Raw genomic sequence first — 265,410 nt, 5'->3', positions numbered from 1 at the left:
AACCTTGGTATCGGAGAAAATTATATCGTGATCCCCCACAGCGTTGTAACAGTGATCAGCCACGGCAGAAGAATTCGTTTTGCCGTGTTTCAAATCTGATTTGTGCTCGCGAATTCGGTCAGAGACATGTCGCTTTGTCTCACCGATGTAGCAATCACCGCAGGTACAACTCAATTTGTAAACCCCGGGGTACTGTAAATCAGGAATGACATCCTTCACGGATGGGATCAGATCACGAATTTTGTGTACTGTATGGAACCGGACCTGGATCTTGTGTTTGTTTAGAATTTTGGAAATCTTTTTAGATTTGACGTCACGCGATTTTGGACGATTTTTGACGCACCCCCCCCCCCCCCTTCGTCACATGGCGTCACAAAGAGTCAGACCCCCCCCAAATATGACGTCACAAAGCTCTGCCCCCCCACAATCATATTTACATTTTGAAAATAAAACATGCTTCAAATCACTTTAAACTATTGTCATTGTAGTGCGTATTTAATGTGGCGCTGCACTCTGATGTTGTAGGAGAAAACATTTCTTAAAAAGTCTATTTATTAAGTAGAACGTGTTGTCTATATTTATTTAAAGTTGCGCATTGTGATGTGACGTCACATTTCTCAACCCCCCCACCCCTAGGTGCGTGACGCTATTTATGGACGGGCCCTTAGCTCATAACACCTAGTTCTATCCTGTGATCTCCTGCCAACGAGCATTCGACATTTCATTGCCTCAAGGTGCACCTAGCCTGGCACAAGCACCGTAGTGAATGTCGGTTGTTGTGTCGAGCAGCATCGCACTGGTTCACGCACTGTCCTATGGTCCTGGGCCTCCGCTATATTGACCAGGTCTTAAAAGTGTACCTGGTACATTGTGAACTGGAATTTGGACGATAAAATCGGCCACGTGTGGTGGCCATACCACTTCCATCACACACCCTGCCAAACTTCATAGGTGCTCACTAACTTGCCAATTCTCCAAGCAATAACTTGGACCTAATTAACGACGAATATTTTGGCTTCTACAGGCCATTGGTGACTGCACTGAGCCCATCACTCGAGAACCTATTTTAATCACAGGCAACCAAAACACACAAACTCAGGATTCTGTGGGTTCCAGTTAAGCCCTCGTACCTCAAAGCCACCCAGCCACCTCAGTTTTTTTTTTATAAACCCAAAGGCCATGCCCTCCATCTTCAGCAGCATCGCCTAAACTGTCCAGAAACCTGGACTTCAAATGCCAGCTCCTGCGATTAGTGCCCGCACCTCCGATTAGCACGGATGGATTTGTATGGTGTAAAAGTTATACATACAATGTAATGTCCTTGGCTGTAGCGGGGGCGATTTGAATGCTTACAACGGATTTCAATGCGAGGTGGCAGGTTGGTTGAGAAGAGCTAAGCTGGCACAACTAAGATTCCGAGTTTGAATGGGGTGCCACGCTGAAGAGACGTTAACTACTTCACGGGGTATACAGGAGATCGTGGGTTCGATCCCGACCCAGATGCCTGTATATTTGGAGTTTGCGTGTCTCTCCCCGTGGTCGTGTGGATTTTTGTCGGGGTCCTCCGGTTTTTCCTTACACATTTACATACATGCGTTTAGATAATTGGGCTGCAATAAATTTCCACGTGATAAGTCACCTCGTTGGGCTATCACTTATGGTCAAGTCGCTACTGAAAGACGACTTGTTTTACCAGGCCTTACCTGGTAAAACAAAAATCCATATTTAAACCACCCATGATTAAACTGGCTTCTGAAATGCAGCGTTGTTGGTCATGTACTGCACACAACAAAATGTATTATCACCAGCTCTGATAATGAAGGTTTTGATTGACATCCAATTAACTATTTTTCAGGGAATCTTAAAGTCTGCCCTTCATGTGGATAAAGAGGTCTATTGATGAGACCACAACTACTTTTATAACATCTTCCTCATACAATTTCTGACAAGGTGGACAACTGCTTGTTTTACAATTTTGAAAGTGCATGAAATATGAATGCTGACACTAAAACCACCTCACAAGCATCAAATGCTTAAAAAACAGCTACCCTCATAATTGTGTTCTCATTAAAGTTAATCTTAAATGACGAAAACAAGCACAACTTTCGTGATCACAAAAACCATAAGTTTATTCCCAACATTGCTAAATAATGCCACAGTTCACAATTGCATTGATCAGACAGTTAAACAACACAAAACACCCCATGTGATGATCTCAGTAGCTTCAAGGAAGTAACCTATAACTTGTGGACAGGAAAGCACACAAGCCAAATATGATGTTCTATTATCATGTTCTTTTATCACCAGCGTCAGGTATGGTCAAACATCCCTCACAGCCAGCAAGTTGTGGGGGGTAGCTCATATAGCAGTGGGATGCTGATAAAATGGGCAGTGCACGATTTATTGTTACCTGCACCACAAAGCTTCAGCAGGAGGTATCATCTTTGAATTATCACTGCACAGATAGTTGCGGCCCGGGCCCTAGGTTCCAGTGCATGGTAAAGCATCGAATGGAAACACCAAAAGCACCAAACATAATTCCATTCCTCCACCTTAAAATTCACACAAACATAGAGCATGAGTAGCATGAGTAGACTTAAAACGGGGCAACGCAGAAAGTGTACCAAAAAAAAGAGTACTGTTGCTTGAATATTACAACTATAGTGCTAAACACTAGAAAACTACTTTCAGACGATGTGTTAACATTTACGATGTTGAACCTTTTCTTAAGCAAGCACAATTCAATCTGATGTAATTTTGCTTAGAAATGGGATTTTAACTATGGGTGTCAACACAAATGTAAATAGTATTACAGGAATTAACCATTTACACATTTTATATTTACGCGGTATATTAACATGTCCATCTCAGTGAATATACAAGTCATGTTCAAGGAGACACGCTGCTGGTCATTTTATCATCTATTACATCCTTAAGATTGGAATGAGGTGGCAGCCTGGTATTTTGCTGTCAAGGCAAGATTTGAAAAATACCATAGAAATTGTGATAAAATTCCATGTAACATGGGAACCTAAATAAAATAAATCTATGGTACAAGCGCAAATATAAATCAAGCCATGGTCAATCAGTCCGTATCTTCCCTTGCAGATTTTCTTCTTCTGTGCACATCTAACATTGTTCAAGATTACAGGATCCTCGAATCATGCAAGCCACGGGAATAACTCACTTTGCACACACTGCACGAATTTACTTTAAGACAAATCACCCATCAGAAATCCAAGTATTTGCATTGCTCTTGCATCACAATAACATACACATTTATATAACATTTAGGAATGGACACTACTCTTCGCTTGCATTGAACGGCTTTTCTTGTGCGTCGCCTATGCGAATAGGTTTCAGCAAGGCATGTGTTCGTGAAGTTTTGTCTCTTAACTTACCAACATTCCACTTCAGGTGTAGCTAAATTTAGTCCGTGCCATCATTCAGTAACTTCAAATAGCTTTAAGAGTAGTAAAGACAGACGGTACTTCCTCCTATATGGCTTCTAACTAAATGCAATCGAATGGCTACATCTCAATGTGGCTCTCAGCGAAGCTCTGCTTGCAGTCTGGGAGAGCTGTTTTGCAAAGTCAGCCAAACGATGACATTTAAAGCATAGCAATACAATTTGTGATTTTATATGCTTAGTATGTTTCGTAAAAATGCAATTCTTTAGTGAGGAAAATGCATATAGGGTTAGCATTGTTTACATCGAGAAAAATATTTAGTTCTTAAAACGTGGAAGTTTGTATAAGTTACATTTACTCTAGGTTCTCATCCAAATGTTACAATATGGTAATTGTGGAAGACCACAAAATTAAAACACCGCATTTTTTCGAAAATATTCCCTTTTAATTAGGTTTGTTGTTTTAAAACAAGACCACTGGGGAGTTCCTGGAAGCCTGATCACCATAAGTTAGAAATTCGCATCGTGTCTAAAATATAGGCGTGTGTCTCCAAATGTAAATCTTCAGGGCAATCATCGAAGTTTAAAAAGGGAAAATATGACCAACATAAGTACAAAACGATAAATGTACAAACATTAAATCTGTTAAGAGTCCAGAAGAGTTATTTATAAATGTATAATAATCGCAGTATAACCCCAAGTTGAGTGACATTCTTTTGATGTTTAACAACAGAAGGCAGATGACGCGTTTTTAGACATGTTGCATTCAACCAACATGATGCTGGTATTATTACATTACCTGTTTACAACAAAGTTTTGAAGCAATGAGAACACTTTACAATTATAAACGTCAACATTAAATTTGTTAAACATCCATAAAAAAGTATGATTTACATAACAAGTTACCATTGCATACGACTGGATTTTCTTCCAATGAATGTTCAAACAAAACTTGCACTCGGATTATTATTATGCATGCCTATTTCCACTGGTGGTGAACAAAAGATGCTACGTCATTATTGTGTTCCTATTGTATGTATACAGAAGTTATTTTGCACCATACATAGCCAACTGTGTGGAACATAAACGTCTGCTGAAATTACTGCAACCCTTGCCTATGCACCCTGGAAAGGCAGCATTCAACCATATTCAGTCACAAGCTCCAGAAGCCCACAAGGAGAGGCCAAATACTGCGATAAAAACTGAATGCCATCAGTGCTGGCAGAAAACATTTTAAAATTGAAGCATTGACAGCAGAAACATTTGGGATAAGAATACAAGCAGGATTATACCTCATATGTCGAAATACTACAGAAATAGCAAGTACATAGTAATTATGTGGTGGTGTAATTTTGTTTTGCACTAAAGTGCCACGACAAGTTGTGCTCTGTAACACTTGCAACATTTCTAAACCCAGTTTCACAAAAGTAACAACTATCGAGCAGCTACACAATCACAGGACTGACTATTGGGTGTATCCCGGGATGTGTATGCTATAGACTGCACGCCGTTGGTGTTGATGATATGCAAAAAAGTCCCGAGTGTTTATCTGGAGACACCTCTCTACAATATGAAAATTACATTTTTATAGAATCATTGGATTTCCACCACACAGACCAACAACCGGGCCAGAACCAGTGCCCATATCGCTGAATATATTCACGAGGGATGCGTGGATGCTAGAAGGCAATCAGGATGTGCAAGTGTTTACCAAGTGCTGTTAGGTGCTCGCTAACAGCATTTGCCCCAACAGCCTGTTAACAGATCTTTGTATTTGTAGCACAAATCTGTTGCCATCTAAATCGTCGCACCCTGTAGCCATGGTTGTGTATTTTGGCTCAATTTTTTACGAAAAAAACTAACTTGGTTCCATATGAAAAAAAAATCTATTTTGTAAACTTTTATTTAGCATTCTCGGCGTTAAAGATACAGCATAACCAAAACCAAAGGCACAATGCGTTTTAATAAATGCATTGAACAAGCAGTGAATTTATTAAAACATATAAAAGATTTTAACATGAATAATGCCCACTTCCCCCACCGAGGCAAGAGAGAAGAACTCTATGCACTGTTAGTATAGTGAGTGTTGTATTATATGCTGATGTGGATAAATAAATGTACGTGTACATCTGTGTCATCACTGCTTAGATGCCCACCTGCTTAGATGGAGCTTCACCAAAAACACATATATTGTTATTCTGTACTCGCAATTCTACTTTAATGCCATATTAATGCCCGATGAATGTAACACTCGTCATCTCACCAGTAACCAGTCATGCCCAGCTACACTAAAGTTTTGGCATTCATTCTGTATTTGAGATACATTTAAGTTAAAAAAAAAACTACAAAGTGGCCCTTCTCTGTGAGCACTGGGGATCTGCATGCTAACAAGGGGTGCATGTGGGTATGCAGCAGACAGGCTGCTCACTCCCTCCTACTTGGACTTCATCTCCGATTCGATCATGTCCTTCAATTCCTGGAGCACCTTCCGGATGTTCCGTCCGAACCGGCTGGAATCCTGTAACGAAAAAACACGCAAACTCTATTCCACAATGCTCTCACTGTCCCTTATTCTCCCAAGTAATAACTGCGTTAAGTGCCTGCACAAAGGCCAAGATCACCCATATCGTCATACAAACTGCTAAGGGCACCTTCTCTTTAGTGAGAACCTACCAAGGCAGATATGGCACAGAATGAGGTTGGACAGCACCACGCCAGAGATGATATGTACACTGTGCACGAGATACTCATTGAAGGCTGAATGCTGACCTCAAGGGAGGTCAAAAATATGTTCAGACATCACTTGCACCACCCACTCTTACCCTATTCTAATTCTGGGCCAAGTGCTCAACAATTATCTATTTATATAATTGGAATTTTTCCATTATTCAATTAAGGGTGTACGATGTCATTAAATAAATTACATTAGCAGGAATATTAATTCAGGAAAATGTATAAACAGGCTCGAGATTTTGATTTAAAGCTTTCGTGACTGCAGTAATTCATATTCTTAGTTTTTTTCGGTAAAGTCACGTTGAAGAGACTTTACCGAAAAAACTAAGAATATAGGCTCGAGATTGAGAACATTTAAACCAGTCTTTAAAAAATATATATACCGTATATACAGTGAGGGAAAAAATTATTTGATCCCCTGCTGATTTTGTACATTTGCCCACTGACAAAGAAATGATCAGTCTATAATTTTAATGGTAGATTTATTTGAACAGTGAGAGACAGAATAACAACAACAAAATCCAGAAAAACGCATGTCAAAAATGTTATAAATTGATTTGCATTTTAATGAGTAAGTATTTGACCCCCTCTCAATCCGAAAGATGTATGGCTCCCAGGTGTCTTTTATACAGGTAACGAGCTAAGATTAGGAGCACACTCTTAAAAGGAGTGCTCCTAATCGCAGCTTGTTACCTGTATAAAAAACACCTGTTCACAGAAGCAATCAATCAATCAGATTCCAAACTCTCCACCATGGCCAAGACCAAAGAGCTTTCCAAGGATGTCAGGGACAAGATTGTAGACCTACACAAGGCTGGAATGGGCTACAAGACCATTGCCAAGCAGCTTGGTGAGAAGGTGACAACAGTTGGTGCGATTATTCGCAAATGGAAGAAACACAAAAGAACTGTCAATCTCCCTCGGCCTGGGGCTCCATGCAAGATCTCACCTCGTGGAGTTGCAATGATCATGAGAACGGTGAGGAATCAGCCCAGAACTACACGGGAGGATCTTGTCAATGATCTCAAGGCAGCTGGGACCATAGTCACCAAGAAAACAATTGGTAACACACTACGCTGTGAAGGACTGAAATCATGCAGCGCCCGCAAGGTCCCCCTGCTCAAGAAAGCACATATACATGCCCGTCTGAAGTTTGCGAATGAACATCTGAATGCTTCAGAGGACAACTGGGTGAAAGTGTTGTGGTCAGATGAGACCAAAATGGAGCTCTTTGGCAATCAACTCAACTCGCCGTGTTTGGAGGAGGAGGAATGCTGCCTATGACCCCAAGAACACCATCCCCACCGTCAAACATGGAGGTGGAAACATTATGCTTTGGGGGTGTTTTTCTGCTAAGGGGACAGGAACAATGGACGGGGCCATGTACCGTCAAATCTTGGGTGAGAACCTCCTTCCCTCAGCCAGGGCATTGAAAATGGGTCGTGGATGGGTATTCCAGCATGACAATGACCCAAACACAGGGCCAAGGCAACAAAGGAGTGGTTCAAGAAGAAGTACATTCAGGTCCTTGAGTGGCCTAGCCAGTCTCCAGACCTTAATCCCATAGAAAATTTGTGGAGGGAGCTGAAGGGTCGAGTAGTCAAACGTCAGCCTCAAAACCTTAATGACTTGGAGAAGATCTGCAAAGAGGAGGAGGACAAAATCCCTCCTGAGATGTGTGCAAACCTGGTGGCCAACTATAAGAAAGTCTGACCTCTGTGATTGCCAACAAGGGTTTTGCCACCAAGTACTAAGTCATGTTTTGCAGAGGGGTCAAATACTTATTTCCCTCATTAAAATGCAAATCAATTTATAACATTTTTGACATGCATTTTTATGGATTTTTTTGTTGTTATCCTGTCTCTCACTGTTTAAATAAACCTACCATTAAAATTATAGACTGATCATTTCTTTGTCAGTGGGCAAACGTACAAAATCAGCAGGGGATGAAATACTTTTTTCCCTCACTGTATATACACACCAACTCCCCCCCCCACCCACGATGCACATCCCACTATTTTGTATATCATTTTCAGATACGGTTGTATTTAAATGTGTTATAAATACAAAGTGGAATTTAAATAGCATCAGTCAACATGACATCCACAGGCAGCACATGGGCATGTAAGCAAAATCAATGCCATTTACATTACTCACAGTGTCCGGGCAGGAGTTCTTGCTGGAGATGTGAAAGTTGATCATGTTTTCTCCAATGATGATGTAAGAGACACCATACCCATCATCAGCAACCTATATACAACATAAGATAACGTTAGTAAATCCATTACCACTGCATGCTGCTGTGCACAATACATGAAAGCACAACTGCTTCGAAATAATCGGTGAAAAAAATGGGGAAACCAAACATTAACTGATAAAAATCACCACTTCTTTTTAAAGCACACTTTTACGACGAACATTTTACCATTACCCATCTGACATTTAATAAAGGACATTTTACAAAGATTTGAAACTTGAAAGAGCAAGGACATCCAAGGACACAGCTTGAAGAATCCTAATGTTAACCATCTCTATGAATCTACTCGCAAATTAATAAAGTGAAGACAACTTTTGAGTATAAACAAGATCATAGCTGGTAAGTGACGAGCATTCAAGGATGCCTCTTACCGCCACCGTCCGCTACAGAACCAGCCCCTTCCCTCAAATTTTCCCCACCAATCGTCTCTCTTTTCCCAAGTTCTTATCCCCCCTGCTCAACTCAAGAAACATTGACTATTATCGATTACACCTTCAACAGTGCCGCTTATTGCGTTCCGCTGAGCGTTTTGGGAAAGCGCTCTGCAACCGTGATTTAAAAACATAAAACTTACAGGGCCAAATCCTCCACCGCACGTGACGTAATCCGGATTCTGGTTGGGGTCAAACATCTTGGTTTGCTGCAGTGGCGTTTGGCTTGTGGACAGCCGCCAAGGCTCAGATAGGACCTGCAGCACATGTACACACACCATTACGAACGTGGTTTCTTTTCCACGTCACAGTATTTCATTTAACTAATCCACTCTCGCACAAAGTTATATTTCCTCAAGACACCACCAACTGACGTTTTATTTTGAAACTGACACTTAACAATGCCTCCATGTCAGACACTGCGAGAAACAAACTTTAATTATCAAATAAATGGTGTCATCAAGTAAGGTCCAACCTTATAAACTGGGCGATAAAAACAAGGCAAAAAGACTCGCTGGAAACAGTGCGTTCAACGTCCACAGGCATCGCACCTCCTTGAGGAAAGGCGACTCGAGGCCGAGGTAGCGCGACACAACGTAGAGGCAGAAGAGATGGCGGTCGATGCCCAAACCTGTCATGGCCAGCAGGTACATCCTCTGGTGCTTATCCATGGCGGTGCGGAACAGGGCCACCCGCTCCGCTGCCTGCACAACCACACAGTCCACCGGAACACCATCACCAGCGTTGACATTCTAATTTTTCTCACTGAGCTATCTCTGTTGTGCTCTCAGGTTACGCGGCGTGCGATAAAAAACAGGGGCCTTGTCGAGTTGCACGGTTAGCTACGTACGATGCAAAAGAAATTCAACAAACAACAAGCCCCATTCGCCACTAAGCGTCAGTGACGTTACCACGGCGCTTGTGCCAGGCAGTGTGTACTTTAAAGCCATGTCAAGTGTCGAACCCCCGCTGGCAAGAGGTCAAAGGACAGACTCAGGTGCCATGAGTTGACTGAATGAGATGACAACATACATAAAAAACCACTGTCACCGCTGCAATTAATTATGAATGTGGCACAACCATACAATGATCATTTTCACAATATCTCCCTTAAGAGAGACTTCTGGTATCATTGGGCTCTGAGTCACAAGCAAAAATAATCTAGCAAGATATAAAAGAAGACATGCTTGGATAACACTACAGCACCACTGACTCCAAGTAGGATGAATAAACGTTTGCTGAAATACTGACCACTACATAAATACCAGTCCTATCGCCATACTAATGGTTTAATCATAGCACTAAACCTATATGTGGGTTTTGGTTTTAAAAAAAAGGGCTGTCAAAATCAAATACAGCACTTGTTTTTCTTCCCTATTTTGTACAATAACTTTAAATGATCAGTGCTTATTTTAAATACAAATGAGATCATTTAGACAGCAATTAGTATAGAAAACAAAGATGCCAATAATGTGGCTAACAAGGGCCTCACCATTACTGAAGAATGAAGACAGGAATTACTCAAATAGCATGTAGTACTGACATGCAAGCACACACAAGCTTTATTAAGTCCATGACAAATTCTGAGTGCTTTGGGGAATTGGTAATTATATACCACCAAGCTACTAAAATAAAATAAAAACACACCAACTTCATTGCTGCCCATGCCAAACTAGAAAGATGAGATCAGGCAAACACTTGGTTCATCACGCGACACTTTATTAAAACTCCGATTGGATGCTGTCTTGGCGGCATTGAATTAATTTACACTTGCAGGTGCGACTGCAATCACCAATCCCGAACCATGGATCACATTGCACACCACTGGCCACTTCGATCATTCACTGGCAGCATTTCAGATATTTACCAAGTTACTCCTGAAGTCATCCTATTTCTTTACCAACCTCATCAGGAACATAAACATTGCCAATCAATTCCCCCACCTGACGAAAGAAGACGAAGACATGCAGCTGCTGTTTGAAAAACATTTGGTGGGCCATGGATGTCTTTGTTGTGGCATTGTGTGTGAACCTGCTGCAGCAGCAGCATGTGGGGAAAAAAACAACTCACGGTGACGTTGGGGTCCTGCATGGAGCGAACAAATGCGCAGGCCTCGCTCGTGCAGGATCTGACGGTCTCCGTGCGGCCCTCCCTGAACAGCCGCGTCATAGACGCCTCGTACGTCAGGCAGAACTTTCCCATGTCCTGCGAGCAAACACGTGGGTTTTACCCAAAGCGACAATGTGTTGCGATTGGCGGTCACTTAAAATGGTATCGTTCGAGTCAAAGGGATTCCCCTGCTCAAACGAACGTTAGGGCGGTGCTCATCTCCTGTTTATAGCCCTCAGCGATTGGTAAATGTTATATTCTGATGGTGGGTAGCGCGTCTATCCATAGTATAGCCACTCTTGACATCAAAGTGGTTAATCACTTTATTGACCCCAAAGGGATGATGGGCCGAGTTAACCACCAACCAGAATTTGTACTCGCAGCCTTATAATTTATTGTAAGCCACTGAGACACCCTCCTAGCTTGGTCTAATGATAGAATCTGCAACGCTGTACTCAGCACGCTTTGACACCATAACTTTATATCACTTACACTGCAGCCACCACAGTAGATACCTAACGGACACATAGAGCACTGGAAGTTAAAATAATTATATGGTTCACTATCCGAAGCAAGCAAACAGGCATCATCGTCCAATGGGAGCTGCCGAATGTGTAATTATGGTCTCCGCTTATGTTGACCGTTTAGGTGTGGGCTCCATACATGTACCATGTGGTGAGACGCTAACCATCTCTCCTGGTATACAGGAGTTTGTGGGTTCGATCTCACCCCGACGCCTGTACATTTGGGCTTTGCATGTTCTCCCAGTGTTCGTGTGGATTTTTCTCCGGGTCTTCCTGTTTTCCCCTCCACATTTATAAACGTGCGTTTAAAGAGCATTTGGCTGCTATCCATTTCCACGTAATAATACTCCTCATGGTCGAGCTGTCACTTGTGGCCAGGTCTCTTGTGAAGAAGAGCTATATATCCCAGTGGGGCATTCACTGGTGAAATGAATCGTCTATAATTTTGTATGTTTAGACGTGTGCGAGGGCATACCCTGAAGTGTGCCAGCTGGAGCATGACTTGCACGAAGGCGTCTGGGCTCGTGCGGAACTTCTTGATGAAGCCCTTGCCAAAGTCGGTGATCGCAAAGGTGCAGCAGTCGACGTCATCGGCAAGCGCCTGGGCCACGCGCATCGAGTCCTCCACCACCTCCTGGCACTGTGAGCCGGAGCATACGTACATCCCCCCCCCCACCCCGATCACAACACGAGCGTACAACACACGTGTGCACGCGCGCAACAGGCAGAGCATCAGGTAAAGTGTAGACTGCAGGTAGCGAAGCGGATATGCCAATCGGCAAAGTTTTTCAACCCATAATACCGGTGTCAACTCCAGGACTTGTTAATGTGTAACGTGGCCTTCCAGAGGCTATGGCTGTTCTTGGTGCACAAATGCCAAAACAGGCAAAACAAGATGGGAATATAAATTTTAGGTTAATTAATTTTGCTCGTTAATCAGCAAAACTACTACTTTATATAAACACACAATGAAAATAAAATTGGTGCCCATAAAAATCGATGTTATATAGCCACAATCGGCATACACAGTATATAAAAGTTGGTAAAGGTCAAGTCCTCCAAGTATTTTGCTCACTACTTCTGGAAGAAGGACCTCCACAAGAGCAAATTCTAAGAGCCCTTCAAGAGAATATTTGGCCTAATCTTCAATTTTCATCAGACATCCTGGTGTATATAATATTCAATGTGTATTGCACACTTACTCACTTCCATCATTGACAAGAACATAAGAATGAGCCCAAAACATAACTCAACTAGGCGAATATTACAAACGCACACCAGAGTAAGGTTTAATATTTCTGTGGTTAAATGCAGTCATTCACATGAAAAGCGGTTAACTACAAACGGGATCATTCAGAACAGAGCGTTTAACATAATGACACAATGCCCGATCCACAAATACAAAGGAGACGTTACAGCAATACACTCTGCTGATATAAACATTATTTTCGATTATTTGGCTGCGTACATTTAATGGGATAAACCACTTCATGGAGTGATCATTTGTGGCCGGGTCGCTTCAGGAAAAAAAAAAGAGATATATCTCGGTGAGCCTTACCTGGTAAATAAAACAGTTTTAGTTTTCATGGTCCTGATGCAGTTATTTGGCTTGACCAACTGAATGTAAAATTGTAGTTGTTGCTATGCATATACATCAGCCATACAAAAGGAGACGATTGCCATCCCTATAAGTGAGCCGCAGGCAAAGTCCCTGCCACTTGCCTCTTCTGGGATGTCCCACTGGAGGCGGCGAGGGGGCGGCAGGCCCATCTCCGTGTCTCCGTGGCAGTTCCCCTCCGCCGTGTAGCCCATGACGAGCGCATCAGTCACCATCACATACTGCACGGTGCCAACACGACGCATCGAGAGACGTTAAAGCAACCACTTTTTAGGGATCGGCGAACATGCACAAGACCTCTTCGTTCAACCCGAAGGACTGTGACGTGGAGCTCGGATAAATCAATGTCATTGCAATAGACCAAAGATTCACACACACGAGTCCATCGCAGCCAATGTGTGAGCAGAAGCATGCGAATCCATTCTGGAAAAAAAATATTTTCCATTCCCTGTTTTAGTAACCGCTAATGCCAAATTTGATTGCCTTCATGTTAAAGATAAAGGTTCTTGTATACGTATTGTTACCTCGACTTTCAACATATGTGGCACGAGTAAACACATGCAGCGGATGTCCCAGGCTCTTAATGTCATTCACATTGCTCACCAAGGTTTAAATAAACACTAAACCTGTCAACATGATATTGAGAGCTACATAGAACTTTTCAATCCATCACTCCAAACTGAGCCACATTTTTGTACAGGTAAACGATCTCTTCTGAGTGGCTTGGTTTTGGGGTCTTTCATCCAAAGGCGTTTCTTATCTGGAACCTACGAATCCACCTGACTCACGAGTGGCAACAGTGGTGGCTGCTTTACCACGGGGTGGCGCTATAATTAACTGGGTAATATTAATCTTCGTAGCCCCCACATGAGTTCCAATCATACGTTGCCCTGCCAACACGAGCCCTGTCAAACATGTTGAGGGAATCACATTGTGGTGCTCAGAAAACAAGCTGAATACCTATTAATTCAAACCAAAAGACTGGGTTACTGTGACCCAGTCAGTCATGTCAGCAGAATGAGCACGGATTAATGTCAAAAAGCGAAAATGCAGTGTTAATGAGGCCAAAAAGGTTATCGTTGACAAAACGGTTTTTTTGTAAGTAAAGTCAGAACAAGACACTTCCCAAAATACAAATGAATGCACCGTTCAGGAGCAGTAAATGGAAGTGTCTGGGACTTCATTTCGGGGAAACTTTGTATTCTGTGTTGGTGAATCACCCATGCCAGGTCTATCCAATTGGATTCACGTGAAAGCAGAAGTTAGCGGCGTACGAGCATTGGTGACTTCAACTTTCATTACACGCATTGTGACTAACACACTCAGCGGATGACAGCGTTTTTGGAAACTTAACTCTAGCTGTGCTATTACAATGCCTTTCACGTTGCTCATAATAATTTTATTTATAAACGGGAGCTAAACCTGAACATGCCATTATGAGATCCATGCAACCTTGCTCTAAACTGGGCCACTTTTTTGAATGTGTAAACAAATATATTGTGCATGCCTTGGCTCTTCTAGCCGTACGTGCTTATCTGGAACCCTGTCCACCCCACACGTACTCGGGCATGTAACATTGGTTGGTGTTTTGCCACCAGGTGGCGCTGTGATAAGTAGCGGCGTAACTGGGTGAAAGGGCTTGAAAATGGTCCAAAAATCCACCGCATTATACAGTCCAACACGACAATATGAATGCAATGGGATTAATGGTACTCTACAAAAAATGTTTCTGTTTATGAATGCATAGACATGCGGAGGTGGAGAGGAAGGTCCAACTCTTACATGGTGTTCTTTGGTTCTTTCGGTAAAGTCACGTAGAATGAGAATAAAATAATAAAATAACACAATACAATTCTCACGACGTTTATTGTGTTATTTTATTATTTTATTCTCATTCTACGTGACTTTACCGAAAGAACCAAAGAAGATGAATCCTTGCAGTCACGAAAGCTTCAAATCGAAATTTCTTACATGGTGATCAACAGTTCTGCTGTCTGAAAGGACTCAAAAAGTACATATAATCCAATCCATCTTTTCCCATCAACCTTGTCTCCTCCATTGATGTGGAGGTTACACAACAAGCATTAAATAGCCTCTTAGTTGGTGTACATGAAAATCCGGTCTGGATTCAGCTCTCAGTATAAGGAGTTGAATCGCTACTCTATAGTGAAAATTTACAGGGAAAACATGTTTTGTCCTGACATGGGATGGCTCCTGCGTGACAAAAACTGTTATTTAAAATAGCCAGACCAAAATCTGTGGCAGCACAGTAGCTAATCCATATCAGGATTTAAACCAATACAGCTTTGCCTTGCTGCTTTACTGTCACAATCGTTAAAGGTGGCATCAGCGACCAGATGCGGATGGCCATGATCAGGCTGCTAGATTCTAGGTAAACTTCCTTTATGCAAGATTGACCTCGAAGTGGCCTAGGCCAGGTTCAGGTGCCGAATGGAAAACGTGTGGGGCATGGCCAGGAATCAAGCCTTGGTCGTTGGGACTGTAGTCCATTGCTCTACTGCCAATAGCACTACACAACCCCAGAGAGTGTACAGATTTGGGGGGAGGGGGTATTTTTGGTTTCTACTAAAGCCCCGAGAACCCACCATGAACTCTTGATGTGCATTAAAATAACCTTTGTATCCACCACATGCTCGATGGTGATTAGATCTTAATTTCACCACAGTTAGTTTGTGTAAGCTTCTTTAATTGGGCAGGGGTGGTAGGGAGAAATGAAAGCAACATATTGAGTCTAGCAGTGTGCAACATTACACCCCCCCCTCCCCCACATATGGGCAGCATTTCTCCAGGTAAAGCAATATTTGCCGACGTGCCAAACACTCATTAATTGTAATTAGGCAAATATTCCCATGCAGGACCCTCCTCAAAAAGGTTGATACTCATTATGAGTAGGGCAAGCTTCTATTCATTTATCCTTTCACAAAAGTTGATTGATAGTTGAGATTCAGGCAATGTATCGATGCAAATTACATTTTAACAACAAATGTCTCCAGGTACATTGCTGCCACCATTGTTGCCAACAAGCTGTCGTAAACATAACTGTAAGTTATTGTAATTTGAGCCAAAGTAAATAATTGAGCAGGGGGCTTGGTAGAATTGGCGACGTGTCACTGACCCATCACTGACCCATAAAAGAGTATTTGATGCCTCACTCCACACTACTCCAGCACTATGGACAACACTTGAATACCTAATTCAAGTGATGTATAATTGCTTTTATACTCTACAAGAATGCATTTTAAAAGTACAAATATTTCCCCAGCCACCATAAAAACCTTCCAAATTCAAACCCTGCTCTCAGTCTTCTCTTAACATCCGCAAACCCTAAAACAGTTGCCGAATATTTACCGGGGGGGGGGGGGGGCTTTATGAGTGGCAATGAGTCACTTCAAGGAAAGTTTGAATCATCTCGAATAGTTTACTCCCTTGCAGGATGGACTATTACGTCGATGGCGGTGGTGGTTTATTGCAGACCAAGCAAGCGTGCTCCCTGTGCAATGCAATGGCTGTACGTCCAGACACGGTGGAGGGGGGGGGGCCTGAACCCCCACAGGAGCCAATTGGGTCTATCCAGCCCAGTAACGATGTCATGGTAATAATGCTCACCGTGCGTGTGTTGTAGTGGTCAGCGCACTGCCCTACAAACCCGGTGACCTGGCTTTGACTGTCGGCCATGGCTACAATAAATGACAAGCCGTATCTGAGCCAGCTAAGGGCCCTCCAGCTATTGTAGGTCGACCGAGCCTAAAACTCGTACCTGGTTCAGGGTGTCAACATCAGGACTGGAGACAAATGTGGTTGGGTGTGGTTCTGGCCACACTCTCCCCCTTTTGTGCTATGCTGACGTCAACAGGTGCTCGTTTAACAGCACTTGCCCCAGTCTGAACCACGTCAAGATGACATGACTTTGTCTGTCTTGTACGGGAACCAATAAAAATGTGGTGGTAGTGGTGGTGGTTAGCTCAGTGTGCTTACTATACCACCGATACAAAATAAGTACAGTAAAAATAAGTACAGTATGCGTGGGAGGTGCGTTGACTCAGGTGCTAAGGAAACAAAGGCAAATCGCTGGGTGTGGTGTTTGGCCACACCAATGTCATTGCGTGCCGTAGCAGCCAAGGGGAGTGCCAGCAGTCTCTTTTTCTCGGGTAAAATTAGGACCTTTATTATTGCATGAATGTCGTTGTGATGCTTGCTCACACACATACACACGTACCTCAAACATGTGAGCCACAATCGGGGCGTCTGCCCAAGAATGTTCGGCGTTAATACCCGTCTTGCCATTTTTGAAAACCACCAGGCTGAAAGATTTATCAAACCACCTGCAACACAGCACCCAACAAACATACGTGCAAAGTGAACTAGCTTAACCACATTTTACTATGCTGCCTCACACAAAAAGAATCTAAATAAAATAATTAACACATATTTAGCGAATTTTCCAAAATTTGCACGAGATAGGCCAGCTTTAAAGCATAAGAGTTTTTTTGGGTTAGATCGCGTAAATATATAAAAGTGTCACTAGTAGAGCAAGCTCTCCAACACACCGGTGTGCTGTACTAGTGACGAATTGGCATGTTCTGTTTACGTGACAACCCTTACTAGTTGGCTGTGTCGGGTAGTGGTGGGTTTTAACAACACATATTTACGTGATCTATCCCAAAAAATCTCTTTATGGATATTGGTCGAGAAAGCCTATGCGTTAAACCAGTTTTAAAGCAAACTATTTTACATTCCCTCTTTATTGAATGGAAATAAAATACAAAATTTAGTACAGTTGTAAAAAAACACACAACAGGCATCTGCTAATAATGTGGAGCAGGGTGATCTGCATGCGGATGGCCTAAGGTTACCAATATGACATTAAGGGAAACTGCAGGCGCTTTGTGCCACTCAACCATCAGTCTATGCAACATCAGTGCTGACTTCTGGAGACGATGGTCGACGTGCGACAAAAAAAATCAATTATCTCTAACGGATAGAGGAAATGTAAAGAATGAGCAACCCAAAACCAAACAGCTGTTATCCTGTAGATACCCCACTTCGGTTGTGCATCCCAGGACGTCCGGCAAGAGTTAAGCTTCATTAGGGAGGGAAAATATTACTACGGGTCGACTCAGAAGCGTCTTAGTGACATAACTCCCAGAATTTTTAACGCAAAAAAACTCGTGACTTCATTAGCACATTCCATTAATAGACTTGAAAGCCGATGCCCCATCTCTGTCCCCCTACTGAGAAATATTCGCATCTCCGCTGGCCAACTCCAAACACACAGCCAAAGCACTACCGTACTTACAAGATGAGATCTGTGTATTTGTTGGGTTGCATCTTCCTTTTTAAGTCAAGCGAAAGTAAATACAGCAGCCTCATGCTAGCCGGTCACAACAGGAATTGTATAGCAGATATCATCTACAGAACACATGTAGGTGTTGTCATATTATAAGCAATGTCGTGTTTGCGTACAGATTCACAATATTTTTTCCGGTATAATAAACACTTTTCTGGTGCAAACACTGTTTGTTTAACTTATGGATACACACATTTTATTTACATTTTATTTCAAATAAGCATTGACACGCTTTGAATGCCAATTTTGGCTCAGTAGCTATATTCTGAAACTAACAAAAATGTTCCAAACTAGGAATTAAATCAATGATAGAACTACATTACCACCCAATACAATTTAATTTAAAAAAATCACTCAAACAAAATTAATCAAATTTTGATTTAAAGCTTTCGTGACTGCAGGGATTCATATTCTTGGTTCTTTCGGTAAAGTCACCACGTAGAAGGGAAACAATAGAACGATGGTGATTGCTTGTGTTGCAGTCGAAACGTCGTGAGAGTTTTACATTTTTATTATTTTGTTTCCCTTCTACGTGACTTTACCAAAACGAATCAAGTCTAGAGGTGCAAAGTGCATATTTGCTCAACGAGGAAATTTATTAAAATTAAAATAAATTGTAAACTGTTCTCTTTGGTTCTTTCGGTAAAGTCACGTAGGTGAAAAAATAAAATACAAATAAATAAAAGTTAATTAAATCACGACGTTTCGATTGCAACACAAGCAATCATCATCAGGTGTGAAAACCACAGCAATATATATTTTTTACTGAAGTGGGAGAGAAGCCGGGGTTCAGGAGGTTATATAAGTCAGAGAGGGGTGGGGGGGGAAGAACCAAAGAGTATGGATCCTCGCAGTCACGAAAACTTCAAATCTAGAATTGTAAACTGTTGTTTACATTTAGGGGTGCTTGTTTGCAAAGCAGCATAATAACAATACATTTAAATCTGCGTTGTATCACCTGGTAAAGTTTCTGTTATCATTAACATCGGGCAATACAATTATTGGGTCTCACAAGTCCTTTCTTTACAAGCCTAAAGGCATGGTTTCAATTATAATCAAGGCATGGTTTCAATTATAATCAGGGCATATTTAATCATCTTGTCTTGCAATGCTCTCTCTTTGCAAGTGGTGACGCTGGCAAGGCACCTTAATTTAGCGCCGTTTTTGGTCGTGATGCCCTTGGGTTAAATGTGTAGTGTAAGCACTGAGGCGCGCACACACACTATTTGTGGAGGCAACGCGTTTAATAAAACAACTCACTGATCACTGGGTTCTATTGTTAAGTGTGGCTATACTGTTCTCGGACTGTTCACTATGTGCGACTTAGCTATCAACCGGGTCGGTAGCACACCTGGTACAGACCCACGATTCCCAGCTAAATCTACACGACGACGAAGAGTGGTAGCGAAGAGCGAAGTCCTCTTCAGTGGATCCCCAAAACGAGCCCCGAGTCCCCTCGGCGCTCCCCCTTTACCCCCTGGCCCCGCCTCCACGCAGCGCCCTAGGCCATCGCCCCCTCCTGTATCCCGACTGGAGCTCCCCGCTCCCAGTCAGGTGTCCGCTAGTCCTCCAATGGAGGCTCCCGGCGCACAGCGTGGCTGGCGCAATAGCGTAGAGACCTAGATTTGAAGTTTTCGTGACTGCAGGGATCCACTCTTTGTTTCTTTCGGTAAAGTCGCGTAGGTATAAATAAATTTAATTACGACGTTTCGGGCGCAACGCAAGTGTCCGTCATCAGGTGGGACAACCACAGCAAGAAACAATTGCTGAAGTGGGCAAAAGGGCTGCTGTATAGCCTCTTGTTACATAGCCTCAAGAACCACAGAGTAGCGTAGAGACCACTTTGGGTGTCTCTACAAATGTAAATTCTGGACTGTGGTGATGTTACATGCTCCTGAAAGCTGCCCCTCCTCAGTGTTCTCACCCACACCGTCATCCACAGCACACACCTATCTCACCATCCTCCCCTTATGTGTTGCAACACCACCAAAGGCTAGGCTGTCATGTTTTATACAATCTGTTTTTGGGTTGTATCGCATGTTGTTTGGCATGACGTCTTGACGTTTCACTCCACGTTCTGGAAAGCTACTTCAGGACGTGCACTTAGAACGTGGAGCGAAACGTTGGACATCATGCTGAATAACACATGCTAAACCCCAAAAAACACAGGCGCTATATACAGTATAACTGCAAAAACTTATGTAGTTATTTTGTTTGTTATTTTCCTATTATTGCAGAGTCTTCACACCAACTCAGGCACATGGTGTGATATCCGGTCCACAAAGCTTCTAAACCTGTGGATAAGTGTGGGCTTGGAAACCAAAATGAATTTGCTTTACACAGAACTGATTCTTCTTAAGCTGGAGTCTTTTTACTCTGACACCAGGCATAATTGAAGCAGACACTAAGCCATGCAAGGAACAATAAAATGGGCTATGCACTTCATATATTTGAACTTGCTTCACAAGAACTCAAGATTCACGCAATGCCAGACTCTGTGAAAGAGGTTGACCAATGCTTACTCCACTGATTTTTGGGTAACTAACAATATCCTTAATAGATTAAGTATTAAGGTATGCAAATTAAAGCGATAGCTACACAGCCCTCCAGAAGACCCCATGGGCTTCTCCTCTTAAGTTGGCCTCTTCTTCATATACCATCAATTGTCATCCATAGTCTCTCCAGCCACTGCTCAGAGTGAGATCCCTTACACAGAAGTTGCCACTTCCATCATTCTGTTGATTTAGGGTTGGCTGACTTCACCTTGACTCCATCTCTAGCAATGCACACTGGACCACAACCCATGGGCCTTATCCAGTCTTTATCACCACCCAACACTGTTGTAATGGGCTATCGTATTAGCAATAATTCAAGGGCAATAAATGGTTTGCTTTACAAGAGTGCACCTCTACCTGACCTTAACACAAGTCTCCCAGCTGCTTCACCCAGATAAGCACTCTCAGTTATCTCAGTGGACGCCACCTGGATTTATATTCTTCCCACTGCAGCCATGGTTTGCCATTAAACATCAAACAACTTGAAGGACAGCCCCTCTTATTAGGACTTTCTTCCTGGTGTCATTCCCATGTTTTCTAATGCAAGAATACCTACAATCGCTGTTATGGCCTTCGTTCCTTTGGGCACCCAAAAAAAGTGTTAGCGTGAGCTCTCCATGGGGGAGAAGGTGGCTTTGATGGTTCGTCATGCCGTGTCCCTGGGCGTTCCACGATTTTTCTAGGACCCCAGGTATATCATCTTGGGGTCCAATGTCTCCACACCAGCCAGTGACTTCTGTCTTCTCTTCCTTGATGGCGGAGGTCGTGGTGTTAAAAAAATATATATTCCGGGATTGTGACCATTATGTGAACTAGTATCAGTACATGTGTCTTCATGCTTTCTGCGTAGTCCAATACAATCTGTCAGTATGTATTTATCTCTTTCCCACACTGCACTTCCATTCAATTTGCACCCTGTTGCAGTACATTTTGGTCGTTTTAACTCTACTGCTCTCTCATGTGATTTCATCATTTCAAAATGATTCGTCTCTTGCGGTACGTTATTTTAATCTACTGCATGCGTGTGGCATTCCCTTAAATCCAATCTTTAGTCCACTCTCATTGCCACCTAATCAGATCACTTTACTCTCCTCATCTTGTCCTATATGCTTCAAAGCCTTCAATCAAGTGTACATTTTTATGCGACTTCTCCATGCAACTTATTTCAGTGACACAATAAGCAATGAATGGTTTCATGTAGCTACAAGTGAGGTCACCTGTGGGTAAACCGAAATTAAAAGCTCACCACACCTCTCTAGACACACATGATACCTTATCTTCCTGCGTCGTTTCCTCTGATAATGCACCAGCCTACCTCTTGTGCAACAGGTTGAAAAGTTGAGCAGATTACACAACCGTTTCCAAACACCATAAAGGCGGTGGTAAATATCACTGGCAAACGAAACCTGGCAGTCGGTGTGTATAAAGTACCAATGGTACAAAGTGGCAATGGAAGCAGAAGCAGCCCGTGGAAAAACAAATTGAAACAAATGGTTATTGTTGAAAGAGCCAAAGCTTTCTGTTTGGGCGAGTCTGTGTGTTAGAAAATAGAGAAACAACTTGCCAATGACAAAAACACAACAGCTTGTGTCCCAAACAAACAAATAAAGGAGGCATCCCTTTAACCTGAATGCTCATGCACATTTTTTTTGCTAGCTTTGCTCCTGGCATCATGAAAAGCAAGGGTCTATACTTATTACTCAAAACCCTTAACCATAGGACGGCAAGACATCCGATTTATGAACAACCCTTGGAGCTGAGGCAACACAGGACTTCTCGTCATCTGCCTCAATACATTTTATACAATCTGTTTTTGGGTTGTCTTGTGAAACACCGTTTCCATTCCGCTTATTTTTACACCATCACAAGTGACTACAAATAAAACAAATGCACGAGTCACTGAGCGCTATGATTGCGCAATCTTAGCCCACTGGTCTCAGTCAACCAAACACTCTTTTTTGGAGCCCAAGATGAATGAGTGTTTGCGAAGGACAAGAATCGGAGGTAAACTCGAGGTGTGAGGAGGGGTGGTTTCGATGGCCGTCACCAGGGGCGGATTTCATCACTGAAATTAGCGTCGAACATTTTCATCGCCAACAACGACGGTGACTACAACTCCCCACCAAAAAGCGTGACTATGACGAGACAAAAATTAACGAGTCTGAACGAAGACGCAATCTAAGATAATTGTTACAGTATTAGAATTCCACCAAGGTAAGAGCTATATAGTAATTGGCTATACATTTTAAATTACTAATTGGCTAACATGACAATCGAGGGCAGGGGATGGAATTGCAGATCTCCTCCACCCACAATTAACAACCCGAGGAGTGGCACCCACCTGTCATAACACTTCCCATGCAGCAGCGACTTGGAGTAGTCATTGAGCGTGCGCTCGGGGTCGTCGGGCCGGTAGCCCTGCTCGTCGTCAGACAGCGTCAGGAAGAAGGCAGCCTGCTCCACTGCATCCATCGATACGCGGTTCACGCCGCTGCGGAAGAAGGCATGCCGAGCCTTCGCCCAGGGAACCCTGCGAACAAAATGACACGAAAAATAATATGCGCACTCGAGACACGATTGATGTACGACCGTGTCGTGAGGTCTTGGAAGGTGAGCAAATGAGTGGTCGTATTGGTGACCATCAAGCACAACACAGGCTGCCAGGACCGCAGGGCTACATAAAGGGAAGTCCAGCTAAATGTAATTGTTGTACTGTTTTTACAATCTCCCACATCTATGCTCCCTGTCTTCACCAATACAAACCAGAAAGCAGCAGCCAAGTAAAAAGAAAACCCTGCAGGGGCCCTCATCCAGCAGTGGATTAACAAAACAACTGTATATATACACACACAAATTTATGTCTTCATCAATCGAATGCACGATCAATTAAAAGTGCTTGAAAAATGTATTTTAAAATGTTTTACTTAACTTTGTGAACCATACTTATGCTAATTTGATACCATCCCCACATTCTTACGAAGCGATTGATGTGCATCTACCCAAGTCCTTACCCATAATTGCAGTGGATAGAATATTCTCGAAATTCATATTTTGAAATGGAGTTAATTGCATTACCTCCTTTGTTTTATCCATGTAAAGTTATAACGAGAATGTGTTTTTCCTATAACATTTTTCTTGAAATGTTCTATAAATATGAACATTAATAAACAGCATATAAAGCAATGGGGCGTGGATTACACAAATATGAATGAAGGTAACAAAAATTATATATTTTTCAAACTGTTAGCTTTGCCTTTTAGCTATAAACTGTTGTGCATTGCATGTTAATTAAATTGTATGATGCTTAAAACCTTTGCTAAACAGCCCCCTACAGATTCCCAAAACCTAGATCCCGTAAGCCACGTAAAAAACCACAGTGGGATTACAATGGATTTAAGCAATTAAAGTATAGTTAACAACTTCACTTGTACAACTGCATTTATCTACTGCTACAGCTTAAAAGTAATTTGCTAAAGTAAACCTCAAACACACGGTTAGATGTAATGACCGACATTATGCTCAACCTCAAATCCGAGGCAAATGGGACAAATCATCTTGTGCCAAGAGAGCAGCATGGATGAAATTATTGATGCAATGCGACGTGCAGAGCCCAGCCAATATAAAGGATGCTAACATGCGCGGTCATGTTAACATCGCAGAGTATTCCAAAAACTGACCAACACTATTTTAAACTACTCAAAGATTTTTTTATTTTACCAGGTGAAGGCCCACAGCAGGCACAAACGTCGGTCATACTATATTTGCAATATAATCCTATACTGTAGTAAACACATCTTGTGATTTTTGCGATAGTAGTTGTGGTGCACAAGCATAAACAACATCACTCTTTAATTCGCCTTAAAGCAAAAGTTTAAAACATGCAACATTTTGGGCAATGGTCCATAAGACTGCTCTTTCAACACATTCATCACTAACACAACCAGAGTTTGTTATTATTTGTTCCTGTATTTTGCATAATCTGACTGGGAATTTAAATCAGGTCAATGGGTTCATAGCAAGTGCACTAATCACAGCTCTCCATAAGGACCTCAGTTTGATGATAATAATAACTGAGGTCATGACTAACAGTGTGTTCAAGTTATATTCTGAGGATGCAGCACACAACAAGCAAAGACAAAAATCCCACACATATCCTGAACAGATTGTTGGGGCAAGCGCTGTTAGCGAGCGCCTATGAAGGTTGGCAGGGCACATGAAGGGGGTTTGGTGGTCAGCACCACGACCTGCCACCGTTGTCTCTCTAATGGTGATGTTTACACAACGCACCAGGCACTCATTTCAAGCGAGTCGACCTAGAAGAGGCCCAGGACCGGTTCAAATAATCGTCAATGAGTGTTGGCCATGAGCGGAAATCGAATTCGGGTCGCCGGGTTTGTAGCACAGCGCGTGAACCACTGCGCCACCGAAGCACACACACACACACTCGCACTATCACTATCACGACAAGCACAGCAAACGACATGTGGCACGCACCGATCCCCAGCCGTAAGCGCCGCCAGCTTCTCCTCGCCGGTCTGTGGGGCGGAGGGGTCGTCCAGAATGCGCTGAAACTGCTTCTGGAGCTCGCGGGGACCCAGCAAGCGCTCGCCGTGGTACAGCCAGAGGCGGAAGAAGCGCCCGCGATGGTACACCACCAAGTGCTTGCTGTCATTCAAGTGCTGCAACGTGTCTGCACACCACGGCCGAAGATAACCAGGTTTATTTGGATCGAAATGGTTTTTTTTTAGTAGAGCAACTTATCTTTCCAAAAGTGATTTTTTTATTTTTAATGGGCAAATAACATCCGTGCTGACACAGGGAAACAGTAGTTTGGATGGAATCTGACACATATAGATTGCTTTTTTTTTTACTTATTAACTGCATCTTAAAGACATGAATTAAAACATATTAAGAATGTGAAGATTGTATTTTTTATCCTGGTTGTGAGAACACAATTTTTTAAAGAATATATATAATTTTACATCAGGGCTATGTAATGGATTTGACAACTTTGTATCAAATAAATGGTATTCGAATACATAAAATTCTTAAACACTTTATCGTAAACTTCTAAACAACCGCCACCACCATACAGTGCCAATATACTGCAGGAGTTATGAAGGCCACTCAGAGCAAGATACATTTTTATTGATTTATACCGTTGATAATTGGGGCATAGAGGCACACTTATGGAACTAAACCATACTAACATATATACTCACGCACAAAACCTCATTTCAGCCTCAGGCAAGTTCCAAAAGCAAGAATCTAATAAACATGATGCAGTGATTACTTCTTTAAAAAAACATTCTGTTAAGGCTGAATAGAATGCGCGAGTACAGACATGAACATGTGTGCTAACATACAATCCAGTATAGTTTAAAAATGTAATGCCGCCACCACCTCTTGAATACGGCGTAGGATAGGCATGTGTGCGTTTATACACACTGCATACCCGTCTCTATGCCTGGGATTCGTGTGGTGTTGAACATCCTTTCCCACTGGGCCGAGCACAGAGGGATACAGCTGTTTGGCAATGTAAGCTGCAAACAACACACAGAAAAAAAGAATACAACAATAAATGAATGAACCAATGGTAAACTAAAATCACATTCCAATAACCCATGACCAACTAAGTAATAGTAATTCGGCATGGCAGTTTTCTCCAAACCAACAAGAATAACCTACCGAGGAAATACTTTATAGCTGAACAATTCTCCTGCTTTGCCAACTTTTTTGAACACCACCAACCCTTTACGCACAGCTCTTATATATATATTTTTTTACAACTGCTATCCAAGAATAGTTCTAACATATTATGGCTGCCAAGCAAGAGGAGGAGAATTAACTCTTACCCGTCACTGTATATAAACAAACCGAGCGGCTGCCGATGTTGCACTTTCTCCGCTTTGGACTCCTTCCAGTACGAAACACGCCCCATAAACAACCGATAGTTCAAATACACGTGATAAAAATAGGCTGCCATGCTCAATAATTTGTACTTGAATTAGTTACCGGTGCAGAATGTTGCTAGCGAAGTTCTTGAAATGGACAGCAGTTACTATGGTTTGCTATGACAAATGTTTGCGCTTATTGCATACGTTGAAAACAGATGTTCTCCAATTTTTATCTAATTGCTCGTGACGAACTGCTGTGGATCAGTGAACAGTTATGGCCATACCTTAAGCACTGTATGTACTTGCCGTAGCAAAAAGCACAATGTTTTTTTTTTTTTACAATGAATCACTGAACGGAATGAATAGGTTTTCTCGCTATGCCACGATATGCACTGCATGACTGCGCTCACTAAAGACCTGTGAAGATAGATTGATTACGTTCCATCTGATTAGTCACAAATATGCAGCGTGGATAAGCACATGTGGCACAAGAGCAGCCTAGCAACCCCAATCCCTTTGCCTCATGTTGAATGAAACCCTTGTAGGGTGGGTAGTGGATGGCAAAGTGGGCCACAGAGGAAGACAGGCAGTCCTGTGCAACCACCACAAGCATTACGCAAATGGCTTTCAAATGCCCCCCCCCCCATTCCACACTTCGTGAGGAAAGCGTGACATCAGCAGCTATTACACCATCACCTCATTCACGTTGGTTTTGCGCTGCTTGTCAATTCACATGCTGCTAAGTTACAGTCTTAAGTACTTTCGAGAATTAAAACGTTGTGCTTATTTTTCTGATCATTTACAGCCCATTGTCAATTGAATGCTGGACGAAGGCCTCCACGCCATCCCTTATTGTCTCATGATGCAACAACCCATCCAGATTCTGCACGTGAGATTGTCTCTCAGATGCAATGGATATCCTCTCGAACTTGTTTCCCGTTTGGCTGCCACTCTTACTTGTCGTGACAGTCAATATAGTGCCTCTCACTTGCATGTGCTTAAAGCAAGCAAAATAATTCATCAGTAGATGTTTAACAAACACCTCCCTTTAATCACCCCAGTGCCTAGCGATAGAAATGAATTGTAGCGATTCAGTCACAATTAAAGAATACATTCTATTTTTAACAGAGGCGAAAATAGGGGCCACAGGTGGCTGTTTCTATTCTATTCTTGCATATGGCAATACAGCACGCTTAGGAGCTAAGTGCCAATGTCGAGGTATGCTAGCCACGAGAAGGCTTCAGGAGAAGAGTTGGTGTACCTTTTTTATTCCTCCATTGAAGGAGCGCAGACTGCAGTCGTTTACTATACGGTCTATACAATATTGGTGGAAGACGTTAGCCTTCTTGCAGCCCACCTATTACATGTGTCTGGGTTACCTTAACACAACTAATGCTGTCACCTCAGCAAAATGGACTTATTCAAGTCCAGGTATGATCAGTCGTGGCTGTTGAGGTCATGAGAAGCGAATTACATACAACGTGTATACGAATATAATATAGATCAATTCTCATGTGCAATTAAATGCATGTATATATTAACTCAATTATCTATATTATATTGACCAATTGATCCATCTTTCTACCTCTAGTAAGAAGCAAGTTACCGCAACAATTAAATTCTGCATGGACATAATGCCCATCAAATCTAATTAGAAGAAAAATTTCAGGACACGTTCTTTTTTTTAAATAGGGCCTTCCACAGTGGTCCCAACTGTGCTGGCCTGGCCGAAAATCTCCGATCTACACACCATTAATTTTTTCATCATGTTTTAGTTTAGGAAGGTACAGGAGTGCAGTGGCTGTAGGCTATAAGTGCAGATGGGTTAAATTAGAGAAATGGTAAATGCATTGCCAATCCTATCTACAATCACCTTAGGTCACCTTACACATCTTCACCTATAACATGCCTACAGCCACTGCACTCAGCAACTTGCTCCCTTCTAATAGTCACGCTCACAACTAAATAAAACCGTGCAAAAATCTACTTGAGCTACGCCGAGACTGCAGGAAGAGCGTAACAAAATACGCATTGGAGAAGCAAAATCTGGCAAGAAGATATATTTCCTTAACGTTACATGCAAAAACAATATCACAAAACAAAAACAAGTGTCAATCTTGATTTGAAGCTTTCGTGACTGCAGGAATCCATACTCTTTGCTTCTTTCGGTAAAGTCACGTAGATAGAAAATTAATAGATCACGTGACGTTTCGATCGCAACACAAGCAACCGTCATCAGGCGAGACAAACACACACGCACTTGCGTCAGCAGTTCTCCTGCTGCTTGTCTCACCTGATGACGGTTGCTTGTGTTGCGATCGAAACGTCGTGATCTATTAATTTTCTATCTACGTGACTTTACCGAAAGAACCAAAGAGTATAAAAACAAGTGTGTTGCTTTTTTTTTATGTAATGTGTGAAATGCTTCCAAGGGCAGTATGGGTTGAGTTCGCAAGAGAGAAAGGACACTTCTTTATACACAAAAATATTTCGACTTAGAAAAGCACACAATGAACTGGAACAAAATGTATTGCACGAGGACACAATTTATATTACAAATGAAGCTTTAACTACACTGCTTCTCGCCGGGTGCAAAAGAGAAGAAAAGATTTAGACAAACATGCCCTGCCAGCGCAATTAAAACATTGCTCTCAAGTGCACAGGGGTTGTCGCCCATTTACACTCTCCAAATACGTCCAAAACCCATTCCACAACCACCCACATTATTCTGTGCTACAATGTCAGCTGCACTGGCATACCACACTGATACTGAGGGTTGAGTCAACTAATTCGCAACCGAAGGAAACGTCACAATAAACCCAAGTTTCCACCTACCGATAATATAGTTATGAACAATAGTAATGAGATTCCAAGTCATTTGCAAAATGTTGAGTCAATAGACAAACATTACAACACTAATTTCCCCTTCATTTATTGGAAACGGGTGTTATTTCATAATAAGTGTGGGCGGGGGGGGGGGGGTGTAACAGATATGTTTAATTACACGAGTAACGTAAGAAAAACTAAGTTATACACTACATGAGTGTAGCACATTACATTTGCTAAAATAGCGTTAACACTGACACCTCATGAAGTCAAATATAGGTAACAAACATGAGTGGCCTGTGATTATGAATAGACAAAAGGGCAATAAATAAATATGGGTAGCAATGAAGAGAAGAAAATACTTTATCATTTTCCAGAGAGTCATCGAGTCCATTTGGTTTCTCTTATGTATCTGGCCGTTCTGCTCATCGCATAAACTAACTCAGCCAATCCCACACAATGCCTATTGCCAAGACCTTATTCAGCTGCTTTAGCTCATGACATTTATAGGTACAATACTTCCAAGCAATCTTCGACTCTCTTACAATTGTCCAATATGTTTTCGGGTTGTACCGCATGTTGTTTCCTATGATGTTCGACGTTTGGTCCCACGTGATGGGAACTTTTTAAATACAAGCTGCCAGCATATGGAGCGAAACGTCGAATATCATGTCAAACAACACATGGCACAACCCGAAAACACATCCGACAGCTACACAGCACATATACAAAAACCTACGCAGCAATATCAAATTCTCCATAAACAAAAGAATGGTCAGAGAAAACAAAGCAAGCGATAAACGAAAGGAGAAATGATAGAGGGGACAAGAAAAAAGCAGCTATGAAAACAATAGAGGGGACAAGAGGAAAAAAAGGAGACGATTAGAGGCTGGCAGAGAAGAGGGCCCCAGCAGATAAGTGAATGAATAAGATAGAACACAAGGAGCAAGAGAAGGAGAGTATGTATGGGCCACAAACCGGTTGGAGTTCCTCCAGTTCCAGCTTTTTGCGGTACATGAGGATGGCATACACCACATTTCCAGCACGTGCAGCCTGGATGCTCGTTGGTGTCACATACAGGAAGTCCTGTGGCAGTAAAGTGGAAGAGGGATGCGTGTCAAATACGCTGCCTCCTGAATGTACAACTACATTTCAGACGCAATGCTGAAATTCCTTTATTTGATATCACCAGTGCTGTTTTCATATTATAAAATGTAATACTACGAACTTTCAAAATTCAGGCTAGATGCGTTATTCTTTCTTATTGTTTTTTTATACAATTATGTTCATGTAATGCTATTATAATAGTGCATAACTTATTAAAGATAATCATTAACATTATATTACAGTGCATGTTCACTTTCATATAATTACCATGACTGATTTGTTGATGAGCATTAACTTAGTTAAATGCCACGCAAGTGTATATCATTTGAATGTTATCTTTCCCATGTCAAAATTCTTATCTCTTCTTATCTACTATTATTATTTCCAAGCAAGCCCATTTATTGTTTAATTTTACTTTGGTAGTCACTTCGATTTGGTCACAGCACTTGCATACAACTGCCCAACCGTGCCACCAGGTGCACTAAAAGGTAAGCGAGTGTGCAGTCACCATGCCATAGTAGTTGCTGTTGACCATGATGGGTCCACGGCCACGGAGGTAGATGTACTCCTCCCACCAGTCACTCACCTAGATGAAACATCATGGACACAAACAGCCCATTCCACTCTATGACAATAAACCACTGTTAGCCAAAGTGCACTTTTTTATACAAGAAAAACACTGCCACTGCCTTTTTTCCGGTATATAAAAACGCAATGATGCCGAGACTCACGTAGTTGGACGCCCACCAGGACTTCAGCTTGAGGTACCACTGCAGTTTGGGCGCCAGGGTGTTCTGAAAATCTGTCGCCAGTGCCTGCGTTCGCTCAAATTTCTCATCGTCCATCAGCGGACGCACAGACTCGAGGTACTGCAGGAGACCAGCAAGACACAGCACACACAACACTTGGTTCACATGATGTTAACAAGGAAACTCCATGCTTGCAAAACCAAAACTTTACCTAGTCTACTACCATTTTCTGTTAAACTGTTGAAGCCAAAACAAGCAAATAATATTACAGTACATAAATAAATGGGCTTTCTATAACAATGCATTAATTCCTACAACCATAATTATGCATGGAACTAAACAGCATAAAGACAGTGGATGAAGATGGTTAAAAACTGCAGTTTGATAAAAAAAAAGTTACGTTGATAATGAACTACATTTTATATTGGCAAAAGCATTGTTACCACAACCCTAAGCAACAGTTGAAAAGAAGCCTTGCGTTTCCACGGTTTGATTTATCATGAATATAGGTTAGTACATTTCACAACAGGTTTAAAAATATTTTACTCTGCTGCGAGCTGCAAATGAAGTGATAAAATAGATTGACTTGCCTCAAAAAGAGCAGGGATACTGGTTGAATAACCAGCAAATATCCATGTAGAAGCAGTAATGCCCGTGCGGATTTGTAGCAAATGCAGCTGTCTAAAATAGAGTAGCTCATCCCACAGACGTTGGATTTAAGGTGAGTGTTTCTTACACGGCGCATGGTGTCAGGGATGGAGGGAACGAAGAGCCGTGGGAGGGATGCCTGGTGGCTGTACAGCATGGCCTTTCGGGAGCAGAACAGTTGAACCAATCCCTGCAAAAAAAAATGTAGTTAGCATCAGCCCCATCAACTATCCCCCCTCTGTGTAACCTTTGACCCAATAGCAATGTTTTCACACGTGGAATGTCTAGACAAGGTGATATGTCGGTCATGTTTTTGGCCTACAATAAAATGTTTGCACCTGGTGAATAGCTGGCAAACCTTTATCTGCTTGCACACGTTTTTAATTTTCAATAATGCATTAGCTTGAGTGCACTCAAACTAGTATATACATGTACAAGCTGCTTATCCATATGTAATGACAGGGTGCCACCTGTCGGCCTGAAGGAGTAATCGCGGTTATGGGTACATTACATAATGCCTAATTATGAGGGGGGCGTATCTGGGGTAAAGGTGAAAGGCGGAATCAGTCGAGAAGCCCCGGGAACCTGCTCGAGGGTTCTAGAAGGGGGCGTGGCCAGAGGCGGGGCTTGGCCACGCTGGAGCGTATATAAGGGGGACCGATCCAGAGGTTCGGTGCTGTTGTGGGTCCTGGGTCCTGGCTGCGTCGCAGCTCGCCGTCATCTCTCTACGTCGTCCGACCACGTGGCCGATCTCCTGCAAGGCTCTCACCGTCGCAGTCACTGCGCTAGTCGGGCAGCTAGTTAGTTGGACGCCGACGAAGGGGTTGTGTGTTAGGGTCGGCTATGTGTAGCTGCGTTACATAAATGTATCGCTCAGTATGCTCTTATTAAATAAAAAGCCTTCTACACGACGTGTCTCAAAAGTCACTCACTACACATGTATGTAATGCATGACAATGAAAAATGACTCAACATACCTGTGCAAGAAAATTATCTGCATTATTTTCAGATGTAAAGCAAACCCTTGCCCATTGCAGGGGTTATGTTATTTAAAGTCGCAAACGGCAAATCCGTGATCCGATCCGCAAACTCAAATGCAGATGGCAAGACTTGGATTTGATTCACTTTCGTAATACAACCCCCCCATTTATCGTGTCCCTACATCAACCCAAAAATTATTCAGGAAGTATTGTGAATGTAAATTGATTACTATTTTTTAGTGTTAAATACATGTACCGTAAATGTTCAGAATGAAAAGGGTTGCTGTATATATGTGTGTATATGTATAACAAAGCTGTACAAAGTATAGCATGTTTTGTGATAACATTTTAAAGGGAATATGACCCCACAAGAGCTACATCATGCTCCTATGATGCAAAGTTCTGTTATATTCAATACTAAATTCAGCAGTAAGTTCATAAATAAAGCACTGCACTCTACAGTAATAGAGGGAGTTGTCAAGGTAAGGTCTAGGCTGATTATATCCTTTACCAATGTAATAGTACTTGGACAGCAAAGAAAACTGATGGCGCAACAAGTAGATTCAATATTTCATATGAACAGCCAGTGTATTTTTACCAAATGCTAAAATAACACTGCTTCTTCTTACCAAATCAATAACATTAAACTCAAATGCATGCAAGCAGTTATTATATTGCCCATATGCAGTTGAGAAGTATTTAATTGAAGCAAGTGTCAAAGATGAACTACCCACCATCCAGATTTTAGTGGTAAGAGAAAGTTTTTTGTGTCTCTGCAGCATCCAGCTGTGGTAGGAGAGCAGCAGCTTGAGGAACTGTCTGAGAGCTAGAATAAGCCCCAGCCACAGTCCAGTAGCCAGCAGGAGCCCACTGAGCACATCCTTGCTGTCCCTAGACAGATATTCCCTGCTCGCAAAACAGCAAGAAATTACAGCATCAAAATATACTTGAGATTACAAAAATAAGATTGGCTTATTTTCAATAGCATTAACACATCAGTGGAACATTTGCAAATTTCAATATCTTAAGACGATCAATGTATCCACAAACATCAAGGACACAACAATGTTTTTTTTTTAATTGTAACACCAAAAATGCCAGTTCACCTTTGGAACATCAGTTGGGTTTGAACAATGCCATATATTTAGTATCAAGTAAAAAGCCCATATAGTACCACAGTGTTTTCACAACCAGTTATGGAGAGCAGACTTGTGTAGTTTGTAACATGATTCGTGTGGTGCATCATGCATGATGTCACTGACGTGGTGGGAAGGCTCTGCTGGATGGTGTCAATCATGCCCAGGGAAGGCTCCATCCGTGCGTACTTGGTGGCCATGATCGCCACCACCACGAACAGCCAGCTGGATGGAGTTGCTGGATACATTCCTGACACAATGTTGTTCTGTTGTGGAAAGAAGTGATAAATCAAGTCAGAAAAGTGGACTCGCAGTCGCAGTGTCCTATAATTAAAGAATGATGTCGTCAAAGGGTATTTAACCTCTGCTGTATAGCAGACAGCTTACTTTCATTAACAATCAATACCATGCTCACTCAATGGATGACATAAAATCCAGTACTGTATAGAGATGGTCCTCTGTTTATATAACAAGCTAAGAGCCTATTTAAAGAAACCTGCATTTATTTCCAGCATTCTATCCTATATCACGAGCTATCGATAATGCTAATTCACATTTAATACTTTCAGACGGAAGTTACACCAAGCCTCGTCTGAATGCCCTCATTTGAATTACAATGACCGTTAAATAGCCATCTGCACTTTTCAAATTGAAGCTTGCGTTACTAAAAACATTGAGCTGTAATTGTAAACTTACGGGCAGTACACTACATAATCCGTTACAAAACAATTTTATTGAACATACACCTGAACTGAATTCTTTAAAGATTTCTACCTTATCCTCATTGTCAATTTCCGATATATATATTTTTTACTTTGGGAACCTTCAATGGCTCACCTTGAGGCGAAGAGCACGTTTTTTCCAGGAGCGCACCCCAGACTTGAAGACCTGATTGAGGGCCTCATGGCTCAGACGTAGGTCGATACCCTCAGGGGTCACCGTAAACTGGAACGCCACGGCCTGATGGGCCTCCGCCATTGTGACAAAGCACGCTGGCCCTGCATGGCAATGGGGACGACAATCAGCACCAATTCTCTCCCTCACAAAAACCCGGGCAACGTCTACTGTGTAGAAAAGTTCTGCAAGTTCCCAGAAATACAACCGAAATATGATGCCGAGTTATAATTATCCTGACCAACATTTAATCATTATCTGACCAAAGTTCAAGTGGAAATATCACAACAATAAAGTTACACTTAAAACTGAAATGTTGGTGAAAACTACAGCACAAAAGAATATAGCTCATACCTCATGAACATACCTCGTGAATATATCTCATGAATGTTCACTGGTTGGGAAATACACAACCGTTTTTATAGAACCAGTCCAGGTGTGGTTACTTAACTCAATAAGGCTGTGCCAACTTCATCAACTTTCCCTTCGCCCCAACCTCACCCCCCTTGCCACCAGCTCACCCTTACCCACGACTGCTTTAAAGTTTACAGTTAAATGCACCTCCAATGTGCAATTCTGTAAAGTCTTAGTCATATGTCAAAAGAACTCAAGTTTTGCATGAGAATGCAGCTGATGTGAAAGATAGTTTTTTCAACGAAACACAAACAGAAAACTCATCTTTATCCCCCATTACCACCATTAGATTGAAAACGAATTTCTTTCGAACTGCTTTGTGTATCTTGTTGTCATTCCCCCCGCACCTCCGATTGGCATGGTTTGTTAGCATGGTTTACTACGTACGGCGCAAAAGAAGTTCAAAGATATTACAGCACATCGTGATTTTTCACTTTGAAAATCAATGCATCTACACTCATGGTTGGCCATATCTTACTTCACGATTGTTGCTACGGTTCAAATAATAGTGCGGAGCAACAGTACTACAATTGAATGTCACAGTGGGTCTAATTCGGTGTGCCTGAAGCCACCTTGTACAGTCTAAGATAATATAAATTCTCCAAACACGAAATATAATACCGTACAGTAAGTTAAACAGATTTTTTTGCGTCGATGAACGTCACAAATGAAACTAAGGCTGAATTGAAATGTGCACAGCTGCGGTTTATACCAAAATGTTTGGCAGTTTACTGGGAAACATGGATTACAATTAACCGTTAGAGCGTATTGCTCGTTACAATGTTAAAGTGGAAAAATATGCTAAATAAATATCACTCAGAACATTTGCTCTCTTGATATCTAAATATCAGTCACTTACCCTACAATTAATTAACTCATAACCTCCATCAGAATAATATACTGGACTGACCAAACATTTTCAGCACTTAAAATGAAAAAGAAATACTCTAAACTGTTTATTTTACCAGGTAAGGCCCACTGAGCTATAAAGTTCTTTTTCAGAAGCGACCTGGCCACAAATGATAGCTCAACAAAGTGGATTATCGTGTGGAAATCTATAGCAGCCAAATACTCAAAACGCATGTTGCTTAATGCGGAGGGAAAACCCGGAGGGAAAAACCGGAGGACCCGGAGTAAAATCCACGTGACCATGAGTTGAACATGAAAACTCCAAATATAGAGCAGCAGGCGTCAGGGTTGGGATCGACCCCATGACCTCCTGTATACCGGGTGAGGCAGTTAACATCTCGCACAGTGGCGCCTTAAAGTGTCAACTCACTGGTGGCACACCATGCCGTTTCAAATGTTTCAACAATGCAATGAAACAGTGGAAATGGCAACATTCCAAAACAAAGAAAATCTACATATTTATGAGCTCTGTAACGCTTTCCAACATGCGTTTGTCCTCAATGGTATATTTTTTGTAAATTTTGCCCTATGTCGTTTGAACATCATATTTGACTGTTAAGACGCGTTACTCTTGATCATCCGCCATCAATCTTTCCTGAGAAGGAACTACGAAGGAGTGGTGGCCATGGAAATGGAACGCATGGACAGTACGTCAACGAGGTGTTGGTTTAAAGATATCACTCAAGCATAACAGCTACAACATACAGCCCAGGCAAGTACAAGGTGGTCCAGATGTCTTGTGACCCCCCCATTTAATTCTCTCAAAACGTAATATATATTTTTTTGTATACCAATGGGTGTGAAAACAGAAATGAATACGCAAAGGAAAACATTTTCAATTAATTGTGGGGGGTTACAAGACATCTGGAGTACCCTGTGCTGTAAATGCCCGAATCTTGGGAGGGTATATGGGGGAGGGTATGGTTACATTGCCTAAATTACCAAAATTGGCACTAACTAGGCCATTTTCGTCCACAATGTTTAAAGAACACGTCAGCATGAAGAGCATGGTTATGGCGAGCAAAGTAGCAGCACACCATTCAAGCTGTTTGTGCAGATGCATTTAGCAGTAAGGTATGGGGTAAATGTGGAAAAGCTGGCTGACCCAGCCGGGGACAATGATCAGAACCAGGTGGGCAGGGCACCGAGTTTGGAATGTACACATCGTTTTAAAACTGGAGTATCCTACGTTATTAGCATTAAAGTAATCTCTTTAGATGCTACAGCAGTCGGCAAATACATTACAATATCTCAGAATGCATTTACAATATCTGAGAATGCATTTCAAGTGTTAAATGTCCTGAAATGCTGAGTGATACCGCATGAGACATATTCGGGTCTATGGTGGCTGTACAGGGAACCCATCATCCCCTTCTCATCCGTGCTGATGACGAGGGTGGCCTTCTAGGAGGATTGCATCATTCGGAGAAAAAAACATTAGTCGCAAAGTTACCTGCGGATAAACACAAATTAGGTATTTGCTGCCACTTTGAGGTCTCAGAAAGAGGAGTGTCACTTTAAAAACTTCCATTTTGTCTGGTGCGGTGTCACAAGGATTTCGTTATGAACGCTTTGACGATTCAGTGCCCGTGGCTGTTACAGTCAAGAGCACTGCCATAACACAACTCCCTTGTTGCGTTTGTATGTTGGGCGCGCTTATAGCTGTTGCATGGTTAATTTCATTGTTGACACACGGGGGATCTAGGTTCCCGTGCCTTGCGGAGAACTGCACGCTTGTAATAATGCCATATGAATGTTAAAAACAATGTTTAAATAGGAGCACAAACGCAACGACCCACCATGGAAATGTTTAATTTATTTACACAATGACCCCGGTTCACCAATGGTTCTCTCCCCTAGTGTGTGCCAGTCATTACATAAGCACGGTGTGTGCTGTATTACCCGAGCAGTAGTTAACATCAGATGTTTGCTACGAAACTTCATTTTTTCTATTCACTTTCCGTATTTGGATGATAAACAGGTCCCAGTGTTTGGATTACAAACAGCAATAATGCAACTCCTGGAGAAGTTAACGTTAAAGCTTTAAAAAAAATCACGTGTCACTTTTACGATACCCTAATTCTTTAAACCACGGCACAGCTAAATATTCACTAGGAGACAATAACCCGTAAAACCCGTTTAAAAAAAAAGAAGAAATGATGGTTATCTCGTCATCGCAAGCAAGTTACGTAATTGGATTCCTTTATAGTCTTGGTTCTTTCGGTAAAGTCACCACGTAGAAGGGAAACAATAAAATAATAAAAATATAAAACAATACAAATCTCACGACGTTTCGACTGCAACACAATCAATCATCATCAGGTGTGAAAACCACGGCAAGAAAATTATAAAGTGGCGTTTTTTGTTGTTGATTCCTTTACTTGGGCCCAACAAGGATCGTCTTTAATCATTCCAATGGATTTGAAAACAATGGGACTTTAATTACTGTACAGTGTTAATCTATATATTCGATAAGACAGCCAGAGTAGCTTAGCACCGGCATATACTGTAACCTTGCCCGTTTGACGACACGTCGAATTTAATAAATGCCCTTTAAAAAAAAAAGCCACACCACCTTACAACGTTCGGCAAAAAACCACGACGAACTTGGACCACGTTTCATTCCGGACAACCTGAATACGCCACGCGCATCGTTGAGCATCTAGAATTCTAGATGTATCGTGAACAAGCGCAATACACAACACGAGGCCACGTGGCACGTCTTGTGCGCCACCGCTGCAGGATGTGGAACGGTGGCGGAGTGGTTAGCGCGTTGCGCTCCGAACCCACCAACAACAACCACAGCCACGGGGTTGTGCCGAACCGGTCCTGGGCCTCCCCTCCCCTTAGGTCGACTCGGCCTCAAATTAGTGTCTGGTGCGGTGCGTAAACAACAACAAAAATCGCCACTGGGGAGAGACAAAGGCGGCCGGGCGTGGTGCTGGCCACCCACCCCCCTCCCTCGGCCTTCATAGGTGCTCGCTAACAGCACTTGCCCCCTACAGTCTGTTACAGGTTACACGGGGAGAGGGATCTTTCTCTTTACAAAATGTCTTTGGGCGCGCGGTGGACCAATGTGGTTCTTCATTTCTCCAATTCAACAAAAGCCAAGTTCAACCATATGGTTATGTTTTATTTAAAAAAAAATCCACATTAAATCCTAGAATCCAACACTGGGGCCCTGGTCGGTGTGGTGCCCAAGTCCCTTTAGGCTCAACATGGGACCTTTTTTGCCAGTATCAAAGTCTAAAAAATTTAATATTAATAGGTTTTTACCCTGCTCTGGCAATAAAGCAGGTGTTAAAGATGTTCAAACGCAAAAAAAATAGAAAACCTTGTGCAAGGACACACGTCTGCATTAACCACGCACGGCTTCTCGTGATGAACATGCAAATTAAAAAAAACATGCTCTGAAAATGATATATGCAATGTCTTTCAAGCAGATTGGCCTGCATCAGAGGACGGCTTTCTTTTATAGGGCCCAGTCTCGCCAGTGCCAGACCAGACAAAAGACTAAAGACGAACAAGCACAAAGACAACATGAGGATCTTTCTTGCCACTTCTCTGGTCCAACACTGGTAGTGAGACTATTATAGGCCCTGAAGAAGCAGGCCGTCTCTGGTGATGATGACCAATCCGCTTTCAAAGACAATGCCATATATACTCTTTGGTTTTATTCGGTAAAGTCGAATCAAACCAAAGAGTATGAATCCTTGCAGTCACGAAAGCTTCAAATCTAGAATTAATGCCATATATATTTTGCCAGAGCAATGTGGTGTTTTTTTTGCTTGCATGTTCATCACAGGGACGTATGGTTAACGCAGACTTGTCAAAGGTTTATATTTGGTGCTTGAACATCTTATCAACCCGTTTTATTGCCAAAAAGGGTCAAACCTATTATTATAGTACAAAGACAATGCATTAACAGACCATTTATAGCAGCGATATCATGTGATCTTTGGCTCATCAAAGAGGATAACCTACTGTGCTGTGTATGCGATACACTGTAAGTGTACATGCCATTACAACAGTGTAGTGTTGATACAATATTGTATTAATGCTAATTATATAATCCTAAGAAACGGATTATCGCAGCACCTAGCTACTGTGGCACTGTACAGGGTCGGTCCACATGTCTTGTGCCCCTCCCCCCATGAATGGACCCTAACATGTTTTCCCTTTGAATCATTCATTTGTTTTAAATAAACCTTACTTAAAATATATATTAAGTTTTAGATAATTAAATGGGGGAGGGGGGGCGGTCACAAGACATCTAGAGCACCCTGTACATATACACAAGATTGTTCTAGAACATAGACCGTGTTAATAACACACATGCAATGTGTACAATCTATGTATGCCTCCCCGCCACCCTTGTTCCATCCACTGCTGGATGAAGGGCTCCTCCCCAAGGTCAGCCTGACAGTGGGGGGGGGGGGGGGGGGTGGTTTCTGTGACCATACGCTGGTCAGTGCGGATGGGAGACCCAGGGCAGTTTCAGATTTACTCGCCACCGATGTTTGCCGTGACAGGGAATCGAACTTGGTTCAAAGCAGCATGCTTCACCCATCGATATGCTTCACCCATCAATAAGCAGTACTGTGGTGACATAACCGGGCTTTCGTTAGCACGCGCTTGCACTTTTTGTTGAAAGAATCACGACTCAATTACGATACACAGCCGTACACATTACTGCAACGCAGTACACAAAAGCGTTACTTGCAGCAAGCTTCATGCCACTGTTTTCTAAATTAAAGATACGACCTATTTTTCACCAGGAACATGACATACACATTCCCCAATGCACCTTTGGTATGGAAAGACAACCACCACCACGTGGTGTGTGGACCCATACAGTAAGATTCGCAGGACAACACAAACGTGCTACTACCGTTGTCCTTACACAAACACATCTATATACATATATAAGATAGAGAGATAAGCCATAACTTCGTCTCCCCCCCTCCTCTTTTCCGAACATAGATGGACTCGTCCATCTGAATAAACTGCCAAAACGCTCTCCGTGGTGCTGACGTTAAAAGTAACCCGCCACTTTTTTCTAATTTTCTTGCTGTGGTTTTCACACCTGACGATGATTGCTCGTGTTGCAGTCGAAACGTCGTGATAATTGTATTGTTTTATATTTTAATATTATTTTATTGTTTCCCTTCCACGTGACTTTACCGAAAGAACCAAGAATATGAATCCCTGCAATCACGAAAGCTTTAAATCAAAATTTAAGCCACAAAGAGTGAACACGATTAATGAATGAAAACCACCGTGCCACTGAACACACCGCCGTCGAGACGTCAACTCGCCGACAACAGCCGGAATGTGGAATGGGTCCACGACAATTGTGGCGAGGAATGTGGAATGGGTCCACGACAATTGTGGCGAGGCTCTCTCGTGTGCCTTGTGGGAAGGGAGGAGCAGGAGGACTTATCTGGGCTACTTGGCAGCCCCGGCGTGAACAATGGGAATGGCTGTGATGTTTTAGCCGAACAAAACTGGCACAAAGACAAAGATCCACCCCCGCGTAGCCTGTAACAGACTGTAGGGGCAAGTGCTGTTTGCGAGCACCCTACCTATGAAGGCAGGCACGGTTACACGAGGTGGGGTGGGTGGTCAGCACCACGCCCGGCCGCCTTTGTCTCTCCCCCAGTGCGCGATGTTTACCACACATCGCACCGGGTACTCATTTGAGGCTGAGACGACCTAGCGGAGGCCCCGGGCACCGGTTCAGATAATCGTCACTGGTGGTGTTGGCCGTGAGCGGGAATCGAACCTGGGTCGCTGCGCTAACCACTACGCCACCGCTCCCCACCACAAACACAACGCAAACGTCGTGTTTGTTGTTGCCACGTTAAGCTCTTGTAATGGAATAGGCGGTTTATAAACAACACACACGTTGATTGTCCGCCGGCGTGTCTACAATGAATGAAAGGCTTCCAACCATTGGGGCCTCCGATGCACAAGGAGATGCAAGCCCCCCCACTCCCCATCCTGTTTAATTAATTACAGTACTGTGTCCAGCTGTTCCATTGCTTGTAAACAGCTCGGTAAGGGTTGACTCTTCTAGCACTTTCTCTCTCCCTGGAGTCGTCCACGTGTCCTCCCCCCCCCCCCTTACTCTCGTTTGGAGATATTTACGAACGCGGCATGTCTCGTGTTGAAGTCTATAATTAAGCAGCTGTATGCGTTAAAGACGAAACGCATTGTTGAATCTTTCGGTAAAGACACGTAGATAGAAAATATTATTTTAAATTGTATTTTCTATCTACGTGACTTTTTTACCAGAAAATTAATTCCTGCAGTCACGAAAGTTTTAAGTAAAACATTTAATGGCTAAACATGGCAACAAACCCGCCGGTTTGAGCCGGCGCTGCTCATTATCGATAGGCTTTGAAATACCAACAAAGTAGTCCATTCAAATCTGTTAAGACACGTAGTTAAGTAACCAACGCAAAGTACATCATTGACCCATTGTCTATATTCTGAATTACAGTGCTGTTGACATCAAACATAAACTCAACAGTACCTTTCCAACCCAATTCGTCCAAAAATGTGTTGAAAATCTTCCTCTTGCCAGTAACAGTATAAATTTTACAGCACGTATGACCAAAGTAAATATTGGAGAAACATATGCAGTTTATTGAAACACTTACCAGCACTTACGCACGATGTAGTTCGATACGATTCAAGAGAAGAAGCCCAAACACACACGGGCAAATGTCACTCGAAAAAAAGTATTAAACTAGAGCTTCACTGGCACTTGAGTTGTAGCACAACAAAGTAGACAACTTCGTCTCTTTGCATGTGCACAGCTCAATAACAGAGAGCAGTAAGCCGGGCAATGTCACCTGCCCAACACAACCCAGAGAGGTCCTCCCTCTGGCCCCTGCTTACTGCTTGCTGGCTGGGGGACTCTGCTTTACCATGTGCGGCGTGAGTCACGCCCCTAAGTAGCTGGCTCCACTACCCCCCTCCCTCCCTGCTTGTGTAATCATAGTGGTGGGGCTGTGACTCTTGGGGAAGGAGGTGGTGGGGTTGTGGCTATTGGGGAAGGAGGTGGTGGGGTTGTGGCTATTGGGGAAGGAGGGGTAGCTCCACTCCCCCCTGCTTGTGTGATGGTCGTGGTGGGGTTGTGGCTATTGGGGAAGGAGGAGCTCCACTCCCCTGCTTGTGTGATGGAGGTGGTGATGATGGTGGTGGGGTTGTGACTATTGGGGAAGGAGGGGGGTGGGGTAGCTCCACTCCCCTGCTTGTGTGATGGTGGTGCTGGGATTGTGGCTATTGGGGAAGGAGGAGCTCCACTCCCCTGCTTGTGTGATGGTCGTGGTGGGGTTGTGGCTATTGGGGAAGAAGCGGGTGGGGTAGCTCCACTCCCCCCTGCTTTTGTGGTGGTGGTGATGATGGTGGGGTTGTGGTTCTAAGGGAAGGAGAGGATAGGTCAATGGCTGCTCGCCGTCGGCAATGGGGGTGGGGTTGATGGTCGTCTCACATGGGTGTGCAAGAATGCGGGGCCTGTGTGCTTGCTGCTGCTGCTTCTAGAAGAAGGGGGAAAGGTGATCGATGATATATTTATTACTTAGGTACGTACGTACCGTATATGTTTTGGGAAACATCAATGCATTTTATGGTTAAACCCCCAACACAATTCTTAACATCTAATCCCCATTGTATAAATGTTTGGGGATTTAGCATCATATGTATGGGGAATCTAGCTTAAGCATCCTATGCATTAGTACATACTCTACACGTAAGATTATATGTTGCAGAGGGTATTTAAGATGCATTATGAGTCGTTATTGTCTATACAGTGCACTGTCTGTAGACATGTAGATGTATTTTTGTAGGCAGAAGGCAGTACAGAAAAATCCTATGTTGTACTGTAGTGTATATGCTCCCACGTCTATACTCCCCGCCTTCACTATGTTGGTATTCAGCATGGTGAAGTCATTGTCATCAGGCGTTGCCTATCCACTGCTGAATTGCAAGTGCTGCCTACGCTGTTTATCCCTCATAATTCAGTGCTGCTACCATCCATCTCACTCCTGCACATTTAACTGCTCTCTCATGGCTCTACATGTCCGCTCATAGAATGTCGTCCTGGTTGCGTTTTCTTGGGTTGAAATTCCATGCAGTGTTGGTCGTTTAAGCCCCCACAACCCACGGGGCGTGAGGAGGCCCTCATCCACAGCAGTGGATTGACAAAAGAAAGATGTACAACAATTCAATGTGCTACAGAACAATTCGCAAATATAAACAGAAAAAAATCAAGAGCAGAAATACAACAAAATACAAAGAAAGTTGTTAGATGTAATAATATACGTGCAGCACTTTCCAGCATTACATAGTTACGTGTGAAGTCTGTATGGAAATCCAGAGATAGGGTAAGGCATGTGTACATACCTTTAACCTTTAGCCCACATATACATAGGAATGTGGGCTAGAGGTCAATGCAGTGACTGCCATAATTATGTACCCGTCCCAACATTGCTATGTTTACACATGATGTCTACCGATTTCAATGGAAATTGTGCATTTTGAAAAGCATTCCAGGTAAATTGTCTTGTTTAAAGCGATAATGTTTACATGCCACACCGACTATGTACTCGTACGTTATGGACTTTCCATACGAAATTGAAAAGGAAGTTAATTATGGCACATTCTATAATGTCCTGTGATTTGAAATCAAAAAGTTTCCCTGTTCACATCAATAGACACCCCCAATTTTTTGTTGACTTTGTTGGAATGAGTGATTGGGATGGGTTGACCCTTGATCAGGATTAAAACTCACGTTAGATTTTTACAACATTTGCTTTGAGGACATGTCCTTTTTCTTCACGGCATACATACACTATTGTGTGCATTTAGTATTTCATAAGTATAGTAAAAAAACGTAACTTAAAACCTCTCATAAATCGTGACTCTTATATTCTGTTGTCCTATTCTTATTTGCGATTATCCTTTCGATTTAAAGTTTTCATGACTGCAGGGATTAATCTTCTGGGTTCTTTCGGTAAAGTCACGTTAGAATGGAGATAAAATAATAAAAATAATAACAGACATAATAAAATTCTCACGACGTTTCGGCCACAACACAAGTAGCCCTCCTCAGGTGAAGAAACAGCACTGTCCGGAAGACAGCGCTTGAGTGAACCCTGCCAAGCTTGGAAGTGTCCCCTAAGCTGTGTGGGAGGAACAGAGCGCCTTGACAAAGGAGTTTAATGCGGTTGGTATTACCTTAGAGTCGCGGCATCTCTTTAGAAAGGTGAGAGATTAGCTGAGCTTTTTTATCCCGGAGTTTGTTGTCAAGGCGCTCTGTTCCTCCCACACAGCTTAGGGGATGCTGCCAAGCTTGGCAGGGTTCACTAAAGCGCTGTCTTTCGGACAGTCCTGTTTCTTCACCTGAGGAGGGCTACTTGTGTTGTGGCCGAAACGTCGTGAGAATTTTATTATATGTCTGTTATGTTTTTTATTATTTTATCTCTATTCTACGTGACTTTACCGAAAGAACCCAGAAGATGCGATTATCCTGTTTTTCCCCATCCTAAATGGCTTCCGATTACAAGATCTGCAGAACGGCCTGCTATTCACATGTTTCTTTACTCACAAAAACGAGGAGTTGCACGGTTAATTCATCTTTTCAGAGCGGTGCCAATTCAGCATATTGACCTTTGAACCACCCTCAATTTATATTACCGTATTCTTTGGTTATTTCTGTAAAGTCACGTAGATAGAAAAATATATATTCTTTGGTTCTTTCCGTAAAGTCACATAGATAGAAAATATGAATTCCTGCAGTCACGAAAGTTTTAAGTCAAACATTATATGACCGTATCTAATGCAATGTATTGTGAGCTAAAATAGCATAATTTATGCGACAACATTACGATCTGAGTATTCCTTCCTGCTTTTATGGGCACACATTGATGGCATCACAATATCTAATTGAGGCCCAATATTGCAGTACATTCAAACAATTCTGGATTCTGCCTGATGATGCTGGTTGTAACTATCAGCAAAACGTCGTACCCAATTGTTAAATGCTGTGAAATTGCTCTCCAACGTATGAATGAATGTATGTTGAACTGCTTTCGCACCGTACGTAGCCAACCGTGTTAATCGGAGGTGCGGGGGCAAGGTCAACAAACTAAACACAAGAAGCAGTTCTAAAGACATGATCCTCAACGCGACGCAGCCTGACCACGGAAAGCGTTCTACAGACCACGAGATAATGTACATACCGTACCCGGTCGCGTTTACATACTCGCTCGTCAGCATTGACGCACGACGCGAGACAGCCTGACGTGCTGGCACACGTGCATTAATAAAATTGGCAGAATCACGTGACAATTTTATCAATTGGCTGTGTCGGTTGGAGGAGGTTTAACGACACACATTTTACACAATCTGACATCACAATGTATTATTATTCAAGCTATGCATGCTCTAAAACTGTTGGGATGGTACTCAGGTGTCTTTTCACATGCCAAAAACTCAAATGGAACTGACCAAACATCCTAATCCAGGACTCTACCTTGGAGAATCAGGGCAAACATTATAGTACAGGACAGTAATATAGTTATCACAGTACCGTGGTATGTATTTCCTGGGCAACAAGGTGGTTGATTTAATGGAGAAGACCAAAAAGGTTATGTGTGAGAAAAAGGTAATATGTAGATTAATACGTATATTCAGAAACAGTATCACAACTCTAAGGACTTTCAAGTATGTTACTGCACCACATCGCCACCTACAAATATGCAGTAATCCTGCACGCTCTGTTATCGCCAAATATTTTAAGGCCCCTTGTATCCAATTTCATAAAGTGTAAACAAAAAACGTATGCAATACAGTATTCCAGCATAATGCACAAATGGTCGACTCTGCAGTTTACATTGTTTAGCACTTAGACATGCTTTCACAACCACTCTTTACTTAATAAAGATAAATGTATACGAGTTTACTATATTGGTGTGTGGTCTTTGTTGAAAATGGGTAATGTTGGTGCGGTATACTTTATATACTGAATAGTCATAGGAATACTGTTTTTAAAACTATTAATCACTGTGTTTTTGAGGGCGGGAGATATTTTTTGGAAAGACAAAATAAGTACCATACCTCTAAACTAAACACCGGCACCTACAGCTTAAACCAAAATCTAATCCATGCAGGGAGTGTTGTTTAACTGATTTTAAACACTGTAGAAAAACGAAAGGACACTGCATCTTTGTGCTTCAGCAAATCCCCATGGCAATGGAAGTCAACCCACTATAAAGGGTCAACTCAACATGTATGACGTGTATGAGTTTCTTTAACAAGGCTTTTTTGATCAACATAGCCAATAAAGTCACACTTTCATAACATGTACGCACATGTCCGAGGTGCAATCACCGATATGGCTCTTATCCATACCTAAACATGTTGTGGAAGCCTAGACACCCACGACACCAGCAGTGTCTGCAATGCCCTTGGTGCCGGGTACAGAGCAAACACGTGTCCCACCCAACACATAGTTGAACACTGGAGTATGGGCTTTGCGAGCACAAGAATTAACACGAAAGGTTATATATACATCCAGGGAGGCCGGATTTATCTCTGACCCTGAGATACCAAATCAGAGGAGACACCCCCCCTCCGTCCCCTTACATAATTTAACAAGGGGAGTAAAAAGCATAATATAAGTGTACGTACAACAATACAGTAAATTATACCAGGCATAAACAGTCGTGATAACATTCTTAAACATTTTGTTTACATGCAGTCAAATTACCCAGGCCGCTGTGATTTCCCGTGCTGAGAGTGCGAGATCAGTTTTATTTTGAGAAGTACAGCATCGTCGTTAAATCATATCTCTCACAAACCTTTCAATACTATTTTTCTTGCAATACATGCCTTATCTAAAGGATACATGTGAACGGTAACAATTATTACAATTGACTCCGGAAATCCTATTGTTATCCAAACCTCCTTTGGTGAGAATACTGCCTGAGATATTTGGCCACTTGACTAGAAAGTTGCAGTATTGGCATGTGTAAAAAGGAAATATAAACAAAAGTGCCATGAGAAAACGTATTAATAATAACAAAGATGATACTGCAAGTCCTGTACTGGGATAAGGTCATACTTTTGCTGGTTTGGATACAACAAAAAGGGTAACAACTAAGTCCAGTACCGTGTTTATTTTTTTTGTTCTAAGTGACAGCCTGCTCTGGCTTAAAACCAGGTCACGTTGCATAAGCTCCTTGGAAAATGTGTATCCATTCCACTTTCCGTGTGCTTAATATTAGGATAATTAATTAACGCGTGGAATTTGCAAGCCAAATAGCACTGTATGAAGTTTGCAAAACTTCCTTGAGTATACGCTCTGTTTGTTTAGAATATTGTTACCGTTCACATGTATCCTTTAGATAAGGCATGTATTGCAACAAAAATAGTATTGAAAGGTTTGTGAGAGATATGATTTAACGACGATGTAAACAAAATGTTTAAGAATGTTATCACGACTGTTTATTCCTGGTATAATTTACTGTATTGTTGTACGTACACTTCTATTATGCTTTTTACTCCCCTTGTTAAATTATGTAAGGGGACGGGGGGGGGTCTCCTCTGATTTGGTATCTCAGGGTCATACGTTTACCCATTTTTTTTGCACGAGTCCATGAAGTGGTTCTCAACAGTGGGATTGCAAAAGCCATTGCAGGGCAGGGCCAGAAATGTAGAACTTAAGCGCCACGTTGGGGCGACAAAACACACTAATACACAACGCCAGTGGCGTGGAAAAAGTGATATCTCGCTCTGTTATAGTGCCATAGTTGTATTGATCAAGGTGGGTGGGGGACGCAGTGGTTCTAAAACGAAAGGATTTAAGATTCAACTGCGCTCGATCATGAAACAAGACAAGAATGGCAGGCATGTATGTATGTACGTAGTCAGCAGTCCATAAAGCTGAAGCTTGGGTTTCAAACGCGTGCAGCCATGTGTTGGTTGCGTAAGGTCTGAAATGCTCAACCCAACCAGGATGGTGCGTGTGATACACGAATGATGTGTTCTCTCGGTGACATGGTGCCCCCTGGTGTTGCATATGGTGTAGGGCATTCCGAGTCAGTGGGGAGCGTTAGTGCCAACGTTTAGTCCCAAATGAGTACCTGGTGCGATCTGTGAACATCGCCACTGGGGAGACAAAGGCGACCCCGGGCGTGGTGCTGGCCACCCACCACCATCCCATAGGTGCTCGCTAACAGCACTTGCCCCAAGAGTCCGTCAAGGCCCTATAACGTGTGATCTTTGTCTCTGAGTCAGTGACAGCTAAGGTGCAGGTGGTAATTCCACTCTCCGTGCCTCTCGACAAATCCACATGAATATTTTAACAACCAACAGATGCACAAAATGTGTAAAGTATTATAACAGGCTTGCTTTAATAACAAGAGGACTTTGGGTAAGAAGACCTTGAATTCACATCACGAGGTCTCCTATTCAACGCTAATTATAATGCAATTAAATTTTCCACGTAAATGTGCCCGTGTACTACCCACTGCCACAATTGGACTTCAACAGATAATTATTTGCGCACCTGCCAGAGGCTTACAACCGGCTGGACTAACAAGGTGCCTCGCCAGCTATAGCTAGCTTACTATTGTGGCTGCAGCGATGAATGATGACTCTACACACACACACCCCCTTCCCCTTCCCACTCAACATCCACCCATTGAGCTTGGGTTTCACGAAACGCATCACACGGTAAGCGTTGTGTGTTGGGTGGGGGGGGTTTTGTACGCCCGCCCGTTCTCCCGTGTGCTATTTGTTCACTGCAAGCCTTGCACGCACGAGTGATGGAAGCGTGTAATTTGTACGGAGGGAATTTGTTGTGATAGCGTTACTGGGTTGGTAAAGCTTCCTTTGGGGTCTGTTAGTTGTGTTGTTAATATTGAGCCACGTTTCTCGGTGTCTCCTCTCCACCAACTCCATCTCTCTTCTTTTTTTTTCTTGGGAGGGGGGGAGGAGGGAGATTTTGTTCGTGCGCGTGTGTATATATATTCCTCCTTGACATCTGGAAGGGATTATTTTGGCTTCTTCGTAGTCGACAACAGAAGTACTGAGAGAGAGAGAGATCAGTTTTGGATAAGCAGAGGTAAGCAGTCTGCATTTAATACACTCTACTCCTGTATGCATGCTGTTTAGTGCACGTTAATATTGTTTGTGGTCATGAATGCTACGCTTTGAAAATGTATCTTTTGGAGGTAAAGTGGCAAAACTTTTGTTGAATTACTCTATACCAGATTCAAGTTACGCTTTATGCCATGCAAGATACAAATGTAAAAGCACACGATGTTGATTACAGTCTACAATTACAGCGGTTTTATTCAAATTCCCTTATTATAACTGGTGGATGCAAGTAATGAGTAATCATTGGCATGTGACAGTTCGGACGTGCGGGTATCCCGTGTTACTCCACGCTTGGCCTGGTGCGCGCGTCCCCAATGGAGCCGTGATCTGACACATTGGCCAACCCTGCCCTGTGTGGCCACTCATCACAGCCACGTGCGCGTGAGATTTCTGTGTTTTTGTTTAAAATAAACAACTGAATTAATGTACCGCGCAGTGCTCTGCAACCATTCTGACTGCGGCCCTTCCGGCGGCATTGCAAACTAATCTTACGCGGGGTATATTTAGTAGCAGTGGGGGCTCACAGAGAGTCGGTCATGGCTTGAGTTGTCCATTAGCACTGACCCAGAGGTTCTCAACTTTAGGCACTACGACACTCTATCTCAAGGTTCATCATGCCCTGTATGCTTCTTCTCAACAAGGTAGACGCCATACACATAGTGCTGTACAGATATCAAAGCTATTTCGCAATAATGTCAACTCTTTTTTGGCCTGGAACAGTTATACAAATACAACGTGGATTTTCAGTGTCATAATCATGGACCGTTTTACCCACAATTAAACTGTCAATTCTAGAAGTGTTTGTTTTAGAACTAACGTTGTCTAATACATTATACAATATTAGTTTTCTTTTTACAGAATATATATCATGAGTCACGAGGGAGTGTCAGCATCTGTAAGCACGATCAACACATCAGATAATATAAAGGTAAGAATGCCTTACCATGCGAAATAATTAATATTGTAATCCATTACAGCATTCCAAAATGATGTTTACAATAATAACACACTGTTATTGGCATTGCATTATATTTTACATTCAGGAATACAGTATTACAATACTGTTATCTTATTCATGCTCTTGTGTTTATATTCAGGCGGATGAAATGTTTGACAAAAGCCAAGATAATTTGTGTAAAGTCAAACTTTACCAGTTTTCATTGACAAGTGAGGAGGTAAGAACATGCATCATATTTTCAACTCACCTTCTAAATACTTTACAGTGCTTTGAGAGCGTTGGAAAGAATATTGTTGTATGGTAATGGGTTTTCACTAAGTCCACCAAATAATGTAAGAAAATACTAAACGCTTATTTATGGTGCATACTTTTCCACATTTTTTTTACCATAATTCTCAAAGCGAGATGTGGTTGTCAGAGGTATGAGGGGTGTTTGGAATGTTGCAAGGAATCATGTCTGCATTAACCACAATATTTGTTGTCAGAATACAAACAAAAAATATACTCCAGAGACAGCTTTCTTTCGGTCCTAGTCTCAAATGGTGTTAGACCAGAGGACGCCAAAAGGCGTACTGCACAAAGACATCTTAACACCTGTTTTGTTGCTAGAAAAAGGGGAAAACCTATTCTCATATTTTGGTACTGGCAAAGGAGGTCACATGATGTAGCTGCTCACCCCGAGCTCTCGTTACTCTGATAGTGGCATTGTCTTTGTGCTGTTCGCCTTTTGGCGTCCTCTGGTCTAACACCGTTTGAGACGAGGCTCCAAAAAAAGCTGTCTCTGGTGTGGTTCAGTCAGTTTCAAAGACAATGCCACATATATTATCAGAGTATGTTTTTTTGCATTCTGACCACAAGTATTGTGGTTAATGCAGACATGATTCCTTGTAAAAGGTTTCAGTTTGGTGTTTTAACATCTTAACACCTGTTTTGTTGCCAGAAAAAAAGGGGAAAACCTCTCGTCATTTTCACATCGTTTTCTTAAAAAAACATGTTTGTATTCGGTCTTCGCAACTTTGATAGTCTATTTCGATTTGCACCGCAATATACTTTTTCTTGCAATGAAGTAGCTGCAATGTATAACTTACGAGCGGCAAATGGCTAGGAAAGGTGCAATTTTTTTACCCGAATGCCTCTTCAAGGGAAAATATATTACCTCGTGGGAAAATGCGTGGTGAAATTGTGCGAGGCTAAATAAAAAAAAAGCTAACATTAGCCTCTTTCGAAAGTTCTAAGGGTTGCAGCGGTGGAACTGTCGGCTGCCGTGGTGTTATTTTCAATGACACTCCGCTCTCTCACTGTCGCTTTGTCCCCTACCTGCGCACAGCCCTGTCGGTTCCTGTGCGAGTGCACATTCACGAGTGGCAGCACGGTGCAGATGTGCAAGCAGAAACTCTTGCCAGGCCTCAGGCAAAGCCTCGATCCACAGCTCACCACAGAAAGGTTGGCAACACGACGCCAGTTTTACGTGCCACCCGTAAATCACATTTGAACCGTACCCCTGGGGTGTGCCTAACAGCCCCCATTCGCGTGTTTTAATGGGCAGATGCCTTCTGAGCTCACTTAACTTTTGCACGTAAATCCCAGTGTGACCTGAAGTCGTTTTAAAAAAAAACAAAACGTGTTTTTCATTCCTTTTGGTATAGCCTGTAATCTCATACATACTGCTGTGTGTTTATTTATTAAATTGTCTGGCTGTATATTGTTAGAAAATACACATTTATGACTGGCAATTGTATAGATATGGACTTATTGAAACATTTTAAGAGGTAAACATTTTTTTTGTGGAAAGTCAAACCTCAGCAGATCCTGTAAAACGTTGCTTACAGCAAGGAAGCATCTCTAACTGTACAGTATTTTATGAACAAAAACAATATTGTACAACTTTTTGATGTTTATAAAACTCCCATCATGGCCACAGCTGCATTCCCACACACTGCGCTCACCTACGTCTCTCACATTGCTTGTGGTGCGGTGGCCCCTGATCTCTGGAATAACCGAGTGAAAATGTTTGGTTTAAAAACATTGCCGTACTCGTCCTACTTTGAATCACTCTTGGATTGCAGACTTTCTTTCAAGTGTGCGTGCAATTGATTGCTCTGCTTTGCAAACTTCACTTTATGAATATTTTTCCATTTAAAGCTTTCGTGACTGCAGGGATTCATATTTTTGGTTCTTTCGGTAAAGTCACGTAGAAGGGAAATCATAAAATAATAAAAAGAAAACAATAAAATAAAATTCTCACGACGTTTCGGCCACAACGCAAGCAGCCGTCCTCAGGTCCTAGGACGCTGTCTTTCCGACAGCTCTGTTCTTCACCTGAGGACGGCTGCTTGCGTTGTGGCCGAAACGTCGTGATCATTTTATTTTATTATGTTATTATTTTTATTATTTTATTATTTCCCTTTTATGAATATTATTGTTTCTGTACGGAATATGTTCTATTAGGCTTGTATTTTTTTGTGCTTGTTGTACCATGTTGATGCACGACTTTGCTATTTGCAACTTGATCATGTACAATTGTTTTTGGATAGTTTTGTGCGTTTATTTATCTTTGCTGTAACCAGGTTTCTGTAACCATGTCCCCATAGAAAATTAGCATGTGTTGCCTAATAAGTTTTACCTGTGCCAAGATGCTTTCAGACCTCTGAGATTACCCTCCAGCACTGAAACGTATCCATTGTATGCAAAAAAAACATCCACATTCACCTTTCTAAATTAATAATGCCTGATTTAGAAACCTCTCAGACGTTTAACCCTCTATGTAGTGTCTAGTGTACATTAGTCGTAAACTTTTATTTCATCAGGAGATGGAAAATAACCAATTGAGACAACATGATACAAGGTCTTACAGTGAGGGTGTTCTGGGTTTAATCATACGTTTGTTTTCAAAATTATGCAGGTGAAACAAAACATCAATAAGACAAATATGAACAACAAAAAACCCTATAAACAAATGTTGAATCACAAATTGAATTCGGAATACATGATAATTATAATCTAGTATTACATCACATTAAATTCGTAAACATGCTCAAAGTTCAGTATACAATATGTAGAAAATGTATAAGCAGTTGCATTTAGAATACATAATGATTTATAATCAAGATCATCTTTGATTGAATTATTTAAAGGTGTAATTTGGATGCAAAGTTAGTTATTGCAAAGGAGTGGCTGATATATATGAGAAGGATTCGATTTGAAGCTTTCGTGACTGCAGGAATTACTCTTTGGTTACTCTTTGGTTCTTTCGGTAAAGTCACGTAGATAGAAAAATATAAAAATAAAACAATAAATTCTATATCACGACGTTTCGATCGCAACACAAGCGGTCGTCTTCAGGCGGAAAAAAATAATCCAGAGGTGGGAACTGCTGAACCAACGAGAGAGCTTTTACAACACAGAGAGAGACACACAGGATTCTGTAACCAGGTCCCCATGGAAAATTATGTAGTATCTAATGTACATTAGTCGTAAACATTGACACACTGTGTGTCTATGTTGTGTGTCTCTGTGTTGTCTCTCTCTGCTTGTGTGTCTGTGCTGTGTGTCTCCGTGTCTGTGTTTCGTCTCTCTCTCTCAAATTTAGTTCTACCTGATGACGATTGCTTGTGTTGCAATCGAAACGTCGTCTTCTATTATTTAATTTATTTTCTTTCTACGTGACTTTACCGAAAGAACCAAAGAGTATGAGAAGGATGTTTAACCAAAATGGTTCATGCCCTTTGGAATAGGACATTTAAATGGAGTATTTTCTCCTTGCTGTTCCTTCCTGTTTACCAGACTGCTCAGACAGCCATTAACCAGCCCTTGATGATACCAAGATGTTATCTTGAGTTACAACAGGGTTGTTCGGAGTGTCTGGAGCTTATTCCCAGACTGTCTGCTATTTTAATTGACCGACTTTGTATTTCTCTACGTGTGTCTTCAAATAATGTTTGTATTTACGTGTGAGCATCAATGAATGGATTATAAGCCGTATACAGTATGCTCCAATATATACTCATAACCTCTGCATCTACAATACGGTACTAAAATAATGCTTGGACAATGCTCGAACTGTTATTGATGATCAAAATAAATGCAAAGAGGAGAGGATAAAGTGCAGAGCAGTTGTTTGGGTGAATGTATTTGATGCTGAACTCAAGTGTTTTGAACTCCAATATCATTGGCTTGTATTTTTGTTTATGGCCATGACAAACTCAGGTTTTGGCTGAGGAGCAAAATGGGACTGAAGCCGGGAACCATATTCCTGGAAAGTGACGTCTTTGGGAAAAATATAATTTTGATGGAGGATCGTGAGTTCTTCCTGGAGCTTTGGACCGGTAAAAGTCTTTACTAACAGGGCATTTAGATTGTGCACTTGTAAATGCAAAGACTTGCACGTGGTGTAGAAATAGGACCTATTGTATCCCACAATACACTTTTCAAATGCGTGTGTTGGCATAGAGTATATGTTTACATGCCTGAATTTATTAACAGTCTCAATATGTATGTTATATAAGTCATATATTATTATAATTAACTGTATGTTTTGCCAATGGTTATCTCCAGCACTTGCTTATGAGCTGACGGACATGCATTAATATATTCCACAATTTGCTTAACATCAATTACAAATATATTAATGACGCAAAAAGTAACATAGAATGTGATATTCAACACAAGATATTACTTAAGTATATTTGAGAACTGGCACAGTAACTGTACAGTATTTCCTGTGGAAACTGGCCAATTTCCTGAATCACACTTTCGAACGCACTCACTGTGGTCGTCCAAAATGTGTTCCAGATGGATTTGGACGAAACCAACTTGAACATACCGATGGAGGGATTTGTTTATTTCCCCCTTTTAATGAGCACTTCGTTCGTTATACAATTCTCTATAGTGTTACATCTTACATCCCTGTCATTACAGGTCACTTTTGTCCATGCGGTCACTTCAGTTATCACCCGGTTTAACAAAATAAACATGAAACTTGAACTGTCATAAGACTGGAATTAGCTGATTGTGTGATCTGGCACAGGGCTTATTGATTTCCCACAATAGTTGTGGCAAACAGTATTGACAAAAAACTGGACAGTTAATTCACGAGATTCACGTGGATATAGTGCTCGTTACTATGTTACATAACAAAGCATTGTGGAAAATAAAAATAAACCTTCCCATAGTTACCTATCCATATAAAAACACACAAAAGTATTTTTTAACACAATTCATTAGTTGGAGTGCATCTTATCAGCAGCATTGGTTCAATAACAAGCAACCTCTGGACTGGTTTTTTTACATTTAGTGCCTCATCAGGAGAGTGAATCTTGCTTGAGCCAATGCTGGGGAATGAGGACTATATCGTACGATCCAAATTCAGAAATGTACCTCACCACTTAAACCACGACAGAGAGGACCGCATAGAGTATGCATGCATGTTTAACTTCTTTCTCACCGTACGTAGCCAACGGTGATATTTTGAGGTGCGGACAGACCATACTTAACGTCTTTCAGGAAAGAAAAGCACCTCCGAGAATGTTCACACCCAAGGCCAGACAATGTTGTTTGTCTTTGCTCTCCAGCACTGAGTGTTAGTTATATAGCATTTACACACTTTTTCTTGAACTCTGCTCTGCCTGGTGTGCAGGGCCTGCCAAACGGAAGGACAGCGTTCTCAACCTCATGCTGCTGGTCAGGAGGTGGAGACCCTCCATCCTCCAGCTTGAGCCGATCCAAGAGGCACTCGCTGTTCAAGTGGGAGATGTGGACGCACTCAAGAAACAGGTTTTTATTTCTGTTAGCATTTAAAACAATGCCTATAGATGATGATGATAAGAGGTTTGGCTGCCTCGAGGACTGATCCTTGTGGCAGCTTCTTTGAGGCCTTGCATTGATGTCCCAGGTGGCCACGGGGTGGGGGTAAATTGTATCTCAAGGTGCATCGACTTTAATTGTCTCAGATCAGTCAACAATGAATTCTAAAAGCCATCAATCATTGGTTTGTGGCGTTGAGGTGCCAATGATTACAAACTCTGGGTGGGACTGTTGTATTCCAGGCCAACTCCTTGTAATGCTGTGGTTATGGAAAGTGTACAAAGTTACATTGTGGCAGTAGAGATGGGTGCGTAACTTCGGATTGGGCATTTACAAATCGATGTTGGTAAAATCGGATGTGTTTCAAGTCGTGAGATGACAGATACAATTGAAAATCCGCGAAGAGCTTTGTGAAATCACAGTGCAAATAAAATTATGCAAACATTTGGTGTATTACGATAGAAAATGATCTAAGTACTGGAAAAAAATAGCTGGGTGAAGTGGAGGGGTGAATGGAATGGGTACAGCAAAGGCTGATGCTACAGGGATTCCTGCAATTTCAGTCCAGGTTTGTAAGCTTGTGTGTATTGTACGTGCGTCTGTGTGCTGTATAGTATTTGGTGTGCTGTAAAAAAAACACATCAGCATTGGGGAGACAAAGGCGGTTAGACGTGGGGCTAGCCACATCCACCGACTTGTGTGCTGTTCCAGTTTAATAGATTGTAATTAAATCACTTTCCCCAGCAGCCTGTGTAGGCTATAGGGTGGATCTTTGCCTTGTGTATTTATACACACCTAACATTCTCACTTTGAAAATTTCCTCTTTAATTAATGATGCAGCATACCTTGTACAACTAATGATTGTTCTGCTTTTACTCAGATCAGTAACCTCAGTGAAATACAGCACGAAGATATACAGCTGGTCATGCTGAAGGTATTTGTGGTTATTTACTTTCACCATCAATTGTTACAATTTAGAATCAAGAAATGGTTTACAATCTAAACATTCTTAACAATCTCAAAATGCTGTACAAGGACGGGGTACATATTAAGTTGCAAAAAAAGGGTGTACTCAAGCATTAATGAAAACTTTAATTGCTATCAGGCACTTAAGTAAGTTATCCTGTGCATAAAAACTAATGGGTCGACAAATTTACACTGCTTTGGCGAGAACGGTGTCTTTGTATTTTCACGAGCCTTAAAATAACATTGTTAGCTTGGAATAAGTTTGCGTGGACTAACATATCTTATAATGACAAGCAGCAGGGTACATAGCCAGACTTCATCACTATGCCATTTAAATGTGTGAATAACCCTGTAAAGTATGTAACAAAAAAGAACCACGACAACCATGAAGAGAAGAATAATACATGGTGACATTTCCTCAATAACTGGCTCATTGTGCCGTGTGTGTGTGCGAATTGCGCCCCCTGCTGCTGTGAGGATGTGGCGAGCTCCCTGGACGGGCAAGGAGCTGTCGCCCTGCAGCAGCTCGGCTGGGCTGGCGACCTGCACAACCTGAGCGACTGGGACGATGGAGATCTCGTTCTGTACAGGTCCGACATTTCGCCAGACACGTGCCGAAGTCGCGGTCACAGCGTTGCCGTTGTGCCGTCCTACGAAACCCGCTTCGATTCGTTTCTTTTGTCGTTCATTTTTGTCAGGGACAAGACGGAGCACCTTCCCAGCCGGATTGACAAGCACGCGGATGAACTGTTACTCAAGGAGATGCGTTACACAAAGCAGATATTCCTTCCAGAAAACACCCAGGTAGAAAATAAGGCAAAGAAACATACTTTGTTTTACAATTACACTTTTTTTATGACCTTGTGCGATTGGCTTGGGGACCTGGTACAAGGCATACAATGGTGACATCTGATTATTTCCCCCCCCTCTTCTTAGCCCAGCACATTAAATCCCTCCAGTGCAGTTGCATCACCATGGTGCAGTTGCACCACCTACACATTCGATAGCTATGCCACCAAATTCAATATTGCATTGTTTTAAACAAGTGTGTTAATGGTTTATGGCATTTGAATAGTTAATGTCGCGTGGTAATTTGAGAGCAGTGAGTTTTAAGCATCCAGAGATGGTTGTCTGTACGTTATAGGTATCCAAGCAACACTGATGAGTAGATGTATAGTACACAATGCAGGATATTCCCAGTATTTCACATATACAGTACACTTTATTGAGAACTGCCTTACATCAAAATAAAGCTAAAGACATTCATATAATAATAAAAATATAAAACAATAAAATTCTCACGACATTCATATACTTCATACATAACCAGGTACGGACCCAATAAGACTATTCATGTATTTTTTATGGAAGGCATTGGTCGACCAAAGCTTTACAGAAAACATTAAAAAAGGTCAATGACATGAGTACATGTAGAGCCCAACGGTAAATCCATGACTGGATGAGGGCCTCCGCATGCCATGTCAATCGCGAGAGTAATTTGACCAGACTTCAACACGCTGGCCAGTGCGGGTTAATGGTAGTTTATAGAACCTTAAAATAATAATTTGCCATATAAAACAATAAAAATTAAGCCTAAGATGTAAATAAAGCTTAATATTTAAGCAAATAGGTTTTAACATTTAAATGATTTGTGGACTTGGGAGCTCTGCAAGTGTACTCCTGTGGAACGTGTGGATTTTCGCAGCCACTCGTAATCGTCAGGAGTCAACTAACTATTGACTGTGCATGTAGCCGTGCACTGCGAAAGCTTGAAATAAGAAATGCTCTATACGGGCTCGAACACAGGAGACCACAATTGTAGAGAGGGTGATCATCACACCCACGTGTTGTGGTGTTTGTCTTCCTCGTTGTGGCCAGAATGAGCAGAGAGTACACGAGTGCACCGTGAACTTCCACCTCCTGGAGGGTGGCCATCTGCAGGTGAGCTATTGGGAAGCCATTGGAGCTATGCACTCTTCAATCGATATTTAAAACAAAATTATTTAAAAGTGTTTTTTGCGTTTACTTTGTTATCCTTCTGATTAGCACGGTTGGCTACGTACGATGCAAAATAAGTTCTACATACAGCAGCATGCGACATCAGATCGTCCTCCTGCCTCTGGACTCGTTACATTTCTCTGTAATTCTTACCATTGCACACAACGCAACGTGCTTATGTTCATCATTTTAATAATACTGATTATACCAATAATACTTGCATTTACATCGCGCTGATAATGTAACAAAACGTTTCAGAAGGCAGTGTTTAGCCTCCGCCCATAATGCAAGCAATCTCTCTGTGCGGCACAAGGTGAGCACTGCAGTCGCTTGCAAGGCATTATTTGGCCAGTAGGGGGGGTGGCGATGGTTGCGATGTGTAACCCCGGTTGAGTAATTGGGCCCGGTTGCTATGTGTAGGGCATCTATTGGTCTCTTCAGGTCAGCCCCGTAGCATCATGGGGGCTTGGAGGGGACTGGGTTTGCAGCAGAGGGGCTCAGCCCCACCAGCTAAATTCTTAAATTCAGTTAAAAAAGTGTTGCTGCACTGGATAATATATCATATTCTTACTCATTCCGTTTAGAAATTGTTTAAAGATCGTTTAACGTTGTTGTGTGCGTGTCCCACCTGAGTTTTTGTACGGCCCACCTTTAAACAAGTTAACGCTATATGGGTGGGCTACATCCTTGAGGTCCCTTCCTGTTTAATTTATCTCATGTCCTATTGGCATTCATATATTTAACAGATGCAGCTGGGCAGTCTGATGCACAGCTGCCTGCTGAGTGAGGGAACCACAGTGGTGCAGGTCAAAGAGCAGCTGCTGCCCTCTTTGCGAGTTCAGGGCTTCCACCACCTCACAGGCGACAGGTCAGCACAAGGCTTTGCCTGTTCATTCACAGCTCGCAATTAAAGGCTTGGTTATTCTTTACTGAATGGTGCAGGTGTGAGTGTTTCTTACTGTATAGTGAGCCTAATATTCATACATTAACATATTGACCGGTTTAGACTGATTCTCCAGCTTGTAAAGTATTTATTTTCATTTTCCATCACGAGGTATTGTCAATAAAGAGAAGATTATGTTAAACATGATTTCATAATCATAATTTATTGTGTAAAATGTTTCATCTCGAAGGTTAACTAACCAAACCAAAAGTATACAATGAGTAGATAGATCACTTTCTGTTTACTTCCAGGAATGAGATTATCACTCAATTTTTTGTATGCATTTTTTTAAAATTCCTAAGATCATTAACCGCATTCACCTGAGGAATGAACAACATATTGTGAACTTCTCTCCCCCCCTGCATTGTTACTTCCCCCAATGCTCATATCGATATATCAGCACATTTCCTCCATGTCTTATACAGTGCAGTGTGTGTCTCTCAAGTCCTATGTGTTATTGACGCATCATCCTTCAGCATTCCTGAAAATGTAATGAGGAATGTTCTGTCCTGCTTTGCAGCTTCTGTCTGTGCAAGAAGAATGGGGAGATCCTTGTCGATTACGAGGTGTTTGGCCGTTCCGTGTGCCTCTGGAATGACCGGGATTTCTATATCGAGATTGTCTCTGGTGAATGCATTATATATATATTTTAACTATAAGTACAAGGAAATTATTGTATAATGATGTTATTAGTAATTTTATAAGGGCCTTACTCTTCATTGAACAAATACATGGGGTGATCAGGCTTTTGCCAGTGCAACTCCCAGACTATGGAACGTTTTACCTTTGGTAATAAGGCAATCAGAGTCGTTAGTTCTATGTATGTCTGTCTTAAAAACTCACTGCTTTAAACTAGCATTTAGCCCATAGTTCTGGCCATTTACCCAGGTTCTATTTATTTCTGGCTTTCCATACATGGCGAAATTGTGATCTATGGATGGAATGACCTTTACAATTGGAAATAATTATTAATTACTTTTATAGATATTGATGTCTTCTAAAGCTGTGGCTTAAGTGGACGCAGGCTTATTTGAAGGGCCATCTGGAAATAATTAGTGGCTATTTTCTTCAAGCCTAGACGACAGCCATTCGTCTGATGCAACTGTTCTCAGCTGAAGTCCTGATATGGTTCTATTTTGATTTAGAAATTTTTCATATAAAATCACTAAAATTGTGAAGGTGGCTCTCACCTCCAATTAGCACGGTTGCGGAAGAAATTCAACATACTTACAGGGGTCAGGGTGCTGTAAGCAGACACCACTATACTTTAGGACCTGGGATTTAATCTGGGCAGGTGTTTGTAATTGACAAGGCTCTCCAGTGTAGTGAGTTGATGGTCTTTGTTCAGTGACCAATAATACAAAAAAAACTCAATGTCATAATGGGTTTTCTACGTGATTTGGCTAAATAACAGCTCAGAAAAAATATCAGTTTTAATTTGATGTGACAAATAGGACAAAAAGGCCACTTGAACATTTTTTCAGAGGTCCTGTGAAAAAAAGATTCCACGGGTTGTTCTCCGATACATGGGGCACACTGTTCTGAGATTTCCAAACGGATTCTTCTCGTGACATGACATCCATATGGAAATTGAAATAAAAGCAAAAATACCCAATAATGTTTTAAACGTAAAAAGTTGGACCATATTGCAAGAGACACAAACGTTTTGAAAACACTGCCTTGAATGTTTGTTATCACTATTCGTACGTTATTAGCATTTTAACTATTTTAATAGTGTGTTCCTCAGCGGCGTAAGAATCTGTTCGATTATCTTAAAATAAAAGTTTTTGCGAGAGAGTGTCAGTTTTTAACATGGAACAAACCTGGTGTATATGGCCTAGTGTATATACTATTGTTCTCATTTTCTGACCAGCTTTGTTTCCAAGCCCTGAGGGCTGGATGTAGTCTGAGGGCTGGATGTAGTCTTTTCACGTCAAGCAGTGTAAACACATTTAATGAGCATTACATGAATGTAAGTGAAACAACGAAGAGTCTGATGATTGATTGAACCCTGAAAGGTGACTTGTGCGACGCCCACGGCACTTGTTATGTAGGAAGGTGATGATCATTTTAATTCTGATTCGCTATGCTGTGGTCCCGGCAGACCCTTCCAAGCTGAAGCGCAGTGTGCTGCAGGTGCGTCTGCACTTGGGCTCGGTGCAGCCAGCAGATAGGGTGCCAGGTCCCTTCCAGGACCTCCTGTGGGATATCCATAGCATGCACAAGCTACCTGGCAAGGTGCAGTCAAATAACCACTGCTACACCAACACTTTTACACTGCACGATGTTCTAAACCATTGTCACCAGTGACTCTAAATTTTGATATCCTGGTTTAACTTCATGTTTATATAATTGCGAATAATTAACTGTCCCAAATGAATGAAAACATGAATGCATCTGCAAATGTAATGTGACACTGAAATATAAAATGTCTTTTGCACTTTAAGCATCTCATACAAATGTTTTCCCTTCTTTTAGATCAGTGACTTGAGCGGAATTCCTAAGGAGAACCTAATATTTTCGTACTTGAAGGTATTTTTTTTGCATGCTTTTCCTGCCTTTTTGATATTTTCAACTTGTAATGCGCACAGTATTCACTCGCTCTCAGAGAGAGAGAATGACTCGGAGGCGCGAGCCTGACCCACTGACAAGCAGGAAGGCAGCCATTTATTGAGCTGGTGCCGACAATTACCCAAGCTTTGCGGTCCTCTATATATGAAGGTGGTATCGGCCAATTCATATGTGCTTACATGTGAGAATAATCCAGAGCACCCAGAGAAAACCCACACGTGCGAGAGTAGAACACAGACGAAATAGGTGGAGTCCACATTTTGACTGTACTGCACCTCCTCGACGCCCACGGGAAGGGAGTTTCTCAAATTTTGTGCGATCCACAAACCCTCGCTTCTACAGTGCTGCATTAGAGGCACGTGTCACCACCACCTAGCTAAACTGACATTTAATATTAAAAGGCAAATGCAATTGAATGATATTCATATGTCTCGTGTTTGTGAAAGTTGCGTTGTGTTTTTATCAGTGTTACGGTTGTATGCATGTGCACATACTGTAGTTCTATAGACTATATTAAATTATTCCCTACAGTGTGCCATGTATGATTATTGCTTTGTTCTCATTACCCAAATCCGTCTCTCACCTGTTTTTTATGGTCTTTATCCCTTTCGTTAAAAATGTAATATTAGCATATGAGACAATATGGAAATATATCACTGTGGAGAGGAATGTTTAGTTTGCTGAATTTATGTGCATGGAAGGCAGGGGGGTGCGCAAGGATGGCACCTTGCCCCGGTTGCCAATATTTCTAAATGCGGCTCTGATAGTTCACATTACATATTTCGGATGATGCCGTGGTGGAATGGTTTGCACACTGGACGTACAATCGAGAGGTCGCCAGTTCGACCTTCTGGCATGGGAGTTGAAACGATAAGCAAGCCACATCTGGCCAGGAGGGAAGAGCAGACCAAATTCCCTCTGGAGGGGGCTCTCTAGATCTCCGTCCAGTGGAGGCGATTCTGCTAACGTTGGCGTGAGCAAGAAATTGCAGGGCTGCAACTTTCCTATTTTTTTTATAATAAATATTTGTCTGCATTCTGGACACAGGGGTTGCATCCATTTGAAAGCCTCAGCCAAGAGGTGGTGGCACGGCTCAGCTGGATTCAGGGGTTTGAGGACTTGGCTACACACATGGATGATGGTGACATCATTTTATACAAGTGAGGACAAACACCAACAAAAGCTGTATTATGTCCACGTTAAGGTGACATGTTGCATGATGTGATGGTGGTATTATTACTCTCTGGTCCTTTCGGTAAAGTCACATAGATAGAAAAAATAATAAAAGAACATGACGTTTCGTTGTGACCGAAGCGTCGTGTTATTTTATCATTTTTTCCACCTACGTGACTTTACCTAAAGAATCAGAGAGTATGGATTCCTGCAGTCACGAAAGCTTCAAATCAAGGGTAGTATTATTATTTAAGCTTTAACTGCCGATTTGTACAATAAATATGCTTTTTAAGATGATGTTGAAAACGTATTCATAGTATTAACAAAGATACACTCATACAGTGGTAATGATCTAAAATGTCAATATCCCTGGTCTTTTGTAAATAAAAACAATTCCATTATTTGTGCATTTGGCTGTAATGCAGGATTAGTCTTTATGCTGTAGTTTGAAACATACATTATTACATTCCAATAATTTATATTTTGCTCCAATTTCAAAATAAGGCCAATGTTCCAGTACATTTTCATTAAAACATTATCTATGCTTCCATTTATATGCCCACACTGAAAGTCACTGTTTGGCTAACACGAAACAGGACTGAAGGCTAAAAGCCACATATTAACATAAATGCATTTACGCAACTGTATTATACGGTACTTGTAGTCTTCTTAAATATCAAACAGCAAACCTTATTACTAAGCTAGATTAAAATGTAACAAGGTTTTTTTTTTCACTTTCAAAAAGGCAGGAAATTTTTTTCGTGAAAGATGATGTTAGCATTTTTGCAGATTCTTTAGGACTGTGATAATTGGAGTATATTACTAACACACAGTCCTTGTAATAAAAATACAATGGGTGTCTGTTATGTGGCTGAAACAGCAGTCTTGTCTTTTGTGCACCCATGATAAAATCTAAATTCAACGTCTTCACAGCAATGAGGTTTTCTGAGAAACCTAAGCAAACACATAATGAAGAAGGTTACATAGTGCATATGATTTGTACTTTGTAGCATAGGTTATGGTTTTGGATGATCTCATTTTGGTTCTAAGGGGGCCTAAGCCCTAAATTTGCTTCGTGAGGCAACACAAAGCCACTTTGTTCCAAAAAAATAGTTTTATAAGTTTAAGATTCAGTCCAGTGCATGAACTTTGGTGGACTTGTTGGACTTTTAAAAGTAATTTAAAGGGCATCAATGTTGTTTTCATTGGGTAATTGTGGACAATTCTTTTGTAATAATTATTTTTATATTTTAGTGTTTGATAAAGTGCATGATTATTGTCATATTGGTATCAGGTCATAAGGTGAATAAAGTTAAATTCGGATCACTTGCACTCGTTTATCTGGGGTACGTGACAACAGATAAACCCAGATAATTGGAAGTATGTGCCGAATAACTCCATTCAACCGTGATCTCGACCCTGGATATTTGGATGGCTACGCCCCCTGGATATTTGGTAGAGAGAACTGGGTTTTGCTGAGTGAGTGACCTTGGGGCATACCATGATATGGTTGATATATGTGTAAGGTTAGTTTTTAATTCTGAATATACTATATATTTTATGTATTATTCGTGTCGCTTGCAGAGATAAACAGAGATGCTGAATGGATGATGTGACATGGAAGATACCAAGCTGGGGCTAAAGGAACTTCATTTTCAAATGTTATATGTTGTTAATACTAATACAGGTACTATGGCATTTACATTATGAGACCTCCTTTGATATAGTAATAGGTTTTACCCTTTTGGCGTCATCTGGTCCAACACCAGTGGAGACTAGGCTGTAAGAAAAGCCGTCTCGGGTGTGGACCAATCAAATTCAAGGACAGTGCATATTATTATCAGAGTTGTCTCTTTTGTTTGCATTTTAACTGCTTGTGTTGTGATTATTGCAAACATGATGCCTTGAATGAAGGTGTCAGTTTTTTGTGCCAGTTAAAAGGGTAAAACCTATTACTAGGTACTATGGCATTAACTTTAGCAAAAAAAAAATTGAGCAAAGTATTACTGAAGGGCATTTATGCATATAAAAATGAAATAAAATGTTTATTTTTGGATACTTAAAGTTTTGGATATTGTAGTGACTTTACAATGTAGTTTAACTAAAATAGAGCATGTAAAAGTGCTACATATTCAAAAATATGAATAATTTAAATAAAATGTACTGTGTGTTTTATGAACCACCACTCTCTGACTTTGCTCTGAGACAAGACAGCATTTGTCCCCATGCATCATCTGCCTGTTTTCCGGCCTTACAATGCTGCACTGACATTTGCGATACAGTAATTACAATCCAAACACTAATATTCAAAAATCCTCTTATGGACTAATATTCCCAACAAATGCTTCCAAATCCTTGACTGGAAGCCGTATAGCTGGAATTATATTACATTTTTATTCGATGTGCGTTTGGGAAGAAAATAATTGTAAGGCTTTAATGCCAAGGTAGAAAATATGGCAGGCATTTGATGTTACTGGTGAATCCGTTTTCAGTGGACATAGGCAGTGGACATCATTGACCAAATACACCTGTTTGCACGCGAAGTTAATAGGTATGTAATAACGCAAGGTTATGTTTAAACCAATTCTTACTTTCGTGATTCATGAATTATGTGAGGAAGCATTGATTATATATTATATACAATGAATGCAAATTGTATGCTGATTTTACATTTCGACTAATAAAGCAAACAAATTGCACAAACATGAGAACACACAAATATGGTTAAAGTACATTTTATAATTGTACCCTCATTTGATGACAATCAATTGCGCAAATAACTTGGGGGGGGGGGGTAAGTTGTTACGTGCCTAATAATTACCAAGTGATGTTATGGACTGCTAGACATCAATGTGTGATATTCTATACCTTGAAGTTTAATGGGGTGCCCCGGTGGCGAGATGTTAACTGCCTCGCCTGGTACACAGGAGGTTGTGGGTTCGATCTCCAACCTGACGCCTGCTGTATATTTGGAGTTTGCGTATTCTCCCCATGGTCACGTGGATTTTACTCCTGGTTCTCTGGTTTTTCCCTGCACATTTAGAAACATGCATTTCTTATAATTTGGTGCGATAAATTTCCACACGATAAGCCGCTTGGTTGAGCTAGCATTTGTGGCCAGGTCGCTCCTGAAAAAGAGCAATATAGCTCACTTACAATCATAATCCCTGCACTGTTGCATGCAGACAAAGTGGCACCTGGGTTCAGCCTAGTTGGTGTCCTACCCTCTCCCACTGTTAAAAGCTTTGGCTGCCCCATGTGGCCCCCAACCCCCACCCCTTCTCATAATCCCTGCCTAAGCTGACTGTAACAGATTACACTGCATAAATACACTTGTGTTCCAGACTTAATAAATGATTGTATCCGTGTACAGGTTGCCGTATGCAGGACCAAAAGGTGCATTTACATTAAATGGTGGCGTTGCTGAACGTGTGTGTGTAGTGTAAATCATTATTTTGCGTAAGGTGCTCATTGACCACGTTAAGTTGCAAGTGAAAATTAAACAACAGGTGACAACATCAATGCAAATGGAAACCAAGATATACCACGGGACTTCTGCAAAGGTAATTCTTCGGGATTTTTTTCTCTCAGCCACAACCAATACATTGTTTAGGCTAAACAGATTAATATCACGGGACTAAAGAAAATTTAAGATTTTCATGAAATTGCTGAATTTTGTGTTACTGGATAGTGTACAAGTGGAGATTGGGGAATGATTGTTATGGGGTAAATATGGAAGGCATTCCACTCTGCTCTGTTTTGACAAATCCATTCTACTGTACTTATTTTTCTAAAAAATGGGATTGCTCGACAGCGATTTTAAAAGTTATAACGGTGAGATTTAAAGATCCGGCCATAAAATCTAATGGTTTAGAATGCACTCCAGATTCTACATTAATTGTATATTAAAGCCAATTATCTTAATATGTGGTGCCAAGGTATTGCCAGGTCATCACAAATAACTGAGGCTATTAGCAAATGCCTTTATAGACTAGATGTAGACATGCCTTTTATGTATAATTAATGTACCCACATTAGATGAGTTTGTAAAATGTTACGATTCTTTTGATATCTGAAAACTGTCGGCTATCCATTATATCATGAGGAAGGATGATGAGTCGTAAGGACTCAATAGAGGTTGGAGGCGATTAAAACGTGCTCATTTGTATTAGGGATCATGGGTGATGTATGGGATCTGGTCCCCCTTTGTAGATTTACAACAGACTTATTAGATTTTACCCTAGCCACCATGTTTTCCTTTGCTTTCAGTTCAACTCTGTCTTAGCCTCCTCACCTTTCTCAGTTTCCCTGCCTCACAAAAGGGTAACGCCGATTTCATACATCTATGTCGGCCGTAAATAATCAAGAAAAATAACGGAGCGGCAGCCAAGGAATGGAATGCATCCGAGAGGACGTCCGTCTCGTCGATGGAGGGGTGAATCAGTTCAGGTGCTGGATGGTCTCCCCCATGGTCTCCCCCATCCAGCACCTGAACTGATTCATCCAGCAGTGGCATAATGTTTGATGACGAAGGTGGCCATATGATGTTTACTCTGGCTTTGCCGGCTTCTGTTGTGAAAAAGATAATTAAAATATATTTCTAAAAACATTAACTTGAAATGAAAACAAAGATAAAAATGGGGAAAATACTGTACAATACAATACACAGTAATAAGTTTTGGCCTGGTTGGTTAATATACCAAGGTATAGTCAAACATTATTTTGGGAAATTAAACGGCAAAGAATGTGAATAAACCATTTTAGGTGGATCAATGTTGAGCTGGAAACAATCCCTCAATTACAATTATTTGCTGATAGTCCGTTGGCAGTGCGGCACAATCACAAAAAACAACACATTTGTCAATAACACTGACTTAAAAATGTAAACGGTTAATCCTTAAATGTGGCGACTGTTATGGCAGGTGGCTGCTTGAAACGACACACTCTATTTAAATCTATCTCACAAACATTGCACACTTACCATATAATACATTCTCTTTGGAAACATGACACTTTTTAGGTTTTCAAACAAACACAAAAACAGATATAAAGGCACCCAGCCTTTGTACGTTATGCAAAACAACCCATCAGCAGTACTCGAGTGTGTGTGTTTTTCTCGTCATTTAAATATTTCGACAAAACCTTTTACCAAACAACTATCAGACACGGCAAGTTTGTTCACAGTGCTGTGAGCACATAGTTCCGATAACACGAGCAGTGGAATTGCATGCAGCGGGGATAGCTAGAGGGCGCTTTCTCTCGGAACTAATCTCAGAGACACATTAGTGCTCTCTATAAAGTTACTCTTCTTCTCAGGATGTCGCTGATCATGCTGCTGATGCTGCTTACATATGTGCACCATTTGAATGAAAAATGGGCAACGGGGCATCTTCTGTTTGAAATCCCCGCCCAGTGCTGACGGGGTCCACATAAGGGACTCTGGCTGGGTTGGGTCAGGGCAGGTCTTAGTGGCGGCTTCTGCCATTGGAAATTCCGAAGTAAAAGTGTAAGCTGTGTCAATAGAAGCACTCACTCAACACAGGCCAGCTCTATGTGTGTCCGTGGCTTGGGCGAGTCTCAGGGTCAACAGCAGCCTCCATGGTAAGAAAGCATTGACTGTTAGCTGTTCTAGAAGGTGTGCACCTTCTTGCTTGTGTGTGTTTTATTCGTTTCTACATGGGCTGTGTTTAGAAGGATGGCCCACTTTGTTACTATTGTACTTAAGGTGTTTGTTTACCCGTGGAAGATTTTCATAAACCCCATGACTCGAAGCTTGCGAGGCCGGTAAGTGAATGAATACTGCAATGTGTACATTTCTAAAATCGTTTGTAGATTAAATACAATACGTAATATTCCGCACCCAGTACGACTGCTCGTGTTCTTTTACACGCAGGGGTGGGGAACGTCCGACCCGCGGGCCGCATAGGGCCCGCGAAATAATTTGGTCTCTGGCCCTGCCAAGGCAACCGCAGGCGGGACTCGAAATTCAATAAATCTAGGAGCAAAACCTGGAAAAGCAGTTGCGAGTAGCAGCAACATCATCAATACCAGCTAACATCAATACCAGCTAACATCGTCAATACCAGCTAACATCATCAATACCAGCTAACATCGTCAATACCAGCTAACATCATCAATACCAGCTAACATCATCAATACCAGCTAACATCATCACACGCCTCACCAAAGAGAAGCAGTTCCAGCCATCGCATTAGGGGTGAGTTAATTAAATGTTTGACCAAATATAATACGCTAATTTTTAAGTTGATAATTTTGTATGGCCCGCGAATGATGTTATAGATACCCAAATGGCCCTTGGCAGAAAAAAGGTTCCCACCCCTGTTTTACAGGATTGTAACTTAAAAGCAAATTGGGTAGGGTTTTAAGTGACGAGTTTTAAAACCTCACAAACTTTAAAACAAGGGAACAAATTGATACAAATAATAAGAATAGATGTTACCCTTTCTGGCAATAATTACAGGTGTCAATATATTCAAACACCAAATAGACAAACTTATCGCGAGGTATCAAGTCTGTTTGAACAACTTAACGTCTGTATAATTTCCGGCAATGGTAAAAAACGGGCCCCATAGATAAGAGAATAAATTATTCGTTGATGATGCTGCGTTGGCAGTGGTGTACAAGCATTAAGTAAAATCGACATTCGTCAATACCATTGTGTATGGCCTTACAAGAAAAACATTTAAAAGGCGACGTTTAGAGCAATGAAACCTCTTCATATCACGTAATTTACAAATGAGTTAACAGTATTTTGGGAAGGGAACTACTGTAGTTCCAGAAGGATCCGCATTTTTTTTTACAAACCACAGCGACTCGACTGTAGAGAGAGCCGTCGTGTTGTGCCACTGAATGTGTTGGGCCCTCTTCATGTGCATGGCAGAATCCTTTGTTGTTTGTAGAAGTTCTGTTTAATTTGGACGGTGCCCCATTTGGATTACTGTGTGCATTTGTGTCTGTTTGTATTTGAGTCGATGTGATTTGCTGCTCAACGACTGTATCCATTGGACAATCCCTGTTGACTTTTCCACGAAGTGGTACTGGTTTCATCGACCTCGGATGATGATTGGCCAAGTCATTCCCCAAACAAGATTTGAACTCGCGACCTTCTGTGATTGAGAGGCATGCTCTCTCGAGGCTATATCATGATTTGTTGTTGTATTGGCAGTCCCATGACCAGATCTAGAAGCTCTAAGCAGGTTTGAGCCTGGGGTTGGGTGACCACTATGCTTCCCACCTATAGTTCTCTATGCCCAGCGTGAAGTATGGTCAGATAATCCTCATCACTCACACGGTGATAGGATGCCCTCATACAGCAGTGTACACTCAAGTTCGTGGTGTGAAGATGACTGTCATTGAGTAATATTACTGGTTTAGAAATGTAAAACTTTATAATTAGTTGGTGAAATATGGAGGGTATACAGTCATGATAATATAATGTAGGTGTGTGATGCCCATATTCGGTTACTTTTGGTGTGATTGCCCATATAAGGAGTTATGGAACAAGAAATGATAGAAGTAATAGCGATTTCGATTCGATGTTCAACCCCATTCAAGTTCCCATGATCTAGCTCATAACAGCTCGATCCAAAGTTCGACCCTATGCTAGATCCATAGTCATTCCATATTCATTATTCTGGGCAAAATTGTTTTGCATTCGCGTGCAGGACTTAATCTTGCTACTGTGGTTTCGAGTGTCACGTTTTCCACATAACCTCCACCCGCAAAGCAGTATAAGCTCCACAGCTGGAAACCTAGGACGTCATGTCTTGTTGTAATCTGGCAATTGTGCGGTTTATAATTCTGGTTCAAGTTAATAAGCAACAGTAGTTTATTTAATTTCATCACGAGGAACGTGGTATTTAAGGAATTGTCTGAACGACATCACGTCACGTTTTTGTTTTACTAATTTCGTTGAATGTGCCACCTTTAGAATATTACACATTTTAATTCTATGGATTAAAAAGAAACAGAATTGTGTCCTATAACTGATTGACTTGGGTTTATAATTTTACAATCCTGTTTTTTTTCTCATTATTAAAGTGCATGAATACTACTGTACCACGAGGAATGCAGCTTCATCATACCGTTATTGATGTTTGAAGGATACTTGTCATGTGCTTTAAAAATCAAGAACCAAATGTAGTCTCAAGATGATCCATTCACCAAAAATCTGAAGAAAATATTATTTCCATAGGTGCAAGTTTGTTTGTTGAGGGCATGAGGTGATCCATTTTAGTTTAATGGACCAAATGGTTGGCCACAGTTCATCGCAAGAGGCACATATTTGTGGATGGCTGAATGACAATATCGATGTGCTGAAAACCGATTTGAACGCAAACCAAAAATAGTACCAGCATGGGCCCCCATGCACACTGCAGCCTTCCTGTGTGCACAGCTATCATGGGCACCATCGACGCTTGTTACAACCTATACGGAATTACTTTTGTTACACGGTAGCAATATCCACTGGTAATACCACATGTAATAACAGTAAAGCCTAAGCATCTTCCAGCCAGTCATTTGATTTATTTAGACCTCATGACCAAGCTCTTCCATGAATAATGTTCCCTGTGTGTGCTTGATCCGTTGTGCCCAGGCAAAGAGGACAAGGGGAACTGTCTCCGCCACATCTGTTCCAAGATAGGCAATAGCCCCAAGCCCAGACCTCACGCTGACACACTAGTCTTGGTGGCCAGAACCCAGACGAAGCCAGCACAGCTATTGCCGGTAAGCCCTGGCACAGACATTCCCACAACCACCGCACACGCTGGACCACACTCTTGCCCAAACCCTTGTACATCTACACACCGCCACCCACAACACAACAGTGCAGTATACTGTAATAAGTCCATTGACAGAATTATCCAGAATGTGCCTGATACCATCGGATGTCAGACAGCTAAACAGGGTTGACGTCAGATGGTGCAGGGCGAGCGCGTGCAGTAAACAAGTGTTTTAAAGGCTGTTGTGGGTCAACGTTGTGGGAAGCAGAGGGCTTTGCAGTACAATCCATTATTGTACTGTATTTTGCTCCCATGTTTGTGCTCTCCGCCTCCACCAACCTGCACAGACCAGCGTGGTGAAGTATGATAAAATAATGCCAAAGATCCACACTGTGTCGGAAGACCCTCATCCAGCGGTGAAATGTATATTGTGATGGGAGGGTTTTAGTCCGCAGTTGGGCACTATGTGAGACTAAATCATACAATAAATTATCATTGTCTATGTTATGATATTATATTTTTTATTGTGGGCTTATCACAAGTTGGCCTGATAAAACAACTAGGCAGTCCTTTGTGTGTGTTTACAAATGCATCCGTGCGTGCAGTCAATCTCGGTGTAAGGTAATTCCTGGCTTTGACGTTCCGCACATAAATCATGCTTCTACTTCTAGAAATGGTAATGAGCACATCCGTAATGCTATCTATCACATTGCGTACACATTTTTCAAGGGGTAATGGTTCCAGATTCATACAGACTTTGCATGAGACGGTTGAATGGGTGGCAGCCAACTCAAAACACCAAAGGTGCAAGTGTGTTTTTTTATCAACGAAATCTTATTTTCATTAGACTACTAAAAGCATCACTGCAGTGTGGCATATTGTATAAATTAAGCAATTATGTTTATACGCTGCATGTTTATCGCTGTGGGGGTGTTTTCACTCCTCTTCTGTTCATAATGTATTGTTAACCAATGCCCCCTGGCCATGTCCGTGAACTTAACTGAAAAATACGAAAGTCAATGAGATTCCTGTTGACTTGACTACGAGGCGACATTTATCTCCTGTTTGCAATCCTAAGCCAGATTTGGAAATTCCACATTCATTTGGTGGCAGTGAGCCTCTCCATACCCTTCACTTCCCTACAGAGTGGCACGATACTTATTTTATTGACTCCAGACAGACGAAGGGCTTAGTTGACCTCTGACTGGAATTTGAATGCTCTTGCTTCTGATTGCAAACAGCGTGCTTTATCCATGCGTGATCCTGCTGGACATATTGCACAAGCAAGGGCTTTAATCCTCCCTCTTACCAGTGAAATAATTGTGGTGCTCTGTAGTGCTATGACAAATGCAATTAAGTGATGTAATACTGTGTGCATTGTGATTAATTTAGATAAATAATGTTCATTTTATGAGAAATTTTTCAAAGCAGCTGTACTGCATTGTTAATTTAAATGTTAGGTGTTTAAAGTGATGTGGGGAAAAGATGCTGTCAGGTTTTTCAAATTCTATGTGAAAGGAGAAAAAAAGGCCTCATAGTACTGCAGGTAGTATTATTGTTTTACGTTTTACAAGGACGACTTTACACTACAGTACTGTATTACATATCGGTGTTTGTACATCAAGCTATGCTTTGCTGATGATTCATAAGAGCATACAACTGGTCTGAATCAATTGCATAATTTCCATTGACAAATATTGACATTGACGACAATATTATCTTCCCTTTGAAATGAATACATGCTTCAATCTTGTACTGAGCTTAACATTCCATTGGGAGTACTGCATTGCGCAGTACTGTATTCATAAAACATGGTCAGCTGGCCTGTTTCAAATGCAGTGCATGTGGGTAACTGTATATTCCATTTTGACGTGCTAAAGTACAGCCCCAACAGTCGTGAGCAGCGTGGCTCATTCAGGCCAGATTTATGCTGTCCATTAAAAGGCTTCATGATTGGCCTGAGCATTTTTCAGATGATCGGTGCTGCCTTGAGGTGTCGGACGCGTAAATCTGCTCGTGCCTACACTGCTTGCATAAACACATGATTGTTTGTGAATAATGAAATGCAAAGCGACGTGCGAGTCTATATGTATGTGGATTCTGTGCGTTTCGGTTTTATTTTGTATGTACATACTTAACCTCGTAGTTGCAGTTTATTGCGGCGGTGGGGGTGGAGGGGAATGAATTGCATCGCGTTCAGTGTGTTGTGAAAATGTATTAATAGGAAACAGGCAAATTTAGCATGATTCTGTTGTGTCTAATGTGTTTATCACAGCATCATATAAATGTTTATTCGTGTGAATATAGTACGATGTATACTATAATGAAATTGACACTAAAAGGCCGAATGGATATACCCAGTAAGGGATGGTGTGCGTGTTTGACAATCTTTCCTTTATGAGTACTGAGCCAGGCACTTAAATCAACTAGCAGACAAGCAAGCAATCTGTACTAACCCATAATATCTTCCAAATATACGCAGTACTGTAAAAGCTAATGACATTGCATGTAGTGGAGCCGTGGCACAGTGATGAGCGCACTGCCCAGTGAACTCGAGTTTTATTTCAGGGCATGGCTAACGTCAATGGCGAGGTGATATCTGAACCAGTCCTGATGTTCTCGCTTAACTAACTCGCACTGATCTGCACGGTGAGGTATGGCCAAACAACCCCCATGACTAGCATGGTATGAGGAGGCTCTCATCCAGCAGTGGGTTGAAAAGGGGCAAAGCATATTAGATTGGGAGCATTAGTTTCTTGTGGGCATTTATAGGTTGCCCTTCAATAATTATTAACAAGGACATGTTGAATGTGCACCATCATGTGGTTTGTGAATATTATATACGCGTCAGCTTATTTTATTTGTTATGTAATACAAAAATTCCGCTGTGATTTATTTTATTTATTTTGTAGGGCATTTACATTCCACATTCCAGGATTGTGCAGAGAAGCATGACATTTGTGATTAACCGAAGTTTGTCTCAATTGTGTAAGCTGTCAAAGCCCATTGTGCAAACTAGTAAATGTGTTTGTGTTGCTTGTGCATAGAAATCCGATTTATTAGAGTCTCATGTTTTCTGTTCATATTTGTTGTGCTTCATTGATAAATCTCAAATCAATAACATTCTTAACAGTGGGCCCACCTTCATTATCACAAATTTAATTGCTCTTGGAAAGTTCTTGGAAAGGAGAAAAGGGGAGCATGATTATCGCTCCTGAAGGTCAGAACTTCTTTGCTCCGGAATCAAGGATAATTATTGTGTTGTTGAATATGACTGCGTTATTTAAAGTCTGAGGCGTGAAGAATTTTAACCACTGAACGTAATTGTTTAAATCTGCCTGCGCCACAGACTAAGTCTAGCACATGTACATCTAGTAAAACCAAACCCAGAGGTTGTGTAAGCGTGTCATGATTTCATGCGGAGATTATATTACATACGTTTATGCACATTTATGCCGACATCCTCTTCGGCTAATAATAACTTCCCCAATATCTGGAGAAAAAAAATTATGTCGTTAAGCAACTTTTGTTTTAGCATACATTTTGGCTTCATTACGCTATGCTGATTAATTATCAGCATATAGAGATGAATATTTTCCATAGCGGTGTTGTGTGAGATCTCGACACGTACATTATGTGCAAATAAATACATGAAATAACACCTAATGACGGGCAAGTCTGCTCAATGCAAGACGCCCTGAGCCTTCTGCATGAGCCGCTGCGCCGTGCCCCGAACCCCGGCCACCCGAGTTCCATTCCCGCTCACGGCCACCAACACCAAGTGACGATTATCAGAACCGGTCCTGGGGCCTCTTCCTCCCCTAGGTCGACTCGGCCTCAAATGAGCACCCGGTGCGATGCGTGGTAAACATCGCCACTGGGGGGGGGGGGGGAGACAAAGGTGGCCGGCCGTGGTGCTGCCCCCCTTCCCACCTTCCCCCGCTACGCCGTGTGCCATCCCCAGCCTTCGCGCAGGTGCTGCTCGCGAGCAAGCACTTGCCCCAACAATCTACCGCAGGCTACACTGGGTGGTGGTGGTGGTGGGGGGCCTTTGTCTTTGTGAGCACGCCACTTGTTCATGCAGCTCAAGCGGCGGTGAGAGCCACCCCGGGCAGCGCGCGTTCTTCCTGCAGCAGCGTTCCTCGTCTGCGTCGGGGGGTTCATGACATCTTGAGCCCCCGATGGCACGGATTTTGACATTTGAGTCGGACCGCGGCTTCATTCGCCGGGAGGTTGAGAATTAAAGGGGGGTGATTCCAGCTCCGAGGAGACGGCAGAGAGCGACGAATCTCCTCCAAAAGCGATCGAGGTATTGCTGGGACCTCCTTAATTTGTAAATGTGGTTTTAAAAAAAACCCAAAATCCCTTTTTTGTATGCAGCTGCTGTTGTTGTTGTTATATTCCTTCCCTTTTTTGGGGTTGTGTTAAGCCACAATGGTTGTTGGGGTGTGGCTTGTGTGTGCAGTTTAGTATTTGTATTTGTGTGTATAAATGCGTACGCTGCAATAACGCTGTTAATTGTTATCGCGTTTATTGGTGCATTTTCTGCAATGCACGTTAACCCTTGCAAGTATTTTTTTTTGGGGGGTGTATTTATTATACAAACGTGTTTTTGTTGTTGTTGTTTTTGCGGCCTACATTAAACGGTGTCGATTTTTCGACATCTGAATACATTTTTGCGGCGTAATATTGTATATTGATCTCGTGCCATTTGTTGTGTCTGTGTGTGTGTATATATATAATTCAACGTACGGTCACTGCTTATGTGTGTGTGTATATATACTGTGCATGCACAACATGCTTTATATGCACCGCTTGTCATGTACTGTATAACACACAAGATTGCATTATGTCACGGAACGAATTGCATGCAAACGCGTGTACAGTCATTCCCGATGAAGACGAATCAAGGTCACACGCGGCACAGAATGCGTGAATTATACCGGTCTCTCTCTCTGCCTTTTTGGCGTCTGTAACAGTTTTGATTCTTTCGCCGTTCTCCACCCAGTGTGTGGGGGGGGCTGTTGTCAGTCGCCCTTGCCACCTGCGAAGGGCCCTTGATTTCAACGTTGCGCGTTATTTCTCTCGCTGTGTGTGCTTGCGTTTTCCATTCACCCGGGGTGGTGGTGGTGGTAGCTGGGCAGCGTGGCGAGGTTGTGGATGTGCACGCTGAGCGCACAAACCACCGGGTGCCGTAACGAGCGATCCGACCGGTCTTAAGATGAGCGGTGTGCGTGAACAATAACAACAGCAACAACATCATCGGCAACAACATTCCTCGACTAGTCAAGCGGTGGTATATTCGATTTAAAAACTAAATTTGCAGCTGGACAGAAGAGCGAGCCCGGCGTTTGTGCGATGCGTTTTGTCGCTTTTTTGGTTTTTACGTCTTCTGATTGTACACGGACAAAGATTACCACCCCCCCAATCCCCCTCTCCGTATAGCCTTAACAGACTGTTGTGGGGGGCAAGTGCTGTTAGCGAGCAGCACCTAATGAAGGCCAAGAACAGCACAGGAAGGGTGGTGGGTGGCCTGCACCACGCACGGCCACCCCAGTGGCGATGCTTACACGCCACGCCAGGTACTCATTTGAGGTCGAGTCTACTTAGGGGAGGCCCAAGACCGGTTCAGATAATCGTTCAGATAATAGTTGACCCCGGGCAGGAATTGGAACTCGGGTCGCCGTGTTCGTAGCGCAACACACTCGCCGTTACGCTACCGCACCCCAAGTACAAAGACACACGACACACACACACGCGCGTTCACACAAACAAAAAGATCGAGACGACGTGGCCGGATTGCCACGTTCAGACTGTGTGTTAGGGTTAGCCTTGTTATTGAGAGTATCAGCCCTGTCTGCCTTTGTCTCCAGCAACGATATCGATGCACTCGCTGTGTTCGGCGCACAAATGTCTGTGTTTTGCTCAGAACTGCAATCACGTCCATTTGTGTTAACCTCCGAGTTCTTGACTTTGCGACATAACAGATGGACTGTGGGTAGTGGAGGGAGTATACGTACACGATAAATATAGTATGCTGCCTTCCTCGGCACTCACATTTATGACCATTCAAGACGTAATAATTGGTCTACTTTACCGTGACGCCACCCTTTGAACAGATGCATTGTGCCACTTACAAACTACACGCGCATGTGTTTGTTGTGGTTATTAAATCAACGTGGCTTTACACAAATCTGTTTAAATGGACAAGATTTTGATGTGGCTTTCGACAAAGGAAGGATTTTAATCCCTTGTAATTGAACAACTCCGGTTTAGCAAAATACTGGAGTTGCTCGTGCTGACTGTCCAGGCCCATTGCCCAATATCCGGCGTTGCCTGTCAAGTTCATGAGATTTGCAATGAGCTGTAACGTCATTCATTCAATTAACCTTATGGCCCTGCCTCGCGTGCTACTGTTGCTACAAATCTTGGATATGTATTGACATTGCTTGGTTAGGAGGCGTTGCCGGGATTCCCGTCGATTGAACCTGGTAGAAAACTGAGAATTGGCAAGGTTGGATTAATTTGTGGAACAGTTGGTCTCCTCTCAAGACTGTGAGTTCAATTTAAGGTCAGGGTTGATGCATCGCTATATCATTCTCGGATGGGTACATTTAGAGCAGCACCAACAGCGATGATTACCCGTCCGTTGGCAAGTTGCAAAAATCTTCCATCTGTGATTTGTGTCAACTTGGTTTTCAACTAGAGTACAAAACAAATTCAAGAGTTTATATCTGTTTTGAAATGCACACTCTCGAAACTTCCGTTTGGTAGTAATGAAAAAAACATACACATGGATATCGCGATGGGTTTGTATATTTAAATGTGTTTATATCCAGTCTGTGGCTCCTGACATATTGGTGGCACACAGACATAATATGTTATTGCATAACACCGATGCTTATAAATGAACAGCTATATTTATGAATGTTTTAACTTTAGTTGGGTCACACACGGTCGTATAGCACGTATCGCTTAACATTATCTACCTAACAAAAAATACTTGCATTAGCATACTGACGTCATACTGTTTTTAGTTCATATACATGTTTTTTTTTTAAACCAAGCTTCCACACCTGCATCTAATTACCGTGTGATGCAGCCTAAATGGCACTCTGTTATAGCCGTGTTCGTTTCTTGTTGTAAGTGTGCTAAATCCAAGGACACACAGTCGATTGGCTGTAGCAGTAACCTTTTGAGATACAGTATGCTGCCCTTCAAGTCGTCAAGGATTGCCGAGGTAAAGCATTTTTACATCGATCATATTTCATAAATGTGTCACTACCGGTATTCCTTTGGCTCTGCAGTGCGTATCACTGAAATTGCGGTCGACCATGTGCTTGCTGCTCACGTGGGCCTCTATTGTGAGGTTGGCACGCCTAAATATGTATCTTTGGTCAGAGATGTTTGCAACAGCTATCTCCAAAGGCACCAATTTAATGTCTTACCTCTCTCCATAGGTCGGCACAATTGATGTTTTACCTTTCATATTTCGTGCTGAGATTTCGCTATTTACTTCCCCACCCCACCCCCTCTCTGCTCAGTGGTTGCTGACCTTTTGGGCAGTCAATACGCGTCTTGGGCAGTTTGGGAATCGGAAAAAAAGTCCCAGAGTTATTTGAAAATGCACGCAAATAATAGCATGACATTCAGATTAAATGTGAGTCTTTAATGATTCACGCAAGCCCGTTCTGTACAGGAATGCAGGGGAAGGGTGTTGTTTGGCCTTGTTAAATACTCATTTGGATGTCTGCAATTTGCAACCTGATCACCAGAGGTCAGCAGACATCAATTTGACACTGTGATTGGATTTGCCTTGGTACTGTACATTGTCTGATGTGCAGACCTGTGTCAATACACTGCTAGATGAAGGTTCCCCATGCCACGTGTCATGTCACTTGCGGGAATTTTTGACTTTACAATGCTGCTCAGTGCTTGTTGGTGAAGGGGTGGATGTTCCTGGGCCGTCACTGATGTTAGCCGTTGCTGGCATTCGAAACCCAGATTGCTGGGTTCATGGCCCAGTGTGCTAACCGCTATGCCAGTGCACCATCCAAGGGTACGTTGCTTGGGTAAAATTGTTTAACAAGGTAACTCATTTACCAATCTGTAACTTGTATAAACAGGTGACAGGGCAGTGTGATTTAAGATTTTTTTTAAGTGAAGCATTTTTTTTAACGGATGAGTGAGACTTTAGAAGCCATCATAACGTATTGCTCACACCACTACTGGCAGAAAGGCCTCCACTACAGGAAGCTCAAGAGAGCCCCTTTGAGAGCATTTTCAGCCTACTCTTCCACGCTGATCAGACGTCTAAGAAGAGGTGGGAGTACCCGCGCTTTACCACAATGCACGTGCCCTGCTATTTGCCCAACTGTGCTGTACTCATTTAGACGTTGTCTGATTTTCATGCCTTGTCTATACTTTGCACACCTATTGTGTTTTTTTTGTATTGTAACTTTCTGACCCGCCCCTTACTGGGCATCTGTGAAAGAGAGCTTTTAAGCTCATCGGATTCCTCCGGGATAAATAAAGAATTCTGCTTCTGGCTGCAAGGGTGGAAACGTGCGCTTTGTCGGTAAAAGCCTCGTGAAATAATGAGCGGATGCGAATACAGCGTTTTGTTAAAGTATTAAAAACCAAAACAGGGTTTTTGTTTCTTTTGGTATGACGGGCACAGGATGGTGAATTTAATTTGTGATCGTCGTTTATACAACCTCGCCATAGATGTAATAAAACATTTTAAATAATTTGTTCCAATATTAACTTGTAACAAAAAAAGTAACACATTTTAATCCCCTTAGCAGATTAGTAGGTACAGGTGCCAATTAAAAACGTGGCAGTGCTCACACAGGGTGAACAAGTTTTCCTGTGGAGCAAGTCGAGGCTTTGGGCTGCTACACTGACTGTCATCCGACTCGCCTCGGGTTGATTTTTAATCGGCCAAATCAGGCGAGCACTGGGGGGTGGGTGGCAGTGACGCACCTATTTGGCCTCCGTGACATTTGCACAAGAAGTTATTTTATTTTTCCAAAAGTAATCGATTAAGACTTCACAAGCCTTTTTAAGTATTCCAAAAAATTGTGTAACGTAACTTATTTTTAAGTTTCGTTTTGGTAAAAAAAATGCTACGTGCAGCGTTTTCTCTCCCAAGTTTTGCGTTTGCTCCTTTTGAGTCACCTTGTTTATTTATTTGTAAATACATGATTTTAAAAAAAAGTTTGCAGTCTAATGTTTGTAATTAGACATCGTTTGCATTGGCACACGGTAAGTAACACGTGCAGTGTGTGTCGATAATTTTTCACCTGCTCTGCCTCATGGTTGAAAGAAATAATGTTTGAGTCTCTTTTTACTTTTCCCAAATGTTATGTTGTTTGTGCTGTCGCCTTGGTGTCGTGAGATGAAGAATTAATTCGGGACGCTCGTAAAGCAGTGCATTGCCCTTTGTTAGAGAACGGCCCGTGGAAGGAGATAATGCAGAACCGCTTCTGAAATCCCCGCAAGTAACCTCTTATCATTGATGTGGAACAGTCCTTTACACCAACTCTTCTATCGGAACTGTTCGTCGGATGTTCGTTAAATCAATATTTGTAATTTTCAGAACTATAAATTGGCCACATTAAGAGAAAAAGCAAAGTTAATGTGGTGAGGTTGTGTAGTCATGGGAAACTGGGCTGGAATCACATGTCTGTATTGACTCAGCCCTGCAGGATTGTTCGTTAAATACTTTCTCTGTGCTTGGCTGGCAATCCTTTCAATGCTATGCTATACATATTCCAGATTAAATATGGTCCCTTTTTAAATGAACTGCTCATTGAAATTAATTGTGCAGTTAGGAGTGTGGTGCTTTTCTTCGACTGTGCTTTTTGTTGTTTTGTTTTAAATATTTCCGTTCTTATCGCACTGCCTCGTGGACTTGGAGGACTTCAAATGTTATTGAATTCTCAACATGCTGCAGATAACACTTGGCCAAGAATGCCTTCATAACCTTGACTTGATAAGCCATTCAGTGACACTCACGACGTATGCAGTCTTATCGCCCCCCACGTGATTTCCCATCTCCGTGCTAGCACAAGCATTAAGGTTGGTGTGATAGAAAGCACCAAAGGAAATGCTTCAGGACAACTGCTCATTTCAGCGGCCGTTTACTTAGTTTCAGGTTACTGGGTCACCCTGCTGGCATCTCAGCAGGGGTTGCACTAAGCCAATAAGCCACTGTAATGCTCTAAAAAAAAGGCAAAAAAATATTTAGTCATTGTGATTGTTTTTTAAATAGCTCAAAAATAGCCGCTAAGGAGTGGTCATCTTTTGAGAACCACAATATAAAAAAGCATAGCCTTATTTGAAACATGTCCATCTTCAGGTAGTTATCCAACGACACTTAAAATAAAAACAACTATGAAGGAACTTATTAATCTATTGTTATTCTATTATGCTTTTCATATGGTCTATTTTTTTTCCTCTGTTCTACAAAAATATTAGGTGGAAGTAAAAAAAAAGAGAAATACTGTACAAAGAACTATTTGATCAATTCTGGAATTCAATCCATGGTTAATGTTTACTTTTTTTCCAGTGCCTTGTGGGATGAATTCTTGGCATCCCGTTGTTGCGTCCTACCCCAGAGATGGTCTGGTCTGGGACTCTATTCGCTTGTTGCGCCCCAGGATGCCGTTTTGAAAAACGAAGCCCTCCCCGCTCGCTTTCGCAGCCAATGGGGCCCAGAGCAGTGATGTCACCTGGCAGGCTACCAGGGTCCGGCCCTCTCTTGGAAGAGACCAATTTTGGCAGGGACACGGGTGGGGGGGGGGGTCCGGTGTTCTCTTACAATGACGTGGTGCCAGCATCAACAGCAGCTGCAGTCAGCTTCTGTCTGCCCCCCCCCTCCCTCCACTGCTCTCGCATCTAAATAATTCACGGTGCATCCCTTTTGCGTTCCTCTCCCCCCCCCGTAGCCATGGGGAAAACCAAGGCACGGTAACAAAAAAACCGGACACCAAAACGCACGCAGCTTCTCACCAACACCAACAGAAAGTACGCTGCGAGTTGCCGTCGATTCGTGGCTTCGAGCGTGTAGGACGTGTTTGTTTTTATAGTTACAGCGTAAAAGAGTTGAGAGTTACACACACACACGCGCGCGCGCGCTCTGCGGTGCGAAGTTGTTGTGTGTGTTGTTGTTGGTGAGCGCGTCTGCTTCCAAGTGGGGGAGGTAGTAGGCGCCCCCCCTCCCCTCGTGGTACCCCCCCCCCTAACGGATAGACGTGGGGGGTGGGCGTCACCAACCCCCCCCACAGCCACCACCACCACCCAGCGGACGGCGTCGTGCGAGCCTCTCTCATTCAGGGCTGAGCGGTGGTGCTTGTCGGGGGAGCGGGCGATGACTGCCCAAGGTTAAGCGGAGGTGGAGGGTGCCCGAGGGCAGCCGGGGGCAGCCGCGCCTTGCGCACAACGCAGGGACTCGCCTGTACCGGGTAGGCAGGACACACTCTTGTTGTTTCAAACGGGGAGCGGCTGTTACAGATTCAAATTCCATACCCACCACCAGCCCGGCCCGCCTCTCACCACCACCACCACCGCCGCCGCCGCCTTCCTTTCGTCTTCTCGAGTTCGTTTAGTTGCCACACTCGGCCAGTCGTCAAACTCTCTCCGTTGTTGGAAGTGGGTTCCAACAATCCGAGGAGAAGAAGGAGGTGGTGGTGGTGGTGTGGGGGGGGGGGTCCCCCCGCTTCTCTGCGGAGTTTCCCGTGAACGAGGTGAAGAGTCGCCCCCCGCGTGCTGGTCGATTGCCCAAGGTGGGTTGTGGACTTGGGGTGACGCCGGCTTGGGGAGTTTATCGGCGGCGTGTGCGGCTAAGCCACGGACGGGGGTGTCACGTTTCTCGATGATGTTTCTGTACGTGATGCAGCGTGTGAGTGTGTCTGAGTGATTTATTAACTTAGCAGTGGGTGCGTGGTCCGTGAAACGGTGACCGCTGTCTATGTGCTGCCATGTGGGCTGTAATGACCCCGGCGACCTAGGGTTCGTTCCTGCCCGTGATGGTGTACATTGTCACCAGTCATTAGTGTCCCAAGTTGTAATCTTGCTTGGACTTTACCAAGTTGTTGGCCTGAGCATCATCATGATCATCAGCCACGATGATAGCCATTGCTGAAGGCCATCCCTCAGTCTTGCGATGTCACCGTGCGTCTCGTTCCTGTACACTCGCTGGTTTCATTGCTCCATCTCCGTGGCGAACATCCTGTCGGGCACGTACCCTCCCTCCTTTGGCTGTCACTCCCTTGGTTAGGCTTGATCCTTCCTTGCTCGTCATCTTTTCTTGGGACGTGTTTTCCCCTGTTGAACTTCTTTCGCATCGTACGTAGCCAACCGTGCTACCAATTCCACATGATGTCTCTAATGTGTCTTGTGTGTGCCTCGAAATCTCTCAGTAATCCCAATCACGCACCACTCCACGCTTTCATATTGTGTTCCATCTTATTTCGTCAATTATCCAGCCTTTCTGATCCACAATGTCACAGCAGGTGATCTACTTTGTACTCGATTAAACACATTCTTCTTTAGCCAACATTGTTGGTACGTTGCTTTTCATGATTCACATTCTGCCTCTATTGTGTCTGTGTGGTAATGAACACTTGTATTAGGCAGACAAAAACATGAGATGCTGGCTTCATTAACCCTCCCCCTTCGTGTGTCTCTCACACACTAGCCTGAGTTGATGTTCACTGAAAGAGAGCTTCCCTTGCTCCCTGTGTGTGGGGTTAAATGAGATGCCCTTGTTTCACCGTTGATAGCCAGTTTCACTTGGGCTGTGTTATTTCGATGACTTTTTTTTCCACCTGTTTTGGGACCGTAGAAATTGTGAATGTGTTTCTCAGATGCGTGGGTTAATGCAAGGCAAACTTCAGTTACATGAAGTGTTGTTAAAATGTCTTTCGTGTCTTGTCAATAACAGTACATCACTGATGGTGGTGTGCTATAGGATGAGGAGTGTTCCCCCATCCCCTCCATGTTATCGCTGTTCTGCATATACGGGACGAGCAGTTTGTAAGCACCTCGTGTTATCAGCGCCGTTAATAGATCATCCCAGTCAAATAGTCCGTTTTGACATTTTAAATAATGTTTTACCCGACGATTTATTTGTCTCGCTTGTTGACAAATTCATATTATGGGGATCGAGTACACAATAATGAAGTCGTCGTAGAGTTAATGGAAGTGTGCGCTTTCGAGGGTGCCCTGAGTGTCATTTGTATGCAAAGGAACTTCGTTGCGTGCAGTATTCGTGTAAAGATTGACGTCGGTATGCGGTCAATGGTTATGGACAGGGTACGGGAACCAAAATAACAAGAAGAGCCATTCAAATATCGGTAAAAACAATGTAATGCATGTGAATACGAGACGATGGTCCTTCATACATAACATCACGAAGCGGTGCTTAAAGAGCCACATTGCTGCTCGAGCCGCAAGTTGTCCGACTCCTCGTTATGGGTGACGTCGCTCTTCAATTGCAGAATAATTTTTTTTAAAAAAAAAACCCATTACCCCTTGAAGATAATCTCGAACAACACACCACAGTCATAATACCATGGCAACATCATTAGTGTGTGAGACAAAGCTCTCTGTAACAGTCTAGAATCGGGAGCAGCGGTGGTGGCGTGTTGGGGTGAGTGAGTGGTTTGTGGATGGCCTGGTGAGTGGTGTCGGCTCTTTGCCTGGCTCTTGTGATCCGCGCAGGCAGTGAACATTGTGTGGGTTGAAGGCCCCCTCTGACAGACGGAATGTTTACTTCTTTCGCAGTGGGCAGGCAGTCGTCGCACTTAATGCCTAAAAATAGCCGGGTAATTGCACGGGAGCAAAACTGTGCCCAGTGTGTCCACTGGGCAGTGGCGTTTGTTGATGCTGACGAGTGGCGATTTTGTTTTAATGTAACAGTGTGACTGGTGCGTGCTTACACAGCTCGCTCTCTGCGTTAGGGTGGGTTGTTCCACATACATGTTACGGTTGTGTATGCGTGTGTTTATATACGTAATGAATTTTCCATGTCAAATAAATATATGTACTTAGGCGCCTATCCAAACATACAGTTACATACACAAGAGTCGGTCAACGTTGTGCGAATGTGGTGTTGAAAGTATACACCAACTCGCCACTTGATTGTTTGTATTTCAATGTGGTCGTAATCAAAAATCGTTTAACTTCAAGGCTTATCAATAATCCTACTGTCAGGTCGGTTTTTTTTTCACATAGTGTGTGTGTGTAACTATGGTGAGCGTTGCAGCAGTGGTTTGTGTTGCACCATGAACCCAGCAACCAAAGTTTGATTCTGAGCCACACATTTCGATTGCAACACAAGCAATCGTCATCAGGTCGAACTAAATTTGAGAGAGAGACAAAACACAGACACGGAGACACACAGACAGACACACAAGCAGAGAGAGACACACAACATAGTCTCTGTGTGTCTATGTTGTGTGTCTCTCTCTGTGTCTCTGTGTTGTCTCTCTCTGCTTGTGTGGCTGTCTGTGTATCTCCGTGTCTAAACTAAAGGTGTAGCCCTGAAATTACCTCTGCTGGCAGAAGAGCCTCCATTAGAGGAAGCTCGAAAGCTCCTCTTAAGGGTAGTTTGGCCTATTCTTCCACTTATATACTGTGTGCAATGCACTGTTTTTTTTAAATATGCCGGCATGTGTCAGCTGTTTTTGGTGATCTCTCTTACTATTCGCATCTGCGTTAATCCATGTGTGGGCTCGGCATGGTCGAGGGAATGGGACCGTGCATGCTGGGTCAGCGGGGAAAGAAGGGCACGATAGGGGTGAGTGCACTCGCTTCCCATGTGGGGATATCGGGTTGTCTTCTTTCTTTAAAAATAGCCACGCGGCAGCACAGTGCGTCTGTCGCAATTGTCACATGCCCTTGGTGCCGGTTTGAGATAAGATGGTAGCTTTGCATGCATGGAACAATGCTTGACGTCTCGGCGCTGTTGCCAATCTAGGGGCACTTGCGTTGGGGACACTGCAATCAACAGAGAGAGCCTGGCGTTTTAAGTCGGCAGAATTCTTGCCTCGTCGTGCAGGAGTGAGATGGATTGTTCTATCACGTGACACTGAGGGTTGGTTGATGGCATATGGGAGCCCTTTATCCAGCAGTGGCTAGCTATTGGCTGATGATCTTTAAGATGCCTACTAGTGTTGTCAAGAGTAATAGTTTAGCACCCCGGTCCCTCCTTAGTTCAGGAACATAGTTTGATTAAATAATAGATTTTATTTGCCTCTAGTGGTTGCAGGGCTCACATGAATCTTTTGCATATAACATATACCGATGGAAAGCGTCCAAGTCATACAAGCGCGAATCAACACATCTAGAGTGCATGAAGAGAATCGATTTTTGACGGTCTGTCAGCCAGAGCACAGTGGTGCATGTGTCAGAGGTGATTGCAAAACATTGCTTACATTGAGTATACTGAATAGTCTGGAGGGAGGTTCCAAGGTCCAATCTGTTTTGAGATGCGAATGACACTAGTTATTGCCCTAACATATGTTGTTGCGTAGAGTGCAAATATACAACAGATTGTATGAGAAGTATGATAGATGTGGGATTTTAGCCATGAACTTCATCAAACTCCTCCATGAGTCTGGTATCCGCCAATTTAATGAGCATCAGTTTGTGCTCATCACGGATGTTGGTCCCGAGCTAGAGGATAGCATTTGTCGCTGATAAAATAGCACTTAATTTGGCTGCCACTGAAAAGATGATGGCCTGAGTTAGCCTCTCATTTACATTTGAATTTCACAACCCGCTGATGTAGAAGATGGGCACCATCACGCACCACCAGGGCAACTATTAGTCAACCTGTGAATATATAATGAAATAAGTACAGTACTGCACAGTAATTATATAATTGAAGGTTTCCTTTTTTAAATTAGGCTACTGTGTACAGTGAGGGAAAAAAGTATTTGATCCACTGCTGATTTTGTACGTTTGCCCATTGACAAAGAAATGATCAGTCTATAATTTTAATGGTAGGTTTATTTAAACAGTGAGAGACAGAATAACAACAACAAAATCCAGAAAAACGCATGTCAAAAATGTTATAAATTGATTTGCATTTTAATGAGGGAAATAAGTATTTGACTCCTCTGCAAAACATGACTTAGTACTTGGTGGCAAAACCCTTGTTGGCAATCACAGAGGTCAGACGTTTCTTGTAGTTGGCCACCAGGTTGGCACACAGCTCAGGAGGGATTTTGTCCCACTCCTCTTTGCAGATCTTCTCCAAGTCATTAAGGTTTCGAGGCTGACGTTTGGCAACTCGAACCTTCAGCTCCCTCCACAGATTTTCTATGGGATTAAGGTCTGGAGACTGGCTAGACCACTCCAGGACCTTAATGTGCTTTTTCTTGAGCAACTCCTTTGTTGCCTTGGCCGTGTGTTTTGGGTCATTGTCATGCTGGAATACCCATCCACGACCCATTTTCAATGCCCTGGTTGAGGGAAGGAGGTTCTTACCCAAGAATTGACGGTACTTGGCCCCGTCCATCGTCCCTTTGATGCGGTGAAGTTGTCCTGTCCCCTTAGCAGAAAATCACCCCCAAAGCATAATGTTTCCACCTCCATGTTTGACGGTGGGAATGGTGTTCTTGGGGTCATAGGCAGCATTCCTCCTCCTCCAAACACGGCGAGTTGAGTTGATGCCAAAGAGCTCCATTTTGGTCTCATCTGACCACAACACTTTCACCCAGTTGTCCTCTGAATCATTCAGATGTTCATTGGTAAACTTCAGACGGGCATGTATATGTGCTTTCTTGAGCAGGGAGACCTTGTGGGCACTGCAGGATTTCAGTCCTTCATGGCGTAGTGTGTTACCAATTGTTTTCTTGGTGACTATGGTCCCAGCTGCCTTGAGATCATTGACAAGATCCTCCCGTGTAGTTCTGGGCTGATTCCTCACCGTTCTCATGATCATTGCAACTCCACGAGGTGAGATCTTGCATGGAGCCCCAGGCCGATCGAGATTGACAGTTCTTTTGTGTTTCTTCCATTTGCGAATAATCGCACCAACTGTTGTCACCTTCTCACCAAGCTGCTTGGCATGGTCTTGTAGTCCATTCCAGCCTTGTGTAGGTCTACAATCTTGTCCCTGACATCCTTGGAGAGCTCTTTGGTCTTGGCCATGGTGGAGAGTTTGGAATCTGATTGCTTCTGTGAACAGGTGTCTTTTATACAGGTAACAAGCTGAGATTAGGAGCACTCCCTTTAAGAGTGTGCTTCTAATCTCAGCTCGTTACCTATATAAAAGACACCTGGGAGCCAGAAATCGTTCTGATTGAGAGGGGGTCAAATACTTATTTCCCTCATTAAAATGCAAATCAATTTATAACATTTTTGACATGTGTTTTTCTGGATTTTGTTGTTGTTATTCTGTCTCTCACTGTTCAAATAAACCTACCAAAATTATAGACTGATCATTTCTTTGTCAGTGGGCAAACGTACAAAATCGGTAGGGGGTCAAATACTTTTTTTCCCTCACTGTATATGCATTGGATGAATGGCCACCATGCACGCACAGATAGGTTGTTATAGGCTTGCAGGACTGTGTTGTGTGTAACGGAGGCCAGTGCAACAAAATCCACCTCCGATTAGCATGGTTGGTTACGTATGGTGCAAAATAAGTTCAACATTCATACATAACATTCACCCATGCCTATGTTCCATGCCTTCTCCAACCCGCAATGACCAGCGTGGAGAAGTATGGTCAAACACCACCAAAGAACATGCACGGTTTGGGGTGGTGCTCATCCAGCAATAGACTAACAAAATAATTGTTTGTGTTGATGGAATGAGATTCGCTATGGTATTTATCGCGATCAAGTGTGAATTAATTAAGCTTGGAACAGCTGGTTGTAGAAATGGGCATTTTAAGCGAGTGACTTGCCTCTGGTGCCCAGACGCTGCTTAATTTTGATTGCTTTTAAATGACAAACAAGGCACACACCCTGCTGCTTAGCGCCTGTTATTTTCACGGGCACGTTTTCAAGGGTCACCTCCCTGCACAACCCACATTCCAGGGCAGGTTTGCAATTTCGTTCTTTGGTACTCCCGCCTTACAGGTCGAAGGAGTGCCGTGTTGGCACCTCCGTGAGTTCTCTGCCGTAGGTACGAGTACCTCAAGCCTCCGGTTGTTAGGCTGAATTTTTTCCCCATTTAGAGTTGCTAGAGAGAAGTACATCCCTAAAGGTTGGAGGGAAGAAAGTTCACACGTAATGGGGTGGTTTGTGGACTGTGGTTTTTGTCTTCCGAGTCCAAGAGTTGGAGTATTTTGGCCTCCTTGAGTAGTTCATGGTAGCAGCTCTCCTTTGGTGTGTTTTCACATTGTGCCGCTTGCTGTTCAGCATCACGTCTGACATTTCGGTCCAAACCACACCGGAGATCTATACAGCACAACCGTGAAAATCTGCAGTAGCTCTGGTTTGAATTGTGTTCGGAACATTTTCGACAACGCAACCGCCATACATTGTGAGATGGAGGGGGGGGGAGGCATTTTTTTATCCTCCATTGAGTATTATCCATTGTCATTAACAGAAATGCATCGGCAATTTTCTTCTAGCTGTTATCTCCAAATACAAGGCAAATTGTGGAACAATAGTCGCTGCCCATTACATACTGAATACATGGATGTCTGTACAGTATATATATAAATTTTGAACACTTCGCGAGCTACATGTCTTGAGTTCATGCCATTGGATCAAACCCCTTAACTGACGAGTGCCTGGTAAGAGCCGGCAATCTTACCAGTCTCCTGTGCATTGTAAATGTGTGCTTCAAAATACTGCCACTCACATGTGTGGAGCTGTGGTGATTAACCATCCTTAGAATTTCCTGCTGCACTTATTCAAACTGCAACCCCCCCCAAAATGAGCTTAACATAAATACCCTGTGATATACATTACAGGTGGGACATGTGGGAGGGTAGACGAGGCTGGAGTTGTTCCATGTTTGAACCGAAGGGCAAACTTTAGATGTAAAACACATGTCTCTGTCGCCCCCCCATTGCTCCCTCTACCTAGCCACCGCTTCCAGCCTCTTCCTCCTCCCCTCCCTTGTCCTCGCAAAACTATGAGGTCATATTAATACATCATTACCAATGCAAAAATAGTAGACCTATACATTTTGTATGGATGTATGTTGAACTTCTTTCACATCGTTCTTAGCCAACCGTGCAAATTGTAGATGCGATGGCGTGATATTTTATTGGCCCTCAACTTGAGATTCGTCATACAGAACCTAACTTGTTGCACTTCTTTGTAAAGAAATACCCTTTGTCATTAGGGATTACATAAATCCATTTGTTTGAGATGTGACAGATTTTGCCTAAGAAATTCTCATTTTTGCCTGAACAGCTCTGCTAACCTTTTTCATTCCCCTCAACCACGCTCAACCCCTCCTGGCTTCCATAAACAAAAAACCCAAGCATGCATCCACATTCCACATTCCGATTTAGAAATATTTAATCTCGGCCAGCACAAATACCAACTGTAATATCCACCAGGCTGCAGCGCCGGCCGTTGTATTTCTGAGACTCCTGTTACACAGTCCCACGGGTTGATTTAAAGGCTTGTAACATTAAGACTCAAAGAAACACGTTCCTGTGTTCACATTGTGAGCCTGTCTGGAATTTTGTTTGGACCATTTCAGGCCATGACTGCCAGGGCAAGCCTTTGTGATGGCATGTTTTGTCATGCCTGCCGGGGTTTACACACACTGAGCTGGCACCCATGTTAATTCATCACCGATTGCAGTTTTCTGCAATTGTCTGCTGATAAATAGTTTTGCCACCTGCACTTTTGACTGGCACCACAATGTGTGGCATAGCCTTTAAGGCCTTTTGCTGGCCACAAGCAATGCAGGACCAGGGCAGCACTCTTACGAACACCGCCTATTTGAGTCCACATAGTTTACAAGGCGGATGGCGATAGTGGAGCCAGAGGCATGGAAAGGGCTCACTATGGCTTGCTTTGGGTCAGAGTGACCTTAATCTGGACTTTAAAAAGTATATCAGCTTGAGGCGACTGGCTCTCACGCACTACGCACAGAGAACCCCCTCCTCTTTAACGCTGTCTATTTATCAATTTGTCACTGGTCAGACAGAGTATAAGTGGCAGGGGAAACCCACACTTTATCCCATCCGACTTGTTGTGGTCGCATTCCTATGAGGAGTGAACAGGCAAAAAAAAGCTGGATTAGGAACTTTTCCCCAGCCTCTGTGCACCCTTGAAAATGTAAAACCCAAGACCTATTGAAAGTGAAAGCATGCACCGTAAATTGTCCACTTTACGTCCACCGTATGTGTTTTCACATAGTACTGTAACGTAAGCATAGGGTGATGCCACCGTCAATCGATTGACGACCCCCATGATACACGCATCAAATTGTCTCAAACCCGATGTTTACAGTTTGTGGAGATTATTGGAGTTTCAGCACTCTCCACATCTCCCACAGATATTCGGAGTCGTGGTTCATAGGGCCATGGATAGGAATAATTCTATTGTGTGTAATGTACGCAGCATTGTTCGTGAATATGCCCAAGCACCTTTTTACCCAGGGAATTTCCACCCAGTAGCCTTTTGGCTATGGTGGCGATTGCTCTTGCACAATGGTCATGGGATATTTGATGTTGGTCCATCAATGGACAAGATGTGTTTCCTGTAAAAGAATGGTATGCTCAATTTGTAAAACACTAATTTATTTTAGGGATCTGTTGATTCAGTATTGTATGGTGTGTGTATGAATGCAGGGATTGCAATGAGGTTTGATGTACTTGTTTAAGTTCTAACGTCGATTATTTATAGGGTGCAATTATGAATACAAATATAGTTACAGCATTTGCTCATTTTATCTTTAGATCAATTCATCTAATATTCAGGAATGTTTTGTTTCTTAAGGGAGGCAATCCTTATTTATGGTTTGGCACTCCACGTTTCACCAAGATATAACTGCACAATGTCCTGCGCTTTGGAAGACCCCATAGGATCTTGAATGTCTCCAAAAAGCGGAAGAAAAAAGCCTCCCATCACGCACATATATTTTTCGAGAGCTGTTAAGCCACGTCATTGAGTTGGCAAGTTTGTTGTCCACATGTTTTGCTGATATAACTATGGTACCTTTTTCCACCATTTGTAAATGTGAGTAATTTTTATGGACTCTAAGAAAACAAACCTGGAGCACAGTATGCAGGTTTTGAGTGTTTTGTAGTGTTTAGTTATGGCTCTGGAATATTTACATGTTCTCCCTGAGCCAGAGCACCATCAGATTATTCCTTCCGACCTCTCACACGGGCTATTGTAGACTGAATGCTGCGAATATAAAGTGGAATGGCAAAGGCAAGGCCAAAGTAGCTGGGATGAGACCTCGGATTTGTTTTAGAGCGCGAGTAGACTCAATCGACGGTCTTTTTTTGTTTGACTTCTTGCTAGACAGTTTCACAAATCCTAGAATTTAAAAAGTAGGACGAATGACTGACTGTTAAATGGATGGAGATTTTCATGTAAAATTTAGTGACATTGCAATCAACCAAAAATCATTTCAGAGACGACACGAAAAACGGGAGTAAAAACGAGCCAGAGCAAGTCTATAATATTCAGAAGGAAAGAGTGGTTACACAAAAAAATCAGAAGATACAAAAAATTGAGAAGTAATTGATGTATGTAAAAAAATCAGTTACCTATTTTCCAACAATTAAAGACTAACCGCTGATGACATACTGTGGTAGCTATGCCAATAGTGGTTGTTTTATGGTGTTCTAGAGGTTGATGCATGTTCTGACACCAGATGCTTGAAGAAGGCTTTATTTGTCCCTTGCTCTGGTAGCCCACAGTTTTGAGTTTCCGTCCCTCTGAAGTGTGCGCCTACGGTCGGTGGGGGGAGTTTTAAGCACTGCCCGGTTTATTATCACAGAGAGACGGCTGGCCAGGGGTTCATAAGACCCTTGGGATGTTGACGTTGTTACCCTCCCAGGCCCATCGCTAATGTTCATTACGCTATAAAATAAATACAAAGTGACGTGTTTATGCTTGCTTGCGTGTGTGTTATCAATATGATTTACGTTTGTTTTCCTCGAATTAGGAAATCTCAGAGGATGATGCCGTTCGCAGATGTTGAGCTTTGTTCGTGTTTGCAAGCGAGTGTTACACACACACACGGTTATGGGGAGGCAGAGAGGGCAGGAAAGACTTTGTATTGTGTAGTGTAATGGTTCCCAGACCTGTTGTCCGTGCAACCAGTGGTGGTCCACAAGGCCGTAGGTCTGTGGAAGTCTTGTGGGCACTACAGTTTGGAGTAGTTTTAAGTTTGAAATATTTTGTAAGTGCGTGGTGGAGCGCATTTTTCTTGTTCTTGACATCGTTCCATCGAATTAGACTATTAGAGAAGCACTGGTGAAGTGAATTGTACCTGCAGTTAACCAGCATTGTTTCAATCGATGAAGCAATCCTGACTGAATGCCAAAACCACTCCAGACGTTTGCTTGTGCCAATTTCGCTGATAAGATGCACTCCGAAAAGGCCATGTGGACAAATGAGCTGTGCAAAGTTAAACATATATATTTAATTTGGAGAGACAGTGGGGGGAAGGAGGCTTCACTTATTTTGTTACCTGCACTTGGGTTGCCCCACTCCCCCCCCCCCGATTTGGTGTTGATAGCTTACTGTGGCCTTCCGTCATGCGGCACAAATTGCCCATGCACCGCGGCCGCCGTGGGTGTGCGCAGCCTTTGAATGAATGCTTCTCGCGCACACACGCACCGCAAATCTGCTGGCATTGTCCTGCACAATCCCCGAGGTCACGTGACGGGACTCAGCGCACGTGCACGCTGGTGTTTGCTTTTCTCCTCTCACCCTCTGTGCGGCGCGAGGTGAATCTCATTGTTCGCCGCTGGAGAGGAGCTGCCTTTGCCCTCGGTGCCGCCACGCGCACGCACGCACGCGCGTGTGTGTACAGTCATTTTTGTCAATCCACTGTTGGATGAGTGTCTTTCCCCACCACCGTGTGGATTACGCTGGATTAGTTCAGGTCGGTGAAGACTTGAGAGCCATGGACGTTGGAGCACGGTGCAGTACTGTACAACAATGGATTTTGTCGCACTGCCCCCCGCTGATGACATAGCCCTGCAGTGGCCTATATATCAGTTGTATGCTTGCTAGTTGTTCATCCAAGCACTCTCTACGCTTCCCATGATTAGCACTTTGAGATAATGACGAGATCGTGTGTATTTTGGGTGATACGATCGTGCGATGATGCGCGTGTTGGTAAAATTTTATTAATGTGCCAAACAACAATGTAATTCTGCTGAGATTTAGTTTGCGGCTTTCTTTCATGGCAGTGTCGTCGTTTTTTACGTTTATTTAAATTCCCTGGCTGTTTGCTGACGCAGCCATGCGTGTGTCACGCACAATAAAAAACAAAACGCAACCACCGAAATTAAATCTCTTGTCACATAGTTGGAAGCTACTAAGCAGAAAAATGTACCAGTTCCACTATTGCTGCATTTCCTAACTCTGCTTTCTCATTGAATTGGCTGATGATGAATGAGAGCATTTTTTTACCTTTAGACTACCTAGCTTCTAGCTCTGACCTTCAGAGTTATTTGCTATTTGATGCCCTTTTCACCGGGTGCTGTTGTGATGGTTGAAGGAGAGGCTCCTTATAAGGAGATCTCTGGCTGCCCAGGAGCGATCGTGGCCTGGCGGTGAAGCTGAAATTCTTCCTGTCACTCATGATAATTCCATATTTGCTTTTGAAGACACCCAAAACATGAGGGCTCGAACATGAAAATTCAAACATAATTTTTATCTCAATTCAGGTGGTTATGAATGTATGTATGCGTTTGTAAAGTAAGATTCAAAAAACATTTCTCCAGATTTGCAGTTAATTTGTCTTTCTTTAATTTACTAAAATTAACCACACCTTAATATTTTAATTTGGATTAAACATATATATTTATAACTATTTAGCAAAATTTATTTAATTGTGTACATTGCATTATCAAAATAAATAAATCCGAATGTAATGTCTATTTTGGTGCTATGTGTTGTCTTTGTAACAAGGTTTCAATTTCCATGGCAGTGGCCTGTGTACAGTAGCTTGTATTGCTGCTCAGGTATTTAATGAGCAAACCCATGTGACTGGGAGCTGTTTTCAATTAATAAAGATGGCATTTGCGTTAAGCATTTAGAGAGCAGTTTCCATGGAACACTCTAAATAATACATTCAATTAATGAGCAGTTGTTCTTTTCAAAAGCACCCACAGTGTGCCCCAGAGGTGACCATGTGCTTACAGAAGCAATATATATTTGAGCATTTAAAAAAAAATCCTTACTCTGATGTGAGGAAAATAGTGCAATTCAGGTGAATATAGTCGTTTTAAGTAAAAAAAACAACATTTGACTGGATGAGTGTCACTTTTAACTGTTTATTAATCAAACCTAATGGCACTTGTTTAAACATTTATATTTGCATCGGATTAAAACACGTGGAAAGGTGTGCCATCGAATATAACGGAATCAGATATTTTGATTACATTTATTATTTCTGTCAAACAATTTGCTGAACATGGTCTTTTGATAAAGCATTAAAAATCATTTCATGGGGCAGCCAAGGACAATGCCTGCATTATTAGGGTGTCTGCATACAATATTCTTAGCTTTCCGAGAGAGCACCCTGCACAAAGAGTTACGTTCTACCCTTATTTTTACCTTAATCTCTTTTTAGAATAATTTGTTTTGGTGGGTGAGCTGTGGACTTGACATCCCTGAGATGTCTGAAAATCCTTGGATTCCCACTTCCCCAGCCTGCTGAGATACAACCAAGTAAACACTTGTATCCCTGATTTAAAGCTTTCGTGACTGCAGTAATTCATATTCTTAGTTTTTTCGGTAAAGTCACGTTGAAGAGAAACAACAAAATAACAAAATATATAAACAACAAAATAACAAAATATATATATTTTGTTATTTTGTTGTTTCTCTTCAACGTGACTTTACCGAAAAAACTAAGAATATACTTGTATCCCTGTTAAATATTTCATGCCGGACTGCTATATTTCTGCAGGCTCCCTTTGACCCCAGTGGTGAGATGAAAGTCATAATCGAATCGGAGGCTAATGACGCACAGGTGGCCTCTGCCGCCCCAAAAAATATAAAAAGCGCATTTGTGTCGGTTGGGGGGATGGAGAGTCAAGCGCGTTGGAGCGCAGCAACCTCTTGCTGTCCCACAGACCTTGTTTTAAAATGGAGAGATCGTGGCTTAGGCGTGCCATGGCTGCCTGTCCTGTCTGGCCAGAAAGGTTTTTCTCAGAATCCGTGCTTGCTTCAAAGAATGCAGAAATATTAATGTGTTTGTCAGTGTGCTTGCAAGTGGCATGTTATGGACTGGCATGGCTGCAGGGTTGTTCTTGGAAGTTAGCATGCATAGTTCGTATTCTGAGTTACTAACTTAATCCATGAGTCATGAGTCCTTTACAAAATATGATTTTTTATAACATATGGACCAATCGTGATTTCCTGTTAAGCAATGCCTTTGAAGTTATTGTTCCATGTTTAAATGTGTTATTTGTTAGTGCCTCAACCATCAAAATAAACATCTGTGTTGGAATTGTGACCAGACTTATTATAAATATGGACTCAACTTTTCACCTTTTGCTAAAAACGGATCGGTCCCAAGTTCAACATTATACATGTTGCCCTTCCTAGTCTGGGTATTTAATACGGTGCATTCCATTTCAGGTAGGGGTGCTGCAGGACTTGACTCAGAAGTCATGGCCAGTTTGGCACCCTTCGGAAACTGCAATACAGTGCCCTGTGTAATCATCACCTATGCCACAGTGGCTTTGGTTAATAAGTTTACACGTTATCGCAATGCGGTAACAATTTCCTGTAAGGCTACCAAACTTGGGCATGACCAAAAGCAGTGGCTTTATGGCTTCAAATGATAATCGGTAGACGTTATCAGAAGTACAACACCTTAAACTACCAAACTTGGGTAAAAACTTAGCAATCACTATGTGGCACATGTTAATGTTTGCTCTTTTACGTTACAATGTGACTTTGTTCTGTGGAGTTTGCCAAACTTGGGCAGTACTGAAGTGTCTCAATATTGGGGGTTTTGATTGCCTAAATGCTAATTGGCCGATATAACTGGCACGAGTCCAGTCGTTTGTCCATCTGCATTTATTCCGTTTTGCTCTGCACATCGATCTGCTTGGTTCTCCAGCTGTCGGACACTTTGCCAACAGCTGGGAGTATTCACGAGGAGGGCTCTTCCGTTCTTATCCAGGTATTGCTCTGTGCATTGCGACAACTTTTAATGTACTAGAAAAAAGGGCCAGCACAGAATTTGTTGAGCTTTGAAAATATTCCAGAAGTGTTTTATTTTTTTATAACAGCTGACTAAGAAAACTATAAGAGCCCATGAGTTTTTAATTTGTCATCGTGAGATGTATTCTATTCTAAATTAAATTACACAAAAGCTCTGTTGGTTATTTACTGAAATTGCAGGCTGTGTGGCACGTGTTGCGAGTGTGGGTCGAAAGTGGACTTAAGCCCCTTTGTTGAAGCGAATTTAAAGGATGCAGTTTTATAACTGAGTGCTTTAAGATTGTTAAAAGGAGGGTTTTGTTTGAGTATTTATTGGTTTCACTTGATTTGTTAAACTGATCGTAAAGTAAACATTCATTCTGAGTACCGTGTGCGTGCATATTATGACGCAGAAAAAAATCTGTCTAGACAAAACTACGTTGAGTAAAGCAGGTTGGTACGTGCGTGAGCGCCAAATGTAAATGAGGTAAGCTCGGACACGTGTCGACATGTGCGGTGGTTCAAGGTGTCTTTGCGGACGGGACGTCGAAATGGCAGCAACGCGTTGCTAGGTTTACCGCGTGAACTTCCCTTGAGCCGATTTACCCAGGTACAGGCACACGCTGTAAATTAAACAATCTCTCGCCCATCGTTGGGCTCGTAAATGTTCACGTGATATTTTTGGTTGCCACCGAACTCCCAAGGCTGGGGGGGGCCGAGCAACGGAGGCCGAATTAAATAAAAACAGCTCATAGTTATAATTATCAGACACGCGGGCGGTGGTGATTGACGCGAGGGTGCTGGCTCTTTGAGGGCTCTCGCCGAGGTGTGATGTGGATGTTTAGGCGCAAACGATACTATCTGCCAGGCTGCGTATACGTTGATTTCAGGCGCTTTGACTTTCCAGTCGGTTCAGAGTTTTCTATCTCTTCCAACTATATTTATGCGTTTAATCGTGGCTTCAAAGATGTTTCCGAACATCATAGTTTTATTCAAGTTCTGTGTTGGGGAAAAAAAAAGCCATTCGTATCATTAGTCATGATATTTACATTTACTCAGCCTTGTCTACAATTGTAAAAAAAACAATTGTTTTCTTATTTTGCATTCGTATCCGTCCGTGGCCTTCTGCGCATGATCCTGTGTGCATCCATGTTGGACATGCTGAATGCGTACAGACATGCGTTTCCCCCGCTGCTCTGGTGACTATAGCTTCCCCATGTGTCCCTTAAGCATTGTTGGTTATTAAGTCTGTATCCGTCCTCAGGGATGGACTAAAACAACTGAGAAAGATCCCCCGTGAGCCTACAGAGGCTGTTGGGGCAAGTGGTGTTTGCGAACACCTAATGAAGGCTGCACGGCGTATGAGGCGGTGATGTGCTCAGCATGACGATCGGTCCCTTTTTGTTTCCTCAGTGCTGATATTTACACACTGCACCAGGTACTCATTTAAGGTTGAGTTCATCTAGGGCAAGCGCAGGACCTATTTAGATATTCACAATTCAGCGTTGGCCATGAGCGGGAATCGTACTTGGGTCGGCGGGTTCGTAGCATCGTGCATTATGTATGTATGTATGTTGAACTTGTTTTGCACTGTACGTAGCCAACCACGCTGATCGGAGGTGCGTTAAACGCAACGCTGCCACTCCCCACGTTCATCTTCAGGGACGCGCACACGCACGCACCTCGCCTCTCCACTCGCAGCCACGTCCTCGCGGCGGCACCTAACCGGACGCTCGCTCCTTTCGCAGGACCGATGATCGGGGACCCAAGGAGCCAGCCCTGGGCGAGGTGATGGTTCCACCGCTCCCGTCGACATAGCGACGCCGCAGCTGGGAAGCGGGGGTGCGGGGAGGCAGCGCTCGCGCGTCCCGGCCGCACGATGGGGGACGTCGCCGGCGAGAAGAACAGCGGAGCGTGCCTGCTCTTCGACCGCTTCGTGCAGGCGGGCACCTGCAAGGGCACGCTGCGTGCCTACCAGGACCTGTGCGAGCTCGTGGACCTCAAGCCCAGTGACTTCAGGACCTTCTACCCCAAGCTCAAGTCAAAGCTCAATTACTGGAAGGCCAAGGGCCTGTGGAGCAAGATCGACAAGCGGGCCGCGCACAAGGACTACAAGAAGGGCAAGCAGTGCAGCAATGTGAAGGTACGCAGAGGGGGCCCCATGCAGATGATGCCCACGTTTGGTGATCGATCGACATTCGCACCGTGCTCCGCGCGGCTTTCACCTTCTGTGTATTTTTTTTGGAACATTTATTTTGTGCGTCCGGTAACCGTGTTTACATTTCTGTGTAGAGCTTGGTGCCCACATTTTTTGGTTGGTTAAATAGATTTTATACGCCCACTGTGGCGGTTCTCGACATTGTAAATTGCGGTTTAGAGTGATTGTATTACTTGCATAGCGGATACATTAATCAAAGGCGAGAAGTCTACAAAACGCACGGCAAACGTGAGTTCCACTGCCCACTCTATCAATGCGGAGTTGATCTAGGGGATAAACCTTAGGCCCTGAGAGAAAATGTGGGGAGAAAACTGCCTCACGTGTGACAACCTCACCCTATTGTGTCCAGCTTGTTAGTGTTACCTTGGAGAATGTGCCTGCAACACCGGTGCATGGCAGCCGATCTGTAACTTAAGACTCTTTTTTTTTAAAGGACGGCAGTTATTATTAAAGCCACTCTTTGGTCAATGCAGGTTAAACCCCCACCGGGTGTAGGCTACAGTACAATGTCAATGAATGTGAGCTTTTTTTATTTCATTCCAAATTTCACTTCTCATTTAATAAAAAAACATTAACCTTTTGTCATTTTGTTTCTCCAACCATGTTATTACATTTGTGCTGTTGGCACAAGACAGTATCTATTCGGAGCTGAACATCACGTTGTGTGTTAGAGATAGTCCATGGAAAGTGATATTGTAGAGCTACTTCGGAGATCCTTCAAGTGACCTCATATCGACACTAGGGCCACAGCACCCTTCCCAGTACCCTGCTGTACTGATTGGACTCTTCAGCTACCAAAGGTCGCACAAGTGCAACAAACACGACTTCTCCGAGCAGTCATCGTGGAATACAATGCGACAGTCAACATAAAAAAATGTACAGATGATGCTTCGCAAGTCAAGCCGAAGTTATTACATGTCAGTTTAGTTTTATTGTTTATTTTGATGCGGTGACCAAGCTATGACCAATGACTTGCTTGAGCTGAGAAGACGGTTTAAGCAGGGGTGGCTGAAACCCAGGTTAGAACCTGCATTATTACATTTTCTTGTTGATTTTATTTATTTTGTTATCCAGAGGATGACTAGTTTAAAAATGTGGAACCGATTATATATATTTTCTACATGCTGTGCAAATTAGCAGCATAACTGTGTTGGCACGCAGCCCGAGGTGATATGAAGGTTTGCTTGCATGACGTACAGCGCTCTGAGACATGAAAGCATCATTTTGGCTTCAATCCTCTTCTATCATGTGACCACAGATACGTGTGAAGCAAAGCCTCACGCAGTGATGTATAAGCATTGCTTTGCAAACTGCACAAATTTAAAACCTCCTACGACAACTAACTGCGATTAATTGATGGTGACAATAACCTTAAATTGTCCTACAGTCGTGTACAGGATCCTGTGAATAATACTTCCAAGTTGTGCTTAATAAGAGGAAGATTTAGTGGTGTGCTATTATTTATACACCCGCATTTGCTTGCATGATTAGCTATGTTAATGGATATTTTCAATATTATACAACAATTACTTGATGTGTCAACCTAAGTCTTTCTTTAACCATTACCTGTAGGCTAGAGTCTGAGATGCAGATGTTCTTTTATAACCATACAAATTGGCTCATATCTCCCATCAGACATGAAGTTAATGGAGATAATAAAAAGTGGCACTACTCAATGATTCTTACCCATTTTAAACATTCTTAGAATATTCTTCCTCCTGGACAATTTCCCACCGATGAAAATTATTGGCAAGAGAAGGGACGAGTTCACTTAATTGGTGCAGTTTTTTGTTTTCTTTTTGTTTCTCTAACGTCCCAGCCAAATTTGGTTAATGTAGCCTAAGTTTATGACATACAACGTACTTTGAAGTAGACTACATCATCTATCTATTTGCAGCACCTGGCATTGATAAAAATAGTGAGCAGTGGACGGCACCGAAGAGCTGAGCGGAACTCGCCCACATGGCTCGCTTCAAAGTCTATTTATTTATATCCTCAGTGTTTTAAACCTCCTCCCCCTGTATCTAATTAAGGGGATTGGAAATGCTGAGAGATTCATCGGCGCAGCCAACAGGGACACGCGTAGTCAGCAGCTTAAAGCGTTACTTGGAAGACCCGAGGTGTTAATGGGAATTTTTCCCTTCAGCACCTCTGTCCTATTTCCCAGCTTGTAACCGTGAATATCAAAGGTCCAGTGGTGACAGATGTTGGCAGAAGTGACACGGCTAAATTAGTGACGGCTATTCTCAGCGTTGCCGAAAAGAGAAAAGGTAGTTTGACCTGACTTGCCCGGTCAACCCAGGAAGAGGTTCCTTCCCTGGGGCATTGCTGAATGGAGCCAGGCACTCTGGCCAGAATTATTTCCATAAAATAAATGTTAATGGGAAAATAACCCAGTATGATGTGAACGGGTGGAGAAACTCTATTCTGTTTCATGAAGAAGCATTCTGTAATTTAAACGACTAATGTTATGGCCATTAGAGTTACAATTACTGGAGCAAATCGATGCCAAAAATACATGTGTAATGTCATTTACAATAATAGGAAAATATGTGACAGTGTACAGTGTACAGTGAGGAAAAAAAGTATTTGATCCCCTCCTGATTTTGTACGTTTGCCCACTGACAAAGAAATGATCAGTCTATAATTTTAATGGTAGGTTTATTTGAACAGTGAGAGACAGAATAACAACAACAAAAATCCAGAAAAACGCATGTCAAAAATGTTATAAATTGATTTGCATTTTAATGAGGGAAATAAGTATTTGACCTCTCAATCAGAGATTTCTGGCTCCCAGGTGTCTTTTATACCGGTAACAAGCTGAGATTAGGAGCACTCCCTTTAAGAGAGTGCTCCTAATCTCAGCTCGTTACCTGTATAAAAGACACCTGTCCACAGAAGCAATCAATCAATCAAATTTTGCCAACACCAAACCATAATAATGAATACCGATTCGCGAATGTCACTTGATAAAGGGGGACAGTTCTCAATTTACAATGCGGCCGCTGCAATTCTGCACCGCTGTGGCTTGCGCGTCTGCTGCTCCTGCACGGGCCTTGGCAGTGTTCCAAACGTGGCCGGCTCCCCCCCCCCTGCTGATGGGAGCTGTCACCCCAATTATTTATAGAAATGCCGTGGAATCTGTAATGACCACTGCGATTGGGATGGGCTGCTCGGATTACGTGAAGTTGGATAATCGCCCGTAAACACAGCAGCCATTAGTCCAGACGCTCATGGGACCCCCCCCCCCCCTTACATCCACTTAGTTGACACGAGGAGCGTTTCAAAACACTCTTCACGACGACGCGATATCGCTGTAATTGTCGCGTTCTTTGGACATTCACGTGGCAGTAACTCTTTCCCTGACTCGGCATGGGAGCGCGGTGCTGTAATTTGTGTTTGGCCGAAATGACACACAAGGGAGGGGGGTAGAGGGGCAATGTGCGTGAGAGTGTGGCCGCTGCAGAGACGGAGCGATTGAAATCGCGTACCGGTGTTCGGTGGATTATTACTGTACAGGACGGCGAGGCATACAGAGGGCATAATCAGATTGATCATAGCTGATGAAATGCCGCTTGGCAAGGCTAATGTTTAATAGTCATTCTTCTGGAATGTCATGGGCGCGTGTGTGTGTGTGCTAAGTTTCAAGTTTGGTTTTCACGAACTGACACGTGATTTCAATGTCGGAGCTGAATGATCGACACAGGTGTTTGCTGCAGCAAAAGGGCGGACAGTTTAGCAACCAGAGGTGTGCGTTTGCTGCTGTGTGTGTGGGTACAAAAATTGAGCTGAAGTTGGAGGGTGTATGTATGTTGAATTATGACCATCAGCATCATCATCGGCCAGGATCAATCCACTGCTGGATGAATGCCTTGCCAAGTTTTCCGGCTTCTCTTGCTTTTCTGTAATGTAACAATCATCTTAGCAACGTTGCACAAGAGCAGCTGGATGTCCTATCGGATGCGTTCTTACATGTTGAAGATTGGCTTTAGGTGCGCTGAGCTTCACCACTCTACTGCAGATATTGGCATTTCCTTTAAAGAGCTGAACGCTTAATTGGTAAAGCACATCTCACGTGAGCCTGACTCGAGTTGTTAAGCAGGAGGCTAATTTACAATGTAGCCTCAGGGGGATACATTGACTGTTTATGTAAAACATACATGTAGATTGCAAGGTGCATGTGGCAAATGTAAACTTCATTGCAGATGTGACATTTGATTCACAGTAATGTCAAGTCACGTAATCCTCCCACTGCATTTTTGGAAATGCAACAGTTTTAATTCGACCAAAAAATGGGAGCATATACTCGCTTGTAATACCGTAAATTTGATCGTGAACCATAAGTCACTCAAATGTTTTCATTTTCAGAGGTTCCTTTCAGAAAATCTGTAAATAATATTATTTGATGGGTCTTTTAGTTTGCTGTTTATTAAGTTACGAAACCCAATAACGTTTTAACAAATAATACGCTGATACGCCGCAAAACACTGCCACAAGACCCATGTTATAGGTGAACATTTAACAGATTTAGGATTAATCTTGTGTTTTCTGGAGACAACTTCCTGTCACTTCATTTAACTGCGGATCAGAGGAGGAACCTGCTGTGCCTGTCCTTTAATATGTGTCCTTGCATGCCCGCAATAGGTTGACTTTTTAGCACCTGCTCTTACCCCTTCTGAGTGCGGAGGCGTTTATGTTCAGATTAACATGGATAAGAGGATGAATTTGCCAGACAACTCCTCTTATCGGCGGCAGAGAAAAAAAAAACCCACTGGATAAATTGTTTTCATGGCTTGGATTGTGGCCACAAATTACAGGAATATCAGATCAAAGATGAGATTCCATTTAAGGTAATCACTTTACAAACATAATATAATTCTTGAGTGTTGCTCGTGAGCAAGGATGGTGTCTGTACCCAGCCCAGAGTCGCGCTGCTGTGTGAAGGCGGGTTTCCCATCCACGTGCACACTCGGGCACCATTTTGCCTCCACTGAGAACTTTGTTCCAGTGACATTTGTCCAAGTCGAAGTCGAACTTCACGAGGCTGCTGTTTTGTCCGTCGAGCATGCTGAAATTCAAAGATGTCACCGCCTAGTACACTTTGTGTTTTTCCTGATGATATTTTACTCTCATGGCTGCTAACTAGAACCTATTGGGTGAAAACATTCCATTAAACATTTCTTTAGCCGTTTGTTTACTGTCGATGCCATTAAACTACATTGTGCCCTGGGGCGTATAGGGATGAGTCGCTCTCAAATAAATATATATTTTTCCCCAGTCTCGGAACTTCTCCGTATACCACTTGCGAAACACCATACCACTTTTGTTTTGGGCCCCACTCGCCTCTTTCGAGATTGTATCGCATTTCTTAACAACAGCACAGTGAACGGCAGGATTACACACGCGCCACTTGCGCAGGGCTTGCGCTGTTTGAAACACTCAACAGTGTATCGGCACTATCCCCCGCGATGCTGCCGGTAATGAGCACAAACGACGCTTGAATGAAGGCGTTTGCAGTACCACGCCTTGAGGGGGTGCGCCCTTTGAAACGTGGCCCAGCACGAGGCAGCGCCACTCCTTTGGTGCCCTTTTGAACGGCGCGTGCTCACCGCCCAGCCGTCAAGCGACTGCCCTCCAACACTGGACCGTAGAGAACCTGTAGATTTTGGACAAGCTAGCATCTGAAGAATAAGATGCCAGGAGTCGCTAGTGGAAACACGAGCTGTGTGGCCGCGATGAAAGCCACACTGGACACACTGGACGCTGCGCCGGGCCAATTTTAGGACCCTTCTATTGATTTTGCTGACGTCCACTCAGGGCGTCACAGGGCATTTATGTATAATTGACATTGTGCTAATGGCAAGGATCACGTCATTTTGCGCAGATAATGTTGCACCTGCCAAAAGTTTATTAGATTCATCATTGGCTGAACACATCTTAATATAATCTAGGATTGAAGCTTTCGTAACTGCAGAAATTACTATACTCATTGGTTCTTTCGGTAGAGTCACGTATGTAGAAATAAAATAAAATTAAAATAGATGGCGACGTTTCGAACACAACACGAGCGCTCGTCCTCGGTTGAAAATATATAGATGGACTGTAGAGCTTGGGTGAATGTTGGTGCTGGCTCACCTGCCCGGCTGCCTCCTTGCTTTGTCTATGGGTCCTCATGGAGATTGAGATGCAATTTGCATGATCCGATGCTATCTAAAATAAAAAATATAATTTATAGATGACATCGCATGAAGCGAGTTACCAAATGATCGGTTTACGTTGGAACAAGATGAATGGTAGATGGAGTTAGCCCGAGGCGAACTTGGATGATTGACTTTCTGGTTAAGCACTCTAATATTGTACCCATTGACTTATCTGGCTGTGGAGCACTCGGGTAGTCATGCCACGTTTCATTGAGTAAATCCGGTTATTACCCTCTCGATGCGTGGAATCGAATCATGCACGTGAGAATCTGTTATTTATAATTCATGCGTTTTTGTGTTGTGGATTCACGTGACCTCAGATGCTGCTCGGGACACTGCATGCACCACAATATTAGAAACAAAACAAATCGATTGTTGAATCGAATCCTGAGCCTGAAATCATAGCAGTTCATGAATTCACAAGGGGGTGAAATGGTACATGTCTGGTGTATAGTAAAATTATAATTCAAAGGACAAGTCTCTACACTTCTGGCATTGGTGAAGAACTCGTGCTGTAGATGTCCGCATTGTAATTTCGAGTAATTGCAAGTCCAGACAGCTCGGGGAAACCCATGTTCAGGAACATCTATTAAGGGACTTTGTTATATTATCGGCCAGCACGCATGCTTACCTGCGTGTTCGGAAGGCCGCCCAGTTGGCAGCGTTAACCGCTTGTAAGAACGGGGCTGGGGAGGAGGTGGGGCGTGTTTGATTTCTCAAAAGTTGTTGCTTGTTTTTTTTAGGTTTCATAATGTGGCTTTGTTGCGGTATTCTTTTGCTAGGAAACATCTGAGCCAAAGTAGGAGCGTATGGATATTACTGGATGCCGGGGAGGAAGTCTGCGGCTTTCCCAGGGTGACAGTTTTCAATAACAAACGACAAACGGCCATTGGTGTTTTCTAGCATCCAGGCTGCCAAGATATATCAGCACCGCTGCTTTTGTTATTGTGGGCAGTGGTATGTGTAAATGTTGTATGAAAAATAAGGTCGTATTGAGGCCCGATTGGCAGGTTAGGATACACTTGAATAGGCAAACATTTGTGAGAGTCTTTATATTTTAAGACACCACCAGCTGAGCTTCTGCTTTAACCAACGATATGATATGTTATGTAAACATTCTGCGTAATTCTCCTGATTCTTGCAAGCCAGCTAATGAAATACACCACCACTGGGAAGTACTGATTTTGACAATGGCATTCTGATTCTATGGTTTATATAAGTAATGTAAAAATGATGCCCATCTCATAAGTAATGAAATTATTAATTTCACCATATTAAGTTGAGGGTCCCATCATAATGTTTGCCGTGATTGTATATGATTTTTTTGCTTGAGAAACGTATATTGATAGCCCTTTCCATGACCCACTTTGTCTTATGTATCATATCCTCCAGCACTTGCTTTATTTGATCGCGTTGTTGACGACAATAGACCCTTTCAGAATGGTGACCCAGAATGCGTTGTGCATTTTGGCTCAATCCCTGCCGTTTTGTGGGCCACCGTCACAAAAAAAAGCTCTTGTCGGCTGTCTCGGCACGACGTTTTCGTCCAAATAAGGCCACCCCATGTCGAGGAGGAGGAGGAGAAGACCATGCCCGATGTGTTTGTGGACTGGGGGAGGGGGGCACATAGACGCTGGCCGCCTTCTTGCGTTCTTCGGATAATTGATGGTGGGACGCTGGCACGTCGATGCTTTGCGTTGGCCCCAGGACACGACGGTGTCGTTGTTGGCGAGCTCTCGAGGACGGATGGCTTTCTGTCTCCACAGGCGCCTCCTGGACTCGGTGGCACCGACGATATTTTGTCACGTGAACGTTGAAATGCCTTGAGCCTTGGCTTAAACGTTTGGTTTCACGCGTTTTGTTTACTCGTGCAATATTATTGAAGCTTAATATTTAAAAAAAAAATGTATTGTGAGCTTATGTCGTTGGCTGTTACAAGCTTTGTCTAAACAATATACCGTACTTTGGATTTATAATGCGTCTCCTATCACAGTAGTTAAACAATGGGGCAGATCTTTTTAAATCCCCCCCCTCTCCCCCACCACGTCTGTCCACCCAGCAGTGTAAATGGGTAACACCACAGCTAGTCGATCGGCAGGCTGCGTGTGGTGGGGTCAAGTGTGGGTACTCGCACCTCTTATATAATACGTCTGGCCAGCATTGAAGAGTAGCGTATGCAAAGATTTGCATGGCTGCAAATAACGTCGCAACATCACCTTCAGTTCCTGTACAAAACGGTGAAAAATGTGCATTACAGGGGGAAAGGAAGTGTATGTACAGTGTGCAATTATTACAATGTCAAGATTTGAGGAGAATCTTGCTTTGGGAAATCAAGCCATTTGCTTATTGAACCTGGCTGCCCGCCTGATAATGCTAGTTGTCATTACTGGCGAAACGTCGTACTCATTGTAAATGTTGTGGCTTGGCTCTCCAACACACCGGTGTGCTGTACTAGTGATGAATTGGCACGTTCTGTTTATGTGACAACCCTTACTAGTTGGCTGTGTCGGGTGGTGGCGGGTTTAACGACACTTTTTATTTACGCGATCTAAACAAAAAAAACTGTATTATGGATGAGATTGGTCGCGAAAGCCTTCGTGTTAAACTGAGTGTTTTTGAATGTGGGAAACAAAAAACGGAGAGTGCTTGGAGAAAACCCACACGTACCCAAGGGATAACGTCACGGACAAACATCACGCAAATAGGTTTATAACCTCCTTGCTCTCCTGCCTCATACAGACAGCTCACTGCCTCTTTTGGGATGGGTGTCTTTTACACACTATCTCAGCATGATTCACCAACACCAACTACAAATCGCTCGACTATCGGCTTTCACCACCACACCAGGCAACCTTTACATTGATATATTCGTCATATATCTTCCCATGTGTTTTCTGTAATTTTTAAGTGCTCATTCAATATGCTTTCCATGTCACGATGTTCAAAACTGTATTGCTTGAGCAGTGAAACTCGAGAGAGTAAAAGTGGATAATTTTGATGAACCGACGCATTTACAGTTGGAACGCGCCTGAGTTGTAAGCTGATGGCATTCCTCATTAATGCACGGTCGTATCTCAATACTAATCGAAAAATGTTTTTTTCCTCTTGCGTAGCCGGGTGAAGCATTGGACTAAGCTCTGGCTGACTACTTTCCACTGGTTACGGTGTATAAATACTAACCGCTGACAATAAAGCATAGCCCTGGTCTCGTTTACTCATTGAGCAGTATTTACAGGCACTGCTTTTTTGTGTGGGTGGTGTGTGTGGGGCATTGAGGACCGGCTGCCAAACCTTAAATTCTCATGCTGCGATGAGCCCTTTGTCTACTGGGTGCACTGCTCCCTCGTTGGTTCGGCTTAATCCGTGTTCTCATCACCACACCAGTGGGACGCTCACAACATTATTAATCACAGCAGTGCAGATTTTTGTTTTATTAATAGCAGCCATAAAACCCAATTTTTATTTTGCTATTTTCTAAATATTTTAATAAATGCTGCATTCATTTTTTTTACCGTAGTTACATTTTAACGCCAAAGGTTTTCGTGATTGAAATGGAGGTCACCGTGTGTGCAATATGGTTTTCATAATTAAACAACACCATGGTTCGACTGAAACCATCATTTTCAGCCATTGGAAGGATTGTTTTTTTTTTACCAGAATTGTAACCTGATATGAATCAACCAAATTCAGATTTATTTTTTAGGGTAATGTAATTATTCTATCCACAGTACTTTGCAAAACCCCAATATGGTGGCTGATGCCTGGGAAGTTCTTAGTTGTGCAGCATTTTGAAATTGTATATTAAATTTCGATTAGAAATGTAATTTTCTATTCCATTGTGCGCATGTGCATGTTCCAGCAAAACCCCACATCCATTTGCTTCAGCAACATCTAATAATCTGTACGGTTTGTGGACATGATTGCCTGGACTGATAGATGTTACATGGTACAGTTGAAATAGTGCTTTCCCCGCCTACCTGTGACACCGCTAACTCCTTCCACATCTGAATCTGAATTTGGTTCTGTTTTACGACGCACCAATAGAATACGGTGTAATCACCAATGGCGCTGAAGTAACAGTTGGCGCTTAAAAAAACGCTGCCTTCACATGTGCTCATTTTTTGCGCACTCGTGATTTTATTCGGCAGCGCTGCGTGAATTGTTACATTTTCCTAAAAGTATTAGGTAATTGCTGATTTATTTTACTTACACAACTTATGGGGGACTTTGGCAGGTATCATTGGAGGCTGCTGTTTCCTGTTAAACCCATCTCTGGCAAGGTTCCATCGGTCCGACCGCCGAGATAGTCTCTGGAAAACAGACGTCACGTCCTACCATGGCCAAGTTGGCGCCAGGCTTGCGTGGCACGCCATGCGGCATGCAACATCTGCTGACCTTTTCCTCCCATGGATACAGGTTTACTTGAAAAAAGAAAAAAATATATGAAAGCAGTGTAAAATAAAATAATAATACCCACACCTAAAAAACCCTTCCACCTCTTCGGTGTCCGGTTGGCCGATTGGTGCTAACATTTTGCCCATATTTGATTGAACAGCACATGGTGTAAACATAGATTTTTTTTTTTCCCTTCATTCGCCGTTACAGTAGCTGAGGCTTGCAGATGAAAGCGGTACTTTTGCGTCGTTCACGCTATTTAGGTACTGTAGATGCATGCATTTTTTTTTGCCAATTGCGGTTTTTTTTTTCCCGGCGAATAGCTCCATTAAGTTAATTGAATGTCATTAGAGGAATGCACTGGATGTTTACGCATTGCAAATTATGCCCGATTGCAGCTGTGCTCAATGGAGACACCATGTTTGTTCTCTTTTACAGTGAAGCTCTTACCCGTGCCATATTACCGTCAACTCCTGTTAGATCAGATCACAGGGAAACCCCAGTCATCTGGGTGTTTTCATTTCACAGATAAGACAATTTTTTTTAGGCTAAGCATGCTTGACCCTGGATTCTGCTTGGACGGATTATCACTATGCTCCCTAAGACGAGATAGGTTGCTGCAGGCTTGCTACAGGCTTGCTACGAAGTGGTCAGCAGAGGATCGGAGCAGCAAAATAAATTGTCGTACCGTACTTCTATACATCTATGCCTCCCCGCTTTTATCAACCCGCACTGACCAGCAAGTGCGTAGGATGGTCGCATTACCCCCTGCGGACCCGTATGACATTGGATTGACAATAGTACACACGCAAGAGGTGATGCACGGCAAATGCTTTTATATTGAGAGCAGTTGTATTACGGAGGAGATGAGTGACCTGGAAATAGCAGAAAATGAATCCTTTCACTGCATCTAGGGGGGTCTGCGGCCACCTGAAAACACTCGGAACCTTCCGTGCTGGCTTGGAGTCGGAAGCCTGCTCCGTGTCCTCAATTTTACCAGGCGCCTTTTCTGTTGACCTTGTGTGTGTGTGTTTTTCTCTCTCTCTCATCCACCAGCACACAGATGTGTATTTTTCTGAATGCTTACTTAAGAAGTATGAATAATATTTATCGAAAACCAAAGCACAGTGCAGTCATTTATTGTTTTTGAATATAACTGTGACACTGGTAACTGGAGGGTTTTTTTTAAGTCTGGGGCTGTACGTAATGCTGTTCGTGTACTGATTAAACCAAATTAGGGGAATGCATTTTGTTGAAAGAATGATTTTAGTGTGGGATTGAATCTTAATATAAATAAGTACTATTTTGCTCTGACAGCGATAATGTCAAGATAATAACTTCTGCCTTTTAGTTTGCAATGTTGCATATCACGTGCAACTTAACACTCCATAATTAATATATATTTTTTATTTTCCATCATGAATTTTACGAAGTAAATTAGATATTTTTTAAAATAAATATATGACTTCAGAAGCCTTGTGATAATTGCAGTCAATGTTTTTCAATTTGTATATTTTGTCTAAGTCAATCAACCACTAGAGGCGCAAATGTTTATTGCAATGTTAGAAAAAAATATTATTGAGTTTAATTGTGACGGTAAAATAATTCAATAACCGGGTGGATGAAGCAACCCATGTATGTATGTTGAACTTCTTTTGCTGCATTCTTAGCCATGTGTACTGCGTTGTTCACTTTTCGGTATCGAGTGTAAACGTTTGTGTGCACAAGGAAATGATTAATTCTAAATGACCTCAAGTTGACAAGGAAAGAGCTGGCATGCACATTCAAAAACATATTTCTACCCCTGGACATACTTCTAACAAAATTGTGCAAAATTCCCTTTAGAAATTCCCTTTAGGAATATTGAATTTTTGTTTTTCTCACAACCGTGGAGATATAAGGTGTATAATGAAATACACCATGTAATAAATATTTTCCCGCCGTTTGTTAATAGTCTGTTTGATAAAGAAGGGGGAGGGGGGGGTGTTGTTGTGGGGGGAGAGGTCAGGGAGTATTACTGGGTCAGATACCACTTGGCATTGTTAGTCATGCACGGGACGCTAACTCGATTTGCTTGTTTTCAAAGTGCAGTGCGCTAACCACTCCGCTACCCCCTGTGAATAAATCGTGCATGCTTTTGCGTGCAACGGAGTGATCAACCCCTTGCATTTACATCGATAGACTATGCACACCAAGTGTAGAAACACACCGTTTCCATAATGCACAAAGCGCGCATCTAAACACAGCCTGCATTTAACATCCCAGATAGCTTTGTGACATTGGACCAATATTGGGCAACGTAGAATGGGCCACGCCCGAGATGCCAGTGGTGTGCATTTGTAATGCATGGTAAATAAAAGACACTGCCTATTAATCTGACGTCATGGGTAATATATAATCCCATAAGGCCGAGGTCTGAGCAAGCATTATACTTAATGCCCTGTGGATTGATGACTGCGCGTGCTGTTGCCCCTTGTCACCCTCCCCTACCCGTAGTGTCTGATAATCGGCGCTGGGCCTTGTGGCCTGCGCTCGGCCATCGAGCTGGCCTTGCTGGGGGCCAAGGTGGTGGTCGTTGAGAAGCGAGATGCCTTCTCCCGCAACAACGTGCTGCATCTGTGGCCCTACACCATCCACGACCTCAAGGCTCTCGGCGCCAAGAAGTTCCACGGCAAATTTTGCGCCGGTGCCATCGATCACATCAGTAAGTGGCACACTGCGTGCGACCCAACACGCTACTTTTAACTCCACGTGATGATAGGAAGGTTGTAACCTTGGGAGACTTCTCAGGATTTATCTGAGTTTGTTCTCACTTATCACAGCCCGGCAGGTTTGGGCGTTTATGCGCGGGTTTATAACAGCACCTCAAATGGGTTCCTGACTGTGCAGCTCTGAGTGCTGTCCTGTCAAATGTGTGTTTTCTGAGCACTCCGGTTTCCTCCTACACGTAAAAATAATTCCTTAAAAGGAAATGACTGAACACCAAGACCCTCCGGTAAAACATTAATTTTGTCCCCATGGGACGCTCTCGGAAAAATAAATGACATTATTGTAGCATTACGGCATTTAAATTAGTGCCCCTGCTCACTAGATTGTCCGCCTGATTTTTTAGTGAAACTGATGACCATTCGAGACTACTAACCCATTGAAAAATAAATTACATTATTGTGGCATTATGGTATTTAAATTAGTGCCCCTGCTCACGAGATTGTCTGCCTGATTTTTTAGTGAAACTGATGATCATTCGAGACAAACTAACCCGATGATTATATTGTCTCATGTCTGTCTATAAATGCCTTGAATATCAAAATGCTGTTCAACTGACAATTATGATTCATTATGATTCCTTAAGCAAGGAGTCAAGTATGATGGTGATGGCCCATTTCGGCTAGCTGACCACCATCTGCAGTGCTGAGGTTTGCCTGGTTTACTGTTATTGAAGGCAGAGTGGAAGCGTAGTGCACTTTTATAATTGTCTGCAAAACCATACTCATTTTTCCCTGGAGGCCAGTGTGCAAAGAAACAAATCTATTGTGTTAAATATGTTCCTCCAAGCCTCCTTAGAGAGCCCCTCGGTCTTAAATGCAACAAATCTTTTCCAGCGAGTTGTATTCGCAAATGTTTACTCTGTCTTTCTGTAACCACACAATAATAATGATTCTGACATGGTGATTACTTGATGATCACAATGAGTAATTCTAGGCCATCAATCAGTTGAGTGCTTTTCTATATTTTCTTTACAATCACTTTCATATTGGCACATGATTTGGTGTGTATTTGTGCCTGGTGTGTGAGCTTTTGTGACAAAAGCTCGCATCTACTGCAATAATTTGTGTAGCACTGTCAGCTGGAGGACCGCGTTTATTAAATTACATTGTTGTGTTTTCACCCGTAAATCTATGATTTGCCACTAGGCAAATTCCAAAATGATGCCAAGAGTCATGTGCAATGATAGTGTGGCAGAAAATGTTTCTCCCAAGTACAAAAAAAATAGCCTCGCACAGAATCCCTTGATTTTTCACGCCAAGTTTTCTGCTGGAATTTGTGACACGGATGTCTGTGCTTGCGCTGCAAATTTCTGAGGCATCTTGGGACATTGGTCGGGTGATAGCGAAGCGTAGAAATTAGCTTTTCAGCATTCCACCAGCTGCGGCTGTCTGCCATGGTCACAAGTCCAAGGGATGACTGTAAATTATGCCTATGCGGTGGTGTTTGAACCGATTTGTATATAAAGTTGGACATTTGCAACCAATGAATGGGCCGAGTGTGCAGCCGTTGTAGTTGAGCCCTGCTGCGGAGCGATTGTTACTGAAGGGAGAGGTATTCGTCGGTCTTCTTGGGAAACGCGTGTTGATTTGTGTTGCGCTGCATTTTAACCTCCTTGGCGGTGCGACCGTTGAGCAGGAACAGTGGTGCACTGTCGTGCAGCCAAAATGGCGCATTGGAAATTCAGATGTTGCGTACATGCACGGCTCGCAAATCTGCCTTCGCCTCTACCGAGACGAACCAGAATGCGCTAATTTACAAACTCATGTATTCTTTGAGCTCCATGTGAAATTCGCATTGGTATTGAAAACTATCCATACCAAGCCTTGTTGCACATTCGAGTTAATGGCGTAAGATTTTCTTTCACTCTACTCTGATGGTGCATTGAGGTGCAAGTGGCAGTGTTTATTATTCTTGCTATTTCGAATTTTCGATTTAACTTTTAACCTGCATCAATATAATATTGATTTACATAATACACGTTAGGCCTGTAATGATTGAACCCGCCCTTTATGATCTATTGTGAGGAATGTAGAGGCATCTCGTGGCAATAGCGATAACATTAACCCATCACATACAACCATTACAAATTGAAAATACAACATCCTTCCACACTCTATTTGCTGCATGTATCGTGAGCATAATAATTAAATTATAATAACTTAATTTGTGCAACCTTACACAATTGGTATTGGCATTATTTACTTCTGTAATTGCCATGTGTTTTCGCAAAGGCTTGCTAAATATGGTCATTGATGTATAGAAGTAACCACGGTTCGGATAATATTCTCCAAATAAAGGACACTGGTCGTCTGACACATGAATGCTTGCAAACTGACAAGGGCAAATCCATTTCCGAGAGGGCAGAGATCGTGAGGCAAAGGGCAGGGCACGGCACAAGACCCCGTGGACCTGTGGCAGAGACAGCAGCTTCTCTCACAAAGCCCAGTTATTGCACTGATGATGAAAGTTTATTGTGAATTCATGAGCATTATCTGCATAACCGTCAACGTGACTTCATTCGACGCAGGAGGCCTACCACGACTACGTTTTATTTTGAGCCTGCTCATGCCACCTCTTGAAGAAATAAAAGGATCGATGAATAGGGCCACCCAATGCCTAGAATGCACGAATTTGATTACTGATGATAACTTGCAGAACATTTCGTGTACTATTGTAACAGGCCATTGGCCGGACCTAGCAAATGTGCTTCATGGCTATGTTTAGTCATCGGTTTATTTTCATTTGCATTGCACACTTGGTCACTTGGACTCTGTGTCCATGTGGCATTTATTGCAACCAAGCTAGTGGTGATGTCATAGTTACTTCATTGTGAAATTTTGACTCTTAGGGCATGATGCGTGGGTGGTTAAACCAAATGACCTTTATACTGAAGTGTAAGTATGTGTCAGATACATACTTGGGGTTGTGATTGGGAATACTTTGTCGAAATGGCGATGTAGGTGCTTGCGGTGTCATGAATTGCAAAACAGGGCCCTGTTTGCACACAAATATGATTGTGAAGGTTGATTAATCCCTCGCGAATGCATCAACGAATTATGGTCAATTTGGCATCGGCTGATCTTGTTACATCTTCCGTTCTTATTCACGCTTTCGCTTGGCACCAAGATCAGCTTATCATGAATGTTATCCAGCTTGGGAACAGCTGACCAAAGTAAAAGTAAAAATGGGAGTGTTGATCAACAAGTTTCCCTGACACTGATCGCACTACCTACTCTTGTTCCGCATTATAACAAGACTCACTCTTCGTGGTTTATGGTGGTGCCAAACATTAATGATCTCGTGTCGTCTCAGTAATGTGCAACAAAATTGATTAGACATAAACCACCTTCAGAATGCGATACATGGTACACGTAGAAAAGTGGCAGTACTAGTAAATTGTTATCTTATCAGGAGATGGAACACAACCACCTGAAGACAGCATGAGATACAGTCTCATTCACAAAGGTGGTCCTGGCATCAATTGTATGCTTGATATTAAATACATACAGGTGAAACAAATGCATAAATAACACAAATCTAAACAACAACAAAACTTAAACTAACTAAGCTGAAATAACACCTAAAATTTGAAATAAATAACAATCATAATCAACTATTTTTCTGTGAGATGTGTTAAAAGGTCCTCGGAAGGTTTTGTGTGTTTCTGTAACTCGTGTTGACCGTATCGTGCTGCGTGCATGTTGCTTGTCTTCTTGTGCTGCTCAGGCATCCGCCAGCTGCAGCTCATCCTGCTGAAAGTTTCCCTCCTCCTGGGTGTGGAAATTCACGTCAATGTGGAGTTCAAGGGCATTATGGAGCCACCTGAGGACCAGGAGAATGATCGTACGCCTGCCTTTACCAACCGTTCACACACACACATCAGCCAGCTTAGCCCGATTCGGACAGATTTTTGACAATTCCTATTCGCCAGAATCTTTTTTTTTCAACTCTGGTGAATGAGGCCATGGAGCAGTAGTCCAGTGGTTAGTGTCTTGAAGAAGAAGCTAATAGCTTCGTGGGTCTTCTTTATCTGGTAAAATAAAAATTGGGTTTATTTGTGATTTGCTTACCTTTCCAATACTTTGCAATCCTATAGTGTTTTTGTATTGTTTGTTGTTGTAACTTTGATCTTCCCCCTACTGGAAATCTTTTTTAAAAGAGCTGGAACAGCTCATCGGATTCCTCCAGTCTAAATAAAGGGTGATTCTGATTCATGCCCAGCTGACATCGGTAGCAAGTGATATCAACACCAGTCCAGCCCTGCCCTGCCACACAACACCACACCCCCCCCTCCCTCCCTTGACCAAGCCGCACTGACCAGCTTGGTGCATAGCGTGGGGAGGCTTTCAACCATTGGTGTATTGAGAAAATCTGTATTTATTTTTCGGTGCACGAGTGAGTAATGGAATTGCATCACACCTGGTTGGCTTTGCTTCCAGAAACGTTTACTCTTGATGTGGATGCTTAGCTGGCGCACAAACGTTACGGATCCTTTTGCTGCACCTCACCTAATACCGCCCCCTGCCAACTGCCTTGCAGGGATCGGATGGAGGGCAGAGGTCGTTCCCAACACACATCCCGTCGCTGAGTACGAGTTTGACGTCATCATCGGGGCTGACGGACATCGCAATACGTTGCAAGGTGGGAACACTAAAATGTTACAATTCTACTTGTGAGACCAGTTTTGTAAGAGCCGACTATGGCTGGTAATGATAAGGTTGGCATTCGACGCACTAGGCCACTCTTGTCTATCCAGCGCTGGAATTTACAATACATCATCTGGCAGACATTTTTAGGTTGAGCTCACTTAGGTGATGCTCTAATAAAGCATAGATAACAATTTCCTTTATTGTGTATAGCAATGGAAGGGCATCCAGGCATTTTGGTCTTGCAGCAGCTGCTCTTCCATCATTTTGTACACAAACATGCACACACCTGGCATCCTTTGATTCTGCGGTCGCCCTTTGATTTTTCAATGAGCGTCCATGCTAAGTTTCGGAATCCAATGCGTTTTGCAGGTTCACCTCAGTTGTCGATGCCTCAGACTGTGCCCTGTCCTTCCCTTGACGTGACGCTCTGTTTCGGCGCAGGCTTCCGGAGGAAGGAGTTCCGGGGGAAGCTGGCAATCGCCATCACGGCAAACTTCATCAACCGCAACACGACAGCCGAGGCGAAGGTAGAGGAGCTCAGCGGCGTCGCCTTCATCTTCAAACCGAAGTTCTTCACTGACCTCAGGGCCTCCAAGGGTACGTGTGTCCCATGGAGTCTAGCGCCAGCAGACCGGCGTGGAATGGAACTCCCCGAGCGGGCCTGCTGATTGATTTGTGTTCATCTGTATGTATGTACGTTGAACTTATTTTGGCACTGTATGTAGCAACCGTGCTAATAGGTTTGGGGGAAGGACAACTAACAAAATACCAAGGGTCAGTTCTCAAGAAATTGGTTTTCAACCTAGATTTAAAAGTGCATAGCTCCAGTGGCTTCGTAATATCGGAAGTAAGAGCATTCTAGATGGCTGCAGAAGCGCATCTGAAAGCGTGCGATGGAGTCACCGTCTTTGTTCGATTTTGAGCCAAAATCCACTGCAAGGATAACCGGAATTCGCATGATGGTTTGTGAAACCTCGCCTAGTGGTGAGGTTTCTCACCTAGTGGTGAGGTTTCACACGGCAGGCTCTCGTTGCAGCTTGGCCTGCATCTTGTGTTTTATTTTGGCTCCCTGGCTCGCGAATGTGCGTCGGAATACCTGGCCAATATCACTGATCTGGAAGTGTACATGGAAAGGGATTTGAGGATTTGGCCTGTAAAGGTAATGACATTGTAATTTTATGAGATGCATTGTGTAATAAAATATCGTTGTTAGAATACATAGCTCAGTGTCATGCAAAATGGGGGTGTATATTATTAATTAATTATGTATTGGAATTAGAGGTTTTAATTAACTGTGTTCTTTCATAAAACCGGCATAATCTTTAATTATAATCTTTAAATAGTTTGTAAAAATGTGTGGAACGAGACAAGCAAGGAGAAATTTTGCAATTTTTGGAAGAACGTTAATCAACCAGGCTATGCGTTAACTGTGTGTTAACCGACCCTCTGTGTTGCATTGCATTACACTTCTTAATTTTACTAAATTTGCTTTCTCAAGCTTTCAATTTCTTGCTCTAAACCATTGTCTCTCCTCCGGCCACTGTGGTCCGGAATTCCACACTGCTCCCTCCTTGTCCCCTCGTTTATCCGCTGGCCCAGTCCCCTCCCCCCTCTCTCTATTTAAGGCCTCGGCACAGAGTCGTTGTCCTTCTGTTTGTCTTGGTGTGTGTCTCGCTCGGTGTGTCTTTGTGTGTGTCTGCCCATGTTGTTTCCCTGTCTGTATTATAATTCATTCTTACCTGATGATGTTTGCTTGTTGCAATCGAAACGTCGTATTCTATTATTATGTTATTTTATTTTCTACGTGACTTTACCGAAAGAACCAAAGATAAATTCCTGCAGTCACGAATGCTTCTAATCTAGTTTTTATATTAATACAGGGACGGGGATGTTTTTATATTAATAGACAAATGCCCGAGATAATAAAGCTTTTTTGGTGGACGAAAAAATGTGGTAATGAAAAAGAACAATATTCCTTGCCTTGATTGAAATATCAGAGAACATATTCTGTTGTTTCCCTTCTACGTGACTTTACCGAAAGAACCAAGAATATGAATCTCTGTAGTCACGAAAGCTTTAAATCAAAATGAGAGAACTTGTTTTGATCCAGATGCTATATATTGTATTCCTGTAAACAAGATATGGGAGGTATGCTCCTGTGCTGTGTTCATTTTCACCACTTGAAACCGGTACAGTAGATTCATCATGCAGCTTGGCATAGATGATCTCATTTGTCCCAGACCAATAACATTTGTTTTCATTAAAGCCAGAGTATTTATGGGCAGCAGCCATAGCTGGGTAGATATCAACATTTATTTATGATGTATTCTGATTTTACTGCTGACCATTATTTAAGGTTGCTGAGGTCAGCATTTTTATGGTGAGGCTGCTTACTTGCTTGGGCAATTCTTCATTTCTATTCCCCTTGCCTTATTTATATGCCCACACCGGCTGGCATTATTTTTTTCATTAATCATGCAACTGTTTATTTATGATGTATTCTGATTTTACTGCTGACCATTATTTAAGTTTGCTGAGGTCAGCATTTTTATGGTGATGCTGCTTACTTGCTTGGGCAATTCTTCATTTCTATTTCCCTTGCCTTATTTATATGCCCACACCGGCCGGCAATATTTATTTAATAAATAATGCAACTGTTGCATGTATAACTAACTCCACGGAGACGTCGTCTGGAGGCAATGCGTTTATTACAACATTCTCGGCGAACACCAACTGTAACACGAAGGGGTACGGCCCCTTCAACCCGATTGCCTAAGGGTGGTACAGCCTCCCTTCTAGTGTGTCCTACACATCCCGGGCTACGCTCCACACAGGTCCCTTGCTAGACCGACCCGACCCAGCCAGGGTACGGGTCCCACCACCGTACCGCTACAACCCGGCTCTGACAAGAGCCTCGGTTGAGGGTCCCAGGGTGCTGGTCCCACCACCGGTCCGCTACAACCTGACAAGAGCCTCGGTTGAGGGTCCCGGGGTGCTGGTCCCACCACCAGTCCGGGACGTCTTCAGGCTTGAGTTGGCGAACACTGCCGGACCCGTTCAGAGGGCCGGCTTTTATCCCCAGGTCGGGCTTACCCCCTCCCCTTCTCACACCTTCTCCAGAACCTTCCAGAAATGTCTGGGAGGTTCTGGAAAGGTCTTAAAGGGTCTTAAATCTTAAAGGGTCTTAAAATCGGCCGATGGCCCCTATCCCCCCCAGCCCCCAGCCCTTGGGGGTCTGGGGTCTCATCCTCTAGTCACGGGCCACTCAGGGGGGGGGGGTTACCTTCGGTCAACCCCTGCACACCTCGTTCTCTCTCTCGGCAACCCCCTGTCGGCCCGTGAGCGTGGTGTCAGGTAAAGCGACCTACAGCGCCTTGGTATGGCGCAACACAACTGCCACACAATACATTTTCGCGTAATGGAACCTCAACACAAACCGGCTGGCGAACATGTGGATTTAAGGGCGACTGCGTTGGTTCAGGCTGCCCCCAGGAGGTAGTACGGGGGAGGCGGTGAGTCGTGCTCGCAGCTCTTGGCTTGCCGCGGCGTGGAACGAGGACACGTGGGGTCGCGCCTGTCTACTTTTGGCCCCGCAGAGTCAGCGGTGGTCGTTGCACAAATTGACTCGACATCTCTCGGGCACGAGCTCACGCTGTGCCCGTGCGCACAGTTGAGGGAGTTGGCTAGCTAATTGACTAGATGTTGTATTTTTTTAGGAGTGCACCATCGCGCGGTAGTCGGGTGTGGCTCCCGGGTGTGTGCAGAGGAACTTGGCTCGCGTGTGACATTGCAGTTGTGGCATTGCAGCGACAGCGTGTTTGAAGGCGTGTCGAGTAAACATGACATCAACGAGGTTGTTTCAAATAAAACAAGTTGCGCTGCCTGTCAGATGTGCTGGGCACTCTGGGGGGGATGCAGCTCTAAACAGGATGGCTCGTCTCCCACTTTTCATGCCACATGAGTCCTCTCAGATGCTCAGCTTCCTTGCATGTCTTCTTTTTTTCCATCGAAAGATAAAAACGGTTGTCCTCAAAGCTGTGTCTACTAAAACTTTCAAACATCATAAAACAAGATTTCTCCATTGCTGGATGAAGGCCTCCCCAAGTCATCACCATCTCTCACTGTCTTGCAATGTCACAGATTTTAGTAGTATTCATAATACTGAAAAACTAAAAATACATCATTTTTCAACTCTGGACTTTTAACTTTGTCTGACATCTCTTTATTTGTATTTGCGTGATCTTGTCCTTCCAGGTATTGACTTGGAGAACATTGTGTACTATAAGGATGACACGCACTACTTTGTCATGACGGCCAAGAAGCAGAGCCTCCTGGAGAAGGGAGTCATCTTACAGGTGGGGTCTCCTCTCCCTCTTGAAAGATTCCAGAAGCGGGTCTGTTAAGTTATCATCAGAGGCCATTCCTTGCCATAGTGTGAGGCTCTCCTTGTACAAGGGGTTCCATTATCGTTATGTTTTGTTCCGACTCCATTAGTAATGGAATTGCAACAGAGTTTTAATACAGTCGGCAATTGTAATCAATTTAAAACATATCAAAGGCTGCCTGATGTCTAGTGCTCCACTGTGGAATGTAGGGCCCTCTGCGATGGCACGATTCTTGGTTGCAGGACATGGTCTCCTAAACTAAACTATTTTAAAGCTTTTTATTTTACCAGGTACGGCCCACTGAGCTATATAGCTCTTTTTCAGAAGCGATCTAGCCACAAGTGATAGCTCAATGAAGTGGCTTATGTGGAAATATATAGCAGCCAAATACTCTAAAGGCATGTTTATTCTAAATGTGTAGGGAAAAACTGCAGGGCCCGGAGAAAATTCCACGCGACCACGGGGAGAGAGAAGAGGCAAACTCCAAATATACAGCAGGCGTCAGGTTCGGGCTCGAACCCACGACCTCCTGTATATCAAGTGGGGTAGTTTATATCTCGCCACCGCTGCACCTCCAAAGGGCTGCGGCCCATGCCTTCTGCGCGGAAAGGCAAAGCCCCAAAGCTCCCTGCTGGCTGAGATGCATCTTGCTTTGCTGTGCTTGAGGCTTTCTCTAACCCAGGCATATTGGCGAAAGGTGTGGTGGACAAGACTGTTGTTTTAGAAAATGTATGTGATTTATGTCGAGCACTCCGAAGCCCAAAACAGCATAAGCCAGCAGCTAATATCACTTACTTGCTGACCCGCCCATACTGGACATCCGTGAAAAAGAGCAAATAGCTCATCGGATTCCTGCAGTGTAATTAAAGATTCTGATTCTGTTCACAGTTAATTATCTCATGTATAGGGCACTGTTGGCAGATTCTATCATCCTTGGCTATCGGCTAAAATTATTGCAGATATCCACGCACTCACCCGCAGATAAATACATGCGTTAGCATCGATCGATCCACTGTTGGATGAAAACCTCCCAAGGCTGTGTGGATTTTTTATTTGACTTATCATTCACCACTCTGGTTTGTGTAGATTTGTGCAGATCAGGAATGTATACATAGGAGCATAGAAGTACAATACAACAAATTAATTTTGATGCACTCTCCAATCCACAATGTAGCCATCCAAGCGCTATCCAGGCTCAACACTGCTTAGCTTGCGAGATCCGATGGAACTGGGCGCAGAGCCTCCTGGATAAGGGAAATTTGGCCTTGGGCATGAATCAGATCTTGTGTAAAAATAAATAAAAAATCCCAAGCGTGAGGGCAGACGTCCAACAGAAGAGGAGCCGCCCGAGTCCCCTGACGCGTGCCCTCTGTGTGTGTGTCGGCGTCCGCTGCAGGACTACCCCGACACGGAGATGCTGCTGTCCCGGGAGAACGTCGACCAGGAGGCGCTGCAGGAGTACGCGCGCGGCGCCGCCGACTTCTCCACCAACCACCAGCTGCCCTCGCTCGACTTTGCCATCAACCACTACGGGCAGCCCGATGTTGCCATGTTCGACTTCACGTGCATGTACGCGTCGGAGAACGCGGCCCTCGTGCGCGAGCGTCACGGCCACCGGCTGCTCGTCGCCCTCGTCGGTGACAGCCTGCTGGAGGTGAGACGCTCGGCTAGCCGGCACATGGCGCTTTGTGGCACAGAACGGTTCCTCCGTGAGAAGATCATGATTATGATGATGTTGTTACGAGGTTATTTATAAACCCGCTTGGATAAGCCCCGTTATTCACAACAAGGGAACATCGCGTGCAACAGATTAAATTTTTTTGCACATTGCAGGAATAAGCCGAATTAAGTGACATTGTGTTTTATTTGAGTAGCCATGTTGAGTTGGCTGAGCTTACTACGTGAATAATTACTTTGTGGGAAATCAAAAGTGGTTGTCCAAATATTTGAATGGAATCACTGCTGTCATGGGAATTTCCACCACCTGATGAAGATTGTAAACGAGTTGAGCGCCGCCCCACACGTTTAATTGCAGTGCAGTACAATGTATTTATATGGCGGCTAAATGCGACCACATTTCAGATTGCTAAACAAACATAGTGGGCTAATTTATGTTACAGAGAGACCGGAGGCAGTCAATCATAGGTAGAGGGAAAAGGGAGGGGTTTTGAGCCTGGACTTGAACAAGGGCAGGTAGTTGATGGATGACTGTGGAGGAAGGGAGTTCCAGAATGAGGGCACCGAAGTCGAATGAGCAACCTCCCACAGAGTGGTTGTGCTATACAAATTCTTCATGAGTTTGCTGCATTTAGCGCGGATTTCACCGCTGTGCGTGCTCTATATCCGACGATCGCGTTGCATGGCTGTGATTCAACCGTGCCCCTCCTGTGTGGTTGCGCTGCCAGCCTTTCTGGCCGATGGGCACCGGCTGTGCCCGAGGGTTTCTTGCTGCATTCGATTCCGCCTGGATGATCCGAAGTTGGGCCCAGGGCACCCCACCACTGGAGGTTTTAGCTGAAAGGTATGACGATGCCTCGAACTCTGTGCTCGCGCACGTTTTTATGTTTTCTCCCCATTTGTAACGATTGGATGTGCCGTGCCTACACGTTGTAAATGTTACTGTTATTGTTATTAAAAGGTGGCTTTGTTTATCCCTGTGCAGAGAAAGCATTTATCGCCTCTTGCCTCAAACAACGCCTGAGAACATAAACAAGAACTTCAGCCAGTACAGCATCGATCCCACCACACGCTACCCCAACGTCAACCTGAACTTCCTGCGAGCCAGCCAGGTAAACGCATAGCAATTTTCTGCTTAACATGTGCAGCGCTTTAAACATTAAATATAGAACACTGTATGTGAAACCAGTCTACTGAATGTGTTTTCCTCTGTTAAGCGTGACGCACGACGAGTCGCGTGGGAAATGCATGTTAACACACATTTATTTTTGCACACGGCGCATTGAATATACGTACAGTTGGCGTGATAAAGACTTGTTTAAACAGGTCCGAATTTCGAATTCAAAATCCGTGAAGTGCAATGCAACATTGGTGATCCTCATAGCCCATGCGCAGTGTAGAATGCTCATTTAGAATGAACGAGCTTTGCTTTTGTTCTACATCCCATGAGCTGGTGGCACGTGACGTGGCCAGCGTGGACAATTGTTATGAGCCCAATACAAGCCACGTGTCGGATTATTAAGCCGTTACTGTTTCAAAGCCAAAAGTGTTTTCATCAATACCTCCCAAGGTGTGTGGCGCTCAATGTGTATACACTGTCGACTTCGTATGTTCTCGTTCACACTTTACACGTCTTTGTTTTGTACAGGATCTTGAGGTGCATATTGTATCTATATTGTATGTAAGCCCCGTCTATTACTGCATCATATATCATACCTCTAACCAAATCACCTGGAATGCAGCCCATTCTTTTCAGGTATCAGATGGTAAGAACGGTTGAGGCTAGATAGATCGTGGATGGGCTGTCACCGTGCATAACAGGCATTATAGGTTGTTGTGGGGCTGCATTGTTCTCTTGACAGAAGAGGACAAAATAGCCAATCAATTTTTGTTCTTTGCTTATATGCTCCTACTTTTATACTTCTCACCTTCACCAACCTACATTAACCAGAGTGGTGAAGTATGGTCAAAGTATCCCTACTACCCGCATGGTGCGAGGAAACCTTCATCCAGTCGTGAATTGCTTTTGTTTGTATTGGGTATTGATGCTTGTTAATGCATCCTTGTTGAAGGGAATAAACCTCAAGTGTGATGGGATTGTGTTTTAGTAAAAAAAAAGTGCTTTAAATCACATTCCAGTTGTCAGAATATAATCTGCGGGGATTACCGTTCTGTGCAGGAAGTTTTGCTTTGAAAGGCCACACTGAGTGAAACAGAAGTGAGGGTTTGTGTTAAGAGACCGGTGCCTTCCTTCCCCAGGTGCGGCACCTGTATGACACGGGCGAGGCGCGGGAGACTGCTATGGACGTGGAAAGTGCGCTGGGGGCCGATTCTCGGCTCACGAGGCATGGTGAGCGAGCGATCGGGCGATCGAGCAAGAAAACAGTTCCCTTAGGATGCTGCTGTTCTCCATCGTCAAGCAAGAGTTTTGTCGAACGCTCATTTAGAGTGAACGAGCTTTTCTTGCGTTCCACATCGCATGAGCTGGTAGTACGTGACGGAATATTCGGTCGTTCCCGTTTGAAAAATAAAGTGTTTCCATCAATACCACCCTAAGTGTGGTGCTCGATGTATGTATTTGCCCTGCCAAGGGAAATCTATCGATTGAAAGATATGCTCTGAGCTTAATTTTTGAAGCAAGCATTATATTTCTTCGAATGTTGTGTCAAAGAAAATCAATACAACTTCAAACTCTGTAGAAGTGCCTCTGCACTGGTTGCTAAGTTAGCAATCTGACTCATGGAGGTGGCTGTATCTCCGAGTGAAATATTTAATTAATGTCAAGCTTCAGCTGCTAAGACACAATAGAATAGCTAAACTAAGGCACTACGATAAGGACGCCTTCTGGTCCAACACCGTTTGAGACGAGGCTCAAAAGAAAGCTGTCTCTGGTGTGGACCAATCAGTTTCAAGGACAATGCATATATTATCAGTGTTTTTTTTGCATTCTGACCATAAGCTTTGTGGTTAATGCAGACATGATTCCTTGTAAAAGGTTTCAGTTTGGTATTTTAACATCTTAACACCTGTTTTGTTGCCAGAAAAAAGGGGAAAACCCTATTATCAGTGCTCTGATTGGCTGACCTGATAATATTAGGGGGTTCGAATCGCGTCCGTCATGTCACCATTTAATAACTAAGAGCATTTGACTCGATCGATGACTGCTTTAGTCAACAAGACCAAGGGTGACTGTGTGGCCCGTCGGTCCGCATTGATTGTTCCCCGCAGACTCGATCATGCGCTCCAGCAAGCTGCTCAGCTGGTGCCAGCGGCAGACCGAGGGCTACCGCGGGGTGCGCGTCGTCGACTTCACCGGCTCGTGGAAGAGCGGCCTGGCCCTCTGCGCCATCATCCACCGCTACCGGCCCGACCTCATGTGAGGCCTCACCCGGGCACTGCACCGATGAACATCGGTCAATTTTTATCGTATTTCCATATGCATGTTATCTATGTATATAATTAGCTTGTGTGGTCATTACAGTGATAATTTTATTTAATGGATTTCAGAAACTGGGTCGGTGTTTGCTTGGGTGGGTGACCACCAGGGCTTGCTAGGTGTTGTAGGGTTGAGCTGTGGGACAGTAGGGAGATGGTATTGCTAAGCATTATCTCTCTCGCATGGGTGGTGGGTTTTGTTCGAGTGCTCCCATTTCCCTCCCACATACCCAAAACTCATGAATGAAAGTGTCTCAAAATGATGGATATGGAAAGTTAGTTCTTTGTTATCTGTTACCCAGAATGCTCTCACCTCAGCATTGGGGATGTTGTGTACTGATAGTTTTATACAGCAGATGTGACTATTAAATACGATAGTAAGATGAGGATTATGAAGATGAGGAATATGAAATCGATATATATATATTATAAAACACTGTGCAGAGGTGGTTGGTTGGTTTAGGGCTCTGAGCACTGAGCCACATCCTGTGAAATGGAGGGTTCCAAATCTGTCAGCTACGCCTTGATGAAACCAGTTTCTCATGTATATTGAGTTTGTTGGTCTCAGTCCTCTAATGATTACGTAAAAACATATTGTGTTACATCTTATTTGGTTCTTTCGGTAAAGTCACGTAGAATGAGAATAAAATAATAAATTGATAAAATAAAATAACACAATAATATTCTCACGACGTTTCGGCCACAACACAAGCTGTCCTACCAGACAGTCTCGTCCCTTCACCTGATGAAGGCCGCTTGTGTTGTGGCCGAAACGTCGTGAGAATATTATTGTGTTATTTTATTTTATTAATTTATTATTTTATTCTCATTCTGCGTGACTTTACCGAAAGAACTAAAGAAGATGAATCCTTGCAGTCACGAAAGCTTTAAATCGAAATATTGTGTTACACTTAGGGTTTCCATTTCGATAACAAATAAATTGATAAAAAGTAACTTAACCCAAAGTAACATGAAGACATCTTGGCAGCAGTTTCGTGATTTCTGATTCCACGAGCCATTCTCTTAACACACAGGTTGGTGCACTGCTCACGAGCATTCCAAATGGATACATTAACTCACGGCACGAATTTGAGAACACAGTTGAAGTAAAGTTTGGGAGAAAAGATCGAACAAACAAATATCATCCACGAATCGGGAAACGGGATGTAACGGGCATTGTATTTCATCCTTCGCAGTGACTTCGAGGAGAAAAAAAAGATTACTTAAGAAAAACCCTTGGCACAAACCGTGGAAGTGGGCGTGTGAAGGCAACCGCGTGCTCTGTTCGTCCGCAGTGACTTTGACTCCCTGGATGAGCGCAACGTCGCTGGGAACAACCAGCTGGCTTTCGACGTGGCGGAGCGCGAGTTCGGCATCTCCCCCATCATCACGGGGCAGGAGGTGGCGGGTGTGGCCGACCCTGACAAGCTCAGCATGGTCATGTACCTCTCGCAGTTCTACGAGATGTTCCGTGACACGCTACCGCCCGCTGGTGCGTGGTACAGTCCACTTACATTTATTTTTCCAACGCATCCCTGTCACAGTATGGAATGGTGCTCTCCCTCTTAAGTGTCCCTACAGCAGCATCTGTGTGTGCATGTGAATGCGCTTTTTTTATTATTATTCTTTGAGCATATGGCCAGTGTACATTATACGTCCAGGTTTAAGTTTGTGAGCCATGTGATGGTTTCGGGAGTAGCGCGACTAACGCTGTCCAGTCCGCCGAAGAGCGGCCGTAGAACGCAATTGTTTGCGGTATGGTCCGTTGTTTGGTTTTGGAGGCGGCAGTCTCTGCACTGTGGGTCATCTTTAATTGTTTAGTTAACAAGGAGCCAAAGATCCTTCAGGTTCATTGGTAAGTGGTAGTGAAATATAATTGAAAGTGTTAATATTGTGCTAGAATAGTAAATAATATATGGCATACTGTTGGATGTGGTTTAAAAGCGCATACAGCAAATGTGATTGGGGCCTGTTTGTTACCTAATTTTTGCTCATGCAGGCCTATTTACATATCAACTGATTCTCTAATTTGACATTCTTTTTATGGCACCACATAGCCACATGCTGTCTCCAACTACATATTGGGAGTTATTATCCTCTTCCAGTTCCTCTGAAGTTGGGTCATTGTCTGAAAAATTGTCTCTTACACATTGTCACTGAGGTCAGAATGTTGCCAATGGCTGGTTTTAAACAATTTTCATCCCATTAGAATAACGTGGTTTTGGTGAAGTAGTAAAAATTAGTAGCGCAATTAAATCACATTCATACCACTCTGCTCCAAGGCATATTACTGTTCTAATATCCTTCACTAATATTGCAAACTATACTCAGCTAGCCATACCAATATACCCAGGCACCAGTCAACCACTGCCAAGCACGCACGCTTTTTTTAAACAGGGCTCGCATCCAGATGTCCTCGCAAAAATGTACGTTTTAAGGCTTGAACGAAAACTAAACGAGTGGTGCACGTCCAAAATCGTGATGGAAGATTGCTCTTTAACGGCAGAGCGAGAATGATGTAAGCCCCAGCGCCAGCTTAGTAATGATTAAACGAAGACGACCCTGATCGACACGTGGTTGTGACATTCTTACGATGTGACCCCCTCACTCCCGCATCACATCCAGAGTACAACAAGCTCATGGGTGAGGATGACAGGTCGGCGGCGCTGCTCTCCACCAAGTCTCCCATCTCCTTCCTGAGCAAGCTGGGCCAGACAATCTCCCGCAAGCGCACACCACGGGTAACTCGCCGGCCCCCCTCTCCTGTGTACCCCCGTGCCCCCCCCCCCCCCTCTGGCGTGTGAGAGAGAGATCCTGCTCAGGCACGCCCGGGGATCTGAGAGCACCTGTTAAAGAATCCGGGTAATGAGAGCGAGTGAAGGCTGCCCGTGAAAGTTGTGTGCTCTGCCAGCACATTAAAGGGGGAGTAGTGGTGGCTTTCATTCGGATGGCCCAGAAGGAAAATTACAGACGGCTTTGTCGGAGGAAGTGCAGTGGCACAAGGCAATTAATAGCGGTTAACGAGGGTTTACAGTAGGTGGCAGGTAGGATTATGTATGTAATTTGACCGATATCTATTATATTGTAGTTTTTGTATAAATTCTAATGTTGGGACAAAAGGGACGCAACTGAAAAACAAAACAGAATATGTGTATATAGGGAAAAAGTATTGAAAGTGGCCATTTGGCTCACATTTTTTAAAAGTTAACACACTGCTTGTGCAGATAAAAAAACGTATTTTGTTTGACATTGAAAGGTAAAGTCATGAGCACGTCCAAAGTTCATGGAAGTACATTTTCTGGAATAAATTTGGACCAAATTGCTTGCCTGGCATGTGTGAGATTCGTAAAGATAAATTATCGCAGGCACTTCTGTTAACCACTGAGCTTGCGTTTACTCAAGAGGTCAGAAATTAACCTGCATCGCAAACATCGCTTGTGACGTGTTTCACAGGACAAGAAGGAGAAGGAGGTTGATGGGCTCGGCAAACGACGCAGAACGGGACAAAAGGCGTCCGATGAGGTGTGTCAAGGATGGTGGAAAAATGTATTGCCCTTTGGTTGAACAGTTATCGCGATGGATGTTTATAAGAGAGGTGGCTTACAAGATGTTGGATATATGTCGACATTGAATCATGACCATTTTGGTTGGATTAATTTCCATTGTGTGCCTGGTTTTGAAAGCCAGAATGAATAGTCTGAATGTCTTTACGTCATTAAATACATCTAAGAAGTATTTGAATTAACAATCTTCAAAGTATGAGAACATGCGCGAGGACATGGGAGGGGAATGTCTGTGTGATGTTAGGTTTAGTCAAAGGTTGAGGAATAAAGGTATGTCTGGCGTTTGCACTTAAGAGGGGAGAGGGCATTGGCAGTGCAGAGGCCCAGGGGAAGGAAGTTCCAGGCAGCACGGGCAGCACAGACAGGAACAACTACATGAAAACACTGAAAAACAATCGGTCACGAGTGCAAAAAACTGTTGATAGCAGCTGTGGAGCTTTGAACCAATCTCAGCTGGCACAGGAGTACCGAATGCAATCTAGCACACTAGCAGGCAGGGTGGAGTCGCTCGTTCTGTTTGATCGGCGCTTGCCAAGTGCGTGATTCCTTGTGGTTGGCGGGAACTCTCACAGGAGGAGATGCAGGCCAGGCGGGAGGACCGGTGGGGGATTGGCAACGGAGAGAGACGTGCCGACGCGGTGTCCGGAAATCAGAACAAAGTCAAGTCCATGGCCAACCAGCTCCTGGCCAAGTTTGAGGAGAATGCTCCACTGCAGTCAAACCTCAAGCGACAGGTGGGTGAGACATGGAACGAGTCGGTCACGTGCACAAGAGAGGACCTTGGAGGTGCGCTAGATTCTATCTTGGATGTGATTTTGCGCAAGGCCAATGTGCCCCCACCTGTGAGCATAGCTTTGGCATGTTCATTTCTACAACACCCCCCACCCCCCCCCCCCAGGTCACATGTTGTTGTCTCTCCATGTCTCGCATTCATACGTCAGTGAATTGTTTTCGATGTTCCACTTTAAAGCATGGAATGGCTTTGGTATTTTTGATGGATCGCTGTTCTGCCACTAAGTTGTGGCTTATCTAATTGATGGCCACAGTAAGATGGCAACATTCAGATGGCGACATTCAGATGTTGATAAGAAGGTGGCTGATTTTATAATTCTGTATTTATATTTTTGGTTCTTTCGGTAAAGTCACGTAGAAGGGAAGCAATAAAACAATAAAAATATAAAACAATAAAATTATCACGACGTTTCGACTGCAACACACCTGATGATGATTTCTTGTGTTGCAGTCGAAACGTCGTGAGAATTTTATTGTTTTATATTTTTATTATTTTATTGTTTCCCTTCTACGTGACTTTACCAAAAGAACCAAGAATATGAATTCCTGCAGTCACGAAAGCTTTAAATCAAAATTCTGTATTTGTTTACTTGAGGCATTTGTGCGGGGGAAAAAAATCCACAATTGTTTTGATAGACCGACAACGCATTTAAATCTACATATTCACACACACTTGTTGGGCCCCTTTTTCCTGAAATCCACCCTGGGTTGTCACAGCACTGTGAGGCTTGGCAGATTAAGTAAATGGCAGCCAATAACATAGCTCTAAGCAAGTGCTGCATGCCCTGAGCCTGCGCTTGATAAGCATGCACCATTGACATAATCTCAGTGACCGCTTGGCTGAAAGATGATCTACAGCAACTGGGAGGAACGTGCGTTGCTTTTCAGTTGTATCGGAGCGATGTTTTTGTTTGACGTCCCATGTCCCTGCCGCATTGCTCTGTCGTTTGCTCGTGCTCTTTACGGTTCTGTTGCCCTGAATGTGTTCCTCTTGGAAGGACGTGCTTCTCTGCTGCTACTCTGCGCTTTAATCTCCCCGGCTCGTCCTCCCTTCCTCTGCTGGTCTCTGGACTAGAGCATAATGCTGCCCTACATGGAGCGCGTAGCTCAGCCTCCTTCCACTCGGCCCAAGGAGCTATCTCGGGCAAACTCTCTGCCTGTGTGCCATCAGGTAAGGTGATTTTGAACAAACGGCCTGAAATAAAATAATTGGTTCATTCATGAACTCATTATCCATTAATGGCCCCCTTGGCAGTCTTGTTAGTGACTTTGTTTCTCTTTCCCTTACACTTCTCTTGTGCCTTTCCAATCTTGTCATTAGTGAGGAGGCCTTTGCTGTAATGTTGAATGCTCATGAAGTCACCCCCCATCTTTTCCCATCCACCGCCTGACCAGATGCATGCTCATTGTCAATGTCCACATTTAATAAATACATTTGTAGTTTATTACATGAAAAAAAACCGTGCCAACAAAATGTGTGTTTGCTCAAACAGAACACTGGGATTTGTTTATCGTTCAGAATTAGAAAAGTAGTGTTTTTTTGTTAGTCATGATACGATTTGCAGGAGTTTCACAATCTTGGCGCTGGATTCAGTCAGCAGAGTTATACAAGTTTGCTCGGAAATAAAACAGTTTTGCCAAGAATGTTTTAACAGAACAAAATAAAAACATTCAGTTTTATGGTGCTGTGTAATGTCAATGTCATGTTGTTTAGCAATTAATGTGTGTTGAGAAGTGTTATGAGCAAAAGCTCTGGGTCTGCTCCACTAGAACCGTGTTATTGTTCACGTGGTTCTGGAGCTGTGTACAGTGGTACCCCGGAGATCGAAATTAATTCGTTCCAGAAGGCCATTCAAACACCGATTTGTTTGAACACCTAATTAATTTTCCCCATAAGAATTAATGTAAATGACATTAATTGGCTCCAGACACAAGAAATATCTCATTATAAATCATTTTTACACGAAGTTTACAGTAATTACAAGCATAAAATCATACAAAAAAAACAAGAAACACATTAAATAAATGGAATAAATGAATAAATATATGGAATAAACGAAATAAATTAACATTGAACTTCACTTTACCTGTAGTAAGGAGACTTGATGGCTTTCAGTATCGTGCAGATGGTCGATTTCGGCATACCATACTGTTTGGAAATCTCGGTCACGCTGACACCTCTCTCTGCCTTTGCAGTGATCTCTTTTCTTAATTCTATCGTGGTTCTCACAACTTTCCTTTTTGGCTTATCACTACCACTAACCTTCTGAGGAGACATTGTGTATGGATAGACACCAAAAAACACTAAAATAAAGGAAATTAGCGAAAAAGTTAAGGAACGATGTTTTTCGGGTCTGCACTGGGTGAGAGCGACACGTTAACTGAGCCTCTCAAACGGTAAAACCTTTGTCCGGGCAAGCGTCATGCACGCTGCTGGCCATACGCGTCTCAGCCGTACAGGTTCTTTCAAGTCGCGATTGCCCGTTCGACCTCCGAATTTCGTTCGGTTTCCGGGGCAAAATATGTTCGGAAATATCGTTCGAACATCGATTTGTTCGAGTTCTGGTGCGTTCGATCTCCGAGGTTCTACTGTATTTGGAATACGGAGACATTTTCCCTAGATGGCAAATGGTGTTGAGCCGCGCTCACGTGCGTGCGTGCGTGCGTGCCAATACGTGGCACCACTCACACTTGTCTCCCTCACCGCTCTCTTGCAATGTGAAGGGCATCTATGCCCGGGCTCCTCGCGTTTGTCCCAAGAAAATCATCATGCTGGGCGCCTCCCCGGCCGCCACTCCTCCTGAGGCTCGGAGCCAGGTTCTGCCTGTCCCAGCATGAGTTTTGGTTCTACCCTAACATGCTGTGGTATTAACAGAGACGTCTGCTGTTTTCTGCGTGTGCACGTGTGTTTATTGAATAACATTTTGTATTTGTTTTGCCAAAGTTATTCCAATAGTCCCATCATGCCTTGAGACAAAGTGTAGTTTTGGAGTGTACACCAAGCTGTGTGTTACCCTGTGTTGAAGAATGGCTTGTGGAAGGTAATATTTCAGAACTACTTCTGAGATCCCTTCAAGTGATGTCCTATTCACCCTAAGGGTGCTGCCCTTTCAACTTGCCTTGTTGTAGAGATGTTTTTTTTCGAATGGTTGTCAAACTAAATTGTTATTTATCAATTCTCAAAACTAAGATTTTTTGCCATAATATGCCAATAGTAATTTTTATACAATTATTTGTGTAGTCATTGGTGATTGGCCAAAACCATCAACTTGCTACACTTGAGCACCTAGTTTTGTAATGGGTAAGTGCCTGTATTCAACAACCAGCACCTGATCATTGCTATAATGCCTGGGCTACCCAGCCATCTCTATGTGCTCATGTTTTGAAGAACTACCAGTGTAAAATAGTACCCCAAAATACCAGTGAACCCAGGAAAAAACAAATGTACAATGTAACTGGTATTGGACAAACATTCCAATGTTCAACAGTCACTTGCAAATTATTCATCGAGGATTACACAGAGTAACACCGTCCCCTTCTGCAAAAACGTAGCAGGACCCTACAAAAAATCTTGAGGCTCGGCAAGACTTGCGTAGAGAAACGAAAATAATTAATTGCTCGCCAGTGCAGCCAGTATTTCCATTTGCCTGTGTTCGAGCTACATGCATATCATGTCGACTGTATCAGGTGGCCTTTATGTCAATTGGCCGGCACAACTGGAACCACTATACATGACGATTCGTGTATGTCAGGTTGTCTACAACAGGTGCCCAGTAAGACCAGTAGTCTGCGGCACAGTTTACCTTGACACCTGACATTTGTGCCAGGTGAGCTGATTTACAGGTGCTCGATACACAATGCGTTCTGCCATTATCAGCTTGCAGTGAGCATCACAAGGAAATCATGTTCCTTCTCCTGCGTGTCTCTCTCTCCTGCAAATCTCACATGTCTGTAATTGAATCCAGGGGAGTTTGCCAGGACAAAGAGCAATACATTCCGTGACTAATCAGGCACATGTCTGTTCCGACATGATCATCAAAAATGTGTCAGTGGCAAATGTGGGATGCTTTGTTCTTTCAAGTGGAAATTATTCGTTTTGGAAATCGCTCAAAGACAAGCCGACTTTCTTGGGCTAGACGAGTTAGTTTTTAGGCAGAGCATGCTTTTATTAACAATACCAATTTAAGGAAGAGACTGCACAAATTCAAATTGCAGTTTTCTATTAATGAATAATCATTCGTGTCCGTCTTTAGAAGGCCGTTATGGTTCCCTTGTGTGCCTGGAGCAGTGGTGTTGTTTACTCTCCCTGTTCTGCATGAAGACCCCACAGTAACGCGTGTTACTAACAGCTGGCACTCATGTCTTATTGTTTTAAAATGTTTATTTTTCGTCGTATCCCCTTTTGGTGACTGATCATAATTATTTTTTTTCACTTAAAAAAAGCCTTTTGTGTCGCTTGCGATCGTAATGTGTTTATTGTTGGAGTTGTGCACATGGTGTGTGCGTCTGCATGTGAATGCACTGCTTTGAGATCCTATTTTGAGTGTCGCCGTAACATTGCGTGAGATTACTGCCAACCTCTGCGTCCCGTTCTCACAAGTTCAGTTAAAGAACGGAGATGGGCGTTGTCTGACCTGTGAGCGTGATTGGTGTTGAAGTTGTCCAAGTTGTGAATGTGCAGAGATTGTGACTTTCCCTGTCTCTTATGTATAGAGACATAAGTAAGCGAGGCACCATCTGCATCTCCACACATTAAACATATTTTTCATAATATTGGCCTATTGACTTTCCATACCATTAAGAGCCAGCGGTATTTGTATAATTAAGAAACTCTGCACCAGTTTCGGTCATAGGCACGGCCAAGGTTGTTTAAACACATGCTGCTGTGTTACCTGATATTAATGGCAAGAGCGCTCCATCTTTAAGCCATAATGCTCCACAACAATGCAAAACGAGTTTGTATCTGATCTTTAGTAAATGCATGGTAATAGTCGTGTTGAGCTGTAAGTGTGCACATTAGTGTGTGTTCACAAACTCCTTGTGCCTTTGCTGGGCCCGTGTGAATGATACATTTTTAATGAATTCCACAATACTGCTTTTTAAGAGCCTTGTCCTTATTTACTTTGCTCTGTGTTTAGAAACTGAGTAAATACTTTCTCAGAAAGTGGGAAAAGGACTTCAAAAAGAGTGAGAAGACAAGGCCGGTAAATTCGTTGTCTGTGACCTAGTTACATAATTCTGAATTCTTCAGCATTGTGATCACTTTCAGGGAATATGTGTAACAGGATGCGGTTTTATTTATGCTGATGTAATGTCTTTGTGTCCATAGGGACATAGTGAGGCAACTAATCCGTCATCCAGTATCTCTACTAATATTAGGAGGCTAGTCTGAATTGAACATATGATTATACATAGTGATACTCATTTGCACTTTGTGCTGTGTGCAGGACACTGCATATTATACACACAGATGCTTGAGCAAGCGCAGTGTGTCACTGTGTGTGTGTAGATGTACTTATAAGTATTCCGTACCTAATATATATTTTATAGTCTTATGTGTAAATGCTTAACGTTTACATGATGGAATATACTTTAAAACATTGTATACAACCTTATAGGTATTACATTAAAAAAATGTTAATTGACGTACAGTATCTTCTTTGGAACCAAAGAAGATGAATCCTTGCACTCACGAAAGATTTAAATCGAAATTTGACGTACAGTATTTAGATATTAAATTAACGCGAAGTGAAGGACACCAATGCCTTTTTGTATTTCCAGTAATTTGAAAATGTACTGGAGTGTGGTCCTCCTCACATGAATGCAAAACATTACAAAATTGGTACAGTAATAATTATACACCCCATTTAGTTAGAAACACATGTAGTTTTGTGTGTTTTTCTATGGATGAGTCATCTTAGGATGCTTCCATTTTTGGATGCGTGCTGTGGAGTTCATCGGCACCGTCAGTTTGTTCCAACGCACAGGAAAACAGATCTAGAAATTTGAACTCACTGGCATGCCACATTTTGTCCTCCTCAATAGATAATGTATTCAATATATCCTAATAATTCATGGTGACCAATGCTTAGATCACGATCTCTGCAGTAGGGGAGAGTGTGGCCATTCCGATTTTCCAACCATGCATTTCTCCCCGCAGCACTCCTTACAAGCCCTTTGCGTCCTATAGCTCTTCGTCCTCAAATAAATGTGGCATTTTGCTTGAATCAAAGTTGATCAGTTTTCCACGGGTCCCCCACACTCAACTGCCGCCCTGTGACCCCTGTGCTCGTTGCGTCGACCCGCCAGCACGAGCAGCTGCCTGCCGTGATTAGCTCTTATGATCAGCTGCCTGCCGAGCAGCCCAGCATCAGCGAGCGTGCATCTCACCTGGCCGCCCTCTTCCAGGGGCAGTCGGACAAGTCGCAGGTGACCCGGCATGCGTGTGAAGGAAGTGTGCCGCACCGCCCAGCGCGTGGCTCCCGCCGCCAGGCAAAGTGCCGTCTCTCGCAGGAAGTGGTTAAGTCACTGAAAGGGGCAACTCAATATCATCTTCATTTGTAGAGCACGTGTACATTTATTACGAACCTCTTGTCAATCAGCTGCTGGATGAAGGCTTCCCCTTGCCGTGCGTTGGGGGTTATTTGACCCTGCTTCACCGTGCTGGTCAGTGCGGGTTGGTGAAGGCGGGTAGTGGAGATGTGGCACCATAGATGTAGAGAACAAAAAGATACAGTATTTTTTATACTGCCATTTACTACCCACCATACAATATATACTGTACTGAAATAAAAATAATCAACTTATGCCATTCCTGGATGCTTTGGTTGCAGGCCCAATCGATACTTTGCATGCAAGTGGGGATGGCTGCCATAGCCTGATTGGTAACACACTCGCCACTTGGTTTGTGTGAAACCGATGATTCGATTGTGACAGCGGCTTGGTTATTTCTCCAACAAATTGCGAAAGCACATTTTGGGCTATCCACGCTGACCCTGACATCGAAGGTTTCCTGACACGAGCATGCAAGACATTGTTCTGGTGCCGTAGTCTCTTAGTCACTCTCGTAACCGTCAGTCGTTCTTGTAAAAGAGATTATGAATGTCATTTGTGGTTGTCACTGGGATAAATACAATTTGTTGAATTCCTATTGACACCAGTTTTGGAAATAAAAAATAATGCAGACAATTGAACAACTTTTCAGATCAGAGTTGCCTTTTCACCAACCGTAGTGCACTGCACCCTCTGAGAGACTCCAATAACTCGCTTGTCCTTGCAGTAACAGTACTGGCTCATCACATCGTGACTGTTTTGAAGTTGTTGTGGAATTTACTTACAGTCATACATGTGTAACAGTCATCTGCACATTTAACAGTAATTTGTGTAATGTCAGATGTCCTAAGGTAAATAATCACAATAACATTTTGTGTTCAACACTTGTATATCTTTTTAATTTGGTTGTCAGTGGGTTGGATTTCGTTTACGGGTATTCTCATAACGGATCATGAGTGACTTAGAATAAAATGATGCGTCGCTGAATGGCTCCGAAAGCAAACGAACGTATGGGGGGATGTTTGTTATTTGTTTCTCGATGAACAGAAACGTTTCTATCCCAATGAGAGCACGGTCGCCACTGCCACCCGCAGACAGGTAGCCGGCATATTGGAAGTGCTTGCTTGGGTGTTCCGCGTTTGTTTATTTAAAAGCTTTATTTTTGTCACTTGACCTGGAATTAATGTTTGAGGTGTTATGCCATTTATTGTAGGGAAAGCGAATGGAGGTGTTTACAGTGTATTGATATTTGCCAATGCTCGTTTTAATCGGTGCGATTCTTGCACGCTGCCACAGCAAATCTTCCTGCTGCTATGGAATGAAATGTAATCTATACAGAATACAAATGGCCTTGTCTGTGTGACTGTTTACCTTTTTAAAGTTATTATTAAGTTAAATGAGTCAACTTGTTTACACGAGGCTGAGTTGTGCTTTATATATAGCCAGCATGGGCTTCTTGTTAGACTATATCGAACTCCTCTCTGCGGTGTATTCCTCTATTTTGGTTTAATTTAATCTCCCGAATAAATAAGTAGACAATTGGCCCGAGTTAACCTTTTCCAGTGTTACCCTGAACGTAAGTCTGAATAGTTTGTGTCGGACACAACTGGCGTGGGCAGGGCAGACTCCTTCAGCATGCCACGCCGTGTACAACGTTGAGTTTAGGTCGAGCCTTGCTCTGCTTCACGTTCGCACGGTGGAGTCTTTGCTTGCAAGGGAGTGAACTGGGTTGAACTGCACCCGGCCAAGCCGAACGTGCGCGCGTAAAGATTTGCATGATGCTCAAAAATGGCAGTGGCCAATTATCCTGAAAGCAACATTATCTCTGGGTTGTGTCAAGTTTCATTAGTTAATTTACCAAGTATGTACCGACTGTGATGTCGAGATGTCACGAGCAATCTTTACAAGTATTTGGGACTCCCAGCAAGCATTGACCATTTCACAAAATTATATCACAGAATCACTTATGGAGTCACTGCTGTAGACCTCTTGCCCATACCGATTGGTGCACCTTCCCACATTCCCCGCATAGTGTACAGTAATGGAACTGATTTTTGTTCTAATTCTAAGAACTGAAAAAGCCAAAAAAAATGATCATGAAACCTGATGATTTTCGTTTTTGCTCATTCATTAGTGACTGATATTAAACAAACATCCTGCTGCACATGAGAAACCAGTTTAACCATAGACGGATGAAACCCGGGTTCGATCCCAGCGCCCCAGCGTTACCGGCTCTGACGTAGTATTGTACCCCCTTGAGCCACCTGGCCACCTCCATTGTTCAGTATTTTTGTTATTTTCTAACCTTGCAGTCATTGTTTTAACTTGAGTTTTCCTCTTCCCTGGTAGATTTGTAATGGGGGGGGGTAGGGGTGTTTCGTGAGATTCTGGAACAAAAAAAGCTCCCCATAATAGGTGGTGAATATTTGACACCCATGCTCAAGTTAGCAGCCTCTGTTGAATCACTTATAGGCATTGGACGAGCCTCACCTAGTAGTATATTACAATGCCAATTAAACCCTTAAGCGTGCTTTGCTCCGTAAGTCAATTGGCTCATTTGCAACGCGACCTACATGCATCTGTCATAAGTCGGTGTGGTATGTACTCCGTAGGTTTTGATGGTTTGCTGTGCTGTCTATACTTGGCAAGACAACACGAAAGCAATTTGATGTCAGTCGGCCTGAAAATAATATTATGGCGTGTTCTTGTGAAAATAAATACCATGTCAGGCCCCCATCATGCAGCCAAATTTAATTTATTTTTGTGACCATGCTCATTAGTATTTTGTGTGTATTTGTTACTTACTAATTGCCTTGGACTAAACTGATTCTTCATTAATATCTAACCAGCATCATGTCTGTTCCCACCACTTAATACTATATGCTTGTATTATCACATTTTTCTGGTTGTGTGTAATGTCTGTGAGTTAAAAAAATATTTTAAAGTTTCTGATCTTGTATCTATTTATGTTTTGTCGTGTTTATCTTTGATTCAAGCATCAATAATTCTTTGTTCAGTCTGCACACACTTTACGCTTTCCTATTGTTTGCATTGTATTTTTTTCCTTTGCCTTGTTTTATCCCACTCTGCTCTCTCTGTGAAATTTTTCCTTTTTCCTGCCCCCCCTCCCCTTTCCTCCTGGTGAACATCCTCCACCTTGGCTTTTCCTCCTTTTGGGACTGGCGTTCGGCGAGGCCAGTCGTACATTCGGATGTACTCGACGGGTGTTAGCGAGAGGGCGGCACAGCTTGTTAGCCAGATGCAGCCCGCTGGGCCCAGGCCCCTCCTAGACAAGAGGGAGCTGAAGCACTTGGTAAGAATTGCCAGCAAAGGAAGGCTGAATTGAGCACGATTCCTCACTGCCGGCGTTCCACACCACGCACGCATGCACCGGTGTGTCGGATGCCTGCATGCGCTTTGCATTGTGTGTACCGTATATCCCACTGTGGTTTTGAGCAGGCAAAGCCTCGCCACAAATTTTGACTCGCGCCTAATTTATTAAAGGGTGCCCGGGAACCCTTTATGAGTGTGACACTTGGCGGGAATTTTTTTTTTATTATTGTCTTTCAGTAATGCAATTTATCACGGTGGTGTAAAGTGCATCTGACAGAATGAGGCACTTTGTGAAATGTCACGCGACTGTGCTTAAGACTTGTTTGGGCTGTGTCAGCCTGATGTTACCTGGCATGGTCACCAATGTCCTTCCTGAATGTTTGTCGTGCCACATATAATTGTACCCAAACAGTGATGAAATTAACCTTTTTTTTTTTTCAAAAATAAGTTGAAATTTAATTTTTTACATAATACAACTTTTAAAACGGCACTTTTAATCTCAACTCTCGGGGTCCGTTTGTGGAAAATGTATCCTGCTTTTGCCAGCTTTGGTGGTGCATATCTGCAAAAAAATTGGCAGAATTGGTCACAGATATTCAGTTTAATTTACGCTGTTTCCATGCTATATCATGCCCTAGGACAACAACAAGTGTAATATTTTATTTTATTTGTTTAAATTTGACCGCAGCATTACGTTATACTTCATTAAGCAAACACTGGAGTGATTACAGAGAGTGGCGGCACGGAGTCCCGAGTGGATGCGGCCACAACCGCTGCTGCTCTTCGGAAATGAACGTAATTCTTCCCACATGGCGGTTGGTTGGCCGACACCACTTCAAACAGGGACCTTGTCCTTTCTCCCTGGCTGGAAGCTGCAAGCTGCAGAGCTGTTTGTCTGTGTTTGTGACGGTTGCCATGGTGGGACAGTTGCTAAAGGAACATGAAAATAGGTGGATATAATCTGCCGTCAAATTTCCAAAAAAGGCCAGGATTTTTAAAGGCATATATTTGAAAATACTTTTCACAGGCACATAGCTCTACAGCCAAATCACTCACAGTACTGTACTTATCTATAACCTGGCATGCCTTGACAATGTCAGGGAATAGACATATCGTGGTTTCCCTTTAAGCGGTTAATGGTTGGATACAAGACACATTTTGTCTGGTGATATTAACCAATGCTCTTAAAAAAACATTACACCAAATGAGATACTGGATACCATAACCCAGCGTTTATAAACACAACGCAGGTCACTGCAGCAACAGTTTTTTTTTTCAAACTGATCTCTTGTTAAAATAACAATTTTAATATATTTTTACAATAAATCATTAAAGCTAATATTTATAAGGGTCACCAAAGACATACAACAAAATAGCAAAAGTGATTTTAAATGCTGCCGTTAGCCCTGAAATCCTGGCATAGCTTTGCCCGATATATAATGCTTCAACATTAATTTCATTTTACAGTGATGCATAATTATACAATGTTAAATGGCCAATCCTTGTCTTTGTAGAAAAAAAAACAGTTTGTCAGCTATACCAGTGGCATATATTGGCAGATCAATGAGAGCTTGAAGTGCTGATGAGTTTGATCTCCTGTCTTTGATCCCCATCTGCTTTGTTCACTTGGCATTTGATGCTCTGAACTACAGAGTAACTGTTCTTCCAGGGTTAAGCTGGTGTCATGTCCTAAGAGAGACCGTCTATAAATCACTCGGCTGATCATCTCCGCATTTATGTAAATTCTGATCCCAGCATAAACTAGATATATATTTTTATTAAATGAAAAGCTGAACTGTTGTACACGTTACTAAAAGCTCATTTGGATACAATGAGAGCTGGCATTTCAAAATTCAGCTGTGCGTGTATTCATCTATTTCTGATGTAAATCAATTAAAAGACAAGTCCATCTCTCTACATTAAAATAACATGTTTTTCTTGCTCTTTGGTTCTTTCGGTAAAGTCACGTACAGTGAGGGAAAAAAAGTATTTGATCCCCTGCTGATTTTGTACGTTTGCCCACTGACAAAGAAATGATCAGTCTATAATTTTAATGGTAGGTTTATTTGAACAGTGAGAGACAGAATAACAACAACAAAATTCAGAAAAACGCATGTCAAAAATGTTATAGATTGATTTGCATTTTAATGAGGGAAATAAGTATTTGACCCCTCTGAAAATCATGACTTAGTACTTGGTGGCAAAACCCTTGTTGGCAATCACAGAGGTCAGACGTTTCTTGTAGTTGGCTACCAGGTTTGCACACATCTCAGGAGGGATTTTGTCCCACTCCTCTATGCAGATCGTCTCCAAGTCATTAAGGTTTCGAGACTGACGTTTGGCAACTCGAACCTTCAGCTCCCTCCACAGATTTTCTATGGGATTAAGGTCTGGAGACTGGCTAGGCCACTCCAGGACCTTAATGTGCTTCTTCTTGAGCCACTCCTTTGTTGCCTTGGCCGTGTGTTTTGGGTCATTGTCATGCTGGAATACCCATCTATGACCCATTTTCAATGCCCTGGCTGAGGGAAGGAGGTTCTCACCCAAGACTTGACGGTACATGGCCCCGTCCATCGTTCCTTTGATGCGGAGAAGTTGTCCTGTCCCCTTAGCAGAAAAACACCCCCAAAGCATAATGTTTCCACCTCCATGTTTGACGGTGGGGATGGTGTTCTTGGGGTCATAGGCAGCATTCCTCCTCCTCCTCCTCCTCCAAACACGGCGAGTTGAGTTGATGCCAAAGAGCTCCATTTTGGTCTCATCTGACCACAACACTTTCACCCAGTTGTCCTCTGAATCATTCAGATGTTCATTGGCAAACTTCAGACGGGCATGTATATGTGCTTTCTTGAGCAGAGGGACCTTGCGGGCGCTGCAGGATTTCAGTCCTTCACGGCGTAGTGTGTCACCAATTGTTTTTTGGTGCCTATGGTCCCAGCTGCCTTGAGATCATTGACAAGATCCTCCCGTGTAGTTCTGGGCTGATTCCTCACAGTTCTCATGATCATTGCAACTCCACGAGGTGAGATCTTGCATGGAGCCCCAGGTCGAGGGAGATTGACAGTTCTTTTTCGTTTCTTCCATTTGCGAATAATCGCACCAACTGTTGTCACCTTCTCACCAAGCTGCTTGGCAATGGTCTTGTAGCCCATTCCAGCCTTGTGTAGGTCTACAATCTTGTCCCTGACATCCTTGGAGAGCTCTTTGGTCTTGGCCATGGTGGAGAGTTTGGAATCTGATTGATTGATTGATTGCTTCTGTGGACAGGTGTCTTTTATACAGGTAACAAGCTGAGATTAGGAGCACTCCCTTCAAGAGTGCTCCTAATCTCAGCTCGTTACCTGTATAAAAGACACCTGGGAGCCGGAAATCTTTCTGATTGAGAGGGGGTCAAATACTTATTTCCCTCATTAAAATGCAAATCAATTTATAACATTTTTGACATGCATTTTTCTGGATTTTGTTGTTATTCTGTCTCTCACTGTTCAAATAAACCTGCCATTAAAATTATAGACTGATCATTTCATTGTCAGTGGGCAAACGTACAAAATCAGCAGGGGATCAAATACTTTTTTCCCTCACTGTAGGTATAAAACAAAATAAATCACGACATTTCGATCACAACACAAGCAGTCGTCCTCAGGTGGAAAAAATATCATCCAGCAGTGGAACTGCTGAACTCGCGAGAGAGCAGACAAATGGGCGTTTCTGATTAATGTTTCAAAACAGCACTTGCATAAGCAGGCAAAGTCACAACCGGTTTTGACCTTCTGCGTCTGTTGAAGAGTCATTCATGTTAAAACAATGTTGTTATGTTACCACTATTGTATGCAGGAACCATCTATTTCAGCTCCGATGAGTTTGCATTTATTATATTCTACTGCATGCATCCGTACAATGCAGTCTAAATGTGTTCACGATACTGAATTGTAAATTACGAAAAATTTCCTGTTAGGAATAATGAATGTTGTGGTAGTAAGTAATCGCAACAGGAATTAGTCCCATGTTGTGTTTGCATTGAGCCTCGTTTGCGCAATGGATATAGTTTTCTGAAAGTTGGCTTTTAAAAAAATATTAACTCGTGGTTTGAATGTTCATTAAGATGTTTTCTTTTACACAGACCGTTTGTACTGTTTGCAATCATTCCAAAGAAAAGCATAAATTGTTGAATGTGGTCTAGCGATGAGTTTCCTTGGCTTACATTCAGGCCTGACACTTGAGTAGCTTGGTGGCGTCTGTTTGGCCTGCTGTAAGCTGTTGAAGGCGTCTTGTTTGAGCACGCTTCAGCACGCACTGGCAGACTTTAGTGACATGTCCTGTTCAAATAAACTAGCATAATAAGTTGTGTTTACAGTTAACTTGGTGCTAGCGCTCGTTTCCACGGTACAGAAACTTTTCAACGGTTGAGTCGCTGGATTATTCCACAGACAATGGTTGTGAAAGGCCAGTCTTAACTTGCTGTGTACATCCACGTGGTAGTCTGTTCTCATGCTTAATACCACGTGCTTCTTTAGGCTTGTGGTGTAAAGTGGGGTGTGTGTGGCAAATGCTGGTTGCAAGCTCACAATGCAGTAGTTTTGTGTGGTATTTTGAGCCTTTTCCCATATGTACATGCATTTAGTATAATCTTGATATTGTAACCATAATGCCTTCACGTTGAGCAATGTGACAAACAACTTGACTGCATGTGTGTGGACACACTTACGTAAGTGTATGTCAAAGCAGTTGATGCATCACGTTTCAGTACCAGCAAGTGTGCTTTAATTCCTGCCTCATCACAACAGAAGTGGCAATTGGTTTTAACCTTCTCGGGCATGTTTTGCAGATTATATATTTTTCCTACACATTGGACAAAATCCCAGTACTAAACAGAAATAACTAAATGCTGGTATTCCTGTTATTCTTTGGAATTTTTAAGGAATACGTATGGGTACATTGGTCAAGTGGATTTCAAGGCTTTTGGCACATGACTGGCATCATGATCCAAAGGAATGGCGTCAACTCGATTATATCTGCTCAGATTATCTGGGTTGCAGATGAACAGTGCTTTAGAAAAAAAAAAGTCATAAATGTTTACACCCGTGCTGGTTTAATCATTTTGGTCCCCCTCACTCATCGAGGGTCTATGACTACGTGCCCAAGTGACAGCTGAAAAGCCAGCAAGTAAAATAATTACTTGAAAGAGCAATATAGGCAAACACATTCTAAGGTTTCATCTCCACCCTCAGTAGGTAAACAATAACTTTTATTTAACTTGTAGACTTTCGCAGCCAAAATGAACAGTTATATGTTTTAATAGCCTAGTTTGTATATTTGTAATATTTGTGTTTTCTTTTCTCCAAATTACTTGTCTGCCCTTTACCAGGGCTTCCCAGTAGCCTGGGGAAAGCACCACTTGAGGCCCCCTTATTCATTAGTGACAGTCAAAAATAGTACTGTTGTGAGGCCCTCTCTTGTCTGAGGCCTTTGGCAAATTACCCTTTTTGCCCCCTCTCTGGACAGCCTTGCCCATTACCCCAGATTATCGAGAGTTTAATCTAGTTATTTTTTAATGTATGAAAAGGGCAGCTTTTCAATTTCTAGTATAAGAGATATGTTTGAGCAACTTGGAAATGGCTTGCAATGTTACAGCGCTTTAGAGGTTGGCATTATTCGTATGTTGAGATGAGTGGAGATTGTATTGAGAAGCAGTGATGGGGCGATGCTTCTATCTGATCTGCAACCTTTTCAGGTACATTGCTTTTCTACTATTGCTTGTACGACTGAGCTTCTGAACTGTTGTAAAACAAATATCAGGACAAATGCCAACCTAAGATCTATTTATCCCTTACATATATAGCAAATACGCTATGGCCTTTGTTTACAGGTGCATGCAGAGGATGCTCGGAATTTCACAGCAGATGTAGATGTAATCAGGCAGTGGATGTCACGGTGGATGGGGAAGGTGTGCATAATGGAGGAATGCAGATTACTGAGAGAGGCCTTAGAGAGGCACCCAGAGGTTAGCGACCAAAGTGAAGACCCACATTCAGATGGTGGGCTACTGTAAGAAAGTGTAACAAGATATTTGGTTTTGATTTAAAGCTTTCGTGACTGCAGTGATTCATATTCTTGAATATAAATAAATACAAACCGCCACTTCTTTCAAATGTTCTTGCCGTTGGTTTTCACACCTAATGATGACTGTTTGTTGCAGTCGAAACGTCGTGAGAATTTTATTGTTTTACATATATTTTATTATTTTATTGTTTCCCTTCAACGTGACTTTACCGAAAGAACCAAGAATATAAGATATTTGGTTCCAGGATTTGCCTTATCAGCCACCTGTGAACCCACAAACTGACCATCATCGCTGTCCATGGACGATCATCATACTCGACCTCGAGGGATCACAGATGATGATGACTCTAAGAGGGGATCTTGTTGGTGAAGTGCTTACTTTATAAAACTACAGGATCTGGAAGAAGGGAAATGATGATTAGGTGCGGCGACATCAATAACGTTGGCTGTAATGAGGTCTTCGTTGATATAATTATTCACATGGTTTCCTCGTGATTTTTTCTCCCTGTTGTATGTGTGCACACGGAAGGGCTCCCTGCGGAAAGAGTTTCCCCAGAATCTGGGTGGTAGCGACACCTGCTACTTCTGCGGGCGGCGAGTCTACGTGATGGAGCGTCTGAGCGCCGAGGGCAAGTTCTTCCACCGCGGCTGCTTCAAGTGCAACTACTGCGATGTCACATTACGCCTGGGAGCATTCGCATTCGACGTGGAAGACGGTACGCCGGTCGGAATGCCTTGCTCAAATCATTGTCGTCCTAGATATTACGTGGCCAGGTTGTGCAACGTTTATGTCCAAAGTAGAACAGGGGAGATGAATTCAAATGCTCGGGCCCTATTAAAAATATGTGGCCACTCCGGCATCCTGCCTCCTCCCCCGTCAGTGATGCTGAGTACATCACCAAGCCCTGCTCATTATTCCTGTCCAGCGGCACATGTGGGAAGAGAGGTGAGACTTAAAACAAATGTTATCTTTGTGTTATCCGATTAGTCGTGTAATAGAACCAATAATTCAATGAGATGATTATTGTTTACATAATCGGATAACCCAGATCTGGTTTAACGCCATCAGCGTAGATTGTTTCCCATCGTTGGATTAAAAATGTATCGCTTGCCAGACAAGTGTCCAAAATCTCCTTATTCATCCTGAATCGATCCGAATATATATTGCATCAAGAATGGTCGTTCATTTGGATGCCTCATGTATGTTCTGGCCGAATGAACTTGGAAAGTAGTTGTATTTCATCAGTTCTATTAAATTTGTTTGAGGGAAGAACGTTATATTCATTCTTAGTTCAAATGTAATGTTTTTTTGCTCTCTGCTTGAGCTGTTGATCGCTCGGTTGTTAATTTGCGTGCCTCCAAACTTGGAGTTAATCGACGTTACGGATGATGTTGTTGGGTCTTTCATAAGACCCAAAAACTATCATCATTTTGAAAGACCCAGCACAGAAGATTCCTAGGTTTGATCTCCCACGAAGCTAATAGTCCACCCTAAATCGCATCCGCTCAAATTATGGCCGATGCAGATACCTGATGGACAAATGGAAAATAAAAAAAACGCTCCAAGGTACTATTGAGGCCATCCAAAACAAACCATTCAACATATAACAAACGCAATACTCGATCCACAAATACGAAGCAGACATCACAGCGATACACTCCACTGCTCCTGACGTGGTTATCTGGCTTGACCACCTGAAAGTGAAATTGTCGTTGTTGTTCTGCATCTACTTCAGCCGTACGAAAGAATAAGCAGAAGAAGAAGGGACAATGTGATCACGCTTGTGGTGTTGAAGTGACTCGTCCGAGTTCCATTTGCTGGATTTGCATTGTCGTGTTGCTCTTTATTGCCATGTTGGTCTTTATTCACCTCTGTGTTTTGTTGTTTTTGCTTTAGGAAAATTTTACTGCAAGCCTCACTACTGCTACCGCCTGTCAGGGTTCATGCAGAGGAAAATGCAGCGCAATGAGATGGCCCTTGACGCGGAGGTAAAGCACTGCTTCTGGACACCGTTGTGCCAATTCACCAGTGACACGTCCTTTCTCCAAAGGGGAGATGACCGTTAAAATGCATTTATTCTGCTCTAAAATGTGCGTGTACATTTACAGACATTTTGTCAATCCACCACTTGATGAGGGCTACTCCATGCCATGCGGGTCGCGAGGGTTACTGCATCGTGAGCATAGACGTTGGACGATTGTACAGTGCAAACATGGATTTTGCTGCACTGCCGTCAGCTACCCATAATGTCATACAACAGTGATTGTCTGTATATCAACTCATCCACCAATGTTATAGAAGTGTGGACCTTTGCACAACGGGCTCAGAGTTTTAAACAGATGAGCTTTCCCCATGCATGTTTGAGCTGGAGTCCACTTTGGCTTCATCTTCTGACTTTATCTTATGACTTAAACTCACTGAGCCTTTGAGGGCCTTGTCTAGACATGCACTGTTGTGGCGTGCACTCTCATATTTTGCTCGGTGTCTAATGCTTTGCGACTTGCAGATGGACACTGAGAAGGTGTTCACTGAGCTGTTAGTTCCCCGGCGTGAAACTTTTTGCTCGCTTTCCGGGTCAAGCCACCCCCTCTCAAAAAACAAACTTGTAGTTTTGAAATGTTTAAATCTGGTAAATTTCGGTCTAATATGAGTCAAATGATTCAGTGATGGACAAACAATCAATTTCATTCAATTGCACCATCACTTATGCGCTAGGGGACCCCAATGGCTGGCAAAACTGTACACAAAAAGCATGAAAACCGGATGCATCCCAAAAGCATGGCGAGAGGCGATGGTCATTGCCATATACAAACCAGGCAAGCCAACCGACAACCCAGAAAGCTATAGGCCAATATCACTCCTGTACATGACCTGTAACTCCTGGAACGCATCATCCAGAGGATCAGCTCCCTCGTCGAGTCGGTGATCCCTGAAGAACAAGCGGGATTCCGGTCTGGATGAAGCTGCTGTAACCAAGTTTTGGCCCTTGCGACACACATCGAGGCTGGATTCCAGAACAAATCCAAGACCGGCGCAGCCTTTGTAGACTTGTCATCGGCCTGTGACACAGTCTGGATTAAGGGCTTGATGTTGAAGCTCGCAAGGACCATTCCCTGCCTCGAAACAATACGCCTGATATGGACGATACTGAGCAATAGGCGACTGCGTGTCTATATGGGCAACAAATCCAGCTCAACCCAGTTCCTCAACAATGGATTGCCACAAGGTTCAGTACTCCCGCCAATGCTCTTCAATGTCTATGCGAGTGACATGCCACCAACCAGGTCACGCAAATTTGTATTTGCGGATGACCTTGCCCCTGGCAATGCAAGCAGGCACTTTCAACAACATCGACTCCACTCTGAATCAAGACCTAGAAACCATGGTGGATTATGTCTGGAAATGGAGGCTCAAGCCAAATCCCCACAAGACAACGGTCACTGCATTTCATCTTAACAATAGGAGCGCCAAGCACACTCTGAAAGTGAACTTCTGTGGCAACACTGTGCTGGACCCTACGCTAACCTTCCACGACCACCTGAAAAGAGGTAGCTGCCAAGACCAAAACAAGGTCAACCTGGTCCAGAAACTAGCAAGCACAAGCTGGGGAGCATCAGCACCAGTGCTACGGACATCAACGATGGCCCTTTTACATTATGAGACCTCCTTTGCCAGTAACAGGATATAGTATTAGGTTTTACCCTTTTAACTGGCACAAAAACTGACCCCTTTATTCAAGGCATCATGTTTGCAATAACCACAACACAAGCAGTGGAGACTAGGCTCTAAGAAAAGCCGTCTCGGGTGTGGACCAATCAAATTCAAGGACAGTGCATATTATTATCAGAGCTGTCTCTTTTGTTTGCATTTTGACTGCTTGTGTTGTGGTTATTGCAAACATGATGCCTTGAATAAAGGTGTCAGTTTTTGTGCCAGTTAAAAGGGTAAAACCTATTACTATACGATGGCCCTTTTGTACCCTGTAGCTGAGTACTGTGCAACAGTATGGACCAGAAGCAGTCATACTCGACTTGATGCCCAACTGAACACTGCAATGTGGTGTATCACTGAATGCCTCAAGTCGACCCCAACACCCTGGCTGCCCGTGCTTTCACACATCTCTCCCTGACCTATCCACCACAGTGCTGCAACCCTCCAGAAAGTCGTGCGAATCGAGGAAAACAGTCGCCTTCCCATTCATCAGGACCTCAATAATGTCCCTCGTCATTTCTTGAAGTTATGCAAGCCCTTTTTGACCTATACGCTTAACATTCAACAATGCGAGTTTAACCCCGATGAAGCTTGCAAAGCTGAATGCAATTCTAAAGAACTTGCAAACAACCAGCACCTTGTGAAAGACCCAACGCAGAAGATCCCTCTGGGTTTGATCTTCCACGAAGCTCATGATCCACTCTAAACTGCATCCACACAAACCAAGGCAGATGCGGATACCTGATGCACAAATGGAAACTTAAAAACTCTCCAGTAGTGTGCGACTGTGGTCATCCAGAACAAGACCGTACAGCGTATAACGATGCAATGCCCGATCCACAAAAACGAAGGAGACATCACAGCGATGATCCACTCTGCTACTCCGGACGCAGTTATCTGGCTTGTGACCACCTGAATGTGAAATTGTAGTTGTTGCTCTGCATCTAGATCATCCATAAGAAAGAAAAAGAAGACTGTGCGTTGAAAATCCGTATGATTCCCACACATATCTGTCTTTGCTGCAGAGCATCTCGACGTGCGTTTTACATTTCGATGCTGCGTACATTAAAATCCCCGTTGTTGATGTCTGTTTGTCAGGTTGGAAACGAGGAGGAGAAGCCTCCGACGCGGTCACCCTCCTCCTTGCAGCCAGCGCCGTCCTCGCCGCTCCGTGAGCCGGTCCCCGGCTCCCCAAACCGAGACGCCCTTCTCCTCTCCGGCTCCGCCGCAGGTAGTGGCAGCAGCAGCAGCAACAGCAGTACCGACAGGGTCCCGCTCCTTTCCCTCCTCAGGCACGCGGCGGGAACGCCGTGGCGGCGGGCACGCGAGCTGTGCGGCCGCGCGGGGGACGCGGGGCGCGCCCTGCGCCACCACGTGGCGCACCACCACCCGAGCTACACGTACGCGTGCTCGCTGCTCGGAGTAGGGCTCCCGCTGCTGTGCGCCCAGGCCGAGGTGCTGGCACAGATGGCGGGTGAGGTCAGGGCGTCATTCCCCGAGGTTCTCGGCTGGGAGTCGCTGGCCCAGTGGCTGCGTGACCAGCGACTGTAAGAGGTGTCCCCTGCCTGCCTTGCATGTCTGGAGTGCGCAGTCGGTTGCTCGCCATGAGGAAATCGCTCACCGCATTCTAATGGGTGAAATCACTTTATACAGTGGGGGAGAATCACTACCTTACCATTGCAGAGGGGTTTATATCATCGTTTGATGTTTTATTGAAGTTGGATAACAAATGACTTGCACATTTTTTTTGAGCATACAAATATGAATCAACGATGATTGTGAATTCCACTTTTAGGTAGACATTGTGATTCGTTTTAATACAATAAGGCCACTTTGAAGGAAATTAATGGCCTAATTTGTACAGTTAAAGTTCTTTCTCAGTTTGCTCATCAAATGCCACCTTTGCAAAAACCTTTGTGGCATCATTAGTGTGCTCAGACCAAACTCCTTTTTGGGGGCCAATTTCGCTTGAAAATTTATATTGCAGACACGCGCGGCCTTACATCTTCAAATTACCGTGTAGGAATTCCTTGTTACCAGTGCCCTATTTAAAATATTTTGTATACACTGTTTATTATACATTTTGAAAGGGCTAAGAGTTAAATGCATTTGAGCAGAACATTGCTTGGTGCATCTTGCCAACATATCTGGACACGTGTAAAGACGTTTTTTTGTTTACGTTTTACAAGAACATTTGTGCGCGTGGGAATTTAAAAGTTGGTATCTTTAGTTTTAACGGTTTGAATCGGCCTAAACTGTTCACATCTCTCACGTGTCCAGACATGCTTGGCTTCATGTGTGGGGCTCTCTTGTGTCAAGTCAAGTGCCATTGTTGCATAAAAAACCAAAGGGGCCTTAAGAATGTGACTGCAAAGTGTGAGACTCGATAATGGTGGTGGAGCCACCAGTGGTTCGTCCGTATTATAGAAAGAATGAAAAGAGCCACTAATAATGGAATCGTTTTTCCTTGACATTTTATTTTAGAAGTGGCACGTTTAATACTTTGTAGACCACCGTGGTTTACATTTTGAAATTGACATTGCAAGCAGCCACGCCGCTGCCCTTTTCTACAAATTAAGTCTTTGAAAGCATATCAACAATTTATAGGCTGGCGTTTGGCTAGGAGTGACCCCACTGTTTTAATGCTCACACTTAGTTGAGCCAAACAGGTGGAAAATACAGAACTAAAGTGGAGGAACATTGTCACGGTTAAGTGAGTCGACATCCTACATTGCAAACCATTTTCTCTTATGATATAATAATACTTGCTCAAACACTGCTAACTATTGAATGTGGACAGTGAATTGTACTACCAAAGATTTTTAGTTGATATAAAAAACACATGTTTTTTTTATTGCAGAATTCTGTCACGGTTCTGGCTGAGTGTTGTTTTTGTAGGTTTTAGTATTTGAAATATTTAACATTTGCTTATCTACATGCATGAAATAAAGAAAAATGCTTAATGTAACAATGTAACAAAAATCCTCTCGACATGACGGGGAAGCGCCGAGATTTAAAGGCACGTTTGTTAGAAAGTTTGTTAAACGTTTGAAGTGGAAATGTGTTGTTGTTTGTTGGCGGGGAGATTTTTCCCAACCCTCAAGTTGTTTTGATTCCTTCAGGAAATTGGAATTTAAGTCATTGGGACCCCCAAACAAGGCGTGGCGGTGCAGGATAACGTATTCAAATTGAGAGCCATACCACAGCTGTAATCAACTCGAGTACGTAATCATTTGTCTTACTTTGCACTTGTCTGTTGAGCATTGTGGTTGGCCATTAAGACCTTTTCCACCTCATTTAATGCCGACTTTTGGGACTTGAAACGAGTGTTGCTGTGCACTATTACTTATTTGCACAAATCGGCCACGGAGTCGCAGACAGCTCTCACTGCCGCTCCTGCAAGTCAGTATTGCACGTGAAGTTGAAGTACACAGTAGGGGCAGCACTATTAGTGGAATGCTTTGACACGCTTTGGTAATGTTCCTGTGTTCACGTATTTCCTTTTGAAGATTATACCCTTGTTTAATTGCACCACTTTTTATATGAAGAAGGAACTTTGTTTTTTAGTTTTTATAATTGTAGTGCTGTCGCTTTTCCCCCGTTAAGATGTTAACAAGTTCCTGACGTTGATGGGGGACACAGTGTAAAGCGAAAGAAAACCTGCGGATGTGGAATTCTTAACTTATTGCCACCACTTGAGCGAACATTTGTTACGTATTTTATATTTTTGAAGGTTTTTTTTTAAAGAGATGTGCTTGGAAACTCAAATGTTCTAGTTTTTTCTGTTTAATAAATTGCTAATTTTACAACTGATGGATTTTGTGGTTTTTTGATACAAAAAGCACTTGTTTCGTATCAATAGATCCCTATAAATATTACAAACACCTTACTGCTGCGGAAATGATCGCAAAGTTCAAACTTGAGCAGTCCATGCAAAGCTCTATCATGAGAATAATCATTTACATTTCCAAGGCGGATTTCATCCGTATATCCCAACGTGCCATGTATAGAAAGCAGGAAATAAACATTACCAGGGTAAACGGCCTGAAACTAGGGCGTGAAGGCCAGTTTAAAGAGGGTTTTCAAGATAGACTTAAATATAGCTAACGATTCTGATTGTCTTACTGGCAGAGGCAAAGCGTTCCAAAATTTGGGAGCTTCCCAGGTGTAAAAGAGGTTAATTTTGTCTTTTATCTCCGTTGAAAGTTCAACAAATACAACCCGGTCCTTGACGCTGTCTAGGGGCTCGTGAAACAAAATGAAATAGTTAAGACCCTTGACAATTTAAAAGAAAATTACTGTAGTTTTCATAATTATTATAATTTTGAGCCACCGTAACACATGTTTAACCTAGCAATTCAATATAATTGGACTCGGGCATGTTGACAACTTGAGGGTTTTTTGTTTAGGAAAAATATCCTTAATGAAATAAGCAAAACAAGCAAACCTTTCGGAACGAAAAATATTGCCATGTTTACGAGTGTGTATAAATATTTATATGTCCAGTCTATCTATATATATGCACACATACGTACACACTTGATATGCGTTAGTGCGGGAGCGGTCTTAGTCTGCAGTTATAGCCGGGGGTTATGCGTTTGAGGTTGTGTCGACTGTCGTGGTGGGAGGGGTGGTAATCGCAGAGTGAGGTCTTGCAGAAGTGTTCTCTGGGCTATTTACTTAGCGGGCGTGGGGTGAGCTCTTCCTGAGTCTCTGACGTGCGCGCGTGTGTGGCGAGAACCGAACGTGACTCAGATCAAAGGAAACGGTCTAGACTATTTTTTGGGAACGTGTCCAAATTCCAAATCTTCACGCGAAAAAAAATACAGCCGTGAGACGATTTCCACATCTCCAATATCTCGTGTTACTGGCCAATTGAGCACACTTTTGGAATTCTTATGAGCATTGTTTTTTGTGAAGTAAAATGTTGTAATTAAACTATACGCCGATTATTAAAAAAACACCTGACAGTAGCGTATAGGCATCACAATATCTCCTACCTTTTGTTTTAAAAATACAAATCTTTAATGAGACAAATTGAAGCCCTATTGAGACTGAGCTTAGAGAAATGCTCTTCTCACCTTAGCAAACCATCCCATTGCCTGGGGACAAAAAGAAATATCATCATTCCTGCAACACAATCTCAAACAACGTTAAATAATAATAAAAATGAGTTGAGTTACACCAGCCTCCTTGTCTTGGTTTGGCATGATTACCCAGAATGCTGTGTGTCTTTAAAAAAAAAGTTAGAAGGTTGGGAGGGTTTAGAGGTTTGGGCCAGCACAGGGGACAGAGGGAGGGGTGGGGGGGGGGTACACATGGGGATAAGAGAGAGGGGGAGGAGGCTGGAGGCTGGTTTGACTCGGACAAGCATGCAGGGTGGTTGCGTGAGAGGATTTGGCCAAGATCTCACTGATGGGGCTTACTGGATAGAGGCGGAACTGCCGTGGCATCTGTGCAGTGCAGATGGGGCACTGGAAATTTGGTTTCATAATACAGGAACCATGGCTGCCCATAGAGCAGCCAACTGTCTGGCCGATGACACCCGAATACCAAGTTTGTTCCAAGTACGAATTGGACCAGCATGTTCTTTTAAAAAGAAAAAAAATATCATATTTTCAGTACTATATATGCTTGAGCTTAGGGTTAGTTATTTATATGTGTGAAATACGTTTTGAAAGAAAATGTTAAGGTATTGATTTACGGAAAGATGTAGCGTGTGTTTCTGTAATTCGTGTGGTGTTTTCTTTTACACTTGACAGTCCTTACTGCTGAAAATAATTATTTTTATTATTCGCAAGCGTCTGGGGCAAAACATTTAAAAGCATTCAAGCGTGAGTTCCCCCTCCCCAACCCCCCGTGAAAACACGCGTCTACATTATTTACCATTCCTATATTGCCGCCTTTCCTTTAGCAGTTTAAAAAATAATCACTGCACAAAGCAGCGTGTTTTATTCACACAAGCTGTCCACACACACGGCCACGCAACGATGCTATCCAAGTCATCTGATGAATCAATCCTAGCTAATTGTCTTGGGCCACGTTGCGGACCGTGAAAGGTCTCACTCGGGAGTCAGGTGTAACCACTTCCCTGCCCTCGTGTCACGCAGAGCGAATGGCTTGATATTAAGCAGGCGGGAAGACGGTCGAGGCTGTGCGTTTGCGTCATTTTGAACGAATGTGTGTGGCATGTTGCTCATATCAGACCATATCCTCGTAGACTTTGATCGAGCTGTGCGTGTGTTGCCGTGTGACGTGTCTGCTGGCTCGAGGATCTTCGAGGCTTTAAACTAGGACCCTCGACATTTGAAATGGTCATAATTTCAGGGTTGTCTCTGCATTGTCATCGTCTCGGCGTCTGTAAAAGCATAAATAACTAAACGCATGTTCGTGCTGCAATGAGACCTAATGTTCATGTGAATTTATATTTCCATTAACATTTTATACGTTTCAGAGTTCATCCTTGTAAAATAAATGTAATCTCACCTATTATAATTCCAGTATTTGTATCCAAATAAAAAAAAAACACCCATAGTATAAATTTTGATTTAAAGCTTTCATGACTGCAGGGATTCATATTCTTGGTTCTTTCGGTAAAGTCACGTAGAAGGGAAACAATAAAATAAAAATATAAAACATTAAAATTCTCACGACGTTTCGACTGCAACACAAGCAATCATCATCAGGTGTGTGCTGTAGTTTTCACACCTGATGATGATTGCTTGTGTTGCAGTGGAATCGTGAGAATTTTATTGTTTTATATTTGTATTATTTTATTGTTTCCCTTCTACGTGACTTTACCGAAAGAACCAAGAATACCCATAGTATATTTTGCCTTTTGGTGTTAAAATATAAAAAAAACACAACACATTCCTCTGTATGCGTGAATGCACACGTGCTTCACTGACTCACACGCCACCGGCTTGGTCGATACGTTGCGGGTTATTGGGGTGAGAGAAATGTGTCCTTTTATAGTCACATAGGAAAGCAACGTTTGAATGTATTGGCAAGGATGGCAGTGCTTAATACCAGTGAAATGATCTCGTGCTTTTGTCAATGACACCCTGCAAAGAACTCGTGTTGTAAAGCTTAAGGATCAAGCAGCGTCTCAATCCAAAACGGAGATAACAATGACCCCGTGCTTGTAGTTGTTCCAACCACAAACATACGACGCACATTCAATGGGGACCCCCAGCTATGCCAGACCACTCATTCTGACTTAGCCTGTATCTAACGAATGTTTGACAGATAGATAAAAAAAACTACCATGTATGCCCCGTTTTTCAATAATGGGCCAGAGTTAGTCCGTGGGGCTTCATGGGCATTCACTCGGCTCTGCGTGTGTTTTCTGTGAAGTGGATGACCAAGAAAGCTCACTTTGATGTTAAACCTCTGCCTTGCTGGTTTCTCTTCTGATGCAAGCAAGGGGAGAGAGAGAGCGGGTTCTGGAGGTTGTAGGATACGTGTTTGCAATTGGAGGGGAGAAACTAGAACTCGGGCATTCTGATGCAAATCGGTGTCCTCTTGTGTTCAGTAAAACTGAAAATGAGTCTCGCGTGTCTGGATCACGTTTCCCTCTGACACATGAATAATACAGATGTTTTTACTTCAGGCTTGTGGTGACAACGAACTTGCGGTTCTTTGTTTGAACCACGTAATCAAATCCCTAAAATATTTTCGAAGTTTTATTTCATAATTCGTATGAATGTATGTTGAACTTCCTTCGCATCGTATGCAGCCAACCGTGCTAATTCATGCCTCATGCTATAATTGTTTTTTTTCAATAATGCAAGTGTTGTGTCATGATGGGTTTGAATAACAAATGAAAAAAACGCATCGCATAATGTCAGGACAATGAACAAAATTACGTACATTGCTTTCATACATGTATAAGAGTTAAGTTTCCTGCACATTCATGACATTTATTGCTGGCTGTTATAAATGTTGAATAGTTAAGCCAATTACCTGTGCCTAGGTATAACTTTGTTGTGTTTACATTATCAGTAAGGCGTCTCTTCAAATGTGGTCACCGGGATTGTGTTTAACAACAGTGCTGTGTATCGCAATCTCATTGTGTAAATCACTTACCTGTCTTGTGTTTTTCATTATAACAAACACGTTAATTGCTCTGTTTATTAGATTACTGTCAGTGCCAGTATATTACAAACTCACACTTGTAACAACAGCTGTCACTTTTGATAATAAGTTAAGAATTGATCAGAATATTGATTTATCCGATGAGCTATAAAGCTGAAGAGGATCAAGTCTGGTGAAGTCTATTGACGAAGTTTCTTGTACATCAACTTCTAAAAAGCAATTAATAAAAGTGACAGCTGTACTTTACTGCCATCGTCACTCTTTACCCAATTTACTGGCTGTTAAAAGTGACATCCCATTAGCTAAAGTGAGCATCACTCAACTCGATTCCACAATCACGATGCTGAGAATTTAATCTCCGTCCGCGCCGTAAAACGGGTGGCTCTATTGCCGATCTCAAATCGATGCTCGTTTCTAACTCGCGCTCCGTCGCCCCTTGTCCCCCTGTGTCTGCATTCTGCAGCGATGGCAGCACTCGCCAGCCTTCCCGGCGCGGGCACCGCAGGCGCATCGCCGCTCCAGCCAGCGGGCGAAGCAGCAGCAGCAGCAGCAGCGGCGGCAGCGGCGGCAACGGCAGCATTGGAGGAGGACGACGCCGCTGGCGGTAGTAGCAGCAGCGGCGGTGGCGGCGTGTCCAAGCGCACGTGGGTGACGCCCGAGCGCATCGAGCTGGAGAGCGGGCGACTGTCGGCACGGCTCGTGGAGCTGGTGGAGGTGCCCGAGGAGACGCTGGCACAGCACAACCTGAGCGGGACGCTGGAGCGCTACGCCGACATGGGTTTGGGCCTGGGGGACGAGGAGAGCAGGTGGGGTGGGCACGGCCGCAACCACAACGTTCGCCCCAGGAACACCGCCATGTGCTCCTTGCTCACTAAGCACCCGCACTCCTCACCTCTCCTCTACACCCATAGCCTCCAATTGCAGGAATGTTCCGAACCCGCAAAGCCAAAGATGAAAATTCCCTGTATATCCTACATACGGTTTTTGGGACAAGTGCTGTTTGCGAGCATATATTGAGCTGACACGGCATACGAGGGGGTTGTGTGGCTGGCACTGTGCCTGGCCGCCTTTGTCTATCCTATGCTGATGTTTACACATCGCACCAGGTACTGTACTCATTTAAGGCTGAGTCGGTCAGGGCAATAAAGCACACGTACTGCTGAAGTCTCCTCTGCAGTTGCACTGTCCAATCACAACTTGATGATATGTAGGTACATACTGTTAATGCTATGCTGATCATTGCACCAATTTAAAGTGTCACCACTATGTTTGCAAATATGCATTGTGAAAATAAATGCACCGTCCACTTTAGGGACTGAATCACGTACTGAAAACTGTACATTTGCTTTTGATTATTTTTTTGCAAAAATGAGTCAATGTTTCCATGACCAACAATGGGTCTATAATCGACGAGGCGTGAGCGTTTTGCCAACTTTGTCAAAATGCGAATCGAGCTCTTAATTTGCTCAACAATACTAATAATTAAATTTTGATTTAAAGCTTTCGTGACTGCAGGGATTCATATTCTTGGTTTTTTCGGTAAAGTCACGTAGAAGGGAAACAATAAAATAATAAAAATATAAAACAATAAAATTATCACGACGTTTCGACTGCAACACAAGCAATCATCATCAGGTGTGACTGCAACACAAGCAATCATCATCAGGTGTGATGATGATTGCTTGTGTTGCAGTCGAAACGTCGTGAGAATTTTATTGTTTTATATTTTTATTATTGTATTGTTTACCTTCTACGTGACTTTACCGAAAGAACCAAGAATATATAATACTAATAATTGTTATCCAGCACAATTGATAAAAATCCAACAGATAACGCAAGCTACGGAAAGCACAGGAGTAATTGTTGCGACGTTTAATGTCACTTGATACAGGATTAAGAAGGCACAGCGAGTCTAAAATACACAAATGGTGACTGCATTAGAACAGGTTACAGTTAGAAAACTCTACGTACTCACCTTAATTTAGAAGTTATTCTAGAATTAAGATTTACAGAACATTATTATCATCATCGGCGATCATTAGCATCATCATCAATACCAGCACAACACAATCAGTTTATTTCGTTTTTAGATGCAATTTACATTCAAATTTGGTTTATTCTAACAATACCAAACATAATTTCACAATTCTACTTAAAATTTTCAAAAGCACATACACACACATTCCTATTTTATTAGTTACAAGAAACCGGACATCACATTAATTCAAGTATTGCCACACTTTGTGTGTGTATATATATATAACACACTTAAGGCCAGCATCTCAAACTCTCTAACAAATGAATCTACTTGAAAACCTAAGAAAATTACGTGACTATAAGTCATCCTGACATTGTACAGTAATGCTACCTGCTGATATGCAAAAGAATCACATCCCACAAGGGCACTTACTTGTCACAGCATGCTACCTGATGTGCAGGCTCGCTTTCGGCAAACCTTTTCTCATTCAAACTCTCGTACCAAGGAGGGACTTGTAGCCGATCTGAGCACCAGATTTAGAAGGGGTGTGGGAAATGGGAAGAGAAAATGATTCCACCTGGGACCAAACAAACTATTAGTGCGTCATCTTTATCTCATCGTGCTCCAACGAATGTGCTGTCTTTTCATGACTTAATACGCATTCTTTCCTGCTTATTGTCTATATATAGCAACACCAATTAAAGTGGTGTGTGAGCGTATATGGAATGCTTTGGTGTGGGTTTGCTTTGGAGTGGTGGTGGTGCAGTGGTGCCGTGGTTAGCGCACTGCAGTATGAAAGTAAGGAACCTGAGTTAGATTTCTGGGCAAGGCTCACATAAGTGGTGTGTGATTATCTGAACCAGTCCTGGGCCTCCCTCACCAACAGACACCGATGGGCTTGGTGAAGTATGGTCAAACAACCCCCACGAGCAATGTGGGGAGACCTTTATCTAGCAGCAGTGGATTGACAGAGGGCTGTCAATTCTTACATAACAGTATACATTACCACAAACTCACCATAGGATTTTACCATTTTTTCACAGGAAACTACGTATGTATATATGTTCAACTTCTTACGCACCGTACATAGCCAACCGTGCTAATCGGAGATTAATTAGTAATATGTAGTCCATCAGAAGAATTGTGACACAAAATTAGAGGTTGTATTACACTTTAATGCATTGGCTTATATGCTGCAGAAGTTAATGTAGGTTGCTGTTTAGCATCTCAACAATATCATTGCCAACCATGCTTTGCATAGGGTTTGGAAATTCCTTTCCTTCCAAAGTTTAAAGGGGCTCTCTCTTAGCACTGGCTTGCCCAGCTTTTCTTAATTGCAGTTCAGTTTCAGCATTAGGTTGTTAAATTGCAGGAAGCGCTATTTTCCAATTATAATAACTCGTGTGATATTTTCTTTTTCTATAGTGTTAAATTAAACATTCTTGGACACATAATTGAGAGAGTCCTTTTAAATCTTCTTGGTTCTTTCGGTAAAGTCACGTAGAAGGGAAATAATACAATAATAAAAATAAAACATAATAAAATTCTCACCACGTTTCGGCCACAAAACAAACAGAACTGTCGGAAAGACAGCGCTGTCTTTCCGACAGTTTTGTTTCTTCACCTGAGGACGGCTGCTTGTGTTGTGGCCGAAACGTCGTGACAATTTTATTTTATTACGTTTTATTTTTATTATCGTATTATTTCCCTTCTACGCGACTTTACCGAAAGAACCAAGAAGATGAATCCCTGCAGTCACGAAAGCTTTAAATTGAAAGTCCTTTTAAAATAAAGTTTAACCAGTAAAATGTGGAATGAATGTTCATTTGGACTTACTTTTCGAATGTGTGCATATTCATGAATATTTTTGGCAATACTGCTTTGTTGACAGTGGCGTGCAAGCACAAAAAACTAAAAAAACTGAACATTCGTAAATAACATTGCCCTAAAAGGATAACATATATAACAGGCGAAGTTTCAGGCATCGGCCATTTTTCATAACCATGGCAATGACCATACTGCTATGAAGAAAGGGCTATTTCTCGAAACATCAAACTATTATAAACATTCATTCCTTTTAGAGTTATTGAAAAGAACGTGTCTAGTTTTTATTACATTATTTAGCTTTTTTGTCAATCACACACATTGAAGTCATTGTTATTTTTTGTCGTTGCCATTAAGAGCTCTACATCACTCAAGCGGTTTTTGTGCTCATCAAGTGTGAAATACGCCAACAGTGTTAAAAAAAAACATGCACTTTTATTCCTGATGAGATCCGTATGCTCGGAGGCATTCATGTTTGGCACTGTTTTCTGTCCGAGTTCACTTGACACCGTATAAAGTTTTAACATTCTGTTCCCATGCATTACGTTGGACCTGGTGCGAAAAAAAAGTGTCTCTTCCAAAAAAAAAACCCCGCAAAAACTTGTACGGAACTTACCACAGCGTTTTGAGTTCAATGGAAACACATGCTTTGGCAGCAAAGCCCGCAACTGTGAAGTGATTAAGCTTTGCTCCGATTGTGCCAGATATTCTGTTCAAGGGAAGTACGCTCCTGTTGCATGAGAAGATATTTGGTGGAGCACTTTTGATATGAACTGTGTACCGTCTGATTGCATCACAGCAACACATTTGTAGTCCCCTCAACCGCTCTTTATCCCAGACATAGTTACACACACAGGGTGGTCCATTTCTAGATACCCCACTGATTTCGAATGACTCAATTGATTCTGTGACAGGGACAGCTCCTTATCTTACAGAGGAGAGTGTTAAATGATTGCTTGGAATTTTTGAGATTGGAGGAAGATGCATAGAGGCTTTAAATAAAATGTTGTCTTTGTAATTTTTCTGTAAACTTTTTGCAGAGTTTCTAGAAATGTATCACCCTTTAAGTTGCTTAGGAACTTAAGCAATTTTTATATGCAAGCATTACTATCGTTATTATTACATATGTATACACAACGTTGGCGCAATAGTTTGCACACACTGCGTTATGGATCTGGTGACCTGTGTTCGATTTATGGCCGTGGATAACGTGCACCAGCGGTGGGTGATATCTGAACCAGTCATGGGCCCTCCAGCTCCCTCCCCCCTTCCATCCCGCACTGGTCAGCACAATGAAAGTATGGTCGAATATGTCGACATGGTGTGGGGCAGCCCTTCATCCAGCAGTGGATCAGGCTGTAAAACACACACACACACACGACGTTCGCACACATCTGATAGAGATGATTATGACCAAGCCCTTATTTAACCACACCTTTAAGGCTCACTTAGCCAGCCATCGTTACTTTTGTCGGGTTCTGATTTTATCTTCAGCGGAAAACATAGTTGGTAAAGATAGCATCTCGGAGTCGAAGCTGGGGCATCATAATTACCGTGGTTATATATATTCTTGGTTCTTTCGGTAAAGTCAAGTTGAAGGGAAACAATAAAATAATAAAATATATAAAATAATAAAATTCTCACGACGTTTCGACTTTAACACAAAGAGTCATCATCAGGTGTGAAAACCAACGGCAAGAAACATTTGAAAGAAGTGGCTGTTTGTATTCAACGTGACTTTACCGAAAGAACCAAGAATATGAATCAACTGCAGTCACGAAAGCTTTAAATCAACATTTACCGTGGTTATATTACGAATCCCAATAGTTGAATGAGTGAAGAGAGAGGAACACCAGGAGCTTGTGGAGTGAGTGGGTGTTTTGGGGGCTTAAGATGATGATGGAGCATCAGTGCCTCTTCCAACCTTGAGAAAATATTTTGCGGCTTTCGGCGCTCGCTAGAAAATAATTGTTTATAAAATGGATTTGTAAAAAGCATGGAAGAGAGCCGTCACTGATTTTTGTTGAAGATCTTCGTTGTTTTTTGGACAGAAAACATGTTTTACTGTAGCACTGCCAACACAATCACCTGCGCTGTTATGTTCACACCTGCGCCCAGATATTAAAACTCGACCTCCTTCCTTCCTTTTTTTATCGCAAAGCTCTAACCGGCAGTGTGGCCACCTGTTAAAACAATCCGTTTCGTCAGAAATGTGAAGTCAAAGCAAGTTTACATGCAGTGTTACAGTAAAGTTGACACTTGGATTAGGTAAAAACATTTCTGTATACATTTTAAAACATCTCAGAGTGCTGGCCAGGTTTTTCAAGAGCCAGATTACTGAGATGGCAATGTTGAGTTCCCAACTTCGAACCCGGGCAGTAGCCCATCATGAAACTGGGTTCTCAAGTTGTAATGAGTTGATGGGTTCATCTCCATAACCAGTGTTTGCTTGGGAAAAACCATCAGATTCAATATGGGTTTTCATCTTATTTGGATATTTTCTCTGAATGTTCAAAACTAAAATGTCAGCTTGACTGCCATGTGATGAACACCTCTACATCAGGGCAAGTGGGACAGTGCATCCACCACAAGTGTGGATAAGAGGTCACTTGAAGGGATCTCAGAAGTAGTTCTGTATTATCTTCTTTCGCAAAACCATCTTTCATGCAGTTTAATGCACTGCTGTGTGACATGGCACCAGTAACACAAGTTGAGTAAAATTGTGAGAGAAGAAGAGGAAAACATGACATTAATAACAAGAGTACCTGAATATGAAAACTAATGACTATAAACGAATGAGTGACACTGACCACTCACCATGACTTGGTGGTCTCCTCCTCTCCCCTCAGCTCCGATTCAGACCTGTCGGAGGTAGAGCCGGACTGCGAAGATGTCGATGACGTGCCGCTGGGAGCGTCCGCCGGCCCAGCCCGCGGCTCGGCGTGGAGTAGCCCCCCACGGCTGGACCGCACCCCCTCTCCTGAGCCCCTCGAGTGGAAGGCGAATCCCTTGGTTGACGTCCACGTGGCGCCATCAGATGAGGCGGCCGGCCCGTGGGGTGGCGGGTTCCCGACGGCGGCCGCCTCTGCCACCGCCGCCGGTTTCACCGACGATCGATGGAGGGAGATGACGAAACAAGGCCCCACCTCCCCGACCGCCGGCACATGGGCCGATGAGGCACGGGAGAGAGCGGTGCCACCGGCTGCCTCGGTGGAGAACGATGTCGCGAAGCCTCCCTCAGAGGCGAATGGCACAGCAGTGGCTGGGGGTTCCACGGAACCAAAGCCCAATGGTGGAGCCTTGGAGCCCGCAAACTCGAGAGAGAGGTGTCTGCGGTTGAGTGTGGAGACGGAGGATCAGGAGGAGGAGGAAGAAGAGGTGGAGGAGGATTTTAGCGACGATGATTCTGGGTCGGACCTGGGCGGCATGCCGTGGAAGGAGGCCGTGAAGCGGCACGAGATCCTGCGGGGACGCACAGCGGAGGAGGCGGAGCGCGAGGCCCAGCGGCTCGCCGAGGAGGAGGCACGAAATCTGGCCGAGGCCGGGGAGGCGATTGCGCTGGGGCTGGTGGACGGTTACGAGGATGGAGATGAGGAGTACGACGACGATGACGACGACGAGGAGGAAGAGGAAGGAGATGAGGACGAATCGAGCGACGGTAAGGGAAACCCGAGCGAGTGGGATTTGGAGGATTTACCGGTTAATGCTTATAAGCACGGTGCACTGTTGGCTCACGTTCAGGCCTCACTTAATTACGTGATGTCAGTGCAATGGGGTCCCAGCCCCTACCGAGTTGTTTTGTTGGCAAGCTTTAATGTTGATGTTATGCAAAAGTTGATCCTTGCTCAAAATGTTTAGACCGAGCTGGACAGCATAGCAGAGGGCTCCAGTGGAGCATCTTTGGTGACAAATTCGTTCCCCACCTCATGACCTTATTGCGAGATGTTGTTCGTAAATCATATGTCGTGGTCGTTAAGAAGATTTCTTCATAAATTGGGACACTTTTAAGTTACATCAAGTGATCTACATAAAGTGAACTGTCAACATTATAATTGAAAGACTAAATAGGAATTGTACCTGCCCAGTTCGCTGGGATTAATTATTTTCTGTCCTTGTTAAAAATGTTGCCTAATTTTTTACATTTCTACTCCTACAGGATGTATTGTATGATAAAATTACAAAACATTTAACATTTCAAAAATACATGCAACAAAAATAGTTTTACAGTGATAAAAGAAGAAGGTACAGCCCTGCAATTGCTTGTTCATGTCACTGCTGGGCAGAAGGGCCTTCACCAGAGGGAGTTCTAGAGAGTCCCTCCAGTGCGTATATTTGGCCTACTCTTCCAGGTTGGCCAGATGTCTGGGAAGATGGTGGGAGTTGTCACATTTCACCTCACCACACACGACCACCTGCCGATCGACTGTAACTATGGTGTGCCCATTTGTACTGCTCAGTGGACAGACGAGAGGAAGGGATTTCAGAAACTTTCCACATTGTTATCATGAAGCTCTGCTGTAAATACCAAAGATCGTATTTGCAGCGGCAGAGAATAGTATTGTTATCATGAAGCTCTGCTGTAAATACCAAAGATCGTATTTGCAGCGGCAGAGAATAGTATTCGCCTTCAATAATATTTATACGAGTGAGATTAACATTGCGGATAAAGAAATGTATTCGATTCCAGTTCCAACTTGAGTGGCATTTCACGTTATTGCTGGAAAAAGCGGTTCACTCTGCCAGTAGCATTCCTTGCGAGCCATGGCGGAATGTGCCGATGTATCTTGCTTGGATGGCTTTACCGTGCAGAAGACTGCCCACACTGCAATCTATCTCGGCCAGATTGTAAATTCTCAGGTTATGGTGAATTTAGGCTTGCCTTGGATGCATAGTTCTCAATGACTTTTTAACATTTCACATCACTTCGATATTTATCATTGTTATATATATATTTTTTTATTTTGCATCGCTAAGAGATTAAACACGAGATCTGGTTAAGATATCTACATTTGTCTCCTCTAGATATCTTAACCAGCCATGCAGTTGTAATACAATCCTTCACATACATTAACGTGCCTGAACAAGCGGTGCATTCTAAGCCGTTGAGCTTTAATGAGTTTCATTGTTCCCAGTGAACATTTTTTTAACGAGAAATGTTCCCAGACCGGACATTCAGTGTGACAGACTAATTGCGTATTCTTAGATCATCCGCAAGAACAGAGCCCTATTTCAGTAATTTTCAGCTGTGAACATGCAATTGTTCATGTAAAATATTTTTCATTCCATCAGCCATTGTTCCTTCCAGACCAATATTATTGATTACAAATTAAACAATCAAACTTATGGCTCAATTTTGACATTTTTGGGTCTCATCAGCAGTCAGGCTCATTATACAAATACCGCTGAAAGTTTGCTTACACATTTCACTGTGCACAATGCTCCAGAACGACGAGTCTGCATTGAACAGTTGTGCAGTTCTTCTGCTCTGTGAAAGTATATGTCACTGTGGCCAAAATGACACCTGCTGAAGGAATTATTTTTTTGAGGAGAGAGCAGGAAATGACCTGCGGGTGGGTTTATGCCCACCCCCCCCCCCCCCCCCAAAGCCGAGCGTTCTCATCAGGATGCGCGCGTTAACAAATGGGACCTAAAAACCTCCACAGCTGTCAGAGCGCTTAGGACGACTTGGCTCAATTGAGAAAAAAAAGCGGTGCGGGAATTTTTTTGCAGTTTGCGTTTGTGAATGAGTTGAATTTGTTTACTCGATTTGTGTTTTTTGCTACATGGATCATCGTCTCCACACAGTGTTCTGCTGAAATACCTCTTAACCTGGCTTTAGTTGGAATTCACTCAGAATCACCGTTAAGCAGGATGAGTGCCCAGGAGTATTGTGAACACACACACACAGATCTCATTTAAGCTGCAGTGGCTCTTTACCAGTTACAGTATATATTTACAATTGTCAGATAAGTATGAGAGAGGCTCGTAAAGCAGCCTGGGAAAAGTATTTTTGATCGTTAAAGGGGATTTTAATGGCGTTGCTTATCTGAAGCTTTAAACAGTTTTGCACAATTTTTCCTCAGTTGATTCAGCCGGCTTCGCCTGTGTTGTTCTCCCACCGCCGTCCGTGCTGAAGTTTGACGGCTCCACATTTTATTTTGTTCCATTTGTTTTCAGAGATATCTCTTCTGAAGGGAGAGCGAGGATAATTTAATCGCTTAAAATTTTTCGTATAATTTAACTAGGCCATGTGGAGCTTTCTTAAGTGATAAAATGAAAATGAATGCTCATGGTACTTAGTATGGTGCCCATGTTAAGTTTCTAACAACATTTTAGCGACCTGTTGCGCATGCATGTAAAATAGACGCGTGTCATATTTTCTACAAAGTTAATACCCAAATATCATGGGACCTTTCATACCTAAACATCTCAAGGAACGTAAGCATTTGTTCTGTTGCGTTGCAAGTAAATAGATAAATAAATGAAATGTTGAGCCAGCAGTCACAAAGCTCTCGATATGAACTGTGACCCCTAGGGCTGACCTCTACCCCAGTGCCCAGCTGCATGCGGTAACTGATGACGGACAATTGTGTGTGCCTGTCTGGCTGCCTGTAGCTGTCTTCCCAGCAGCCTAGTAATGACTCGGGAGGCCAGCTGTCCTGGAATGCTGAAGCCTTCTGCTAATTTATGTCCACCGATAAAAGGGAAAGGAGATTAGTGGAATTGCGTCGAGGGTAATTTACGATGCTTGCTGCAAGAAACTGGTAGCAGATACATATTCTTGGTTCTTTCGGTAAAGTCACATAGAAGGGAAACAATAAAATAATAAAAATCTATATAAAAAATAAAATTCTCGCGACGTTTCGACCGCGACACAATGATGATTGCTTGTGTTGAAGTCGAAACGTCGTGAGAATTTTATTGTTTTATATTTTTTTATTATTTTATTGTTTCCCTTCTACGTGACTTTACCGAAAGAACCAAGAATATGAATCCCTGCAGTCACGAAAGCTTTAAATCAAAAATTGGTAGCAGATACCTTCGGGGAGACCTATTAACTGTGAGAATGTCCAGAAGATTATTTGATGAATTAATTCCCCTGGCTCAATATAGGCAATATAATTTAAGTTTGATGGATGGAAAAGGTTTTAGTCAACTTTGTTTTGCTGAAGAGATAGTCATTATAAAAAATAATGAACATTAATGATAGGAAATTATTGAAGAACTTTACAGTGCCTTACAAAAAAATATTGGAAAAATGTAATTGACGTTACAACCAGTTTACGAATCAATATAAGTGTTGGATGGATACAACTTGAATCCACAGTAAGATATATACATGAGATGCATTGATTAGTCTGTCATTTATTTAAAAATGAAAGTAGTTACCTCATATTTATTCTACTATATAAAAGATAAATATTGATGTGTCAAAAACAAATTAATAGCTTATCTATTAATGATTTGTAATCAACTGGAACATTAGTGGTGAACACATCGTGCACCCTGAGATGCATCATTAATAGCCAGGCACCCTAGGGACACCCATGCACGTTGGACAAGTTAATGGATTTTCCAACTACATGCTGCTATATAATGGGATGTTAGGAATGTGGAGATGTGTTTACGGACAATCAGCCTAATTTCCTAGGCAAACAATAGCTGCAGACCTAAGCGCCAGTACCAGGAAACCAACTCATTGCCTCCTGGTCCCATTGCGTGCCACGCAGGACCTTGCTGTGCCATTGGCAAGCCCCTTCGCCTATGCAGTTTTTGTGAAGGCGTATTAGTGTAAGGCTACCAAAAGGTCCATGGTTTGCCTGAGACAGTCCCAGAAATGCTGTTTCAGTGCCCCGTAGTTTTTGTAAAAATCTGAGTTTTGTTCCAGATGATCACATTTTGACTTCATGTATGGCTCAAAGGACAGGGCATTCTAAGTAAGTCGGCCGGGCACGTGAGGCCACTCACTGTATAGACAGGGCTCACAAGTTGGTCTCATGCATGAGTGCATGGTCTTTCCGTCCTGTCCATCCATCTGTATTTCTGCCCACCCAACTGGAATTTCCATCCGTCTGTCTTTCCTTCCGTTCGTCTTTCTGTCTTGTCCTTCAATTCGTCTGTCCCTCCGCCCATCCGCCCATCAGTCAAATCATTTTCGGCCGTGTTTTGCCCACTTTGCCCAGAGGGAGAGTATTACCCCTGGGAGAGGGAGTTGCAATCCGGCCGGTGGTGGTGTCTGCAGGGCCCTGAGCGTGACCTAACCAGTGCAGGTACCGCTGTTGGGCATGGTGTGATGGTGACACACAAAGCGTCACCAGCCCTGTGTGACGCCGGCAAGAAGCACTCCCCAATAATTACTCTTGCCCTTGAACCAACTAGTGGCGGGGATGGAGCAGTGCATAAACGAGGAGGGGGGGTGACGATTATGTTGGAGGGGAGAAAGTGGAGAGGAATGTTGATTCAAACTTCCATCATCGCTTGCATATTAAAGCAATTAAACCAAACAGTCTCCGCATCCTTACAGCCACACCAGCCAACCTGATAAGTTGTGCTCGTGTACATGCAAAGCTTAGGTAATGCCATGCACGATCCTCACTTTCTGTGCTTAAAGGAGTGGCAAATCTTTTCCGATATCTCTGTTCAACATGATCCCACCTCACACCCTCCTCCTCCTCTCCTATGGTGTTGGGCTCTGGTCTAGCTGCACCCACTGGCAGAGTTAGCGTGTGTCCGCGTGTGCCAGTCCAGCCCACGTAACCTCAGCCATAAACTACTTAGACAGTGCCTTGTCCTCTCAACATGGCTTCATTTTGGCAGGAGGTTGCTCAGCTCGTGTTTTTTTTGTTGTTCTTCTTCTTCTTGGGGCGGGCTGCTGTGTCTCCCAGCTGCCATTTGTTTTCAACGGGCAAATAAAAGGACCATTCAGTAGAACGGTGTGAGAATGGGATTGGCTGGTGACTTGATGTGTGCCACCACGTACCTGAATGAGACACAGCTGACGAGCCAGGCTGGGCAGGGGAGGGGGGGGTGAGCACCTTTGCCCAAAATGAAGATGCGTTGACAGCAGTATCGCACACAACACTCCCTTACACTATTACTGAGTTTAACCAAATAAATAAATATAGGCACGAGTAATACTGACCGTAATAAAAGTTTGAATAAAGAGTTCACAGGAGACGGTTTGTTGGTGCCTTTGTATAACCATTAACGTGGCTGCCGTTGAAGGTGTTGGGTGACTAACGTTGAAGGTGCTGGGTGACTAACGTTGAAGGTGTTGGGTGACTAACGTCCAAGGTGTTGGGTGACTAACGTTGAAGGTGTTGAGTGACTAACGTTGAAGGTGTTGGGTGACTAACGTTGAAGGTGCTGGGTGACTAACGTTGAAGGTATTGGGTGACTAACGTTGAAGGTGTTGGGTGACTAACGTTGAAGGTGTTGGGTGACTAACGTTGAAGGTGTTGGGTGACTAACGTTGAAGGTGCTGGGTGACTAACGTTGAAGGTATTGGGTGACTAACGTTTAAGGTGCTGGGTGACTAACGTTGAAGGTGTTGGGTGACTAACGTTGAAGGTGTTGGGTGACTAACGTGAGTCTTTGCGTGTTGCCTTGGGAGTGGAGTGGGGAACACAGAATCAAGTCTGCATGCAGATGCAACTATGTTTGACTTTCCACGATTAAACTGCTCACAATCTCTTTGCCAAGCTCACTTCTCTTTCTGTTAATCTTGCAGTGTTCTTTGCGAGTCTCTGATTGTCAAGACACATTTCTGCCGTCTCTTTCTAACGCAACGGTTCATGTTGAGGGGGGAGTCTTATTCTAAACATTTTTCTGCTGTGCTTCTCTTGATGTGAATGTTTACCGTCTCTGTCTCTCTCTCTCTCTCATTTCTCCCTCTCCTACCTAACCTGCCCTCCCCTTCCTTCCTCCCATACATCCCTTATTTCCCCTCTTTCCATTCCTCGGTCTGGTACGTTAACCCCCCCCACCACCCCCCTCCTTGGCTGCCGAACAAAGTTTCCCGACTGAAGCTAAGGGATAAGGCAAAGGCGACACCAGTGCTAGACGTTCAGGCACCTTTGTCCGCAATGCCGCCCATCGCGGGGTCCTTGCAGACATCGCCCACTGCCGCCACCGTGGCAGAAGGTACTGTGGGCGTGCGCACACGATGCGAATCCACGAAGACTTGAAGGCACCATAAGCGCAGTCCCTGGACAAGTAGAAACTCTTACACAAACACTCCGCCGTTATTTTTAAGTGCGGGCCCGTTATTTACTCGGTCGATCACCTCTCCAGGGTCTGTAATGTAAGCACCACCTGGTGGGGCCGCACTGCTTTGTGTAGGACCTCAGGATAGAAGACGGTTTCTCGATTAAGAGTGTGTGGTCCCTGTCATAGGAATGTGGACATTTTCACAGTTGGCTGAGGGCCACCACTGGAGATAAACAGGAGGTGCTCAATGCTCACTTTGACGTTTTTTTAAACTTTGGAGTGGTAATTTTGAAAATGTATATACAAGCTAAATTATTTCTTGAAAAGTTTGCCAGTTGAGTTTAAAGTGAATAAATGATATACTTTTCCATGCCAGTGAGTGCATACTGTCTGACAGAAAGTAAATTCGTAAATTCACAACTTGTGGAAATATCACAAAAGCTTCGCAAGAAATTGAGGGTTTTTTTGTTCTACTGTGGCTGCACATCAGCGTACGCTGTACGCTCGGGTTAGCCAGACATCACAGGTGCTGACAGCTTTAGGAACTTTTTATTCGTAGCTCCGGGCCAAGTATTCACTTTTGGAGAACAGTGAGGTTTAGTTATAGGTTCGTTGCATATCTTATTTGGCTCAATTCTCACACACACACACAGATGTCCTTGGCTCATCACAGTGAAGAGGAAATGTATATGCAGCCCCTTATGGAATTATCACTGTCGGATATAAAACCACGTGCCATATATCCCCATTTCCAGAAATTCTCCACTCTTTGGACATATTATTGCATTGTGCTTTATACATTGGTTTCGGAATTAATATTTGCACGTTTGTCATGAGGCTGAAATAATGTGGTTAGAGGTGCTGAATGTCGTGAATCTTGCACATTGTCGGTTGCAAATGATTGGCAGGTTCACCGTTCCACATTCACCAGCGTGCCCACTGTGTTGACCGCATTCTTGACTCGTGATTCTGAGCCAAGGTCTACATGCCCGCTTGCCTCCCTCCCTCCCCACCCATCCCCTTTACAGCCACTGGAACGAGGATGCGCTGGGACTTTAGTTTATGCAAGATGTGCTCCCGTTGTACACGCACGTGTGGCAGGTTTTCTGCTAAACCCCCACACAGAATACAAACTTGCATGCATATCTGAATCTTGTGTTCTTGCACCCTTCGACCACAGAGATGACGTCTTCACGGAACCACGCGGTCATGGCATGGTTGCGGGCGACCAACGGAGGTAGCCCTCTCTGTCCGCGTCTCCCGCTGTACCTTGCCGTCCGCTTTGACGTGTGTGTGTGTGTGTGCGCGTGCGCATTGAGCTCGCACGCTTGTCCGCGCACGTGCGTCCATGGCGTTCAACCGCCTCCGCCCGGTGCCGTGAATTTCAGCAGCAGAAGAGCAGACTCCATTGCTTTTTAGATTTCATCTTTACAAATTCCATCGGCTGAATGCACAGTGGCCATGGGTGAATTGTGATTCACAGTGTTGAATACAATTCTTGCCTTACATTCACCGAATTCGGTAAAGCAACAGCGCCCTCTGCTGTGAAACTACACAGACTCTCATCGTTTGTGAATTGTAGCGCCTTCGTGATAGCCTTTTGTCCTCTACAAATGGCCAAATACAAAATTATTTGATTTGATTGAACGTGATCACGACACCGTGTTTTGGAAGCGATGGAGTTGCTCTTGCCTCAGCTGGAGGTTGCACGCCGGGGGGGCCAGGACTATGCCTGTGAGCGGTGCACACACGTGTGTATGCACGTGTGTGCATACACACGTGCACACACGTGTGTATGCACGTGCGTTTGCATGTACCCCCCCCCCCCGCCCTCGTGGTCCCGTCTCTCCTTTCTGCCTGTCCTTTCTTGTGCGTTCATTGGTCGGCCATGGGGGCCCCTCCTATTGCATGCTGGGATGCTGTGCCGGGTGCTGCGCGGAGATAAGCGTGCATTGCATGGGGCCGAGCTCGCGTTGCCGGGTTCTGGGTCGCTCGCTGCTGGGTGGAGGCCCATCTGTGGGCGTCGGTGTCTAACCTTCCTGAGTCCGTCACCCCTTTTGTCCTTTGCCAGGTTTTATTTCTTATTTGAATCTTTCCTGTCCAAATGTAAAAAAAAAAAATCCATTTGTTATGTCGGCATTCATGGCTGCATATGAATGCCTTTTAAACGCAGCAGCTCCCAATAAACGGTGCTATGCATTTATGAGTAAGTTCCCATTGAGTCTCTTTTTTTCACAGAAGGCCACCTTGTTTGGTTCACTCAAATGCTGGGGTGTGTGCATCACTAAATGCTTCCCGGCTAGCTTGCTGTCCCACCATCACTCACACTTGCCGGGCAGTGGCTTGGGGCTGAAGCCCCATGGGGAGTCTTGCGGTTTGCCTGTCTGCCACATGACCGCCACTGCTGCTGCTGGTACTGCCACTGCTGGTGCTGTGTGTACTCATCTGTGTGTATGTTGGGGGGTGGCTGGTGGTTCTCGGTTTGCAGTGGCTACGCGACTCCTGCTTGGCTGACGACGAGCTCCGATGGCTTTCTATGCCTCGTTCGCGTCTATCGACTCATGATTTTCACGTCGTTTTTACTCCGATAAGCGGAATGGTCCCACTGACAGCAATGGGCGTAACAATGCGTGGCTTATGAAGAGGCCCCAGCAACTTGGCTTGCCCTAACCGGCCGCGGTGCGACGTACGTGCACTAACATTGCGTGTGTGGCAGATAACACAGGCTTATTGAGGAATGGGGAAAATGTCCGGTGGATGCTGTGACTGGGCAGCATGGGCCCCGATATCGACGCGGTTACAAAATAACTCTGCATTAACAGCATCTGTTAACATTGCTTTAAACATATACATTTATTATATATGGTCCCTGTGTATATACAAGGAGCTGTCATGAGGGTTAAAGAAAGTATTTTTTACATGCAATATATTTGTAACCTGTGACATCAGTGCATTTAATATCATTCTCTTACATCAATGCGCTTAATAATAATAATGGTAAGACAGCCTTTTTTCAGCCCACTGCTGCGTGAAGGCCTCCCCGTGCTGTGTTGGTTGTTATTCACCACGCGGGCCAGTGCAGGATATTGAAGGCGGTGCTCAGAACCAGGACAGATTTCGCTCACTGCTGATGTTTGCCACGGACGAGGATCGAACTCACATTGCTACTGACGTTCGTAAGCGCACTGTGCTAGCCACTGCGCCACCGCTCCCCTAAATGCATTCATATGAAGTCAATAATACAGCAGGTACAGGCAGCACTAAATAAGCGCAAGATGATTTTGGTGAACTTTAGTATCTCGGCTTGTACACCTCTTGACCTCTCCTTGTATGTAGACGACATCATACAAAGCGTCTGTGTTAATGCCATGTGTGTACAGTATATGAGGTGCACAATGTGTATATATTTTCCCCGCGATCTAAGTTATCACTTATTGTTACTTGCCGAGTGCAATACAAATGGTAGCATTGCACCAAATGGGCACCAAGTGTTTGGTCACGAAGCACGGTTAATGAACGCGGCATGGCCACTGTACCAGATCGGGGACGCCACTCTGACCGTCGGCGGGGGGCCGATGCATCTCGGGTGCCGGCCACGCTGGCCACGTTGGCGGCGGCTTCACGCCGCGTCGCCTCTCGCGCGCCGCGCGGTGACGAACCTCACCTGTGTCTCGCAGCGGAAACGGCAACGGCGGCAACGGCGGCGGCGGCAACGGCGGCGGCAACGGCGGCGGCGGCAATGGCGGGTGCTGCTGGTGCGTCCAACAGTAAAGCGGCCGAGGAACCACGGTCCGCTTCGCCGTCGCCTGGAAGTGACCTTCGCTCCGGGGGTCAGGCCGCACCCTGGACAAAACACGCGGGCGCCAGCGCACCTGTGAACGACTCGATGTCGCCGCCGCCGCCGCCCTTGCCGCAATCTCAGTCAGCAGGTGCCGTGCTCAAGCCCAGATTCTAGATGTGCAAAAGTGCGCGAGCGTTTCATCTTTTGCGGAAAGCGTTCAATTTGGTTTACGGCGGGGAACCTGCTGCGGTCCGTTCGCCCACGCGCCAGTTGAGTCTTTGTGACTGAGCGAGTGGAGCATGCGTCAGGAGGAAGCAGCTCCGCTCGTGTTGAATGGTGATGCCGTTTGAGGCGATGCGTTTACTCTCTGAGGTGTGACGTGAGAACATCACAGGGGAAGGACCACTGTGCAGTGTCCTGAAAATTGGTTATTCCTAAGTTCTTTGTGGAATTCGCATTTTAAGGCAGTTGCTATTTAAATACCGGCCATCATCCAGAAGCACCTGGTTACCCTAAGACCGTGACAACATTGCACATTGGCCTGCAGTGCTTGCATCTCTTCAATTCGAGGAAGACTTTGAAGCATTACGAGCCACAGTGTTACCGATGTTAATTGACATGTTTCCATTTGAATTGTCCCTTCAGCTATACTTTATTGTGTTGGACTGTGCTTTGTTGATGCTTAATTGAGGCCAAGGGCTAACGACACAGTAAAGTGTCATTTAACTTTAGAAGCTTAAACCACGTTTGATCAGCACCTAGCTGCTAGCAAGAGGCGGCTGTTTGTATGTTTTACTGGGTGCCCAAACAGTAATTAAAGTTGTGGGCAGCAGTCAAACTACAGGTCAAACATTAAGTGCAAATATTGGTTCCTGAAAGCAGTTGTGCAACACCGGACCCCTCCCTCGGTTGGGTTTTCAACTCTTAGCCGTTATGAACTGTGAATACACAATTGTGTTTGTGTCAAGGCTAGCACTGACGGTAGAGATAATGGAATTGGGTGTGTTGCCAGTCCCCGTGACGGTGTGGATTCAATAGCTGGTAACTTACCACCACCTCATTTCCCCGTGGTCAAACGTCACCAACAAAATGTGTGCGTCAAGTTGGGATATTTTGTGACATTTAAAATCTGCGGGTATTTTTTGTCAGGATATTTTCCACCGGTGTCGTCTGCTTTACCATTTGGTAATTGGTGAACGTTTTTCTCTTTCTGTTACAAGCAAAATACCTGGCATTATAGAGTCAGTTAAGCCAATTATTAATAATGATCGTTATTTAGTGATTATAACAAGGCCGGAGAGCCAGGTTACATTTAAACTGTATGTTAAACTGTATGTTTTAGATCCGGTGAACAAGTGACTCATTAACACAAAAAGTAGTGTACTTTGATACTATGCAGCAGTGAAGTCATTTTATTACATTCTTGGTACAACTTTAAAGGGCCTTGCCATGGCTTTCAGTTATATTCCAGCAAAAAACCCACAACCCTTATCAATATCCAAGGGAGGCAATATCATACTGTCACCAACACGTAATAAGTCCTGAGGGGTAAATAGTATAATGCGGTGCAGTGATGGGTGCCATGGTTCATGTACAGTACCCTGCTATGAACCTGGCCACTTAAGTTAAACTCCCAGACAGGGCTAACATCGGTGCTGAGTGATATCTGAGCTGTCCTGGCCCCCACCCCCTTCACAAGCATGGTATGGTCAAACAATACCCATGACGTAGGGAGTCCAACCTATAGCAGTGGGTTGGAAAATGACTGCATGTTATTTGTATGCAACACATTGTACATGATATAGTTTTACTTAAATAATGAATCAATGTGAGGAGACAGACAGGAGCATCTGGATACCAGTCAGAAGAGAAATATCAGCAGTTGGCTCGAGAATTGCCCCAACACAAGCCTTTTTCGCGTGAAATAAGAAACCAGTTTACTAACTGCAGCCAGTTTGATTAAACTGTTCACGTGTAACCAAGTGAAATAAGTTCTCAAAATGTTGCTCATTGTAGTTCACCTCAAGGAGGTAGTTTTTAAACATTTTGGGGGAAAAAAGGGTTGCATTAACCTTCCATAAATCGGAGGTTGCTTCTTCTCTGCATTTGCCCGTGTTGTCTGAAACGCCCTTCCTCTGGCAGTGGGAAGCGGCGAGACTCCTCAAATCCTTCCTCTGCCTGTGACTGTCTCTCGCTGAATTGGTTTCAATCGCATATCTAACATCTCTGCCATACCGACTTCCATCCTACCCTGCTCGATGGTCTCTCACTATTTAGTGCCTTCCAAAAAGGTTCCTTCAAATGATCTGCACTCTCACGTCACTCGATTTTCTACAACGTTTTGAGATGTGGTTGTATTGAGACACTTTATGAGTCAAACCTGTGTTGTAGGTTTTGTTATTTTAACGAAGCTATAGTATTTCCTGTAAAAGGGCGACAGTCCGTTCATTATATATATTAGCCACGTTTGTGTTCAACTCGAATTTAACATAAAAGCCACCTCCAACTTTGGCTGTTGCCAAAATGCTCTTTAGGTGGCTAGAAAAGAGCAATTACACGATTCAGCCGCAAGGTTTAGTTCCTTTATTGTCTTTTTGGCACGGCAAAAAAAAACATGCCTTTATCAACGTATCTATTACCAACATTCGAGCAATTCACCGAGGCGCGATGTGTTTCCACACTCTTGTCGGGCTGCGAATCTGGCCGTCGTATCTCCTAGGCCCTGTGTTTGCATAGCCGCTGGTTTCATGAGGATTGCCGGCACGGCACCTGTGCACACACACACACTCCGATCAGCCGCTGCCCGCGCAGTGAACGTGCCGTCACGGTCACAGCTGCCCTCACCGTGTATCCACATGCAGCAACCCCCCCACTGCTCACCGAGAGCCGGGCAAAACGCGAGCGGCCCTCTAGGGACCACGTGGGTTGACTGCGCCCTTGTAGAGGGGAGGGCCCTTGGGGAATTTCAAGCAGCAGTCTCTGACTCAGCACAGCTGCACTTGTTTTTGTGCCTTTCCAACGTTCACCCGCTGCGGAGTCGAATTGTAAGGCGGTGTTATGTATCACGTTGATATTTTGGCGAGTGTTTAACCAGAGAGACAGCTGCACGTCGCTGATGAGACCCCAAATGTCAAAACACCGTCCCCTTCGTTGCTATTTTGAACTAAACACTTTTTTTTAAATGTTCAACAGTGATTTAACATGCTGCTACAATTGAGTATGAATTGTATTTATACGTGTGCACACACATGGGTGCTTCTGATTAGAGGAGTAAAATGTTGTACATTTTTTCATATCATCGCTACTTATAGGTCGATGTTTTTTTTTCTCCTCGGTTATTCAACCGGGACTCAACTGTAGCCAATTATCAATTCATAGTTCAAATGAACTGCCCTGTATTGCCAGGGAATTGCTAATTCTCACTTTGAAACTTAAACAGTCTTCATGTCTCTGGTGAATACAGTGCAAGCAAATTGCTTGGATACTTTATCCAGGGAGCCGTTTGGAAGTGCGTCCCATTTGCCACCATCAGCTGGTGTTATTTAATCCCTTTCTTAGAAGCAGGCTGCTTCCAACTCCATTTAGAGGCAGATTAGTGAGCTACTGCTAGCTATTACCATTCTACCGCAGCAGTCACGGCCAAAATAGGCTATTTACAGTGTAACTATATACTGGTGCATTGAAAATACTCGCCACCTGGTTTTACGATATATATCTATTTTTTTGTAATCTGTGTGATAATATCAGATTATTCCCCAACTTCTAAACGGGGTCACTGTTTGACCCTGGGATAACGTGAAGATCCCTTTATTGGCCGTTGAAATATTAAAAGCCCACCATCGGTGCAATGCCTTCTGGGCAAGGCGGCCCTCATTTTCATCATGCCAGTGGAGCTGTCCCTGTGGAGAAAGGGGCCTTAAAATAATGTACTGTAAGGAACGTCCATCGCCTTGGCAGTGTAGTGCTTGTCAAGCGCGGGCCACACTGCCACCCAGTGTTAGCAATGAGACAGAGACAGGGCAACTGGATTTGGCCTATTGAATTCATTTCAGCAATGCTGTAACTGCTAAGTAAAATTAAAGATGGAAAACACAATTACATGATATTCCACAATGTTGGACTCACTGAATCCAAAACAAGGTATGAAACAGTCATTACAAGGTAAATAAATTATTCCGAGTAATTCACAGTGACCGGAATTCACAGGGCCTGGGAGCCAGCAGCTTTTAACATACAAGAGTGGCCTAAAAGTCAGGGTTATTATATTTATTTTAACAAATCACGTAGGGTTTCTTTAATTTATTTGAACAAATGTTAAAAATTACTGTCATTAACATGCATGCACGCACGCATGAATGCTATTTAATTTGGGACTTCTTTTAAACATTTCAGGTGTAATCTTTAAACATTCATCAAATTAGTTTCGTCTGAATTCGTTTTTAAATGGCATCTGAAAAAGAAATAGATAAAAATAGATATTAATAATGATAATATATCACTGTTCACCTTTTGGCGTTCTCTGGTCTGACACTGGTGCGACTAGGCCACACATAAATAAAGCTGTCTCTGGTGTATGCCACTCAGTTTCAAAGACAATGCATTTATTATCAGAGCATGTTTGTTTGCATGTTCACCACAAGTACTGTGTGTGGTTAATGCAGACTTGATTCCTTGCAAAAAGATATCTTAACGCCTCCTGTTTTATTCCCAGAAAGGGTAAAATCTATTCTTATTTTTTATTCTTTGATACTGGCAAAAAGGTCCCATGATAAAATATGAACTTAAATAATATACAATAAAAAATATTTATGCCAGTGTTGAAATAAATATAATAACCCTATGTTTCCTGACTTTTGCGCCACCCTGTACATCTGTGTAAGCGAACGCCTTATAGAGTCTGGAAGGTCACATGAAGGTGGGCTGATTGAAAGGCATAGCGATTTGTTGAAACCAGACTGAAAGGTTAATTTTTATAATATTCCTCTAGTTTTTAAATGTATGACATCATCGTCCAGGCATATTTTTTGTTTCAGTTAATGCTATTCCATGTTTTTACATTGAAAATTATATTCTACATTTGGCCTCATTTACAAAGGAGTCAGTGAAATCTCATTCAAGACTTACGCATGCCTGTAGCTTATTCACAAAGTGATGCACCAGTTGAATTGAGTGCAATGATTGCCATTTAACTGCAAAACAATTGTCAACGTAGTTTTTGCATTAACGAGTTGCAACAGCTTTTTTGTATGAAGAATCGAGACACGTGGCCATTTAGATGACCGTATTGGCGAAACACGCATTCCAAAGCACTGACGCTTGACCCCAGACTTGAAAGGCCAAATGCAGTCTGCATTCTCCATGTCTCAATGAAGGAGGAGGCCTTACTGCTGAATGAAAATGTATCCCAGCGTTGTTATGTTTTTACCCCGCCAACTTCTCAAAAGCACGTCTTCCGATTAGATGTTCCCTGTCATATTTGCTCATTGGTGACTAGAGATTCTGCTTATCACTTGGTTCCAGTATGATCCTATAAAGGGTATCTCGAATATTACTTCAACGATCCTCTATGGGGACGTTCCACAAATTAGATGACCTCATCATCTTAATAATGCATATGGGGTATTATTTTTTAAGTGCTTGTCTATTCTATACTCGGGTTCTTTTGGTAAAGTCACGTAGGGTAGAAAAATAAAACAAAAAATAATATATCACGACGTTTCGATCGCAACACAAGCGGTCGTCCTCAGGCGGAAAAAATAATCCAGCAATGGAACTGCTGAACCAAAATAATCCAGCTGGTTCAGCAGTTCAACTGCTGGATTATTTTCTTCGCCTGAGGACGACCGCTTGTGTTGCGATCGAAACGTCATGATATATTATTTTTTGTTTTATTTTATTTTTCTACCAACGTGACTTTACCGAAAGAACCAAAGAGTATGGATTCCTGCAGTCACGAAAGCTTCAAATCAAGATTACTTGTCTATTTAAAAAAAAAATGGAGTATTCCATGAATCAAAGATATGACACACACACATGCGAAACTGAATACACCGTCACTGTGGATGAACAAGTCCGCTCATCCAAGTACGTCCGATTCCGTGGTATTTCAGGAGATATTTTTCCTCATAAAAAAATGTAACTGGTCGACGACATGCTGTGCCAAAGCAAAAAGCCACTTCATGGATCATACCAACGATAACTCGCACCTTTCCTGTGTTTGAAATGTCTTCGGAATCGCAGACCCCCCGCCGTGGCTTGAGACTTTACGTGCGTTAGCAAAACAATGCTCGCATTAAAACCTGAGCACGTGTCTTCTGCTCTCCCCGCAGAGCCCCAAAGTGAGGATGCCGAGAGTCTTCACACCCCGGTGCCCGGTCCTCACGAGGAAAAGGCGACGTTCGGGGGCAATGCCCACGGACGCCGATTCCAGGGAGATGATATCTTGGCTCGAGGAACAGGTGAGATACAGGGAGCTTGGATGCAGGGACCAAACCTGCGTCATGTGTAATGCATTAAACAAATTAGAAGATATATTTCGATTTAAAGCTTTCGTGACTGCAGGGATTCATCTTCTAATTAATATAGTCTAAAGTATAGGGTAGTGTAAAGTAACACGCATTGTATAATTCAAAGGTGGAATTTGTCTATGGATATGATATTATGCCATGTAGTTTAGATTGGAAGGTATAATATTGTATAGTAGTCCAGTTTATAACATGGTTATGGTACAGCACAGGACAGAGCAACGCACCTTGGTTGCTCTGCTTTGGCGTTTTCTTGTGCCCAGTCGCCACCCTCCTCCGCTCCTGAGGTGGGGGCTGGGTAACATGCTAATTCATACGTTAACTCCACCCACACACCTTTAAAAAGACGCGGTCCTTGCTTGGCAGTGTTCACTCAAGCGCTGTCTACTGGACAGACCTGTTTCTTCACCTGAAGAAGGCTACTTGTGTTGTGGCCGAAACCTCGTGAGAATTTTATTTTATTATGTTTTATTTTTATTATTTTATTTCCATTCTACGTGACTTTACCGATAGAACCTAGAAGATATATCTTTGAGTGTCCACGGGGTTGTTGGATTGGTGGGGTCGCGTGCTGAAAGCCAAACCTCACAGGATTCACAGTGAAAGAGGGGTGGTAATGCCGAGCTGTGATTTTAATTGTAAACTTGTATTCAGACGACGGGCGAGTAGAAAAAACATTTTACAATTAAACCAAACGGCGGACCCATAGAGTAATGTTGTAGTTACATGCTAAAAGCAATGTATTTACAACCCCCCAGTCTACATGTGTGGCAAGCAAGGGTTTACACTCTCCCACACCACACCTTCACACAGCAATCACGGTCGTGCGGTGTACGAATCAGTCTAACTTTCAGTCCTTTACTCAGACCCCATGGTTCCTGCACCCTTACGGATAAGAAACCACACCTCGGTATCTCTTTCCAACTAAATGTGCGCTTGCAATGCGCGTGGCTGCTGCGAATATCGGTGCATCCCTGAGACGACCTGGTCTCCTGAAGGTTTAGCTCCCTTGAGCCATCCATGGCAGCCATACTCCAGCAGGTGGTGGCTCCCGGGTTGGCCACACCTTTGCAGTAGCCACCAGACTCTGCTCATGCAGAAACACCTAGTCGTTACTAGCTTTACTAACCTCGCGTGATTTTCAATGTATGGTATGTGTGCACTTTAAAACTTAGGTAGAAACTCGACCCCCCCCCCCCCCGTTCAAACGTGTTTCTTGCCCAAACAAGCATCCGCAAGAGCGGCTCCACACGAGATATCTGCTTCACACATCCCTGCTAACGCACTGAGAGCTTGTCTTTATATAGTCAGTAACTTGGGTGTTGCCAGCTCCTTCCCCCCAGTAAATGAAGAATTCAATTCAGGAGCCTATGCATACTTTCCCCTGTAGTTTGGCACAAGTCAACCCAGTCAAACAATTGTGTCTCCACTGTGGCCCACTTAATTAAAAAGTTGAAAACGGCATGCACAAGTGCTTCTTCCACGAAAAACCCTGTCAATTCAGTGGCAGCCATGACAAGGACCAACTCATTCATCAAATAGATCCTGTGACATCGGGCATGGAGTGGTTCGTGCAAGTGGGTTCGTGAATCGTGCAACGTACCTGCCACCCAAAACTCAATAGCCAGCTGCGGCTAGCGTCAGGTGCGAATGATATCTGCACCGGTCCTGGATCCCTGTCACCCTTGACCAACACCCCCACTGACCAGTCTGGTGAAGTATGGTCAAACAAATGCCCATTGCTGACTCGGTGTGGAGAGGTGTTCATACAGCAGTGGATGGGCAATGATGTACACACACACATATATATATATTTGGTAGTTACAATTTTGGGGCTGACTGAGAACATCAGTGGTACCCAATGGGGCTACAAAAAGGGGTCTGAAGGTGTTAAGGGGGGGGGGGTGGACGACGTGATCTTTTTTCTCCAACGTAATTAAAGGTCAGAGGTGCAGGATTCAAAGAACGGTCCCAAGACTTGTAGCAGACCACCGTGCTCGCTCCCTTCATTAGGTGTTCACACGAGACTCCCAAACAAAACTGCTGATCGGCCAAGCCACTTGAGCTTTTGCCTTGTAGCAATTAGAGTGCATGTTATTTTGAGATTTTATTACAGTTTTGGCCTCAAAATTCCATACAATTGAATTCAACAGCTGCTCCTCGAGTGCAAGAGTAACATTCCTCATGTTTCACGTCATTCATCACTGTCATAGTTATATTTGTCGCATACCGACACTGCTTATAAAGTTATGGTGTTTTTGTAAGTTGTTGACAATGTTTTGAATGGAGGCATAACAACAAACAACAACAAAGTGACTTACATGTTTCTTTTCCAGCTACGCCAGCCTTGCCACATCTGAATGGATTACCTTCCGTGTGGGCTGAGCTCCCACTGAATATTCCATCCTCTAAAACAGACCAAGCACAGGTACCAGCATTTAAACCATGTCCATTGGTATTTGGCTTCGTTCACTTTTGCATTTCGCCGATGTACAAACGTGTCCCTTAATTTTACAAAATGCATATTTGGTAATTGTTTTCAACTAACAATTCGATATTTTTTGTTTTGCAGAGCCTCGGCAGAAAGTTACAGTGCCCAGACTTGGCGAAGGGTCCTCCACTCACCTTGCCACTGCTGCCCGTGAGCACCCAGCCCAAAGCAGACAGCGGCTCGAACTGTCTGCCCTCCAAGCCTCTCTTCGCTCCATCCCCACCCCCCGTCTCTTCGCCAAATGCGACGTCCGCCGCAGCCTCCAAAGGCCACGAAGCGTCACCCAGAGCTTTCTTCAGCCACTCTCCACTCGGGCCTCCCCCATCAAAGTACGAGTTTCTGCCCTGGGGTCTGGAGAATCCTTCTTCGGTAATCCCACCTCTTCCACCTCAGCCTCCCACGTCTTCCTTCCAGGCACCTTGGTTGTTGGATGCCAACAAGTCTCCCTTGGCACCGGCAAAGGAGCCGGCGTCGACTGGGGTGGCGGCGCAGCCTCATTCGCCTTTGGGTTTGGCGACTCTGCAGTCGCCGGCAACTTCTCACGCAGCTCAGACAACGCCATCGCTCTCCAAGCCTTTATTCTATCAGTTGCCACTGCCGTCGTCGCTGTCTCCGATCCCTTCCACGCAGTCTCCCACTGTCGTCCTTGGGCTGTCGCAGGTGTCCTTGATATCTCCCAAGTCTTTTGCAGACCAAGCCTCCCCACGGTCTCTGCAGTCGCCCAATGGGAATCTGGAGCTGCCTCGGATGACCGCGGCTTCACCAGCCGCTACCAAACCCCAGCTCAGCACCGTATCACCGTCGGCTTATTTTACGCCATCCTCCAGGCCAATTCCATCCCCGAGGACTCAGCTGTCTCCTGGTTTGGTGTCAGGTTTACCCCAGGTTCCCATCGTCACCCCAAGGTCATTCATGCAGAGAGCTGGTGTGTCGTGGGAGCAGCCCAGCAACACTCAGAAAACCGTGACAGCCACCGAAAGAAATGAAGAGCCAGAGTCTGAGATGACGCACGCGAAGGAAATTTTGGCCGGTGATGCAGGCGGCGTTTTCTGTTCGACGGCAGCCGAGGAAAAGGACACCATCGACCGGCACCGGTTGGAAGCTGAGCTGAGCTGGGCACGGTTCGGCATTGGTGGGCAGGAGAGGCGACAGTCTCCCACCGCGTCCGACTCGAGTGGTACAATCTCCACACCCGAGTCAGCGCGTGCCCGCTCGCCCGTGCCAAGAGCAGAGCCAGGCGCTGGGAGTAGCACCGTGGAGCCCCGACCGGAAAACCAGATGTCGACCCCCGCACGCCCAGTGGCCAAGTCGGCCGCGGCGAGCAAAGCCGACTGGCTGAACACACCGAGTAGTTTACCTGCGAGCGATTCACTTTCTTCCGCCTTGTCACGGAACCATGTCGCCAAAACCGTGGGCAACGGGGAGGAGCTCAACCACGTCGATATCCTGCACCCTGAGGATGTGAGCGTGTGTTTGGTGGAAGATGTCCACCCCGGGGCGGAGGGGGAAGACGACCCGAACACATCCACGTCCCTCTTGCTGACTCCGCCCTCAAGTCCTCCGCCGCCCCCGCCCCCCAACGAGGAGCCGGCGTCGCTCTTCGTGTACCGGCCTCACACGACGCCACCGCGGGCACGCCCGCTCTCCCTGGATGCACACCTCACCCCCAAGAGGTCCGCACCTTCGCGTCTCCAGGACGCCCTACGGCAGAAGTCCCTGGAGGAGAGTATCGACGAGATCCCCTTCGCGGACGAGGAGGAGGATGGCGACGACGACGAGGGCGGTTCCTGCACAGACTTCCGGTCGCCGGGCTCAAGCGTGTTTTTGGACGAGTCGTTCCACACGCCGCCCACAAGCCGCCCGGCAGGCAGGACGAGGCCCGCGTTTGACCGTGACAGCAGCTCGCGCAAGACCACGCCCTGCTCCAAGATCTCTCCTGAGGCCAAGGAGGTGGCAGAGAGCAGGCTGCGGGAGCGCGAGCGGGTGGTGAAGAGCAGCGTGCTGCGTGACGTGATGGTGCAGCAACGTGAGAAGCTCAAGGACCAGCTCGCAGTAGAGGCCTCGTTCTTCAGCAGCCCCGCATACGCCCCCCACAGCAAGAAGCCCTCGACATCAGCGGCGGAGGCGGCGAAACCGCCATCCCTTTTGCCGAGCGACCGCCACTTGGACAGCGAGCCGGCGCGACGAAAGCACGATTCGGCGAAGGCCTCCAAGTCCGTGAAGCTTAGTGATGGCGACGCTCTGAAGGGAGAGTCTCAGGTGGACGATCTGTCCCTGAGGCCCAAGAAGAAAATCCCAGCGAAGGACCTGAGCAGCGAGACGTCGCACACGTCTAGCGAGGACGTGGCGGGCAAGAGCAAGAAGCGCGCCTCGCTTTTCTCGCCGAGGAAAAACAAGAAGGACAAGGCGGCCAAGATGGAGAGCCAGCGCGCGGCGGACGCGGCCGCCCTTGCGAACGAGAGCAACGCGAGCGTCGTGAAATCTCGCTCGCCGCTCTGGAAGGTGTTCTCGCACGGATACAGGAAGGAGCGCAGGAAGGAGAAGGAGCTGGAGGAGAGGACGAGGTCAAGCACCGCGTCCAGCGTGGGCACGGTGGACTCAGCCACGGAGCAGCCAATCATCACAGCCACTCCCAAGCCAAGTAAGGGCGGCAGCAGCAGCAGCATCTCCAGTGCTCATTCGTCATAGCCCCCTGCCAAATTTGGTGTGAACTGTTACAGTGCGATGTTATTACTTTTTCGATTATGACAGCCAGGCTTGTAATGATACGTTCATAAATTAATCAATTAACGTCGATTATTATTCTCATGATGAATGCATCGATTCAGTTGTGGATTAATTGCGATTTGTGACCACTGACTTTATTTCAATATCTCTGTGAGCGTGCATACTTGCTTAGCCTGTGTCACCTGTTTAACACGTAGGCTTCGCCTCACAAGTCACTCACACACCCTTTCACCCACCCCCCCCCAACTCACTCCCCACTCGCTCACTCACCCATTTGCCCACCTACTTACTCGACCAATGATTTGGCCACAAACTCACTCGCGTGCCAAACTACTCACCCACCCCGTAACCCACTCACAACTAAACGGACCCGGCAAGTGAAGACACGGCACCCGCAACCGATCCCGTAACTCGTGTGCGGTGCGCAACGTCCAGTGGCGCTGCACCCCGTGCTGGCCATGCGGAGGCAAGCCAGCCAGACAGAGGACGACTCGGAGCTGTCGAGCGAAGAGGTGCTCAACGACCCATCCTGCCAGCGTGGGCGACGACGCGAGGTACGTCCCCACGACTACGACGCGGGCGGCGCGGCGGTCGGCGTTGCCCGCCCCCCGAGCCAAGCCCCACGGGGCCGGCAGTTTGCATTACCGTTGCGGAGTAGTCCGCTAATTGCTGCAATTGATCCACAAAGTGCGTCCGCCTGCTGAAAAATGGACACGGGGGACAATGTGACAGTGTGTGCCGCTGCGTGCCAGGTGTATCATGTCTCGAATGTACACACAGCCCGCAACAAAATTACAAGTTGAACGACTGAACTTACACGGCAAGATATTCCTCGTTAAAGGATATGGTGTCTCACCGAGCTTTCACCTGGCTCAATGACTCTAAAGGCTCATTAATTATTGACTTAACTCACTGCCAGCTTTAACCCCGCATTTTGCTGACTCACACACTCATCGGGTATCTCTGAAGGATAAACGCTGGTCACCCTTAAACTCGTACATAGTCATCCTTTGCATGTGCAGACGCCAACTATTTTGCTTCTTACGCATATGCTACGCATGCTGCACTATTAATGTATTCATTCCGGTGTCGTTTATCAATATTGTTTTGCTGGCTCTAACATTTCGAAACTATTAAAAGTCCTGTATCTAAATGTTGTGTTTTTTGGCGCGTATGCTGGAGCATGCCACCGAACTTATAGTTTTGCCTGTCGTGAACACATTGTGGGTTTCAACGCTATGACGCGTTTAACATGTATAACAAGCATGAAGGTGGAAAGGTGCTTTGACAAGGGCAGTCTGTTCACTTTGGCCGTGTCTCCTGACTTCAGTGTGGCTGCTTCATAGACAATCGCATTGCCGTGTGCACGAATTTTATTTAACGTGGCTGGGGCACATTAAACGTTTTCTGCAATCTGTATTCAAGTCGTACAGATAATTAAGTTACTTTGTGGGAATATTCTAAGTGGAACTACATTGGAAGAAATTGGCCATCCGTGCACGGCAAGCCACATAAATTGGGTTGAGTAATGGTTACCTTAAAACTGTCTTCTCTCGGTCACCTTTTAAAAGTGCACTAGCACCATGATTATAAGGTGTAGGCTCAGGGAATGATGCAAATATAATTTAATAGTAATTATATAGTATTTATACTGTAGCATCATCATTCATGCAAAGTTCGTCTTACAATAGTGCACTATCCGCGAACACTGCGGTGCATATAGATGAGGGAGGTATCAGACGATTAGTGAGTGTTTATACGTGGGAGGAACCTGGAGAAAATCCACGCATATCATGGGGCAAAACTCTGAAACAATCTGACACCTAATCAAAACGTGCACTGTCCAATATAACAGACGTTAATGCTGTTCTCTTTATTGTAAGCATTACAAATAAGACGGCAAGTTTTGCAATGAATGGGCCTTTTGTGGCAGTGTTCTTTGAACAAATAATGAGCTATTCTTGGTTCTTTCGGTCAAGTCACGTAGGTCGACAAAATTATAGATATTCTTGGTTCTTTCGGTAAAGTCACGTAGAAGGGAAACAATAAAATAATGAAATTTATTGTTTTATATTTTTATGACTTTGTTTCCCTTCGTGACTTTACCGAAAGAACCAAGAATATGAATCCCTGTCGTCATGAAAGCTTTAAATAAAAAAAAATAATAGATCACGCCGTTTTGATGGCAACGCAAGCGACCGTCTTCAGGTGGATTCCTGCAGTCACGAAAGCTTCAAATCAAGATTATTCTTGGTTCCTTCGGTAAAGTCACGTAGATAGAAAGTAATAAAATATTTTTTTTAAATATTAATAAAGAGAAAATAATAAAAGCAAAAATCAAAGAAATGACCTGCTACAAGTTTTAACTTGAAACAAAGAGGACCATCTTCTGGACAAAGCCGTAGGCATTTGGGTAGAAACAAATATATGTTGTAACAGTGTTGATTAATAATAATTTTACAAAGCAATTGGATAGTCTATTTTCCCACTTCAAATCTCAAATCATTATGTGGTAGTGCATTTTGTTATCAGCTGTTATATCTGTCACCCATTCGTATTAATTGAACATTTTTAGGACAGGGTTCAGAGTATCCATAGAAAACGCAATTAGTGAGTGGCTATTCCTACAATCATGGTTCTTCTGCAACACCACCTCATGCTGGCTTTGTGCGGTATCCATCGCCCATCTAACATTGCACCCCTGTGTTCACCCACGACCCATGGCATGCACAGACCCGCGATATTTTTGACCGCGTTCAGCCCCTGCTAAGAGAAGGGCAGTTACAGGTAGGACTGTTGGAGACGGATCTGTTCGCTATCCAGGCCACCTCCTGTGAAACGAGCAATGTCAACAAAACACGATTGCATTTCGGTTTTTTTTCTCCTTCTTTGTGGCTTTGTTATAGCATGCAGACATAACCATTAGAATATTTCCATAATTGAACTTGCATTCATATTTTGAACTTGCATTGTTATATTTTTATTGGAGTTCTGGAAGTTGATTATGCATTTAAATTAAAAATCACACCAAACTTGTTTGACCATTTCACAATAAAAGTACACACATAATGAGTGAATTGCTACACAATATAATGTTCGTGTTCCCTTCTAGCCACTGAAGTGATTCATGTCGGATCTATTCATGAAAGAAATCGCTTAAGAACACTTATTAACTCACTTATTCTGGTGTTATTACTGATGGTGCAATCTGCACTGACACACTAATTTTACCAGATGCGTGTCCATCCATTGCTTCCATGGTTTCCCCTCCCGTTCACCGCCTCCGTTTATTTACTGACCTCTCTCGTTCCTTGTGTTTGAAGTTCACTTATGTTCCGCATGCCTTGGCCTTCAAGAGCTCGTTTGTGCTCAAGGTAGTACTAAAGCACGCCCTCCCGCCAAGTTTGTGCTTCACTGCCTGTGGCCTAATGCCAGTTGTGGTCACTGCTTCTCATGTCGTTCTGTCGCGTGTGTTCACGATTGCATTCTGTAGGTTTGCTCTTAAACTGCGTGATCTCCGCAGGTGCCACACATGATGACAGCCCTCCCAATGCTGTAGAGGACATCTCTAACAGTGTAATGTTCATGTCCTGTCATCGATTGATTTATGTCAGATCTATTCACGACGGAAAAATTTAACATTCTTGGTTCTTTCAGTAAAGTCACGTAGAAGGGAAACAATAAAATAATAAAAATATATAAAACAATACATTTTTATTGTTTTATATATTTTATTTTATTGTTTCCCTTCTACGTGACTTTACCGAAAGAACCAAGAATATGAATCCGTGCAGTCACGAAAGCTTTAAATCAAAATTTAACGTTAAATAAAATAAGATTTTGGGAATTCCTATTGATACAGAGTATATCACGAATAACAGACACGTTCTTTATTATCGTTATATCCTATTATGTGCAGTTGGCTATCGCTTCATGAGAGGAAATTTTATATTTGTTCTGCCGGTAATTGGGATGGCTGTCCTCAGCTTATGAATCAACGTAGGTTTAGTGTTTCAGCTTTAGATGTGTTTTAAAATGTGTGCCGGTGAGTGGGGGAAGATGTGTGCAAAGTTAATTGACGGAATAATGTGCGAGTCACTTTTAATGTCGGTTTCAATTTTGTGATTAGCACCACTATTTGCCATGTATTTACAAAACAACATCACGTGCGATTTTTGGGAGGGATAATGTCGTTAATAAGCAAGCGCGATGAATCAACCAGGATCTCTGAAACACAACGTTTGATTTCTGAGGATGGTTTAAAATATTTGAATGCTTCATTTTGATCCGGATGCCTCTCGCTCTCCGCTCAAGGGAGGCTTCTTGTAGGAGTCCAGCAGAGGGCGACCTCTGCATTCAATTTTAAAATACCTTTCCCGTCCAGTGTAAAAGACGCAATAAATAGACAAAGTTAACACTGACATGCAAAGTACAGTCACACACGATTGCATAGCAGTGCTTCTTATTGCTTTCGGTCATACACGTTTAGTTGTTATTTTTGATTACGGACAATATAACAAATAGTGTACAGCCCTTTGTCAAGCCACTGCTGAGTGAGGGGCACGCCATACCATGTCACTAATGTAGGTTGTTTGACCATACTTCACCATAATGGTTAGTACAGGTTGATTTTCAGTTTCATTTATTTGGTTTTACCCTGTGAGCCATTCGGCTCTTGATTCTGGTGCAACCGCAACAAACAATAAAATTACAAGATACATTTAAAATTTACTGCACGCAAATTGAAACATCCCCTATAAAAACAATTAAATCTTCCAGAAAAAGCACCATTTGTTTATGCTGCGTACAAAAAAATGTGCAAAAATCCCAGTTTGATGTTCGATCACAATAACAATCACAATACAATTTAGATCGAAATTCTAACCATAACTCTAAACTGCAACATACAAATATGGCTAAACTAAACCTTTTTAGAAATCACTAAAATAATGCTATAAAAACAACGTAAGTGATCATTGTGATTGAAAGTTAGCAATAGCGACATACGTAACATATATTACTAAACCTAGCATCCTTAGCTGCATGAGTCAATCCATAATAACAGGAGTATCAATAGTGGTAGCAGCACACTATAATAAACATACATGATAATTTCTTGCATAGGTCATCCGTAGTGATATACAGTAAAACCTTGGGTTGCGAGTAACTTGGTCTGCGAGTGTTTTGCAAGACGAGCAAAATTTTTAAATAAATATTAATTTGATAAACGAGCGAGGTCTTGCAATACGAGTAGCACGTATACGCTTTGTCTGCCGAGCGTCACGTGATCACAACTGATATACGAGTGCTTTGATATACGAGTGCTTTGGATTACAAACACGTTTCCGGAACGAGTTATGCTCGCAATTCAAGGTTTTACTGTATTTGATTTCAGGCCACTGGATAGCAGTGGCAGCTAGGGTTGTACGACTCCTCTAGAGCAGTTTTAAGTGACTATCTTATAGGAAGTGATCCAAGTTGGAGTTTCATTGCGACAGCATTCCAGACCCTTGGGTCAAGGGAGGATCCCCAGAACTGGCTCGGATTTCACTTGGTAATTGAACTCACGTCACCAAGTTCACAGGGCAGTGCAGTAACTGCCGAGTCTGCACTCTGTCCACTGTATTTGTATTTCCTACGAAGCTGGAAAAGACGAGGGTGGGAAATCCCAATACTCATGTCTTAAAAGTTCTGCTGGACCCGTAGGCATAAAGAGATATAGGGACTTCTTGTCCATCCTATATATAAACGTAATGTAGGATCCATTTAATTACGTCCATAATAGAGTTTTTTTTTGGGTTCTATCGCGTAAATATATAAATGTGTCGTTAAACCCGCCACCACCCGACACAACCAATTAGTAAGGTTTGTCACGTAAACAAAACATGCCACTTCGTTACTAGTTCAGCACACTGATGTGTTGGAGAGTAAACCCACACCATTTCACAATCTAACCCAAAAAACCTCTATTATGGATTATATTGATCGCAAAAGCCTACGTCATGAAATTACGTTTGCACCAAGTAAATAAAACTCATTGCCCAAAGAAGAATACGTTTTGAAATCGGTAGTGTGCCGAGTGCAACCCGTTTTATACCCGGATATGACAAACGTGAAGTGGATGGCTCGCCGAGCCATTCTCTGCACCGTGCCTGCCTTCACCGGTCGTTGTGTGTGACCCCAGAAGCCGTACACGGAGGAGGAGCTGAATGAGAAGCTGACGCGCAGGGTGCAGCGTGCCGCGCGCAAGCAGGCCAAGCAGGAGGAACTCAAACGGCTGCACCGTGCACAGGTGCTCGCCGCACACGGCACAGCACGGCACAGTTCGTGATTTATGTAGAGTCTGTGAGCACTTTTTTTTTTTACCCTTTCCCATTCCGATGACGTACATGTACGACATCAGTTTTTCTTACGATTCCGTTCCACAATGGAACCGGAAGAAAAACGAAAATAAAATAACTTTATCGGTACCGAGACTCCCACGAATCCATGCGGAAATGTGGTCGTGTCGCTACAGTTCTTTGCGGTGAGTACAACGTTGTTAAAATAACAGCACTATTGCCTCTATAAATCAATTTTCCGTGATTTTAGTGATTTGCTTACCTTTCCTATACTTTACACTCCTATCGTGTTTTTGTGTTGTATGTTGTTGTAACGTTGTGACCCGCCCCCTGACTGGACATCTGCGAAAAAGTGCTTGCTTTTTATAGCTCATCCGATTCCTCCAGTATAGATACAGATTGTGATTCAGCCGGCCGTGTCGTGTGTCTGCTGCAGATCATCCAGCGGCAGCTGGAGGAGGTGGAGGAGAAACAGCGAGCCCTGGAGGAGCGCGGCGTGGCCGTGGAGAAGGCCCTGCGTGGGGAGGCAGGTAGGCACTCGCCGGAGCTGCCCACCGCCGCCACCCTCGTCGCTCCAGCCGGCGAATTGTCCACGCTCGTGTGACGCTCCGCCGGGCGTCGTGCGTTTACCGATGCCCCGTTGCCGCGTCTAGGGGGGGGGGGCAAGATGGCCAGAGATTGCTGGAAACGGAACCGTGGAAACCAAAGTTTGTGTCTTAGAAAAGCGATTTGATCGTGTACATTGATCCTGCCACAGCCAGGGCTCTCTGGCAAGGATAAAATGATAATTCTGAAACGGCTTCAAGTGCGTGAGCGTTGCAAAATTGATACGGGAGATGGATATTTTACTCGGGCTGAAAACGCCTCACCATCACCATAATTCACACTGACTTATAAAAGGAAAAACATGAGCTAATGTTTCTGTTTTTTATGTTTTTAGTCAATATGAATGCAGACTGTTTATTGGCCCGTGTTTGTATCTCACTGCCAGTATAAACCCCTTCATTTGCATTTGGAATTTGTATCTTTAAATTGGTTTCCAGCAATTACATTGACGCCCGAGAGTATCGCTCATCTCTTGTTGAGGCTGTGATGTTGAACAGCCTCACGCTACTTTTAACTGAATCTAAGAGAATGTACAAGTAGCACTGTATGCCCTCATGCACTGATCTGAACTATGCCATATGATTGCCTAATTGTTTGCCTGATGTTAATTATTTTGAAGCCAAGTGATCTCGACAATTGTGCTCAATGCTTCTTCATGTTGTAAAGTATTTGGTGCAGTAAATGTGTTTACTTGCTTCAATTGTAAGATATACACTGTTATAGTCATGGCCTTGAACTGTGTAAATATATAAAGTGTAAAGGACACTCGGGGCATTTGAAATCCTTTGAGAGCTAGTTCCTTTTAAAAACAATTCTCACCAACCGAATTTCGCATTACAGTAGAAGCCTGATATAACACGGCTCATGACACCATAGATTCGGATATATATACTGTGGGTCAACTCATGTCCCCCGAAAAAACAAATATAACTCGTTAATTGGCTGATCCATAGCCCAACCCTACACCACCTGCCCTCCCCTCTCTATTTGTAGCACATGCGTAGTTGGGCAAAATAGACACACAAAAAAACCTCCCATATTGCCTTTAACAGACTTTTAGGGCAAGTGCTGTGAGCGAGCACCTATGAAGGCCTACACAGCACACGAGGGGGTGGGTGTCCAACACCATGCCCTGCCACCTTTGTCTTTCATAGTTATGATTTTTACACACCACACCAAGTATTCATTTGAGGCTGAGTCGACCTAGGGGAGGCCCAGGACCGGCTGAGATAATTGTCACTGGTGTTGGCCTTGAGCGGGAATTAATCTTGGGTCGCCGGATTCAAAGTGCAGTACGTTAACTGCTACGCTACCACTCCGCACAACTAGGCACGGAGGCACACATACAGACATGGAGACATACAGACACGGGGACACAGAGACATGGATGCATTTTCCATTATAAAGCGGGTAGCCTATCATACCCGTGTTATTCACGTCTGCCACCTGCATTTTTGGGGCTTTTACTATATTAAAAAACACATCTCTGTGCCCTGCTCAGGTGTCATAGACTAAATATGCTTGATGGTGTAAAACATGTAAAGCTGCTTGATTTTTTTATCATCCAGTCTCAAAACTTTTCACTGCCCCTCATACTTGATGTTGGTGTCCACTTATTTTGCTTTGTAAAACACTTCTGATTATAGTCCATCGTCAATCAGCCATTCTCTCTCGTGTGCATTTTGTTCGTTGTTCAAGAAACTGTGATTTCTTTCTTCCGTCCACACTCAAACTGGCAGGTCCTCTCAGTGACTAACAGACAGGCCTAACTTTCTGCATGAGCCAAATGGGGTTGATCGGTGTAGGACGATAATGCATACAGATCAATCCTAAAATCAATTAAAAATCGTGCAACTACTGTATGTACAATATTGACGGAATGAGACTGTTTTTGCACTAAATAGATTGTAAAATCTACGCATATACTCGTATACTCAGTAACAATAACTATGTGCCTGCTCTCTGTTGGAAAGCCAATGTACCCACGTGCGTATCAGACGTCCGCTGATAACAAAACGGCTGTTGTCCCATCACGCGTAATATCAGAATACACATCGACAGTCGTTCCTGTTTAAGTTGGCCACCCTTGTCGCTAATTCCCTCGGTGTTTAACCACAATAGGCAGAGCCAACTGCAGCCTTCAAGGCCGCACGCAATCTATTTTACCCGAGATCAATTGGCGTGTTCAATGCACGTTACCCAGTTAATTTGCAAATGCAATCTGCCCTCTGCTAAACGAGGGCAAGAATTGGTCTCCTTCCAATGCAGTCTGATGCACGGACTGCTTTGTGTTTTTCCCCAGATCTCAAAATGTATTTTTTTCTCTCTCTCTCCCCCACCGAGTGCAGGCACATAATGCGTACACGTTATGTAATCATACTTAAAGAAAGCTATCGCGTAGCGTATTGATTGGCAGTTTGATGGTGCATCCAAATTCATTGACTTGGGCCCCTGCCTTTCTGTGCTCTGTCTTCTGTGCCTCCTGCCACATTGCATGGAGCGTTTCCCGGTTGTTTCATCTGATGCCGAGTGATGGATCGCCGCACTTCCTCACATGCCACACGCCAGATACTGTTGATAAAAACACAATTTCCGATATTTTAAAAAAATGAATACAATTATCATTTCATTGGCTGTTACCATGCAGCTTTCTTTGCCTCAAAGGTAAAGCGGTGAACTTTTTTGTTTAGTGTAGTGCATGATTACAAACTTTCTGATTGTTTACGATTTCTGTTTTTTTTCTCATACGTTGACGCCGAGCCAATCGATATAGACTATTTTCTTATTTACTAAATCATGTTTTTTAAACACTGTGGAATAATGCCTGGCCCCTCTCGCATTTTGTCTATGCTTCTCTTATCTTGCTGGTTGTCAAATGGCGGCGTTGCGTTGCGTTCGCCAAGTGCTAACTCACGTCGTATGTCTGCAGCTTCACGCCTCCTGCGGCCTCTGCTTGTGCTTTGTGTTTGCCTGGTCGAGACCTCGGTCATTGCATTGGGAGTGCACTGTGTAATGCAGCATCACTAACTCTCTCTCTGCTCCCTCCTGTAGACTACTGGGGAGACACTAGTAACACTGTAGATATCTACGGATTACAGCTGGTTGGTATGTATGCTGTTAAGGCTGCTTTCTGTCCGTGTGATAGACACTCTGTCCTGTTCAAAGTGGTGATTTGGCTTGTTTTTCTTTTCTGGTGAGCCTTGTGTGTCAGTTTAGTTGCGGGCGATTTTGTAGATGTAGCATTTAATGAACCCACTTTAATCTTATCACCATTAATCTAATGGATGTTGCAACGAAGCCACTTCCTCACCCACTGGAGGCTTAAAAGTGTTACAACAAAGCCAAGACGGCCGTTCAAAATACCGGCAGCATCTCCTGTAATTATAACTCGTATTGCTCTTCGTCGTTCAGTTCAATCAGAAAAGTCGTCGACAAATTGCAATACGTTAACTATTGGAATGTTCAAAATGTCACTAGTTGCACATTTGTGCAATCGGTGATCAATGTTTGTAAACAAATATTTCTGGCAATGTATTGCGCATAAGTTAAATAATAGCCTCTAGTATGAACAAAGTGTCTTTGATTAAATCCATTATTGGGTTGATGGTGACTGCAAGTCTCACACTGTCTGAAGGTGGTGATAATGGGGCATGAACTAGACTGACTTTTTCAATCCCTCGACTGAATGGGCCTTGCGCATTTAATAACATTTCATTTAATGTATAAGGGATTCATTTTTGAGTTCTGCATTATAAGCATTCACCTCATTGCCACATCAGTCTGGTTAGAGGCTTGCATGTTTAATCTAATGAAAAGCATCTGGAAAAGACTGCGCTTATGTCTGTGTTTAACTTGCATCGCATTCCCTTAAACTGGACGTAACCGCAGTTGTAGTCCAGTTGTTTTCAAGTGGGTTACCCCACTTTGTTGCCTTTCTCATCAGTTGCATAAAAATAATAATGAAGCAATGCATGTAAAGCAAATGGAAATTCCTATCAGCATTTATGCAATCACTGCCACTGTCTGGATGTTTTTTTTGCTCTCACACATTGTCCTCTCCACTTTTCTATGAATTTTTTTCTGTACTGAAAAGTGGGGGTCGTTATAATTTCGGGTAACTGCAATGATGACTGCTTCACATTTCAGGATTGTCACAGCTTGTCAGACATTCTCAAGGATGGCACTTTGCATGTCTGTACTGTTAGTAAAACACCATCATCGAATTGTGTCATTTTAATTACCAGTCAGTAATTTTTCCTTTTTGGCAACTTGTTTTGTCAATAGATATATGCATAATTGGAATTGAAGACACCCATTTTCAATGTCCTGAATGTGTTCTGTCACACAATTTTTTACGAAAATTTTTTCCTGAAAAAGCATGATTACAGTCATATTGTAATTACCCTAATTTTAAAAGACCCTGAATATGCTTCATGTAGTTGTGGATTACTTCTAAGTGTTTAGTTTTGATTAAATACGCTCATTATTTCAAATGCCAACCACGGAAAAATGGACAAATGGGAATTTTTCTTGACATTCATCGCCACCGAATACAAAATAAGGCCAGGTTGTCGATTATGAACTTGAGCCTCGCTCACCTAAACACATTTCAACGCAGGCCGCGGAGCGGCTACTCAGTTGGTCGTGTCATACGCGATCGCCGCCACTCACCTCGCGTGGCGCCTGGTTCTGTAGCCAATTGCGTCGTGCGTGGAATTTGCTTCGTGCTGCCATCAGCAGTAGAGTGGTGGCGCCTCTTCCCCATTCGAGGTGCCTCCGTTGATTTCTCCAACAGCGTAGGCCCAGAAGCGTTAAGCGGTTCGCTTTGATTCGCATCAACGTGAACAAAAATGGCGTATGGTTACAATGTAAAAGCTCTTTAACGACCACTAGTCAGTCTGGTATGTATGTATGTTCAACTTATATTCTTGGTCCTTTCGGTAAAGTCACGTAGAAGCCCTGCAGTCACGAAAGCTTTAAATCAAAATGTATGTTCAACTTCTTTCCCACCATACGTGGCCAACCGTGCTAATCGGAGGTGCGGGGGAAGGACAACAAACTGAACACAAAAGGCAGTTATAAAGAAATTATTTTTTCAATCTAGATTTCAAAGTGCATGGCTACAATGTCTTCCTAATGTCAGAAGGAAAAGTGTTTCAGACGGCCGCAGAAGTGCATCTGAAAGCGCGCGATGCAGTGACCGTCTTTGTTCGATGGTTAGCCAAAAGCCGGTGCAGGGATGAGACGGAGTTTGTGCGATGGTTTAGTACATTGGTTATGACGTCGCATTAGCTTATCACAATGAAAACTTCAAAAATCTTGGTTACGCGCTGATTGAGATGAATTACGTTTTCGTAAACTTCCTTGTTTATAACGGTTACATATTTGGTGGAATCCAAACTGCTCTCTTAATGTTGTTTTTGTTTCGTGTCATTACGTTTGTTGAGAATTTTTTTGTCTCTCCAAAATGTCCGGTCACTACATATGCATACATACTACATGTATGTACATAGTGTGGTGTGTATGTATATTTATACGAGTGTGTATGAGTGCGTGTCTATTTATATATGTTGTTATCATTTCCTTCCCTGCGTGACTGCATAACAGAATATGAAATAAATTAAGATGCAAAAAGAAAGGAAAACGCCAGACGAAAGTCTTTCCGTGTTAATCGCACTGCACTGATCTTAAACTCACTCTCCGAGCCTCGAGTTCTATGCGGTTGCCTCGGACACAAGTGGCCCCGTGCACCCGGTGTGCAGTAAGCGTGCAGCAGTAGCATTCCTTGTGGGGTCTCTAAGCTTCGTGGCTGTGGGCTTCATGCCGGCGCATGCTTAAGCCCATCTACACCAGAGCTGAATCATTCGCTGGGATCCACTGTTTTAGCTTGAGGTCCCTACGATTCAGAAGCACTGCCACTGCACCCATAAATTTACTTGCGTGTGGTTTTTTTCTCCACCTAATTTCTTATTACGTAAATTTATTTCTCACTTCATTTCCTCGCCTGTTTTTTGTACGAATTTTACAAAAAATTCAATCAATTTTGCGTTGGTCACATTCTTCATGTGGCTGTCACCTGTACCTTCCTGTTGGCATTGATTGCCCGCACCCCGCAGCCGTCATTGCTCTTGAGCCACCATGGCTTGCCCTCTGCTCACGCCTCCACCTTGCCCACCACCCCTCCGGACCTCCTATCCCCCCCCCCCCCCCGCTGTCCTTCTCCCCTGCCCGTGCCACCCCTTGCCCCCCCCCCACTACCTCCTTACACACGGCTCCCACCACCTCCCCGACCCCCCCACACGCCTCGACCACTCTCCTGCTCTCTGTGTCCTCTGCTCCTCAAGTCGAGTCAATAGCTGGACCCCCACAACGGCGCGCTCTTTCCTTCTGTCCTTGCTGTTCTCCGAAACGAGGAGGTAAAGTATCTTGCTGACGGCGCAGGCAGTGGGCCTTCAGCCCCAAGGTGCTCTTTCCGGGGTGGGGGGCGGGGGTTAGGTCCCACACCCAGAGCGGCGGAGAGAGGTTTTACATTTTTTAGTTGCCACTTTGTTCGAGGAAAGGTGTCTTTTGCTTATTTTTGAGCTTCTTGGTTCAAATCTTAAGCCGACGGGATAGGTAGGCATGAGAGAACACGACACGCCGTATGAATATTTGCCCATTAACAAATTGAAATATTCTTCTTGTAAGCCTCAAGTCACATTACCACATATAAAAGATCAGAAATTGGTACTTGAATAAATCCTACAAGACAACTCTAACTGTAAAGCAGTGTTTTGTAAAAAATATCCTCAACATGCCTTAATTCTTTCCCTGTGGCTTGATGATTCACATCATGTAGCATTAACTACAATCCTTTTTAAAAAAAAAAACTCATAATTTACATAACACTGGTTCTTCCAGTGCAGAGACAAATTTGTTATGATTTGCTGGAGGGCATTAACTCCTATAATTTGACATTTCCTTCACAAACCTAAAAAACATCTAGTAAAATATTTCTCAGGCGTCTCACTAATTCAGGGTAGGGTGTGGGGGGACAGTGGTATGTATGATGTATGTTGAAGTTCTCGTGCATAGCGCTGTGAATATGGCAACCTGAGTCCAAAACCCACCTATGGCTAGTGTCAGTGGTGAGTATCTGAACTAGTCCAGGCCCCTTCACAAACCCGCATTGATGGTGAAGTATGGTTAAACAACCCACAATGCTAACACACCGTAGGGAGGCCTCCATTGAACAGTATTTATTAAGGGCCGTAAATTGTGATCTCGCAAATTGTCTTGAGTAAAGGGGTTTCAGTTGTTTAATTTTTTCGGCCTTTTAGTTTTTTTCTGTGCCGCTTCCTAACGACACATCCACCGGTACAGCCTTCACGTCCTTCCCAAGGCCTTGGTTTAACCATTGATTTCGGGTCAAGACTGGCTGCAATGGTCTGCCCTGTATTTTAACCGCCGCATGTGAGCGTCTAAATTTTTACCATCCAGAATGCTGATGGCAATGTGCTCGCGTTGTCTCTAAACCCCCATCTGAAGACTTGTCTGCCACCCATGTGTATCATGCCCATGGAACGTTTAAAAAATATTCATCATTTAACAGCATGTGTATTTTCCGTTGGAGTGTATTTTAATACTACTGTATTGTTTTTGCATCCTTTTCTCGAGTACTGTGTGTCTGCTATTTAAAACGTGCTTCTGTCTATCTCACTTAAGAATTGCCTCATGCTGAGTCTCGTCTCGGATGGAAGTCCGTGGAAGTCATTCCTGTTTACTATAAATATCATTACAATAATGCGATCATGAAAAGTTATTGACACGGTTCATAATTGCTTCTGCTACATCTCTGCAATCAAATCTTTGTGCCGCCACATTTTTGCATTTTAAATGCAAAATGTTAAGCAGTACCAAAGTGGTGCCTTCCACACATTTCCCTTTTTCATGCGAATCTGATTTGCGAACGTTAAACACGCTTGTACCATGCTAATCTGCTTGTTGAGCCGTCATCAGTCGCCGGTTCTGAAGACCTCTGCTCTCAGCAGCTCTCGTTGCATTGTGTAAACATTTCATGCGAAGGGCGCACGTGGTCATTGCTAATGCAGTCGGCGCAACTGCTTCTGTGGAGCCTTTGATCCTGTCTTGTTCCCCTTTGAGCATAGGTTATATAGTCCCGTGTAACTCGCACTAGAAACCATCACATCTACAGATAAGGGGTAGACTCGGGTTAAAAGAAGTCTTCACATTTTTTTTTTTTAAATCCTTCACTTACAGGTGTTTTGTAACAAGAGGACCTGTTACTCTCACAGAGCCATATATGATAAAAATTGCGATTCCTCTATCCATATTCTCCGGATTATATAGACACTGCAGAAAGTAAGACGCACTCCCCCCAAACTTTGCAGTGGGTGTTAATGTTAAATACATCTGGTCGCATGTGCACACACGTCGACTGGATTACAAGGTGCACCCCAAACCTTTGTTCTAAATATAGGAAGACGCCACGCCATAGTCCCGGAGAATACGGTAATTGTTATACTTCTGTTCACTACAGTAATGTCTATATTTGGACAGTTGCCGTTATCCGTAATTTTTCTTTGTATCATCATAAGGTCATGTGAAATGTTGTGGGGGGGGGGGGGGGGGGGGTAACAATTTGTCTTATTTGCGTGTTTGCTTGTTTTATAAAATAACTTATCTTACTTTTGATAACAAACATCGCACCAGGAATTTGAAGTAAAAAAAAAGACTTAAATGCATCACAAGCCATAGCAATATCAAGTTGTCATAACCTATTTAAAGTATTTTTTCATATATGTACAAGCAAACAACGCAGAGCATTTCAAGTGGTGGCGTAACCCATGTTCGGGATGATTTCATGCAATCATTTACCAATCACTTCTTAACAATCGTTCTAAAACCCTTCCACAGCAGGCATTATAAATTACCTGCAACATGTGACTCTCATTCATTTTGTGTACAGAACACATCGCTGCTTGTCACGTCGGCATGCGTTTTGCGCAGTGGAGCCCGCTTGCACACGACATGATGGCCACTGTTGCCGAGAATGCACACAGCTTGGAGGGGTGGTTGGATCCAGGGTGGGGCACTGCTCTCTCTCTGCTCGAGCAAATTGAAGCGGCAGAATCGGGAGCACATTTCCCACGGAGTAAAGTTCATTTGAGCTCTAAGAAGCTTTCTTTTAAGGGCGACTCAGCTGGCTGCAGACAATGTCAGTCCAAATACACTCCCTCTCGCTGCCCCGCCCCCCCCCCCAAGTTTTAAAGTTGTAAAATTAAAATCTAAGCGATAAATACTGCAATTTGGAAAAGCAGTATGCTGAAAGCAACACTCGTGTTTAATGATTCATAAAATAAGATGATACAATTTGGGTGCTGAAAAGCACATGTTGCGATCCAGATGAGCATCATTGCCCACCATATCCAGTTGCTTGTGCTTTGAGTATTTTTACACCACATCGTGTCCTGGTCCGTGGTGATACCGACCGGTCTCGATTGCCAAGTGGGTTCCACTGTGACGTCATTTGCATTCCATGTGCCACCAGGATGAGTAGTGATGCGATGTTTGATCCAAGGTACAGGTTGCATGGGCTGTGCATTTCATTCATGCATGTTTGCCTGCTTGCCAGGAGCGTGCGTTTAAACTCTTCATGCGATGTTCAAACCGGACTTCCTTCACCGCCAGGGTCTTGACGCTGGATTGACTCTCACCTTGCGCAGCTATAGAGCATGAGCACCTTCCAATCTCTGCACCACCAGGAATGGTGACAGATCACGGGATTGGATCATCAGGCCCCTAAGGGTAAGGGAAGGAAAGGGAGTGACTCATAACATTGAGACGAATATGAACTGAGGAAATGTGTGTTTTGTTCCAACACTCAGAGGTGTGATTCCAATAATAGTTTTAATAATTTGAAAAATGGTAGCGCTTGGAATCATACCTGTTGAGAACATTTACACTTTGCTCACATTCCACTCCACTTTGAGTTACTTTACCCCAAAGCAAATTGGTACAGTGCACTTCAATAGAGAATGCCATCCCTGGAAATTTTACATTTAAATAACCATTGCACTTGTTCAGATGAATTGGGGGGTGGGGGGGTCGGGTGGGAGTGGTTAATATTTAATTCCCATTTTGGCGAGGAGGAAAGTGATCACCGAGCACAGTGAGAGAGGATGGAGGCAGGGTGGCTCTCCCAGCGGTGAAGCGTGGTCCGGTTTGGCGCGCTGTGGCCACGGCTGTCCGGCCGCTGACCGCGTGCACTCTGCTGTGTGTCGCAGGACTCGGGAAGAAAGACGACCCGCGCCTCATGCAGGAGTGGTTCAAGCTGGTGCAGGAGAAGAACGCCATGGTTCGCTACGAGTCCGAGCTCATGATCTTGTGAGTGGCCACGTATATATCTGTACCCATACATGTTTCTGATGGTATAGTGGTCCGTGGCATAACTTTGATTTTCTTGGGTGTGAAATTGACTGTCAGTTGGCAGCTCATTGCCAATACGAATGTATGGCTTGGATCTTAATTATTGTGACTGGTTAATGTGTTCATCTGGTGGAGCTGTAGCACAGTAGTTGGCACACTATGCTTTACATTTCCAGTCGCTCATAAGAAGATAAGTGGCGAGTGATATCTAAACCTTTCCCAGTTATTCCCCCCCGCCTGCACTCAACAGCACTCAACAGCATTAATCAGCACAGTCAAATATGGTAACAGAACTACCAAGACCTACATGGTGTGGTCAGGCTTCCATCCACCAGTGAATTTCTGAAGGGCCATCTAATATATATAATTAATCAACTGGCATGTAGTATCAGAGTACAAATATCCTTGGAGGACAAAGGCATTGAGTGTGGTACTACCTACAGCTTTCTCATGTCACGGTAGGTTGGTGTTCTCCAGTCCAACTATGTTGAAGGGAGTGGAGTTTGTGTGTGTGTGGTGTTTTGTGTGTTTTACTGGACATCTGTGAAAAGGAGCTGTTTAGCTCATCGGATCCCTCCAGTATAAATACATATTCTGATTCTCTGATTCTGTGTGCACGCATGGTTGCATTACAGTGCCCGAGAGCTGGAGCTTGAGGATCGACAAAGTCGCTTGCAGCAGGACCTGCGTGAACGGATGGCTGTCGACGGTACTGACACCACTCGTCCCCACTACATCCCTCCACACACAAGTCCCCCTCCTCCATCCTTCTGACCCCTCCACAAACCGAATGGGAACCTTCATAGTTCAGGACTGGGGCTAGAAATGTATAAGTAAATTATTTGGAGATTAACTTAAACATTTGCAATTTCAGTAGTCATGGCTAGTCCACAGTGGCTCCATGGTTTTGAATATTGTTTTTGTCTGAAGACATTTTTACAGCTGCGATCAAACTTTCACAGAAGCTCTTTGCTGAGCAGGGTTTCTATATTTATGAATGTGGATTTGCAGAACCCAAATGATGCTTGCGGTCCAAAGGGTCTGGACCCCCATTTGATAACTTGTACAATGTCTTGCAGATTCACCGAGTATCGAGCGTTTTTAGGAGGGTCCTGCATTGAATTGTTTGGCGGTTTATATTTTAAATGGGTGTCTTGTTTTTTGTGGGGAAACCAGATTACTCGGAGAAAAGCCACACATACGGCTGGTTATCTCTCAAAGATCAGCAAAGATCCACCAACCCTTGCCTCAGGCTGCTATGGAGCTATGTCGTGGGCAGCAGAGGGCAGTGCATAAAAATATATTATTATTGTGCTGTACACTTCTTCCACGTCTGTACTCCTCGCCTCCACAAATCCTCGTGGACCGACGGTGGCGAAGTTCAGTCAAACAATTCACCATGGCCGCACATCGCGGGCGGGGACCCTCTTCCCGCGGTGGATTGGCAACAGGGCCACGCACGTGCATCGCGGGCGACCGCATCCCTGACGCTTCCGCTTTTCGCTCCCTGACCCCGCCGCCGGCGCGGGCTTGCGAGCAGACGCGCAGAAGAGCGAGGCGGAGCTGTCGGAGGAGAAGCGGATCCTGAGCGAGATGCTGGACGTGGTGGAGCAGCGCGACTCGCTCGTGGCGCTGCTGGAGGAGCAACGACTACGCGAGCGCGAGGAGGACCGTGACATCGAGGCCATCATGCTGTCGCGCGGCTACACCTTCAACTGGACGTGAGCGCCGCTGGCCCGCACGGCCCCCTCCGCTCCCGGCCGCTGCATCGAGGGCGGTTCTTTGCCGGCTGAATGTCGAGTGCGGGCCTCGCGGCCGTGCTTGAGGAAAGAAGGAGGGGGAGTATAGCTCGTAGCCTGCTGGCCCAATGGCCTAACAGTGCCAGCCCTCCTGCACTACAGTACGTCTTCCCTTCTCCTTCCTCTCTTGTTTATTTTACAAATTCTTAAATTTCGTCCTGTGTCTTGATTTTTGTGGTCATCTTTTTTTTTTATCGTGCAGGGTAGCTTCACTGAGCTGCGAGCAGATCGTTTTGTAAGTAGGCCCATGCTTCCTTTCAACTGGGCACTCGTGCTAAAGAAGCTTTTCCACGGTAATACCGGCACGTGACGATGGGCCTGCTCCTCCGAACAATGTTGCAGGGGTCAGCAAAATGAAAACAGGCATGGGGGCATGCCCCCGCATTTGGCACACTGACGTCTTTTTCGCCGAGGTGAGCCTCCTGCCTCTTGCCGTCCACCAGTGACGCCTGCTGCCATATTAAATGCGGCACCCCCAAATTCATGAATTGCTGCAGACGTCGATCAACGACCGCGTGATCCTGCGAAGTGAACATCTCATCGCTGCAATGTACGCTTTATGCTCGGAATTCGTCGGAGCTGAACGTTGGAGAAAAAAAAGGCGCCCTCCCCTGGCTTTTGGCTGTCTTAACGCATCATTCCCACTTGGTTGTCTGAAAAAGCCATAACACCGCATCCGCGACTGCTTTGCGGTCATCAGTGCCGGTTGCAGCTTTGATAGCCCCAGGTGTGCACAGGGTGGACTATGTGTTGTGGAGTGCGCTCTCGCACTTTTTAATAGAGTGGGAATTTGTACATTCTTTGGGAGATTTTTTTGTTTGTTCCTGTCAACTACAGGCTGATATTAGGTTTGTAAGGCAGGTCACTTTCATCATTATCATCTAAACTTCAAAAGGGTGTAAGTAATGTTTTTGTTACGTGTTTAATGTTTAGATTTTATAAACTGAGTTATGCATATTTCGCCCACTGCCATTTTCTTGTTGATTTTTCTCTCACTAAATTTGTATGAACTTTTCAAAAAGTGTTATTTTAAAAGTCACTGAAACCCAACACCTCTGTTTAAGAATCAGAAGGAAACCATGACATCTCAAGACCCCAAGCCATCATATGTGCACAAATTCTGACACCAGCTTCTGATGACTCATATTTGTTAGTAATTTACACTGGCATCATTGACTTTTATTTAACGCAGTTATGCTCATCATATATTTCTCCAGGACAGAACTCTTGTCGGGTCTGTGACCCATCGATCCCACCATTGTTTCAAACCACATGGTTCTGAGTCTGACTTCCCTTGACAGCACTTAAGCATTTGGTGGATTTACTTGCCTAGCTTGGAGGAATGTCCGTACGCAGTTCATAGGTCACATCTCACTCCTCCACCCCACATGCGCGCCGAACAAATGTATCCTTCGTGGAAACACCTGAACACTTTCCCCATTCACTCTGTGCACGATCAACACGTGTGAGTGGTAACTGGAAGAGCTCAAAAGGAAACATTCTGCACTGGGAGGATATGCCGTAAAGATAATGTTCGTCAGATTCTCAAATGTGTAAGGATCGACAACGCACACGGCCAAGTTTACCTAGAGGCGGCGTTGTCCATGCAAGAAAGCGTGTGTATACATATATACACTATATAATGACACCGTTGTATATATATTTACACAAACTATATGTTCACTTTATGTTGTTAATAAATATAAACTGTGTGCGCGAGTGCGAGGTGGAGTGTACATACAAAACACAGTTGGCAAGTTGTCCCACATGTATGCATGTGTAGGCTTCATGTGTGTGTGTGTGTTTTAACAGGGCTTTTAATGAGCCGTGTGCGTTAATAAGGATCAAGGACTGAACTAAAAAGTCAAATCGTGCATTCCCTGCTCCTGCGCATTAACTTATCAAAGTGCTGCAATGCTGTACGCAATACTTTATATAGTACGTCGATTTTAGATGTGGGGAAGGTCAATTTTACACCCTTATCTTTTTTTCTTAAAATGATGTAACTTATCATTTTGATACACTGTTACCCACCGGTTTACATAAATGAAAAGAGGGAGAAAAAAACTTCGCTTTTCAAAAAATTTCACAAAGTACCATCACTGATTCATGTGCATTTACCATAACATACAATACAGCACATACAAAATACCCTGAGAGAGTGGATGGTTAATTGCACAGAGGTTGAATGTGCAGTTGCAATCTTAGACTTTTTCTGTCACACAAACTGACATTGATGTGTTGCTACAGGTCATGTGTGTGTAATGACATTTGGTCAAGTGATGCAGCAGTCTCTCCGTGTTAAAGTTAACTTTGGTAATTCAGCACCAACCATTTGAGTATCGCAATTGCTACAATCTCATTCACCCACCTTGGTTAACACTAATACTCTCCTGATGTTTTAAATTCAACAGTTCGCATTCACAAAGCTTTACCTGCTATTATCTGCCAATGGCAATGTTAATACATTGCCTAGTTGACGTACGCAGTTAAAGTTGCATTTGATATTGTTAATCATACTCTCTTGTTATTGTTGCACTGTTGTAGGATAAGCCACGCGTGCGTGCCGCTGTTGTATACGAGGTGGTGTGTTTTGACTCGTGTGAATGTAAATGAAGCTCACTCTGGCCCGACACCGCACTCCGTGGCGGTGAGGTGAAGCCCGGTGCTGGGGTCTTGGTGGTCCTCGGTGCGACACTGGGGGCCCTGCCGACACAGTGGCAGTCGTGGGTTATTTATTTGTTGCACATTGCGCGGCGTCAGGAATCTTGAGTGAGGTCCGTTTTGCCATTGAACCCTCTGGGGTTTCCCATTTGTTCGTTCATAAGTGTTCTTCTTACTGCAAGCTCACACACCTGTTTAAAATTTGGCTTTTTTTTGTTAAAGTCACTCCAATAAAACTGGTAGTTAATGAATGTTGTGAACGTGCAATCCTTTTTGTCATTATGGGTAAGCTTTCAACTGAACAAAGTGCTGTTTTGCGCTTCTGCGGACGTCTGGAATGCTCTCCTTCCGATATTAGGAAGCCATTTTAGCTTTAAACTTTTAAATCATATAGCTTGAAAAGCAATTTCTTTAGAAATTAATTTTGTGTTTAGTTTATTGTCCTTCCCCCGCACCTCCGATGAGCACGGTTGGCTACGTATGGTGCGAAAGAAGTTCAACATACACACGTTCAGTCGTCGTCGGTGTTTTGTGTTCTGGACAGTTTAACATCATTGCACCTCAGTTAAAAAGTATATATGGATCGCTAACATTTAGGAGTACTGTTTAGAGTTAACAGAAAATGCATGGGATCAAAGAGTGAGCTAATCTCAATGCAGCTTATTTTATTTTAAAGAAGCTTAACATTGAATCGTAGCCAGTTATAAAAAAAAATGTAAAAGAGATACTGTATTAACATATGCCACAATGGGTAATTAATGAGGGATATGCAAAAAAGAGGTTAGATATTATATACTGCGCAGAAAAACTAAACCAGGAGTATTTAGAGGTGTAGGCGTATCTCGTTTGGGTGTGTAAACATAATGGAGAACAACGAACAAAGGAAGGAGAGAGGCCATCCGCATGGGGTGTGATTTGACGGCATTAAAACAAAAGGTGGAGAACTATAAAGCTCCACGGGAAACGATCGCCACGATCAAAGAAACCCGTCAGAGGAAGATGATCCTCCATCGTCATCGTCAGCCTTCCATGTGACGGCTGATAGAAATGCAACGATGAATTGGCATCACAATGTGCAATAATATCAATCATACGGTCAGATGGCTTAGAGGTGTCGTATATGAGGCTGGCGTGTACATTCTGATGGGCTCGGTTATACACAACCCCAGTGCAAGATGCATGCCTATCGCCGAGTCAGCTGGTGAAACATTGGAAAATTGATGTACGCTTGATTCACAGCCACAAGAGGGCAGTGATTATCTGTATAGTACTCATTGTAAGGGGTAGTGCAGCTGTTTGGCATTGTGCTGCCAACCTGGTCACCTAAATTCAGTGTCCAGCAAAGGCCAAAATCAGAGGCGAGTCCTGTTACCACCCCCCCCTCGTCACCAACCTGCAGTGGTCAAGTATGGTCATGCAGCCCTTATGACTGCCGTGTGGAAGGCCTTCATTCAGAAGTGGGTTGACAATGGCTGAATGATTATATATTACGAAATTTAAAAAGTTACATGGGAGCATTCGCAATCTTTAAGTGTATGCAAAGTAATGCTGGCCAATTCGCATGATCCCTTGTTTGACGGTCGAAATGGACCAACCCTTACACCCGGCTCAGAACTGTGATGTGATTCTAGGAATAAAATATTAACTAATGAGATCCATGGGATCTCCATTACAGAACCCCTCTTATCTGTCACCAATTTACATGTGGGAGTTACAGGGTTTGTCAAAGTACTTGCCAGCAAAGCTGCACTTGGTCTAGGGTGTCGATAATAAAGCCAAATACAGTATCATTTAAATCTAATATTCATTCTCAGTATAAGCCGTTTCAACAGCGGTATTACTCAAAACAGATCCTCAATTACCAGAGGCCGAGTGACGCAAAATACTGCAGAGGAAGAGTGTTTTATAGACAGCGAATGGCATGATTGTGACGTAACATTAGTCCTTCCATAATACCTTGCATGTGACGTGATGTAACCATAGATGATGTTAATGCACACAAACTGATCGACTGGAAAATTGTGGCCCTTTTGGACAGCAGCAGGACAATGCGGTAACTCTTTACAGCATTAGACCTCCTTTGCCAGTACCAAAATGTAATAATAGGGTTTTTCCCCTCTTTTCTGGCAAGAAAACTGAAACTTTTTTAACAAGGATTCATGTCTGCATTAACCACAATACCTGCAGTCAAAATGCAAACAAAAAAACATTCTATGATAATATATGCATTGTCCTTCAAACTGATTGGTCCACACCACGCCTTCTGGCGTCATGTGGTCGAGCACCAATTGGGTCGAGGCTCAAAAGAAAGCCATCCCTTGGTGTGGACCAATCAGTTTCAAGGACAATGCCACATATATTATCATAGTATCTTTTTTGTTTGCATTTTCACTGCAGGTATTGTGGTTAATGCAGACATGAATCCTTGTAAAAAGGTTTCAGTTTTGTTGCCCGAAAAAAAGGGGAAAACCCCTATTATAACTCTTTACAGGTTTCACTTTTGTAGGAATCACCAAAGTATATCCACTAACGCTTAGTGCTACCTTGTACCTCACGGGCCTTAAATTGACCAGGTGTTCCCTATCACTTTGGAGGACAGTTTGACACTGCTTAAGGGTGACAAAATAAATTCTAGCACTTTCTGGAAATTATTTACAGAAATTATTAGTATTTGTTTACTTTTGTAATTATCTTATTGAGATGGAGTCCCTTAGCTATCTGATGAAGGCCTTACAACCCTAGGAATGGATGACATCAGTGGACCTATCTGCTCGTTCCCATCCATCAAGAGCATAAACATTCCCTCACTTTCCATTCAAGACGAGCATTATCGGTATACCGAGCTTCCATTCAGCCTTGAATCGGTGGCGTGTGTAATTAAAAAATACTTTCGTTCAGCCAGAGAAGGGCATGTGTGCATGTTTATCCTCATGTGGACAATAAACCAATCAGGTAATCTGAGGGAACACGGCAAAACCCCCATTATACGAAAGCATTCAACTCTTCAACATATATAAATGCAATGTTATCGCCAGGAGATTCATATCCACCTAGAGGCGGACATTCAATCAATTGTTGGGAGATTGTACCTCCCCGTCACAAAGGGCATGGATTGCAGATCTCCTATCTCTCTCGGAAGTCACAGGTCAAGGTCACGGATGTGCTATTTCTGCTGGGTCTACAACGTTCCACTGGGGAAATGCTACATATAGGGTCACCAGGCTACACATTTGTCCACTGCAGTTGATGCTAGAATCCCAGTTGACTGGACATGGCATCCATTCCTACTCCAGAAGTCCGCCATGAGTGGACCTCCATCGTTGGTGCACCGATGGCAACATCGTCAAACACGAAACTCCATGGGCCTCCAGCCTTTACAACAATAGACACCGGCCTATGGGACTGGAGCGCCAACCTGATTGGTCAACCGGCGCAGGATGACGGCAGTCGGCGTGCTGAACAAGCAAGGGCTCCCTGAAGTAACAGGGCTCTGATGCCTGAGATGCTGCCATGGGTTGAGAGGAAAATGGAGCTCGTTCGTTCGCAGTCCAACTGTGGGTAAGGACAACAGCAGGGCTCACCGTTTCAGCAGATCCTGGTGGGATTCAAGCTGGCCCAAGAATTGCCTTCATTAAAAGCACTGCATTATCTTCATGCGACAGCCAATGGCAGGAGGAAGTGGGAAGCAAATGACGAACGCTTGTTTTGCGCCCGAAACGTCGTGATTTTATTTTATACCTACGTGACTTTCCCGAAAGAACCAAAGAGTATGGATTCCTGCAGTCACGAAAGCTTCAAGTCAAGATTGGGAAGCAGATATTTTATATAAGGACAACATTGTGTTGTGCTAAATGCTGCAGTGGTACCTTTATATTCTTAGGTTTGGAAGAGTGTTAATGTGCTTCACGGGATAGGTTAAAGAGCTAGCCGCTGCGTCTTGCGTTTACCCTGTTGATAGTATAAGCGAAAGGGCGTCCACACGACTCGTCCTGCAAGGGAACTTTATTGTTTGAAGCAACGCCAACACCAATTAAAGGTAGGGCACGCACACGGATCCTTACGGTGAGACCTCTTCTCTCGGAGCTCCTGCTCCTTTGTCTCCCCGTTTCCCTACCACTGGGGTTTTCCCCACAATCCCCGTGTCTCACCTTTCTTGCCAGCACCCCCCCTCTCCTTATTTCTATCGGCGTGGTCCCCTGTGTGACCCTACACTCGGCCCCAACGCGCATCCGCCAACTCGCCGCACGTCACGAGCTGGACTTGTCACGGCTTTCCATCAAATTGGCACGAGTACCATCACCCCTTAAAAGAGGTGCATCTATAACAATCACAAAATACGTGAGTGTCATTGTCATCGCCTGAAAAACCCCCTGATAATTATTTTGCGCCTTTGAAGCACTGCTTTTATATTTACCAGAGGTGATGATGTGATAATGTAATCGCGATGGGCTGGCCCTTCTGTGTTCGTCTCGGGTGGCATTTCAAAATTGGTGACATTTTAAGAATTTTCAGCAACCTCGCCACCTGTCAAATTTTTTTTCTTATTTCGCAACAGCAACAGCAGAGCCTGAAAGTCACACATCAAGGTAACAGCATAAATGACGCTCTCTGCAGGTCCTGCATCAATGCGGTTGGCATAAAGCAGTTCCAATGAGCGTACATTTTCTGGTGCTCCAATGGCTGTGAATTGAATGGCAATTTAAAAAAAACGTTTCATCTTAATAAAAAGAAGATTCGGCTTTTGCTGAGGTGTACACCATCAAAGCAGTAGCCAAAGAACTTTGTCTAGGATAGAGCGGACTTCTGGAACGAGTCAGATGTCCATTATTTTGGCAAAAATGGCAAGATGAGCACAAAAAGGACACACAAAGGAGAGGAAATTGAATTATAATGCGGGGCAGTGTCACAGACATCCATTTTTGTGGCGTTTTCATCAGCGACACGCTGAAAAAAGTTACCTCTGAATTGAATTTTCTACATCAAGAAACCATGAAATGCATTAGTCATACTACTCCTGTGTTTTGGTATGAGCATATGTGTAGAATGTCAACAGATAAGTAAAACAAGCCTGTTGGAACGTTGATATCAATGCTTGCAAATAGCAACGCTGCACATGTATTTCTCAGCTCGTACCGCACCAATGAGAAGCTTTCTTCTTATAAGAATAGGTTTTACCCTTTCTAGCAATAAAACAGGTGTTAAGGTGTTAAAACACCGAATAGAAACCTTTTGCAATGAATCATGTCTGCATGTTTACCACATATACTTGTGGTGAACATGCAAAAACAAAATATTCTGGTAGTATATCCATTGTCTTTGAAACTGATTGGTCCACACCAGAGACAGCTTTCTTTAGAGCCTAGTCTAATAGTGTTAGACCAGTGGACGCATGTTCACCACAAGTATATGTGGTTAATGCAGACATGATTAATTGCAAAAGGTTTCTGTTTGGTGTTTTAACATCTTAACGCATGTTTTATTGCCAGAAAGGATCGACATCTATTCTTGTATTTTGATACTGTCAAGGGAAGTCCCATAAAGAAGCTTTCTTAATTTGCTCTCTCACCCTTGTGGTGAAAAGGGGCTCTACCAGAGGGAGCACTCGAGAGCCCCTCCACAGGGTAGCTTGGCCTACTCCTCCACGATGGTTCAGGTATCTTGAAAGAATTGCGAGTAACTATATTTTACCCCACTTTACGCTACTGACAGGTGTACATATTTCCACTATTAAGGTGGACAGAGCCAGGGCCTAACATAGTAATGCAGTTCAAACAATCAAATTGGCTCTATGTACACGTGAGATGCAGAACTATGATTGGGTCTAAACCAGGGGTCGGCAACCGAAATAACAAGAGGAGAACGTTTTTCGAATTCGGTCAAAAAACAAACCAACCCATCAATATGTCAAGAGCCGCAATGCACTGTGGACACGCGACGGTGGGTGCTGAATAGACAACGGTCACAAAGCAGCGGTCCTCAAAGAGCAGCATGCGGCCCAGTAGCCGCAGGTTGCCGACATCATCGTGTCACAGCTGCAGCACTTGTCATCTCTAGGCAACGGGGTTTATTTAGTCGGTTCAGTACTACCATTATTTTATTTGTGAATGGCTGATTATGACCCATTATTTACAGTTAATATTACGCAGCTGTCACTGTTGCTGTCTGAGAAAGGAAAAAAAAGCTATCCCCCGTTGCAGATGTCCGCAATCAGAGTTGTCTGTTGCGAAATAATGTTTTTTTTGTTAAGCTACGTTTTGGAACTGTACGAATTTCTTATCACTTAACAAAAAAAAACCGCCCGAGTAGTGATAGGGCAAGAACGCATGTCGCGCAGTTTATGAGCTTGAAAACTCGAATCCTGGTCGAGGGTCGTCACTTCAGCCCTAACTCTGAGGCTAATAAATCGCTTCCATTTTGTGGGAAGTCAACAGTGGCTGTCCTTCTAAGATTACAATTTTTTTCCCATGGGAATGTGTAATTTACATCCCAGGATCACGCGAGTTAGCGGCAGCTTGGAGAGGCCTTCATCCAATGATGGATTGGCCATGGCTGATGTTTAGGGCTGCTAAAATTACACCCTCTCAACAGTTGTTTGAGGGGACATCATCTTTAATAGTAATAATGTATACGCCGAAATATAAAGGCATCTCAAGATGCAATGCTAATTAACCACAATTATAACAGAAAACACAATTGATAAACATGGTATATCTGCATATGAAGACATTTAATGTAATCAGTCATTGTAGAAAAGAAGAGTCTCGAGCCTGGACTTGAACAGGAGTGTGGAAGGAGGACCTTCCAGACAGTGATGACTGAACATGATGACGATTGAAAATAATGATTTATGATATTGACGATGGTGGATAATTATGATGAAAGATTGATGATGATGATGATGATGCGTAATCCGCTGCAGTCACATATCCCATGGGCATTGGAGCCCAGGGATGAGGGCTCAAGCTCACCTCGGTGAGTTTGCTCCACCTCCTGCTCGGGGCTGAACGATTAATCGATTTCAAATCGATTAATCGTAATTTTAAACAATGCGATTAGCAAATCGCAAAGGCTGCGATTTTTGGCGATTTGAAAAGTCATATTACGTTCTTATTAGAATTTATTATTTTTTATTATTACAACATTGTTTATTTATTTAACTTAACAATTGTTCTATGTTTGATTATTCTGTTTCATACTCTTTGGTTCTTTCGGTAAAGATTCCTGCAGTCACGAAAGCTTCAAATCAAGATTATTCTGTTTCAATTTAAATATTTTAATAAATGCATGTTGGAAGCAATTCATATCTTTTAAGTTCTCATCCTTGCATTAGAATATATAGAGCAGTTCTAATTTTGATGGTATCATGTGGTAATGCTCCATGACTTGTTTTAAATCTATTACACAGTGAATATTGAACAAGAAGCTTGACTTTAAAAAATGTAATCGCAAATCAAATCGCAAAATCTGTCAGAAAAAAAATCGCAATTAGATATTTTCCCCAAATCGTTCGGCCCTACCTCGAGGCAGGGCGCGTGGAATGACGCACGGGAAGCCACGTGGAGTTTGGGGTGGCCTGGAGCTGTTTGGTGGCAGCTGCTGAAGTCGAGCCCCTTGTCCCCCCTCACCTCACCTGCGAGCTTGCCCCCAGCTGCAAGTGCGGCGGATCCCCGCCACGTGGCCGTAGAATCCTCGCCGGCCACACAACCAGCGGCCAGCACAAGTGAGGAGGAGGGGCAGAGAACAAGAGAACGCCGTCGCTCTCCGATGTGCCGTTGGGTTGTAAACGCGGGGGTAGCCCCGCGACGCCCTACGTCTTCGGGAACTTAGTTTCATTTGTAATCTTTTTTAGTTAGATTCGTTTTATTTACACATTTCGCGATTTGCTTAATTTTCCTATACTTTGCACTCCTATCGTGCTTTTGTATTGTTGTTGTAATGTCCTAAACCCGCCCCGTGTGGACATCTGTGAAAATGAGCTTTATAGCTCATCTGATTCATATAAATATTAGGATTCTAACTGAAAAAGCTCCCAGCACGTGGAACGAAACGTCGGACATAATGCCGAACAACCTGAAAGCACATCGGGAGAGCAAACACAGGACGAGTTTGAACCCAACGCCGCTTTAGGGCAGGGGAGAGCCCTATTCCTTCCTGAGGACCGAATCGGCCTTTAAATACATTTGGCCTCAACCACACTGAACACACACACACACACCTCTCACCCAGTAGATTAAAAACTCGTTTCTTTCGAACTGCTTTTTGTGTTTCATTTGCTGTCCTTCCACCGAACCTCTCGATTTTGCCCGGATGACTGCGTACGGGTGCGAAAGAAGTTCAACAACACATTCGCGTGTGCCCCTCCCATCAGAGTGGTAGGATGTGGGTAACAACACTCAGCACTTGAGTGAACAGGCTGGTGGTTGCGTGATGCTCTCGCTAGCTCAGGGGTCGGCAACCAAAATAACAAAAAAGAGCCATTTCACGAGCCGCAATTCCCGTGAATACGAGACGGTGGTCCTTTTTTAAAACAACGTCACGAAGCAGTCCTCAAGGAGTGGCATGCGGCTTCTAAGCCACAGGTTTCCGACCCCCCGATTGCTAGCTGGACAGGGCATTTCAGCGGGTCATACTGGACTTCCTTTAAATGAACAATGATGACATGCTATCTTAAGTCACGGGGGGCATGAGACAACCTATCACAGCTGCTGTGCCTCATTAACATCATCAGCCATGAGCAATCCACAGTTGGATGAAGGTCTCCCCAAGCTCTTGCTGTCCCACGATGAAATTACCCACCTGGCAACTGCACGCGAGCTGACTTCATCGCTCCATCTCCATGCCGGATGTGCTCTATTGCATTTTCCATCTTCAACCGCCCGGCCATTATCCCTTCCAGTAACTTGTTTTGCCAAAGTCCACTTTATTTTAAAAGTCAATATTGCCCCCAACGTGCATAGAGTATGTTCTGTGATATCCACTTGATCCTCTTTATGTTTCTCAGTGGAATTTCAAGCATTTCATATCTCCATGCTTTGTGCGCTCTTCAAGTGTTCTTCTATTGTCGTTGTCCATGTCTTTTTTTCTAATCCATATATCAAAGTAGATACTGCAATGTATAATGATGCAAATCTTTCTTCATTAAGCACATTGGTGGCTTATTGCGGTTCCATATTATTCACTTAAAAAAAAATAACATCTTCCCTCAAGGTCGTGTTCTCCCTTCTAAACAAACATTGTTGGCTACCTCTTGGTACCATTGCAAACTGAGCACGATGGCTTTTTATAATAACATCGAAATGAATAATCTTGCATCTCCAAATATATATTTTTTACATTTCAGAAATCCAGGGTACTAAATTATTGATTTAAATTAACATTCATTGTACGAGCGAAGTTTGGGGAGGCAAGTTATAGTCAAACCTCTTGATTAACAAAAACACTTATTGTAGAATACTTGGAGTTGCTACCGACAAAAGTGGAAACTTTGTTAATAAAAGCAGGTGGGTGATAACAATATTTCCGTGTGGGAACAATGAGCCCAGAATGTGAGTTCTGGTGGTGTACAACGCATAGTTGCATGAGCACGTAATTATTACAGTATATTCACTCGTGACTTTTTGAAATTACACTCCTAGCTTATCCATCTGTGATGAAGTACACACGTCACAAATTCTACTTCAGTAACCATCAGGGATGAGGAACGACATGTACATTTACTTTGACGCATCAACTAATTTTTTTTGTTTCACTTATAAGACACTCGACGTATGGAAAAAACGTAGCATTTCAGGCACATCTTCAACTACATCTCTGCAACTTGAAGGTATGGGTGTTGGATTCAGGGTATGAGAGATATACGGACCATCAAAATGGGTGTGCCATCGACTCAAAGTTTCCATGACCCTTCATGTCTGTGTGGCATTCGGGCAGCACCTGGTAGGAGATAGCATTGCTGAGGTCCTGACGTCAGCAAGAACAGCAGGGCTCCGCCATACCAGGTGGCTCAGAGGTCAGAGTGCTGAGCTGCCACCACTGAAATCCTAGGTTCTAATCCCGACATCAACGAATGCTGGCGGACATAAAGTTGGCCCATTCACAAAATGAAGGGCACAGTGGTTTATCAAGGCCCCGCTGGTCAGGTAGTCGGTGGCAGCATGGGCCACATATCAGCCCCTTTCCCATGCCTTCCTTCGACCTTTGCATGTCACTTGCATCATCATCATTATCATAATTATTAGCCATGATCAGTCAACTTCTTGGTGGATATGTCCTTAAGCCCTTGCCACCTCTCATGGTTCTGCGACGTAATCATCCACATTGCACCTGCACAATGTCTGATGGAATCGCTGTTCTCTTCACGGTGGATGACCGTGCATGTATTCTCAGGTGTGTTCCCTCCCTTGGCTTGTTCATCATCATTCTCGACCACCGGCCATTATCTCTTCCAGCCAAGTGGCCTGCCCAAACCCACTCACTATTCTTGAAAGTCAATGAGGTACAAAAAAGAGGAACGCACCGATTATAGAATGCATAATATATAATGCAGTTCATGCATTTGTAGAATATCGCATCCTTAATGTAATGAAACATCTGAGAGTGCACTATTTTAGCCCCAGAGACCCCCTAATAGCAGCTTGTTAAAGACCTAATTATGTTTATGTACAACAGAGGACATCAACAGAATGACGGTAGCAGTACATGAACTCGCTTGTAAAACATTACATAGATACATACACGTGTATAACTATATATTTGTTCAAAAAGGCTTTTGCAGAAATATTTTCCAGATAATTACGAGGTTAGAAAAAACAGACCACCAGACAATTTTTTTTAAAAATTTGGTTATGCAATTTCTTGCAGGTGCAGTGTACATTTAATTTGAAATGTTATAACTCTTTTTATTTTGTTTTTTTTATTACCATTGTAACAATCCAGAAAACTATACTTTGTTCATTCAAATGTAAACAAAGTTTTCCTTTTAAAATCTGTCATTAACAATAATAAAGAGGAATGTTTTTTTTGTATAACAATGTCGACACGTCTCGGTAGTACATTTAAGCAGACTAACCTTACATAACTTCATTAGTTTTGGATACCATAAAATACTCATTGTAAGATATATTTTTATAAGTTATTTTTCTGATTACTGAGAGTGCATCAATTATCTGTGAGCTATGGGTTACGCATTATAGTTAATGTCCTAGTCCACAATGTCATTGAAATCTTACTTTCTTAAAAAAAAACTGAATTGCACGGCATTAGTGCGCAAGCCAGCGCATATGCTCTAAAATAAAAAGCCCGAGCCAATTTAATCTCCCAATTGCGCAGATTTGTGTGCGTTGTCCATTTAAACAATTATCCTAATTTGTTTAATTATGCCTTCCTGCAACGTTGCTGCGCTCTGCTGATACAATGTGTTACGGCCTTTCCTGTTGTATTTGTTTTAATGGTTGCAATTTGGTACAAATAGATAAATGGCCACGTGGCCCATACCCCCCCTGTGCTGCCCCGTCCGTGCGGACGTGGCGCAAAGCTGACGTGGGGGTGACGCGGCTGCTTCAACATAAAGAGCCTCAACCGTTGCATTTGCAAAGCACAAGAGTCTCAAATTTTGATTTAAAGCTTTCGTGACTGCAGTAATTCATATTCTTAGCTCTTAAAACAATAAAAAAACAATATTGTTTTATATATTTTATATATATTTTATTGTTTCCCTTCAACGTGACCTTACCGAAAGAGCTAAGAATAACACAAGAGTCTCATTGCACTGAATCCCGAAGTGAAGTTTCCTCTCAGCCACTGACAGCCATTGTTGCCACAACGTGGATTGTTGGTAAAGGGTTGTACTTTAATTTACCCAAGTATAATGCAGATCCCTATTCTGGTTCATCTATCTATCTATCTATCGTCTCTCTTGAATTTATTTTTAAGCAATACATAGTCATATCAATCCCATTTGAATGAAGTAGCACGCTTTAAAATATGTTAGTCTATACAAGCAACATGTAACTATGATGGACAATGATGCCACCCGATGTGAGCACAAGTTATGATATCTCCACTGGCTCTGCTGTCAGGGATGGGAACAGTGCAATAAAAGCTACGAGGCTGTTGTTAGCTGGCTTGAAATACTGCACACTATCGTTTGATTATTCGAGTGCCTAAGGCAATTCACAAATGTCCCCTGAGATACATTTTATCAAACAGAAATCCGCGAAACTGAATGGCCTAACGTAGCTATTGCATCATATATCTTATATTGTGGCCAGCAAAAAAAATAGTTTGAATATGAGATTGCTTATTTCATTGACGTGCAAAGAATGTCCTCTATCCACATTTCCCAGTCAGGATCTTACCTACCACATTCAATAAAGGCATTGCAAACTGAGCTTGGTGCTGTAACCTGTGCGCTTTTTTAAAGGCCTGTTAGACTTAAAATATTGTGAGAGATGGCATTGTGTAGTCGGTGTCCTTTAAATGTACAGCACCCAAATCATTTCTGTCTGAGAATGCTGGTAAGTGAAGACTGTCATCATCATCATCATCCAATGTACAGGCACTGCTGGATGAAGGCCTCCCCATGCTAATACCATCTCTCATGATCCTGCAATGCCACAATCCGCCTCACTCCTGCATGCAAGCTGATGTCATATCATCATGTCCGTGGCGGGCATCATATTGGGTGCATGCTCTCGTGTGGTTGCCATTCGATCAGCCATCTCATCCATCACGCAATATGATGCTCTTCCTTTTATGATTAGGCAATGTCTTTGTTCGCTCGTCCACGTGTGTTCTTCTTTCTGCCTCAGTATAATTTGAAGCTTGCGTCTCTCCATACACATTTGTATACTTCTCAACTTTCTTCCATTGTTTTTGTCCATATGTATAATCTATATATATTAGAGTTGGTAATACACACTGATTCGCACTTTCTTCAATTACATTGGTGTGATTATTTAACCATCTATCAAACAGATTTTCAAAGGCATTCAATTCTGCTCTTGTTATCCGCTGTCATCATTTTGATCCTGAACTATGTTCTCAGTAATTGCCAGGGCGTACGCATTTTGCTGTGTTTTCTAGTTGTATCCCTCGAACAATTGTTTTGTTAAACAACGTTGTACACACGTTGTTTTTCTTAATACAACATTTATATTGAGCCAAACTTTGCAGCCTTCGTTAAGTTATTGATTAATTCCCTGAAGTTTATTTTCATTGGTTGTTATTATGGCGACTATTTTCATGTATTTTTTTCTATATTTTTTTCTTCTAGAAATGGCCTGTAAATTTTGATGAATAATCCTCTTTACTCGATTCTTCTGTTTATTTTTGTCGCTCTCTTTATGCAATCTGATCGCCAGCTTACAACCACGTCAAAAGGCTGTGCAACTTATTATGAAGGTAAATCACCCACATCAAGTCTGGAATGTGTATCCAGCAAACAGATTTTGATGATGGGTATGTCTATTCATCAGCATGAAAATTCCTGCTCAATTATCTGACTTTTGCACAATGAGCATAATTTATTTTGTCGCAGTGAACATTCCTATGTAGAGTGCACGACACGAAAGATAATTTTATAGTGGTATCCGAAGTGCCACAACCATGTTTGTGTCAAAAATCGAATTTGGAATGTACGTGGCATTTTAGCCACTTAGCCAATTGTCTGGAACCATGCAAACTGTCACCAGTTGGCAAGCGCCACTTATTGAATGACAGAATTCCATGCGTCACGATCATCTACAGTGAGGGAAAAAAGTATTTGATCCCCTGCTGATTTTGTACGTTTGCCCACTGACATAGAAATGGTCAGTCTACAATTTTAATGGTAGGTTTATTTGAACAGTGAAAGACAGAATAATAACAACAAAATCCAGAAAAACGCATGTCAAAAATGTTATAAATTGATTTGCATTTTAATGAGGGAAATAACTATTTGACCCCCTCTCAATCAGAAAGATTTCTGGCTCCCATGTGTCTTTTATACAGGTAACAAGCTGAGATTAGGAGTGTGCTCCTAATCTCAGCTTGTTACCTGTATAAAAGACACCTGTCCACAGAAGCAACCAATCAATCAGATTCCAAACTCTCCACCATGGCCAAGACAAAAGAGCTCTCCAAGGATGTCAGGGACAAGATTGTAGACCTACAAAAGGCTGGAATGGGCTACAAGACCATTGCCAAGCAGCTTGGTGAGAAGGTGACAACAGTTGGTGCGATTATTCGCAAATGGAAGAAACAAAAGAACTGTCAATCTCCCTCGGCCTGGGGCTCCATGCAAGATCTCACCTCGTGGAGTTGCAATGATCATGAGAACAGTGAGGAATCAGCCCAGAACTACACGGGAGGATCTTGTCAATGATCTCAAGGCAGCTGGGACCATAGTCACCAAAAAAACAATTGGTAACACACTACGCCGTGAAGGACTGAAATCCTGCAGCGCCCGCAAGGTCCTCTTGCTCAAGAAAGCACATATACATGCCCGTCTGAAGCTTGCCAATGAACATCTGAATGATTCAGAGGACAACTGGGTGAAAGTGTTGTGGTCAGATGAGACCAAAATGGAGCTCTTTGGCATCAACTCAACTCGCCGTGTTTGGAGGAGGAGGAATGCTGCCTGTGACCCCAATAACACCATCCCAACCGTCAAACATGGAGATGGAAACATTATGCTTTGGGGGTGTTTTTCTGCTAAGGGGACAGGACAACTTCACCGCATCAAAGGGACGATGGACGGGGCCATGTGCCGTAAAATCTTGGGTGAGAACCTCCTTCCCTCAGCCAGGGCATTGAAAATGGGTCGTGGATGGGTATTCCAGCATGACAATGACCCAAAACACACGGCCAAGGCAACAAAGGAGTGGCTCAAGAAGAAGCACATTAAGATCCTGGAACGGCCTAGCCAGTCTCCAGACCTTAATCCCATAGAAAATCTGTGGAGGGAGCTGAAGGTTCGAGTTGCCAAACGTCAGCCTCGAAACCTTAATGACTTGGAGAAGATCTGCAAAGAGGAGTGAGACAAAATCCCTCCTGAGATGTGTGCAAACCTGGTGGCCTACTACAAGAAACGTCTGACCTCTGTGATTGCCAACAAGGGTTTTGCCACCAAGTACTAAGTCATGTTTTGCAGAGGGGTCAAATACTTATTTCCCTCCTTAAAATGCAAATCAATTTATAACATTTTTGACATGCGTTTTTCTGGATTTTCTTTTTGTTGTTCTGGCTCTCACTGTTCAAATAAACCTACCATTAAAATTATAGACTGATAATTTCTTTGTCAGTGGGCAAACGTACAAAATCAGCAGGGAATCAAATACTTTTTTCCCTCACTTTATCTTGTAATGTGAATAGGAATTATGAAATAAGTTACGTGTGTTTGGACTACAGCAGACTTTTTAAACCCAAAATTGCCTTTGCACAAATGTGTACACGCCTCACACGTACCTATACAGCGCTTTTGTCAATACACCGTGGATGAGGGCCTTCCACCCTTGTGCGGGTCGTGGGGGCCAGTGTGGGACGATGATGTCGGGTGCTATAGACATGGGAGCACGGAAGTATAATAAACCAATGCATTTTGCTGTGATTACAAACAGCCTACCACGTATCTGCATCACAATGACAACCTAATCGTGAATGGCGGTCACCCGTCCAGGCACCATGCGGGCTCGACCCTGCTTAGCGTATGAGATCTGACGAGATGCAGCACGCTGCGGGTGATTTGGTCACGACCGTCAAGGAAATCAGATCGCGGCATCGCACATCCACATCGCACCCCGCGGAGCGAGGCACGGCCTGCGGTTCCTCCTGCGTCGAGAGACTCCCAAAGGTCGCACACCTGAGCGTCTCGTGACGTTGAAGGAAATGACTACAGAGACGGCGTTTCATGGAAAAGTGGCCTCGTCACACACACTGAGAATCATTCTGCTTCTGACGTGCGCGCAGTTTGCATGCTAGCAGATGTCAAGGGTTGCTAAGTGCTAGACAATTACGTTGCTTTTGTCCTGGTAATTTATGAATGTACTTGTTTACTTTTTTAATAACAGAAAGATGTTGGAAATTGGCCAGCTTTTATCAATTGAATGTCCAACATGCCTTCACAAGTCCTTTCACGCGAACAAAAAATTGGTAATTTTTATGATATATTAGGCCACTCTATGTTTCAGCCACACGTGTGCATTGCCCAGAACACTGCAATTGTCCGCTCTTTTTTTTCCCAGTGTCAACAGCAAGTTTAAAAAGCAGCCAGCTGATAGAGCTACACACATAGAGGATCTGCTTGTAAACCATAAATAGGTATTTGGGCAAGACAAAAATAAATAGATGTCAAAATTTTAAAATAGGTAATATGGAGCTGTATCCTAATGGTATACAGTAGCAACCACAGTTACAAAGTCATCAATAAAGCATCGTGTTAAAATGCATTACATGTTATGTTATGTAATGCATTTTGTTCTCCAATGTTAGATTCAGAAAAAAAAGTAAACGTCTTAATAATTGTGCATTAATACCACGATGTATTAATTACTTGGGATCTGTGCTCGCTTTGGATATCAAAGGGTTTTTTGAAGTTTTTCAAAGGCATGCGCATGTCCTTTCATTTCGCCTTCACACATTTCAGTTTGTTTTACAAAAGGAAGCGTGTCAAGAGATCCTCTACGCTGCTCAGAGGTCCAGAAGGGCATTTATCCACACACGCTTCATCAGATCGCATCACAGCGCCGCTGCGAACATTAAACAACAACCCCAAGGAACCTTCAAAGCAGGTCCGTGTTTATTCCACTTTGAATGAAACTGCTCCAAACAATTTCACTGATGTTTTGAAAAGTATACGGGGCTATGCATAGTCACACCACAGATTTTCTTGAATTGTAATTTTTTAACCACTTTAAAATATGTCTTTAAAATTGTATTGTCAGGGAAACTGGATATTGGACCCACAACTTTATTAGCAATTTAACCAAAATGGCAGTCTTCTTCAAGATGGCGCATTGTGTAGGAATTGATAGGAAATTATGAATTGCAAACCATCGGGCCACTTGAAAATGTTAACTCTAAGGTCTACGACAGCATTACTACAGTCAGTACTGAAGTACCAGAAGGCCAAGTAGAACCTGTTGGATGGCAACTGCCACGGCGAGATGTTAACTACCTCACCTGGTATGCAGGTGGTATGCAGGTGGTATGCAGGAGGTCGTTGGTTCACATCCGACCCTGACGCATGTATATTTTGAGTTTGCATGTTCTCCCCGTGGTCGCGTGGATTTGCCTCCGGGTCCGCTGGTTTTTCCCATCACATTGAGAAACGTGTTGAGAATACTTGGCTGATATACATTTCCACGTGATAAGCCGCTTTGTTGAGCTATCATTTGTGGCCAGGTCGCTTCTAATAAAGAGCGATATAGTTCAGTGGGCCTTACCTGGTGAAATAAAAATAGTTAATAGTTTTTTTTGTTTCATTTCCAGTCAGTGCAAGCAACAGCTCACCAAATCTATATATATAGAAACAACAATGTATCAATCAATTTCTTCATGAAGGCCACCCCGTGTCATGTTGGTCATGGAATGATGTTTGACCATACCTCACCACACTGGTCAGTGTGGGTTGGTGAAAGGTCGGCCCAGGATCAGTTTCGAATAGTGCTTGCCACTGATGTTAGCAAGGGATGAGACGCAAACTCAAGTCTCCGGGTTCAAAGGTGCACTGCATTAAATCTCTTCTGCGTGTGTGAATGTTTAAACGAGGTGCATGTGCTCTCTCTCAAGAGGTCTATTGCACAACAGCATTTACATTCTCCCAGGTGTATTGTTTGGCAGCGTTGTGTGTGGGTACGGCAGAGAGAAGGTCAGAGAGAAGTGGGACATGCTTGAAGCGTGGTTCCGAGCAATAGATGGGAAAGCAATCCTCCCACATTGGAAACTCGTGGACATCAAGGCACCATGATGCTTACTCTTGAGACTCACTGCTTAAATCTTTTTTTAGAGAGACAGTACTGTCCCCGTTCTGTAACGCCTAGATGTAATCGTGCCCAAGTGGGATACAATAGAATGCTACATTCAGGTGCCTGTATGACCAGTAGAGACCATGTGATTTCCTAGCTAAGTCTATGATTCGTCATCGGTTAGCCAAAAACTAATCGAGAAGAACAGACTGAACATGATTTGCTCATTAAGGGTCTATGAGGAATAGCCATTTGATTTTATAATTTCTCCAGCACTCATCTGCACACCATTTTGTACAAGAAGGGCTTTGAATGACCCTGTTTAATGCAGTACAGAAGGCACATTTGTTAACTCAATCAGTTCTTTACGTACTATACATTGATGCGAAAGATATTTCAGAAATGCCAATGAGCCTGTACACAGGCTTTGTTTACACATATTTTCTGAGGAGAATGCTATGTTGTTCAGAGTTGCTTTATGGAGATTTGATCCACCATACCACAGTTAAATCTTGGGTTGCCATCCAGATTGTGCCATTTATATTAAATTTGAATGGCTTATGATTATGATTATTATGCTTGTTTACCCTGGAAAGCCTCACTGATTCTCAATACTTTTTCAGGAGGTTCCTGCTAAGTTTTCGCAGTAGCGGGTGCTATTGCTATGTGTAACCCAAATTGAGTATTTTTTTGCATTGTTATTTCCCAAACATCCGATTAGCATTGTTGGCTACGTACGGTGCGAAAGAAGTTCAACATACATACGTTTGGCTAATACCAGTTATATTGTATGTTTCTTTTCACTATGGGAGAAAACCCATGTGGAACACAGGAATACAATATATACTCCGTACAGAAATGCACCCAAGTAAGGAATCTAACCCAGGACCTTCTTGCTGTGAGGCACAAGTGTTATCACTGCACCTCCCTGCCACACCAAATGGCTACATTTTATAACCACGCTGTTTTCCATTCCTACCCCAATGGTCGGATACAAGTTTGGCCACATCGTAGGGGACAACCTCTCTAACCCCGAGCATTATCATCCACATCCCCTCTTATCCGCGGGACCTGAATGGTCCGTGTAAAATTATATTCTACGTGCCACTTTATCCCGTTGTAGTGGGCTCAAACGGAGACTCAGGCTTAACGTTGGAGGCAACACATTTATTAACACACACTGTAACACAAAGGAGTAACGGCCCTTTTACCAGATAACCTATGGTGGTAGACCACCAGGCTAGCTACTCTAACACTCACAGTAAGCTACCACGGACAGGACCCCAACTCGGGTCCAGGTCCTTGAGTTGGAGATCCTCTTCCGGCATAGAACGTAGGTTTCTTCATGAAGGCAACGGCTGCCAGTCCCAACTGGGGTCCCGGATTTTTATCCTGTGTGGCGGGGCTCACTCCTCCCTTAGCCACGACCCCCTTCTCGAACTCTCGAGGAGGTTCTCCACCGGACACGTGGTCCCCCCAGCCCCCCCTTTGGGGGTCCCTGGGTAGACACCTCCGGTCACGTGTCCTCCGGGTTCAACCAGAGTGCCATGGCCCCCCGCAACCCCGTTCCGAGGCCCGCACACTCGCCCCCCATTCTGTAGGGCAAGGGTGGGAAACGTCCGGCCCGCGGGCCGCATAAGGCCCGCGAAATCATTTGGTCTCTGGCCCTGCCCAATACCAGCTAACATCATCAATACCAGCTAACATCTTCAATACCAGCTAACATCATCAATACCAGCTAACATCATCAATACCAGCTAACATCTTCAATACCAACTAACATCATCAATACCAGCTAACATCATCAATACCAGCTAACATCATCAATACCAGCTAACATCATCAATACCAGCTAACATCATCAACGTCTTCAATACCAGCTAATATCATCAATACCAGCTAACATGTTCAATACCAGCTAACATCATCAATACCAGCTAACATCTTCAATACCAGCTAACATCATCAATACCAGCTAACATCACCAATACCAGCTAACATCATCACACGCCTCACCAAAGAGAAGCAGTTCCAGCCATCGCATTAGGGGTGAGTTAATTAAATGTTTGACCAAATATAACACGCTGATTTTTAAGTTGATAATTTTGTATGGCCCGCGAATGATGTTATAGATACCCAAATGGCCCTTGGCAGAAAAAAGGTTCCCACCCCTGCTGTAGGGGCTGGCACTGCGCGTCGATGCTGCCCGAGCCCCGCCTATGGCGCCCCCCAACAACCACAGCGTGCGACACCCCCCAACAACCACAGCCTGCGGCACCCCCAACAACCACAGCCTGCGGCACCCCCCAACAACCACAGCCTGCGGCACCCCCCAACAACCACAGCCTGCGGCACCCCCCAACAACCACAGCGTGCGGCACCCCCCAACAACCACAGCCTGCGGCACCCCCCAACAACCACAGCCTGCGGCACCCCCCAACAACCACAGCCTGCGGCACCCCCCAACAACCACAGCCTGCGGCACCCCCCAACAACCACAGCCTGCGGCACCCCCCAACAACCACAGCCTGCGGCACCCCCCAACAACCACAGCCTGCGGCACCCCCAACAACCACAGCGTGCGGCACCCCCCAAATACCACAGCCTGCGGCACCCCCCAACAACCACAGCCTGCGGCACCCCCCAACAGACTGGTCAAGTAAATCCTTACGATCCACTCGCACAGCGTGCGGTGGGCCTTCATCCAGCAGTGGATTTAAGCACCAAAAAACTCGAGTAGTAATGTAATGGACAGAGCACGGCTCTGCCTCAGGGCAGCAGTGGAGAGAGTCTGGCTCCCTCACGGCAGCAGTGGAGACAGCGCGGCTCTGCCTCAAGCCAGCAGTGGAGAGCACGGGGGTCCAATAGGGCAGCAGTGGACGGAGCACGGCTCTGCCTCACTCTCACTCACCCGTCTCCTCTGAGCTGCATGCGATTGTGTGTGAGTGAGTGTGAGTGAGCTGTGAGTGTGCTGTGAGTGTGAGTGAGCTGTGAGTGTGAGTGAGCTGTGAGTGTGAGTGAGCTGTGAGTGAGCTGTGTGTATGAGTGAGCTGTGAGTGTGAGTGAGCTGTGAATGTGAGTGAGCTGTGAGTGTGAGTGAGCTGTGAGTGTGAGTGAGCTGTGAGTGAGCTGTGTGTATGAGTGAGCTGTGAGTGTGAGTGCGCTGTGAGTGTGAGTGAGCTGTGTATATGAGTGAGCTGTGTGTATAAGTGAGCTGTGTGCGTGAGTGAGCTGTGTGTATGAGTGAGCTGTGTGTGAGTGAGCTGTGAGCGTGAGTGAGCTGTGAGTGTGAGTGAGCTGTGAGCGTGAGTGAGCTGTGAGTGTGAGTGAGCTGTGAGTGTGAGTGAGCTGTGAGTGAGCTGTGAGTGTGAGTGAGCTGTGAGTGAGTGAGCTGTGAGTGTGAGTGAGCTGTGAGTGAGCTGTGATTGAGTGAGCTGTGAGTGAGCTGTGATTGAGCTGTGATTGAGTGAGCTGTGAGTGTGAGTGAGCTGTGAGTGTGAGTGAGCTGTGCATGAGTGAGTGAGCTGTGAGTGTGAGTGAGCTGTGAGTGAGTGAGCTGTGTGTATGAGTGAGCTGTGAGTGTGAGTGAGCTGTGAGTGTGAGTGAGCTGTGTGTGTGAGTGAGTGTGAGTGAGCTGTGAGTGAGTGAGCTGTGAGTGTGAGTGAGCTGTGTATGAGTGAGTGAGCTGTGAGTGTGAGTGAGCTGTGAGTGAGTGAGCTGTGAGTGAGTAAGCTGTGAGTGAGTGAGCTGTGAGTAAGCTGTGAGTGTGAGTGAGCTGTGAGTGTGAGTGAGCTGTGAGCTGTGTGTATGAGTGAGCTGTGAGTGTGAGTGAGCTGTGTGTGAGTGAGCTGTGTATGAGTGAGCTGTGAGTGTGAGTGAGCTGTGAGTGAGTGAGCTGTGAGTGAGTGAGCTGTGTGTGTGAGTGAGTGTGAGTGAGCTGTGAGTGTGGGTGAGCTGTGAGTGTGAGTGAGCTGTGATTGAGAGTGAGCTGTGATAGAGTGAGCTGTGTGTATGAGTGAGCTGTGAGTGAGCTGTGAGTGAGTGAGCTGTGAGTGAGTGAGCTGTGAGTGAGTGAGCTGTGAGTGTGAGTGAGCTGTGAGTGTGAGTGAGCTGTGAGTGAGCTGTGAGCTGTGAGTGAGCTGTGAGTGAGCTGTGAGTGTGAGTGAACTGTGAGTGAGTGAGCTGTGTGTATGAGTGAGCTGTGAGTGTGAGTGGGCTGTGAGTGTGAGTGAGCTGTGAGTGTGAGTGAGCTGTGAGTGTGAGTGAGTTGTGTGTATGAGTGAGCTGTGAGTGTGAGTGAGCTGTGAGTGTGAGTGGGCTGTGAGTGTGAGTTAGCTGTGAGTGTGAGTGAGCTGTGAGTGTGCTGTGTGTATGAGTGAGCTGTGAGTGTGAGTGAGCTGTGTGTATGAGTGAGCTGTGAGTGAGCTGTGTGTATGAGTGAGCTGTGAGTGAGTGAGCTGTGTGTATGAGTGAGCTGTGAGTGTGAGTGAGCTGTGAGTGTGAGTGGGCTGTGAGTGTGAGTGAGCTGTGTGTATGAGTGAGCTGTGAGTGAGTGAGCTGTGAGTGTGAGTGAGCTGTGTATGAGTGAGCTGTGAGTGTGAGTGAGCTGTGAGTGTGAGTGGGCTGTGAGTGTGAGTGAGCTGTGTGTATGAGTGAGCTGTGAGTGAGTGAGCTGTGTGTATAAGTGAGCTGTGTGTATAAGTGAGTGAACTGTCCATAATAAAGGTTTTTGGGTTAGATCGCGTTATTTATAAATGTATCGTAACCCTCCACCACCCGACACGGCCAATCAGCAAAAAAAGTGTCACGTTGACAAAAGACAGTTCACTACTTTAGCCCACCGGTGTGTTGAAGAGTGAATCCACAACATTTACAGTTTGAGTACGACGTTTCGCTGGTAATTGCATCCAGCATCATCGGGTAATTCGCCAGAATGGTAAAGCCCTCGCTTGCTCCCGGTCTTAACTAGAGCAGCAGGGTGACGTCATCACTTAACTTATTTCAGGTGCAGTGATTTGAGGCGGAGGGGGGGTATTGTAATTATATAATCGATTGGTAATCAGTCAATGGTTATGATTAGTAATGAGTTGTAAATTAGTAATTATTTGTAATGTGTGTTATTGTGATTATATGCTACGTTAGTAATCGGTTAATTAGTATGTGTTTCCCCTATAAGGAATTGTAATATGTATTATTTTATAATACGCTTCCAAGCCGCACTCAGCGAACTGTGACGTCAAATCTGTCACGTGACCCGCGCATGTGGAAGTGTAACGCATTGTAGTGTAGTGGTTGGCGCGCTGTGTATGTGTCTGTGTGTGTCTGTGTATGTGTCTGTGTGTGTCTGTGTGTGTGTGGAAGCGTAACGCATGGGGGTGTAGTGGTTAGTGCGCCGTGCTACGAACCCGGCGACCCGAGTTCGATTCCCGCTCACGGCCACCACCGGTGGCGTTTATTTCTACCGCTTCTGGGCCTCCCCTAAGTCGACTCAGCCTCAAACGAGTAACTGATGAGGTGTGTGAACATCGCCACTGGAGAGACAAAGGCGGCCGGGCGTGGTGGATCCAAGTCCTGGGCGAAGCCGAGTATTACAGCTAGTCATTTATAAAATGAGATTCTTTACATCACTCATGTCCTGTGCATAATGTTTCGATATGACAGGCGATAGGGTTACGTGGTCCTAATAATGTTACGTTATCTGAGCAACTTCAGTATGTGAGGTCTGCCCACTTGCCCAGACATTGTTTCTTATGCGATATACACACACATTTCAGCCCGCATTAAAGAGTGGCCATCTTTTTTCAAATAGAAAGTTAGAATTGACAATTTTATAAAGGTTCAAGACATTTAGCGACTGGGGTGTTTTTTTCCCTTCTATAAGGGACGATTAAGGTGTGGTGAAGAAGCGGTCGGTACCGATAAAGAGTTAATTTGGCATTTGTTGCGATGATACCATAACCACGCAACATTTTTTTGCAAACGTACAATGAAAACTTTACCGAAACATGCTAAAAGCTTGTTTCACGTTCAACAGACAAGTGTGATGACTTAATGGGACCTGATAATAGAGCAATCCACCTCCTTGTGGAAGTGCATTAAACTATGTCACCTGTGTCATTAACTCATTTTCTCAACAGCCTTCTCCGCTAAAAGCTTTGAACATTTTACAAATCCATTTGGTGGTTTCGTTTAATCAGTTACTGACAGTGACCGGGCATGACGTCCACTGCACTGTAACCATCAGGGCACAATAATGTAGAGCTGGGAGATAAAAACAAGTCCAGATCCGGGCTTGCCAGAGGTTGTTCCACATTCTCATTTGACTTTTTGTTTCTTATTTGAGTGGAAGCACTTTTCTGCGCAATAGAAAAAAAAAACGGCAGATGGCCAGTGCTTGAAATACGATTTATAAATTATGTTTGTTTATATAGTTATTTGCCACACGTAATCGAATTGTCCTTTGCACCAATTAAAATGTGCATTTCGATTTCATTTATATGGGTACATATGTTAGAGGATGTTATATCTATATAACTAAAATGTGCACAACGACGCGTGGAGAGATAAATGCTTGGAATAACATTGAATTATAGAAACACGTGCAGTTCAATTGCATGATGTAAACTGTGAAGAAAAGTAAACTGGCTTGGGCAGGACACGGCGCTCGAAGGAATGATTGCTGAGGTCAAGAATAAAAACGGAATGGCAGGTAAGGAATGTAACGCGTCAGAGGGGTCGTCCGGTGAGGAGGCAGACGTGGTGATTAATCCCACCCCCCACTCCCACTTTGTGCAAGAGCGCAGAAGGGTGGTCACCACATCTACGCCTCTATATAAGGAACGAAACAGGTGGAATTCTCCACAAATCTGGCTGTCGCCTGATGAAGATAATTGTAATTTCTGGCGAAACGTCGTACTCAGATGTTGTGGCTTGGCTCTCCAACACACCGGTGTGCTGTACTAGTGACGAATTGGCACGTTCTGTTTACGTGACAACCTTACTAGTTGGCTGTGTCAGCTGGTGGCGGGTTTTAACGACACATTTATATATTCACGCCATCTAACCCAAAAACAACTTTTATTATGCATGATATTGGTCTCGAAAGCCTACATGTTAAACATGATCTTATATATATATAATACAATTTCACACCATGGCAGAAAAATAACACTTACACCGCTACCTTTCTAACCGAATTAAAACCTGCACTTCACTTTGTTTTAGCAATGAGTCACATTGCTGGGCAATATGTGCCCAAAGCAATGAAATAGGCAGTTAGAATGTCTCAAATTATTTGTCAACAGGTTCTAGGCAAGGAGGTGGAACATAAAAAAACAAGCAAAAACCCAAAAAATTAGAAGATTGTTGCATTTGATTGTTTTACAAGTTTAAGTGAGCAGCGAGTCATTCTGACCTGTACAGGCAATGACCTTAACTGCGTGTCTCGACATCGTCGGGGTATTTGTGTTGTTTTTCTTGTTATAAGTGTGGTGGGAAGGTTCTCCAGTAATGCATTGTTATAATCTGTTTAACACGTAGACTTTCGCGACCAATATTATCCATAATATATGTGTTTGGGTTAGATCGCGGAAATATAGATGTCGCTAAACCCGCTGCCATCACATGGCCGTCAGCGCGATGATGCTAGTTGTAATTACTGGCACGTCGTAGTCGTAGTCGAATTTTAAATGTTGTGGGTTTACTCTCCAACACACCGGTGGGCTTAACTAGTAACGAATTGAGATGTTTTGTTTACGTTACAAACTTTAATAATTGGCTGTGGTGGGTTTAACGACGTATTTATATTTATGCAATCCTACCCAAAAACCTCCATTATGAATTGTTATAGTCTGTCGTCACATGTCAAGCTCGGCGCAGGGCAGACACGTGAGGAATGCTGCTGTTATTTGTTCATTATATAATGACAAATTTGCGCTTGTTTTATTTAGACACACATATATAATTACAACAACAAAATATGTGGCTTTATTTGTAGTTAATTTTACATGTATCTGTGCTCAATTCATATTGTTAATTTGATTTGTGTTTGTGAATTTCAAATGATGCAGGTAAATTAACTTGTTCTCATGGTGATTTTAAAATCATTGTCCGGTTATTGTGGCTCATGTGCGAGCTGTGAAGAATACCGACAACCTAAATAATTGTCTTTGCCATCACACATTACGATATGTTTGTCATTGATGTAGTAGTATATAAAATATGCCATTATTATCACTGATTCTATCTGCTTAAGCTGAAGCTCTGATACATTTTTGCCTCGTACAATCATAAAGGTTTTGCATCCACCTCATGTTCAAGTCAAAGCACGCAAGGTTTTAAATTAATTGTTTTTAACTAAAACCCTAAATATGGGATGCTTATAAGCTGGCATGGCTAAGGTTGTGATGTCCTGTTTCACTTTGGCTGTAGAGAATACCATTGTGAATTAGTATCTTGTCTCCATTCAGCAACAGACTATGGATAACAGATTGCACATTGTACTTGAAGAGAGAGCCGTTATTAGGAATCATAATGATGGGAGGACAAAGCCTGAATCCCGTACGTTCAGTATACTTATATAAGCATTCACCACCCCTATCCAGATCGATGAATTTCCCAACGTTACATTTTTTTATGAGCTCATTGGAATACACTGTTTTTAATCCAATGCCTACATGACAGGTTAAATGTAATAAATATAGCTTTAGCACTTTACATGCAAAACACAAAGACCTATTTGAATCGGCTTCGTGCTTCGAGGCCCACAGCCTTCCAGTGACTGTGTGAGTGTTGCCACAGCCAGCTGTCTTTGTGGCATTATTGACAAGCTGGGTCATTGTTGATGTCAAGGTGGAAATGTTGGTACTTAAAACACCCACATGTACATTCTAATGGCGATACTGTTCGTATTGAGCAGACAGACATTTCTGTGTGAATATGATGTGGCTATAGCCGGCCGAAAGAGTTTACTATCTAAAAACAATTGTACAAAGTGGAGTAATTTTTCAAATGAGTGTTAATACGGTTGAAATGATATATTATGCAAACCAGGGTCCCACAAGAGATTTGATAACCGTGTTGCAGTTCTGTGCTTTACGTAATTGCAAACCAAAATAGCAAATAATAGAGTGGAAAAAAACTAGAAACAATTAAATTCCTGAGCAAGATTTAGCTTTGGTGAAAGTAAAATTTCTAAAAGCCCATTATAAGTTGAGGTCGCCGTGTCTTTAAGTCACTTATGCAATGCATGTCAAAGACAAATTGACTACTTTATGAGCCCACTTTGATGAGGACATTTTCTCAAACATGACATTTAAGTGTGCATATTACAATTTAAAGTAAATGATTGTTGAATTAAAATAATTGCAGGGATTTATTTAAAGTTAAGGAATTATTGGTCCCCAATGCATAAAAAGTGCCAATTCGTATAAAGCCACAAAAAATGCAAACCAGTTGAGCAAGTTGTAGAGTATATTCTACTTACATGGCTTATTGCTTATCTTATCAAGTGAAAAAAAGTTATCAACTCCAAGATATAATCTTGTGGTCAAGGTATTATAAATTATTAAATGATTTGAATAAGCGATGAAGACAATTGATATACATCTTGCCTTTTCATTTCAAGACTCGTTCTCGGAATGCTTTTTGCTTTGGATGTTCGGTGAGAAAGTTTCTAAAGTATTTGTGTTGTGCAAGTGGGAGGAACGCACTCGAACTGAAGACAGACACTGGTAGATATGCAAACGGCCTTGCTGCCCGTGCAGGTAGGCACGTCACGGACATAATTCGAGCGGAATCGACTCGAGTAACCAAATCACACACGTGGCGCGTGAATACCCAAGATAGTTTTGAGTTATTTCATCGGCATCTGTTTGCTGATTAAATGGCTGTGGAGTCGTGGCAAGGCGGCCGTTCGGATCCCTGACGAGGATGTGTGTGTGTGTGTGAAGTGGTCGATGTTTGAAGGAGTAAAGTATCGCCGGTGGTGGGTGGAGAATAACGGTAGGAGACAATGAGTCGGATGGGTCAAGGGGTTGAGATGCTGAGGTAGAGGCTGCTGAAGAGGTGTCACAACGGTTGGATAGCCCAGGGAGCGGGAAGAAGAAGAAGAAATGAGCGCTGCAATTACGCGCCGTGTGGGACGTGAAATGGACCGCAGCTGCGCTAAACTACGTGCGGCATTGGCGTTGGCACGGGAGGGGGGGGGGGGTCTTCCATTCAACCTGTAGATTGTGAATGGATAATGATCGTGATGATGACAGGGATGACAGGGTTGAGGAGAAGAGGGTTAAAGGGGCCACGCGTACGCTACGAGGGTTGGGAGGCGCGATAGTGAAAGAGGAAACACGTGACGGGATAAAAGGCTTTGATCAGCTGGCGATTTCCATGATCGTGCGAAAGGCAAGGCGAGAAACGGTCGGTCAATTGAACATGCTGAGTGATTCAGCAGACGGACAATTGGCCTGAACCGCTCATTGGGCCACATTTTACTTCCGCAGTGACGGCCACCAGTGATTTCATGTTCGCTATGGGGTGGTGATTGCCACTCCACCGTGTCCACGTGGGCAGCCCCTGATATGATTTAACTTGGAGCAGGCAGCCACATGCGGCACTCTGCAGCGATCGCATTGGGATGCTGAGTCATCACCACAGGCCGCCACCCAATGGTGGTGACACGGGGCCTTAGTGGTAGCGCATTCGTCACTCGTTGCAGAGGGTTTTTTTTTTACAGTTCGAATCAAGTGGCCGTCCTGGTTACTGCTGCGAATGTAATGAGCCTATAGATGTGCGCCATCTGCCTATGTTGTCATTCGCAGGAGTGGGCCGTCGTGTACCGGCGTCAGTGTCCAAATTAGCCAAATTCATAGCCGTCAACCCATACGGTTTATCTGTATTCTTGTACAGGGAAATTGAGTTTTCAGGTCCATACGGTGTCCAGTTGTTTCAAACCGGGCTTTGTAGGATGAACGTTGAGATTTATAAGGGGCACGGGGTGACCAATAAGGTCTAAATTGGTCTGTCATAAGATAGACACTGATAAGGGGTTGGCAGGTGTGCTAATTCGAAAAATCGCACGCGAATTCCTCAATTGACGGGCTACTTTCAGACGTATGCCGCAGGCCACTCTTGCGCGTGCGACTCCACACGTCTCTCGAGATCTCATCAGGTTCAGCAAAATAAACCTGAAACTAGAACTTGACCCCTGCACGAGACCAGGTTGAGAATGAAGTCGCAGTGAACAGGTATCAACGTTCGTTTACTCGCTGGGACAATCGACTGCGAGGAGAGCATGCGACGAGGAATCCAGAGACACGAGGATAGTCAGGTGAAGGTGGTTGAGGGCACGTTTCTTCATCAATAAAGTGGGCACTTTGATCCGTGTTGACTTGTGGGTCAAATTTGGTCAAACAAAAAGCAATCGGCCAACGCCATCTCTGCCAAGCCATTGTGCGCTTTCAGATGCGCTTCTGCGGCCGTCTGCAATGCTCTTCCTACCGATATTAGGAAGCCACTGGAGCTACGCACTTTTAAGACTCGTTTCTTGAGAACCGCTTTTAATGTTTAGTTTATTGTCCTTCCCCCACACCTCCGATTAGCGCGGTTGGCTCCGCACGGCACGAAAGAAGTTCAACATACATACAGTGGGGAAAAGCAGGTATTTAATGCCTCATTACCACAACAACATTTCATGCCTCGAAAACTTGCTTGATAAGGTCCACAAATGAAAACACATTTATGTTGCAAAACTCCTCCATCAGGGCTGTGCAAACAAATGTCTGCAGATCACATTTGTGCATTAACTAATTTAATCCCACCAACGGCATTACTGAAACCTAATGTCACAAAAAATGGTTTCCCAGAGCCTTTAAATTAAAGTAACAAAGTGGTGTATCAAAAAAGTGCGTTCGGTAATTAATGTCAATCATTGTTTTGCAGCGTGTGGGGTCCGTAGTTGCATGATGCAGCAGCTGGAGGTCAGTGGAGTGAGTACCTGGGCTGTTGCTTTGGTAGGCGCTGCCCTTCTGTGCTCTTTGCTATACATTGCCTCGCTCCGTCCTGTAGCTATGTATTCGGTTGTTGTATGCCCGTGGAGCACGACTCTCTGCATTCTGTATTAGTCACCTCCTGTCCTCGGATGTATACGGTGACAAAGAAGCGTGAAAGTTTTCATACCGTGGTACTCTATGGATTGCTATGCCAGCACTATGAGCGGCATGACTTTAGGACCAATGTTTAAAATTGAGCTGCAAACCACGATCGTAGCAGTGTGTGTTATTACGATAGGGCATTTTCAGGCCACAGAAAACTTCACCAACCCGCCCGTGTCTGTTTAATTCGCAACATGACAATAAGCCCCGCATTTATGGCAATTTCACATGCCTAATTTGACACCATTAAAATATGAATCTATATACAGCAGTGTATAGGTTATATTTAACTAAGATTGCATTGTTTGACAATGGTCAAATATTTTTTTTGACAGGTTTTTTTTTAGCTTTTGAAAACCCTGAAACACGTTATGTGTGAAACTACCATAAGTAGATAAAGAGCAAAGCCATTGTTGCTAAGTAGCCGAGACCATTACGGGTCATCATACAACGGCTGTAAAACTGGCTGCAGGTCGGAGTTACTTGCAAGTGTTGTTTTTTATGATTGCTCAAAATAACTCCACCTAGACAGGCGATGCGAGTTAATGTAGTTCCTTGCACAACAAATTAAAAATGTTGCATTGCGACAATTCACCATGGCCCTTGGACACACAGTGAGGGAAAAAAAAGTATTTGATCCCCTGCTGATTTTGTACGTTTACCCACTGACAAAGAAATGATCAGTCTATAATTTTAATGGTAGGTTTATTTGAACAGTGAGAGACAGAATAACAACAACAAAATCCAGAAAAACGCATGTCAAAAATGTTATAAATTGATTTGCATTTTAATGAGGGAAATAAGTATTTGACCCCTCTGCAAAACATGACTTAGTACTTGGTGGCAAAACCCTTGTTGGCAATCACAGAGGTCAGACGTTTCTTTTAGTTGCCCACCAGGTTTGCACACATCTCAGGAGGGATTTTGTCCCACTCCTCTTTGCAGATCTTCTCCAAGTCATTAAGGTTTCGAGGCTGACGTTTGGCAACTCGAACCTTCAGCTCCCTCCACAGATTTTCTATGGGATTAAGGTCTGGAGACTGGCTAGGCCACTCCAGACCTTAATGTGCTTCTTCTTGAGCCACTCCTTTGTTACCTTGACCGTGTGTTTTGGGTCATTGTCATGCTGGAATATCCATCACCGACCCATTTTCAATGCCCTGGCTGAGGGAAGGAGGTTCTCACCCAAGATTTGACGGTACATGGCCCCGTCCCTTTGATGCGGTGAAGTTGTCCTGTCCCCTTAGCAGAAAAAAACCCCCAAAGCATAATGTTTCCACCTCCATGTTTGACGGTGGGGATGGTGTTCTTGGGGTCATAGGCAGCATTCCTCCTCCTCCAAACACGGCGAGTTGAGTTGATGCCAAAGAGCTCCATTTTGGTCTCATCTGACCACAACACTTTCACCCAGTTGTCCTCTGAATCATTCAGATGTTCATTGGCAAACTTCAGACGGGTATGTATATGTGCTTTCTTGAGCAGGAGGACCTTGTGGGCGCTGCAGGATTTCAGTCCTTCACGGCGTAGTGTGTTACCAATTGTTTTCTTGGTGACTATGGTCCCAGCTGCCTTGAGATCATTGACAAGATCCTCCCGTGTAGTTCTGGGCTGATTCCTCACCGTTCTCATGATCATTGCAACTCCACGAAGTGAGATCTTGCATGGAGCCCCAGGCCGAGGGAGATTGACAGTTCTTTTGTTTCTTCCATTTGCGAATAATCGCACCAACTGTTGTCACCTTCTCACCAAGCTGCTTGGCAATGGTCTTGTAGCCCATTCCAACCTTGTGTGGGTCTACAATCTTGTCCCTGACATCATTGGAGAGCTCTTTGGTCTTGGCCATGGTGGAGAGTTTGAAATCTGATTGATTGATTGCTTCTGTAGACAGGTGCCTTTTATACAGGGAACAAGCTGAGCTTAGGAGCACTCCCTTTAAGAGTGTGCTCCTAATCTCAGCTCGTTACCTGTATAAAAGACACCTGGGAGCCGGAAATCTTTCTGATTGAGAGGGGGTCAAATACTTATTTCCCTCATAAAAATGCAAATACATTTTTTACATTTCTGACATGAATTTTTCTGGATTTTGTTGTTGTTATTCTGTCTCTCACTGTTCAAATAAACCTACCATTAAAATGATAGACTGAGCATTTCTTTGTCAGTGGACAAACGTGCAAAATCAGCAGGGGATCAAATACTTTTTTCCCTCACTGTATTAATATATTTAATGATATACCATATCTGGCATATTGTGCACCTGTCCATACGAAACATTACTTCCCCATTTTCGTGGTAAGTTAAATTGCTGCTGTATCAGTGAGCATACTCAATTCAGTGAAGTAAAAAAAAGAAATGCTCTTTCTACCACTCTATTAAAAAAAACACAGTACATTAGAACCAGCTGGCCTTCATAAAAACAGCAGTGATCTTTTGTATTTTTATCTCATCACAACCATCCCTGATTTCTTGATCCCCATAAGTCAATTACAAACCCCTGGTATACAGGAGGCCGGGGGTTGGATCTCGACCCTGGCGCCTGCTGTATATTTGGAGTTTGTACGTTCTCCCTGTGGTCGCGCGAGTTTTTTTTCTCCAGGTGCTTTGGTTTTCCGCTCCATATTTAGAAACAAATGGGTTTAGATTCTATTTATTATTTGGCTGCTATAAATTTCCACATGTTATGCCACTTCGTTGAGCAATAATTTGTGGCCAGGTCGTTTCTGACAAATAATCTAATAACTCAGTGGGCTTTACGTGATAAAATAAAATAAAAACTTATTTTTATTTGTATTTTTTAGTAATTTGTTTACTTTTCCTAGACCTTGCACTCCTATCGTGTTTTGTATTGTTGGTTGTTGTCTAGTTCTGACCCGCCCCTATTAGAATATATGTGAAAAAGAGCGTTAAAGCGAATCAGATTCCTCCAGGAAGACTAAACATTCTGATTCTGTTTAGAGTCAAGCGACTGCAGGACACATGATTGCTGTGTTACTACTGCAGCATTTACCCACTGCGCTCCCACAGTTGCTCCACCTTCTGCCGCAGCTGATCACACACAGAGATCGTGCCGATCATTTTCGTCAGAGGCCGCAAATATAATTTGAAGACATATACCATGGCATCCTCACCCTGGTCTACAAATCCCCTTTATGGTCTTGCCCCACTGTATCTTGCCACGCTTGTATCTTTCTACGTGCCTTCTAAAGGGACTTGGTTAATGCGCTATGTAATTAATTTAAGGTAAGATAAGATCCTTTTAAAACGCAAAGTACTGTAATATGTTTGACATTGCCTTGCTGGTATTTACGTTCAATGGCCAACATGTATAACCACCACTACCTTATGAACAATATACAGGATATGTACAAATACTGTATCCTTAACTGCAAAAATGTTATAAGCTAAATTAAAACTTTCAGCAGCGATTGAATTTTTTTTCGATGTACTATTCAATACAAAAATAAGTGTATGAAAGTTTGAGTTTTTTAGGATCTTCGTTGTCAATATGTAAAATGTTGCTGCATTACATTTTTAGTATTCTCAATGGCTGAATCTGACAATTTAGTTGTACCAATTTTGCAAACAATGGGTGTAATCATGGGACCTCCTTTGCCAGTATTAAATTATGATAAAAGGTTAATAGGTTAAAATGCTAAAACACCAAACTGAAACCTTTGCAAGGAATCATGTCTGCATTAACCACATATACTTGTGGTGAACATGCAAACAAACAACATACATTGTTCTGACAAAGACAATGCACGTACTGTCAGAACATGCTTTTTGTTTGTTTGCATGTTCACCACTAGTATATGTGTTTAACACAGACATGATTCCTTGCAAAGGTTTCAGTTTGGTGTTTTAACATCTTAACAACTGTTTTATTGCCAGAAAGGCGAAAACCTATGATCTCAATGGGTGTAATGTTATTGTCCTATTGAAAACGGACATGATCATTTGTCTCACAGTGTCGGTAGCCTAAATCAATGTCGACATTCACACTGAGAGAAGGGATGTACAGTGTTTTTGTAAAAACGTTGCCGTTAATTTTTATCAGCCTGTTCTATCGGTGATGACCGCGATCGTACGGTCAGCAACGATCTGGAAGACTTCTGAGGCAGTGTTGGTGACTGCGCTAGCGACACACGCAACTTATCTCAACAACGTCGCGCGACGTTGTGGAGAGTAGTGTGTTTTGTTGTTGCTCCTGCTGCTGCTGCTGTATTTCGCTTTGGTGTTAAGCAAATGTTGAAAACTTCTATCTCCTGCGGTTTGTGCAATCTTTCATCGATGCAAAATCATAAGCTACTCTGCCTCACCACAGATTCGCACGATGAATTTTTAAATTCCCGCGTACGTGACACTGGGTAGTGCGCATAATCTGAGTGACGGCAGGAAGGTCTGTGGGCTTATAATGGGATAATGAGTTTTGTCTTCCGAAATTTGAAGCAATTACGCCCACAGCTCAAAAAATATATATTTTAAAGCAGATTTACTCCCAAGTCCTTCATGTCCAAGGAAAACTATTTAATCGCGGTACTTATTTTTGGGATTCAATCGCAAAATTATTTTCCAAGATAAATTTAACAGCGCACTGATAACAAAGTTATTGCACTTATATACATCTGGTTATTTTGTGATCTCGGAGCTGCTTCTCCCATTCTGCGTTGCTGGACAGACAAGGGGGCCTTTGCTTCTTGAGTGCTACATTGTATGAAATAAATTCGAGCTGATGCTGTTGCGTAGGTCTCCGCGGTGGTGCTATACGGCTCTCCGATGTTTTCGGATTGTACCGCGTGTTGTCCGACACGATGTCCGACGTTTCGCTCCACGTGCTGGGAGCTTCTTCAGGTCTTTCACGTCATCGTGCCGAACAGCACGTGGGCCATTGCCAAAAAACGCATCAGAAACGTCCAAGTGATTTTCCACTCGTGCACGTGGAGTAGCACTGACTCAGGTTCCCGCGGCCCTGAGTCAGTGGTGGACATTCCACATTGCTATGCCTGGAATCAGTCTGTCCATAGGACAACCACTGTTCACTTCATAAGTGGTACTAATTTAATGGATACCAGAGACATGGAGGGCTGGGTTGACCTCTGATCGGAATTTTTAACTCACACCCTTCTTCTAGATTTGGAGTTTTCGTGACTGCAAGGATCCATACTCTTTGGTTCTTTCGGTAAAGTCACGTGACTTCACACCCTTCTGGTTGTAAGCCGAACACTCTACCACTGCAGCACCCAACTGGATCAATGTGTATACCGTGCATATACAATGTACAATATAAGTAGCTAATCGGTACGTGTATCCGGACAATTCATCCGAGACTGCTTAACCTACTTTAATGAACGAGATGTCATATGAAAGTGTATGATATGTAGTTCATCTCAACAGGGGCAAAATTATGGATACTTTTTACCTTTGACAGGTGACTTATTGTCATGGTGCTGCCTATCGTCTATAACATTTACAATTGTCTAGCATATAATGCGAGCTCTATTTCAAATTCATAAAATGTATAGGTATGTGCCGTTGAGGTGACAGTGGGAGGGATAGGGGCAATTAATTGTTTAATTATCTTGAGGTAATAATTACCCCAATGTAATTTATTCCGGTTGAATCTCAATGGATTTCCAAAAAGCATGGGTATAAGAAAGAAAATTATATAGGTTTTGAGAATGATACAAAACGTAACCTAGGTTCTTATGAATAGCCATTTTCATGCAAAGATTACATCAAAGTGCATTGCTGTTAGCAATGACGACTCCAATGGAAAAGCAAAGTATCAAATAAAACATTTTGAAATCAAATATTCACACCAAAGCTCAGTCACGCCACGATAAAAACAGTAATACCTCACATTTTCTCACCATCATGATGAATAATTATTTATGCTGCATCTCCTGGTTTTAGGCACAGCCTGAAAACAATGTTATATATTAAGTCAAGGCTCAAGTAATTATAAATCAACCTTCTGCTTGGTCTTCTTAATTGTCTTATTTTCCTAAAGGGTCACAGATGCATATATAGTGCATTGTCAATCTTAATAATTTTCATTCGCTAATAATGATGTACACACGTCACTGAAATATCAGCAGCCTATCAACACACATGTTCCCATCTTCTAACACATGACACTGCAATGCAATTGATTGAAATTTACAGTAAGCTATAGAGGAACAGTAGCTTGCAAACTCAACTTTTTGGCACGTGGATATATACTTATTTTGTGTATCGTGTCAGTGTGAAGTTTTCACCTGGGAGAGTTATGGCAGGCTGGTAATATTGTATAATAGTGACAACTTCTATTGTGCTGTAGCACGTATGTATGTTGAACTTTTTTCGTACCATATGGAGCCAACCGTGCAAATCCGAGGTGCTGGCAGAAGTACAACAAACTACACACAAAAAATTGGCTAAACCGTGTGCAAGTGTCGTGACCTACAACAAATGTAGCCACGACCAAATATTCACACACAGCCCTTCCTGGTCTAATGTCGTAGCCCCGTTTTCAGTCTTTTGGTCATCCATCACACTCGGGCCAGTGATCGACGTGTAAGCACCATCGATCTGAGACGAGCGCCAGAGCATCACGATTATCCTTTATCACTTCCATTCTCTTCAATTCCGTTCACTTGAAAAATGTATCAGCTGGTTAATATTGAACTACATGGCACGGCTGTTTTGTGTGCTAATTATTGTAACAAAGGATAACGAGTGTGTAATTACGAGGTAATTGAAGGCAAGTCTATTCAGTCAGTTGTTGGGTAAGACCTCTCACATTAATTCAGCTGGAATCCTTTAAAATAACAGGTAATGACACAGTAATTGTGTCATTGCTGCTTGAAATATATAACACAATGGGTATTGAACTAATTATTGCGAAACCATATCATGTTGCAAGATTGATAATTACACATTGACTTTAGAGACAACGTAGCTTAAATAATTGAACTTTGTGGAGATAACATTTGGAAATTGTATATTTGGATATGTTCTTATTACCCGGGAGACAACGCTGAGTCATGGGACTCTTTTTTCAGGAGGTTCCGACATTGGGTTGATATATTTTTTTAAATATGTTTTCAGCCAATTTATATAAATGTAAGAAAACCAGAGCACCTGGAGAAAACCCACACACGTGAGGGGGCAATGCTCTATCCCCTGTACAGATGGAAACAGGTGGCACATTGTTCTGCCTCACGGCAGGTATGGGGGTGTGCGTACACAGGAATTTCCTAATATGGTGTTGAGTTTGCTCACGTGACCAGGAAGTGACGATTTAACATTCTCTAAGCCATGAGGCAGGGTGTCAGCCATTACACAGAGTACAAAATGGAGGCACAAATAGCGTCTCAGTGAAGACCGGTGCATCTGTTCAATGTTGGACTTTAAGAAGCATTGATTGTAAGTTCGTTTATGTTCTTATAATACTGAGAATAATGTTATAATATTAAGATTGCCGTTATAATGCTGTACCATCCTTTATAATGCTGTTAAATTGATATGATAAATATGAGGCCTAGTTAACAACGAAGCCTGCCACTTGTACTATTGTGAATGTTACTTGTAATTGAATAAATCGAGTCAGATTTGTACCCATGTAACTTTCATGCGATCTTGAGAGCAAGGATGAAGAAGTAACTCATCCACAGTTCAGTGTTAGGTGCAGCGCTGTACATTTAGGCTGCAGTATGGTGATTATACAATATGACCTTATTCAACACAGCTTATTTTCTTGTATAGCTATTCAGTGCTAATGTAGGTGCCTGGTCCATCCAGGACCTATTGTTGAGTTTCATGTTATCTAAGACAATATTATGATGTTCCATGTGTTCATTGTATCGATATTGCAAGTATTAACAGATGGTGTATTTTGTGCTGTGTTTTTCCATCAGTTTTACCTCGTTCAATTCATTAAATACGTCGGAGTCGGATGTTCACCTTGGCTCTGAAAGTTGATTGAATGCGAGGTTAACTCCTCGTATAGTGGTGCAACGCAGCGCACAGTGAGGCCGAGACACACATAGTCCACTTTTCTGTACTGGCCCCTCCATTGCTCTACTGCCTTCTCCCCACCTCGACGCCCATGGCAAGGGAGTTACACAAGAAAGTTTTAGCGATCCACCAATCCTTCGCTGCCTCCAGAGTGCTAGATTACAGGCCACGTGCATGTCCAACAACAGGCTTCCTTTAAATGTCTGCTTTGAAAACTGCGTGGCTGTACGCTTCTCTAAGGATCTGCCCTCTATAATTAAATATAACTACGAATATCAAACAAAATACAGGGTTGCTAGGCACATCACATTAACTCTCGATAAAAATCTTGGTCAGCCTCTCACCCACGTGTTTTTTAAAATCTCTGGCTGCACGTGTCTCACAATTGGGCTACACTCTTTAAGCGCTTACAGTGGCACCCAGAGAAACCAGTGAACAATGTGAGGACTTCAAGTCAGATGATAGGATACTATAAGAGTGAACATTGGAGGTCAAGTGTCAAACTTTATAAAAACTGGGATCTAACAAGTAAGGGTCTGATGGTAAGGGTTGGTGGCATTAACTGGCATTGGCCATGGCCGTGAAGACCTTGACTGGAGGCACCTTCATGTGAAGGGCTTTAATTGAACACCACTCAGCGACCCTTGACATCTATTTGCATGCAAACTGCGCGCACGTCAGAAGGAGAATGATTCTCAGTATGTGTGACGAGGCCACTTATCCATGAATCACCGTCTCTGTAGTCATTTCCTTCAGCGTCACGGAGACGCTCAGGTGTGCGACCTTTGGGAGTCTCTCGACGCGAGAGGAACCATAGGCCGTGCCTTGCTCCGCGGGGTGAGATGTGTATGCGCAACGCCGCGATCTGATTTCCTTAACGGTCGTGAGAGCCACCGCCTGCTGCCAAATCACCCGCAGTGCATCTCGTCATATCTCACATGCTCAGCAGGTTCGAGCCTGTATAGTGCTTGGACGGGGGACCACCAAAAGATTGTCATAGGGGAGTTGAATGCAGAGGAGCCACATTTATGGCTATGCACCACACCTTGACACATCTCCCCTGATCAGCGTGCTGAGTTATGGTAATCATGCTTAAATTCGGCCCTCTATCCCCCAGGATGTCGAGATCCACCTGCCACGGTGTTGGCTAGGAAGGTGAAGGGGCATATGCTAACAATCTGTAGGTACATACAGGATGCTTTCTGAATTTTTTGTCTTTCCCCCGCACCTCCACTTAGCACAGTTGGCTATGTATGGCGCGAAAAAAGTTAATCATACATACATATATACATTTGAACAATGCTGCATTAAAAATTGCGATTTCAATATTTCACTTGGATAATCCCTTGAGCAAGAGTGTTGTTAGTATCTTGTTAGTAAGGGTGTTATATGAAACATTATTTAACTGGAATACAGCTTCGGTAGTAATCAATTGGAACATAGTGGGATAAAGTCAGATGAGACATGGAGAGGACTGTGTAATTTAAAAAGTGGCAAACTTTTCTGTCGGAGGGCATGGGATTTTGAGCTTTCACGTCCAGATTTTCGGGTTCAAGAGTAAATCGGATACAGTTACCCAGGTAAGATAAAGGCTCTGAATCCACAAAAATTTAAGGGAAGTCCAAAAAAATGTCCCAACAACAAGCCATAAAGATGTAGACGTGGACTAAATGCACGACAAGATTAACAAACAGGTTTGATCTGACTTGGTAAACTTTCAGTGACCTATTGTTGATTATGTTGTTGCTGCTGATAATGGTTCTAATGGTGTCTGACGCACATTGCACTGAATATAGGAATAAAAGTAAAAGACAACCTTCAAGTTTGTGAGCATCAACAGTGGAAAATCCACTCGAGAAAATTGAAGTGCTGTGTGCATTGAGCATTGATGCATTGCTATAGAAATTGTAAAAATGTCACAATTATTGAGCAGGACAAAACATTGCAAGGAGTTGATTCCCCAATTGATGTTGTGCACTCAGTCCTCTAGGCTTCTATTTGAGGCGAAAGGAAATGCTCTTCAACCTGTACGTTTGTTGAACTACTTTCGCACCATACGCAGCAATCCGTTTTAATCGGGCGGTGTGTGGGAAGGTACAACAAACGAAATGCAAAAATCAGTTGTAAAGAAATTCGTTTTCAATCTATATTGAAAAAGACAAATGGCTTCCTAATATCGGAAAGCAGAGCGTTCCATACGGCAGCAGAAGCGCATCTGAAGGCACGCGATGCAGTGACCGTCTTTGTTCGATGGCGAGCCAAAAAAAAACTAACCTGCCAGTGAGTCTGGGCGGCACAGGCTGTCGGTGCACTCTCTTCCGACTGACACCTCCTTCATGGTGCTACATGGTTTTCTTGCGTGGTCAGATCACTAATTACTAAGTAAATTGTGACAGCTGTGGATTGTTTGAGCACATTGAAAATGCAGATGGGATACTCACGGTTTTAGTTTGTTATGTTACGTACACTCATGGGGAAATCGCATCCATGTGTAATATTAATGCAGCAGAACTGAAAATTGACGAGTTAACTGCCGAGGTAACTCACTGCTAGCTAGGTAAGCAGACCGGCAGTTGGATAGGTAGGCAGGATGGCCGGCCACGAGACAGAGTGACGTGTGTGACTGCCACTTCACCGTGCGATAACCACCTCCACTTACCAGTCCCGGCTCCAGCTTCTCTGGAATGGGGGGGGGGGGGCAGTAGAGCTGTGTGCACCCCCATATCAGTGGACATGGGGGAACCAAAGGGACATGCGATGCAGGACCAACCCCAGCACGACCACAGTGGTGGCAGCCCTGCCCTACTCCTGAGATGAAGTTGACAATGTTCAAAAACTGTCCAATGGCATGACTCCCAATGCCAGGCTATTCAACTGGCACACCACAAGACCAGCGCACGTAGGCATCCGCAACATTAATCATTACAATTATTGTTTATGGAACCTCTGGAATTTTTCCTTTCAGATGCAGTCCGTGCAGCTCTGTACAATAATACCACGTCTCTGAATCCGTGAGTAAGCTTCCGAGGATAAAAGGGCCAACTTGCCTGCTGCAACCAGCGGTGCTTCTTTGAGCATCAGTGAGTGAATTAACCAAATTCCAGCTCTAAGCCATGACACCACGAGACTGGCAGCAGCTGTTGGTAGGCGTATACTGCGAGTATATTTCGCACTGGCTTATGGCAGACTTCTTGGTAATATTAACAATCAGTTGTGTATAACATCCAGGTATTAGATTTGAGACGAATCATGGAGCTTGCCAAGTCTAAATTGCCTTCGCTATTTAAGTGGAAATGCACAATTCCTTCATGTGTAAATTAGATAATAATTTGCAACCGGTTGAAATTTAAGCATTCATTATGATCCAATTTACGAGACTTAAATGACATGAAAGCTGGTGGCCATACACGCGCTGAAGGGCAAAGTATCGCAGCTATAGCTCATTAGCTAATGACCACACGACGTTGCAACGTTACACACGCGGTAGCGAAATGAATAATTGCCCGTTGAGTTTCCACCCTCGCCGTTCACTCACCAATGCAGAATGCGGCGGTGGGTGTTTGACGAGGCCTCGCGATGGGTTTTTGGTGAGGGTCCCGTTGAAGAAGTGCAACAGCCAAAAAGTGGTCGCCTTGGCGATGGAGATCCCCGCAAATGAACACGCCGGAAGCCTCGGAGCGACGTGGATGGTCACGGCGAGAGACTGCAAAAGCAGCACGGCCGGTCAGCTCGGCCTCATGCGCTGGCGATTCACTTATTATGGAGGCATGGGAGCCACAATCCACTCGGAATACAAAAAAGGCGTCTTGCTTGCGGGCTGTGCACCAGGAACGCGTGATAATCGTGGGTAAGTTTCCTGGGCAAATTTGGCCATGGCAACGGCACACAGTGGCCTGCCATTGTGAGTTAATATCACGGAACCGTTGATGCAAGCGAGGAAGTCGTGTGGAAGGGGTAGTGAAGGTATAGGTGCAATACTTACATTGCTTTGCTCATGCGACTGCTGATGGAATGGCGTTGGCGAATGGAAGTTCTACGGAGCCACTTTAGAGAGTATTTGCCCTACTATTTCACTCTGGCCAGACATCCACGAAAGAGGTGGGAGCACCCACACTTTACCCGACTACATGTGACCTACGAATCAACCAAATGTGCTTTGCCATTGTATACTGCTGGGTGGTTATGTGCAGGGAGAATTTCAGGAACTTGCCCATTGTGTTCGCTGTCGTGCTGGGAGATTTGGGTAAAAGTTAAAACCAGCGATCTCTGGATTGAGTATCGTGGTGTGCTAACCGCTGGAGTGACTGAACATTGTCACTCGGGTGCCACGATGGCTATGAGATGTTAACTACCTCGCCTGGAATACAGGTGGTCGTGGGTTCGATCCCGAACCTGACGTCTGTATATCTGGAGTTTCTATGTTTATCTCCCTGTGGAATTTTCTCCGGGTTCTCCGATTTTTTTTCCCTCCACATTTAGAATAGACATGCATTTAGAGTATTTGGCTGTGAAAAATGTCCGCATGGTCAGCCACTTCGTTGAGCAATGATTTGTGGCCAGGTCGCTTCTGAAAAATAGCTAAATATCTCAGTGGGCCTTCGCTGGTAAAATAAAATAAAAAGTTTAGTTTAGTTTGACACTGGGCTGTGCTTGCATTACTAGTAAGCCACGAGAGATATGCACTTTTAAATATAGATTGAAAACATTTATTTAGAACAGCTTTTTCTGTTTAGTTTGTTCTTCCCCGCACTTACAATTAGCACGGTTAGCTACGTACGGTGCGAAAGAAGTTCAACATGCAAACGTCCATCACACTGGAACACAACCCAAGGCACGCTCTTTGCAATCAACGTTGCGGGCTGCGAACGCCGTCGAAGATGCCTGAGCGAGTAATCCCTCCAAATAACAACAAAACCAATTGCCCTCAAAGAGCATTCGATGTTACTGTGGATTATGGCCCAGATAGTGCAGTCGTGTGAGTATTAGCAGATGGTGGTGCAGCTGTGTTGAACTTTTATGCAGAAGTAAATAAACATTTTTTGGGTTTTCTTTTACTGCTCCTTTTGTGTATTAATTTCAATTCAACCAATGTAAGGATTTTCCAAGAGTGTGTTGTCATGATTGGACCAGTATTCGTAAATCTTCGTTAATGGTGGGGGGGGGGGGGGGGTGGGAGTTGATTGAGCTTCATTTGCAATTAATTTAACCTTTTAATATATTGGAAAATAATTTAGAAAAAGAATGAATGTAATTATTAATTTAGGCCCTGGTGTGAGTTGATTAGTTTCGGAGAGTTAATAAAGTGACAAGGAAACGAAGTGCTCGACGAGCAAGGCGTTGTGTTCATTGCCTAAACGGAATCGATTGGTTCCAATCGCTGTGCATGGCAAAACGTCTTACCCCAGTGGGGCGTGCTGCCAATTGTTTACCAAGCGCACATCGAATTTCTCATCGCGAAAGCAGTTGTTCAAATGACTAAAATTATATAAATATATAATTCATCTGCCTGCTCCATTGCTCTCTAATGAGTGAAGCTTACTCATCATCCGCTCAGCTTGCCATCGTTTTTCGTGGATATTTTGAAGGTGGCGCCTGAACGTCGGCACAATTAAAATTTCACGCTTCGCCTGGTGGCACAATCGGCGAACGTGCGCCCGTCGCATGCAAGAGCTCCCGCAGCCACGGCCATTTACCTTCAATGTTTTGTGGGCAAAATAATCAGCTCCTTGAAAAGCTCAAAAAGTATAATTGCCATCCTTTCCCCGCGAACAAAGACGCTCATTGCATAGTCAAACCAATCTGCCTCACAGGTGCTGGAAATTAAATGGACCACTTCATTAGTCGTTGCAAAAGAAGAGGAAGAAAAAAAACCGTCATTTAAATAAATTGCCCAAGTCACAAAGCAGCCTGAATGACTCCCGGTGCAGATGAGCACTTAATGATGGCTGCGTCCAATTTGAACCGTGCGCGACACATCCTTTCAATACAACTGTTTAACGTAACTCCATTGGGGGGTGAGTAATTGTTCATGTGCAGGGAGGGAGGGTGATCTAATCTATGCAGAGCACACAAAAGTGGGCACATTGCTCATTCAACCGGTGGCAACAGCAGCAGGACCTGCTGAAAGAGCGCGTAGACCCCGAGTAATTGTTTTTTTTACATTCCAAAGTGGACATGGGGCAATCAGAAAACGCCGACGGAAATGATAATGCACCCGTTATAATTGTTTCAGCTGCATGTGCCATAGCGCGATTTTGATAACGGGTATCAGTGTGCTGGGAAACATCGGCGACAGAAATTCACAATATATTCGTGCATAACGCATGCCCACCCTGTTAAATGAGGGAGGTACTGTATTATCAGCTAATCGCACTTCCTATTAGCACGGTTGGCTACGTACGGTGCGAAAGAAGGTCAACATGCATACACTTATGTCTGATTTTTGTATTTGATTAATGTTTTTACACTCAAAGCACCAAAAAAAACCTGGATCATGGTGGTATCACCGCAGATATAAAATGTTTATTTAAAATGACCGTCTACTTTCATACTTACCAATCCTACACCTGCAGCTAGGCTGCTGATTTTTCAACCCTTTCGAAATTAATGCTGCCGCTTTATATCTATTTTAAAACAATGTTAAGAAAAATTTGCTTAGGTTAACCCATAGCTTTTATTTAAATGTTCAAATTATGGACCAGTTTCAGCTTTCTGGGGTTTGTCAGTAGATGCCATTGTCAAACTGTCTTTGGAGAGAAGCATTTTCGGTAATACATTAATTAACCTGGTATATTTCTAGATGTATTATACTGCAGGTCAGAACACTTATCTTTCTGCTGCTTTCCTCACACTGTCCTACTTTGGAATTTGCTCCTATTGTTTGTTTCCCAAGTCATTATAACTCGGCTCAAATTAAGAAACACATTAACGCTTATCTATTGTATCTTCAATTGTCTTGTTTGTTACTGGCCACTTGTCATTTTTGGATCTTTGGATCTGTGGTCAGCAACTATGATAAAAAAGATATATACATATATTATTCTATCACTCTATTAGCCTCCCAGACTAATAATACCCAGATTAAATCGTTTACACGCACTCCTTATGGACTGGTTTTGCTCTGTTCGAGCTCATAAGCATAGTGATAGTAATAGGTTTTAACCGTTTTAGCTGGCACAAAAACTGACACCTTTATACAAGGGATCGTGTTTGCAATAACCACAACACAAGCAGTCAAAATGCAAACAAAAAGAGACAACTCTGATAATGATATGCACTGTCCTTGAATTTGATTGGTCCACATCCGAGACGGCTTTTCTTTGAGCCTAGTCTCCACTGGTGTTGGACCAGATGACGCCAAAAGGCGTACAACTCAAGAACAGCGCACTATCAGAGTATTGAGAGCTCGGGGTAAGCCTTACATTATGAGACCTCCTTTGCCAGTAACAAGATATAATAATAGGTTTTCACCCTTTTAGCTAAAAGGGTAAAAACCTGGTGGTGTTTTTACTTGGAGATATGGAAGGTAATATGTTGATCAACCTGGCCACTGTTTTGACCACTGATGCAATTCTACATTAAAATGTGGTTATTTACTTTTTATTTAAATAATTATACTTTTGCTTACTTCTGAGCATTTTTTATACGTAATGTAAACCAATATTGTAGTAATTACTCATTTGTCAATTAAAATTTGTGTATAATGGAGGGGTTTTTTGGGGGGGTTAAATCACGTAAATATAAACGTGTTGTTAAACCTTCCACCACCCGACACAGCCAATTAGGAAGGTTTGTCACGTAAACAAAACATGCCAAAACGACACTATACTCTTTGGTTCTTTCGGTAAAGTACGTGACTTTATCTAAAGAACCAAAGAGTATGGATTCCTGCAGTCACGAAAGCTTCAAATCAAAATTCGATACTAGTTCAGCACACCGGTGTGTTGGTAGAGTCAACCCACAACATTTACAATTTAATACTTATCATGTGTTTGTTACATTTCTTTAAATCTCCCGTTTTTCTCAGAGCTCCATCGTGTGAAGTATGATCTCCAAGTTAGGGTCAGTCACTGTCCCCATTCTCTCTCCCGAGAATGGCCATTGCCTGAAAGGTCACCCTACCTTCTTGTGCGAGCCATTGTTAATTATTAATATGGTGAGGGTTTTTTCACGGGAGTTGTAATTTAAATTATATCTTACTTTGTGCCTAATTTAAATATAAATGTTTAATTGTTCATGGTTACTTTCTTTGTTATGATCCCGTATTACGTGTGTAAGTTGTACTCTTTAGTGACCCTGAAAAAGAGACTCTTAGCCTCAATGGGCGCACCTGTTTTAAATAACTTTCAATTATCTACCCAATGCCTGTTTTGATCCACAGTAATGTAAAGAAGCAGAGTAAGCTGACATCTATTTGAGCTTCCAATTACAATCTCAAAGAAATGTGTTGGAGCACTCATATAACATTTACATTGAACAGCAAGATATGTTTTGTCATGGAATACTTTAAAAAAATCCATCTTGGCTAAAATCAGGTGTTGCCACTCATTGGCAGAAGAGCATACCATTAGTTAGACACAACACTTGATAATGAAGCTACTTTGCACTCAAATAATGCCGTTCAGCCATTACCATGAAAATATCAAAACTCCCGCTTTTTTGTTATGGCGAATCGCCCCCAAAACAGCTATGCCCCTTATGATTATCCAAACATACCACATATTGCAATCTTTCGAGCACCTCTTTCATACAGCAGCGTGGAACTTTGCAAGATGAAGTCTCTTGCCTACACGAGACGTATTATTTGAATAATGGTGGCACTAGCTTCTGAACCACACGTGTCTGCGTCGGGTCACCGAGAAAATGTTTCATTGCCGTCATAGTTGTTGAAAAAGAAAATGCAACAGATAAGAACGCAGGGTAGAGTTGGATAAGGCTGTGAGGTGCAATCTGAGTTGATGGTCAACGCCTGTTACCATCTCTCTGAGATCAATAAGACAAGTACCTCTTTGCGAGCAGTCTTTAGGGAGATTGACCCCTTTGTCATCGTAGTGTGGCTCAGGCTTCTCAAAAGAAACGAGCAGGCGCCTCATTGCTCATTTAAGCACGGAGACACTTTCACTCCATCTGCAGCAGGACCTACTGTTGACAGGACTCCTGTCACTGCTGTGGCTTGTGTTGTTGCTCTGGAGACCGGGAGATCGATGATCGATGTTCACTCGCCGCATTGATGTCTTGGCTTGACCACCTGAATGTGAAATTGTAGTTGTTGCTCTGCATGCACATCAGCCGTAGGAAAAAAAGACTCCTGTGACAGAGTGTGGGCCTTGACAGCCACAGAGCTTTAGCATGGGAAAGCAATCGGGAGAGGGCCACCCAAGCCAGGGAGAGGGCCAGCAGCGAGGTATCAGGCGGAGGCAGCCTGCGCAGGGCCGCGCACGCCACAGCCGCAGCAAGAGAGGCAGAGGGCATTCGCCGAAGGCCACTTTGCAGCACCGTCACCCACTGTGGGTGCGCGCGAATTTGATAACGGTCTCCGTTATTGGAGAAACCCACATTAGCTCTCTGTCGCAGCTCACATTGAATGTAAGGTCGACTTCGCTGCTGCTGACTTTTTGCATGGCCTTTGCCCAAAGGTATCATCTAGCGTCCAGAATGTGGCCATTTGTCCGACAGTGGACTACATATTCAGGGTTCGGGGGCTTTTATCTGCATCCAACTGGCGTGTGGGGCACATCAGTTTGGAAAAATACATATTGTGTTTTGTAGCCGCATATTTGTTAATCCACTTGTCGTTTGGGATTGAGGAAAGCTGTATCCTTGCCTGCCTTTAGAACCAAGCTGAAAAAAATACATGAATAAAGGTTGTTAACCAAATCCTTCCTGTTTTCACTACCTCTTTTGCTTTTGTATTAAGTTAAATATAATTGTGTTCCCCACGTTCCGATTTTTTCTGGTTTTCTGTTTTTTGTTTCTTATATAAATGCACATATATATCCTCTCACTTTTAAACTCTGTTGTGTTCATTTGATGTCCCCTGATTTCAGCGGTTTTTACGAATCAATTCTCTCTTCTCTTTTAAAGCACATCAATGCTTTATAATGTAATACAGAACTGCACATATTGCGACCTGTTTTGTAATTTTTTGCTCAAAACTCTTATGCTGATGTTGTGCAGTGTTGGCATTGTTTAGCAAAATTATTTCCAATTAATACGTGTAATTATAACACTGCAAGCTACGAGTACAAAACTGCCGCTGCTGCTCATTGGGGTAACAGTTGTTTGATGCACAAACAAGCAACACCAGGCGTCTGAGTCATGTGTTGGCAGAAAGGTAATTTCTTGCAATTTTAAATCCTTGACTAAAAATTAGAAGTTTGGTCGTTTTGTTGTTGTTGCTCAATACGTGTATCTTTATGCCAACGTATGGACTTAGCTGCAAGGTCTGCCTTGTGGGTTTGGCACGCGTTCACATACAACGGTAGAAATCACTGCGTCCACAGTTGCACGGAGACATTATGTGTTATTTACGATACACTTTGGAAATACGTGTAATTGTGAAGGCAGTTTTACCCTGTGATTATTTGATGGTGGGACCAGCAGTCGTCTCAGACCTGCATTGTGCTTATGGTCCCCACACAATAGTGAGCAGTCATTGGTGAGATAAATGCGAGGTGTACATTATGTCCATTGCACACATCTGTCCCATTTGGGGGGGGGGGGTGTGTCGGTGTTTGTCCTAAACTATAGCATGGAATAAAACTTGCGAAAACAAATGTAAGCCTTATATTATTGATTACACGTGTTTTATGTTTTTTTATCTTTGTCAAAATACGTGATTTGTTTTAAGTTTCCAATATCCTTTCATATGAATAACACAATTGAGGCTTCTTACTAAAGTCATTATTCGTTCGCGATGTTTGATCGTCATATCTGTCGAGGATAGGACTACAATTCACAATACAATTTCATTTAATATAGAGCTTTTCATGCAGAGAACATCTTCGAGCGCTTAACAACAAAGCTCAAAAAGCCTTTGGCCATCAATCCAACTCAAGAAGAGGCTAAGTTGAAGCGGTATATGTTTATATATTTGATGTAAAAGATTGAGTTTGGGCAAAATTGTTGATGTGACTTGGAATAAAGTAGCAGGGAGCATAACAGCTCAGTGCCCATTCCCCTCCTAAATTTAGGCCACTTCGTAGGAGTCAAGAAAAGTTCGGCCTTTGCTGATCTTAATGTGCGACTGGGAGCATAATGGACGGATTTGCGTTGAACTTCTTTCGTACGTAGCCAACCGTTCTAATCGGAGGTGCAGGGGAATGACAACAAACTGAACACAAAAGGCAGTTCTAAAGAAATTAGTTTCAAAATCTGTATTTAAAAGTGCACAGCTCTATTGGCTTCCTAATATCAGAAGGAAGAGCATTCCAGATGGTCGCAGAAACGCACCTGAAAGCACACGATGCAGTGACCGTGTTTGTTTGATGGCTAGCCAAAAGCTGGTGCGAGGATGACCGGAATGTGTCAGCAGTTCCTCTACTTATAAGGGTCCGGAGACCATAAAAGGTCTTATAAACAGTCAGAAGAATGTTTAAATAAATCCCAAATTTAACAGGAAACCATTGCGGTAATTTAAGAACTGGAGTTACATGGTGTTAACGGTGCGTGTACATTATTTTGATTGTGTAGTTACAGAATATACACAAACGTGGTGTGGGTGTACCTGTTCGCCGTGTCTGCCTATTTGCATTTGGTTGAGGTGGCGTGTGCATTTAAACATCCGCTGCTGCACTGATTTCTGATTTAACTTGTATTATCCATAAATCCTCCTGGACGAATGAGTGTTCAGCAATTGTTGGCTTAAAATGTTCTCAATTACATCTTTAGGTAAATATGTGCATTACCTTTTTTCATTAATACCATTGTTTCCTGTCTCATTATAACATGCAGTTCCCTGCCTGGTGTGCCTTCCATTTGCAGTGTATATGACGACCCCCGATATAAAATCAAGTCGTATTGTGTCGCCTTAAAGGCACTAGCCCGCGCATTCAATCACCGAGAGCGAGAGTAAAACCCTGCAATCTGGACTGCGATTGTGTCTGTGGATTGTGAGTCCTCAAAGTGGCAGCGTTTAGATAATATGTGGCATTGTATTTCATACGTAAGACACACTGAACACACTTTTAAACGTCAGATACGTCATATGCAAGCTAGCGTGGATTGGTGCTCATTTCCTGTTTATAACCCTGAGTCAGCTGTGAAAATTCCACATTGCTATGACAGGGGTGAGTCTTTACATAATGTTAACTGCACATGACGACCCACTCAGTGGTACTGATGTCATAGGGACATATAACATTGAGTATTATACTATTTTATTTATTTGTATTTTACCAGGTAAGGCACACTGAGCTATATAGCACGGGGAGAACATGCAAACTCCAAATATACAGGCGTCAGGGTTGGGATCGAACCCACACCCTCCTGTATACCAGGCGAAGTAGTTAACATCTCACCACCGTGGTGCCCTATAAAACTCAGGAAACATGTGTTAAATATGGCAGGCTTAATACTATAGTATAGACTAAAGTATTACAACTGTGAAAACAACACCTATTTCATCGGTGTGGTTGAAAGTAATCATTGTATTATATTCTTCTTTCAGATGTACAAATGTAGACGCTGGCATCATTCTGTCGCCTGATGAAGCTGGTTGTAATTACTGGCAAAACGTCGTACTCAGATTGTAAATGTTGTGCCTTGGCTCTCCAACACACCGGTGTGCTGTACTAGTGACGAATTGGCATGTTCTGTTTACGTGACAACCCTTACTAGTTGACTGTTGGGTGGTGGCGGGTTTAATGACACATTTATATATTTACGTGATCTAACCCAAAAATAACTTATATTAAGAAGAACTGCTTGATGGTAAATACAAAAAAACTTTTGGGGAGTAGAATGGTGAAGCAGTGATGAACTCACTGAGCCATGAATCTACCAACCTGAGATCGGGGAGGGCTTCATCCTGCACTGGATTGATTGTGATGATGATGACAATGGCCTTTATTGCAGTAATATTTCGATGGGGCACTGCCTTCTCATTGCAAATAAGTTCGAGGGCCCCATAGGCCTGTGGAGCTGTATTGAATAGGGTCACCCATACCAGTCAGGCACTCATTGACAGACGGCACAATATCTTCTACCTTAATCAGTCCGCACTGACCAGGGCGGTGAAGCAAATGACACACAAAAAAACCGAGTAAGATATTATTTCAGTTTCTCATACAGAGCACGTTTAACCATTGTGTGTGTGTGTAACAAGCATCAATGTCAGTGGTATCGCTATCGAGTGTGCAACTGCACCAGGCCGCACGGTCCGGAGGGGTTCTAGTGGCAGGCTGTGAAGAAGGGGGGAGATTTGACATGGGGCCCATTTCATTGCATTGCACCAGGGCACGTGCCAATCATTCTAAGCTCCTACAATTGTGTGCTCTGTGGGTTTTGTAAAACACTCCGACGATATACATGCGCGCGTTTATGCCGCACTTTATGACGTGAACTAGCCGTGGAGTTGATGGAACGCAACGCGTTCCGCCTGTACGTTACGTGGCAACCGTGTGCATTGAAATCCAGAGCGGAGTGTTTTAGGTAGTGTTAATATCCACAAAAACGCGTCCTTACCTGAGAACCCTGCAACGTCGTACACCGAGTATTGTCTCTTTAACTCAGTGACTGATTGCATTAAGCACTTTAAGTTATTTATTCCTCTGAAGATACATTTCCAAATGAGTTGTGTTATGACACTGGTCACTGGTCTCCGTTGCAAATTATTATTATTTATAAATAAAAGTTTAATATGTGTTTGTTAATTCAGTCCATCGGT

At 43.4% G+C, this 265,410-nt stretch overlaps 3 protein-coding genes across 17 annotated transcripts; 2 read left to right on the top strand and 1 right to left on the bottom strand.

Annotated features, from left to right (window-relative positions):
* Positions 1-2,103: 2,103 nt before the first annotated feature.
* On the bottom strand, positions 2,104-43,542 carry LOC116939899 (carnitine O-palmitoyltransferase 1, liver isoform-like). Its single transcript, XM_032948917.2, has 19 exons — positions 43,230-43,542; positions 35,185-35,345; positions 34,474-34,613; positions 33,946-34,117; positions 32,320-32,421; positions 31,566-31,703; positions 31,343-31,420; positions 30,706-30,813; positions 26,460-26,547; positions 25,499-25,694; positions 23,346-23,534; positions 17,319-17,424; positions 13,186-13,302; positions 11,939-12,103; positions 10,901-11,035; positions 9,382-9,534; positions 8,974-9,087; positions 8,300-8,392; positions 2,104-5,927 (listed from the first exon to the last, which is right to left on the bottom strand). The coding sequence occupies exons 2-19, from the start codon at positions 35,323-35,325 to the stop codon at positions 5,844-5,846; spliced, it is 2,319 nt and encodes a 772-aa protein (XP_032804808.1). The 5' UTR covers positions 35,326-35,345; positions 43,230-43,542; the 3' UTR covers positions 2,104-5,843.
* Positions 43,543-50,212: 6,670 nt separating this feature from the next.
* On the top strand, positions 50,213-68,575 carry LOC116939900 (ubiquitin carboxyl-terminal hydrolase 47-like). 6 transcript variants are annotated; one of them, XR_012941151.1, is made up of 17 exons: positions 50,213-50,310; positions 51,595-51,664; positions 51,834-51,911; positions 53,022-53,137; positions 55,901-56,019; positions 57,330-57,466; positions 58,377-58,430; positions 58,940-59,052; positions 59,161-59,266; positions 60,341-60,403; positions 61,207-61,328; positions 61,924-62,030; positions 63,508-63,641; positions 63,882-63,935; positions 65,022-65,134; positions 66,732-66,834; positions 68,521-68,575. XR_012941151.1 is itself a non-coding variant. In XM_076065316.1 (16 exons), the coding sequence occupies exons 1-16, from the start codon at positions 50,225-50,227 to the stop codon at positions 66,748-66,750; spliced, it is 1,491 nt and encodes a 496-aa protein (XP_075921431.1). In that variant the 5' UTR covers positions 50,213-50,224; the 3' UTR covers positions 66,751-68,575. The 6 variants fall into 6 exon arrangements, 5 of the variants coding, with proteins under 5 accessions (XP_075921431.1, XP_075921434.1, XP_075921433.1 ...); XM_076065316.1 differs by having other exon boundaries at positions 66,732-68,575; XM_076065319.1 differs by lacking the exon at positions 50,213-50,310 and adding an exon at positions 50,319-50,701 and having other exon boundaries at positions 66,732-68,575.
* Positions 68,576-70,581: 2,006 nt separating this feature from the next.
* Positions 70,582-213,690, top strand: LOC116939898 (protein-methionine sulfoxide oxidase mical3a-like). Of its 10 annotated transcripts, XM_076065306.1 has the most exons (44): positions 70,582-70,748; positions 73,765-73,895; positions 101,979-102,373; positions 115,540-115,747; positions 119,539-119,655; positions 120,352-120,453; positions 120,903-121,058; positions 124,716-124,816; positions 126,243-126,500; positions 127,252-127,367; positions 127,509-127,635; positions 128,783-128,873; positions 129,752-129,899; positions 131,254-131,450; positions 132,584-132,699; positions 133,412-133,480; positions 134,094-134,255; positions 135,389-135,484; positions 137,038-137,130; positions 139,452-139,517; positions 140,623-140,742; positions 144,065-144,178; positions 150,788-150,974; positions 152,156-152,247; positions 155,069-155,201; positions 162,531-162,873; positions 168,719-169,527; positions 174,053-174,139; positions 175,884-176,012; positions 177,259-177,315; positions 179,756-180,007; positions 186,189-186,317; positions 188,720-188,811; positions 188,956-191,515; positions 192,037-192,155; positions 194,335-194,388; positions 194,925-194,975; positions 197,786-197,893; positions 198,379-198,472; positions 201,600-201,653; positions 204,893-204,964; positions 208,835-208,934; positions 209,612-209,685; positions 210,517-213,690. In XM_076065306.1, the coding sequence occupies exons 3-44, from the start codon at positions 102,110-102,112 to the stop codon at positions 210,699-210,701; spliced, it is 8,502 nt and encodes a 2,833-aa protein (XP_075921421.1). In that variant the 5' UTR covers positions 70,582-70,748; positions 73,765-73,895; positions 101,979-102,109; the 3' UTR covers positions 210,702-213,690. The 10 variants fall into 10 exon arrangements, with proteins under 10 accessions (XP_075921421.1, XP_075921423.1, XP_075921422.1 ...); XM_076065308.1 differs by lacking the exons at positions 70,582-70,748; positions 73,765-73,895; positions 201,600-201,653 and adding an exon at positions 84,687-85,680; XM_076065307.1 differs by lacking the exons at positions 70,582-70,748; positions 73,765-73,895; positions 194,925-194,975 and adding an exon at positions 84,688-85,680.
* The last annotated feature ends 51,720 nt before the right edge of the window (positions 213,691-265,410 follow it).

The sequence above is a fragment of the Petromyzon marinus genome, chromosome 7 (genome assembly GCF_048934315.1).
Source record: "Petromyzon marinus isolate PM22_M1 ecotype Great Lakes invasive population chromosome 7, UKy_Petmar_22M1.pri1.0, whole genome shotgun sequence".
Lineage (NCBI taxonomy): Eukaryota > Metazoa > Chordata > Hyperoartia > Petromyzontiformes > Petromyzontidae > Petromyzon > Petromyzon marinus.
This window is presented reverse-complemented; position numbering and strand designations above follow the sequence as displayed.

Excerpts from the sequence above, each read along its gene's own strand:
- LOC116939898 (XM_076065306.1), top strand. The coding sequence starts at position 102,110 with ATGGGGGACGTCGCCGGCGAGAAGAACAGCGGAGCGTGCCTGCTCTTC. Across the intron at positions 119,656-120,351 it reads TGAGGACCAGGAGAATGATC|GGATCGGATGGAGGGCAGAG; the intron begins GTACGCCTGCCT and ends ACTGCCTTGCAG. Across the intron at positions 204,965-208,834 it reads CTGTTCTCCGAAACGAGGAG|GACTCGGGAAGAAAGACGAC; the intron begins GTAAAGTATCTT and ends TGTGTGTCGCAG.
- LOC116939900 (XM_076065316.1), top strand. The coding sequence starts at position 50,225 with ATGATGACTCTACACACACACACCCCCTTCCCCTTCCCACTCAACATC. Across the intron at positions 53,138-55,900 it reads CCACAGCTCACCACAGAAAG|GTTTTGGCTGAGGAGCAAAA; the intron begins GTTGGCAACACG and ends TGACAAACTCAG. Across the intron at positions 63,642-63,881 it reads TGCACAAGCTACCTGGCAAG|ATCAGTGACTTGAGCGGAAT; the intron begins GTGCAGTCAAAT and ends CCCTTCTTTTAG.
- LOC116939899 (XM_032948917.2), bottom strand. The coding sequence starts at position 35,325 with ATGGCGGAGGCCCATCAGGCCGTGGCGTTCCAGTTTACGGTGACCCCT. Across the intron at positions 34,614-35,184 it reads AACGTGCTCTTCGCCTCAAG|AACAACATTGTGTCAGGAAT; the intron begins GTGAGCCATTGA and ends TTTCCACAACAG. Across the intron at positions 31,704-32,319 it reads TCCCTGACACCATGCGCCGT|TACCTCGAGTCTGTGCGTCC; the intron begins GTAAGAAACACT and ends GGTCTCCTGCAG.